The 288,358-nt window shown below is 44.4% G+C and overlaps 6 protein-coding genes across 10 annotated transcripts in view; 3 read left to right on the forward strand and 3 right to left on the reverse strand.

Moving 5' to 3' along the window:
- Positions 1-3,982, forward strand: part of SIGLEC15 (sialic acid binding Ig like lectin 15) — a 23,065-nt gene extending 19,083 nt beyond the window's left edge. Inside the window, exons 4-5 of the mRNA XM_087715345.1 lie at positions 153-183; positions 3,883-3,982. Coding sequence (XP_087571471.1) covers positions 153-183; positions 3,883-3,982 — 131 coding nt within the window. The remainder of the gene's footprint in view (positions 1-152; positions 184-3,882) is intronic.
- Positions 3,983-11,115: 7,133 nt separating this feature from the next.
- EPG5 (ectopic P-granules 5 autophagy tethering factor) lies at positions 11,116-129,163 on the reverse strand. The gene is given in 45 exon segments (XM_087715280.1): positions 11,116-11,963; positions 14,876-14,990; positions 21,249-21,464; positions 23,468-23,687; positions 25,314-25,556; positions 26,475-26,619; positions 29,072-29,278; positions 34,039-34,224; positions 35,167-35,342; positions 36,523-36,626; positions 37,284-37,359; positions 39,727-39,934; positions 42,551-42,711; positions 45,365-45,578; positions 47,298-47,492; positions 49,785-49,941; positions 52,695-52,837; positions 55,515-55,677; positions 60,322-60,493; positions 63,347-63,491; positions 65,777-65,900; positions 67,883-68,110; positions 69,865-70,031; positions 73,643-73,669; positions 73,671-73,763; positions 74,710-74,820; positions 76,240-76,437; positions 78,492-78,636; positions 79,994-80,134; positions 83,823-84,070; positions 87,225-87,344; positions 89,266-89,433; positions 90,353-90,493; positions 92,558-92,712; positions 96,526-96,683; positions 98,109-98,264; positions 99,201-99,351; positions 101,843-101,957; positions 103,792-103,897; positions 107,651-107,724; positions 109,173-109,280; positions 111,024-111,160; positions 113,303-113,549; positions 115,524-116,399; positions 129,066-129,163. Coding segments are annotated over 45 exon segments (7,680 nt in total). The 5' UTR covers positions 129,123-129,163; the 3' UTR covers positions 11,116-11,780.
- A 6,456-nt stretch (positions 129,164-135,619) lies between these two features.
- PSTPIP2 (proline-serine-threonine phosphatase interacting protein 2) lies at positions 135,620-189,127 on the reverse strand. Its single transcript, XM_087715281.1, has 15 exons — positions 188,982-189,127; positions 175,173-175,273; positions 171,977-172,054; positions 167,900-167,934; positions 163,827-163,933; positions 156,919-156,981; positions 156,158-156,256; positions 155,035-155,080; positions 149,866-149,945; positions 147,154-147,252; positions 143,401-143,497; positions 141,300-141,378; positions 140,144-140,178; positions 138,235-138,297; positions 135,620-135,811 (listed from the first exon to the last, which is right to left on the reverse strand). The coding sequence occupies exons 1-14, from the start codon at positions 189,012-189,014 to the stop codon at positions 138,245-138,247; spliced, it is 1,005 nt and encodes a 334-aa protein (XP_087571407.1). The 5' UTR covers positions 189,015-189,127; the 3' UTR covers positions 135,620-135,811; positions 138,235-138,244.
- An 11,946-nt stretch (positions 189,128-201,073) lies between these two features.
- On the reverse strand, positions 201,074-215,560 carry ATP5F1A (ATP synthase F1 subunit alpha). Its single transcript, XM_087715282.1, has 12 exons — positions 215,403-215,560; positions 211,191-211,269; positions 210,192-210,361; positions 209,194-209,367; positions 208,939-209,105; positions 208,528-208,676; positions 208,220-208,371; positions 207,901-208,125; positions 204,709-204,816; positions 203,569-203,713; positions 201,598-201,748; positions 201,074-201,388 (listed from the first exon to the last, which is right to left on the reverse strand). The coding sequence occupies exons 1-12, from the start codon at positions 215,460-215,462 to the stop codon at positions 201,307-201,309; spliced, it is 1,662 nt and encodes a 553-aa protein (XP_087571408.1). The 5' UTR covers positions 215,463-215,560; the 3' UTR covers positions 201,074-201,306.
- Positions 215,561-220,605: 5,045 nt separating this feature from the next.
- HAUS1 (HAUS augmin like complex subunit 1) lies at positions 220,606-238,269 on the forward strand. Its single transcript, XM_087715283.1, has 9 exons — positions 220,606-220,813; positions 224,726-224,900; positions 227,693-227,828; positions 229,568-229,702; positions 232,299-232,422; positions 233,667-233,732; positions 234,907-234,978; positions 235,804-235,851; positions 237,938-238,269. Exons 1-9 carry the CDS (start codon positions 220,793-220,795, stop codon positions 238,019-238,021), a joined length of 861 nt encoding a protein of 286 aa, XP_087571409.1. The 5' UTR covers positions 220,606-220,792; the 3' UTR covers positions 238,022-238,269.
- A 1,911-nt stretch (positions 238,270-240,180) lies between these two features.
- Positions 240,181-288,358, forward strand: part of ARK2N (arkadia (RNF111) N-terminal like PKA signaling regulator 2N) — a 63,992-nt gene continuing 15,814 nt past the window's right edge. For 2 of the 5 annotated variants that reach the window (XM_087715284.1, XM_087715286.1), the window contains exons 1-4: positions 240,181-240,449; positions 254,990-255,073; positions 260,753-261,567; positions 287,792-287,992. In XM_087715284.1, coding sequence (XP_087571410.1) covers positions 260,844-261,567; positions 287,792-287,992 — 925 coding nt within the window. In that variant the 5' untranslated portion in view covers positions 240,181-240,449; positions 254,990-255,073; positions 260,753-260,843. Of the gene's footprint in view, positions 240,450-254,989; positions 255,074-260,752; positions 261,568-268,879; positions 269,565-287,791; positions 287,993-288,358 lie in introns of those variants that run through there. The other 3 variants (XM_087715285.1, XM_087715287.1, XM_014055244.2) reach the window with 2 other exon arrangements.

A 288,358-nucleotide genomic window follows, 5' to 3' on the forward strand; every position in this document is an offset into this window, starting at 1 on the left:
AAGTCCACAGGCCTTCAAGGTTGGACATCCGTGATGTAACTTATCAAGGCCCTGGGCCATTTCCACCTTCCTAATATAATGAGCACCTAGGGATAGTTTAGGAAGAGATACATGGATATTTTCCATTAGTTTTCTTACCTTTTGCATTACAGATAACTTAATGGTTCCAACCAGCTTTTCACGGTAAGAGTTCTCTTGAGTCTCGTTGAAAATACCGTAAGCACATTACTAGAAGTTATTGATCGCCTGGCAGTTTCCACAAGCTAGAAGAAAAAGGGAAAGGTTTGCTTTGCAGAATTTCAACTGGAAGGAGCTGATATTTCAACCCTTGTGTTCCTGATAGGAAGCAGCCCACGACTAAACCTTCAAAAACGGTCAGCCAGGCGCTTTGGTTATTGGCTCTCCGTATGAGGTCTAAATCTATTTTAAAAGTCTACATTGAACCTCCTAATTTGTATTCTATGGAAATTCTCAGTCATCCAGGTTCTGGTTGTCCCAAAGGTGCTTTTTTTTCAAGAGGCAACTGGACTTTCTGGTTTTTCTTTGAAGATGTTTCGCTTCTCATCCAAGAAGCTTCTTCAGCTCTCTTCCACCTTCTTGGATGAGAAGGGAAACATCGTCAAAGGAAAACGAGAAAGTCCAGTTGCCTCTTGAAAAAACCCCTTTCGGACTCCCAGTTCCTGCTCGCTCAAAACTAGTCAATGAATTCTGTAGGCTAATGAAATAACATGTCAGAAGGTTCTAGAAGAGCCCCTTCAAAATTAGGGTGGCTCAGTGGCGAAGATGCTGAGCTTGTCGATCAGAAAGGTCGGCAGTTCGGTGGTTCGAATCCCCAGCGCCGCGTAATGGAGTGAGCTCCCGTTCCTTGTCCCAGCTTCTGCCAAACTAGCAGTTCAAAAGCACAGTGAAAATGCAAGTAGAAAAATAGGAACCACCTTTGGTGGGAAGGTAACAGAGTTCCATGTGCCTTCGGCGTCGAGTCATGCCGGCCACATGACCACGGAGACGTCTTCGGACAGTGCTGGCTCTTCGACTTTGAAACGGAGATGAGCACCGCCCCCTAGAGTCGGGCAGCATAACTGGCTAGGGAATTCTGGGAGTTGAAGTCCAGAAGTCTTCAAGTTGCCAAAGTGTTCAACCACACTATGGCCGGCTCTTGAAGGAAATTCTTCACCGCAAATCTATCAGTGGTGGGTTGCGGATCCGGATGCAACTGGTATGGTGCAATGGGGCCTGGCATCCACCACGTGGACGCAACATGCGGGTATATGCATGCAGTGCGTGCATGCGTCCTTACCTCCTGCGACGCTCCGCAATGCCTCTGCAGCACTCCAGCTGCTTGGTGGAGCGCCATGCAGGCGTTGTATGCTCCGTGCACGTGAGCGGAAGCGCCGAAGAGCCCAAATACAGGTAAGGACGGTGGGCGGGTGAGTGGGCCCTATGGAGCACCGTACTGGAATGGTACCCAGTGCACCCGGCAGCCAGCGGTACGCCCGTACCGGGGAGTACCACCTGCAACCCACCACTGGTGAACATCAAGGTCAGAGGTGGGTTCCAACCGGTTCGGACCAGTTCAGCTGAGTAGGTAGCAACTCGGCTGACCACACCCGCAAATCCCTTGCATCGATGGCACTATCTTGTTTTTTTGCTCCTGCGCATGCGTAGAAGCAATTTTTTACTACTGCACATGTGTGCATAGCACGCATCAAATGCGAACCGGCAGCAACAGAAGCCGGAACCCACCCCTGATCCACGTGGGTCTCCTGTTTAGCACCATTCCCCCCATTGTAACTTTGTATTATTTATGGTTTGGAGTTGACGTGTTGTGGATGGATCTCGACAAACCCCAAAAGCAACCATGGGAGATCCGTTCTGGAGGAGAAAAGTGGAGGAGGGGCAAAATATCCCAAAGAGGACACTCATTTAGATTTTCTTCTTTAAAAAAAGGAACTCGTGGCTTTCTAGAGGGTTACTAATCAAATCCGTTCCTTCAGGAAGCAGAAAGATCAGCCTAACTGAGGCCTCCAACTTGGGAAACAGTGAATCATGGTTCCTTCTGCAGGAAGTTAGCACCCTCTCCTAGAAAAATGAAATATTTTGGGAAATATTAAAAGGGCAGAATATTTCCCCTAAAAGGGAGGCAGAAACTCACACCCCCCTTTGTGAGTGGACCATTTAAGGCCAGACCCAGCTTTTTAGTATGCGGTCTAGATTTGCCATAGCTTCCCTCCCCAGGAGCAAGCGCCTTTTAATTTCTTGGCTGCAGTCCTCATCTGCGGTGATCTTGGAGCCCAGGAAAATAAAATACATCACTACCTCCATTTCTTCCCCTGTTTGCCAGGAATTGAGGGCTGGATGCCATGATCTTAGTTTTCTTAATGTTGAGTTTCAAGCCAACATTTGCACTCTCCTTCTTCGCCCACCTCAAGAAGAGGCTCTTTAGTTCCTCTTCATTTTTTGCTGTTATAGATCACCGACTACAGCTGCTATTATCTATGTCTCCTGAACATGCTGTGAGGGATTTGCTGGGTTTAAGAGAGCTTCATGCTGGTGGTACGTGACCATTTATATACACGGCTTGAAGATGTTTGCCGTATCTGGCAAGCACCCCAAAGGGCAGCCGCTATTGTTGCACACAAGCGACACACCGTCTCTGCAAAAAAAACCAGATCAGGGGATTTGATAGGATGAGAGAATGTTCATGCTGCCATGAGAATAATTCCTTCACTTATGAAAGAGAATATTCGCAGCTCAGGGTGGAAATGGGGGGTTCTGAGTGCTTTCTGAGCTTGGTTCTTTACATACAGACTTTTCTTAACCCAGCTAAGTAACGTCATCAGGGCTAGGAGGGAGTGGTGTTTGCTTTCTGTTTATATGGTTATATGCATTTAGACAAGAAAAACGAAATGCACAGGTACAGTATAGGTGGTATCTCGCTCAATAGTAGTAACTGTGAGAGGGATCTTGGAGTCCTAGTGGACAATTGTTTAAATAGGAGCCAGCCGTGTGCAGCAGCTGCCAAAAAAGCCAACACAGTTTTAGGCTGCATAAAAAGAGGGATAGAATCAAGATCACGTAAAGCGTTAATTCCACTTTATGTCGTCTTGGTAAGGCCACACTTGGAATACTGCATTCAGTCTTGGTTGCCACAATGTACAAAAGATGTGGAGACTCTAAAAAGAGTTCAGAGAAGAGCAACAAAGATGATTAGGGGACTGGAGGCTAAAACATATGAGGAACGGTTGCAGGAACTGGGTATGTCTAGTTTAATGGAAAGAAGGACTAGGGGAGACATGATAGCAGTCTTCCAATATCTCAGGGGCTGCCACAAAGAAGAGGGAGTCAAGCTATTCTCCAAAGCAATAAGAAACAACAGGTGGAAACTAATGGAGGAGAGGAGCAACTTAGAACTCAGAAGAAATTTCCTGACAGTTAGAACAATAAATCTGTGGAACAACTTGCCTCCAGAAGTTGTGAATGCTCCAACACTGGAAGTTTTTTTAAGAAGATGCTGGACATACAAATAACTTGCCCTGTCAGTGCAAAGAACCACCAAGGCCACATCCACCAACACTAACAGGACAGGCCACCAAAATATAAATTGAGGGCGAACACCATTCCCTAGGAGGGCTTATTTTCAGGGGAGGGCTTATTTTAGCACAAGCACTCAAAAGCCCGATTGGGCTTAGTATTCGGGGAGGTAGGTCTTATTTTCAGGGAAACAGGGTATATTACCTATAGGCTGCTAACATGGTGGTAGGTCTTATTTTCAGGGAAACAGGGTATATTATCTATAGGCTGCTAACATGGTGGTAGGTCTTATTTTCAGGGAAACAGGGTATATTACCTATAGGCTGCTAACATGGATGCTTTTATTCACAGACAACCGAGGCCCGAATCTCCATACGAAAACTTCAATCGGAGAATCAACTCCATAAGTCAAAATCTAGCTCCAGAATCTCGAGTAACACACACTTGTTAAAGATGCAAATCTTTGGCTCAACTCTTTCTCCTGAAGACGGTCCCATTCGGTTTGTCACCGTCCCGTGTGTTTGTGACAAGACGTCCGTGGTTAAAACCCGCAACTGCTCAACAGGAGTGTCAGTAATGGAATTACTGATATTTCTATGGGGGAGAACTTATATATAAACGGCTGCTTGTGTGTGTGTGTGTGTGTGTGTGTGTGTGTGTGTGTGTGTGTGTGTATGTTTGTATGTATGTATGTATGTTCGTTCCAGCATAACTCTGGAACACCTTGAGCAATTTCTCTATATACTTTTTTATTTTCCATTTTCATAACATATAATCACATGTATACTATTACATAGCCAATATCCTATTGTATTAAGTAGTAATTACATCAGTTCCTCTTGTCATCAATGCCCAGAAAGATAAGAACCCATTATTAGCTCTTCTGCTCTCCATACACCTCTTTCTTCTACCTCTCTCCTACCCTCTTTCTTCCCTCCATCATCCTTTTCTACTCTACTTCCCCTTCCTTTCTCCTTCTCCTCTCTCTTCATTCCACTCCTCCTTATCCTCATCTTCCCCCTTACCATCTCTCCCATCCCTCTCTTCCTATCTTTCTTCTCTCCTCTATTTCCCACTCTTCCTCTCTGCACCTTGAGCAATTTCAACCAAACTTGGTACACAGATGACTTACTCTCTGGAAACAAATACTGTGGAGGGTAAGACACCCCTAAAACCCCTCAGGGTCTGTGTACTGTTAAGATACAGCCTGTTGTGCCTTAAAATGGCTTCTCCTGTACAGTGCAGTGGAATTGCCATGGTAAAAGCTACACAGTACTCTGCAAGGGGGCTCCCTCCGGTAAGGGGGAAAATCCAACATTAGAAATTATGTTTGGTCCTGGATTATTTTTGAGGACGAATGTATGGATTAGGATAAATAAATACCGGCAACACCGGGTTATCAGCTAATAGTAGATATATCCAATTGTGGAGTCGACATGACTTCTGAATCCATTCTGGCTGGGGATGATGAAACTTTCAAGTCAGGACACCTTAAACTCACCACATTTCCTGGTTTGCTATGCAGGATATTTGAATGTTATAAAGTTCAGTGTTATTTTGTTGTTAGTCCAATCAACGGTGCGTGTCTCGTCTATTGGTACTGAATGTTCACCCTATCATTTGTGGTTGCCCCAAATATGCTTTTTCCAAAAGGGAAGTGGACTTTGTTTTATTTTTTTTCTCTTGAAAATGTTTTGCTTCCATTCCAAGAAGCTTCTTCAATTCAGTGATTGAAATTCCCCATAAATACATTGCTTGTGATCGTTGCCAACTGCTGCTAGGCAAGTCCCGATGACCACACCAAGCGGGTCCAGGACAACTCAGCGTGGCCAAATCACTGCAGCCAACTCGCAACATGACAAGTCACTGCAGGGCCAGAGTTACATTAATATCAAAGAAAGGATGGGATAGAATCGTTAAAAAAAGAATGGAAAAGGAAGGACAAAATGAAAGGCGAGCAACAAAATTTTTAAAATATTTTAAAATTATTTTAAATAAATTAAATTGAATAGTTGGATTGTCCCGCAGTGAGTTGTCCTGCAGTGTGTTGGCCATGGTGAGTTGCCTATGGAGAGTTGGCCATGGAGTTGGCTGTAGTGAGTTGGCCATGAAGAGTTGGCCATGAAAAATTAGGCATGAAGAATTGGCCATGGAGTTGGCTGTACAGAGTTGGCCATGGAGAGTTGTCCTGCCATGGGTTGGCCATGGAGAGTTGTCCTGCCATGAGTTGGCCATGGAGAGTTGTCCTGCCATGAGTTGGCCCTGGAGAGTTGTCCTGCCATGAGTTGGCCATGGAGAGATATCCTGCCATGAGTTGGCCAAGGAGAGTTGTCCTACCATAAGTTGGCCATGGAGAGTTGTCCTGCCATGAGTTGATCATTAAGAATTGGCAATGGGGAGTTATCCATGGAGTTGGCTGTAGTGAATTGGCCATGGCAAGCTGGCCATGAAGAATTAGCCATGGAGAATTGGCCACAGAGAGTTGGCCATGGAGTTGGCTGTAGTGAGTTGTCCATGGAGAGTTGTCCTGCCATGAGTTGTCCATAGAGAGTTGTCCTGCCATGAGTTGGCCATGGAGAGTTGTCCTGCCATGAGTTGGCCATCAAGAATTAGCCATGAAGAATTGGCCATGGAGTTGGCTGTACTGAATTGGCCATGAAGAGTTGGCCATGGCAAGTTGGCTGTGTAGAGTTGGCCATGAAGAGTTGTCCTGCCATGAGTTGACCATTAAGAATTGGCCATGGGGAGCTGGCCATGGTGTTGGCTGTAGTGAATTGGCCATGGCAAGCTGGCCATGAAGAATTAGCCATGAAGAATTGGCCACGGAGAGTTGGTCATGGAGTTGGCTGTAGTGAGTTGGCCATGAAGAGTTGGCCATGGCAAGTTGGCTTTGTAGAGTTGTCCATGAAGAGTTGTCCTGCCATGAGTTGGCCATCAAGAATTAGCCATGAAGAATTGGCCATGGAGAGTTGGCCATGGAGTTGGCTATAGTGAGTTGGGCATGAAGAGTTGGCCATGGCAAGTTGGCTGTGTAGAGTTGGCCATGGAGAGTTGTTCTGCCATGAGTTGGTCATGGAGAGTTAGCCACCAACAAGTTGTTCCATTTCAGCATCAAGCAAGTTATCGATATTTCCTCCACTCTCTCTTGATGGTATTGCAAATTACTCTGGTATAATGGTTAACAAGTTGAACTTTGGCTAGGGTGAAATTGGGTGACTTTGGGCCCGTCCTTCTTGCTCAAACCCACTTTGGAAGGTTATGGTTGTTACCTTAGGGGAAATCATACCCTCCCACCCTGCTGTGTACATCACTCTGACCTCTCAGTGGAAAACAAGGAGACCAATGCAGCATATTAACAGTAGGTAGTCCTCAATTTACAACCACAATTGAGCCCAGAATTTATGTTGCTAAGTGAGAATTTGGTTGTCAGTGTTTTAAGCCTCATTTTACAACTTTTCTTGTGATGTTTCTTAAGTGAATCACTGCAGTTCTTACATTTGTAACACGGTTGTTAAGTGAATCTGGATTCCCCATTGACTTTGCTTGTCAGATGGTCGCAAAAGGGGATCACATGAAATCGGGACACTGCAACCGTCATAAATATGAAGCAGTTGCCAAGCGTCTGCATGTAAACCATGTGACCATGGGGATGCGGCCAAGGTCGTAAGTGTGAAAATCATAAGTCACTCTGACGTTGTAACTTTGGACGGTCATTAAATGAACTGCTTTAAGCCGAGGACAATCTGTAAACAATATGTACATTGACATGCAATGGTTTGTAAGTCACAAGTGGCAAAGCACTTTACTGTTCTGATTGAAGCTTCTCAAGAGCATGAAGCAAACTCCTTGTCCCAACAAAAAACCCTTTATTCATTTGCTGTGAATTCTGCTCATTCACATCCAGCAAAGTCTTTTAAAGGAGGATTTACAGTCACAGACCTTATCTGGCTTGGAGAGCTGCCAGGCCGATATCTGCAAAACTTGGCAAGGAGTCTCGGAGAGTCACAAACCAATTAAGTGAACTAATTGTCTTCTGCAAACTCCACTCCCTTTTCGCTCCTCTTTTATTCCCCTGGGAGGGGCCATTCATCATCCACTTGTGGCTTTACTCCCAAGTCGACCCCTGTTCTTTAGCTGTTCCCTTTTCCTGGCAGCTCTGCTCATGCGCACACTGGGAACAGGCTCCAGCTGTTCGTCTGCCTCACTGATGTCTGACTCTGAAGGCAGCTGATAACTGGCATATGGCTCTGCCTCCCACTCTGCCTCCGACACAGAGCCCTCATCAGAACCTTCCCCAGACTCCAGGACTGGCCCATGTTCCTCTCCAACCTCCTCACTGTCCGACTCTGCTGCCAGCTGTGTTAGCCGCTGGCGGGCCACAACACTTTCAAAGCAGGTCAAGTTCTTATTTCTCTTTATTTCACGTGATCCAGACAAGTAGTGACTATTTTAAACATGCTTTCTGTGCAAACCACACCCCCAAATTATCATGCACAGACACACCCGCAGTCTGCACCTCCACAAATGTGTTCTTTGAATCATTTCCGCTGTACCAAAATAAAAGAAACATTAAAGATGCTTTGTGTGTCTGTGCCTCTCAAAAAGAAAACCAGCATTTCCCCCCGCCACACACACACACACACACACTTACACACACACACTTGTGAGATCTGTACAAAGATCCTTTGAAACATTAAACATGTTTTCTCCCCCCTCTATTCGCTTTGCTGTTTTTCTGATCAACCTACCAAAGGGATAGCATAACATCTCCATCTGCAATCTAACTCCTTCTTTCTCAAGGTAACTAATTATTTGCATAATTTGGCAAGGCGGAGAGAGAGAAAAGCGACTAATTTTGAAAATAATTAGCTGAAAGGCAAATCATGAACACCGGGCGCTGCATAAGATGCAAATGAATCAGGACAAGCTGTTAGGCAGAAAACACACTCCACTACTAAGTGGAAAGCAGAGGTGCGAAAATGCAATTACCTTATTCAAAAGGAAATGCAGTCTGCATTTTACTGATGAGCGCCCAGAAAGTGTTTTAAATTACCGTATTTTTCGAAGTATAAGACGCACCTCCCCCCCCCAAGAGGGTGAAAATGTGGGTGCGCCTTATACAACGAATGTAGCCCCACCCACCCACTGCACCCCGCCCTTTGGCCTCACCCTCCCAGCAATTTCATGGTATTGGACCTGGGTACTTGAGAGACCGCCTGCTGCCGATCACCTCCAATAGACCGATTAGATCCCACAGATTAGGCCTCCTCCGTATTCCATCCGCTGGCCAATGCCGTCTGGCAACCACCCGGAGGAGGGCCTTCTCTGTGACTGCTCCGGCCCTTTGGAACGAGCTCCCCGTGGAGATTCGAACCCTCACCACCCTCCAGGCCACCCTCACCACCCTCCAGGCCTTCCGCAAAGCTCTTAAAACCTGGCTCTTCCGACAGGCCTGGGGCTAATGAGTCTTGTCCCTTCCTCGAATGGTATGGTTGTTGTGTGCTTTTAAACTATGGTATTGTTTTTGTCTGTCTTTTATTCTTTATTTGTACCCTCCCCCTTGACTTGGGTTGTGAGCCGCCCTGAGTCCCCTTCGGGGAAAAGGGCAGCATACAAATGTAATAAATTCAAATTCAATTCAATTCAATTTACCTGCTTGCAGCAAACGGGGAAAATGGGGCTTGCGGATGTGGCAATAGGCTATGGCAATCCCTGCAGCCTGAAACAGCTGATGATCGGGAGGCCCATACTGAAATTGAAAGTGAAACTTGCTGTTTGGTGCAGGAGGCAAATTACTGGGAGGCAGAAGCAGATGTTTTTTTTCTTGTGCTGATCAGGCTGTTTGCTGCAAGGAGGTAAGTCAACAACTATAAATGCCTATAGAATGTTCAAATTATTAGACTGCTTTATTATTGTTCTAGACAACAAAATGAAGAAGCTTTTTAAAATAAATGCTTGATCTGAAGAGGCCCGGTTCTATTGTATCTTCTTTTAAATAGCAGAGAATAATGTACACTTCCAGAAAGCCACATCAATTTTAACAGCCTCTGTACAAGTATAGTCTGAAATGTAACACTGCAAAGTGTATATTGTCTGTACTGCTTGCTGTTTGTTGCAAGGAGGCAGATTGCTGGGAGGCAGAAGCAGATTTTTTCCCCTTGTTTTCCTCCCCAAAAGCTAGGTGCGCCTTATACTTCGGAGCGTCTTATACTCCGCAAAAATACGGTAGAAAGGGAGAAAGCAAAGACTCCCTGAGCTAGCGATGTGCAGAGCATTTTGACGCAGGAGGGTGAAATGCCAGCACATGGCAATTACAGGGGCACCCTAAGGAAACACTCACCTTTGCTTTTTTCATTTTTGAACAAGAATTGAAAGACCCTGTAACCAAATGAGAATTCTGCACAGGTTAAATGGTAGATCACGTTTAAGGGAGCGTGTTACGTGTGGCTGGTACCATATCAAAATAAACCGGTGATTCCAGATGTGCTCAGAGGAGAGGAAAATGTATTTTGAGGGTTAAATTGGGATGTGGATCTGGAGCAAAATAGAAAGAGGTGTATTTTGTCCTGTGAGGCCCCCTATTCCTATGGCCACTAAACACCCAACTGTTTTCTAGGAGCCAAGGTGGCGCAGTGGTTAAATGCAGCACTGCAGGCTACTGCTAGATCAGCAGTTCAGCGGTTCAAATCTCACCGGCTCAGGGTTGACTCAGCCTTCCATCCTTCCGAGGTGGGTAAAATGAGGACCCAGATTGTTGGGGGCAATATGCTGACTCTCTGTAAACCGCTTAGAGAGGCCTGAAAGGCCTATGAAGCGGTATATAAGTCTACTGCTATTGCTATTGCTATTCTTTTAAGAACCTGCTTACAACACAAGACTAAAAGCTGTGTCTTTTGGTCTGTGTCCCTAGCCACAATCACCCTAGCTCAGGGGTGTCAAACTTAAGGCTCGGGGGCCAGATCCGACCCACAGGAGTACTCAGATCTGGCCCCGGAAACAGTGAAAGACTGCCCCGCGGTGCTTCAGCCAGCAAAAACCAAGCTCGGGAGGGCCGTGCACAGCCCTCCCGAGCTCCATTTTCACTGGCAGAGGGTTGCAGGAGGCCGTAGCAGCCGAAAACGGAGCTCGGGAACCTGTTTTAGCTGGCAGAGTGCTTGGCCCACCACTGGCACCCCAGATATGAGTGATGTCGAGCTGGCCATGCCCACCCCGGCCACACACACCCCAGCCCCAGAAGTCAAACACAATCCTGATGCGGCCCTCAATGAAATTTGAGTTTGACACCCCTGCCGTAGCTTATTGGAAGTGAGAATAACGTTGGGTTTAATGCAAGTTCATTTTGTCAGATTGCAGGAAGAAACAAAAAAAGATTTCAAGGCGATGGCATATGTTAAAAGAGTCAGCATAAATTCTGCGAAATGGACTATTTCCCCCCCAAAAGGTTATCTGTTGCAAGAAATCTATATTGCTCTAAATTAAATTTATCCTAAGGGCAACCCACCGCCCCTATAATTAATCCGGATTGTACGTTCTCCGCACTCGTGCAAATATCGGGGCTTGCCGTATTTCACAGTAAGTGAGTCATTGGGAAAACGGGTGATTTATTCCAAGTAGAATCAATTGTGCAAACTTCACACCAGAGTCTCCTTTCTTCATATCCTTCCACAGATAATTCCAGCATTGTAGACAGGGCAAAAAAAAAAACAACCCACCCCACAGAAGAAGAATAATCAACACTCTGTTAATTATTTTTAACATCCCAACCAAGGCAAGCATTCACTTCAGGGGAGAGACAGAAAAACAAATGAGCAGGAAATCACAAGGACCATCCAGCGTTTTGAGATGGCAACAGGGGGGCCAAAAGTTCCCCATTCGAAAGAAGAAGATAACAACGAAGAAGATGGCACAAGAGCAAAGTTTGAAAAAGTGCAAACAAAAAGGCAGAAAAAGGTCGGAAATGGCCTTTAAACAAAACAAACTGCGGACCATTTCTTGACGCACCGAAAGTTGAACAGGCGCCAAGAAAGTGGCCCGTGGTTGGCCTTCTGGCAGGAAGCCAAGGACTTCCCAGTCGCTTTCAGAGTACGGCAATGGGAATTCAAACTTTCCCTTCCTTCCATCCTTCCTTTCGTCTCCGACGAGCAGCAAAACCTCCGGGAATGCCAATCCCTTGTGCAACATTATCTCCGACTGTAAACTGATCATCCATGATTAGAGCAAGAAGCAATCACTCTCCGGCTGGCTTCCTGTTATCGTATCGCGTCCAAGTAACGCACTTCCGCGTACAAAGTGTTGAGGAGGATAGCCAGAAGGTGAGTCCCGTCGTGAAGGCAATGGTGAGAGTCTTTGATGAACTGGGATGCTTGGAGGATCTGTTCTTGGTAGTCCCCGTATTGTTTGTTTGTTGCTAGAGAGTCCAGAGTGTTGAGCGCCTACAAGGACAGACATGAAATATATCAAGTGGATGGATGTCAGGCCTGTAGCCATCTTTTCTTTTGGGTCTTTGCCCTGCCACCCTTTCTATTACTCTATTATGTCTTTTTTATTGTGGGAAAATGGGAGGGGGGATTGTACGGAGATAGATGATATGTAGCCATAACAACATTCTTTCTAGAAAGCCAAGGTCATCCTTTGTCTTTGCACCTCTGCACCTGACCGGGTTCCACCACAAAACCGCGGTAGACAAAAGCGCGCTCGACGAAAGCGCGTACATGACGTCATCACAGCGCGACGAAAACATCGCGCTGTGATTGGTAAATTTAAAATTAAAGCGAAAACCTTACCCTAACCCCCCCAAACCTAACCCTAAACCTAACCCTAACCCTAACGCTAACCCTTAACCTAACGCTAAACCTAACCCTAACGCTTAACCTAACCCTAAACCTAACCCTAACCCTTAACCTAATCCTAACCCTAACCCTAACCCTTACCTTTATGTGAATCGGCTTGCTTTAATTTTATTTTAATTTCAATTTAATTTATTTTAAATTTTTTTCATCGCGCTGCTGATGACGTCAGGTACGCGCTTTCGTCGAGCGCGCTTTTGTCTACCGCGCTTTTGACGGGTCACGCCTGACCGGAACTGGATGGGTGGAAGATGCCAGCATGGCAGTGGGAGATTGGACCATGTGATGGACTTGTGGGTGGGGTGGGGGCAAGATCTTGAACTTTCAATTGGGTGGGGAAAACCGGGGAGCTGTCAGATTCAGGTTTCCCCAGCTGTGCCAACATGGCTCTCTTAATAAATTGGAACTTTGAGCAATACTTTGCCTTGGACTCTGATTTAATTTTGGATGCTATTTGGAACAATGGATTAACCAAGCAAAAGTTCCTATTGCTATGAGTTCTGCTTCAATACAGATTTCCAATTGGCAATCCGTCATTTCCAACTGACATCCCATCATTAGATGTCAATGGAGATTCTCAGTCATCCAAGGTTACGGTTGTCTCAAAGATGCTTTTTTTTCCAAGGGGCAACTGGACTTTCCGGTTTTTCCTTGAAGGCGTTTCGCTTCTCATCTAAGAAGCTTCTCCAGCTCTGACTGGATGCTTCTGACTTCATCCGATCTGATTCTTTGACTGCAAGGAATATAAATCCTTCCATTCCCTGCCATCCTGTCAGACCTGAAGAAGCTTCTTGAATGAGGAGCAAAACATCTTCAAAGGAAAAAACAAGGAAGTCCTTTGGCCTCTTGAAAAAGCAGCTTTGGGACAACTATGACTTGAATGACTGAGAATCTCTACAGAATCTTTTAGCTATACAATTTGGGATGAACACCCTTTGAAGGGTGTGGGAGTATGAATGGAATTCCAGAGGAAAAAAATTGCAGGCTATAGGGACCAGGAGTGCAGATAAACCTCCAAGTGCTTCAACGGCCCTCTAAAAGGATGCAAAACGACCAGCTGTCTGCAAGGAATGTAAATTCTTCCATTCTCCACCATCCAGTCAGAGCTGAAGAAGCTTCTTGGATGAGAAGCGAAACGTCTTCAAAAGAAAAACCAGAAAGTTCAGTTGCATCTTGAAAAAACACCTTTGGGGCAACCATGACCAGGATGATGGAGAATCTCTACAGAAATTTTTAGCTATACAATTTGGGATGAACCCCCTTGGAATGGTGTGGGAGTAGGAATGGATTTCCAGAGGAAAAAAATTGCAGACTACAGGAACCAGGAGTATCACTCAGGTGACCCCGAGAACGCAGACAAACCTCCAAGTGGCCTCAACGACCCTCTAAAAAGGTGCAAATGACCAGCTGTCTGCAAGGAGTATAAATCCTTCCATTCCCCACCATCCAGTCAGAGCTGAAGAAGCTTCTTGGATGAGAAGCGAAACGTCTTTAAAGAAGACACAAATAAATCTCCAAGTGGCCTCAACAACCCTCTAAAAGGATGAAAATGACCAGCTGTCTCCAAGGAGTATAAATCCTTCCATTCCCCACCATCCAGTCAGAGCTGAAGAAGCTTCTTGGATGAGAAGCGAAACGTCTTTAAAGAAGACACAAAGAAATCTCCAAGTGGCCTCAACGACCCTCTAAAAGGATGAAAATGACCAGCTGTCTCCAAGGAGTATAAATCCTTCCATTCCCCACCATCCAGTCAGAACTGAAGAAGCTTCTTGGATGAGAAGCGAAACGTCTTTAAAGAAGACACAAATAAATCTCCAAGTGGCCTCAACGACCCTCTAAAAGGATGAAAATGACCAGCTGTCTCCAAGGAGTATAAATCCTTCCATTCCCCACCATCCAGTCAGAGCTGAAGAAGCTTCTTGGATGAGAAGCGAAACGTCTTTAAAGAATACACAAATAAATCTCCAAGTGGCCTCAACAACCCTCTAAAAGGATGAAAATGACCAGCTGTCTGCAAGGAGTATAAATCCTTCCATTCCCCACCATCCAGTGAGAGCTGAATGGATGAAAAGCAAAACGCCTTCAAAGAAAAACCAGAAAGTCCAGTTGCCTCTTGAAAAAAGCACCTTTGGGACAACCATGACCTGGATGATGTAGGATCTACATAGACCTTTTTATACCTACCGCCCACTTTTGTATCTCTGTTAGTAGTAAAATTTTCTAACCGCCCACCAGTTCCACAGTAATAGTGATTTATAAAGTAGGGAAGTAACTTTACTTTATAAAATTTATAAAGCAGAGTTACAGCAAAACCCTACCACCACCATGAAAGCTGGAACGCCCACTAGTGGGCGGTAGGGACCAGGTTGACGACCACTGACATAGACACTCATCCGTATCACTTTCTTACATGCGTTGGCACAGAGTTTGTTACGAGTGTTTACAAGGGTTGAGACAAAGGGTCAGTCCAACCCAAGAGCACCAAGAACCCAACCGACCTGCTGAGCTTTGGAAGACAATTGCAATTCCAGTCCAGATCTCAACCGGATTTGATTCTCTACCGGAATTTGCACCAACAGGAAGGCGGACATGCTCCGGGCCAGGACACGGAATCTGCCAAGAAAAAAAACCAGAGAGGAGAGTTAAGAAAGGGTGTAGGGCAGTGGTTCCCAACCTTATTTTGGCCATGCCCTACCTAAGCATCTCTAAAATCCTGATGCCTCCCCCCCAGCCCCGTGACATATAATTCTTATTTTACTCAAAAAGTGAACTCTACTCACATGGAGGAAGCCTGAAAGGCCATGAACGTAATACAATAGCAGAGTTGGAAGGGACCTTGGAGGTCTTCTAGTCCAACCCTCTGCCTAGACAGGATACCCTATACCGTTTCAGACAAATGGCTATCCAGCATCTTCTTAAAGACTTCCAGTGTTGGGGCATTCACAACTTCTGGAGGCAAGTTGTTCCACTGATTAATTGTTCTAACTCTCAGGAAATTTCTCCTCAGTTCTAAGTTGCTTCTCTCCTTGATTAGTTTCCACCCATTGCTTTTTGTTCTGCCCTCAGGTGCCTTGGAGAATAGTTTGACTCTCTCTTCTTTGTGGCAGCCCCTGAGATATTGGAAGACTGCTATCATGTCTCCCCTAGTCCTTCTTTCTATTAAACTAGACATACCCAGTTCTACAACCGTTCTTCATATGTTTTAGTCTCCAATCCCCTAATCATCTTTGCTGCTCTTCTCTGCACTCTTTCTAGAGTCTCCAAATCTTTTCTACATCGTGGCAACCAAAACTGAATGCAGTATTTCAAGTGTGGCCTTATCAAGGCATTATAAAGTTGTATTAACACTTCATGTGATCTTGATTCTATCCCTCTGTTTATGCAGCCTAGAACTGTGTTGGCTTTTTTGGCAGCTGCTGCACACGGCTGGCTCATATTTAAATGGTTGTCCACTAGGACTCCAAGATCCCTCTCACAGTTACTACTATTGAGGAAGGTACCACCTATACTGTACCTGTGCATTTTGTTTTTCTTGCCTAAATGTATAACCTTACTCTTTTCACCATTGAATTTCATTTTATTAGATAGTGCCCAATGTTCAAGTTTGTCAAGATCCTTCTGTATCTTAAGCCTGTCTTCTGGAGTGTTGGCTATTCCTGCCAACTTGGTGTCATCTGCAAGTTTGATGAGTTCCCCATTTATTCCCTCATCCAAATCATTGATGAATATGTTGAAGAATAGTGGGCCTAAAACAGAGCCTTGGGGGACTCCACTGCATACTTCCCTCCATATAGATGCAGTTCCATTGAGGACTACACGTTGAGTGCGGTTGGTCAGCCAGTTACGAATCCATCTGGTGGTGATGCTATCTAACCCACATTTTTCTACTTTATCTAGTGGTAGGTTATGGTCTACTTTGTCACATGCTTTGCTGAAGCCCAAGTAAATTACAGCTCTACACTTGATTGCGGGAGAAGGGGCAGGTGGTGGATTTTTTTTTAATAATAGCAATAGCAGATTTTTATATACCGCTTCATAGGGCTTTCAGCCCTCTCTAAGCGGGTTACAGAGTCAGCATATTGCCCCCAACAACAATCCGGGTCCTCATTTTACCCACCTCGGAAGGATGGAAGGCTGAGTCAACCCTGAGCCGGTGAGATTTGAACTGCTGAACTGCTGATCTAGCAGTCAGCCTGCAGTGCTGCATTTAACCACTGCGCCACCTTGGCTCTTGGATTTTAAACAGGAGCAGATAGAACATGATTTTAGCAACAAGGCATTCTCCTAATGCTTTTTTTAGTCAAACAGAGAAGGCAGAGACCAAGTCACCAGGTTTAACTGAGCCCGTGTCCCATGCCTCTGCGGGCAAGGACAAAATCAGTCATTGTGAGCGGTTTGTGTCACAAGAAAAACCACAGCTATTTTTATCCCGAGCAAACTCAGACTATTTTCATGCAAGATAAGTTCTCAGATCATAAGGCTAGATAGGCAATGTAAGACTCCCACCTTGTAAGCCAAAACACCACAGGGTACAGATGAGCCCTGAAACACTCAGGTGACATTGTTAAAATATTCATGACTGGGAGAGACATGGGAACAAGGTCTGCCAATGAGTAGGCATGGTGACAAGTCAGCCAATGAGGCTTATTTGGAAACAGAAACTTAAGACAGACGTCTGAGCGTGGCTTAGCTGTATTAAAGTCTGAGCTCTAAAGCTGAACTACCGTATTTTTTGGAGAATAAGACGAACCAAGATTTTGAAGAGGCAAATTTTTTAAAAAAGTTTTTGCACTCTGCAAACCTCCCCAAAACAGCCTCTTTTTCGCAAAAAGGGCCCATTTTTTGTTAAAAAAAAGAGGGCATGCTTAGCCTTTAGGAGGCTTATAGAGTGCTCCTGGGGGCTTGGGGGAGCAAAAATGAGCTTAAAACGGCCCGTTTTTCGCTCCTTTCTGCCCTCCCCAGTCCCCAGAAACACTCTGGAAGCCCCCTAAAGGCTATGCACAGCCATTTTGGTGAAGGGGCGGGGTTTCAGGAGGCAAAAATGATGTATTCAGTGTATAAGACACACCCAGATTTTCAGCCTTTTTTTGAGGGGAAAAAAGTGCGTCTTATACTCCGAAAAATACGGTAAGACGTTTGGGCGTGGCTTAGCTGTATTAAGGTCTGAGCTCTAAAGCTGAATTAGTTTGAAACTGCTTGTAACTCTCTACCACATTGAAAGAATCTACTATTGGTATTGTACATTTATTCATCTGTTACTATGTATATAAAGAAGTTAATGAATCCAGCTGAATCAGTTATCTGTGTCTGCTTTCTGGATTTGACTCTGACCGACATGAAGTCTCAGAGGCGGCCCAAAGGTGCTTTTTCAAGAGGCAACCGGACTTCCTTGTTTTTTAACTTGAAGATGTTTTGCTTCTCCTCCAAGAAGCTTCTTTAGTTCCAGGGAATGGAAGGATTTATTCTCCTTGCAGACAGCTGGTCATTTGCATCCTTTTAGAGAGTCCTTGAGGCCACTTGGAAGTTTATCTGTGTCCCCAGGGTCGCCTGAGTGGTGCAAATGGGTGTGGAGCCTTCTTGGAACTGCTGAAAGGACTGTGTTGTAGGCTGGAGATAGGTGATGTCGTATCCCTCCCCCACTGTGCGAGAGAGGGCTGTTCAGTTTTGACATAGAGGGCGTCAACTCTGAAGCAAGTTTGTCTGAGGTCATTTTGGGGCTTCAGGATTGCCACAATAGAGAAGAGGGGAGAGGGGAATAGAGATATCTGAAGTTTTGTAGCCAAAACAGCAAAAGGTTCCTGTGGGAACCAAGGACATTCCAACAAGCGTCTGGAGAGAGGAGGAGAGAAGTTGTCTAGCAACCAGACAGCAACCTTGATCAGAAAATGTGACTGACTGGATTATATCCCTTTTAGGATCTTTGGCCTGCCACACTCTCTTATTTCATTATGTTGTTTCATTAGTGTAGTAGTTGGGAGGGGGGAATAGAAAGGAGTAGAATTGTGGAATGTATTGTTGTCATTCTTTTCTAGAAGCCCAAGGTTATCTTTTGTCTCTGCACCTGACGGGAACCAGCTGGGTGGAGATGCCAGCGTGGAAGAAGAAGATTAGACCATGTGATGGATTTGTGGGTGTGGGGACAAGATCATGAACTTTCAACTGCGTGGGAATCCTAGGTAACTTCCAGAATTGGGATTCCACCGATGTGCTAAGATGTCTGATTTATTAAATTGGAACTTTAAGGATCGTTTTGCCTTGGACTCTGATTTAATTCTGCATGATACTTGGAACGCTGACACTGGGTGGGAAAAGGGGAAACCTTCACTTTTTAATTAGGTGAAAACCGCAGGAACTTTTAGAGTTGGTTTTCACCAGCCGTGCCAATATGTTAAGTCCAATAAAATTGTTCTTTGTGGAACTAGCCAAAAATAAAGAGAGAAATAGTGGGAAGCAAAAAAGAGAAATCCTGGGGAGGGTTATCCAAACAATCTATCGAAAAGTGAGAGAAAAGATTCAGAAGAAAATATATAATACATATAAAAAGGAAAAAAAAGAATCCAGGAATAGGGGATTAGTAGAATAAAATGAAATATGTCAATCCCGGTAAGGATATGTAGCCATTTAAGATGTGAGTGAATTATACGGAAACTAATTAAGCAAAATGTTTATTATATAAAAATTGAATTTGAAAGAAATATGTTACTTATAGAAAATAAATGGAAATCAAATGATACATTTGGTTTCTTTCTGAAGGGATAATGACATTGTTTATGTGTAAAAAAAATAATTAAGTCTAAGATGGAAAACATGGGAAGAAAATAATACGGCTAAAACTGGAAATGGAAATATAATGTAAAATGAATTATGTATATGTGAGAACGTTTGTTTACAAAAGAATTTTAAATATGTAACAAAAAATAAAAAACTTTTGTTTGCAAAAAATGGTTCTTTGAGGAATCTAACTGCCCCGGACTTCTGTTTGCTATGGATGTATTACTTGGAACCCTGACTGATGCCCCCTTTGACCTCTCTGGTCCTCTCTGTCCAGAATACAAATCCTCCCATTTCCATGAACAACCCTCTTCTCAACAGTGGGGGAGGGATACAACATCATCTACCTCCACTCTACAACACAGTCCTTTCAGCAATTCCAAGAAGGCTCCACCACACACCCATTTGCACCACTCAGGTGACCCTGAGGACACAGATAGAAACTTCCAAGTGGCCTCAATGACTCTCTAAAAGGATGCAAATGACCAGCTGTCTGCAAGGAAGACAAATCCTTCCATTCCCCACCATCCACTCAAAGCTGAAGAAGCTTCTTGGATGAGAAGCGAAACGTCTTCAAAAGAAAAAGAAGAAAGTCCAGTTGCCTCTTGAAAAAAGCACTTTGGGGACTTCGATCCTACAGGTATTCCTTGAGTTATGACCCGAATGATGCCTGCAATACTATGACCCCTTTTGTGCTGATTGTTAAGTGACTTGCTGCCACCATTAATACAATACAATACAATAGCAGAGTTGGAAGGGACCTTGGAGGTCTTCTAGTCCAACCCCCTGCCCTCAGGTGCCTTGGAGAATAGTTTGACTCCCTCTTCTTTGTGGCATCCCCTGAAATATTGGAACTTTGCTATCATGTCTCCCCTAGTCCTTCTTTTCATTAAACTAGACACACACAGTTCCTGCAACCCTTCTTCATAAGTTTTAGCCTCCAGTCCCCTAATCATCTTTGTTGCTCTTCTCTGCACTCTTCCCAAAGTCAATGAATCAATGAAATCAATACAATACAATAACAGAGTTGGAAGGGACCTTGGAGGTCTTCTAGTCCAACCCTCTGCCTAGACAGGAAACCCTATACCGTTTCAGACAAATGGCTATCCAACATCTTCTTAAAGACTTCCAGTGTTGGGGCATTCACAACTTCTGGAGGCAAGTTGTTCCACTGATTAATTGTTCTAACTGTCAGGAAATTTCTCCTCAGTTCTAAGTTGCTTCTCTCCTTGATTAACTTCCCAGGGCCCACACCCATTGCTTCTTGTTCTACCCTCAGTTGCCTTGGAGAATAGCTTGACTGCCTCTTCTTTGTAGCAACCCCTGAGATATTGGAACACTCTTATCATGTCTCCCCTAGTCCTTCTTTTCATTAAACTAGACATACCCAGTTCCTCCAACCATTCTTCATATGTTTTAGTCTCCAGTCCCCTAATCCTCTTTGTTGCTCTTCTCTGCATTCTTTCCAAAGTCAATGAATCAATGAAATCAATACAATACAATACAATAGCAGAGTTGGAAGGGATCTTGGAGGTCTTCTAGTCCAACTCTCTGCCTAGACAGGAAACTCTATACCATTCCAGACAAATGGCTATCCAACATCTTCTTAAAGACTTCCAGTGTTGGGACATTCACAACTTCTGGAGGGAAGCTGTTCCACTGATTAATTGTTCTAACTGCCAGGAAATTTCTCCTCAGTTCTAAGTTGCTTCTCTCCTTGATTAGTTTCCACCCATTGCTTCTTGTTCTGCCTTCAGGTGCCTTGGAGAATAGTTTGACTCCCTCTTCTTTGGGGCAACCCCTGAGATATTGGAACTCTGCTATCATTAGGAGAAAGCTGCAGTCGTTAAGCAGACCGATGCTGCGAAGCATCGTAAAAATGGGGGTTTGGGTGACCATCCTGATTTCATGACCTGGATGAGAAACGAAACGTCTTCAAAAGAAAAACCCAAGAAAGTCCAGCTGCCTCTTGAAAAAGCACCTTTGGGGACAACCAGGATCCAGATGACCGAGAACCTCCTTAGAGAGTCTCAGAGGCCGTTTCACACAACCGGGAACGGGGGGGGAGGGGGGAGGACCTTTTGTTCTCCGTGGTCTTACCTGTTTGATAAAGGAGACCTCCTGCCCAGCCCAATAGCGCCCAGGAGTCCAGAGGTGAGCCTCTCTTCTGCCAGCAGACTCTGCCGGCCCTGCAGTGTGGTCAAGGCCCGGATGACCGATTCCATCAAGATGGGATCTTCCTGTTTGGTTTGCAGGAGGCAGAGCTGCAGAAGTTTGTGCCACCAAAGGAACAGCTTGGCTTCATCCTTGGCAGAGCTGGGCAGGGAAGAAACCCAAGAAAAGACACCGTCTAGTTAGAAACCCCACCAGCTCTCCGGCATCCGCTGCCCGGCCTGTGGAACGCCGCTTGCAAGAAGCCAATTGCAAAACTCAGGGAATGGGTTGGCTAGAAACTTACCGTATTTTTCAGACTATAATATGCACTGGTGTATAAGACGCACCAAGATTTCGAAGGGGCAAGTAAGAAAAAAAAAGTTTTTGTCATGCCCGGCCTGTTTTGCGGAAAACAGGCCATTTTTTGCACAAAAAAAAGGGGGCATTTTTGCCTTCTCCCAGCCCTGCTGAAGCCAGTAGAGTGCTCCTGGGGGGCCGGGGAGGGCAAAAATGTCTCTGTTTTTGTGAAAAAGGGCCCGGTTTTTGCAAAAATGGGATGCAAGGACCAGGCTTTAGGAGGCCAAAAATGGCTGTATTCGGTCTATAAGACACACCAACATTTCCATGCTCTTTTAGGGGGGAGGTGCGTCTTATACTTCAAAAAATACGGTAAGTATTTTGCCCCTTTCCTTTTGGAAGTTGGAAGGGACAAGTCTAGTGGTTAAAGGCATCAGTCTGTGAACCAGTTCTAGCCCTGTCTTAGGCACGAAAGTCAGCTGAATGACTTTCAGCCAATCACTGAGAGAATTGGAGTCCTGGTCCTGCCTTAGGCATGGAAGCCAGCTGGGTGATTTTAGGTCAAGCACCAGGAGACTGTGAGTTCTAGTCTTTCCTTAGGCATGGAAGCCAGCTGGGTGACTTTGGGCCAGCCCCTCTCTCTCCGCCCAACCCACCTTACAGGGTTGTTGTTATAGGGAAAGTAGGATGGGGAGGGACTATTAACTGTGTTTGCCACCTTGGTTTTTGTTAGTAAAATAATAAAGGTGGGAGAGAGAGAGAGTGGGAGAGAGAGAGAGAGGGAGAGACAGAGAATGAGAGGGAGATAGAGAGGAGACAGCTACAGAGGCATAGGGAGAGACAGAGAGGGGGGGAGGGAGGGAGAGTGGGAGAATGAGAGGGAGAGAATGAGAGAGAGAGAGAGAGAGAGAAGGATATTTTGTTAGCATTTAGAACAGGGGTGTCAAACTCAATTTCATTGAGGGCCGTGTTTGAACTTAGTGAGGGGATGGGCATGGCCAGCTCGACATCACTCATGTCGGAGGCACCTATGGCATTGTTGTGGCCCACCAGCTGCCAGCAGAGCTGGTGGAAGACTCAGGCAGTGAGGAGGTTGGGGAGGAACATGGGCCAGTCCTGGAGTCTGGGGAAGGCTCTGATGAGGGCTCTGTGTCAGAGGCAGAGAGGGGGCCAGAGCCGTCTAACAGTTATCAGCTGCCTTCAGAGTCAGAGATCAGTGGGGCAGAAGAACAGCTGGAGCCTGTTCCCAGTGTGCGCATGCACCGAGCTGCCAGGAAAAGAGAACAGTTAAGGAACAAGGGCCGACTTAGGAGTAAAGCCACAGGTGGACAGTGAATGGCCCCTCCCATAGGGAATAAAGAGGAGCGAAAGGGGAGAGGAGTTTGCAGGAGACAATTAGTTCAATTCATTAGGGTGAAGATCTGTTCCTGACTTCTTGCCAAGTATTGTCTGCTACAGAGTGGCGTTTGGAAGATATCGGCCTGGCAGCTCTCCAAGCCTGACAAAGGTCTGTAGTTGTGAAATCTCATGAAAGACTGTTGGCCGGGATTTTGCTAGAGAGGAATTCACTTTAAACTAAATAAAAGCGGTTTTATCGGGATGAGGAGTCGGCTTTGTGCTTTTGGGAAGTCAGAACATGTGGCCCGAGCACTCTGCGGACAAAACGGGCTCCAGAGCTGCGTTTTTGCTGGCAGAAGCACCGCGGGCTGGTCTTTCGCTGGTCCCAGGGTGGCCCCACGGGCCAGATCTAAGCACCCCATTGGTCGGATTCCGACCCCGGGCCTTGAGTTTGACACCCCTGATTTAGAAAATCCAGTAGACAAGAACCCTGCCAGTTACGTGGAGGTTTAAATCCTATAGGGACGTACCTGGGATACACCTGTTCCAACCACTTGCTTAGAGTTAAGAGCACTCTCATTTCATTGCTTAGTGTTCGCTCAGCATTCAGCTGCTGCAGGGTGTAAACATACAGGGTTAGGTAGCCTCCCAACGAAAGGGACTCTTGCAGGAAGTCTTCGGCTGCGAGTTCTGGAACCTGCAAGGCGGCCACGATTGGTCCCCAGCCCAAATCTTGGTTGAGAGGAGGGTCTTCATCCCCCCAAAAAGAGGGGGGAGATGGTGTGGAGGAAGAGAAGAGGAGGGGGAAAAAAGAAAAGAAAAGCTGTTAGGCTAACTCATCTAGGCAATGATGAACAGCATAGCAATCAACCCATCCATCCATCAGAATGGAGTTAGAAGGGACCTTGGAGGTCTTCTAGTCCAGCCCCCCACTCAAGCAGGAGACCCTGTACCAGGGGTCGCCAACCTTGCAGACCTCAGCAACCAGTAAATTCATAATTTGAAATCCCGCGGACCACTAATATGATCTGCCTAATGACCGGCTAGGTGGGCGTGGCCAGGTGGTCATGTTACTGGGTGGGCATGGCCAACTCAATATCACCCACGTCAAGGGGCACCTCGCCAGCCTCTACTCACCCCTCCCCTCCCAGCTACTCCTTAGGGCCCCAACAGGAAGCAGTTGTTGGAGCTAAGCAGCCACCATGAGTTGGCAAAACAGCTGGCTCTGTTCAAATTGGATCTGACTGAGTAGGAGGCTCAGCAGAAGCACCTCACTGAGGACTACGAGCATAGGCTTTCCAAACAGATGGAAGATCTGCGGGAGTGCAAGGCCAGGTACCGGTGCCTGGAGGCTCAGTGGGCGGAGATGATCAGCCAGTTCTAAGCCATGATGCAGTCCCACTGGAACGAGACCCTTTGGCTCTTCACCACTTCCCTCCAGCCTTCACCCAAAGCCCCACACCAGGAGGCTGAAGCAGACCCCAAGACACAATTTCTGCCCCCCTCCGACCTGCACAAAAAGACCCTGAAGGGGAAGACTTTCTGCAGCAACACAAACGTTTATTGCACTTATCCATCCCAGGGGGCGTAGTTTGATGACTGATTTAGTGCAATATAAAAAAATGCAAATATGCTCCTCCCCTCCATCCTTCTCTCTTCCTCCTCTCCTCTTCCTCATTCCTTCTTCCTCCTCCTCTTCTCCCTCCTCCCTCTCTCCTTCTCTCTTCCTCATCCCCTCTTCCTCCTCCTCTCTCTCCTCCTCTCCTCCTCTTTTACCTCCTCCTTCTCTCCTCCTCCTCTTCCTCACCCTTCTTCCTCCTCCTCTCCTCTTTTTCTTCCTCCTCCTCTCCCTCCTCCCCTCCTCCTCCTCTTTTACCTTTCTCCCCTCTCTCCTCCTCTCCTCTTCCTCATCCCCTCTTCCTCCTCTTCTCCCTCCTCCTCCTCTCTCTCCTTCTCTCCTCCTCCTCTTTTACCTCCTCCTCCCCTCTCTCCTCTCCTCTTCCTCCTCCCCTCTTCCTCCTCCTCTTCTCCCTCCTCTCTCTCCTCCTCTTCTCCTCTTCCTCATCCCCTCTCCTCCTCCTCTCCTCTTTTTCTTCCTCCACCTCTCCCTCCTCTCCTTCATCCCCTCCTCCTTTTCTTCCTCCTGCTCTTCTCCCTCCTATTAAATTAAAAAAAAACAAAAGTAAAAAATAAAAAAAATGCAAATAATTAGCATTTCCAGCGTCTCCCTGGGGGCAATTACACTTTGACAAGTGTATCAGAACTGATTGTGAGCTTTCAGGATGATGATTAATATCAGGAAAAATAAGACTGGTTCCATAGAGAGAGAGAGAAAGACCCAGCATGCAATCTGCGGGGAACGAAGCCGCGTCTCACCTTCGTTAAAGTAGGCGGTGACACAGGCCTCCATCGTCATGGCCATGTGTCTTATGGAGGCCAAACTCTGACAAGAGGCTCTTAAGAGGGGCATCACCCCTAAGCCACGCATTGTGCCATCAATCCAGCGGCAGAGGCAAACCAGGAGGGATTCTGCCGAGGCGGCACTGGCGTTGTTGATCACCATCAGGGCTTCGGCAAAGAGGCTGGTTAAGGACGCAATGCGAACCTGGACATCGGCGTCTGCAAAGCAAAGTTGAAAAACAGGTGAGAACTTATGGAACTTCATATACATACACACACACACACACACACACCGTATTTTTCGGACTATAAGATGCATCTTTTTGTGGGGAGGAGCCAACGTCGCGACGATACGGACGTGTGGTCTCGATGCACGCGGAGGGCAAAACCTTTTTTCACACACACACGCACACACCTTTTACATATATAAGTATTCAATAGATAGTGTATTGTCTGGGTCGTTTTACATAAATAGTGATTATTATTATTATATAGAAATTGCAGCTTCCTGCAATAACACCAGCGGAACAGCAAAAAAACTGTGCTACTCAGAACATCGTATATTTTAAGAAGGTACTTGGTCGATACCTAGGACGCTGGCAGCAAACCCTACCAACCATTAGCGCCAATCAATGGTTTTTGTGAGGCATTTTTGAATGTTCAGTTGGCTGAGTTTCATGTCTAATGAATAAAGTATATAATAATATCCTTTACTAGTATATAATAATATTCTTCTAACTTCTCATTTTTATTTTTATTATCTAACCATTGGTAAAACAGATCCCAAGTTAAAAAAAATATATTCTTTATCCTTCATCTTTAATGTTAACCTATCCATTTCTGCATAATCTAATATTTTTTAAATTATATTTTCATCTGAAGGAGTTTCCTCGTTTTTCCAATGTTGTGCAAATTCCTTTGGAATTGTTGGGAAATACCAGTCTGGATAGATTCTTAGTCATTCAGGTCATGGTTGTTGTTTTTTCTTTGAAGATATTTCGCTTCTCATCCAAGAAGCTTCTTCAGCTCTGACTGGCCAGTGGGGAATGGAAGGATTTTTTAAGCCTTGCAGACAGCTGGTCATTACGCCCAACTCTCCTCACCACTCAACTCAGGCGCAGTTTTCTCAGGACCCACCTGGGGGATTAAAGATGGCAATATCATCCAGCAGTTTTGAAAATTCCTGCTCCAGGGCTGCTGGAGAAATCGTCCCATTTTGTTCCAGAAGACCAAGGAAGTGGACAACCTGCCGAATGAAAGCTTGGCACTTGAGGCTGGCATCCTAAAGAGAGGAGAAAGACAATGAAGGGCATTCCCTCCCTCTGTCCTCACTCCTCCAACGGAATCTGGAGGGGAGGCAGGAAAGAAAGAAAGAAAGATTTTGCTGGAGGGAGGGAAGGAGAGAGAGAGAGAGAAAGAGAGAAAGGAAGGGGGAGGGGGGAAGGAGGAAGGAAGGAAGGAAGGAAGGAAGGAAGGAAGGAAGGAAGGAAGGAAGGAAGGAAGGAAGAGACAAACAGGGGGAGGGAAGGGAAAATAAGAAAGAAGGGTGAAAGAATCACAGAAATAAAGAAAAGAGAGAGACAAAAGAAAGGATGAAGGACAGAATGAATGAATGAATGAATGAATGAATGAATGAAGGAAGAAAGAAAGAAAGAAAGAAAGAAAGAAAGAAAGAAAGAAAGAAAGAAAGAAAGAAAGAAAGAAAGAAAGAAAGAAAGAAAGAAAGAAAGAAAGAAAGAAAGAAAGAAAGAAAGAAAGAAAGAAAGAAAGAAAGGGACAAACAGGGGAAGGGAAGGGAAACGAAGAAAGAAGGGTGAAAGAATCACAGAAATAAAGAAAAGAGAGAGAGACAAAAGAAAGGATGAAGGATGGAAGGAAGGAAGGAAGGAAGGAAGGAAGCAGAGAGAGGGAGAGAAAAAGTAAGAGATAAATTGAGGGAGGGAGGGAGAGAGAAAGAAAGAGAGAGGGAAGGAAGGAAGTGGGGGAGGGAAGAAAGAAAGAGAAAGAAAGAAAAAAGAAAGTAAGAGAGAAATAAAAGAAAGAATGAAGGACAGAAGGAAGGAAGGCAGGAAGGGAGAGAGAGAGAGGGAGAGGGAAAGTAAAAGAGAAATTGAGGGAGGGATCAAGAGAGAGAGAAAAGAGAGGGAAGGAAGGAAGGGGGAGGAAAGAAAGAGAAAAAAATGTAAGAGAGAGATAAAAGAAAGAAAAGATGAAGGACCGAAGGAAGGAAGGAAGGAAGGCAGAGAGAGGGAGAGACAAAGTAAGAGAGAAATTGAAGGAGGGAGGGAGGGAGGGAGAGAGAAAGAAAGAGAGAGGGAAGGAAGGAAGTGGGGGAGGGAAGAAAGAAAGAAAAAAGAAAGAGCGAGAGAAAAGAAAGAATGAAGGACAGAAGGAAGGAAGGCAGGAAGGGAGAGAGAGAGGGAGAGGGAAAGTAAGAGAGAGAAATTGAGGGAGGGATCGAGAGAGAGAGAGAAAAGAGAGGGAAGGAAGGAAGGGGGAGGAAAGAAAGAGAAAAAAATGTAAGAGAGAGATAAAAGAAAGAAAAGATGAAGGACAGAAGGAAGTAAGGAAGGAAGGCAGAGAGAGGGAGAGACAAAGAGAGAAATTGAGGGAGGGAGGGAGGGAGGGAGAGAGAAAGAAAGAGAGAGGGAAGGAAGGAAGGAAGTGGGGGAGGGAAGAAAGAAAGAAAAAAGAAAGAGCGAGAGAAAAGAAAGAATGAAGGACAGAAGGAAGGAAGGCAGGAAGGGAGAGAGAGAGAGGGAGAGGGAAAGTAAGAGAGAGAAATTGAGGGAGGGATCGAGAGAGAGAGAGAAAAGAGAGGGAAGGAAGGAAGGGGGAGGAAAGAAAGAGAAAAAAATGTAAGAGAGAGATAAAAGAAAGAAAAGATGAAGGACAGAAGGAAGGAAGGAAGGAAGGCAGAGAGAGGGAGAGACAAAGAGAGAAATTGAGGGAGGGAGGGAGGGAGGGAGAGAGAAAGAAAGAGAGAGGGAAGGAAGGAAGTGGGGGAGGGAAGAAAGAAAGAAAAAAGAAAGAGCAAGAGAAAAGAAAGAATGAAGGACAGAAGGAAGGAAGGCAGGAAGGGAGAGAGAGAGAGGGGAGAGGGAAAGTAAGAGAGAGAAATTGAGGGAGGGATCGAGAGAGAGAGAGAAAAGAGAGGGGAAGGAAGGAAGGGGGAGGAAAGAAAGAGAAAAATGTAAGAGAGAGATAAAAGAAAGAAAAGATGAAGGACAGAAGGAAGGAAGGAAGGAAGGAAGGCAGAGAGAGGGAGAGACAAAGTAAGAGAGAAATTGAGGGAGGGAGGGAGGGAGAGAGAAAGAAAGAGAGAGGGAAGGAAGGAAGTGGGGGAGGGAAGAAAGAAAGAAAGGAAAAAGAAAGTAAGAGCGAGAGAAAAGAAAGAATGAAGGACAGAAGGAAGGAGGCAGGAAGGGAGAGAGAGAGGGAGAGGGAAAGTAAGAGAGAGAAATTGAGGGAGGGATCGAGAGAGAGAGAGAAAAGAGAGGGAAGGAAGGAAGGGGGGAGGAAAGAAAGAGAAAGAAAAAAGAGAGAGAGATAAAAGAAAGAATGAAGGACAGAAGGAAAGAAGGACAGAAGGAAAGAAGGAAGGAAGGAAGGAAGGAAGGAAGGAAGAAGGAAGGAAGGAAGGAAGGAAGGAAGGAAGGAAGGAAGGAAGGAAGGAAGGAAAGAAAGAAAGAAAGAAAGAAAGAAAAGAAAAGAAAAGAAAGAAACCTGCTTACAAGGTGCCCGATGTCCAAAGAGGTGCTGAAGCCGGCAGACACTTTCAAGAGTTTCACCACCAGTTCAGTGGCCGGTTCCTTGGCCAGAAGCACGGAGGGAGGATAGTGGCTATTGAAGTAACCCAGGATGCTCCGGTAGGAGATAATGTTGATGTGCTGCCAGGGAAGGGAGCTGGTCTGGCCCAGGAGGTTGAGCAGCGGAGATTGCTGGAGGAGAAGAGAAACGGGCGTTTCATGCATGGCCTTTTCTCCCCACCCTGCAGGCAGCACCGTCCTTCTTTAACAACCGCAATTGAATTTCAATCAGAAATTTCAACCAGTGGTTAGAATGCAGTATTGCAGGCTAACTCTGCCCACAGCCTGGAGTTCGGTCCTGACAGTGCTCAACGTTGACTTCCATCCTTCCTAGGTCAGTAAAATAAGGACCCAGATAGTTGGGGACATAATGCTGATATTGTAGAGCACCCACTGAGTGCTGTTAAGCACCGTGGGGCAATATATAGGTCTGTCCTAGTGCTAATGTCCATTCCGATTTTACAACTTCAATCCGTCAATCAGAATAGAGCTGGAAGGGACCTTGGAGGTCTTCTAGTCCAACCTGCTGCTCAAGCAGGAGACCATTTCAAACAAGTGATTGTCCACAGTCTCTTTTGAAAAGCCTTCGGTGACAATGAATTTTGATCATGGAGATGGTGCAACAGTCATAAGAGTGAAAAACATTTGTAAGTCACTTTTTTTTTCAGTGCTGTGGTAACTTCAAACCACCACTAACTGAACTGTTATAAGTTATAACCTGTATAACTTAAGGCCGTGATGGCGAACCTATGGCACGCATGCCACAGGTGGCATGCGGAGGCATTTGTCCGGGCACATGAAGCATTGCCCTGTCTTCAGCCTTCTTTTGAGGCCATTTTTCACCCTCGGGGGGCTTCAGGAGCTTTCCTGAAGCTTCCGGAGTACGAAAAACCGGCCTTACGGGCAAACCGGAAGTTGGGGGACGTACTTCCGGTTTGCTCATAGGGCCGGTTTTAGCCCTCCAGAGACTTCAGGGAAGCTCCTGAAGCCTCCGGAGAGCCTCCAGGGGGATGGGGGAGGCTGTTTTCGCCCTCCCCAGGCTCCTATAAAGCCTCTGGAGCCTGGGGAGAGCGAAAAAAGCACACCAAAAATGGGGGGAAGTGCTGGTCGTGGGCGCATGTGCGCTGGGGTCGTGTGCATAGCATTATGGGTGTGGCACACCCACGCATGACTCCCGTGCGCTCCCCCCGCTTTTGGTACGCGAGCCACAAAAGGTTTGCCATCACTGACTTAAGGAGTTCTGTTGTGGCCCACCAGCTGCCAGCGGAGCTGGTCGCAGACTCAGACGATAACAATGCGCTCTACATGGGGCAGCCCTTGAAGAGCATTCGGAAACTTCAGCTCGTCCAGAATGCAGCCGCGCGAGCGATTGTGGGTGCACCTTGGTACACCCATGTTACACCTATCCTCCGCGAGCTGCACTGGCTACCGATTAGTCTCCGGATACGCTTCAAGGTGCTAGTCGTCACTTATAAAGCCCTTCATGGTATTGGACCTGGGTACTTGAGAGACCGCCTGCTGCCAATTACCTCCCAAAGACCCATTAGATCGCACAGATTAGGCCTCCTCCGGGTTCCATCTACTAGCCAATGCCATCTGGCCACTACCCGGGGGAGGGCCTTCTCTGTGGCGGCTCCGGCCCTTTGGAACAAGCTCCCCGCAGAGATTCGGACCCTCACCTCTCTCCAGGCCTTCCGAAAAGCCGTTAAAACCTGGCTGTGTCGGCAGGCCTGGGGTTGATGAGTCCCCTTCCCCTCTCGAATCGTGTGGCTGTTGGTTGTTTTAAATGCCCTGTACTTTTTGTTGTAGGTTTTGTGTTTCCCTTCCCTTCCTTGGGTTTGTGCGCCGCCCTGAGTCCCACCGGGAATAGGGCGGCATATAAATAAAATGAACCTGAACCTGAACCTGATAAGGACGTTGGGTAGTAACTTGGGCCAGTTCTGAATCTGGGGAAGGCTCTGATGGATGCTCTGCGTCTGATATTTCCCAGCCACTGGAGAGGCAGCTGCCTTTGGAGGCTGAGATGAGTGAGGAGGAAGAACAGCTGTGGGCCTGTTCCAGATGTCCGTATGTGCACAGCTATTAGGAGAGGTGAACAATGGAGGACAAGGAGTCGACTCAGGAAGCAAAGTACACAAGGACGCTGAATGGCCCTTCCCTGGCTGGGGAATAAATAGAAGGAAAGTGGAGTGGTGGTCATAGGAGACAACAGTTCATATTTCTGAAGATTTTGCTCATCGTGTTTCATGCCTCAAAGACTGCTTGCCAAAACTTAAATTTGCAGCCTTTCGGCTGGGAGCTCACAGCCTGGATATTATCGTAAGGAACCAATAAGGTCTGTTGCTGCAGTTAACTCCTTGAAGGACACTTGCCTGGACTTCTCTGTGTGTGAATGCCATTAATTCACAAGAGATAACTAAAGAGGGTTTTTTGAGGGGACAAGGAGTCTGTTTCTTGTTTCTGCTAAGGCTGGGTCAGAACAAGTTCACTGAAGACTCTATTTGGGATAAAGAGTTAACAGGCAGAGAGCCAAGGAGGGTGCAGAAAACAGTTGCGTGATGCGAGAGCTTCTTCTGGATTGGATTCCTTACGGAAACGCAGTATGATACAGCACACAAAAATGTCAATTACGGGAAAATCCTCCCTGCGGGGATGTTGGGAGACCCATCCCAGGGCTTCCCTTTTCTGAAATACAAACCCCGGCAGCTTAAATCCTCACCACTTTTCTTCTAGCTTTTAAGTGTCATTAAGAAGGGATGAAACCAATTCAGGGGAGATTACGGTATTGTCTAGCTACATGCGACGTTCCTCGGGATTAGAGACAGAATCCTTCTGAGCCATTGAGAGTTGTCGGCAGGAAAGCCCTCTTGGGTTCTGCCCTACTTGGAAACTTCAAAGAGCTAAAATCTGTCTGAGTAATGAAGCAAGGAAGTTTCTGGGCAAGGTCTGAGTTTGGTCCAACACAACAAGGAGAGAAGCAACTTGGAACTAAGGAGGAATTTCCTGACAGTGAGAACAATTAACCAGTGGAACAACTTGCCTCCAGAAGTTGTGAATGCTCCAACACTGGAAGTTTTTAAGAAGATGTTGGACAATCATTTGCCTGAAATGGTATAGGGTTTCCTGAACAGGGGGTTGGACTAGAAGACCTACAAAGTCCCTTCCAACTCTTCTTTTCTATTCTATTCCCCCTTCTTCATTCTATTCTATTCTGATTTCTTATTCTTTTTTCTATTCTATTCCCTTTTCTTCATTCTATTCTATTCTCATTTCTTATTTATTCTCTATTCTACTCTTCTCTACTCTCTATTCGATTCTATTCCCATTTCTTATTCTATTCTATTCTGATTTCTTATTCTATTTTTATTCTATTCTCATTTCTTATTCTATTCTCTATTCTTTCTATTCTACTCTACTCTACTCTACTCTACTCTACTCTACTCTACTCTACTCTATTCTATTCTAGAAGACCTCTAAGGTCCCTTCCAACTCTGTTTTTCTTTTCTTTTCTATTCTTTTCTTTTCTATTCCATTCCATTCTATTTGTGACTTCTTCAAAGCCCAGCTTGATCCAGTATCAACTGTGATCCTCCCAAATCCAAGAAGATCAATGCAAATTGATGGTTTAACAAGATTTTGGGAGTCTCCTAGCAATCTCAAGGGCTTCCCCATCACTTGTCAAATGATTTTTTTTTTCAAACTGGAAGGAAGAAGGTTCTGTACCCCCTAACATCTGCTTAAACCAGGAAGCCCCAAGAGTTACGACTCAAGCCCAGTTTATCTGACTGGCTTTGGGTGTGAAAAGAAGACTTGGTGAGCTTCCCATTTAGGGTGGGGGGTTTCAAACCAAGGGCTGTTCTTGGGTCTGTTCTTGGGTGAAACAGAAGTCTGGAACAGATTGTAAATGTTCCTCGGGATTAGAGACAGAATCCTCCTGAGCCATTGAGAGTTGTCGGCAGGAAAGCCCTCTTGGGTTCTGCCCTACTTGGAAACTTCCAAAGAGCTAAAATCTGTCTGAGTAATGAAGCAAGGAAGTTTCTGGGCAAGGTCTGAGTTTGGTCCAACACAACAAGGAGAGAAGCGACTTGGAACTAAGGAGGAATTTCCTGACAGTGAGAACAATTAATCAGTGGAACAGAAGTTGCCTCCAGAAGTTGTGAATGCTCCAACACTGGAAGTTTTTAGGAAGATGTTGGATAACCATTTGTCTGAAATGGTATAGGGTTTCCTGAACAGGGGATTGGACTGGAAGACCTCCAAAGTCCCTTCCAACTCTGTTATTCTATTCTATTCTATTCTATTCTATTAATCTCCGCCCCTGCCTTTTATCTCCAGAGCTAGGGTGGGACTTCGCTAGCAGCGGTGGCTCCTCCATTCCAAGGACCGGCCCATAGATTTCCACTGCTCTCCTCTCCTCTGCCTTCTGCGCATCCATGCATCAGCCACTGGACACAGCTGTTCCTCCTCTTCCTCATCAGCCACCTCCAGACTTGGGGGCTGTTGACTCTCCATCTGAGGGCTGATGGACGGACCAGGCTCCCCCTCTGGCTCTCTCTCCCTGCCAGCTCCATTCTCTCTTCCCCCTTGGAGCTCTCAGGTTGCCTTGGTGCTGTCCCTGACTCCCACGCTTTTGCCTCTTCTTCTGATTCTGGTGCTGGAGGGGCACATCACCCCTGCTCAAGGCAAGAGACCCACCTGCGCCCGAAACCTTGGCAGAATAAACTTTTGATCCTGGTAACCAACTTAGATTGGATCCTACAACAACATCCTGGGACTCGTGTATTTTTCTTCGTCCGAGAAAAACATCTCTGCTACCAACAGGATTCGATGGATGCGTCCTGGGAGCCACCAGGAGTCAAACACACATAGGGGGGGGGGGGGCTTATCCTTACCTCTTTGCTGATCAGCTCTTCCTCTTTGGCCAGCAGGATCACCATATAAAGCAGGCACACGATGAGGCTGTGGGTGTCCGGGGGAGGGGTGGGATCCCAGGCGTCAGCCAGGACACTGACCCAGTTGACTTCGCACAGGACTGAGCCCAGGAACAGGAAACAACTCTTGGGGCTGCCTCTTTCTACCTGGGACCAAAAAAAAAGGGAAAAGGAAAAAGGGAGGAAGGGAGAGGTTAGAAAGGAAAAGAAAGGAAAATAGGGAGGGGGAGGGAGGGAGGAGGAGGGGGGAAGAGGGGAGGGAGGAAAGAAGGGAGGAAAAGAGGGAGGGTGAGGGAGGGAGAAAGAAAAAGAGGGAGGGAAGGAGGAAGGAAGGAAAAAAGAAAAAGAAAGGAAAATAGGGAGGGGGAGGAGGAAGGGAGGAAAATAGGAAGGGAGGAAGGAGGAAGAAGGGAAGGGTGGAAAAGAGGGAGGGAGGGAGGGAGGAAGGAAGGAAAAAGGAAAAAGAAAGGAAAACAGGGAGGGAGGAAAAGAAGGAGGGATGGAGGAAAGAAAGAAAAAGGAAGGAAAAAAGGGAGGAGGGAGGAAGAAGGAAGGAAAATGGGAAGGGAGGAGGGAGGAAGACCTTAAATATAATCATGGTTCCTCCCATCCCTCTGTTTTTATATTTGGCTCCTCCTTCCAATCATCCTTTTCCACAACCACCATTCTACCATCCTTGCTGTACTGTTTTTGTCCTATTCCATGAACTCCTCCCCTCCATCTTCCCCCACCAAGGAGATTTCAAAAGCCTCAGAGAAGAGCCGAGGTGGCGCAGTGGTTAAATGCAGCACTGCAGGCTACTGCAGTTCGGCTGTTCAAATCTCACCGGCTCAGGGTTGACTCAGCCTTCCATCCTTCCGAGGTGGGTAAAATGAGGACCCGGATTGTTGGGGGCAACAGGCTGACTCTGTAAACCGCTTAGAGAGCGCTGAAAGCCCTATGAAGCGGTATATAAGTCTAACTGCTATTGCTATTGCTAATTTATCAAAGTGAGAATGAAGCTCCCGATCTTACGGGAGGCCTCCTTTCCTTCCTCCCCACCTTATTCCTTCTCTTCCTGCCTTGTGCTCACCAGCCATAAGCCGTTACCTTAAAGAATTTCTCCATGAGGTGCTGATCTGGATGAACCTCCTTCCAGGGCAGGCGGTCCAATTCCGTATGGAATATGTGCAGGATGTGCTCCGGCATTTTGGGCGCTGTGTACGACTCACAATAGTGCATCACAAGAAGCCAAAGGATTCCGGGGTCGCTTGGCAGCACCTTATCTACGACAATTTTGAAAAAAAGAGAACGGATAGAAATGGCCAGGGGTGAGATTCAACCGCTTCGGACCGGTTCGCCTGAACCGGTTTGCTCCAACGATCGGTTGGTCGCGGAAGCGCGCAATCACCGAACCGGTTGTTAAACCGGTAGGATCCCACCACTGGGAATAGAGCAGCCTTCAAGAAATCTAAAGGCACAGCAAAATCACGAGGGGTTTTCTTTTCTTTCTCAACTCTTAGCGTATTTTTTGGAGTATAAAATGCACCAAGGTTTTGAAGAGGCAGATTTTTAAAAGAAGTTTTTGCACTCTGCAGACCTCGCAAAAACAGGCCCTTTTAAAAAAACAACAACAACGAAGGCGCATGAATAGCCTTTAGGAGGCTTGTAGAGTGCTCCTGGAGGGCGAGGCCCCCAAAAAACAAGTAATAAATGGCCTGGTTTTTTTGCGAAAACGGGTCCAGTTTTGGTAAAAAAAAGAGCATGCATAGCCTTTAGGAACTTTGCAGAGAAAAATGGTCCATTTTTCGCTCATTTCTGCTCTCCACAGCCCCCAGAAGCACCCTGCAAAGCTCCTAAAGGCTATGCATGGCCATTTTGGTGAAGGGGCAGGATTTCAGGAGGCAAAGAAATGCTGTATTCAGTATATAAGATTCACCCAAATATTCAGCCTCTTTTGGGGGGAAAAAGGTGTGTCTTATACTCTGAAAAATACGGTATATATTGAGGAAGGGAAACTTAAAGAGATTGTAGGAATCAGGATAACACTTTTTCAAAGGACTTCGACAGTCGGAAATGTTCAGAGTCGTAGTACTTAACAGAATAACGGCATAACAGAGTTGGAAGGGACCTTGGAGGTCTTCTAGTCCAGCCGCCTGCTCAGGCAGGAAACCCAATGCAATTTCAGACAAATGGTTGTCCACTTTCTTCTTAAAAACCTCCAGTGATGGAGCATTCGCACCAAACTAGGGAACACCATCAGAGCTAAAACTCGCTAGCACTGATGATATTACCTAGTTTGGTAATGAAAAGTCTAAGGAAACAACCGTAGAGAGTACCAAGGACTCCGTACAGGGGATAATTGTTTTTTAGAGGAGGAATTAGCCCATATCTGTGACCTAAGGAGCCACCTTATAAGTGTCCAACCCATGAAGCCACTGAGATCCCAGTGCTGAATCTTCCTACCTTTAAAACCTTTGTGTAAAACGGCTACGCTGGATGCAAACAATTCCACCATAGTTGAAGCAATGGAGGAGTCACTTTCCAGCCATGGATAGCAGCGCTGTTTGCTACAGAGAGAGAGAGAGAGAGATTGAGAGAAGGGGGTGAGAGATAGAGAGGGAGGGGGGAGGGAGGGATGGAGGGAAAGAAAAAGGAAGGAAGGAAGGAAGGAAGGAAGGAAGGAAGGAAGGAAGGAAGGAAGGAAGGAAGGAAGGAAGAAAAGACAGAGAGAAGAGAGAAATATATTGAGAGGGGGGAAGGAGGGAGGGAGAGGGAAATAAAAGAAAGAGAGAGAGGAGAAAGAGAAGAGAAGATTGAGAGAGAAGAGGGGGAGGGAGGGGAAGGGAAAGAAAGAGATATATTGAGAGAGGGAGGGAGGAAAAAAGAAAGAGAGGGAGAGAAGAGAGGGAGAGACAAGAGAAGAGAGAAGAGAGGAGAGAGAGGGAGGGAGAGAGGGAAAGAAAGAAAGAAAGAAAGAAAGAAAGAGAAGAGGGGGAGAGGAGAGAGAAGAGAGAGAGGAGAGGAGAGAGAGAAGAGGGGGGGAAAGAAAGAGAGAGAGAGAAGAGAGGGGGGAGGGAGGGGGGAAGAAAAAAAGAAAGAGAAAGGGGAGGGGAGAACCAAAGACACATGCTTAAAATTTCCCAGGTGTCCACCATCCCCCCCGATAAGTGGAGATTCCAGGTCAATTCTGTTTTCTTTCACCTCATAACCAACTTCCCACTTACCTTGTTTCTTCCCCCTCTAAAACCTCCAGCCATGGCTTGAAGAGTTGAATGGTAGCTAAGAATAGAGAATGCAAAGCTGAAAAGAAGAGAGAAAAAGAGACGTCTAGTGAATTGCTTCCAAATACACATGTCCAACTTTTTTAAGGAATTCAAAAGCGGCAGCGCAGAAGATGAAAACTGTTCCCACAGGCCCAAAATAAAAATATGTCTTCTTTTCATGAGAGTAAACATGAGTTGAGACAAAGCTTACTCTACCATTAGGCAGAATACATGACCTGCATTTTTTTTTAATATGTATAATTGTTTTGGTACCTCTATTTTTATTTTATTTTTTACTACACTGTAAGCCAGCCCCTTCGAACAGCAATGTTGTGAATCTGTGGGCCAGAGCAGCCTGAGATCGAGGGGGCAGCTTTGTTGGCTTTCTTCTGTTTTGGAAACATGGATCAATATTCGGATGAGGAAACCTTAAAATTCCAAAATATCTTGGCTGGAATTCCAAATCTATTGGAAGGATATGGGAGAATTGAGAAGAAGGGTTAGGGTTAGTCTTCCTCACAGCAAGGGATGATGGGATTGGAGTCCCAAAAATTAAAGGGGAGAATGAAGATATAGAAGATAAAGATAAGACAATAGATGAATTTATTAATGGAGCAAATGTGGGTGAAAGTGGAAAGAAGGGAATATGGAAAAGGGAATTCGACGAATTGGAGCTCTACCCCAGATTCCAGGATACAGAAGAAAAAAAATGGTAATGATGATGGACTTAATAAGAGAAATTTTTTCAGAAGCAAGATCGACAACCAAAGACAAGCTAATTTTAGTAGTAGCTGGTGGGCAACGAGATTACCTGAGAGATCCTTCAAGCAACAAAGTGCAGAGAAAAGTCTATAAAAACCTTATAAATGAGACAAAAAGAAGACTGGCACCATAATTGGCAAGAGAGATAAGACTGTTTTGTTACTGGAAAGATACAGGTTGACAATGAAAGTTGATAATAAAAAATTAGTTGATTTTTGGTGATTAAGTAGGAATTTAGTAACTTAGATTGTTTTAGATTGTTATTAAATGTTTATTCATTAACAAATAATTAAACTATAATAACAAGAATGAAATGATAATGGATACAGCTTAATGATATATACATGTACTGGCAAACTAGTGAAAGAAATTTGGATATAAATTGCAAATTGTGACTTGGGAAAAAGACCTATAAATTTTATTAACAAATTTTTATGTAGATCTTGTTATAAAGGTGTAAGGGGTTTTTTTTTGGGGGGGGGTGTCTGACAAAAGGAGATGGGACATAAATAGTAAATGATTTTTAGCCAATTATAATAACAACAAGGAAATGTCAATGGACATTGTTTAACAATATATGCATGTTATGGTATTGGCAAAAGTAACGGATATAAATTCTAAACAGGGAGTTGGGGGGTAAAAAGGGGGGGAAAGGTTTGGAAACTTTATTAATTGACTTTTACTTAAAAGATGTCATAAAGGTGTAATGTTATTGGAGGATTTTTTGAAATAGCTAATGAATGCCATTATGTGGTTGTGTCTTTAAGTATGAATGATTTGAGGTAAAAACATGTTCAAATAATTGTAGTCAAATGAGAATTGTGATACATTGATAGTAAGATATACAATTTTTTTTTATTTAAAGTATATAATCTAATATGAACTATAAGTAATGACTGTGGAAGAAATGCACAAAAGTTATCTGTAACCAATCGACACGCTTTCTACAAGATGTAATGAAGGATGATTCTTGTTAGGAATATAATCTAAAGGTTGGGTTGGCAATATATAAATCATGTAACAATGCTATACCTGTTTCTTTAAATCATACTGTAAAATGTGATTGGTTGCTGTTTCCTCAATCGGCCATAAGAGGGAACCAGAATCACTGTTAGCTCTCTGTTTGTTAGATGCTGGGCTGATCCGATCTGAGTGTTTTGGAAGCTGGCTATTAGAAAGTGCCGTGAGCTATTGTAAGTTTTGCAACTGCTAGCAAACTTTTGAGTACCAGACTGTTTGTATGATTATGGACTATGTTATTTGGATTATCCCTTAACTGAAAGACATTGATGACTGACTGTCTTATCCGTGTATGACTTGGACTGTTTGATGGACTCTGATACCTCTTATTTCCACGAAAGTAAAAGCCTATTTAAACTGCAGTGTCTCTGTATGCTGGTTTGTGTGTTCTCCAACACAACTCTCGCAACGCTTCTCTGAACACACTCGCTCTCCAAACGGGGAGCTCACCTTACAACTCTTTTTTTGTGTTTTTGTTCAATTAAAATAAAATAAAAAACATTAAAAAAAATAAATAAATCTGGAACCCAAAGTTTTGGCAGATTCTTGGGACTCCTGGCCGAGGTTCAGGTTTTACAAGATTCAATAAAGTGTGACAATGATCAGCACCAAACTTCATTACCTTCAAATACCCTGTTGCTGCCTACAGGCTCCCGTGATAAAGTGTCCATTCTTGAGTCGATTAGACGGTGGATCAGATACTGCATGAGGCGTCGGACATGAGCGACGTAAGGGGCCCACTTGGAAAATAATCCAAAACTTCGATAGTCTTGAGAAGACAACCGGAGCTTGAGGAAGTAGTCGGAAATCCACTCTATGGTCTCCGTGACCTGCGAAGAAAAGAAGGAACATTCAGGAAGAAATTGCCTGCGGGTTACAGCTCCAAATCCATTCCCAACTCATTGGGGACTGACTTACATGGCTTATGCGGGTAGCCTTCGACTTACGACAGTTCGCTTAGTGACTGTTTGAAGTAATAAGTTATATTGTAAAATATATTGAATCATGAGAATAAAGTAAATGTTCTATATGTTAATATCTTAATATGTTAATATTAATAAGAGCCGAGGTGGCGCAGTGGTTAAATGCAGCACTGCAGGCTACTGCTAGATCAGCAGTTCAGCGGTTCAAATCTCACCGGCTCAGGGTTGACTCAGCCTTCCATCCTTCCGAGGTGGGTAAAATGAGGACCCAGATTGTTGGGGGCAATATGCTGATTCTCTGTAAACCGCTTAGAGAGGGCTGAAAGCCCTATGAAGCGGTATATAAGTCTACTGCTATTGCTATTGCTATCTCTAGGCCAGGACCCCTCGCATCCTGGACATTGGAGTTTGGAGTTGGAGTTTATCCAATTTGTAGGCCGCCCTATTCCCCGAAGGGACTCAGGGCGGCTGAACAAAAGCCAAGGGAGGGGAAAATTACAAAAAGTAAGACAAAAACAATCAGACAATACGAACAGTTTAAAAGCACAACAGACACAGCAAATTCGAGTAGTGGGGGGAACTCAACCCCGGGTTTGCTGGGACAGCCAGGTTTTCACGGCTGTCCGGAAGGCCCGAAGGGTGGAGAGGGTCCGAATCTCCACGGGGAGCTCATTCCAAAGGGCCGGGGCAGCCACAGAGAAGGCCCTCCTCCGAGTAGTCGCCAGCCGACATTGGCTGGCAGATGGAATGCGGAGGAGGCCTAATCTGTGGGATCGAATGGGTCTATGGGAGGTAATCGGCAGAAGGCGGTCTCTCAAGTACCCAGGTCCAATACCATGTAGGGCTTTATAAGTAATAACTAGCACCCTGAAGCTTATCCAGAGACCAATAGGTAGCCAGTGCAGCTCGCGGAGGATAGGTGTAATGTGGGTGTAGAAGCAATGGGTGAAAACTAATCAAGGAGGGAAGCAACCTAGAACTAAGGAGAAATTTCCTGACTGTTAGAAACAATTGATCAGTGGAACAGAATTTGCCTCCAGAAGTTGTGAATGCTCCAACACTGGACGTTTTTAAGAAGATGTTGGATAGCCATTTGTCTGAAACGGTATAGAGTTTCCTGCCTAGGCAGAGGGTTGGACTAGAAGACCTCCAAGGTCCCTTCCAACTCTGCTATTGTATAACAGTCGTAAGTATTGAAAACACTCATAAATAATTTTTTTCACTGCAACTGTAACTTTGAACGGTCACTAAACAAACTCTTGTAAATCGAGGCATATCTGTAGTTGACTTATTACCTGTTTTATAACCCCTGGCTGGACTTTCACAAATTTTTTTTCCTATTTACCATTAAATTCCCGTGGCACGACAAAACCGCGGTCCACTAAAGCGCGCCCGATTAAAGCGTGTACCTGACGTCATCAGCAGCGTGACAAATACGACCGCGGAGAAAAAAGGGCGCTTTAAAAAGCGCTTTTAAAGCAAGCCGATTCACGTAAAAGTAAGGTTTAGGTTTAGGGTTAGGGTTAGGTTTAGGGTTACGTTAAGCGTTAGGGTTAGGGTTAGGGTTAGGTTAAGGGTTAGCGTTAGGTTTAGCGTTAGGTTAAGGGTTAGGTTTAGGGTTAGGTTAAGGGTTAGGTTTAGGGTTAGGTTTAGGGTTAGGTTTAGGGTTAGGTTTAGGGTTAGCTTTGGGGGGGTTAGGGTAAGGTTTTCGCGTTAATTTTAACTTTACCGCTCACGGCGTGATGTTTTCGTCGCGCTGTGATGACGTCAGGTACGCGCTTTCGTCGAGAGCGCTTTAGTCTACCGCGGTTTTGTGGTGGAACCTAAATTCCAGACAGTCTAAGGCAGGGGTGTCAAATTCAAGGCACGCGGGCCGGATCCGGCCCACAGAGTGCTTAGATCTGGCCCGTGGGGCTGCCCTGGAAACCAAAGGACCAGCTCATGGTGCCTCTGCCAGCTCTGTTTTTGCTATCAGAGGGCTATCAAAACAAACTAAAAATAAAACGAGAAATGTTTCCCCTTTAGCATTTGAGCATGCAAGAAGGGACAGGAAAAGAGAAAGGGAAAGAGGAAAGAAAAAGAAGGAAAGAGGGGAAGGAAGAAGAAAGGAGAATGAAGAGGGAAAAGGAAGGAAGGAAGGAAGGAAGGAAGGAAGGAAGGAAGGAAGGAAGGAAGGAAGGAAGGAAGGAAGGAAGGAAGGAAGGAAGGTAGGTAGGTAGGTAGGTAGGTAGGTAGGTTGGTTGGTTGGTTGGTTAGAAAGAGAGTGAGGGAGGGTCTGAGGAAAGTCCTCCCTTAGCACTTTGGCTCACCCTGGCATCCACGACATGAGTGACATTGAGCTGGCCATGTGCACACAACACACACACACACACACACACACACACACACACACACACACGCACACACACACACTGAGGTCAAACACAACCCTGATGCAGCCCGCAATGAAATCGAGTTTGACACCCCCGGTCTAAGGTGGTCCTTCAAGCATTGTAACAGAACCAGTGCACCTGGATTGCTCACCTGTTCAGGTGATAGAATTGGCTCCGTTGAAGACTGCAGCGGGATGCTTGAGTTAGCCATCGCTTTCCTGCCGTTTTCTTTTGCAACGGAGGACGTAGGGCAGCCCAAAGCTTTAAGAGAGGCTTTCCAACAGTCAGGGCTCAGGAGCCGATCTGAAGAACCTGGGCAGAAAATTCAAACCAAAAATCAAAATTTCACACCGATGTTGAATCCTGTTTCAATATATTAACGGCTCTCTGCTATTCTGTAAAGCCCGAAGGAGATCACGTGACCATACACAGACACTGCAACCGTCGTAAATATGAGTCAGTTGCCAAGGATTTGAATTTTGAACGTGGGGATGCTGTAAACGGTCATAAGAGTGAAAAATGGTCATAGGTCAGTTTTTTCAGTGCCGTTGTAACTTTGAACGGTCACTAAATGAACTGATGTAAGTCGAGGACTACCTGTACTTAAAGCGCGTTATTGTAGGCTCCATCTGCCCATGGTCAGAAGTTCGATCCTGATGGGACTCAAGGTTGACTCAGCCTTCCATCCTTCTGAGGTCATTAAAATGAGGACCCAATTTGTCGGGGGCAATAGGCTGACTCTGAAAATCACTTAAAGAGGGCTAGTAAAATACTATGGAGCAGTAAATAAATGTAAGTGCTATTGGTCTTCCTTCCTTCCTTCCTTCCTTCCTTCCTCCTTCCTTCCTTCCTTCTTTCCCTCCTTGATCCTTCCTCCCTCAATTTTATCAATAAGGCAACTTTCAAAATATATTAACAGCGCTCTTCTATTCTATAAAGAGATCTCTGTTGTATGAATACCTGCAATTAAAGGAATGCGGAATAAGAATGGACTGAGCCTCTTAAGAATCCAATTTCCCCTGAACTGTGAGCCGCCCTGAGTCCCCCCAGGGAAAAGGGCGGCATACAAATATTAATAAATACCAAATACCAAATACTTTCCACTACATATTAAGGAGCACAGGTTTCTAGTCCTTTAAGTTATGAGACGTGCTTGAAAGCCAATGACAGGTAGCCCTCAACTTACAATCACAATTGAGCCAAAAATGTATACTGTCAAGCGAGACAGTTGCTAAGCCAACTTCGCCCTATTTTACGACCCTTCTTGCCACCGTAGTTAAGTGAATCAGTGCAGTCGTTAAGTTAGTCACACGGTTGTTTGGTGAATCTGGTTTCCCCCCTTGACTTTGCTTGTCAAACATTTGCAAAAGGGGATCACTGCAACCATCATAAATAGGAGTCAGCCAAGTATCTGAATTTTGATCCCTGGTGACCATCGCTGGATGCTGCTGCGTGAAAATGGTCATAAGTCAATATTTTTCAGTGATGTTGTATCGTCACACGATTGGTAAATGAACTTTTTGTAAGCCAAGGATTAGCTGTTGCACATTAAAACAGTGTTTCTCAACCTGGACAACTTTGAAGAGGTGTGGACTTCAATTCCCAGAATTCCCCAGACAGTCACGTGTGGACTTCAACTCCAGAATTCCCCGGCCAGCCACATGCAAACTCCAACCGATGAAATGTTCAAAACATTCTCAAAGACCCATCTCATCCTGGGCACTTTTTTTTTTTAACTATTACCATCTGGCAGACGGTACAGGATAATAAAAACAAGGAGACAAACAGGCTGAAAAACAGCTTCTATCCCAGAGCAATAACCATATTGAGCTCTACAATTCAATATCAGGTTTTCAATTTCAATTATAAAGAATGTAAAGGATGTATGTTTGTGTTTTTATTTTTTATAATTGTAATGTACACTGAAGATGGCATTTAATTTTGTTGTACCATGTGGAATAGCAATAGCAATAGCAGTTTGACTTATATACCGCTTCATAGGGCTTTCAGCCCTCTCTAAGCGGTTTACAGAGTCAGCATATTGCCCCCACAGTCTGGGTCCTCATTTTACCCACCTCGGAAGGATGGAAGGCTGAGTCAACCTTGAGCTGGTGAGAACTGAACAGCCGAACTGCAGAACTGCAGTCAGCTGAAGTAGCCTGCAGTGCTGCATTTAACCACTGCGCCACCTCGGCTCTATAATTTTGATCCCTGGTGACCATCGCTGGATGCTGCTGCGTGAAAATGGTCATAAGTCACTTTTTTTCAGTGATGTTGTATCTTCACACGATTGGTAACTGAACTTTTTGTAAGTCAAGGACTTTTTTTAACTATTACCATCTGGCAGACGGTACAGGATAATAAAAACAAGGAGACAAACAGGCTGAAAAACAGCTTCTATCCCAGAGCAATAACCATATTGAGCTCTACAATTCAATATCAATTATAAGAAATGTAAAGGATGTATGTTTGTGTTTTTATTTTTTACAATTGTAATGTACACTGAAGATGGCATTTAATTTTGTTGTACCATATGGAATAGCAATAGCAATAGCAGTTCAACTTATGTACCGCTTCATAGGGCTTTCAGCCCTCTCTAAGCGGTTTACAGAGTCAGCATATCGCCCCCACAGTCTGGGTCCTCATTTCACCCACCTCGGAAGGATGGAAGGCTGAGTCAACCCTGAGCCGGTGAGATTTGAACCGCCGAACTGCAGTTAACAGTCAGCTGAAGTGGCCTGCAGTACTGCACTCTAACCACTGGGCCACCTCGGCTCTAATGACAATAGACTAACTATAAAGTAAACTAACTCCCAGAATTCCCCAGCCAGCCGCGTGTTGATTTCAGTTCCCAGAATTCTTAAAAGTTGTCCAGGTCTAGAAATACTGGAGAAATCCATCCTCAAGACTCTTTTCACATTCTTACTAGATGAAAACTAGTCCTGAAAGTCGAGATGGGACTTACTTTGAAGAAGGAGCCTCAAAAAACTACTGTAGTGGTCAGGAAACTGGTATTGCAGGAGGCAGACCCCGTGTTTGCAGAAGATGGAAAAAGGCATCAAGAGGTCCTTCTCCGGTTCAAAGCCGCAGGTCTTGAGACCCACGTGGATGGACTCCAACAGCTGGCCACGCTCCGAAAGGGCCGGTTTTGAACTCTGCAACCATTCCAGGAGGTCAAACTGTTTTTTTTTTTAAAAAAAGGAAAAGAAAAGGGGGGTTGAGGTTGGGCCGTAAATGGAGAGATATGGGAGGGGGGTGGAGAGAGAGAGAGAGAGAGAGAGAGAGAGAGAGAAGGGAGGCTGATTAATTCCGAAATTAAGAGGGAAAGTTAGAAATGGCCCACTCTGGATCACAGAAGTAATTATGATCATGATTGTTTCCCACAAATTTTATGAGGATCCGGTCATCCTTTGGCTGAATATTCACTGGCAGCAAGTGAAGAAGAGGGGAAAAAAGGCCATGGGGTGCAGTGAATTTGAACAAGGACATATATTTTTCCTGGTCCTCCCCCACCCCCACCCTACGGCCCCAAAACCTGCCTGCAGGAATGAGTGTTTACTTTTTAAAACTGTACTAATCTTATTTTAGGGTTTTGTATTTTATTTCTATGGGTCTAAGTAAAAAGCGGCAGAGAAAGAGAGATGGGAGAGGGAGGTGGATGGACAAATGGATAACAGCTAGACAGATATGTATGTATGGAGAGAGTGGGGGGAAGGTAGGGAGGAGGGCAGGCAGGCAGACGGATGACTGGATGGAGAAAGACATGGATGGATGGATGGATGGATGGATGGAAGGAAGGAAAACAAATGGACAGATGGATGACAGATGGATGGTGAGATAGGCAGATTGACAAACTGACAGATATGTATGTATGTATGTATGTATGTATGTATGTATGTATAATAGGTCAACCGATGGATGGTAGATAGATGGATGGGTGGGGAGTGAGAGTGAGAGAGAGAGAAAGGGATGGATGGATGGAAAATAGATGGACAGATGGATGGATGGTGAGATAGATAAGACAGACTGACAGACAGACAGACTGATTGATGGACGGAGATAGAGAGAGAGATATCTAAAATGATGGATGGATGGATAATAGATGGACAGATGGATGGTAGATAGATGGATGGGTGGTGAGTGACAGAGAGAGAGAGAGAAAGGGATGGATGGATGGAAAATAGATGGACAGATGGATGACAGATGGATGGTGAGATAGATAGATAAGACAGACGGAGATAAAGAGAGAGAGATATAAATTGATGGATAGCAATAGCAGTTAGACTTATATACCACTTCATAGGGCTTTCAGCCCTCTCTAAGTGGTTTACAGAGTCAGCATATTGCCCCCAACAATCCGGGTCCTCATTTTACCCACTTCGGAAGGATGGAAGGCTGAGTCAACCTTGAGCCAGTGAGATTTGAACAGCCGAACTGCAGAATTGCAGTCAGTTGAAGTAGCCTGCAGTGCTGCACTCTAACCACTGCGCAACCTCGGCTCTCATGGATGGATGGATGGATGGATGGGTGGATGGATGGATAATAGATGGACAGATGGATGGTAGATAGACGGATGGATAGATGGTGAGTGAGGGATGGATGATAGATGATTGGTAGGTAGGTAGGTAGGTAGGTAGGTAGGTAGGTAGATGATAGATAGATAGATAGATAGATAGATAGATAGATAGATAGATAGATAGATAGATAGATAGATAGATAGATAGAATAAAAAACCCTGCTTTGAGTCCATTTGAGAGAAAAAACTAATTAATCCCCTTCTGAGAAGCACGAAACCCTTAAAATCCAGCCATTGCTTTCAAGAAGGGGGGGGGGCTGGGGGAAAGACTCCCAAATCAATGGCTCAGACATCAAAGCCACATGGCAATCCCCTCGCTTGCCTTTGTCAGCAGCATGAAAATGACATCGCTGTTGTCGTCACCAAGGAAAGCCACAACTTTCTCGTACAAGTTGACAAATTCCTCCGGGGAGGCAACAGGAGTGAAGTACGGGGATAGCAGCGTGCAAAGCCTTCGGTTCTTCAGAATCGTTTGCAAAACACGCTGACATTCGGACTTGGTCCCGGCAATGAAGACCTGGAACGAGAAGTACGAGCAAGGTTTCATTCACACAACATTCAATCCTGTAGGGTCTCCGAGACCCTCGAACGTGTGCCAAAAACAGCAGCACAGATAATAAAAGGGTCTGGAGGCCATACAGGTAGTCCTCAACTTATGACCACAATGTTTGCCATTCAATGACCCCCGTAATCGCTTGTGGGGTGGAGTCTGGGCAGCTGAATGGAACTGAGTGTTTACTGGCCAGATGCCCTTCCTGTCACCAATGCAGTGTTTTTGTTCAGCAGCTATATACTCATCGTGCTCAGAAATATCTGCCTCTGCCTGGGATCGAACTCACAACCTCACTGATTGTGATGCGAGAGCTCCACCTTTAGGCCGCCGCACTGTTAAGTATATCTCCTTTTGGAGACTAGAGTTGAGTAGCAGAAGGTAGCAAGAAATGTGGCACTGAATAGTCACACTATCAATTCCAGCCGCCGAAGTTAAAACAAGGATAAGTTTACTTGCGTTAACAAAAATAAAGTCGGATAAACATTCTCCAAAACAAGCGATGAGTAAGTCTTGAATTATATACACCGTCTATGATACAACATGTTGGTTTACAGATGCTCAACTCACGATTCACCATGTAGACAGGTAACTAACATACAGAGTAGCCACCATCCAATATACAGCATTCAACTCCAACAACAAGCACGGAGAACATACAGGAACAACCAGGAACAAACAGTAGTAGTTCCTACTCCCTCTTCTGGCTGATTAAAGCAACAGCATCCAATCACATCTCACTTGAGCATTTAAGGTGACAGATACATTATTTCAATCATGGCTTATATAGATATATATATATTGCCAACCCAAGACTAGGATTACATCCCTAACATTCTCCCCCTTGGGTTGCCAATGTATATACACATACCTCACATCCTTAGTCCATAGTCATCACAACACTTTTTGTGTTTTATAGCACCTTGTGCCTTAGTGAAATGGTCAGCTATATTGTGTTCAGACATACAATATTCCAATACAATCATTTTATTCTTTACTTTAGCAAGCTTTCGGTGGCCTATTAAAACAATTCATTGCAGAACTCTAAATCGGCATCAACAAGAAACTCGGATGCACAATAATACACAAAAAAGTACAACAAAGAATTTTCTTTGTGCGCCAACTCATAAAGCTCAGACTGCCCAAGGAGCTGCTGATTCTGTTCTACAGAGAAATTACTGAGTCTGTCATCTGCACTTCTATAACTGTCTGGTTTGGTTCTACAACCCAACAAGACAGACACAGACTTCAACGGATAATTAGAACTGCAGAAAAAACAATTGCTACCAATCTGCCTTTCACTGAGGACCTGCACACTGCACGAGTCAAAAAGAGAGCAAAATATCTACAGACCCCTCGCATCCTGGGCATAAATTGTTTCAACTCCTATCCTCAAAACGACTCCTTAGGGCACTGCACATCGGAACAACTAGGCACAAGGATGGTTTTTTTTCCCCGAACGCCATCACTCTGCTAAACAAATAATTCCCTCACCACCGTCAAACTATTCACTAAGGCTGCATTGCTATTACTATTAGTCTTCTCATCGTTCCTATCACCCATCTCCTCTCACTTAGACTGCAGGACTGTAACTTTGTTGCTTGTATCCTTACGATTTATATTGATATTGATTGTTTCCTGATTGCTTATTTGTACCCTAGGACTATCTGTACCTTATGATTCTAGACGAATGTATCTTGTCGTTACTTTTACTTTTAAAGCCCTACATGGTTTAGGACCTGGTTACTTGAGAGACCGCCTCCTGCCATTTACCTCCCAGAGACCAATACGATCACACAGATTAGGCCTCCTCCGGATTCCATCTGCCGGTCAATGTCAGCTGGCGACTCCCCGGAGTAGGGCCTTCTCTGTAGCTGCTCCAGCCCTATGGAACGATCTCCCCGTGGAGATCCGGACCCTCACTACTCTTCCGGCCTTCCGCCAAGCGATTAAGACCTGGCTGTTCTGGCAGGCCTGAGGCTGTTGATTTTTATCCAGCCCCATTCTAAGCTGTATGAATGTTGTGCAATTTTAATGTTTGTTCTTTTTAATTTTTATATGTCCCCCTCCCCCATTTATCTGTAAGCCGCCCTGAGTCTCTAGGGAGTGGGCGGCATACAAATCCTAATAAAGTCAAAGTCAAAGTTATGTACATTGAGAACTTCTGCACCAAAGACAAACTCCTTGTGGTGTCCAATCACACTTGGCCGATAAAGAATTCTACTATCCGTTAAGAGACTCCTACCCCAAACAACTCACCTGGCCAAGGACCTCGATACAGGAAGTGAAGAACTGTCTGGACGGGGGGTGACGCTGCGTTTCGTCGCACACGTATTCCACGACCGCAAAGAACAGACTGATGCCAATTCGTTGGATCCTTGGTGTAGGCTGAAGCTTATAGGTGTTTATTAAACCTCTGGTAGCAGGGATAAAAAAAATATGAGATTTTTTATTTTATTTTAGACGCAAAGGACGGAGAACATTAATGATAATTCAGGTTTTGGACTAGCACCATAAATAAAATTATGCAGTCGTGGGATAAGATTTAGTGCAAGAAGGAGGGCCCGGCCTTCCCCTTTGGGCCAATTTGTCTATTTCCGTATCAATCCTGCAGTAGAAGGCTTCCCTTTCTCACGGATATACATATATATGTATATATGTATGTATGTATGTATGTATGTATGCATGTATGCATGTATGCATGTATGTATAATATATGTATAATATATGTATATGTTGTATGTGTTGTGTGTGTCTGTGTGTATGTATGTATGTATGTATGTATGTATGTATGTATGTATGTATATGTATATGTATTTAAAGTTACAACCCCTGGTATGCCCAAATATGGGAGGAAGTCCACTGCTTCCATTCTCTGTCCATCGGCTCGTCACAAGAGACCATCCAGACAGAAACCCAATATTTTTACTGTTGCCTTTGTTACATTTGTGTTGCATTTTGTGCTGATAAAGAAATAAAGGGAGACGAGTATAGATCTATTTCAAGCTATTTAGCTCTCATCAGCTAGCCATACTCTTACTGGGATTACAGCACAGGTTCCAATCCCAGTAAGGGTATGGCTAGCTGATGAGAGCTAAATAGCTTGAAATAGATCTATACTAGTCTCCCTTTATTTCTTTATCAGCACAAATACTGTATATATGTATATATGTATATATGTATATATGTATATATGTATATATGTATATATGTATATATGTATATATGTATATATGTATATATGTATATATGTATATATGTATATATGTATATATGTATATATGTATATATGTATATATGTATATATGTATATATGTATATATGTATATATGTATATATGTATATATGTATATATGTATATATGTATATATGTATATATGTATATATGTATATATGTATATATGTATATATGTATATATGTATATATGTATATATGTATATATGTATATATGTATAGAGATAGAGATATGGATGGATGGATGGATGGATGGATGATAGATAGATAGATAGATAGATAGATAGATAGATAGATAGATAGATAGATAGATAGATAGATAGATAGATAGATAGATAGATAGATAGATCTGGAACTTAACATATATTACCCACTTAGCTTTCGTTAGCCTCTGCTAACATCATCAGAGTGTAAAAACTACCATTGAAGAGATATCTGCCTTTATACATCATTAATCAATTTGGCCATTGCATGCGTGATCCACCTACCTCCCACCTTTTTTTACACTCTGATGTTGTTAGCGGACGCTAACGAAAGCTAAGTGAGTAATATATTTTAAGTTCCGGAGATTGCAATGTCTGTATCAGGCCTGCAACCATCTTTTCTTTTGGATCTTTGGCCTGCCACACTTTCTATTATTCTACTATGCATTTTCTATTCTGGGAAAATGGGAGGGGGGGATTGTATGGAGTTGGATGATAGGTAGCCATAACAAAATTCTTTCTAGAAAGCCAAGGTCATCCTTTGTCTTTGCACCTCTGCACCTGACCGGAACTGGATGTGTGGGACTGCCAGCATGGCAGTGGGAGATTGGACCATGGGATGGACTTGTTGGTGTGGGGCAAGATCTTGAACTGGGTGAGGAAAACCTGGAAGCTTTCAGATTCGGGTTTTCCCAGATGCGCCAACATGGCTCTCTTAATAAATTGGAACTTTAAGCAATACTTTGCCTTGGACTCTGATTTACTTTTGGATGCTATTTGGAACCCTGACAGTCTGTATCATGTTACACACACACACACACACACACACACACACACCTCTGTCCCTGGGATGAATATTTCTTTTTTAAAAAGTGGTTACAAACAACCTCTTTTTTTTTTAATATATATATTACTTTTATTTTGAATTCATACGATCATAAGATATTTTAGAAGGGGTTTAACAGAGGGCAGTGCCAGGTGTGGGCCCTGGGAAGTCGTGGGGACTAGGGATGGGGATTTATGGGGGGTGGGTGGGTGGGTGCTCATATAGTTTCAATAAGAAGAAGAATGCACTTGTATACGGTTGTTCTTTCCTTTTTTTCTTTTCTTTCTTTATATTTTTTTTCCTTGGTTTATTTCATTTTTTATTTCTTTATTTTTTAATCATATTATAGCTCAATAAGAGTTGAATAAAGGAACACACCAAGGGGAGAGGTAGAGGGAAAGAAGAGGGAGGAGTAAGGAAGGAGTAAGGGGAATGTAAGGAGGGTGTAAGGGGAATGCTAGGAGGAAGGGGAGAAAGGAAGGTTTGAGGGGAAAGGAAAGTAGGAGGGGAGTGTTAGAGGGAGGAAAGGAAAGTTGGAGGGGAAAGATGGGGTGTATGGAGGATGGAAGTGTCAGGTGGGGTTGTGAATGATGATGAGTTGTGTTTTCTTTTTTATTCTATTTTATTTCTTTTCTTATAGCAAATATCCAGTATATAAGTGACTGTAAAATGGAATCTGAAAATGAATAAAATATATATTTAAAAAAAAAAAAAAGGCCAATTTGGGGCTCATTCAGGACTACAGGTAGTCCTCAGGTTACGACCAAAAGAAAATATCTTCAAAGAAAAAAGTCCATTTGCCTCTTGGAAAAAAAGCACCTTTAGGGGCCTGGTTTGCATTGTTCGGAATCGGAAACACAAAGCAAGACAAGGTTTCATGGCAGAGAGGAAAGCACACAACTCACGTGATGAAGTTCTCCACGTAGACTGCGGCTCCTACGACACTCAGAGGAGGCATCTGAGAAGCTTCTGCCTGCAGGTGCTTCGTTTCTTTCTCCAAAATCTGCAATTGCTGGTTGATGGCTTCATTTTTGTGTTTGCCCTCGAACTAAAATGGAGAGAATATAGAGAATATAACAGCGTTGGAAGGGACCTTGGAGGCCTTCTAGTCCAACCCCCTGCTTGGGCAGGAAACCCTACACCACTTCAGACAAATGGCTATCCAACATCTTCTTAAAGACTTCCAGTGTTGGGGCATTCAGAACATCTGGAGGGAAGCTGTTCCACTGATTAATTGTTCTGAGTGTCAGGAAATTACTTCTAAGTTCTAAGTTGCTTCTCTCCTTGATTAATTTCCACCCATTGCTTCTTGTTCTACCCTCAGGTGCCTTGGAGAATACCATATTTTTCAGAGTATAAGTATAAGGCCCACCAAGATTTTGAAGAGGCATTTTTAAAACAAAAACGTTTTTGCACCCTGCAGATCTCCCAAAAACGGCCCCGTTTTTTGTCAAAAGAAGGGCATGCATAGCCTTTAGGAGGCTTATAGAGTGCTCCTGGGGGCTGGGAGGGCAAAAACGAGCAAAAAAAGACCTGTTTGTCTCTCATTTCTGCCCTCCCCAGCCCCCAGGAGCACTCTGGAAGCCTCCTAAAGGATATGCACGGCCATTTTGGTGAAGAGGGTGGGGTTTTAGGAGCCAGAAATGCTGCATTCAGTGTATAAGATGAACCCAGATTTTCACCCTCTTTTTTGAGGGAAAAAGGTGCGTCTTATACGCTGAAAAATACAGTAGTTTGACTCCCTCTTCTTTGTGGCAGCCCCTGAGCGAAGAGGGAATCAAACTACTCTCCAAAGCACCTGAGGGCAGGACAGGAAGCAATGGGTGGAAACTAATCAAGGAGAGAAGCAACTTAGAACTGAGGGGGAATTTCCCGACAGTTAGAACAATTAATCAGTGGAACAACTTGCCTCCAGAAGTTATGGATGTTCCAATAGGTTATTGCATTTGACTAATAATCCATAATAATTAATAATTAATAAATAAGTTATTTAATAAATTAATAAAAAATAATAATTCAATTTTAGAATAATCCCATAAATCAACTATTATGTTAGATTTGCAACAGCTGCTCCGCCACATTCATTTCTGATCGCAGAGGCAAAAATGGGAATGGAACGGAATGTCCCTTGGGAAGAGAGGAATTACAGGGAGCCTAACTTACAACAGTTCGTTTAGTGACGGTTTAAAGTTGCCACGGCACTGAAAAATGTGACTTAAGGCCGTTTCTCAGAGTTACGACCTTTGCAGCATCCCCATGACCATGTGATCAAAATTCAGCTGCTTGGCAACTGACTCATAGTTACGACCTTTGCAGCATCCCCATGACCATGTGATCAAAATTCAGCTGCTTGGCAACTGACTCATAGTTACGACCGTTGCAGTTTCCCGAGGTCATGCGATCCCATTTTGCGACCTTCTGACCAGCAAAGTCAACGGGGAAGCCAGGTTCACTTAACAACCATGTTACTAATTTATCAACTGCGGTGCTGCGTTTAACGATGGTGTAAAGAAAGGTCGTAAAATGGGACAAAATTCACTTAACAAATGTCTCGCTCAATAACAGAAATGTTGGGCTTAATTGTGGTTGTACGTCAAAGGCTCCCTGTACTTTCTCTCTAAAGGGACTGAATTTTAGACCATGTGACCCTGGGGTTGTAAGTACGAGGACTGGTTGTATATCACTTTTTTCATTGCCGTTGTAACTTTGAACGGTCACTAAACAAATCATTGCACGTTGAGGACTATCTGTCGTCTTTCTGTATGAAGGGAAGGGACAGACTAAAAATATACAGGTAGTCCTCGACTTACAACAGTTCATTTAGTGACCATTTGAAATGACAACGGCCATGAAAAAAGTGACTTACGACTGTTTTCCCCACTTATGACCATTGCAGAATCCCCGTGGTCACAGGATCAAAATTCAGATTCTTGGCAACTGACTCATATTTATGACGGTCGCAGTGTCCTGGGGTCACATGATCCCTTTTTTGTGACCTTCTGACAAACAAAATCAATGCAGAAACCACATTCACTTAACAACCAGATTACTAACTTAATCACGGCAGTGATTCGCATAACAACTGTGGCAAGAAAGGTCGTAAAATGGGACAAACCTCACTTAACAAACATTTAGCAGCAGAAATTTTAAGCTCAGGGATGGCCCTAAATAGAGGACTACCTATATCCGTGATGGTGAACCTATGGCACACATGTCACAGGCGACACGCAGGTTCCTTCTCTGCGGACACGCCAGGCGACGCCCCAGCCCAGCTCCAGCGCACTCATGCACGTGCCTCCCGCCAGCCAGCTGGTCTTCGGCTCTTTGCCGCCCATGCGCGGAGGGCAGCACCTTCCCCCACCTCTGCGGGACGAGCGTGGGGGGGCACATGCGTGGGGGGGCAGGGCGCATGCGCGGGGATGCATGTATATGCGCGGTGGTGGGTGCATGCGCAGGGGTGCTCGCATTGCATTTGGGGGGTTGGGGTTCCAGCGCGTGTTTATTCGTGTGTGTGCACGCTTAGGGCGCCAAAAGGGTTAACCATCACCGACCTATATAAATCAGGAAGCACCGGCCCTCTAGCCCAATGATTGCAGAAATTGCAGGGCCTCCCCTCCCCATACAAACACACACACCCTCCCCGGTGATCTGCAGAATAGGCAGGCATTAGAGGGAAGACAGGTTGAGACCCTTGAAGAGGAAGAGGTGGGGACTTCGGTTCTAACCTGGATTGTTACATGAGCCGCTCCGTGGCAACTTTTACCGGATCCTCCCCGACATTCCAGGTGAAGAGTAACCTGTTCTTCTCGGTTGGTATAAAGTTTCGGCAGTGTGTCCAAGATTTCGCTACTGAAAGCCACTTGCTGGGATTCTCGAAGTGCTGCCAGTCTAAAATTTAACAACAATCATCCATTGTAGTTGAGCGCCAAGGGTTCATCGCGTTCTGACCCAGCCTTAGCAGAAGCAAGAAACAGACTCCTTGTCACGAAAGAACCCCTCTTTATTTACCTCTTGTGAATTAAGTATAATCTTTATGGTCATTAAATACAACGAAATTGGTTGAATTAACTGCATTCATCCACCGAAAAGTCCAGGCAAGAGTCCTTCAAGGAGTTAACTGCAGTACAGACCTTATCAGTTTCTTGCGATAATTGAAAGGCTGTGAGCTCCCAGCCGAAAGGCTGCAAATTTAAGTTTTGGCAAGCAGTCTTTGAGGCATGAAACACGATGAGCAAAATCTTCAGAAATACGAACTGTTGTCTCCTACGACCACCACTCCCCTTTCCTTCTATTTATTCCCCAGCCAGGGTGGGGACATTCAGCGTCCATGTGTGCTTTGCTTCCCGAGTCGACTCCTTGTTCTCCTCTCCTAACAGCTCTGTGCATAGGCGCATCTGGAACAGGCCCCAGCTGTTCCTCCTCCTCACTCACAGCAGCCTCCAAAGGCAGCTGCCTCTCCGGTGGCTGGGAAATGTCGGACAACCCTGGCTCTATCTCTGCGTCCTACGCTGAGCATCCATCAGGGCCTTCCCCAGACTCCAGAACTGGCCCAAGTTCCTCCCTAACCTCATCACCCGAATCTGCCACCAGCTCCACTGGCAGCTGGTGGGCCACCAGGGAAAATATTACCGTGGCACGACAAAACCGCGCTCGACTAAAGCGCGCTCGACGAAACCGCGTCGCTGACGTCATCAACAGGTCGACAACAGCGAGCGCTTTAAATAGCGCTTTGAAAGCAAGCCGATTCAAGTTAAGGTAAGGGTTAGGTTTAGGGTTAGGTTTAGGGTTAGGTTAAGGGTTAGGGTTAGGGTTAGGTTTAGGGTTAGGTTAAGGGTTAGGGTTAGGTTTAGGGTTAGGTTAAGGGTTAGGGTTAGGTTAAGGGTTAGGGTTAGGTTTAGGGTTAGGTTAAGGGTTAGGATTAGGTTTAGCGTTAGGTTAAGGGTTAGGTTAAGGGTTAGGTTTAGGGTTAGGTTTAGGTTTAGGTTTAGGGGTTAATTTTAGGTTTAGCGTTTACAGCGTGCTTTTTTCTCCGCGCTGTTGTCATGCTGTGATGACGTCAGCTATGCGGTTTCGTCGAGCGCCCTTTAGTCGAACGCGGTTTTGTGGTGGAACCAAATATTACATCAGGGAAATGAAGGAGACTGAAGTAAGAGATCTCTCTTTGAGAAATGAGGGATGGACAATCTTTGGAACCATTGTACTCATTTGGAGTATGAAACCCGGGGAAATGTTTCCATTCAGGTTGCATTGTGTTTGTGATTCAAAAGTGGCGCTTCAGAGCTTGTAGGCCTGTTGAATGCAGTTCCTGTCTAGATCTCATTAAAGCAGCCCTGTCTTTTTTCTAGGATGACACGGCTGCCGTCAAAGGCTTTTCACTGCAACATGGACGCTATGATAGGCCTGTCTTATCATAAAGCCTTCGCTGCCCAGTAGATTCCTCCAAGCCTGGCCCGGTGGGTAGTTCTAAAATTAAATCATTGCAGTGAGCCCCCTCTCTGTTTTTTTTAATAAATATGATTCTTGCCAAAGATGGGTATTTTTTTCTTTATCAGATCCGGCCCTTTAAAAAATAGACATTTTTAAAGAAATGAGGTAGGGGAAGGAATTCCTGAGCGCTACACAGAGTCCCACTTTATCTGAACCTGATCAAAAGGAAGAATGTGAAAACTACTGCACATAGTAACGTGATGCAGAGTTGGAAGGGACCTTGGAGGTCTTCTAGTCCAACCCCCTGAACAAGCTGGAGAACAACCACCATGACAGACAAGCGGCTGTCCAATGTGTTCTGAAAAACCTCCAGTATAGGGAGCCCCTGCAACCGTGATGGCGAGCCTCTGGCATGCGTGTCACAGGTGGCACATAGAGCATATGTGAGGGCAAGTGCACATGTGCACGCTGGCCAGCTGATTTTCGGCCTTCCGGAGGGGGGGGGGGAGGCCGTTTTTCTGTAGCCTGTTGGGCCATTTTCTACCCTCCCAAGGCTTCAGGAGACTTTCCTAAAGCCTGGGGAGGTCGAAAGATTGCCCAACGGGCCTACCATTAGTCCGGAGGCCTGTGTGCATGCGTGTGGGGAAAGCACGGGAGGGTTATGCATGCATGCACTGGAGGGGGAGGGCATTGCATTATGGGTGTGGCCACGCATGTGTGCTAGTCACGCATGCATACACTCTTTTAGCACCCAAGCAGAAAAAAACGTTCGCCATCAGTGCCCTACAACATCTGGAGGCAAGAGGGCAATTACTCAGTGGTACAATGTGCCTGCAGAGGTTGTGGGTGCTCCATCGACGGAGGTTTTAAAGAAGTGATTGGACAACCACTAGTCTGGGATAGTATGGGGGGGAGGGGGGGGTTGGACTAGAAGACCTCCAAGGTCCCTTTCTGCTGTATAATAATGTTATTCTGTTAATCCATTCCGCGGATTAATTGTTCTGATTGTCAGGAAATTTCTCCTTCTAGGTTGAATCTCTTTTTAATTCCATCCATTACTTCTCCTGCCCTCCGGTGCTTTGGAGAATGGGACGGCCCCCTCCCCCCAATGACCAGGAATCTTCTGGGTGATGAAGCAAACATTTAGCAAATATATAAAATATGAGCGTCAAAGTGTGTTCAGGCTTCTCTCTTGACTTTGAGGGGCCCCGTCTTCACTCAGCTGAACAAATGCATAGAGCTTATTGAGGCATACCAGGATTCTGTCTTTATTTCTACTGAGCCACACCAGGAAACCGGCAAAACACACCTCCGCTTCTGTGAGAACTCCCCAAGTATTGGAACACTGTGGTCAAATCACTCCTAGTCCGGTTGGATGTACCGTATTTTTGGAGTATAAGACGCACCTTTCCCCCCCACAAAAAAGTGTGTGGAAATGTTGGTGTGTCTTCTAACATCGTCAGAGTGTAAAAACAGGTGGGAGGTGGATGTGGATGGGACTATCACATGCACAATGGCCAAATTGATTAATGATGTATAAAGGCAGATATCTCTTCAATGGTAGTTTTTACACTCTGATGATGTTAGCAGAGGCTAATGAAAGCTAAGTGGGTAATATATGTCATGTTTCCGATATACCATATTTTTCAGAGTGTAAGATGCACCTTTTTCCCCTCTAAAAAAGGGTGGAAATGCTGGCCCATATTATACACTAAATACAGCCATTTCTGGCCTCCCAAAGCCTCCCCCCCCACATCCCATTTTTGCAAAAAAACGGGCGAAAAACAGGCGTGTTTTTTTTTTGCAAAAACGTGGTTATTTTTTGCCTTCTCCCAGCCCTGCTGAAGCCTGCAGAATGCTCCTAGGGAGGACCAAAACTTTTTAAAAACTCTTCAAAATCTTGGTGTGTCTTAAAAACACTGGTGCATCTTATAGTCCGAAAAATACGGTACTTAAAGGACACCACTGGGTGAGATCATTCGACGGCACGGGATAAAACACCATCAATATGCGGACGATACACAGTTGTATCTGTCCGCTCCGTGCCAACTCAGTGAAGCGGTTGACATGATGTGCCAGTGCCTGGAGGCTGTTAGGGTCTGGATGGGGGTTAACAAGCTTGTACTCAATCCAGACAAGACCGAGTGGCTGTTGTGTTTTCCTTCCAAAAACTTGGTCAATATTCCATCACTCAGGCTGGGGGGTGAAAACCTATGCCTCTCAGACAGGGCTCGCAACTTGGGGGTCCTCCTGGATCCACAGCTGACTTTAGAACACCATTTGTCGGCTGTGACCAGGGGGGCATTTGTGACCAGGGGTTCGCCTGGTGCACCAGTTGCGTCCCTACCTGAACCGGGAGGCACTCGCAACAGTCACTCACGCCCTCGTGACCTCAAGACTGGACTACTGCAATGCGCTCTACATGTGGCAGACCTTGAAGAGTATTCGGAGACTTCAACTCGTCCAGAATGCAGCCGCGCGAGCGATTGTGGGTGCACCTCGGTACACCCACGTTACACCTATCCTCCGCGAGCTGCACTGGTTACCGATCAGTCTCCGGATACGCTTCAAGGTGCTAGTCGTAACTTATAAAGCCCTTCATGGTATTGGATCTGGGTACTTGAGAGACCGCCTGCTGCCAATTACCTCCCACAGACCCATTAGATCTCACAGGGTTGGCCTCCTCCGGGTGCCATCTACCAGCCAATGCCACCTGGCTATTACCCGGGGGAGGGCCTTCTCTGTGGCAGCTCCGGCCCTCTGGAATGAACTCCCCGCAGGGATTCGGACCCTCACCTCTCTCCAGGCCTTCCGAAAAGCCGTCAAAACCTGGCTTTGCCGGCAGGCCTGGAGGTGATGAGTTCCCTCCCCTCTCGACTTGTATGGTTGTGCGACTGTTCTTTACTTTTATTATTTGTATTTTGTCTTTTATGTTCCCCCTTTTTTTTCCCCCTTGAATTGTTCGCCGCCCTGAGCCCTCCCGGAGAAGGGCGGCATACAAATAATAAAATACAATACATACATACATACCATAACTAAATACAGTTCAGAAGAGAGGAAACCAAACACAGCGAAAGAGGAAAAGAAAGAAAAAATAAATCTTACTTAGCATGATGTTGGAAGACCCTGAGGTTGGTGCAAGTCAACCCTTTGGCTTCGTGCTGGTTCACCAGGCTAGCAGGAGAAATGACAGGCACGGGCGCTTTCATTGGCTGAAGAGGCAAAGAGGGCTGGGGGGCATCGTACTTCTTTAAGCTGCTGATGATCCTCTCCTTAGCTGGGGGAGGGAAGAGATGCAAAACATTCACTCACCACCCATTCTTAACCTGCAATCACAACGCTTGCTTTCCAGATGACAAATATATTTGGGAAATGTTTGTCTTTCAGGTGGGCCCAGCATCTGAATAACCTGCAACCAACCATAATCTGGAATATCTATGGCAGTGTTGGTGAATCTTTTCGGCACTAAGTGCTGAAACCGGAGTGCATGCGCAGAGGAGCACCCAGCAAACGGAACAGCAGCTCCCTGGAGCGGACGTGAGCGCTGGGAAGCTGAACTTCTGGTTTCGGACAGGTGCATGCGCGACGGTCACCTGGTCTTCTGGTGCACATGTGTGGGAGAAGACCAACTGGTTGGCGTGCATCAGAAACTGGAAGCTCAGCTTCCCAGCACCCGCATGCGTGGCAGGGAGCTGCTCTTCCAGTTTCTGGCGCTCCCGCGTGCGCGAAGAGCAGCTGGCCAGTGCACGTGTGCACACCGGAACCTGGAAGAGCAACAGGGGGCAGCTGACGTGCCTGGAGAGGACTCTGCATGCCACTTCCGGTACGCATGCCATAGGTTCTCCGGTTCCACCACAAATCCGCGAAGCCCTTATCCGCGGAGACATAAGCGTGAAGACTAATTCGCGCCGTTCTAAGCGCTAAGGAAAAACGCGACCCTACCGCGGTGACATAATCGCGGAGGGCAAATCCACGCATTCCCAAGCACTCAGTACCCTAAACCTAACCCTAAACCTAACCCTAAACCTAACCCTAAACCTAACCCTAAACCTAACCCTAAACCTAACCCTAAACCTAACCCTAACCCTAAACCTAACCCTAAACCTAACCCTAAACCTAACCCTAAACCTAACCCTAAACCTAACCCTAAACCTAACCCTAAACCTAACCCTAAACCTAACCCTAAACCTAACCCTAAACCTAACCCTAAACCTAACCCTAAACCTAACCCTAAACCTAACCCTAAACCTAACCCTAAACCTAACCCTAAAACAAACCCCTAAACCTAATCCTAACTCTTACCTTAATTGAAATCGGCTTTCTGCCGCGGCGCCGTTTTAAAGCGCCCTTCTGTTGCCGTGGCGGTGATGACGCGCAGTGATGACGTCGCGGCTTTAGCGACACGCTTATGTCTCCGCGGATAAGGGCTTCGCGGTTTTGTCGTGCCACGAGGTTCTCCATCACTGATCTATGGAGATTCTCCGTTATCGAGGTCAGGATTGAATCTACGTACATTGAACCATTTTTACATTTTGGACAGACAGGACCACTTGTTTGAAAGAGAGGGTCAAAGGGGCCATCCGCATTAAGACAGAACAGCCCTGTCACCACAGGAGGGGGAGGGATATGACACCACCCTTTCAGCAGTCCCAAGAAGGTTCCACTCCATTTATACTCCGATTCAGGTGAGTCTGAGGGGCACAGATAAACCTCCATGTGCATCCGAGGTGGCGCAGTGGTTAGGGTGCAGTACTGCAGGCCACTTCAGCTGACTGTTATCTGCAGTTCAGCGGGTCTAATCTCACCGGCTCAAGGTTGACTCAGCCTTCCATCCTTCCGAGGTGGGTGAAATGAGGACCCAGACTGTGGGGGCGATATGCTGACTCTGTAAACCGCTTAGAGAGGGCTGAAAGCCCTATGAAGCGGTATATAAGTCTAACTGCTATTGCTATTGTTATCCTCACTTGTGCAAGCAGCGGGCGAAGGCACACACACTCCATTTAAGGGAGCAGCAGGCATGTGCCCACCCCACTCGCGAGAAAGGAGCTGCGCACCGAAATGCTTGCCGGTTGCTCATACAGAACCATCCCCTCCCTCTCTCCCACCCCCGGCGGTCCGCAAAGCGGAAAACGTTAAGGAACTATTGGAACCCAGGAGAAGGGCCTTCTCCGTGTTGGCTCCCGGTGGAACATCACCCCTGCAGAAATAAGGCTGGCCTCCACCTCAATACTCTTCTGAACAGGTCCTGAAGACGTGGTTTTGCCAGCAAGCCTGAGGACCCCAGAGGGAATACGGAGCCTGTGACTGTTGCAATGGTGGCAATAACGTTTTTTATTTTTTATTTTCTTACATACCATTGTGCATACATTCACATGTTATCCTTTTTTACATTTGTCATTCTTATAATTTGTTATTCCATTTAATAAGTTATAATATACAATTTGGATTGCTTTATTTACCATCCCTTCCTCCTGTTGTAATATCACCTTATTTTCCCTTTCTTTTCTCCCTCTCTCCCTTCTCTACTTCCTTCCTTCCTCCTCTCCTTCTCCTTCCTTCTTCCCTTACCTCTCCCCTACTCCTACTCTTCCTCTTCCTATCCTCTCTCCTTCTCCTTCTCTCCCTTCCACCCTCCTCTCCTTACCTCTTCCTTCCCTCCTCTTCCTCTCCTCCTCTCTCCCTTTCTTTTTCTGTTGTTATAGGCGTCACTTTCAAATCTCAGATTATGTTTTCTTGGGATGGTATTTCCACAAACCCAAATGTAATTTAGTATCATTTCCCTTTCCTTCGCTAATCTATCCTATGTTTTTTTCCCTTTATCTCTCTCTCTTTACTTGTATATTTAGTACTTTCTTTTCTATTTCCCCTTCTCCCCCCTCTTTCTCATTTAATAGTGTATTGTCTGGGTTCTGTATCTTCACCATACTTTCTTTTCTAGATTCCTTTCTCTAGCCAATCATAAAATCTTCCAGGGGGAAAAAAAGGTTTGATTGGGTTTTATATTGAGGCTTTATTTCTGTAAGCCACCTGGAATCGCCACAAACAAGTTGGGCAGCCAAATAAATTTTCATGAATGAATGAATGAATGAATGAATGAATGAATGAATGAATGAATGAATGAATGAATTACCTAACAAAGGGTCCGTGAAATCTTTCTGCACCGGCGAAGCACTGGAGGCAGGAAGGGGTCCCACTCTGACTTGGAACCAGAGGTCTAAGGCTTCCTGGAATTCACATTGTATCTGCTGAACGTTGACAAATTCCATCCAGAGATCCTTCAAGCCAGCGGCAGGGAAGAGACAGTAAGAAACGGCAGTAAGGAGGACTGGGAATTTTTATTGCCAGTCAGATCAATTAAAGCACTCACTTCAATTTAGCCCCACCTCCGTTGGGGTGGCTGCCAAGTAGCATGGATGTCAATTGCAATGGAAGCTTTGACACGACACAACACACACACACACACACACACACACACACCTTGAACAAGTCCAATCGCACTGCTGTGTAATTCAAAATGATTTGTCAAATCCACAGTGAATCAGAACTGAGCAGCCGCTGGCACCTGTTACAAGTACTGTATTTTTCAGAGTATAAGACGCACAGGAGTATAAGACCCACCAAGATTTTGAAGAGGCAAATTAAAAAAAAAAGTTTTTGCATTCTGCTGGACTCCCAAAAATGGCCCATTTTTTGCAAAAATGGGCCTGTTTTTTGTCAAAAAAAAGGGCATGCATAACCTTTAGAAGGCTTATAGAGTGCTCCTGGGGGCTGGGGGGGGGGGACAAAAACGAGCAAAAAAACAGCCTGTTTTTCACCCTCCCCAGCCCCCAGGAGCACTCTGGAAGCCTCCTAAAGGCTTTGCACAGCCATTTTTGCAAAGTGGGCAGGGTTTCGGAAGGCCAAAAATGCTGTATTGTATAAGATGCACCCAGATTTTCACCTCTTTTTTAAGGAAAAAGGTGCGTCTTATACTCCTGTTTTTCACACATCCCTTGTCTGTGATCTAGCTCTCTCAACTGTTCATCATGCAATTTAGCTGACCAGATCCCTGGTCCTCTGTTGCTCTTCTTTGTTCACTTTCTAGGGTCTCGGCATCTTTTTTGTATCATTGTGACCGGAACTGTATGTTAAGAGTTTTCAGCAGCAACCACATCCAGAAAGCACACACGGGTAACTGATTCAGCAGGATTCATTAACTTCTCTTTATGTATAACTAGCTGAATACCTGTGCTTCGCTCCGAAACTATGTGATCAGGCTTGATAATTTGACACTTGAAGCTTGAAAATTAATGTAGAATGTGCAACTCCTTAGCACCAGAGCATATTAATATACGGCAACTGGCAGTTGGAACAGTTCTTTTCAGGTGGGGAGGGGGAGTAGAATGTCTAACTCCTTGGAATCAGAGCATATTAATATAATACTGTATAAGAAATACTAATGAGTAGATGATCATTTCAAAAAATCCTTTCTTAGCATCTAGAAGCCAAGAGGAACATATGTGCCAAATTTCAAGTTTGTAGGCTTAAAGGTTCTGGAGATTTCATGATGATGCATGAGTGGTATTTGGCTCTTTAGATGATAGATAGATAGATAGATAGATAGATAGATAGATAGATAGATAGATAGATAGATAGATAGATAGATAGATAGATAGATAATAAATAGAGATAGATAGATAGATATAGATAGATGATAGATAGATAGATAGATAGATAGATAGATAGATAGATAGATAGATAGAGCTAGAGCTAGAGCTAGAGCTAGAGCTAGAGCGAGAGCGAGAGAGAGAGAGAGAGAGAAAGAGAGAGAGAGAGAGAGAGAGAGAGAATGAGAATGAAGTAAGTATACAATACCAAAGGACAGTCCAACGTGGTAGCAAATACAAGCAAACATAGGTAGAGGAGAGAACAGTTTCAGTTTCAGTTCAGAGAAGCAGACTAGTTTAGAGCTCTGCACAGACTCAGAGCTACAGAGCTAAGCCACGCCCAGGCTCCTTGCTGTCTCGTTGCTCACACAGCCAATACTGTTTCAGTTTCCAAAAAGCCCTCATTGGCTGATCCAGTTGCCATGTCTCTTCATTGGCTGACCTTGTTACTAAGCCCTATTCCAGTTCATGAATATACACTGTGACACTGAAACAAATGTGGTACTCCAAGGTAGACTTCCAAAAGTGACTTATGACTGTTTCTCACACTTATGACAGTTGCAGCATCCCCACGGTCACATCATCAAAATGCAGACGCTTGGCAACTGACTCACATTTATGACGGTTGCAGTGTCCCGAGATCACACGATCCCCTTTTGTGATCTCCTGACAAGCAAAGTCAATGGGGAAGCCAGATTCATTTAAGAACCCTTGTTACTAACTTAACAACTGCCGAGATTCACTTCGCAACTATGGCCATAAAAGTCGTAAAATGGGACAAACTCGTTTAAACAACTGTTTCTCTTAGCAACAGAAATGTTGGGTTCAATTGTGGTCGTAAGTCGAGGACTACCCGTAATGATTTCAAAATCATGCTTACACAGCCTAAACCCAACCGATCCGTTCATTTTTACCTGCTGGCTCTGCATGATCTTGGCAAGCCGATGTCCGTCGTATTGCTTGGGCAAAGAGGGAATGTATGTGTCCCCTTTTTGAAACCTTTCTTCCTCCAGCCAGAGAACAAAGGTGGAGAAAAGCCTGAAAGCACATCCAAAACAGAAGATTTGAAGCAGGAGCTCACTTTTTGGTTGTTACGTAACGCAAACAAGTGTTCCGACCTAGGCTTCCCCAAAAAACACGAGGCAGAGTCCTGGTCCCAACAAAACCCCTTTTATTAAACGTGAATTCCTCTCATTCACATTCAGCAAAGGCCTGGCAAACCGTATTTCAAAGGAATATTTATGACCACAGAACTTATCTGTCTTTGAAAGCTGCCATGTAAATATTTATTTATTTGTCTTGTCCTGTATGCCGCCCACTCCCGGAGGACTCCGGGCGGCTCACAAAAGACAAGGGAAAAGGGGGGAACGAGACAAAGACAACATATTAAAAACAAGACCAACATTCCCAATTTCCGTGGAGGTAGATATTTCTCAGCTCCCCCCAGCCTGCTGGAACAGCCAGGACTTGGTGGCTTTGCGGAATTTTCCAAAGGAGGTGCTGTGCAAGGAAAGACTGGGCACAGAGTCTCTGAGATGCATGGACAGATCTTCACACTCCTGAAACGAATCTAACGACCGAACGAATGAATTGTTTCCTGCAAAAGCCCTCTCCCCTTTCGCTCCTCTTTTATTTCCTATGGGAGGGGCCCATCACCTTCCACCTGTGACTTTACTCCCAAGTCTACCCTGATTTCTGAGCTGTTCTTTTCTTCTGGCAGCTCTGCGCATGCGCACACTGGGAACAGGCTCCAGCTGTTCCTCTGCCTCACTGCTATCTAGCTCCGTAGGCACCTGATGACTGCCAGATGGCCTTGGTCCCTTCCCTGCCTCTGATGCAGAGCCCTCGTCCGAGCCTTCCCCAGACTCCAGGACTGGCCCATGCTCCTCCCCAACCTCCTCACTGTCTGGCTCTGCTGTCAGTTCTGCTGGCCGCTGGCAGGCCACAACAAGAAGTATGTTCAGACTGCGCGCGCATGTGTCTTAGTGCCTCCGCAACGCTCTAACTGCTCAGCGGAGCATCGTGCAGGCGCTGTACACGTCATGAGCATACACAGAAGCGCCAAAGACTTAAAAGACCGGTAAGGAGCTCGGGCAGGTGGGTGGGCCCTCCGGAGCACCGTACCAGAACGGTATCCAGTGCTCCGCCAGGCTCCGGTACGCCCGTACTGGGACGTACCGCCTGCAACCCACCACGGCAGCCGTCCCATTAAAGTGAATGGGACTGTCAGTGAATGCACAGCGGGTCAGAAGAGGAGCCGCTGCAGGGCAGAGATGACAGCTGCTCTTTAAAAATTATGATTTAAAACAAGTAGATTTAAATCAAGCCTTTTTACTAGTTTAAATTTATATCCACTTGATTTAAATCAAATCCACCCTGCTAGAAGATCCTCAGAAGCCTGATAGGGGTTCCTCAAACTGGTATGTGTCAAGCCTGCAGCTTTCTTTTGGATCTCAGGCCTGCCACACTTTCTATTATTCTACTATGCCTTTTTGTATTGTGAGAAAATGGGAGGGGGGGTTGTATGGAGCTAGATGCTATGTAGCCATAACAAAATTCTTTCTAGAAAGCCAAGGTCATCCTTTGTCTCTGCACCTCTGCACCTGACTGGAACTGGGTGGGAGGAAATGCCAGCATGGCAGTGGAAGATTGGACCATGGGACGGACTTGTGGGTGTGGGGGCAAGATCTTGAACTTTCAACTGGGTGGGGGAAACCGGGAAGCTTTCAGATTCGGGTTTTCCCAGATGTGCCAACATGGCTCTCTTAATAAATTGGAACTTTGAACAATCCTTTTGCCTTGGACTCTGATTTACTTTTGGATGCTATTTGGAACCCTGGCAGCATTTTGGGCTTGTCCACAAGGGGATCACTTCAGTCTCAAGGCTACATTGGCTTGGGACAATTCAGGGCAGATCCTGGTGGATCTCCACCCAGCCTCCTTGCATCCATGGATCTTGGACTTCCGTGTTAGCAGAGACCCTCTGGGAAACTCCAGCCCTGAAGGCCACTTGAAGTTACCTGACCAGGTCCTTGTGAAGCTCTAGGAAAGTCACATAATGGGCTTTGCTGAAGCCTTTTGCCGTTGGTTTTTCGCTTCCACCTGCTGGGCTGTCTAACTGGAGCATTTTGCTAGCTGCATGGTGGAAGTCAGTGGCCTCAATCAGATGCTGCTTCAGGTCGTTCAACAGGCTGAGGTGAGCAGGACTCTGGAAAAACCTCTTCCCGATGCAGCCGTCTTTGGGTAGCCTTAAAAGCAGAAATCCTGTGGTTTACAACCAACATAAACCAACCAGTGGTAGGTTGCCAAATTTTTTACTACCGGTTATGCACAGAAGCATTGGGCAGAGCCTCCCGCTGTTGCTACTACCGGTTCGCCCGATCCGGGCTGAATTGGGAGCAACCTGCCTCCCAACCAACCAATTTTAGTGTTCCTGGTGTGTACCGTATTTTTTGGACTATAAGACGCACTTTTCTCCCCCCAAAAAGTGGGTGGAAATGTCTGTACGTCTTATAGACCAAACACAGGCCAATTTTTTTGTCTCCCGAACCCTCCATATGTCTCGTTTTCACCCTCTCCGGCCCACAAAAGTATTCTGCAGGACAAAAAACGGACCAGTTTTTGGTGAAAACGGGATGCACAGAGTACTTCTGGGTGCCAGGGAGGGTATAAATGGGACGTTCAGGGACCAAAAACTATTTATTTCTTGTTTTCCTCCTCTAAATCTAGGTGCATCTTATAGTCTGTGTCAGGTTTCCGAAAGATGCCCTAATTAATTCATGAGCCTTGAGCCAAGTTTCAAAAGAAATCCAGTCGTTTATTAGGAACACCATTTCGGCAATACCCCATTGCAGTCAGATCTGACCTCATTTAAATTATGGCTGAACTTTGCCCGTTTCCTCCATCCCCTCAGTCTGTGTCATAAATCACATTCACCAAGGAGGTACACGCCTCACAACCTGCTGTAGTAATCCAAGATCCGACATTAGCCAAAGGTATGCATGAAATGGGCTCCCCCACTTTCCTCACCATGGCAACTTGATATCAGCCATGCAAATGCTTTATGAGTTGACGGCCTGGTGCGTCTTATAGTTTAAAAATATGGTAATTAATGGCATGATTCTGCAGCTTTTCTTTTTCATTCTTACGAACATTTCAAATGTGTTCTGTATTTTAAAGGCCTTCTTATTTTCACCACAGTTGGGTGGGGCTCTCTAGGATATATGGGCCTATATGGAGACCTTTCCCACATTTGTTTTATTTAGATTCTTGTATCTGCCTTTCTTGTTTTGATAAATAACTCAAGGTAAATATATCTAATGCATCTTCCGCCTATCTTCCCCACAACAACCCTATCGTGCGAGTTGGGCTGAGAGAGAGGGACTAGTCCAAAGTCACCCAGCTGGCGATCATGGCTAATGCGGGACTAGAACTCACAGTCTCCTAGTGACTGGCCCAAAGTCATACAGCTGGATTTTGTGCCTAAGGTGGGACTAGAACTCACAGTCTCCTGGTGATTTGGCCCCAAGTCATACAGCTGGCTTTGATGCCTAAGGTGGGACTAGAACTCACAGTTTCCTGGTGACTGGCCCCAAGTCATACAGCTGGCTTTTGTGCCTAAGGTGGGACTAGAACTCACAGTCCCCTGGTGACTGGCCCCAAGTCATACAGCTGGCTTTTGTGCCTAAGGTGGGACTAGAACTCACAGTCTCCTGGTGACTGGCCCCAAGTCAAACAGCTGGCTTTTGTGCCTAAGGCGGGACTAGAACTCACAGTCTCCTGGTGACTGGCCCCAAGTCATACAGCTGGCTTTTGTGCCTAAGGCGGCACTAGAACTCACAGTCTCCTGGTTTCTATCCTGGTACTTTAATCACTGTTCCAAACTGGCTCTTATAGTCTGTACTCTCTTGAAACTAGAAGACTAGATCATTTGAACGTGGGGCTTTCAAAACAGCTCACCCAATTCAACCAAGTCTCCCACCGTTAACCAACAATCACTCACCCATCCTGCAATCCCGGGCGCTGCAAATAGAGAAGGAAGAACTTTTGGCAAATAAGAGGAAGGAGAGGATGATCCACCGGAGTGCTTAGTGCTTGGTGAGCCCATCGGTAAATCAGCAGGCGCTGGAGAGAAGGCACGACTGGCAGCTTCAGATGGGCCTGAGCTTTCTACGAGTGGGAGGGAGGGAAAACAGAAGGAAGGTGGGAAGGAGGGTCAAGGAGAGGGAAAGGAAGAAAGGAAAGGAGGAAGGACAATTGGGAGGGAAAGGGAAAGAAAGGAAAGGAGGAAGGGAGGGAGGGGAAAAGGAAGCAAGGAAGGTGGGAGGGTGGATGGATGGGAGAGGAAGGAAGGACAATAGGGGAAAGAAAGAAAGGGAGGTGGGGGGAGGGAGGGAGGAAGGATGGATGGACAACAGGGGGAAAGGAAGAAAGGAGGGAGGGTAATAGAAGGAAGGAAAGACAATAGGAGGGAAAGGAAGGAAGGTGGGAGGGTGGGCGGAAGGAAGGATGGACAGACAATAGGAGGAAAGGAAGGAGGGAGGGATGAAGGAGGGACAATAGGAGGGAAAGGAAGGAAGGTGGGAGGGAGGGAGTGAGAAAAGGTAATAGAAGGAAGGAAGGAAGGAAGGAAGGAAGGAAGGAAGGAAGGAAGGAAGGAAGGAAGGACGGACAGACAACGGGGGGAAAGGAAGAAAGGTGGGAGGGAGGGAAGAAGGGAGGGAGGGAGACAGGGTTGGATGATGTTCAGTAATTGATTTGTTTGTTTTTATATAATATTGAATTCCCACAGCTTCACTGTTCTGAAGCATTCCCAAAACAGAGATGCAGTACAATTGTTTAAAAATGTTTAAAAATAATTGGTAGGAAATGTAAGACTGCCAAGAAGTATTGGGATCAGATATGTTTGAGCCGGAAAATATAGGTATCATGGATAATAAGCAGACTGAAAAAAGCCCTGGGTTTTGTTTCCATACGTGAGAAAGGCCTCACAAGATTTTATATGCACAGAGGTGGAAAGGAACACACATTCCCAGAACTAAAGAATGGATTTTGAAATTAAGAAAATTGGCAGAGAAACCAAAACTCACTACTTTGGTGGAAGACAAAAGTCTACCCTAGCTTTGTTTTCATTTGGAGACCACATCTGGACTTCTTGTTTGAGAAAGATTTTAAAAAGCCATTTTGATTTGAGGATTTGACAATTAGATTTGTTTTGATTATGGAAATATTGCATGTTTGGATTCTAAATTCTTACTATACAGCATATCTACTGTATTTTTTTATTTTTTATTAACAAACATGTAAAATACACACACACAAAACCTAGACGTACACCACATTTAGACAATACAATACGAACAGGAGCTTCCTGTTCTTTCTATAGCAGTTAGACTTATATACCGCTTCATAGGGCTTTCAGCCCTCTCTAAACGGTTTACAGAGTCAGCATATCGCCCCCACAGTCTGGGTCCCCATTTCACCCACCTCGGAAGGATGGAAGGCTGAGTCAACCTTGAGCCGGTGAGATTTGAACCGCTGAACTGCAGATAACAGTCAGGTGAAGTGGCCTGCAGTACTGCACCCTAACCACTGCGCCACCTCGGCTCTTTATTAGCAATCATCAATCGATACCGCTCACCTTGTATTATTTCCCCTTCTATTGTATTTCATTTGGATTTCACCATTCTTAACCCTCTTATTTTACTCATAACTATTATTTTTTGAGTTTTGTTACATTCCTTCATTGATTCTTGTTTCTTTCCTCCATCCACCTATACCATTTATCCCATATCTGTAGAATTCTGATTCTTCTTTTCCCTGGATTTCTTTAGTTAGTTTGTCTATTTCAGCACAAACCATAACCTTTCCTATTATTTCATCTTCGCTTGGAAGATCTACTGTATTTTTATGCTTGTGTTTAATCTCAGAATAAGAAATTTATTGTTATATGTTAATGTTATTTGGATTGTTTAATCTGTGTATGTTATATAATGTTTTTATGTTTTACTTTTTAACTCAAGAGTAATTTTAGTGCAAGATCGGGAAATGCAGAGAGACCTGGTCCGTAGAATTACCAAGAATAAGACTCAAATGAATGGATAACAATATCAAAAGTTGAACTTCCTATTTATTTTTACCTGTACGGAAGAAAGTAGGAAGTCAATTCCTTCCTTTTTGGTGACTTATAACTTTTTTCCTTTATTTCATCTCACCTTCTCAAAGTTTTCTCTTTGTTATTTTGTATTTTTTTTAAAAAAATAAAGTTGATTAAAAATGCTTAAATAAAAGTTAGTTTTTTTAAAAAAGGAATAACTGAATAAAATATCTGAGAACTTATATTGCGATTTTAGTCTCCTCAAATGTAAATAATCCAAGGATATTATTCAAAAACAAATACAGAGCAGCATCAGCTAATCAAAGGCATCCTGATTTGAAATGAATTCTAAGAAGATTTGGTACCTTCCCAATCAAAACCATATGGCAATATCTCACATTAGCAGTTAAGACTTATATACCGCTTCATAGGGCTTTCAGCCCTCTCTAAGCGGTTTACAGAGTCAGCATATCGCCCCCACAGTCTGGGTCCTCATTTCACCCACCTCGGAAGGATGGAAGGCTGAGTCAACCTTGAGCCGGTGAGATTAGAACCGCTAAAGTACAGATAACAGTCAGCTGAAGTGGCCTGCAGTACTGCACCCTAACCACTGCGCCACCTTGGCTCTTGGTGCTCTCTGAATTTTCTTGTTTCCTTGCAGAGGTTTCATTACCCAAACTAGGTAATAACATCAGTGCTAGTAAGGAATGGGTTTTTTCAGAGCTCTGCAAAGCCCATTCCTTACTAGTACTGATGATGTTACCTAGTTCGGTAACGAAACGTCTGCAGCAAAACAACCAAGCTCAGAGAGTACCAAGGACCCCTCATTTCAACCCTGAGCTAGAAATATTCTCTTTTATAAATGTCCCACATCCTTCAGGTGGTGGGCCAGGGAAGCCACCTAGAGGTGGGATTCAGCCGGTTCGTACCTATTCGGGAGAACCGGTTGTTAACTTTCTAAGCAGTTTGGAGAACCAGTTGTTGGAAGAAATCTCCTTTTGGTTTTTTTCCTAAATCCTGTAAGGAAGGCAGGAAAGAAACATTCTGGTGTTGTTACTGCCTCTCCCTTAACCCTTATTACATTCTTGGCAGTAATAGCAATAGCAATAGCAGTTAGACTTATATACTGCTTCATAGGGCTTTCAGCCCTCTCTAAGCGGTTTACAGAGTCAGCATATGGCCCCCAGAGTCTGGGTCCTCATTTCACCCACCTCGGAAGGATGGAAGGCTGAGTCAACCTTGAGCCGATGAGATTTGAACTGCTGAACTGCAGATAACAGTCAGCTGAAGTGGCCTGCAGTACTGCACCCTAACCTCTGCGCCACCTCGGCCTAGACTTACTGACTCCGGATGTTTTTTTAATTTTCCTTTGCTGGGGCTTCACTTTCTTAAAGGGGAAGGGTTGTTTTAAGCTTTTTACATTGCTGTTGGGAAGAAATACTCCCCTGTTGGAGCCGGGATGCAAAGATCAACACTTTGAAGAAATAATTGACTAACGAAGCAGAGCTGATGGAAAGAATCTCTTAATGACGAGGAACCAAGATGAGTGACATTCACCAAGGCTTCTTGGCTAGCTGGAAAGATTGACATTCAAACGTGAGTTTACATACCCTTTTCTGACTTTTGGTCTAAAAGTTCGTTCTGGGAGATGTTATGTAATTAAAGAATAAATTTTCAGATTTACCTTCAGAGCCTGGTCGGGTGAAACAGGAATTGGTAACCAACTCTCTCACTACAACCCTACGGAGCTGGGAATCCTCTTCAAATATGGACTCCATATTCAGAACACTCCAGGCAAACCAAACCTGTGAATTACAAAGCAACACTTGCCTCTTTATTTAAAAATAATTTGTATACTGCTCCCCAACTCACTCTCGGTGACTTCCAGCGGCTTGCAAAAGCCCCGTGCAAACAACAAAAAAGCAATTCATTCCCACCCACCCATCTCCAGCAATCAAAGGAGTCCCTTGATGGGTTCCTGTTCTGACCCCCCCCCTTCTCCGTCCAGGAACGAAAGCCAAACAGACGTACAAAAGAATGTTTTAATCAGTCCAGACTCTTGTTGGCTGCAAGCCCAAAATAAACAAAGAGATAAGCACTCTGGCAGCAATTAAACAAACTTCTCACAGCAAACCACTTATCCAAGTTGGTTCTCTGAATCATGAACATAAGCGAGAACGTTGACTCCTGCAACCAGGGCGTGGCACAAACAGTCCCTTTTATACTCAGGAGAGGATCTTAATCAGCATCAGCTGCTTGTAATCACCTCCTGTAGTTACTCCGTTGTTCTTTACGCCGAGTAGTCCTGCGCCTGCGTGCATCCTGAAACAACTCCAAATGTTTTCCTGAACATTTCCTTTGATCCAATGCTCTGCCGCCACCTGGTGGCCGACCAGTCTCTCCTCACCCTGCTCAGAGTTGACACCCTGTCCAGGGTCCTCCACCTCCTCCAAGGCCAACTCATAAGACCCCTCGCTGTTGGAGTCTGGCGGCAGCTCCAACGGCTCCTGCCGGGCCGCAACAGGTTCCATCCAATTCTGAGTTAGATTAACAGTCAAGGCAAACTGGGGCTAGGTAAGAGTCAACGGAATTCACAGTGGCAAGGACTTCGGTCTCTTGTGGCTGCATAAGGATTCAATGCTGATGGCACGTTTGACTCCACCTTCAGTCTCTACCTGGTCATTTCCTAAAAGAACGGGCCATCAACCCCAAGCTAAACTTTAGCCCATCAACTCCAGGATGGTCCCTTACCTGCGTGGAATTAGCATTTCCCTCGATGAAGGAAGGTGTGATGTTGCCTGCCACAATCCAGCTGACCAAGGAAGACAGCAGCCCTTTGTCGCTGTGATAGCCCAGAGCATTCTGGGAGATTGGAGGAAAAGAGAAAACATGCCAGTGAGACAAAGCTGCCCTCCAACAGCGTCCTTCCAGGACAAAGGAACATTAAAAAAAAAAATCAGGGATTGAAATGTCTAAAAATAAATGTCGGCCGATGACATACTGCATGGGATGATGGCTTTGTTTTCCTTTGTTTTTCTTTGTTTTTTTTTCTCGTTTTTTTTTCTCTGCCTTTCTTTTTCTATTGTTATGTGATTATGTTGTCTATGTAACAAAAATAAAAAGAATTCCTATAAAATAAAATAATAAAATAAAATAAAATAAAAATAAATGTCGGCCCATGGAAAAGCCACTTTGAAGAATTGTGTCTATCCATCATGCAACTTGTTTGGATCCCATTCGCGATAAATGGAATCACATACCTTCTGGGCCACAGAAAAATCTCTCTGCACAGAAGGGGTCCCTGCTGCCCAAAAGGTTCGCGGTCACTATCCTTCAAGATCTCAATCCACTGGAGAAGCCTGTGGATTTGTTGTGGTGATCAGCCACCGGCCCCTCCAGCAGCCAAATCAGAGGAGGAGGAGGCGTGGGAGTCAGGGTCAGCATCAAGGCAACCTGGGAGCTCCAAGGGGGGAGAGGGAATGGAGCTATCAGAGATAAGAGACAGAGGCAAAACCTGGGCCAGCCATCAACCCTCAGATGGAGAGCATCTGGAGGTGGCTGATGAGGAAGAGGAGAAACAGCTTTGTCCAGTGCCTGAAATGCAGATGCACAGAAGGCAGAGGAGAGGAGAGCGGTGGAAATCTATGGGCCGGTCCTTGGGACGGAAGAGCCACCGCTGCTAGCGAAGCCCCACCCTAGCTCTGGGGATAAAAGGCAGGGGGCCGAGATGAATAGATGTGGCAGAGGAGAGGAGAGCAGTGGAAATCTATGGGCCAGACCTTGGGACGGAAGAGCCACCGCTGCTAGCAAAGCCCCACCCTAGCTCTGGGGATAAAAGGCAGGGGGCAGAGATGAATAGATGTGGCAGAGGAGAGGAGAGCAGTGGAAATCTATGGGCCGGTCCTTGGGATGGAAGAGCCACCGCTGCTAGCAAAGCCCCACCCTAGCTCTGGGGATAAAAGGCAGGGGGCAGAGATGAATAGATGTGGCAGAGGCGAGGAGAGCAGTGGAAATCTATGGGCCAGACCTTGGGATGGAAGAGCCACCGCTGCTAGCAAAGCCCCACCCTAGCTCTGGGTATAAAAGGCAGGGGGGTGGAGATGAATAGAAGTGGCAGACAACTATTCACCTTCCAGCCGGACTTATTAGCCTGCAGTGTGAGAGAAATTTATTGCTGGGGCTGCTGAATAAAGGAATCTTTGAGTTAACTTTAGAGTTTGTTGTGTTTTAGGACAGAGCAGGATTCTTCTCCCAATCCGTGGGAAAGTTGGGGACCCATACCTTGTGCTGCTGATAGAGTAACTTCTGCACGCAATCCTCTTGGTTGAACTGAAAGGCGGCTTGGCACACACCGTCCATCAGTTCGAGGACGGCTCTCTCCTTGTACCAGAGCGGCTGGCTGGTCAGGACCTGGACCCAGAATTCTAACACGGCCGCCGGGCCGATTCCGCTGGGGTGGCTGCTCATAAAAACGTGGCTCTGTCAAAATAAAGGCGAGAGTGACTATTGGGCTCGCGCTAAAAAAAAGGGAAAAAGATCCGACTCCTATACAGGCGGTCCTCGATTTATGACGACCATGGAGGGCAAAATTTCCACTGGTAAGCAAAGCAGTTGTTAAGGGAGTCCTGCCCCGTTTTATGACCCCCTTTTTTTGCCATGGTTGTTAAATGTATTGCAACAGTTGTGAAGGGAGGCATGCAGTCGTTAGGGAATTGCTGGCTTCCCCCACTGACTCTGCTTGTCGAACGCTCCCTAGGAAACTCATGACATCCATCTGCTTCCTGAGAGCATGAAACAAACTCCTTGTCCCGACAATATAGCAATAGCAGTAGCAATAGCAATAGCAATAGCAATAGCAGTAGACTTATATACCGCTTCATAGGCCTTTCAGGCCTCTCTAAGCGGTTTACAGAGAGTCAGCATATTGCCCCCAACAATCTGGGTCCTCATTTTACCCACCTCGGAAGGATGGAAGGCTGAGTCAACCCTGAGCCGGTGAGATTTGAACCGCTGACCTGCTGATCTAGCAGTAGCCTGCAGTGCTGCATTTAACCACTGCGCCACCTTGGCTCTTTTACAAAAACCCCTTTTATTAATTTTCTGTGAATTCTGCTCATTCACCTACAGCAAAGTCTTTCAAGGGAGGATTTACAGTCACAGACCTTATCTGGCTTGGAGAGCTGCCAGGCCAATCTCTGCAAAACTTGGCAAGGAGTCTCGGAGAGTCACAAACCAATTAGACGAACTAATGGTCTCTTGCAAACTCCACTCCCCTTTCGCTCCTCTTTTATTTTCTCTGGGAGGGGCCATGAATCGTCCACCTGTGGCCTTACTCCCAAGTCGACCCCTGTTCTTTAGCTGTTCCTTTCGTCTGGCAACTCTGTGCATGCGCACACTGGGAACAGGCTCCAGCTGTTCTTCTGCCTCACTGATGTCTGACTCCAAAGGCATCTGATAACTGGCATATGGCTCTGGCCCCCTCTCTGCCTCCGACACAGAGCCCTCCTCAGAGCCTTCCCCAGACTCCAGGACTGGCCCATGTTCCTCCCCAACCTCCTCACTGTCTGAGTCTGCTGCTCCGCAGGGCGCTGGAGGGCCACACCACCACCCACTCACCCCACAAGGACACTGCAACCACATAAATAACTGTAAGCTCCCATAGTTTCAGTATATGACTGTGGAGTATACTGCAATGGTCGTTAAGTGTGAGAACTGGTCGTAAGTCATATTTTTAGTGCTATTGTAATTGGGAACGGTCTTTAATAACATATGGTTGCAAATTGAGGACTTTTTATGTTTGATCCTGCTCCTCCTTATATGGCTGAAACAAAATAAGCATCTTCGGGGGAACACTCCCCCTCCCGGTGCTTCTATTTGAGCTGTGCTGGCGCAGTGGTTAGAATGCAGTACTGCAGGCCAACGCTGCCCACTGTTTGGAGTTCGATTTTCACCAGCTCAAGGTTGACTCAGCCCTTCCATCCTTGCAAGGTCGGTAAAAGGGGACCCAGATTGTTGGGGGCAACAGGCTGACTCTGTAAACTGCTTACAGTAAGGACTGTAATGCACTGTGAAGCGGTATATACCGTATTTTTGGAGTATAAGATGCACTGGAGTATAAGACGCACCAAGATTTTGAAGGCAAATAAAAAAAAGTTTTTGCACTCTGCAGACCTCTCCAAAATGACCTGTTTTTCGCAAAAAAGGGCCCATTTTTCGTAAAAGAAAAGGCGGGGCATGCATAGCCTTTAGGAGGCTTATACAATGCTCCTGGGGGTTGGGGGGGTAAAAACGAGCAAAAAACAGCCTGTTTTTCGCTCATTTCTGCCCTCCCCAGCCCCCAGGAGCATTCTGGAAGCCTCCTAAAGGCTATGCACGGCCATTTTGGTGAAGGGGGCAGGGTTTTGGGAGGAAAAAAAATGCTGTATTCAGTGTATAAGACGCACCCAGATGTTCACCCTCTTTTTTGAGGGAAAAAGGTCCGTCTTATACTCCCAAAAATACGGTAAGTCTAAGGGCTACTGCTATTTCCTGACCTGAATCATGGAGTTCAACAGCTTAATGTTTTTGCCGTAACTCGTGCCGGTCAAGTGCTGAGTCACCCTGCTGGTCATCTGCTGAGTCATCCCTTGAGGAACACCGCTGTCCAGCTGAAGGAACTGGTGGAAGAAGGAGAGAAACCTAGGGAAGCCACAAACAAATTGGCCATCTAATTATCCGATCACAGGCAGATGTCCATCCATATCCCCCAACCAAAATCCTCCCTCCATCCCAGCGCCAAAAGAGCCTTCGGACTCAGTCAAAGCAACGCGTATATTATACTATACTATACTATACTATACTATACTATACTATACTATACTATACTATACTATACTATACTATACTATACTATACTATACTATACTATACTATACTATACTATACTATATTATATTTATTATATTTATTATATTATATTATATTATATTTATTATATTATATTATTATATTATATTATTATATTATATTATATTATATTATATTTATTTGTCTTGTATGCCGCCCACTCCCGGAGGACTCCGGGCGGCTCACAAAAGACAAGGGAAAGGGGGGAACGAGACAAAGACAACATATTAAAAACAAAACCAACATTCACAATTTCCGTGGAGGTAGATGCTTCTCAGCTCCCCCCAGCCTGCTGGAACAGCCCGGACTTGGTGGCTTTGCGGAAGGCCTGGAGGATAGTAAGGGTCCGGATCTCAACAGGGAGCTCGTTCCAGAGGGCCGGAGCTGCAACAGAAAAGGCCCTCCCCCGGGGAGTCGCCAGCCGACATTGGCTGGCAGATGGAATCCGGAGGAGACCTAACCTGTGCGATCTAATTGGTCTGAGAGAGGTAATCGGCAGGAGGCGGTCTCTCAGGTACCCAGGTCCTATGCCATGTAGGGCTTTATAGGTAGCGACCAGCACCTTGAAGCGGATTCGGAGACTAATAGGTAGCCAGTGCAGCTCGCGGAGGATAGGTGTAACGTGGGTATACCTTGGTGCACCCACAATCGCTCGCGCGGCTGCATTCTGGACTAATTGGAGTCTTCGAACACTCTTCAAGGGCAGCCCCATGTAGAGCGCATTACAATAATCCAGTCTTGAGGTCACAAGGGCGTGAGTGACTGTCTGAAGGGCCTCCCGATCCAGGTAGGGTCGCAATTGGTGTACCAGGCGAACCTGGGCAAAGGTCCCCCTGGTCACAGCTGACAGATGGTGTTCTAGAGTCAGCTGTGGGTCCAGGAGGACTCCCAAATTGCGAACCCTCTCTGAGGAGCGTATAATTTCGCGTAACAAGCGGCGCGCTATCAATATACTGGCAGTCCTCATCTTTTTCATTTTTCTTGCCTAAATGTAGAACCTTACTCTTTTCACCATTAAATTTCATTTTGTTAGGCGAGAACTACCTGTATATTACTCCGGGGTGTCTTTTCAGAAGGGTTAAATACCAATGTCATTAAAAAAAAAAAACAGCCAAACCATGATCAAGGTTCAAGGTAAATCTGAACTCACTTTTCGTTCTTGAGAAGGTAATAATGGCACGGGTAGAAGAGAAGCAGCACTTTATCCAGGACGTGGACGACGGTCTTCAGATGTCGCGACTGAACCAGAATGCCCAAATAAGGGATCCCTTCAGCACAGAACTTCTCAATGCTGGTCAACATAAAGAAACAAAATAGATTTCGTTTTGCAGGTCCATGGATGCTAAATCCGAGTTGGCTGTTCTGACCCAGCCTTAGCAGAAGCAAGAAACGAGACTCCTTTTCACACAAAAACCCCTCTTTATTTACCTCTTGGGAATTAATGGCATTCACCCACCGTAAAGTCCAGGCAAGAGTCCTTCGAAGAGTTAATTGCAGTAACAGACCTCACCAGTTCCTTGCAAGGTGTGAGCTGCCAGCCGAAAGGCTGCCAATTACCGTGGCACGACAAAACCGCGGTCCACTAAAGTGCGCCGGATTAAAGCGCGTACCTGACGTCATCAGCAGCGCGACAAATACCACCGCGGAGAAAAAAGGGCGCTTTAAAAAGCGCTTTTAAAGCAAGCCGATTCACGAAAAGGTAAGGGTTAGGTTTAGGGTTAGGGTTAGGTTAAAGGTTAGGGTTAGGTTTAGGGTTACGTTAAGCGTTAGGGTTAGGGTTAGGTTAAGGGTTAGCGTTAGGTTAAGGTTTAGGGTTAGGATTAGGGTTAGGTTAAGGGTTAGGTTTAAGGTTAGGTTTAGGGTTAGGTTTGGGGGGGTTAGGGTAAGGTTTTCGCGTTAATTTTAACTTTACCGCTCACAGCGTGATGTTTTCATCGCGCTGTGATGACGTCAGGTACGCACTTTCATCGAGCGCGCTTTAGTCTACCGCGGTTTTGTGGTGGAACCACCAATTACCATATTTTCGGGAGTATAAGACGCACCTTTTTCCCTCAAAAAAGAGGCTGAAAATCTGGGTGCGTCTTATACACTGAACGCAGCATTTTGGCCTCCTGAAACCCCACCCCATTTGCAAAAAGGGCCTTGCAGAGCCTTTAGGAGCCTTGCAGAGTGCACCTGGGGTCTGGGGAGGGCAAAAATGAATGAAAAACAGGCCATTTTTTGCTCAATTGCCCCTCTCCAGCCCCCAGGAGCATTCTGCAAGGCTCCTAAAAGCTATGCATGCCCTTTTTGGGGGGGGGGGGAAACAGGCCCGTTTTTGCAAAAAAACAGGCTTTTTTGGGGAGGTCTGCAGAGTGCAAAAACCTTTTTAAAAATTTGCTTCTTCAAAACCTTGGTGCATCTTATACTCCAGTGTGTCTTATACTCCAAAAAATATGGTAAGTTCTGGCAAGCAGTCCTTGCGATACAAAACACCATTAGCAAAATCTTCAGAAATATGAACTGTTGTCTCCTACAACCACTACTCCCCTTTCCTTCTATTTATTCCCCAGCCAGGAGAGGCCATTCAGCGTCCATGTGTGTTTTGCTTCCTGAGTCGACTCCTTGTCCTCCATTGTTCTCCTCTCCTAACAGCTCTGTGCATAAGTGCATCTGGAACAGGCCCCACTTGTTGTTCCTCCTCACTCATCTCACCCTCCAAAGGCAGCTGCCTCTTTGGCGGCTGGGAAATGTCAGACAGTCCAGGCTCTATCTCTTTGTCCGACGCAGAGCATCCTTCAGCGCCTTCCCCAGACTCCAGAGCTGGCTCAGTTTCTGCCCCAACCTCCTCATCATCCGAGTCTGCCACCAGCTCCATAGGCAGCTGGCGGGCCACAACACTAGGTCTCACAGATAAGAGGAAGGACTGAAGAATGACACTTAAAACTGGGCTTCCAATTTGGTTTTAAACCCAATGTCAGCATTCCAAGTAATGGAGCCACAGATGACGTATTTTCTGGAAAGAAATATTGTGGGGGTAAGATACCCCTAACACCCCTTGGTGTGTGTGTGTGTGTGTGTGTGTGTGTGTGTGTGTGTGTGTCTGTGTGTGTGTGTGTCTGTGTCTGTGTACCAGCATAACTCTACAACGCCTGAGCCACTGAAATGAAAAGGAACGGATTGCATCTATAGTGTCAAATCATAGTACTATTAACAGTGAGTGTGCATTTTGGTTTCAAGTTTGTGTGTATGTGTGTGTTTGTGTGTTCCAGCATTACTTTGACTTGACACTTTAGATATAATTCATTCCTTTTCCTGTCTAATACAAGATCAGCATAAATAAATACCCTGGTTATCCGCTAGTTCTAATAAAGAAAAAGAAACCTATATCAGTATGGAGGGAAAACAAAAACATCTCGTTTTTGAACTCAATAAAATCAGCCACGCAGAGGCTCCAACTTGCTAACATTTTTTCCTAGTGGAAGGAGAATTGATTGGCAGGTTTCGCCACAGGCGATGAGAAGAACGGTCACTGGGACTGCACTGTCTTGTGCTTTTTCATCCGCAAATTCCCAACATTGCTCTTTGCTACCCACAGTGAAGGGTTTTTAAGCAGACGGCACGTTAGGAGGTCACAATGATCTGTATTTGTAAAGCAGTCCCACAAAACCACAGATGGCATGCTCAGATATTGCTGGTTGAGAAAGCCACATGAAGTTCACAAAGGAAAACATTGTGACTAAACATGAATTATTTACATTCCTGGCTGACCCTGACATCCAAACTTAGCCATAAGAAGAAAAAAAAGTAGTTATCGGAGCTTCGAAGTGTTGTGGCCCGCCAGCGGCCAGTAGATAGATCTGGCAGTAGATTCGGAGAGTGAGGAGGTTGGGGAGGAACATGGGCCAGTCCTGGAGTCTGGGGAAGGCTCTGATGAGGGCTCTGTGTCGGAGGCAGAGAGGGGGCCAGAGCCGTATGACAGGGTTCCACCACAAAACCGCGCTCGACTAAACCGCGCCCGACTAAACCGCGTCGCTGACGTCATCAACAGGGCGACAACAGCGCGGAGACAGAAGCACTCTGTAAACCCTAAACATAAAATTAACCCCTAAACCTAAACCTAACCCCCCTAAACCTAATCCTAAACCTAACCCTAAACCTAACCCTTAACCTAACCCTAAACCTAACCCTTAACCTAACCCTAAACCTAATCCTAACCCTTAACCTAACCCTAAACCTAATCCTAACCCTTAACCTAACCCTAACCCTTAACCTAACCCTAAACCTAACCCTAACCCTAACCCTTAACCTAACCCTAAACCTAACCCTAAAGCTAACCCTAAACCTAATCCTTACCTTAAGTTGAATCGGCTTGCTTTCAAAGCGCTATTTAAAGAGCCCTTCTTTCTCGGCGCTGACTGTTGTCGCCCTGTTGATGACATCAGCGACGCGGTTTAATCGGGCGCGGCTTAGTCGAGCGCGGTTTTGACGGGTCACGGTATGACAGTTATCAGCTGCCTTCAGAGTCAGACATCAGTGAGGCAGACAAACAGCTGGAGCCTGTTCCCAGTGTGCGCATGCACAGAGTTGCCAGACGAAGGAAACAGCTAAAGAACAGGAGTTGACGTGGGAGTAAGGCCACAGGTGGACAATGAATGGCCCTTCCCAGAGGAAATAAAAGAGGAGCGAAAGGGGAGTGGAGTTTGCAGGAGACCATTAGTTCACTTAATTCATTCGTGACTCTCTGAGACTCCTTGCCAAGTTCTGCATATATTGGCCTGGCAGCTCTCCAAGCCAGATAAGGTCTGTGACTGTAAATCCTCCCTTGAAAGACTTTGCTGGATGGGAATAAGCAGAATTCACAGTCAATTAATAAAAGGGGGGTTTGTCGGGACAAGGAGTTTGCTTCGTGCTCTTGGAAAGCCTCGGTCAGAACACAAAGAAACTACGGATGGGTTTAGGAAACACAAGTTGCAAGCACGAAGAAAATGAATGTTTACCTGTGGCCCACCGCGGACATCGCCAAGGCAAGGTAGCAGCCAATTGGGAGGCTAGATCTGACTGCCTTCAGCAGCGGGTGAAAGGTGGGTGAATCTGCCAAGTCAGGTATGGGTGCTGGAGCCCAGTGTCCCTGCACGCCGAAATCGTTCATGTGCAGCTTTAATCTCAAAATCATCCCCCAGGCCCACTGATTAAAGGAGCTTTCTGCTGTCTCGCCATAACGGACAATGCTGGCCAGATAGGAGACCTGGTAAACAGAAGCGACATAACAAAATGACAGGGTTGGAAGGGATCTTGGAGGTCTTCTAGTTTCAGGAGTCCCCTAGCTGTGAGCCACAGCCCACCATGGGTTTGCGGTCTTTTCGCAACGGGGCCATGTGAGTGGCTGGCTGGGGTGTGTCCCATTTGCATGAGCATCACGGGGGCTCAGGGTCCCACTCGTGTGAGAGAAAGGGGCTCATGGCCCCACTCGCACATGGGCTCAAGACCCCACTCGCAAGGGAGCTCAGGGCCCCACTCGTGGGAGCGTCACAGGGGCTCAGAGCCCCAATCGTGCGAGCGAAAGGGGCTCAGGGCCCCACTCGCACCAGCATCACGAGGACTGAAGACAACACTCATTTGAGTGTCATGGGGGCTCAGGGCCCCACTCGTGCATCACAGGGGCTCAGGGGCTCTCTCGTGGGAGCATCATGGGGGCTCATGGCCCCACTCGTGGGAGCAAAAGGGATCACCCCCCACTCGTGCAGCAAAAGGGCTCACTGCCCCACTAGTGCGAGCAAAAGGGATCACTACCCCACTCATGCAGCAAAAGGGCTCACTGCCCCACTAGTGTGAGCAAAAGGGATCACTACCCCACTCGTACAAGCAAAGGGGCTCAGGGCCCCACTCACACGAGCATCACAAGGACTGAGGGCCACACTCATTTGAGTGTCATGGGGGCTCAGGGCCCCACTCGTGCATCACAGGGGCTCAGGGCCCCACTCGCGCATCACAGGGGCTCAGGCCCCACTCATGCAAATGTCACAGGAGCTCAGGGCCTCACCCACGCGAGTGTTGGGGAGGTCTCACTTGTGCGAGCTTCACAGGCGCTGAGGTCCATGCTCGCACATGCGCACACGCACACACCTGATCCTCCCATAAAACGACCCCCAATTTCCCCCTCCCCCTAACAACATGGAAAGGTCGAGGAACTCTGTTCTAATCCAGAATAATCTGCTAAACCAGGAAGCTCTATATCATTTCAAACAAATAGTTGTCCAAAATCCCTCAGTTGAAAATCTCAACAAAACAAATGTCCTTTACTAGTCAAAGAACTTCCCAGTTGCCAACCCAAAATACTGTTAGCTACTAGGAGCTTCAAGCACTCTTTGACTTATGACCACAGTAGAGTCTGAACTTTCTGTTGCTAAGCGAGACGGTTGTGAGTTTTGCCCCATTTTACGATCTTCCTGGCCAGAGGTGCTAAGTGAATCACTCCAGATGTTAAGTAAGGTTCACGGTTGTTAAGTGAATATCACATCCCCATTGACTTTGCTTGCCAGAAGGTCGCAAGCAAAGTTGCCAAATGTCCGAATTTCAATCACGTGAGCATAGGGATCCTGCAACTGTCACTGAGTAAGAAAAATGGACATTTAAGATACCATGTCAAACTAGTTCAGTTTTAATAGGAGTGAATATTTTTTAGTCCAGGGGTGAACTGAGGCGTTCTTGAGGTGAGCTTGCTTGTTTTCTTGTAGACGTTTCATTGCCCAACTAAGTAACATCATCAGTGCTAGTGAGTGTGGGATTTTGTTCTCTGTTTATATAGAATTACTAGCTGGGTACCCATGCTCCGCTAAGAAACTATGTGATCGGACCCCTCTCCTCTTTTCTCCCCTTCTCTCCCTCAGGCTGGTCCCATTGATCCTCTCCTATCCCCTTCTCTCCCTCAGGCTTGCCCCACAGAGGTCTCTCCTATCTTATCCCCTTCTCTTCCTCAGGCTGGTCTCATTGATCCTCTCCTATCCCCTTCTCTCCCTTCAGGCTTGCCCCACAGAGGCCTCTCCTATCTTATCCCCCTTCTTTCCCTCAGGCTGGTCCCACTGATCCTCTCCTATCCCCTTCTCTCCCTCAGATTTGCCCCACAGAGGCCTCTCCTATCTTATTCCTCTTCTCTCCCTCAGGCTGGTCCCATTGATCCTCTCCTATCCCCTTCTCTCCCTCAGGTTTGCCCCACAGAAGCCTTTCCTCTCCTATCCCCCTTCTCTTCCTCAGGCTGGTCCCATTGATCCTCTCCTCTCCTATACCTTTCTCTCCCTTCAGGCTTGCCCCACAGAGGCCTCTCCTATCTTATCCCTCTTCTCTCCCTCAGGCTGGTCCCATTGATCCTCTCCCATCTCCTTCTCTCCCTCAGATTTGCCCCACAGAGGCCTCTCCTATCTTATCCCTCTTCTCTCAGGCTGGTCCCATTGATCCTCTCCCATCTCCTTCTCTCCCTCAGATTTGCCCCACAGAGGCCTCTCCTATCTTATCCCCTTCTCTTCCTCAGGCTGGTCCTATTGATCCTCTCCTATCCCCTTCTTTCCTTCAGGCTTGCCCCACAGAAGCCTCTCCTATCCCCTTTCTCTCCCTCAGGCTGGTCCCATTGATTCTATCCCCTTCACTCCCTCAGGCTTGCCCCACAGAAGCCTCTCCTATCCCCCTTCTCTCCCTCAGGCTGGTCCCATTGATTCTCTCCTATCCCCTTCACTCCCGCAGGCTTGCCCCACAGAGGCCTCTCCTATCTTATTCCCCTTCTTGCCTCCAGTCTAACTCCTTATCATCAGAGCGTTTTTCAGGTGAGGAGGGGAGAAGATTGTCTAAACTGACAGCCCACAGGCAGGATGAGTCATGCGCTGGCTACGCCCAAGTGGAAGTTGGAACAAAGTTCTTTTCAGGTGGGGAGGGACAGTAGAACGTCTAACTCCGTGGCATCAGAGCGTGTCAATAAAATAAGAAATACTAATGATCTGATGGTCATTTCAAAAAATAATTTCTTAGCGAACACCTAGAAGCCAAGAGGAACATATGTGCCAAATTTCAAGTTTGTAGGCTTTACAGTTCTGGATATTTTGTGGTGAGTGAGTGGTATTTGACTTTTATATACTGTATATAGATTTACCCTGCATAAATAGGGAGCAAACCTCATACTCACCAACATTGATGATGTTACCTAGTTGGGTAATAAAACGTCTACAAGAAGAAGAAGAAAGCTCACAGAGAACCAAGAAGTCCCTATCTCAGATCAGGGTTTTTTTTAAAATTTATGCTCCAAGGTACTGTGAGAACCCATAAAATTTCTCCTTTTTGGCAACTACGTGAAATATGATTTATTGCTTCAACCAGCAACTAGGAGAGATTCAAAAGCAATAAAAGGGAAGCACCTGTTTGAAGCTCTCAGAGAGAAGTCCGCTGTATGGCTTCTGGGACAGATACTTCTGATAAGCTTCTAAGATCATCAACGCGACCTCCGTGTGGACAGCTGGGCTGATGTGAAGGTGACCCTGTTCAAAAACATCCAGCTGATTTCCAAAGAAGGAAGATTTGCCTACTATTCAAGAATGGACATTAAAAGTAACAAACCTAGCAGAGATGGCTAAAATATCAGCGTATCTCAAGGACCATTCCAATGAGAGATATAAATTGGAGTGGAGAAGATGGATTGACTATACTCAAAATAAATATGGGACTAAGAAATTCCAGATAGCTTATGACTGAAGAAACAAAGAATGATATAATCTGTTTAGAGCTAGCCTAGCAAAGAGGAGTTAAAGCTCAAATGAAAGATGATACTAACTTTTTTCCCCCAAGTTTATCTTAGAATATCTTTGTTAAAGATTTATACCCTGTATTGGTTCTGGGAAGCCGGGGGGGGGGGTGAGGAGGTGGGGGGTTGGGGGGGAGGGTAGGGGGAGGGAGGTAAATATTTGTAAAAGTTTTTTTTTCAAAATTCTCAATAAAGAAAAGGCAGAAACCAAAAACATCCAGCTGATTTCTGAGACTTTTCTCTTCCGTCGGGCTACCTAACCACTTGGTAGTTAGTCGGCTAGCTGTTTAAATATCACATTTATTTATTTCAGACACAAAACCATTGCAGAGATAGGATACAGAAAGTTTTCTGTGACAATTCATAGGCTAGGCAGGTTTAAACAAAAGCAACAATTACTAGCGAAAAACCATTGATTGAGCCTTCTGTGCTTAAAAGAACGATCCTCAGGGTTTATTCTTTTCCACTGAAAACCACCTTAGAAGGTAAGATACGGTTGACTGGTCAATCTCATAGGAGAGCATTATTGAAACTCAGCAACTCTAAAAGGCATGGACTCCATCCAGCGGAAAGGGGAGGGGAGGGGAGATGAGACGAGACCTAGGGGAGAGGAGGGGAGGAGACTTAGGGGAGGAGAGGATGGAGGGGGGAGGGGAGGAAACAAGACCTAGGTGAGTGGAGGGGAAGAGCGGGAAAAGGAGGGCAGATGTGACGAGACTAGGGGACAGGAGAAGGGAGGGGAGGAGAGGAAAGGAGGAAAGAAGGGAAAGCAGGGGATGGGAGACCTAGGGGAAAGGAGGAGAAGGGAAGGGAGGGGAAAGGGGAGAGGGAAACGAGACCTAGGGAAGAGGAGGGGAAGAGAGGGGAAAGGAGAGGAGGAGGGGAAAGGATGGGAGGAGGGGAAAGGAGGGAAGAAGGGAGGGGAGGGGAGGGGAGACCTAGGGGACAGGAGGAGAAAGGAGGGAGGGGGGAGGGAAACGAGACCTAGGGGGGAGGAGGGGAAGGGAGGGGAAAGGAGAGGAGGAGGGGAAAGGAGGGGAGGGGGAGAAAGGAGGGAAGAAGGGAAGGGAGGGGAGACCTAGGGGACAGGAGGAGAAAGGAGGGAGGGGGGAGAGAAACGAGACCTAGGGGGGAGGAGGGGAAGGGAGGGAAAAGGAGGGGAGAAGGGAGGGCAGGGGAGACCTAGGGCATAGGAGGAGAAGGGAGGGGAGGGGGGAGAGGGGAGGGAAACAAGACCTATGGAAGAGGAGGGGAAGGGAGGGGATAGGAGGGGAAGGAAGGGGAAAGGAGGGGAGAAGGGAGAGCAGGGGAGGGGAGACCCAGGGGACAGGAGGGGAAAGGAGGGAGGGGAGAGGGAAATGAGACCTAGGGGAGGGGAGGAAGGAGGGGAGAGCAAGAGGAGAGGAGAGGGAGAGGGCTGGAGAAGGGAGGGGAATGCTGGGATCCTGGTGTTCACTCACCTTGGTTTTCTTCTTGCAAACATTTCATTACCAAATTAGGGATAACACTTAAAACGATGGAGGGGAAACATTTGCAAGACCACGGAGGAGGCTCAGGGAATGCCAGGATCCCAACATTTCAGCCCCGAACTACACAGAGGCTCTGCGGTGGCTGAAAGGGAGACGCAGCCTGCTTCCCCCAGTGAGTTTGATACTCACGTGTTGGTCTCCAGGGCCCCAGTTCATCTCTTCCAGGATAATGCAAGCCAGCTTATTTTCCACTTCCGCCAGAGCGTAATTCAGAAGCCAGTCACGGATCAAGGCGATCTCGGAAGCGGAGGGTTTCCAAAGGAGCATCGGGAGTTCTTTAAACAGATAAAGGGTAACCTGTCAAGAAAAAAAAAACCTCATGAAGACAAACGTGAGGAGAGAATCCCGTGGAGTTACGAAGGCCATCTTTAAAGGCAGAGTCAGGGAGAAAAATCTATCTGGGAGGGAGGAAGGGAAGGAGGGAGGGAGAGAGCGAAGGAAGGTAAAAGAAAGAGGGAGGGAGGACGGGAGGAAAAAACAAAGGGAGGGAAGAAAGTAAAAGAAAGAGGGAGGGAGGGAAGAAGGAAGGAAAGAAAGAGGGAGAAGATAGAAGAAAGAGAGAGGAAAGAAGGAAGGAAAGAAGGCGAGGGAGCAGATAAAAGAAAGAGGGAGGGAAGAAGGAAGGAAAGAAGGGGAGAGGGAGAAGGTAAAAGAAAGAGGGAGGGAGGGAAGGAGGGAGGAAGGAAGGAAAAGAAAAACAGAGGGGGGAAAGGAAAGGAAAGAGGGAGGGCGGGAGGGAGGGAAGAAGGAAGGAAGGAAAGAAGGGGGGAGAAGGTAAAAGAAGGGGGGAGGAAAAAACAAAGGGAGGGAGGAAAGGAAAGTAAAAGAAAGAGGGAGGGAGGGAAGAAGGAAAGCAAGAAGGGGAGAGGGAGAAGGTAAAAGAAAGAGGGAGGGAAGGAGGGAGGAAGGAAAAGAAAAACAGAGGGGGGAAAGGAAAGTAAAAGAAAGAGGGAGGGCGGGAGGGAGGGAGGGAAGAAGGAAGGAAGGAAAGAAGGGGAGGGAGAAGGGAAAAGAAAGAGGGAGGGAGGAAAAAACAAAAGGAGGAAAGAAAGTAAAAGAAAGAGGGGGAGAGGAAGGAAGGAAAAAGAAAAAAGTTGGGAGGGAGGGAAGGAAGGAAAAAGAAAGGGGGAGGGAGGAAGGAAGTTAAAAGAAAGGGGGAGGGAGGAATTCTTGGTCTTGGGGTTTGAGTTCGCTCAAAGATTTGGGCAATTCTTACCATGCCAACACTTTCAATGGTCTCCCTGACTCGATCCAGCAGGACAGAAATCATATTTGTATGGACAGCCGTTATGGCAGTCAGGAGCTCTCGGCCAACTTTTGAAAAAGTTTCTCTTGTGGAAAGACTGACGTAAGATACCTGAGGGGAAGATTTATTTATTTATTTTTTAAAAAAGAGCATTTCAGAAACACGCTCCTCCACAAACATTCAGCCAAGACTTAATGCCCTCCTCAATATTTTCTACTCAAAGGGTTCATGATATCCGATGTTTCATTTGTTTCATGCTTAGGAATCACAGTAAGCCTGACGAGTGACATGATGATTGACACTGGGGAGGACTGGGGAATTATGAGGGATCGGGTGGTTAAGTCCCACCTTAGCTATGAAAGCTGTCTAAGGCAGGAGTGTCAAACTCAAGGCCCAGGGGCTGGATCCGGCCCGTGGGGTGCATAGATCTGGCCCGCAGGGCTGCCCTGGGAACGGCGAAGGACCAGCCCACAAGGCCTCTGCCAGTAAAGATGGAGCTCAGGAGCCCATTTTCACTGGCAGAGTGCTCGGGCCACCACAGGCGCCCCCGGACATGAGTGACGTCAAGCTGGCCACACCCACCCTGGTCCCTCAAGGTCAAACACAACTCGGATGCGGCCTCAAGGAAATCGAGTTCGGCGCTCCTAGTCTATAGGATTTTGGATCAATCGCCAGGAGAGTGTGAATTCTAGTCCTGCCAGCGATACAAGCCGCTGGGTGACTTTGGGCCAATCAGCAGGAGATTGTGAGTTCTTGTCCCCGCCTTAGGTCTGAAAACCAGCTGGGGGACTTTAGGCCAGTCCCACTCTCTCAGCCTAACCCACCTCACAGGGTGGTTGTTGTGAGGGAAATGGGAGGAGGAAGTTGTGTTGAATATAGCAGTAACGCTTGGAGTTATATACCGCTTCACAGTGGTTTTACAGCCTTCTCTAAGCCATTTACAGGATCAGCCCATTGCCCTCAACAATCTGGGTCCTCATTTTAGAGACCTCGGAAGGATGGAAGGTTCACCACTTTGAGTTATTTGTAAAAATAATAAAGGCATGATAGAAACTAATATAATATAATAAATATAATATAATAATATTATTTTATATTATATTATAATAATATAATATAATATAATATAATATAATATAATATAATATAATATAATATAATATAATATAATATAATATAATATAATATAATATAATATAATATAATATAATATAATATAATAATATAATATAATAAATATAATATAATAAATATAATATAATAATATAATATAATATAATATAATAATATAATATAATATAATAAATATAATATAATAAATATAATATAATAATATAATATAATATAATATAATAATATAATATAATATAATATAATATAATATAATATAATATAATATAATATAATATAATATAATATAATATAATATAATATAATATAATATAATATAATATAATATAATAATATAATATAATATAATATAATATAATATAATTAATATAATTAATATAATATAATATAATATAATATAATATAATATAATATAATATAATATAATATAATAATATATTATATTATAAAATATAATATATTATAATATATTATAATATAATAATAATATTATAATAATATATAATATGATATAAAATGATATGATATAATATAATATATAATAAATAAAATAAATAAAATAAATAAAATATAATAAAATGTAAAATAAAAAATAAAATAAAATATAACAAAAATAAAAAATAATAATAAAGTAAAAATATAATAAAATAATAAAATGTAAAATAAATAAAATAATAAAGTAAAATAAGAAATAATAAAATAAAATTTAAAGTAAAAATAATAAAATAAAATAGTAAAATAATCCCAATCAAATAATCAAATCAAATAATATAAATAAAATAAAATAAAATAAAATCATAAAATAAAATAAAATCAATACATCTCTATTGCTTTAAGATTAGTGGACTTCAACTCCCAGAATTCCCCATAAAGTTGCCAAGGTTGAATATTCCTGACTTAGGGCAACCTCAACCTAGGGAAACATCCCCCTGTCCCCTTCCTAGCTCTTCCACCTTGGCCTTGCAACCCCCTGCCCTGAAAATGCTCTCAGGAGACCATCCCATAGCCACTCCCCCCCTCCACCTCCGCCTCCTTCCTGCTCACCTCATAGATCTCCAGCACCACCACTTTCACAAAGTCCTCGTCCACCTCCTCCCGTTTGATCTGGGCCATCTGGGCAAAAGTGGTCAACAGGCAGATCTCCTCGGAGCTGTTCATGGATTGTAGGTAGCGCTCAAAGGTCTCCAGGTTGGCCGGATCTGTTGGCGACACCAAAGCTAGGTTTTCCTCGCAGTTATGTCTAGTCCGTTTAGTGTCCGCAGGAATCTATGGCTTCCAACTTTCTTTGGTACAGATATAAATAATAAACACATCCAACTCTTTCTTTTAAACAATAGTCTACATTAATTCTGAAATCCCATATTAAGCCAGTTTGGGTTAAGGCGCCAGGTTAGAAACAGGAGACCGTGAGTTCTAATCCTGTTTTAACGATGAAAGCCAGTTGAGTGACCTTGGGCCAGTCATCAGGAGACAGTGAATTCTAGTTCCGCCTTAGCCATGAAAGCCAACTGGGTGACTCTGGACCAATCGTCAGGAGGGGGTGAGTTCTAGTCCCGCCTTAGCCATGAAAGCCAGTTGAGTGACCTTGGGCCAGTCATCAGGAGACAGTGAATTCTAGTTCCGCCTTAGCCATGAAAGCCAACTGGGTGACTCTGGACCAATCGTCAGGAGGGGGTGAGTTCTAGTCCCGCCTTATCCATGAAAGCCAGTTGAGTGACCTTGGGCCAGTCATTGTCTCTCTGCTCACCTCACCTCACCAGGTTGTTGTTGTGGGGAAAACAGGAGGAGGAAGGTGGTTATGTTGCCACCTTGACTTTTTGTGAAAATAATAAAGGTGGAATATACATATATGTATGTATGTATGTATGTATGTATATATATGGTTTTTTTTAATTTGTGCTGATAAATAAATAAAGGGAGACTAGTATATTTATTTATCAGCACAAATTTTAAAAAAACAAAACACAAATATAACAAAGGCAACAGTAAAAACATTGGGTTTCTGTCGTGATGGACTCTTGTGACGAGCCGATTGACAGATGATGGAAGCAGTTAGCTTCCTCCCATAATTGGGGCTTACCAGGGGTTGTGACACTAAATATATATATACATACATACATACATACATACATACATACATACATACACATACATATATACATATATATACATATACACATATATATACATATATATATATATATATATATATATATATATATATATATATATATATATATATATATATCAGCATAAATTAAAAAAACATATGTATAGATAGATAGATAGATAGATAGATAGATAGATAGATAGATAGATAGATAGATAGATATAAACAAATGAATGAATGATGTTTTAATCATCTCCAGTGCTTCTTCCTCCTCCTCTTTTACCCACAACGATCCTGTGAGGTGGATTCAGCTTAATGAGTCTTACATATGAAACATTGAGTACATTGACTGCCTACAAAGTAATAAAGGCAAGAAAGACCAAAACCTAAGAGATAAAAATAACACATCCTGAAAGCTGCATTTGCAGCAGAGACTGGACCAAACAGGTGTCAGGCCTGGAGGCCAACTTTTGCATTGGGCAAAAGGCAACAGGGCAAACAGCCACTCACTCTGACATTTGCTGCATGCACAGCCACAAGGAAAGGTAAGAGTAGGCCACCCCTTTGGACACCCCTTATATCCTTCCCCTGTACAATCACAAACACAATCCCATCCTGAGCAGCTGGGTTCCACTCATTCGGGTTACCATGGGCCCATGAGAGGGTGGTTTCACACAGGTATTTATGATTAGCCTTATATGCTTCACTCCTGGACCAAACAGCTGTCAGGCCTGGAGGCCAACTTTTGCATTGGGCCTTCAGGCCTGCCACCTTTTCTACTGTGGGAAAGTGGAAGGGTGGAGGATTATATGGAGAGATATGTAGTCAAAATAACATTCCTTTCTCAGAGAGTCAAGGAAACCTTGCCCTGCACCTGGAGTGGTGTGACTGGGAGGCCTCTCCAGTTGGGACCGTGCCTGATTGGGCCATGGGATGGACATGTGGGTGCTGGGCAGCGACTTGGACTTTCATTTTGGTGGGGAAAACCTAGAAACACTCAGATTGGGGTTTTCCCAGATGTGCCAATATGACATCTCTAATAAAATGGAACTTTGAGGAACTTCAAGCCTCGGAGTCTTCTTTCGTTGGGGGTGTTCTTTGGAACCCTGACAACAGCACTTATTCAAGAAACTTGCAAATGGCTTTTGTTGAACTTTAGAAAACACAGCAAAACTGCTGGAATGGACTGGCAAGCCAACATTGGAGATAGCAACTCAACTTTCATTGCACAGCTAGTCCTCGACTTACGACAAAATGGAATTTCCATTGCTAAGCAAGACAACCGTTAAGTGAGTTCTGTCCCATGTTACGATCCCTCTTGCCACTGTGGTTAAGTGAATCGCTGCAGTTGTTAAGTTAGTAGCAAGGTTGTTAAGTGAATCTGGCTTTCTCCATTGACTTTGCTCGTCAGAAAGTCGCAGAAACGACATGATCCCGGGGACGCTGCAACCGTCATAAATATGAGTCGGTTTCCAAGCGTCTGGGTTTCAGTCACATGACCATGGGGATGCTGCAATGGTTGTAAGTGTGAAAAATGGTCGTAAGTCACGTTTCTAAGTGCCGTTGTACAGGTATTCCTCAACGTATGACCACAATTGAGCCCTAACTTTCGGTTGTTAAGTGAGACATTTATTAAGTGAGCTTTGCCCCATTTTACGACCATTTCTGCCGCAGATGTTAAGTGAATCACTTTAATTGATAAGTTAGTAGCCAGCTGCTCAGGGGCTTCCCCATTGATTTTGCCTCTGTCAAAAGGTTGCAAAACAGGATCGCATGATCTGGGCACACAGCAGTGGTCATAAGTAGGAATCAGTTACCAATCCTGTGAATTTTGATCAGACGATCATGGAGATGCAAATACAAAAAGTGTGAAAAATGGTCATAAGTAGCTTTTTGTCAGGTTCGTTGTAACTGTTCTGGACCAAGAGCACGAAACAAACTCCTGGTCCCGACAAAAAACCCTTTTATTAATTGACTGTGAATTCTGCTCATTCACATCCAGCAAAGTCTTTTGAGGGAGGATTTACAGTCACAGACCTTATCTGGCTTGGAGAGCTGCCAGGCCGATATCTGCCGAACTTGGCAAGGAGTCTCGGAGAGTCACGAACCAATTAAGCAAAGCAATTGTCTCCTGCAAACTCCACTCCCCTTTCGCTCCTCTTTTATTTCCTCTGGGAGGGGCCATTCATCGCCCACCTGTGGCCTTACCCCCAAGTCAACCCCTGTTCTTTAGCTGTTCCCTTCCTCTGGCAATTCTGCATATGCTGACATTGGGAACAGGCTCCAGCTGTTCGTCTGCCTTCCTGATGTCTGACTCTGAAGACAGCTGATAACTGGCATATGGCTCTGGCCCCTCTCTGCCTCCAACACAGAGCCTTCCTCAGAGCCTTCCCCAGATTCCAGGACTGTCCCCTGTTCCTCTCCAACCTCCTCACTGTCTGCGTTCAAAGTTACTGTTGTGGCCCACCAGCAGAGCTGGCAGCATTCGTGACTCTCCAAGGCTCCTTGCCAAGTTTTGCAGATTTTTAGAAAGCCAGATAAGGTCTGTGACTATAAATCCTCCCTTGAAAGACTTTGCTTGATGTGAATGAACAGAATTCACAGTCAATTAATAAAAGGGTTTTTTGTCGGGACCAGGAGTTTGTTTCACGCTCTTGGGAAGCCTTGGTCCAGAACAGTTACAACGACACTGACAATCTGCTGCCAGCTCTGCTGGTGGGCCACAACAGTAACTTTGAATGGCCACCAAATGAAGTGTTGTAAGTTGAGGACTGCCTATGTTCGTCTTGAACATCCAGCAGTTCCAAAACATTCACCAAAAGCCCATGGGCTCCAAATCTCGGCTGGAAGAGAGGCTTTGACCAAGCGCTTCCACCCAACAAGGATAAAGAAAGAATGAGACCTTTGAGCTTCTGCTTGCATTCGGCCAGCTGCATGGTGGAACTAAACTTCTCCAGATCTTCGCTTTCGTTGCAGTGCATGATGGAGAAGAGCTTCCAAAGCATGTCGCTGGACACTGTCCCGTAAGGCATCTCGGACATGAAGAGCCAGACTCCTAGTCTGCAGGCGGTTGAAAAAACCAACAAGGAAATACTTGTTTATTACAATACCCTCTAATAAAGGCTGCATAAATAGAATCAAGATCATGTGAAGTGTTAATACCACTTTATTGTGTGGTAAGGTCACACTTGGAATACTGCATCCAGGTTTGGTGGCCACGATATAGCAATAGCGCTTAGACTTATATACTGCTTCACAGTGCTTTTACAGCCCTCTATAAGCGGTTTACAGAGTCAGCCTATTGCCCCCAACAATTTGGGTCCTCATTTTACCGACCTCGGAAGGATGGAAGGATGAGTCAACCTTGAGCCTGGTGACATTCGAACTGCCAAATTGCAGGCAGTCAACAGAAGTAGCCTGCAGTACTGCACTCTAACCACTGCACCACTGTGGCTCATTCATGTAAAAATGACATTGAGACTCTAGAAAGAGTACAGAGAAGAGCAATACAGAGGACTAGGGAACTGGAGGCTAAAACATATGAAGAACAGTTGCAGAAACTGGGTATGTCTAGTTTAATGAAAAGAAGGACTAGGGGAGACATGATAGCAGTCTTCCGATATCTCAGGGGCTGCCACAAAGAAGAGGGAATCAAACTATTCTCCAAAGCACCTGAGGGCAGGACAAGAAGCAATGGATGGTAACTAATCAAGGAGAGAAGCAACTTAGAACTAAGGTCTAAGGAGAAATGTACTGACAGTTAGAACAATTAATCAGTGGAACAACTTGCTTCCTGAAGATTGCTCCAACACTGGAGGTTTTTCAGAAGAGATTGGACAACCATTTGTCTGAAGTGGTGTAGGGTTCCCTGCCTAAGCAGGGGTTTGGATTAGAAGACCTCCAACGTCCCTTCCAACTCTGTTATTCTATTCTGTTCTGTTCTATTCTAAATTCTAATTCTAGTCTATTCAATTCTATTCTAAATTTTTATTCTAGTCTATTCTAAATTATTATTCTATTCTATTCTAAATTTTTATTCTAGTCTATTCTAAATTATTCTATTCTATTCTGTTCTGTTCTATTCTAAATTCTAATTCTAGTCTATTCAATTCTATTCTAAATTTTTATTCTAGTCTATTCTAAATTATTATTCTATTCTATTCTGTTCTATTCTAAATTCTAATTCGTCTATTCAATTCTATTCTATTCTAAATTTTTATTCTAGTCTATTCTAAATTATTATTTTATTCTACTCTTTATTCCATTCTATCTTATCCTACCCTACCCCATATTTTCTATTCCATTCCATATATTCTGTTCTGTTCCTATTCTACTCTACTCTATTTAAAACAAAAAACAAAAAAAAGTTAACTGCTTGCTGTAATTTCCTCAACATGGACGATTCCCTCCCACTAACGGATAACATGCTGGCCCAGACTGGAATTAGGGCTGTTCCAGACAATAGGAACCCATTTTTTTGCCAACCTTTTTGCTTTCAGGACATGGAGTACGGCCCTCAGGAAGAACTCATCAAATTCCACTTGCAGCTTCTTCAAGGAATACGGCTGCATCACGGAGCCATTCTGCTTGGCATGGCTGACAAACTGGGCCCAGTGATCACTCACGTAGCACAGGGTCATCCTGCAGGAACAGTTGGGAGACAGAGAAAAGAGGAGAAGGGTTCCAATGAAAGCACACCAAATGGGAGAGGAAAAGAGATAACGACAATAACAGAAGACGAAAGGAAGAGAGGGAGAGGAGAGGAAAGGAGAGGGAGAAAGAGGAAAGAAGAGGAAGCTTGGGAGGGATAGAAAGAGAAGGAGAGAGGGCAGGAGGGAGAAGAGGAAGAGAAGAGCAGGAAAGAGGAAGGGGAAGAAGGAAAGGGAAAGGAGAGGAAGAAGGAAGGAAGGAAGAAGAGAAGGGAGGGAGAAAAGGAAGGAAAAGTAGGATACCTCCCAACGACCAGTAAGATCTCACAGGTTGGACCTTCTCTGGGTGCCGTCGACCGGACAATGCCGGCTGGTGACCCCTCGGGAGAGGGCCTTCTCTGTAGCTGCTCCGACCCTGTGGAACGATCTACCCATAGAGATCCGGACCCTTCCCACTCTCTTGGCCTTCCAGAAAGCCACTAAAACCTGGCTATTCCAGCAGGCCTGCATGAACGAGGTCCAGCCCCACCCAGATTGAGTGTATGGTGCGTTGTTTTAAATGTGTTTCTCCTTTTTTTATTTTTTAACTCTTATCTTTTATCTTGTTTTTGTAAGCCGCCCAGAGTCCTACGGGATTGGGCGGCATATAAATTTATTAAATTACAATTAATTACAATTAGTGATAACACAAAATAGGTGTAGGGGATGCTAAGCAAAGCAACCTTGAATGTATATCTTAACTCCTTGTATGGAAAAATAAATGTGTGAAAATGATAAATATAATAAGAATAATAACTATGTGAATGTATACTTGTAAATATATGTAAGAGACTAAAACATAAAAAACTTTCTAAAAATTTTCTGCAGTCCTAATTGTGCTCCTTTACCTGGCTCTGCCCAGGAGATAAAGGGGACAGGAGCGTCTCACCTGATGAGATGGCCGATCCGCTTCACAAACTGCCTGTAACGAGCTCGGTTGAAGGTTTCCAGCCCCACAGCAAGGAGATTCACGACGGAATTAGCGAAGGTAAGTATCTTCATCATTTCTTGGGAAGTTGTTTTCTCGGAGACGTAGCCGCCTGCTCGTAGGAAAGCATTTCAGAATGGAAACGGCAATCAGTGCATGGCTACAGCCAGGGCAAGCAGAAGGAGGACCCAGATTGTGGGCGCGATATGCTGACTCTGTAAACCGCTTAGAGAGGGCTGAAAGCCCTATGAAGCGGTATATAAGTCTAACTGCTATTGCTATTGCTATTGCTAAGAAGGGGAAAAGGGTCTTCTTTATTAAATTTATATGCCTCCCATTTCACTGCCAGGTGAATGGGCAGCTTATAATATTATAAAATGCAAATACCGTATTTTTTCAGAGTATAAGACACACTCGAGTATTAAACGCACCAAGATTTCGAAGAAGCAAATTTTAAAAAAAGTCTTTGCACATTGTAGACCTCCCAAAAACAGGCCCGTTTTTTTGCAAAAAAAAAGGGGGGGGCATGCATAGCCTTTAGGAGGCTTGTAGAGTGCTCCTGGGGGCTGGGGGGGCACAAAAATCAGTAAAAAACAGCCATTTCTTTTGCAAAAATGGGCCTGTTTTTTGTCAAAAAAAGGGGCATGCATAGCCTTTAGGAAGCTTGTAGAGTGCTCCTGGGAGCTGGGGGGGCACAAAAATGAGTAAAAAACAGCCATTTCTTTTGCAAAAACAGGCCCGTTTTTTGTCAAAAAAAGGGGCATGCATAGCCTTTAGGAGGCTTATAAAATGCTCCTGGGGGCCGGAGGGGGGCAAAAACAAGCAAAAAAACAGCCCATTTTTTGCTCATTTTTGCCCTCCCCAGCCCCCAGGAGCACTCTGGAAGCCTCCTAAAGGCTATGCACGTTCCATGTGCCTTCTGCATTTAGTCATGCTGGCCACATGATCATGGAGACGTCTTCGGACAGCGCTGGCTCTTTGGCTTTGAAATGGAGATGAGCACCGCTGCCTAGAGCCAGAAACGTCTAGCACGCATGTGCAGGGAAACCTTTACCTTTACGTGTAAATACTAAAATAAAGGTAAGGTTTCCCCTGTTGAGTCGTGTCTGACTCTAAGAGATGGTGCTGATCTCAATTTCTTAGCCAAGGGAGCCAACATTGTTTAAAGACACTTCTATCATCACCTGGCCAGCATAACTTTATGCCAGGGATGGGGAACAATGGCCCTTTTCTGTCTTTTGGACTTCAACTCCCAGAATTCCTGATCCAGCATGGCTAGCTCAGGAATTCTGGGAGTTGAAGTCCACAAGTCATAAAGGGACCATATTCCCCCATGCTGGCTCAGGAATTCTGGGAGTTGAAGTCCAAAAGTCATAAAGGGACCATATTTCCCCCATGCTGGCTGAGGAATTCTGGGAGTTGAAGTCCACAAGTCATAAAGGGGCCATATTTCCCCCATGCTGGCTGAGGAATTCTGGGAGTTGAAGTCCACAAGTCATAAAGGGGCCATCGTTCCCCACCTCTGCTCTACGCCAAGGCGCACACAACGCCATTATGTTATGTGGATGCTACGTTTTTCTCCCTTCTCCCTTTTATTTTTCAATATACCTTACTCCCCCACACATAGATCTCAACAAATAAACACAATGAAGTTTCATACAACGCAGAGTCAAATACAATATGGCAGGCAACAAAGGAAAAGAACAAACGCTTAAAAAAATCAGAGAGAGAAACTTACGCTGGCCCAAACCTCATGAGGTCTACATTCCCAAATGAGTTCTGCTGAAAAGTCAAGCTTTTCTCATTTTAATTTAAGCTTTTAAAAACCTGGTGAATAGACTTAGCTTTATAAGCAGAGGAAGAATTGGAGGGAATGTAAGAGTAGAAGAGAGGGGAGATAAGGGAGGATGAGGGGAAGGGTAAAGGGGAGGAAGGGGAAGGAGAGAAGGGAAAGGAGAGGAGGAAGGAAGGAGAGAAGAAAGGGGGGAAGGAAGGAGGGAAGGAAGGGATGCAAGGAGGGAAGGAAGGAGGGAAGGAAGGAGAGAAGGAGAGAAGAAAGGAGGGAAGGAAGGAGGGAAGGAAGGCGAGAAGGAGAGAAGAAAGGAGGGAAGGAAGGAGGGAATGTCAGAGAGAAGGAAGGGGGGAAGGAAGGAGGAAAGGAAGGGGGAAAGGAAGGAGAGGAGGAGAGAAGAAAGGAGGGAAGGAAGGAGAGAAGGAGAGAAGGAGGGAAAGAAGGAGGGAAGGAAGGAGAGAAGGAGAGAAGAAAGGAGGGAAGGAAGGAGGGAAGGAGAGAAGGAGAGAAGAAAGGGGGAGGGAAGGGGGAAGGAGGGAGGGAAGGAAGGAGGGAAGGAAGGAGAGTAGGAGAGAAGAAAGGAGGGAAGGAAGGAGGGAAGGAAGGAAGAAGTAGGAATGTTGTAAGATAAGATGGATCTATGGGATGGTAAGAAAGCAATTTCAAGTATATTGTCAACTGTAGGGGGGAAAATTATTATAAATACATATTATTAATAACAGTTATGAGATCATATAATTGTGAATGTATATATGAAATTAATAAAATTTTCCAAAAAAAAAAAAAGAGTTAGCTTTATAGAGTTGCTCACCTTCAGCATCAAAGCCAAGCATGTGCTGGAAGAGTTCATGGAAGGGGAACTGAGACAAAAGAGCCACCAGGTCATCTTCCAGAAGGAGAACCCAGCTAGTTTCGGGATCTTCATCCTGGGGGGTGAAAGAAACCTGAATGAAGGGCCTGCGTTTTGCACTGCCGGTTTGGTATGGTGGCGAAGGCGCTAGGCTAAAACCGGGAGACTGGGAGTTCTAGTCCTACCCTAGACATGAAGCCAACTGTGGGACCTGGGACCGCTGTCCACCCTGCCTCAGCTCCAACCTTTAAGTAAGAACGATCCTCGACTCCATTTGGTGAAAAAAGGTATAGTTTACTAAAGGCCAAGCAGACTACAATAAAGCAAAGCCAGATCTGAGGTTCGCGCGTCAAATTCCCCAGTGCATTTCTCCTTTCCCAAGACTTTGGTTTCTGATTCTCCAATCAAATGCAAACCAGATGTTGTTGGGGTTCCACCACAAATGCACGCACAACAAAAGCGCGCCTGACTAAACCGCGGTGTCTAAAGCGTGGTGACAAAACCGCGCGACGAATGAGCCCTAAAGCGCGCCGACAAAAGCACGCCAACAGAAGCGCGCTGTAACGTAACCCTAAACCTAACCCTAAACCTAACCCTAAACCTAACCCTAAACCTAACCCTAACCCTAACCGTAAATCTTACCTTAAATTAAATCGCGCTTCTGTCGGCGCGCTGTTGTCGGCGCGCTTTTGACATCGCGGTTTTAGCGCCGCGCTGTTGTCGGCGCGCTTATGACGTTCGCGCTTTTGTCAGGTCATGGTTGTGGGTCTTCTTTGATATGCAGCTCAGACAGCAGCTGTGTCTCCACCCGCACAGTGAATAGTGGAGCCCTCTTCCCCTCCCCTCCCATTCGTTTACCTCCCCGTCCCCCAAGAACTCATGGCGGGCTGGCCCCAAAGCAAAAGTACAACATGGGTGTGTGCAAAGTCAATGGGGAAGCCAGATTCACTTAACAACCGTGTTACTAATTTCACAATTGCAGCGATTCACTTAACAAAAGTGGCAAGAAAAGTCATAAAATGGGGCAAAACTCACTTAGCAACAGAAATATTGGGCTCCATTGAGGTCATAAGTTGAGGACTAACTGTATTCCATCGGAGAATAATATTGACCTAAAACCTGAAATATTTTTGCTAGGGATTTTACCAGAAAATTATAGTAAAGAAAATGTATATTTGATTATTCATGTTATACCAGCGGCTAGGATTGTATTTGCACAAAATTGGAAAAGTGAAGAGCTCCCTACAAAGGAGAATGTGATTAGGAAAATATTAGAAAGTGCAGAAATGAACAGATGACATTGCCTATCAAAGAGAAAGAACAAACCGATTATTATACAATTTGGGAATCTTTTTTTCCGGTGGTTCGAGAATAGACACAAGAATTAAAAGTAAAAAAGGTTATCTAAAGCAGTGGTCTCCAACCTTGGCAACTTTAAGACCTGTGGACTTTAACTCCCAGAGTTCCTCAGCCAGCAAAGCCTTAAAGTTGCCAAGGTTGGAGATCACTGATCTAAAGTATAGAAAATATTTTAATAGTTAATATAACTAATACAGTTAAATAAATTACGAGGCGATTGTTATAATATTAGATATTTAAGGTACTGAAGATTAAGCCAAGATGAGAATAAATAATGAATAAAATTGTAAATTTTAACGTTGGCACAAAATATTTGAACCCAGGAGACACACTGGTTAATGGAAAATTGTTTATATAAAAATAATTTTTTTTAAAAGTAACCTCAGTGTGTTTCCTGCTATGGCACTCATACAGTACCAGCCAATATTTTTTTAAAATGCAACCAAGTTGTAACCCACTTCTCTGAAAAACTAAACCCCAAACTAACCGTAAAGGTCAAGAGAAATCTATAGTGAGTTTGAGCTCAAGTTAAAATCCTCTTTTCGAAATACCTCTTCTCCGCCTTCATCTACTAAAGTCCAGTTTCCAGATTCTGCCCCCGAGGACGAACACCTTCGTTCACTCGGCTTCATATGGCACATAAATTCCGCTCGATTTCTGCAGAATATAAAACACGACGGGATTTGAAAAATAGGAACACACATCAACGCATGGGGGCGGGGGGGGGGGACACTTCCATTTTCTTTCGTTGCTATATTAGAACGGAGTGACCAACTTTACATAGAAAGTTTTTATTTTCCATTTTCATAGCATATAATCACATGTATACTATTACATAGTCAATATCATGTTGTATTATTTAGTACTTACATCAATTCATCTTACCATCAAACTACCAAAGAAAAAAAAAGAAAAACCCAGTTATTGGCTCTTCTGCTCTCCATACACCATATTTATACCTTATCCGACACTTTCTTCCCCCTCTCTCCTCCCCCCTTTCTACATCCTGTCTTCCCTCCATCATTTTCTACTCTACTTCCCCTTCCTTTCTCCTTCTCCTCTCTCCCCTTATCACTCCTCCTTATACACCTCATCTTCCCCCCTTCACCCTCTCTCCTATCCCTCTCTTCCTATCTTTCTTCTCTCCTCTGCTTCCCACTCTTCTACATCCTGCCTTCCCTCCATCATTTTCTACTCTACTTCCCCTTCCTTTCTCCTTCTCCTCTCTCCCCTTTCCACTCCTCCTTATACACCTCATCTTCCCCCCTTCACCCTCTCTCCTATCCCTCTCTTCCTATCTTTCTTCTCTCCCCTGCTTCCCACTCTTCTACATCCTGCCTTCCCTCCATCATTTTCTACTCTACTTCCCCTTCCTTTCTCCTTCCACTCTCTCCCCTTACCACTCCTCCTTATACACCTCATCTTCCCCCCTCACCCTCTCTCCTATCCCTCTCTTCCTATCTTTCTTCTCTCCCCTGCTTCCCACTCTTCTACATCCTGCCTTCCCTCCATCATTTTCTACTCTACTTCCCCTTCCTTTCTCCTTCTCCTCTCTCCCCTTTCCACTCCTCCTTATACACCTCATCTTCCCCCCTTCACCCTCTCTCCTATCCCTCTCTTCCTATCTTTCTTCTCTCCTTTGCTTCCCACTCTTCTACATCCTGCCTTCCCTCCATCATTTTCTACTCTACTTCCCCTTCCTTTCTCCTTCTCCTCTCTCCCCTTACCACTCCTCCTTATACACCTCATCTTCCCCTTTCACCCTCTCTCCTATCCCTCTCTTCCTATCTTTCTTCTCTCCCCTGCTTCCCACTCTTCTACATCCTGCCTTCCCTCCATCATTTTCTACTCTACTTCCCCTTCCTTTCTCCTTCTCCTCTCTCCCCTTACCACTCCTCCTTATACACCTCATCTTCCCCCCTTCACCCTCTCCCCTATCCCTCTCTTCCTATCTTTCTTCTCTCCTCTGCTTCCCACTCTTCCTCTAATTCACTTGGTGTATTTCAGCTTCTGAGCAAACTCCCTTTTGTGTTGATGGTATTTATAATTCCATTTCAATATACATAAAAAAGAAGAAATAGCAGTATACATGTACAATCATCCAGCACCCCTCCTCCAACTTAGTAAACTCCACTCCCTCCCACCTTCCCCCCAACCCCCCCCAACCTTCCCCCATCCTGACTTCCCAGAACCAATACAAGGTATAAATCTTTAACAAAAACAGTTTAAAATATACTTAAAGAGAAAGTAGAAAGTTAATAACGTCTTTGAATTGAGCTTAGCTCCTCCTTGCTAGGCTAACTATAAACAATTTGTATCATTTCTGATCTTAATCGTAAGCTATCTGAAATTTCCTAGACCCATATGTATTTTGAATATAGTCAATCCATTTTTCCCAGTCTCGTTTATATCTCTCGTTTGAATTATCCTTGAGATATGCAAATATTTTAGCCATCTCTGCCAAGTTTGTGGTTTTCAATGTCCATTCTTGGATAGTAGATGGAGTGACCAACTTTATCGTGGCCTCTCAGCATATAATACTCCACAGAATGGACCATTCAAACGTGAGACCTTGCTTTAATTTTTTTGACTCCACAAACTTGAAATTTCAGGCAACACAAGTAACATATACAGACTTACTACTGTAATGGACTCTGACAATTATGGTCGTAAGTTGTGACGGTTGTAAAATTGCACACACCCATGTGGCCAACTCAATTTTTACGACCAATTTGTGGCAGTTACATAAAAGCTGTGGGAGTTGTTGAGTGAATTGTTCAATTTTTGGGGGCTGGTTTTGCCCCAAACCAGAAATAAATCAGAAATAAATAAATAAAATGCTGTCCCCTCCGGAGGATTATTAACAAGCCAGTTTTGAAATTCTGATGACAGCCCTCCCCCCCCCCCACCCGCGTGGTCAGATGGCCCACATGTGAGGTGCTCTGCATAAACAGAGGGATAGAATCAAGATCACGTGAAGTGTTAATACCACTTTATAATGCCTTGCTAAGGCCACACTTGGAATAATGCATTCAGTTTTGGTTGCCACAATGTAGAAAAGATGTGGAGACTCTAGAAAGAGTGCAGAGAAGATTCAACAAAGAGGATTAGGGGACATGATAGCAGTGTTCCAATATCTCAGGGGTTGCCACAAAGAAGTGGGAGTCAAGCTATCCTTCAAAGCACCTGAGGGCAGGACAAGAAGCAACAGGTGGAAACTAATCAAGGAGAGAAGCAACTTAGAACTAAGGAGAAATTTCCTGACAGTTAGAACAATTAATCAGTGGAACAGAAGTTGCCTCCAGAAGTTGTGAATGCCCCAACACCGAAAGTGTTTAAGATGTTGGATAGACATTGGTCTGAAATGGTATAGGGTTTCCTGCCTAGGCAGGGGGTTGGACTAGAAGACCTCCAAGATCCCTTCCAACTCTTGTCTTGTCTTGTATTATTGTATTGTATTGTATTGTATTGTATTGTATTGTATTGTATTGTATTGTATTGTATTGTACTGTATTGTATTGTATGTTCCAGCATAACTATGGAACGCCTCAAACAATTTCAACCAAACGTGGTACACAGATGATTTACTCTCTGGAAACAAATACTGTGGGGGTAAGAAACCCCTAACACCCCTCGGGGCGGGAGGGGTTCTGTGTCTGTGTGTTCCAGCATAACTCTGGAATGATTGGGCCAACAAAATGAAAAGGAATTAATTATATTTATAGTGTCAAATCGTAGTACTTTTGACAGTGATAGTGTGCATTTTGGATTCAAGTTCACATATGTGTGTATGTCAGTGTGTGTCTGTGTTCCAGCATTACATTGACTTGACACTACAGATATAATTCATTCCTTTTCCTGTCTAATATAGGATTAGCGTAAATAAATACCTGAGCAATGCCGGCTAGTCATATTATAAAAAAGATGTTGAGACTTTGGAAAAAGTACAGAAAAGAGCAACAAAGATTATTAGAGGGCCGGAGGCTAAAACATAGGAAGAACGGTTGCAGGAATTGGGTGTGTCTAGTCTAATGAAGTGAAGAACTAGGGGTGACACCATAGCAGCTTTCCAGCATTTGAGGGGTTGCCACAAAGAAAAGGGGGTCAAATTATTTTCCAAAGCACCCGAGGGTAGAACAAGAAGCAATGGGTGGAAACTAATCAAGGAGAGAAGCAACCTAGAACTAAGGAGAAATTTCCTAACAGTGAGGACAATTCACCAGTGGAATTGCTTGCCTTCAACATCACTGGAGGCTTTCAAGAAGATGCTGGAGAGCCATTTGCCTGGGATGGCATAGGCTTGAGCAGAGGGTTGGACTAGAAGACCCTCCAAGGTCCTTTCCAACTCTTGTTATTCTGTTATTTCTTCCCCCCCCCCCCCAAGAAACACGTTTTGCACTCTGAACCTACTTGGCAGGAGACATGAGCAAAGCCAGGGCCTGCATGAAGTGGAAGACCCCAGATGGGTTACCCAGAATCTGGATCTGAAAGGAAAGATGGACAAGAGTAAAATTAGGAGTTTTTTTTTTTTTTTAAGGAATAAAATAAAAGCACCAATTTGAAGCTCACAGATGCTGAATTTTCAGAATTCTGAAATTTGTAATTATGCAACTGTATCGAGAACAGGTAGTCCTCGATTTACAACAGTTCGTTTAGTGACCGTTCAAAGTTACAACGGCACTAGCAAAAGGGACCTATTGCCATTTTTCACACTTAATGACCGTTGCAGCATCCCCATGGCCATGTGAATAAAATTCTGATGCTTGGCAACTGACTCGCATTTATGATGGTTGCAGTGTCCCGGTCACATAAATTTGCTTGTGGTCCCCTTTTGTGACCTTCTGACGAGCAGTCAACAGGGGGAGCTAGATTTGCTTAATAACCGTGTGACTCACTTAACAACCGTGTGAATCCCCAACAAGTGGGATTCACTTAACGAATGTGTTATAGCAATAGCAATAGCAGTTAGACTTAAATACCGCTTCATAGGGCTTTCAGCCCTCTCTAAGCGGTTTACAGAGCATATCGCCCCCAACAACAATCCGGGTCCTCATTTTACCCACCTCGGAAGGATGGAAGGCTGAGTCAACCTTTGAGCCGGTGAGATTTGAACAGCCGAACTGCAGAACTGCAGTCAGCTGAAGTAGCCTGCAGTGCTGCATTTAACCACTGCGCCACCTCGGCTCTGTGAAGGAAAGTCGTAAAATGGGGCAAAACTCAGTTAACAAATCTGTCACTTAACAACATAAATTTTGGGCTCTGTTGTGGTGGTAAGTTGAGGGCTACCAGCATCGTGATCTGGGAGGGAGGTGAGGAATTTATGGGAGTCGTTGCCAGAGGCTGAGAAAATCCCGAGCCCTCAAGGCCGTGCAGTGGGGATCTTCTGAAGGCACAGACTGTTTTCCCAAAACAAAAATGAATGTGATGGATTGGTGGACAATGGACAAAGGGTGGCCCAAATGGAAAAATGGATTGTTGTGTTTTTTAGCTGTGTATGGTCTTTATGTTTTGTAATTTTGTTTGTTTTGTTCCCTTTCCTTGAATTGTGAGCTGCCCTGAGTCCCCTCAGGGAAAAGGGCGGCATACAAATAAAGTAAATTCAAATTCAAATTTTTTAAAAAAAGGAGGATTAATTATGCAGCTTTACACGCGAACACCACAGAGCCGGCTTCGCTTCTTCTGTGCCCTATAATGGATCTATCGGTAAAGTCATTACTCTTGGTAAAATAATGTCGCAGGGCTTTCTTCTGCTGCTTGTGCCAACGGGACGGTTGACCTGGGTCATAACTCAAGGTCCACCTGTGTACCATTATGAGCAGCCGAGTCCTTCTGGATTCCAAGCAACCAGACAGACAGATTTTCTCCATCAGAAAAAAAAGCCACAGCTTAAAAAAAAAAACATTTCCTTACAAAGGAATTCAAGTCAAGGCACCTGAACAAACGGAGCAGCCCATTCGCTGACACCGGCTGGACACCGGAGGATGTGGTTTAAGAGGAAAAGGTGGTCTCCCGGAGAAGCAACCCTTTGCAAGATGGAGACCTGGAATGGAAGGAGGCCACGTCAAAAACCAACATCATCGTTATTGTCTATGGAGTTTCTCAATCATCCAGGTCATGGTTGTCCCAAAGGTGGTTTTTCAAGGGGCAAGTGGACTTTCTGATTTTTCTTTGAAGAGGTTTTGCCACTCCTCTCCTGCTCACGACTCCTCTCCTTTAGGGCCCCAACAGGAGGCAGTTGCTGGAGCTAAGCAGCCCCCATAAAGCCCTACATGGTAGTGGATCTGGGTACTTGAGAGACCGCCTACTGCCAATTACCTCCACGCGACCTATTAGATCCCATCGATTAGGCCTCCTCCGAGTTCCATCTGCCGGCCAATGCCAACTGGCAACTACGCAGAGGAGAGCCTTCTCGGTGGTAGCTCCGACCCTATGGAACGATCTCCCCGTGGAGATTCGTACCCTCACCACCCTCCAGACCTTCCGCACAGCCCTCAGAATCTGGCTATCCCGTCAGGCCTGGGGCTAAGACTGTAACCCGCCCGAATGGTATGAATGTTGTGTTTTTAATTATGTATTGTCTTATATGTTAAAAGTTTGTCTCCCCCTCCCTTTTGGGTTGTGAGCCGCCCTGAGTCCCCCCAGGGAAAAGGGCGGCATACAAATAAATTTCTACATTCTACATGAGAAAGGGTTGGCAAAACAGCTCAGTTCAAATTGGATCTGACCGAGGAGGAGGCTCAGCAGAAGCACCTCACTGAGGACTACGAGCACAGGCTTTCCAAGCAGAGGGAAGACCTGAGGGAGTGCAAGGCCAGGGACCCACGCCTGGAGGCTCAGCAGGCAGAGATGGTCAGCCAGTTCCAGGCCATGATGCAGTCCCACTGGAATGAGGCCCTCCAGCTCTTCGCCACCAGCGGTGCTTCCCTCCAGCCTTCACCCAAAGCCCCCCACCAGGAGGTTGAAGCAGACCCCAAGTCGGGATTTCTGCCCCCCTCTGACCCACACAAAAAGACCCCAAAGGGGAAGGAAGGAGGGAAGGAAGGAGAGAAGGAGAGAAGAAAGGAGGGAAGGAAGGAGGGAATGTAGGAGAGAAGGAAGGGGGGGGGAGGAAGGAGGAAAGGAAGGGGGAAAGGAAGGAGAGAAGGAGAGAAGGAAGGAGGGAAGGAAGGAAGGAAGGAAGGAGGGAAGGAAGGAAGGAGGAAAGGAATGAACGAGGGAAGGGGGAAGGAGGGAAGGAAGGAGAGTAGGAGAGAAGAAACGAGGGAAGGAAAGAGGGAGGGAGGGAAGAAGAAGTAGGACCGTTGTAAGATAAGATGGATCTATGGGATGGTAAGAAAGCAATCTTCAAGTATATTGTCAACTGTAGGGAAGAAATTGTTATAAATACATATTATTAATAACAGTTATGAGATCATATAATTGTGAATGTATATATGAAATTGATAAAATAAAAATTTAAAAAATTTTTTTTAAAAAAAGACCCCAAAGGGGGAGACTCTCTGCAGCAACACAAACGTTCATTGCACTTATCCATCCCAGGGGCCATAATTTGAGGATCCCTGATTTAGTGCAATGTAAAAAACGCAAATAATTTTTCTGCGGGCCGCCAAAATTTTCTCACAGACACCCCCCCAGCGGATGACCACTACTCTGGAAGATGAATAGCCCGACAGCCAATCCAGATAAGGGATTGGCTTAAGCCAGGCCTCAGGCTCAGTGAAATCCACACTTTTGTTTCAGCTCTGACTTGTGACTTGGATGTCCATTAAAAGAGGTTCCTCACCAGCCTCCGAAGCCACAAGAGAACGTCAGTCTGGAACTGGGGATCCTCCGTGACACGACGGGTGAAGCTGAAGAGAACGCTGATGCAGTCTTTCAAGGACCCCAAGTCCGAGGAGGGGGATTCCAGGGTCTTCAGAGCTGCAAAACAAGGAGGGAGAAAGGGTTGTGAGAGACCCATGGAGATGGGGAAGACCGTAATGTATGGTGATCCTGGTTATTTAGGATTCTCGGCGCAGAATGCGATTAGCATCCTACATCCTGGCTTTTGTTCTGACTGAGGCTTCCCAATAGCATGAAGCAAACTCCTTGTCCCGACAAAAGACCCTTTTATTAATTTACTTTGAATTCTGCTCGTTCACATCCAGCCTTTCACATCCAGCCTTTCAAGGGAGGATTTATAGTCACAGACCTTATCTGGCTTGGAGAGCTGCCAGGACGATATCTGCAAAACTTGGCAAGGAGTCTCAGAGAATCACCAACCAATTAAGCGAACTAATTGTTTCCTGCAAATTCCACTCCCCTTTCGCTCCTCTTTTATTTCCTCTGGGAAGGGCCATTCATCATCCACCTGGGGCCTTACTCCCAAAGTTGACTCCGGTTCTTTAGTTGTTCCCTTTGTCTGGCAACTCTGCGCATGCGCAGGCTGGGAACAGGCTCCAGCTGTTCCTCTGCCTCCCTGATGTCTGACTCCAAAGGCAGCTGATAACTGACATACGGCTCTGGCCTCCTCTCTGCCTACGACAAAGAGCCTCCCCCAGACTCCAGGACTGTCCCCATTTATTTTTTATCCATCTCCTGTGTTCATACTTATACCTGTTACCTTGTACATGTTTGACAAACTAAATTTTAAAAAAATCAATGGGGGAAACCAGCTTCATTTAATTTCATGTTGCTAACTTAACTACAGTGATTCCCTTTATCCACAGTGGCAAGAAAAAAGCATCTTTGGGCAAGTCAAGAGCTATCAGTAAAGGAGGTTTAAGCAGGGGTGAAATGCTATCGGTTCGGACCTGTTCGCCTGAACCAATAGTAAAAAATGTTAGTGGTTCCTAGAACCAGTAGTAAAAAATGCTACAGGTTCCTAGAACCAGTAGTAAAAAATGCTACTGGTTCCTAGAACCAGTCGTAAAAAAATGCTACTGGTTCCTACAACCAGTAGTAAAAAATGCTACTGGTTCCTACAACCAGTAGTAAAAAATGCTACTGGTTCCTACAACCAGTAGTACAAAAAATGCTACTGGTTCCTAGAACCAGTAGTAAAAAATGCTACTGGTTCCTACAACCAGTAGTAAAAAATGCTAAAGGTTCCTACAACCAGTAGTAAAAAAGCTACTGGTTCCTACAACCAGTAGTAAAAATGCTACTGGTTCCTACAACCAGTAGTAAAAAAGTGCTACTGGTTCCTACAACCAGTAGTAAAAATGCTACTGGTTCCTACAACCAGTAGTAAAAAATGCCACTGGTTCCTACAACCAGTAGTAAAAAATGCTACTGTTTCCTACAACCAGTAGTAAAAAAATGCTACAGGTTCCTAGAACCAGTAGTAAAAAAATGCTACTGGTTCCTAGAACCAGTAGTAAAAAATACTAAAAAAGGTTTTAAAAAAAAGTTCCGATAATCGCACATCGCACATCTGATCTTCGGAACTTTAAAAAAAAAACTTTGTAAGCTTTTCTTTTCCTACAGGTTCTCCAGAAACATGAGGGGAGGTCCGTTTTTGCTCCCAGCAGGCTTCCCTGAGGCCTGCTAGGCCAAAAATGGGGGGGGGGGGGAGTTGCTGAGAAAGAAAGAGAGACAGAGAGGGAGGGAGGGAGAGAGAGAAAGAGAAGGGAGAAAGAAAGGAAGGGAGGAAAAAAGGAGAGAAAGGAAGGACTACAAACCTGGCACTAGATGCAACTTCAAAGGACAATCCAGGGCTGGAAGGGACCTGGAGGTCATCTAGTCCAGTGTTTCTCAACCTTGGTAACTTGAAGATGTCCGGACTTCAACTCCCAGAATTCCCCAGCCAGCGAATGCTGGCTGGGGAATTCTGGGAGTTGAAGTCCGGACATCTTCAAGTTGCCAAGGTTGAGAAACACTGATCTAGTCCAATCATTGTTAAAGTGAGTTGCTGTCTTGATCCCCCAGTTACATGACTGCATAGTCACATGACCTCCCCAACAAGCCACAACCACAGAACCAGTAATGAAAAAAAATACATTTCACCACTGGGTTTAAGGCTTTGGGGGGGGGGGTTAATTCGACAGCCTGGCCTACCTAATGGAGCTGTCAGGTACCCACCGGCTGACTCCTGCGGCTGAAGTCCCACCGACCTTAGCAAGGGGGAGCCCCTCAGCAGGTTGTAGAGGTAAGACTCTACTTGCAAGCGGGACAACACCGAGGTGTACAAGTGCAGAGAGAGGATCTGGTGCAGGTGTTCGGTCTGGGCATCGAAGAGCCTCTTCAGTTCCCCCAAAGCGCCTTCGTTCACCTCAACTGTCTGGTATCGGTGGAAGCCGGAGACTTTGCACTGATCGGCACAGACACCCTGAAAAAAAGCACAAGAGGGGTGAAAAAACACTCAGCAGACAGCTGCAACGGTAAGAGGATCGGGGCTGGGGTGGGCTGCTACAGGTTCGCCTGGGTTCAGGAGAACCTGTAGCTAACGTTATGGCCGGTTTGGAGAACCTCCAAATCCCACCCCTGGCTGGCCCCACCCACCACACGCCGCCCCTGCCACCCCTCCCAGGAGTCTCCACATGGCCCATTTTGGATGCGAGGTACCATAAAAGCTGCAGCCCACTACCAGGCCAGGCCCCGTTCAAAACCGGGCCGCAGGAGAAATGGGCAAGCATGCATCTGCGTGCGAGCAGAAGTGTTAACCCATAGACTTAACCATATTTTTCGGAGTATAAGACGCACCTTTTTCCTCCCAAAAAGAGGGTGAAAATCTGGGTGTGTCTTATACACTGACTACAGCATTTTTGGTCTACCGAAACCCTGCCCCCATTGCAAAAATGGACCTGCAGAGGGTTTGGGAGGCTTGCAAAGTGCTCCTGGGGGCTGGGGAGGGAAAAAATGAGCAAAAAAAGGTCAGTTTTGCTCGTTTTTGCCCCCCCCCCCAGCCCCCAGGAGCACTCTACAAGCCTCCCAAAGCTCTGCATGCCCCCCCCCTTTTTTTTTTGCAAAACCCTTCAGAATGCAAAACCTTTTTTTTAAAAAAAAAATTACCTCTTCAAAACCATGGTGCGTCTTATCCTCCGGTGCGTCTTATACTCCGAAAAATATGTGCAGGGCCCGCACGAAGGCTCAGGAAGGGGTGAAAACAGGCCTTCTTGGAAGGCCTCCAGAGCCCAGGGGAGGCAGTTTTCGCCCTCCCAGAGGCCCCTCCTCCGCCATGGTGTAGGAGGCCGACTAGGCCACGCCCACCATGCCACACCCACCCAGCAACCCAGCAGAGAGCCCGTTGTTGAAATTTTCGAAGCCCACCCCTTGCGGCTGAGATACCCCAAGGGGTGCCCGTCAAACTCCTCACATCAGGGCACAATTAAGGAAGTGAGCAAGACGCAACTTCTTTGCAATGTTTTTAATACAAGAATTAGGGATGAGTAGCAAAATCTTCAAAACTTGGACAGGAACTTCTGGACTTCCTGTATTATAGGGGCTCAAACAGATTACATTGGGGTTCAAAGAGAGGGAGGCTGCTGGATTGATGGCAGATTCCCATCTCCCTCCCCTCATTCTCTGCTCGTCCATCTTTCTGTTTCGGTGATCATACAGTTGTACGTGTAGTCCTCAACCTACAACCACAATTGAGCCTAACCTTTCTGCTGCTAAGCAAGACAGTGATGGCGATCACATGACCTCCATAGACTGCGGCTGAATTTTGGCGTTAAAACTTGAGAACCACAAAGCAGATAGAGCAGCGAGACCTTTTCATACAACAGAGAGTCAGGCCTGCAGCCATCTTTTCTTTTGGGTCTTTGGCCTGCCATACTTTCTATTATTCTACTATGCATTTTCTATTGTGGGAAAATGGGAGCGGGGAATTGTACGGAGTTAGATGCTATGTAGCCATAACAACATTCTTTCTAGAAAGCCAAGGTCATCCTTTGTCTTTGCACTTCTGCACCTGAACGGAACTGGATGGGTGGAAACTGCCAGCATGGCAGTGGATGATTGGACCATGGGATGGACTTGTGGGTGTGGGGGGCAAGATCTTGAATTTTCAACTGGGTGGGGGAAACGGGGAAGCTTTCAGATTCGGGTTTTCCCAGATGTGCCAAAATGGCTCTCTTAATAAATGGGAATTTTGAGGAATCCTTTGCCTTGGACTCTGATTTAATTTTGATTGTTATTTGGAACCCTGACACAGAAATCTGAACCATGGGATTTTGATGGCAACTCATTTGTCTGAAACGTTATAGAGCCTCCTGCTTGAAGAAGGGGTTGGACTAGAAGACCTCAGGGTCCCTTCCAACTCTTCTGTCATTCGGTCCCAAACCAGCTTCCTTAACCCCACCTGGGCACTCTCCTGCTTATCCCTGAAAATCCACAGGCGCTCTTTGACACTTTCGCTATCCAGGGAAAGGCTCTGCAATTTGGCTTCGGCTAGCAGCAACTGTTTCCGACATCGGCAGTAATTCAACACCAGCTCATAAAACTCGTGCTGGTCCTGGTAGGCCCGGCTACCAAATTCCTCCACGTAAGCCTCGACGTTCCCCAGCCAGGACCAGGGCTCAAAAACCTTCAGCTGCTCTTTGGTAAACGGAATCGGTTCGGAATCAACCGGAAGTTCAGGATACAACCTCTCCCCGCGACGCGGCAGCTGGAAGGTAAAATCCGGCAGGCCTTCGGATAACAACGGCGATAAATCGGGGTACAGCGTTTTAAAGACGGGGATCTCCATGTGTGTTTTCACTCCCGTTTCGGGAACGGAGACGGGGGCATGGACCTTTTCGGAGGAAGGGGCAACTGGACGCTGCGTAGGGCTACGATGGGGTGCACTTTCCGTGGGTGGAATGTTTTTTTCCAACGAGTCAAAAGTCCTCTTGCCCTTAACCGCTCCTTCCTTGAGATCCTGCCCATCTGCCGTTGCCCCGTTTTTCCCCTCCTGCAAGATTTCTGCACCCAGGGGAGGTTGGGTTTGGGGAGCTGCTGGGGGCCCTTCATTTTCAGGAGCGAGCACTCTGGGTGGCACTTTGAGGTCCTTGTTCCCTGTTCTGGGCGGCTTGAGGGCGGGGTCTGGGTTCTGGGCGGCTTGAGGGCGGGGCCTGGATTCTGCCACGAGTCCCGTTTCAGGCCTGCTCTCCTCCCGCAAAGCCTCTTCGTCATCCTCTTTGCACAAAGGCTGTTTGGTTGCCCCGCTCTCTTTCTCTTCGTTCTTCTTTTTTTTTTCCTAGTGGGAATGAAAACAATTTTTTAAACAAAAAACAACAACAGCGGCCTAATCATCAGGGATGAGGCACAACGGGAAAGTCCTATTCAATACAATCAAGCGCTAGCAACATTGGTTTTACCCAAATTAATAAAGATCATTCACCCTTTTAGACCGGGGGGGGGAAGGAGGGGGGCAGTGGTGGGATTGAAATAATTTAACAACTGGTTCTCTGTCCTAATGGACGGCTGGGTGGGCGTGGCCATGGTGGGCGTGGCCAGGGTTTTTTGACAGGTAGCACTCAGCCTCCTGCACCTCCGTGGAGGTAAAAATGGAGTGGGTGGTGCCTCCCCCCACCCCGCATCCTGTTTTGGGCCTAGTAGGCCTTCCTGCAGCCTTCTGGGAGCAAAAATGGGTTGCGGGGTGTGTGTGTGGCTGTGCTGCACCCCCTCACTGTGCCCTGTTTTTGGCCTAGTAGGCCTTCCTGCACTTACTTGGGAGCAAAAACAGACCACAAGGGGACTCCTGGAAGGGGTGGGGCAAGAAAGGGTGTGGCCAGCCAGCAATTTAACAACCGGTTTGCCAGAACCGGCTGAATCCCACCACTGGGAGGAGGGGGGGCATTTCCCAGCCTGGCAACTTTTACGACTTCCAACTCCCAGCATGGCTGACTGAGGAATTCTGGGAGTTGAAGTCCACAAGTCCTAAAAGTTGCCAAGGTTGGGGAGATTGCTGCTTAAGACCCCAAGTAGCAAAAAAATCCTTCAGGCAATCATCATCTTGAGAAATATTTGTCTGGACTTTTGGAAGACTGTTTAACTAGGTAAGTTTAGTAGCAGAGTAGAAGAATATATCACCCACTGCCAGAAGGAATTTTAAGGGGCAATTATGGTTCTTACAGTAGTATAAAACTGGGGTTGCCTATCTTGTTCCATTTGGTTGCGTAGAAGTTAAGGTGCTGAACAAGAAACAACCCTTATTACAGTAGCTTAAAACTTTGGTTTTTGTCTTTTTATCTTTATCTTATTTTACGCCACTTGCTTGGGATAAAGGTTAAGGTGCTGAACTAGAAACTAGGGGGTTGTGAGTTCTAGGTCTTCCTTTGGCTTGAAATGCGGCTGGGTGACTTTAAAAAGAGCCGAGGTGGCACAGTGGTTAGGGTGCAGTACTGCAGGCCACTTCAGCTGACTGTTATCTGCAGTTTGGCGGTTCTAATCTCACCGGCTCAAGGTTGACTCAGCCTTCCATCCTTCCGAGGTGGGTGAAATGAGGACCCAGACTATGGGGGCGATATGCTGACTCTGTAAACCGCTTAGAGAGGGCTGAAAGCCCTATGAAGCGGTATATAAGTCTAACTGCTATTGCTATTGCTAAACCAACCTCTCTCTCTCTCAGCCCAACCCACCTCACAGGGTTGTTGCTGTGGGGAAAAATAGGAGGAGGAAGGACTATTAAGTATAGTTAAGGACTATTAAGTATATATCCCAGCAGGCCTGGGGATAGGTTCCCAATTCACCCGCCCGAGTGTTGATTGCTGAATGAAAGTTGTGTTTTATTATTTTTCTTTGTTCACATTTTGTTTTGTTTTTTGATACTGCACCCCCCTCCCTTGTGATTGTAAGCCGCCCTGAGTCCCCTCAGGGAAAAGGGCGGCCTATAAATCTTAATAAATGAAATAATAAATGAAATGAAATGAAGTATGTTCCCTGCCTTGAGTTATAGTTATATTAACATTCAGGATAAAATCACAACACTAGCAAAAACCACATAACCTCTGTGAAGTGGGTCATATATAAACAGGAGCCATGGTGTCAGGCATGACTCCTTCACTATCCAAGAAAGAAAAACCTCAACTCCACTTGAATAGAGATAAAGTCCTTTTACTAGATATGAATTGAAAGCAGCGAAAAGGAAAGCAAGATCTGAGCCAAAAAGGCGGGAACAAGTACATATCAAATGATTACCCGGCCTCCTTCCTCCAATTACCCCAGCCCAGTGTCCAATCTGCAACTCCCAACTAAGATGTCATGTGGGGTGCATCTTCAAAAGGCCTCATCAGGTTGGTATGCGAGACTGTTGGCCTTGATCAAGACCAGATATCAGCCATCAGCATGCGTAGAAGATGGTGAGAACAAATCTCTCTAAATCCTCCAGTACCACACAGTTCCCTTCCCAAATACTATGCCCCCACCCTCCCCGTTTCTATGGCAGCCGACAGCAAGCAAGCGAAGCAGAGGTGGTGCAGTGGTTAGAGTGCAGTACTGCAGGCTACTTCTGCTGACTGCCGGCTGCATGCAATTTGGCAGTTCAAATCTCACCAGGCTCAAGGTTAGCCTTCCATCCTTCCGAGGTGGGTAAAATGAGGACCCAGATTGTTGGGGGCAAGAGACTCACTCTGTAAACCACTTAGATCTTAGAAACCTCTTAGAAACCTCTGTAAATCAAGGACTAGCTAGATTGCAGCTTTTTCCCAATGGTTCTGATCACTGATGGAATAAATCGTAATTTTCACACGTGTGTGGCTGCATCAGGGGTGGGATTCAGCCGGTTCGGACCGGTTCAGGTGAACCGGATGTTAATTTTACCAACTGGTTCACTGAACTGGTAGTTTCAAGGACTAGCTGGCCCTGCCCACTCTGCCCCTCCCCTCCCACGAGTCTCCATGCAGCCCATTTTGGATGCCCATGAGGAGGCTCCGGGAGGACGAAATTTCCTGGAAATTTCAGAAGTCCAGAAACGGGGCCGTTTCCGCCCTCCGGAGGACCCCTGGAGGCCAGGGAAAGCTGTTTTCACCCTCCCGGAGACTCAAGGAAAGCCTCCGGAACCTGGGGAAGGCAAATATGCCCACTCCCACTGTGGTGCTGGAGGCCGAGTAGGCCATGCCCACGATCGCCATGGCAACTCAGCAACCGGGCAGAGAACCGGTTGCTAAAATTATTGAATCCCACCCCTGGACTGCATGTTTAAAACAGCTAAAATAATAGACAAGACACACAAACACACCCCAAAAAATTGACCAAATCCTCCTTTCTCCTCCACCCATTTTTCTTCTCCAACAATTGGTATTTTTGCCTCTATTTAAGCTATTGCAACAAAGGAGGAGGGGAGGGAGAAATCCTTATTTAGCAACTTATTATTTTGAAAGATCTCTCTAGCCAAGACTTCCCTAGTCAATAAAAATCTTTGTATCACAAGACACACAAGTAAAACGGTACGTGCCAAGGGAGGGGGGAAAAAAATCACATGAGGGCCACGTTACTCCATCAGCCTTGGTTTCAACTCCCAAGTAAACCCTGATCCAGAAAGGATTTTTCACAAACCACCACCGTTTTTGAACACTGTAAGAAACTGGTGGGAGATGTTCTCGTTTTTGCAAAGAAAGCATTTTTTTAAGAATTATGGGTATAAAGGTTCAGTAGGACATGGGGACATTGAAGGTAAAAAGTTCAAGGCTGGAAAACAGGAGGGGGGGGGAAAGGTTATTCCGATAAGCAAGTCCATTTGGCAAAGCAGGTTTGTTCTGACCCCTCTCTTCGCTCGTTCACAAATGACAGTCAGACAGAACTTCAAAGGAAATATCTTTATCAGTCCTGGCTCAAGCTGGCTGCGAGCCCAAAAATAAATGTAGATAAAGTCTCTGGCAAAAAGTTACACAGCAAAAGCAAAAACAAAAAGCTCTTACAGCAAACCAGGTTTACAGAAAGCAAATCACTTATCCAAGTGCCTCTTTGAATCTCGAAACGATGAACCACACACGACGAACGACGAATCACGAACGTTGACTTCTGCCACTAAGGCGTGGCACCATCCGTCTTTTATCTGCAGAAGACGACCCTAACGAGCAACAGCTGCTCATTATTCCTGCATCCCGACGCAACTCACAGCAAGCTGCTGCTGAGTCACAACAAGGTTAGTTAACCGTTTTAACCAGTCCAGCAATATAGTGAAGAAATTAATGAATAGCTTGCCTCGATTTATTACGCGTATTTTGCAAGGATCGTAAGGAACCAAGAAGCATAGGTTAAGAAAGGAGGGAATAAAAAGTTGAATAAATGCATTTTTCTGTTGCATACTAGTTAGCCACTTGCTCTTGCAAGAACGTATTTTACGTGCAACAAACTTCTTGTGGCTTCACTTTATGCCTCTTGTCAAATTTCTGACGGGTGATGTTCTGACCTAGCCTTCTCCAAAAAGCCCGAGGCAGAGTCCTGGTCCCGACAAAACCCCTTTTATTAAACGAATGTGAAGTCCTCTTATTCACATTCAGCAAAGGCCTGGCAAACAGTCTTTCAAAGGAGTATTTATGACCACAGACCTTATCTGTCTTGGGAAGCTGCCATGTAAATATTTTCCAAATGAGGCGCTGTGCAAGGAATGACTGGGCACAGAGTCTCTGAGATTCACAGACAGATCTCCACACTCCTGAAACAAATGAATGAGTGAACGAATTGTTTCCTGCAAAAGCCCACTCCCCTTTTGCTCTTTTATTTTCTCTGGGAGGGGCCATTCACTATCTACCTGTGACCTTACTCCCAAGTTGACCCTGATTTCTCAGCTGCTCTTTTCTTCTGGCAGCTCTGCGCATGCGCACACTGGGAAAAGGCTCCAGTTGTTCCTCTGCCCCATTGCTGCCTAGCTCCGTAGGCACCTGATCACCGCCAGACAGTCTTGGCCCCCTCTCTGCCTCCGACGCAGAGTCCTCATCAGAGCCTTCTCCAGCCTCCAGGACTGGCTAATGCTCTTCCCCAACTTCCTCACTCTGCAAATCTGCTGCCAGCTCTGCTGGCCGCTGGCGGGCCACAACAGTTGCCATTGAGTCTATTTCTCACAAACACCAAAAGTGTCAGCGTTCCAAGTATGATGTAGAATTAAATCAGAATCAAAGGCAAAACGATCCTAAAAGTTCCAATTTAATAAAGCAGACATCTTAGCACATCTGTGTTAAGATGTCCGCTTTATTAAATTGGAACTTTAAGGATCTTTTTGCCTTTGATTCTGATTTAATTCCACATGGTACTTGGAATGCTGACAGTATCCCAATACTCTCTTCAGAGGACAGTGACAAAAAGGCTTCCAGGTTCCCACAGGTACAGATCATCCTCAACTTACGACAGTTCCTTTTATTGTGACACCACCACTGGGGAAAAGCGACTTACTCACACTTTCCGCCCTGGCAGCATTCCCCACGGTCACGTGATCGGAATTCAGAGGCTTGGCAACTGGCATGTACTTGAGGCGGTTTTGCAGTGTCCCCTGAGGTCGCATAATCAACCTTTGCGACTTTCCGACCATGGGGAAGAAGCCAGATTCGCCTCACAGCCGGGTTGCACTAAACCGCGGGGGTTCGCTTCACAAGAACGGCAGAGACAGGTCACAAAACGGGGCAAAACTCCCCTGAAGCAACGTTTCCCTTAGCAGCAGAAATTTGGGGGCTCCATTGGGGCGGCTAGGCGAGGGCTTCCTGCATTTTCAGGCCTTCCAAACAGCTTCCTAATCTAGCGATTAAAAATGCAGACCAGCCCACAAGGCAAGGGGGAAAAAAACAGAAGAAAGCTGCTTTCATGGTTTTTGCAACAGAACAATGCAAACTAGCAACCCCCTCCCCCACCCCGCCCAGCCCTTCCTTATCGGTAAGCTGCTTTTCACAGGATTTGGTGCAAGTGCCAGAGTTGGGCATAAAAGTCTATAGAGATTCGAATCTCTACAAAGTTTTTAGAGCTAGAATTTGGGATGGACATCCCTGGAATGATGTGGGAATAAAATAGAATGGAATCAGGGGTGGGTTCCGGATCCCGTTCCAACCGGTACTGTTGGAACGGGCCCGGCGACGTCCACATGGACGTGCACACGAGCACAATACGCGAACGTGTCTTAGCGCCTCCGCGATGCTGCAGCTGCTCAGCGGATCGTCGCGCAGGTGCTGTATGCGCCGTGCGCAGAAGTGCCAAAGACTTAAAAGACCAGTAAGGAGTTCAGGCGGGTGGGTGGGCCCTCCAGAGCACCGTACCAGAACAGTATCCGGATCACCGGGCATGCTCTGGTACGCCCGTACCGGGACGTACCACGTGCAACCCACCACTGAATGGAATGGAATAGAATAGAATGGAATAGAATATGGGAATAAGGAATAGAATAGAATGGAATAAGGAATAGAAGAGAATGGAATAGAATATCGGAATAAGGAATAAGGAATAGAATGGAATAGAATAGAATGGATTAAGGAATAGAATAGAATGGAATAGAATAGAACAGAACAGAATATATGGAATGAAATGGAATAGAATGGAATAGAAAATATGGAATAGAAAGGAATAGAATAGAATGGAATAGAATAGAATGGAATAGAATAGAATGGAATAGAATAGAATATATGGAATGGAATAAGGAATAGAAGAGAATGGATTAGAATATCGGAATAAGGAATAAGGAATAGAATAGAATGGAATAGAATAGAATGGATTAAGGAATAGAATAGAATGGAATAGAATATCGGAATAAGGAATAAGGAATAAAATGGAATAGAAAAAAATGGATTAAGGAATAGAATAGAATGGAATAGAATAGAATAGAATAGAATGGAATAGAATGGAATAGAATAGAATGGAATAGAATATCGGAATAAGGAATAGAATAGAATGGAATAGAATACATGAATAAGGAATAGAATAGAATGGAATAAGGGATAGAATGGAATAAGGAATAGAATGGAATAGAATAGAATACAAGAATAAGGAATAGAATAGAATAGAGTGGGGTGGGATGGAATAGCAATAGGAATAGAACATAGAACAGAACATGGAACATTGACTAGGACTGGACTAGAATAACAGGGTTGGAAGGGACCTTGGAGGTCTTCTAGTTCTTGCTTAGACAGGAAACCCTATACCCGTGATGGCAAACCTATGGCAGAGGTGCCACAGGTGGCACACGGAGTCCTCTCTGTAAGCACACGAGCCATCGCCCAGCTCAGCTCCACTGCACATGTGTACCCCGCCTCCCGGCAGTCAGCTGATTTTGGGGTCTCTGCTGCGCATGCAGGAGAGGCATGCTCATGCGCGGGGGCCGGGAGAATCACGTGCACATGCATGGAGGATGTGGGGAGCACAGGAGTTATGATGCCCACCCCTTGTCTCATTTTTGGTTTCATGAGGCTTCAGGGAGGCCTGCTAGGCCCAAAACGGGCCACGGGGGGGGGGGGAGGTGCAGCGCCTTCCACACAGCTCATTTTTGCTCCCAGGAGGCTTCAAGGAAGCCTGCTAATCCCATGGGGCACATAGGGGTGGGGGCTGCAGCACCCTCCCCACAGTCCGTTTTGTGTCCGAGGCGGCTCCAGGGAAGCCTGCTAGTCCCAAAACGGGCCGCAGGGGGGTTGTGCACATGCACAGAGGAGCGTTGGGGGGGGGGTCACGCACATGCATGGGGGATGGGGGGTGCACGGGGGATGTAACACTCCCCGGTGCCTCATTTACTATCCGCGGGGAGCCACCAAAGAGCAGGAAGGCTTCACTGACCGTTTAGTTAAGGTGCTGGACAATCTCTATAGGATGAACCACATGCCACCCCCTGATGTCTCGATCGGGGCCACAGTAGCCAGAAGTGGCTATGGTGCATCCCTTCCCCAGGAGCCGCCTCCTATCTACACCAACCTGACCAGCTATAACCCTCCTGCCGCCTTGAGTACCACTTTCCCAGTGCCAACCTGAGCTATATGCCGCAGCCTCACGGCCTCGCCTTGCCCCACCCCACGCGGGGTTTCAAAGAGGAGCCCCAGACGGTGCCAGATGTACAAAGCCCACCGCTATCTTCCATTAACATGGAAGACCAGGAGCGCATCAAGGTGGAGAGAAAACCGCTTCACAACCGCCTGGCTGCCAACAAATGCAGGAAGGGGAAGCTGGAGCGCATCACTCGGCCCCGACCCACCTGCCACCCCTCTCGCTAAAGAGACGGCGGCGAAGGGAAGCAGCCAGGATGCTGTTGCCATTGGGGCGGGATGGGAGGTTTTAGGCCGCGAGACGCGCGGCTTACCGGAGACTAGCAGCTTCGTCACAGTCCAGTCTGTGCAGGGAAACACCTTGTACAGTAAAGAAAAACTTCTCGCAAGTTTGAGAAGTTACCATATTTTTCAGAGTATAAGACACACCAGAGTATAAGATGCACCAAGGTTTTGAAGAGGCAAATTATATTTTAAAAAGTTTTTGCAATCTGCAAATCTCCCCAAAACTACCCGTTTTTCACAAAAACGTCCCTCCCTCCTTTTTTCTTTAAGAAAAGGGCATGCATAGCCTTTAGGAGGCTTGTAGGGTGCTCCTGGAGTTAGGGGGCCAAAACTGACCAAAAAACGGCCCATTTTTTGCGAAAACGGGCTCGTTTTTTGTCCAAAAAAAAAAGATAGCCTTTAGGAGGCTTTAAAGTGCTCCTGGGGGCTGGGGGGGGAGGGCAAAATTGAGCATAAAACTGCCAGTTTTTTGCTAATTTCTGCCCTCCCCAGCCCCCGGATCTCTCTGAAAGCCACCTAAAAACCATGCACTGCCATTTTGGTGAAGGGGCGGGGTTTCGGGAGGCCAAAAATGCTGTATTCAGTATATAAGACGCACCCAGATTTTCAGCCTCTTTTTTGAGGGGAAAAAGGGATGTCTTACACTCCGAAAAATACGGCAATTGCTCGCACTCGCGAGAAGTTTTTTTTTTTACTCTGCAAGGTGTTTCCCTGCAGAAGACTGGCCGAGAGACGCAACGAAGCTGTCGGGTGTCCGGTAAGACTCATGGCCCGGCCTGCCCCACCCCCAACCTGCCACCCCCAAATTGCGCCCTATCCTGAGACGCGTGGCTTACTGGAGACTGGCAGCTCTGTCACATTACTCACCATGTGTCCAGGGAAGCACCTTGTAAAAAAAAAAAAACCCTTCTCGCGAGTTCAAGAAGTTTGACCGAACTCGCGAGTAGGGTTTCTTTACGTGTTTTCCTGGACACAATGGGTAGGAACGCGACGGAGCTGGGAAGGTAAGACACGCGTCTCGCTTCTCGCTGCCAGAAAATAATAACCCAACCTTCCCCGATAATATGGCCAAGGCTATATTTCAGGGGTTAACACAGCAATATAAAAATAAAATGAAAAGTTGAAAATGTAGTGCTCACTAGTGTTTACATTTCCCCAGGTAAACACACCTTTGTGCTAGTAGCAAGCAATTACAGATGTCTTGAAAAGACACACAGCAGCTGTTTCCAGGATATCCGGGGGGGGGGGGGGAGAAAGGTGTGCGTTTGATAAAACGCCATAACTAGAAACTTCTCATTCAAACTGGTGCCCGCTCTGTTGAAGGGGTCTCAGCCACACCCCGTCCCTCCGTCAACCGCCATCCCTACAGGGAATCCCTTAACTTACAACCACCATTCAGCCCAAGGCGGTGGTTCAATGAATTGTGCCCCCTTTGACAACGTCGTTCGCCACGGTCGTTAAGCGAATCGCGGCAGTTTGTAAGTGAATCGTGAGGTCATTAAGCAAATCTAGATCAGTGTTTCTCAACCTTGGCAACTTGAAGATGTCCGGACTTCAACTCCCAGAATTCCCCAGCCAGCATTCGCTGGCTGGGGAATTCTGGGAGTTGAAGTCCAGACATCTTCAAGTTGCCAAGGTTGAGAAACACTGGTCTAGATAATCCCTCTTGACCTTGTCAGAAGCTGGATGGGGAAGTCACAGAGGATGACTCACAAATAGATACATGGGAAAGAGCCATCATGATAGATACACACCTGTTGTCAGGTGTCTGGATTCTGATCACCTGACCATGGGGATGTGGCAACAGTTGTTAAGGGTGAAAATAGGTCGCACGTCACGTGTTCCAAGCCTGTTGAAACTTCAAATAGTCTCTAAAGCAGTGTTTCTCAACCTCGGCGACTTTAAGTCCTGTGGACTGCAATTCCCAGAATCCCCAGCCAGCGGTGCTGGCTGGGGGAATTCTGGGAGTTGAAGTCCACAGGATTTAAAGTCGCCGAGGTTGAGAAACACTGCTCTAAAGGAATAGTTGTTAAGTCAAGGACTACTTATAACACAAACAACAACAACAAAACACACACACACACAAAAGAAATGAAAACTACTCAGAAAAGCAAAATTCCCAGAGCAGACCCACTGCAAAAGGACCATCTAGGACTGTGAGAACTAACCTTTTTGTTGTCGCGGGCCAAAAACATGTGCTTGTACCCATAATGCAATGCACATGCGAAACCTCCCCCACCAGTGCCCCCTAACCCCCTGTGCTTGTGTCCTGCCCCCGTGCATGCGCTGATGACGCCCCACACACATGCACGCACGACCCCACGTGCATGCGTACGTGACCTCCCCCTGCTTTCCCAGCCCCTGCACATGCGCACTGCCCCATCCCCCTCGCCCATTTTTGGCTTCCGGGTTGCTGCAGGCGGCTTTCCAGGCCCAAAATGTGGTGTGGGGAGGCCTCCGCACCCCGTTTTGGGCCTGGAAGGCCTCCTGCAGCAACCTGGAAGCCAAAATGGGCCACGGGTGCGCCACGTGCGCCCCCCTGAACCCTGTTTTGGGCCTGAAAGGCCTCCTGCAGCAGCTCCTGCAGCTGTACCTGGAAGCCAAAACGGGGTGTGGAGGTACTGCGTGCGGCCCCAAAATGCAATGCAAGTGTCCCATCGTCCATGCGTCCCCTTGCGCATGTGTCCCGCCCCCGCACATACACACAGATCCCCCGCATGTGCAGCAAGACCTGAAAACCCGCTGGCCAACGGGAGGTGCACATGCATGTGCGGTGGAGCTGGGCTGGGCCGACGGCTGGCATGCCCACAGAGACGGCTCTGTGTGCCCCCTGTGGCTCTGGTGCCATAGGTTCGCCCTCCCGCATCTTAGGACTTCCTCTCCTCTGCTAGCAGACAAATGGACAGTCGGGTGTTTGGGTAAGATCAGCCCCCCCCCCCAAAAAAATCCCATGGGATGTATGGGGAACGCGATCCCAGGTAGTCCTCGACTTACGACCAAAATTGAGCCCAATATTTCTATTGTTCAGACAGTGGCGAAGTTTCGCCCCCTTTTACAACCTTTCTTGCCACAGTTGTGAAGTGAATTCGCTGAGGATGTTAAATTAGCAACACGGTTGTTGAATGAATGCGGCTTGCCCGTTGTCAGAGAGTCACAAAAGGTAAATTATATAACCCCCGGGAGTGTTTAGTGCCATTGTAACTTCAAACGGTCGCTAAACAAGCTGTTGTAAATCAAGGACTATCGGTCCCTTCCCCCCCCCCCCCCTTTCATCCCAGACTGGCTGGGCTTCAGCATTACCAGATCACAAGGCGGCTTTTTTCCTCCCTCCATCGCTCTGCAAGAATGAGAATTTCTCCACCTGGGCCAGGGGAAGAAGGCTGGGACTTCAACTCCCAGCATGCCATGCTGGCTGGGGGAATTCTGGGAGTTGAAGTCCAGCCCTCTTGCCCTGGCCCAGGTGGAGACACACACAGCTGTGATGATTTTGCTCTCCTGAAGAGACACAGCTGTGAGGACATCCAATTACAAGGCCAGGAGTGGCTTTTCAAGGCCACATTTACAACATGTGATCCAATTATGCTTTCTTTCTGGATGAGCCATCTAGCTCACCATTTGGGTGGGAGAGGCAGTGGAGCAATTCAATAAATGAAAATAAAATTTATATATATAAGTGTGTGTGTGTGTGTGTGTGTGTGTGTGTAGGTAATGTGTGTTTGTGTGTGTATGCATATATATACATACATATGTATATATATATATGTATATATTACATACATACATACATACATACATATGATTTTATTTTATTTTATTTATTTATCAGCACAAATATATATATATATATATATATATATATATATATATATACACACACACACACACACACACACACATATATACATACATACATAAAGTTTGTGTATGTATGTATATGTGTATGTATATGTATGTACGTATGTATGTATACGATAGACAGGAAGGGAAAGGAAGGGAGGGAGGGAGGGAGGGAGGGAGGAAGGAAGGGAGGGAGGGAGGGAGGGAGGGAGGGAGGGAGGGAGGGAGGGAGGGAGGGAGGAAGGGAGGAAGGGAGGGAGGGAGGGAGGGAGGGAGGGAGGGAGGGAGGGAAGGAAGGAAGGAAGGAAGGAAGGAAGGAAGGAAGGAAGGAAGGAAGGAAGGAAGGAAGGAAGGAAGGAAGGAAGGAAGGAAGGAAGGAAGGAAGGAAGGAAGGAAGGAAGGAAGGAAGGAGAAATATCACAGCTCCTCATTAAAAGGAGCCAATAGAACCTCCATGGCCAGGAGCAGTCTATCTTACTGAGCCCTTGAAATGATATTTCTGGGCTTCATGCACCTCCCCCCCCCACAGCCAAAGGGGGAAATCTAAGGGTGGGATTACAACTCCCAGCATCCACAGCCGAGCCACCCTTTGGTTGGGTGGGGGATGAACCCTCCTTTCTCTATCTACCCGCCCCCCCAACTGTACTCCCAATGGCTGGTAGGGAAGAGGAGAGTTTAAGCCCCCGGCGGGAGCGATGGGACTTGTAGTCCACCCCATCGAGGCCCGCTGGGAACCATGGGCTCCGTGGTCCGACCCATCATTCAAAGCGGATAGAGTTAGGATGGGTTACCAAAAAGGGGGGGGGGCTTTGTGGTAGGTTACGATGGGTGTTATAGTCCCCCGGGGTTACCTTCGCTCTGGACCGGCTGGTCTTGCTCCGGCTGCGGGGCTTCACCGCCTCCTCCATCCGCTCGGCTCCTTCTTCCTCCGGGCTTGTTGTTTCTGCGGTGCCCGAAGAGGCGGAGAGGTGGGGGCGTGGTCAAGGTCACGTGATCGAAAAGGCGGGGGCCCTAGACGCAGGAAAGGGAAGAGACGCCAACCAAACGGCAGCTTCTGCGTCCCAATCCAAGGAGGAGGTTAATTTCTCCCCCCCCCCATCACTTTGGCTCCTCCGAATGCCCTCCTCTGAATTCAGCCTTGCTTTCCTCCAATCACAGAGCCGGACTTCAATTCCCAGGATTCCCCAGTCAGAAGGGATGAATTCTGAACACTGAATTCAGAGCAGAGAATTCTGGGAGTTGAAGTCCAGGGCTTTCAAGATTCAGAAATATTGCTTAAAACACCCCTAGAAGTGAATTATGTACTGATGCTCACCTGTTATAAGGTGGCAGAGAATGGAATGGAATAGAACAGAATAGAATAGAATTCTGAATGGAATGGGAAGAGAAGAGAAGAGTTGAGTTGGAAGGGACCTTGGAGGTCTTCTAGTCCAACCCCCTGCTTAGGCAAGAAACCCTACACTATTTCAGATAAATGGTTGTCCAACATCTTCTTAAAAACTTCCAGTGTTGGAGCATTCATAACTTCTGGAGGCAGGTTGTTCCACTAGTTAATTGTTCTCAATGTCAGGAAATTTCTCCTCAGTTCTAAGTTGCTTCTCCCCTTGATTAGTTTCCACCCATTGCTTCTTGTCCTGTCTTCAGGTGCTTTGGAGAATAGCTTGACTCCCTCGTCTTTGTGGCAGCCCTGGAGATATCGGAACTTTACCAGTTTCTGCTTATAGGGACAGCTCAGCAAGCTGGTGGGGCTGCTTGGATGGGAGACCACCGGGAAATCCTAGGCCCGGCTGATTTAATTTGAAAACAAAGGGGAAGACGTGGGAAACTGTTCCCGTGTTTGTTTCTGAGAAAACTCTCTGAATTTCTCCCTAAAATCAGCAGAGTCAATTTGAGTTGAAGGCAAATTGGCTTCTTTGATCTTTAGCCCCGTGACCCGTCAAAAGCGCGGACGGCAAAAGCGCGATCGACAAAATCGCGCCTTTGACGTCATCACAGCGCGACGAAAAAGATCGAAAAATTCAAATAAAAATTAATAAAAATTAAATTAAAGCAAGCCGATTCGCATAAAGGTAAGGGTTAGGGTTAGGGTTAGGGTTAGGGTTAGGTTAAGGGTTAGGGTTAGCTTTAGAGCGTTAGCGTTAGCGTTAGGTTAAGGGTTAGCGTTACGTTTTTCGTTACTTTAACGGTTAGGTTTTGGGTTAGGTTTAGGGTTAGGTTAAGGGTTAGGGTTAGGGTTAGGTTTAGGGTTAGGTTTGGGGGGCTTAGGGTAAGGTTTTCGCTTTATTTTTACAATTTTTCGATCTTTTTCGTCGCGCTGTGATGACGTCACAGCGCGCTTTTGTCGAGCGCGATTTTGTCCTACACGCTTTTGTGGTGGAACCCTTTAGCCCCACTTTGAGCTTTTTGGGAATGTGGGCAATGAAGGACTGTCCCACTTCGCGGATGTATACAAGTGTGAGGAAATCAATGAAAAAAATAAGGTTTGCATTAGTTTTGACATTTTAATGTTATTCATTTGCGACGATGTAGGATCATTGCTTCTCTTTCAGCCACCTCCAGGCTCCATCAATTTTGCAAGCCAGCACTGGAAAAAAAATGCTCCTCTACACTTTTTAAGTCTACCGACTTTCTTCTCCACCAATCACCATCGAGTAAGGGAGTCCTGCGAAGTCATAACATTGCAACGTGGAAGAGCGACCCCTGGCGGTTCGGGTGGGAAAGGCAAAGCCGTTCCTCCTTTATAACAAGCGTTTCCAATTTCTTTTCGGGTTTTCGGCCCTGCCTATGCAAATTCTTAATGTGCAATTTTATAGTCCTAGAGCGCATCTATTTTCTTGGCCTATGTGATTTCCAGCCCAATAGCACATCTGGAGGGAACTAGTCAGGGGTTGGTTCCTGCCAGTTCTAACCTCTTCTACAGAAGAGATTCCACAAATCTACAGTGCCGTTTAGAACCGGTTCCAGCTCCCCCCCCCCCGCTTCCGCACATCATCAAGATGAAGAGCGAGAGGAGGGATTCTGGGAGTTGAAGTCCACAAGTCTTAAAGCTGTCAAGTTTGAACACCCCTGGGGGTTTTTTTTTCTAAAGGATTAGGGGTGCAAGGGTCTTGTAACTTGACAGCTTTAAGACTTGCACACTTCAATGCCAGAGTTCCTGAGCCAACATGACTGGAGGAGGAATTCTGGGAGTTGAAGTCCACAAGTCTTAAAGCTGTCAAGTTTGAACACCCCTGGGTTTTTTTTCTAAAGGGTTAGAGGTGCAAGGGTCTTGTAACTTGACAGCTTTAAGACTTGCACGCTTCAATGCCAGAGTTCCTGAGCCAACATTTTGGTTGCTAAGCAAAAGCGTTGTTAAGTGAGTTTCACCACATTTTACAAGTTGGCCATGCCCACCCAATCACATGACTGCCAAGCCACTCCCACTCAGTCACATGGCTGGCAAGCCACTCCCACCCAGTCACATGGCTGGCAAGCCACTCCCACCCAGTCACATGGCCGGCAAGCCGCTCCCACAAAGCAGGCCACACCTACAGAAGAAGTTCTAAAAAAATTTGAAACCCTTACTCCCTTAAGGGTAAGGGAGAGGAGGAGTAAGGGAGAAGAAAGATGGGAAGAGAAGGATAGGGGAGAGGGTAAGGGGTGAAGATGAGAAGGATAAGGAGGAGTGGGTTGTAGAGAGAGGAGCAGTGGAAAGGGAGGGGAAGTAGAGTAGGAAAGGATGATGGAGGGAAGATAGAAAGTTGGAGGGTGGTAGAAGAAAGAGGTGTATGGAGAGCAGAAGAGCTATAATGGGTTTTTAATTTTCTGTGTATTGTTGACAAGAGGAACTGATGTAATTATTATTTAATACTATATGATACGGGCTATGTATAGTATACATAGCAATAGCAATAGCAGTAGACTTATATACCGCTTCATAGGGCTTTCAGCCCTCTCTAAACGGTTTACAGAGAGTCAGCATATTGCCCCCAACAATCTGGGTACTCATTTTACCCACCTCGGAAGGATGGAAGGCTGAGTGAACCCTGAGCCGGTGAGATTTGAACCGCTGAACTGCTGATCTAGCAGTAGCCTGCAGTGCTGCATTTAACCACTGCGTCACCTTGGCTCTTACATGTGAGTCAGGGGTGGGTTTCTCGCCCCGTTCCAACCGGTTCGGTTGGAATGGGGCCGGCGGTGTCCTCGTGCACGCGCGCGGTGCACGCATGCATACTAGTGTCTGTGCGATGCTCCAGCTGCTCCTGGAGGATCGTGCAGGCGCTGTATGCGTCCTGCGCATGCGTGGAAGTGCAGAACTCGTCAAAACCAGGTAAGGACCGCGGGCGGGCGGGTGGGCCCTTCGCCATTCCCGGAAGTTACTTACTTCCGGGTTCGCCGACCAACCGGTTCGCAGGGACCGCCACGAACCGGTTGAAACCCACTCACCCCTGATGTGAGTGTGTGTTACGAAAATGAAAATGGAAATAAAAAATATTCATGGAAAAAAAAAATTTTTAAACCCACCACTGGTTTTTTTGGCAATCCATGGAAGTTATTTTCCATGCCGGTCCTTCGTAGAAAATTAGGCAGCGTTAAGATTGCTCTCCCCACCGGCATTCCTGCCTCTCACGTGGGTCATGGCAGAAAAAGAATGGACATTGCAGGAGCCAAACTGCCTACTTTGTGTTGTTCTTTTTGATGTTGATTGGGGTGTGTTGATGGTTGGCTTTTAACACATTGGCTGTTGTTTGCTTGTTCTGCTCAGCCTCGCCTTCTAAGTACTTGATAGCAAGGATGGGATTGAAAAATATTAGCAACCGATTCTCTGCCCAGTTGCTGGGTGGGCGTGGCCTACTCGGCCTCCTGCACCATGGCTGGGGGGGGGGGTGTTTTTGCCCTCCCCAGGCTCCGGAGGCTTTCCTTGAGCCTCCAGGAAGGCAAAAACACCGCCCCCCAGGCTCCAGAGGCCAGAAACGGGCTCGGTTACGGACTTCCGGGAGACCTGTTTTTCCCCCTCAGTGCCTCCACACAGGCCCTGCATTTACCTGGCATGATGAAGGGCCACATGGATACTCCTGGGAGGGAGGGCGTGGCCAGCCAGTGCTTGCAACTATCAGTTCACGAATCAGATGTTAACATCCATTTCACCCGAACCGGTTGGAACCGGCTGAATCCCACCCCTGCTTGATAGCTTGGTGGTAAATCAGCATTCCTGTTGACCGACGAGGGGCCTGTTTCCCAGGCTTCAATCACCTCCCTGGGTTTTTTTGTACCTGCTCGTCCGACAATCTTAGTAGCAGCAAAATTGAATGTGTGCCCTTGTTCATTGCAGCGTGAGGCTACCAATGAGTTTGGGTCTCCTCATCGGACCATTCACTTGTGTTCTTGCAATCTGGTGCTCAGCTTCCTCCGGGTCTGTTCTGCATAGTGACAGGGGCAATCCATGCAGGGGATCCGGTAGATTACATTGGAAGCCTCCCACCTCCAAGCGATCTTTCCAATGCCTAATTTGTCCTCATATGATAGTCTCTGGTCAATGTGCGATACCCCACTTGCAGATCTCAAGCAAGCAAAAGGACAGCCATCAACACACCCCAATCGACACCTTAGAAAACCCACTTACAACAGGCACTATGCATATCACACACAGAACAGCACACTTGTTGGTGTGTGGTGTCTGAGCTTCGTTGTTTTTCTTGCAGACATTTCATTACCAAACTAGGTAATATCATCCCTGGTAGTAAACAGTGTGTTTGTTCTCAATTTCCATACAATGGTTCAGGGGTGGGTTTCAACCAGTTCGCGGCGGTCCCCGTGAACCAGTTGGTCGGCGAACCCGGAAGTAAGTAACTTCCGGGAACGGCAAAGGGCCTGCTCACCTGCCCACACTCCTTACCCGGTTTTGACGAGTTCTGCGCTTCCACGCATGCGCAGGACGCATACAGCGCCTGCGCGATCCACCAGGAGCAGCTGGAGCATCGCACAGACGCTAGTATGCATGCGTGCACTGCGTGCGTGCATGAGGACGCCGCCGGCCCTGAACCGGTTGGAACGGGGCGAGAAACCCACCCCTGCAATGGTTGTTCTTGATAAAGAAACCACCAAAAATACTCCCACCACCACCAACATTGACAGGGCAAGCTACTTGTATGTAAACTGAGAACAAAACCCCACACCCTTGTAGCACTGATGATGTCACATAGTTTGGTGACGAGATGTCTGGGAGAAAATAACGATCCCAGAGTTCAAACCTGAAAAAAACCTAGACAAATGGGAAAAGTTTCCTAAATTAACGGAGCCCCCCTGAGCCCAACAAAGCAGTTGTCACATCAAGAACACAGTTTAATATTAATTGCTTATTTTTTTTCTCTCCTAAAATAATTCTTAGAATTCACCTTCCAAAAATTAAAATAGTACAATAGAAATGGGGGGGGGGGGGATTAAAAGTATGGATGGCAAAAAAATAAATAAATAAATAAATCCAGAGAGAAATCCTGCAGCAACCTGATTTGGCTTCCAGAAGTTTCCCTAAGTATGTAATATAGCAACCGCACATTTTCTGATGAGGACTAGAGACTTGCTTTTAACTAAAAAAAAGTTTCACAGGCTGCTGACCCCGCACCATCACCATTCGAAAGTCCAGGAAAAGAATTAACCTTGGATGTTACTGCAATTCCCACATAGATTGATTCCCGAGTCGTTTGCAGACAAATCAGTATTTTAATAATTATTGCTCATTGAATCTTTCTTGTTGAATCAGGAAGGGTCCATTTGCTTGAGATTTCACTGGGTTTTAGCCAAGACTAAAAAGCAAAAAGGAAGGTACACAGTAAAACATAACAGAGTTGGTGCCTTGGAGGTCATCTAATCCAACCCCCTGCTCACGCAGGAGGCCCGGACTAAGGATTCGAACCGCCGAACTGCCGACCTTTCCGATCGACAAGCTCAGTGTCTTAGCCGCTGAGCCTGCTAATCAGACCTCTGTAAGCTTTCCCAGCGCTCTCCAAGAGAATTAAGGAAGATCTAAGAATGAAAGCCAATGCATTGGGATTGTCTTGTTCCATCCTCACAACACCCCTGTGAGGTAGGTCGGGTTAAAAACTGCAGTGTTTCCCAAGACACCCAATTTTAAGGTAACTCACCCATACGTGAAATCCTTTTGATGTCAAACCCGTTCCCCTTTTACTAATTAAAGAGGCAGGGGGGGAGTCCAAGGATGTGGCCAAAAAAAGGCAAGATTTTGGCTGTGAGAATGCAGTTGATGCTACAGCCGCCATCTTGACTTTTTTATATATATAACACTTTTTATCCCTTCCTTCAAACGAATAAAACAACAGGTTATTGATGTTATTTGCCAGGAAATTAGCATTCTCTCAGTGCTTTTCGGCTGTGGAGGGCAACCATCCTCCACCCCTCCAAACTTTTCGGCTGTGGAGGGCAACCATCCTCCACCCCTCCAAAATGTTCTCTTCGGATTGTGCTTTTAAAATAATAATGGCTGCACCCCTCCAAAAAAAGAGCAAAACTCCATTTGGGGGAACGTAGAGGGAGACAGCTTTCAAAATGGTGCCGTTCCGTTTCCTCATAGAGGTATCGTCCATTGAAAGACCCCCGAGATCTAGAGGGAGGAAAAAGATCAGAGAGTGAGGAGAATACAGACGGGAGCCACCTACAGGCAGTCCTCGATTTACGACCACAATCGAGCCCAACGTTTCTTGTCGCTAAGTGAGACATTGGTTAAGTGGGTTTTTGCTCCGTTTTACAACCTTTCTTGCCCTAAATCAGGTATGGCTAACCTCTTTGTCGTTGCATGCCGAAAGCGCGCATATTGGCACGCAACAGTACGTCCATGCGCCCACAACCAATATACAATGAGCGCACGACCCCTCCTATGCACCCCGCCCCCTGTGCATGCACTTGCTACTTCCTGCGCTCCCCTGCACATACGCATGTGACCCCCTGCGCCCCATAGGCCTCTCTGCAGCCTAGGACCAAAAACATGTTCCACCTCTGCCCTCCATGCATGCACGCATGACCTCCCTTCTCTCCCCACACAGACACACACGATTCCCACGCAGGCACGCATGTCTCCCGTGTGCGCCCCCCCCCGCACATGCGTAGCAGAGACCTAAAAATCAGGTGGGCGACGAGAGGCACATGCGCATGCGCTGTGGAGCTAATCTGGGCCGACGGCTCATGCGCCCACAGAAAGGGGCCTAGGTGCCACCTGTGAAATGTGTATCAGAAGTTCGCCATCATGAGCCGAGGTGGCGCAGTGGCTAGGGTGCAGTACTGCAGGCCACTTTAGCTGACTGTGATCTGCAGTTCAGCGGTTCTAATCTCACCGGCTCAAGGTCGACTCAGCTTTCCATCCTTCCGAGGTGGGTGAAATGAGGACCCGGACTGTGGGGGCAAGTTGCTAACTCAATTTGTTAAAAAAATTTGTAAACCGCTTAGAGGGGGCTGAAAGCCCTATGAAGCGGTATATAAGTCTGATTAATAAATAAATAAATAAAATGTTAAGTAAATGACTGCAATTGCTAAATTAGGAACCACATTTGGTAAGTGAATCTGGATTTTCCATTGTTCGTCAGAAGGTCGCAAAAGGGGATCACAGGCCCCTGGGATACTACGACTGTCATAACTATGAGTCACTTGCCAAGCATCTGAATTTGGATCGTGTGACCATGGGGATGCTGCAACGGTCATTAAGTGTGAAAAATGGTCATAAGTCTTTTTTTCCCAGTGCCCGTGTAATGGTCACTAAATAAACTGTTGTTAAGTCAAGGACTACCTGTGCTAAACTAAGCCATGATATGTGATTTGCGGATTAAAACACAGGTTTACATTTTGTGGTAAGCCAAGATCTCATGCTTCCAAATTGCAAGAGTTGAATTCCTGCCTTAAGGTAAGTCCAGATTGAGCAAACCGTATTTAGGGAGATTAATACAATATGTTAGTTTATGGTTTAGCGTCGTGCATTAAACTGGCCATGCTCTTTGTAAACGATGGTTTATGACTGAGGGCTTAGTGTGCAATCAGCAAATCTTGTTTATTTGTACTGAAGAATCGTCAGTTCAACCATAACTTCACACATTTCAAGCAACTTGCGTGGACTTCAATTCACTTTGCCTGAAACCTATAGAGCAGGGGTGACAAACTCAAGGCCCACGGGCCAGATGTGGCCCATGGGGTTCTTAAATCTGGTCCCTAGGGCCGGCCAGCAAATACCAAAGGATTGGCCTGTGGTGCCCAGTTGCCCGTACCCTGTTTTGGCTGGGAGGGTGCTGCAAGAGGCATCTGTCCTGTCTCCTCATCCACCCACCTCATTTGGCCCATGGGGAACTACAACACTGATCTGGCCCTTGAAAAAAATCCAGTTTGACACTCCTGGTGCAGAGTTTCCTGTGTGAGCAAGGGGTTGGACTAGAGGACCTCCAAGATCCCTTCCAACGCTATTATTTTGGGTTGGCTGGCTGGGGAATTCTAGGAATTGAAATCCACACATCTTATTTTGGGTTGGCTGGCTGGGGAATTCTAGGAATTGAAATCCACACATCTTATTTTGGGTTGGCTGGCTGGGGAATTCTGGGAATTGAAGTCCACACATCTTATTTTGGGTTGGCCGGCTGGGGAATTCTGGGAATTGAAGTCCACACATCTTATTTTGGGTTGGCGGGCTGGGGAATTCTGGGAATTGAAGTCCAGAGATCTTATTTTGGGCTGGCAGGCTGGGGAATTCTGGGAATTGAAGTCCACACATCTTATTTTGGTTTGGCTGGCTGGGGAATTCTGGGAATTGAAGTCCACACATCTTATTTTGGGTTGGCTGGCTGGGGAATTCTGGGAATTGAAGTCCACACATCTTATTTTGGTTTAGCTGGCTGGGGAATTCTGGGAATTGAAGTCCACACATCTTAAAGTTGAAAAACACTGCCTTAAGATGTTGTATTAAACACAAACATTCTGTATTATCCTATTCCAGTAATATGCCTAATTAGATAAGCACTTTAAGTTCCTTTTCTAAATGACCAAACTTACCATCTCTGGGCTAGTGAGGGTGAATTAAGCTATATCCATCCACAGAAGCATAGTTAGCTTCCCCTATAAAAACAAAGGTGACAATTAATCCACAAGGTAAAATGTCTGAAGCTAAATTTAAAACATACTTGATTAACCACGAGTAAGAACAAAAGAACCACCATTTAGGAACTATCAGGCAGGGGTAAAGTCTGCTAATTAAGATGAGGAGATTCACAAAATGTTTATTGCAAACAGCTGGAGGCAATTCAAATCAAAGGTGGGGAACTAAACCACATCATTTAAAGCAGTGGTCTCCAACCTTGGCAACTTTAAGACCTGTGGACTTCAACTCCCAGAGTTCCTCAGCCAGCAAAGCTGGCTGAGGAACTCTGGGAGTTGAAGTCCACAAGTCTTAAAGTTGCCAAGGTTGGAGACCACTGATTTAAAGGATCCAAAATTAACCCTTCCCTCCCTTGAAGCTGCTCTTTGTCCACAATGCAGGTAGTCCTCAACCTTTCGACCGCTTTAAGCGTGGTCATTAAGCAGATCATCACATGATTCCTGATTTTCTGACATATTTTTGCAAGGCTTCTTAAATGAATCACCAGGGTTGTTAAGGGAAGTCATTGTCAGCCATGGGCCTTTTTTGCTGGAAACCGGAAGTAAACGCCAGTTTCCCGCCAAAAAAACCAGCATAAACCATGATTACCTGACTTGGATGCTGCAAATGGTTGTAAATGTGGTTTGACTGCCGAATGGCCAAAATGTGATCACATGACAAGAGAGAGGGAGGGAGGGAGGGAGGGAGAGAGAGAGAGAGAGAGAGAGAGGGCAGCCGTTGACTCTGGGTCATAAAAAGTACCTTTTGAGTCCGTTGTAACAGTCGCTACGCGGCCGTTATCAGTTGAGGACTAGCTGCATGGGAAATTTTCATGCACCTGTTTTCCATTAATGTTGGGGGAAAGCAGAAGGGGATGGAGAAATTAAATCTCTGCCTTCCTTCCATCACAAGTTCTCTCTCTCTCTCTCTCCTCGCTCAATTTCCATTTTTAACAAGGCTGGAATTCTGCTTCACAGTATCTCCATCCGTGGTCCAGAATTGTTATCCTGCCAATTCGGTCGGGTTCGCCCGATGGAAATTGTGGCTGGCCACGCCCACCCACCCCAGCTCTATGCTATCCCATTTAGGCACTTTCTTTATCCAAGGTACATGCGTGGAAGCCTGTGCGCATGTGCAGACGTTCACATTTGCGAACCGGTAGGGAAGCTAAGGAAATACCACCCCTGCTGTGGTCCCCAATTTAAAAAAGATGGAAAACCCCAGAGGGTACAAGGCTGTGGGTGAAATCTATTTTTTTTTTTACTGCCGGTTCTGTGGGCGTGGCTTGGTGGGGGTTGGCTTAGTGGCATCATGTGACCGGGTGGGTGTGGCTATGTAGTCATGTAACTGGGGGATCAAAAGACAGGAACTCACTTTAACAATGTCTTGCTGCAGCAAGGTTGGACTAGATGACCTCCAGATCTCTTCCAGCCCTGAATTATCCTCTAAAGCTGAGTCTAGTGCCAGGTTTGTAGTCCTTCCTGCCTCTCCTTATTCCCTCCCTCCCTCCCTTTTGTTTTTCTTTCTTTCTCCCTTCTTTCTTTCCCTTCTTTCCTTCCTTCCTTCCTTTCACAGCATCCCCCACCCCATTTTTGGCCTAGCAGGCCTCAGGGAAGCCTGCTGGGAGCAAAAACAGACCCCTTACCCCACCCCGTGTTTCTGGAGAACCTGTAGTTTTAAAAAAATGCTTAAAAAGTTTGTTTTTTAAAGTTGCGAAGTTCAGCTGTATGACGTGCGATCTTCGGAACGTTTTTTTAAAACCTTATTTTAGTATTTTTTTACTAGCTGTTTGGGTAATATTTCTCCCCTGGTGCAAGGTTTACTCACCTGTATCGCTGGAAGGGATAGGCATCTGGGGTCTCCTGCAGAGGAAAAGAGATGCAGGTAAATCCGTCCTCCAGGCAACTCGGTTTACGCCGAGCCAGCACAACTAACTCTTAAGCAAGTCCTCAAAAGAGGACACAACACTCATCCTAAGTACGGGCAGTCCTCGAATAACGGCCACAGTTGGGTCCCAAAATTTCTATCCCAAAGCGAGACAGCTATTAAGCGAGCTTTGGCTCCATTTTACGAGCTTTCTTGCCTCCGTCGTTACGTTGCGACCTGGACTTATCAGGTCACAAAAGGAGATCGCATGACCCATAAATATGGGCCAGTTGCCAAGCTTCCGGATTTTGATCATGTGACTATGGGGTTGCTACAAAGGTCGTAAGTGTGAATAACCATTACACGACTACCTGTATATGACAGGATGCATTTTGGCTCTCCCTTCTTTGTTTTTTTACGGGACTGTAAGTTGCCCAAAGGAAGAAGCTTGTAGACATAAGTCTAGGAGTAGTGCATTTTTTAATTACTCAAAGATAATATTCTTGGCAGAAAACTATGATGTTAGCATAAAGCAGGGGTCATCAACCCATGGCTCTGGAGCCGCATGTGGCTCTTTCATCCCTCTGCTGCAGCTCCCTGTCGCCGGTTGGCGCCACAATTGATAGGGCTTTCGGTTAAGACAGGTAGAGGAAAAAGGATGCCGCACTAGAAGGGGACTCTATGGTGGGAGAACCAGACTTCCGGTCAGTAGAGGAAAAAGGATGCCACACTAGGAGGGGGCTCTATGGTGGGAGAACCAGACTTCCAGTCAGTAGAGGAAAAAGGATGCCACACTAGGAGGGGGCTCTATGGTGGGAGAACCAGACATCCGGTCAGTAGAGGAAAAAGGATGCCGCACTAGGAGGGGACTCTATGGTGGGAAAACCAGACTTCCGGTCAGTAGAGGAAAAAGGATGCTGCACTAGGAGGGGACTCTATGACGGGGAAACTGGACTTCCGGTTGGCTCCAGAATTGAATGGGGGCCTTCCGGTTAGGGCCTTTGTGGCTCTTTGAATGTTTACAGTTGCCGACCCCTGGCATAAAGCAACTAAGCAAATAACTGAAAAGAACAACATTAGCATTAAAAAGAAATAACATGTAATTTTTCATTCTTACGTGCCAGACACCGGAACCTGGCTTCTTCTGGCCCCTGTGTTCCTCTGTGTGTTATAATAATTTTCGTAGACTACAGGGACTGCAAAAAAACAGAAAGCAAAAGAGAAATTTGAAAAAAAACACAGCAACTTGTTTTCCAACTAACGTTGGCCCGCGTTGGATGGGATATGTTAATTTCTGATGTTGAGATTGCAATTCTTAGAATTCTGAGCCAGTGGAGAGACGTATGCTGGGGTTTGTTTATTCTGAATTATATACTTTTTCTACCAAAACATGGCCCTGAATACATGTTTGTTTGTTTATAATCCGATGTTATTCTTTGTATGAATAACTCAAGGCAGGAAACATACTGAATTCAGTACACCTTTCTCCTCTAATTTTCTCCACAACAATAACAACCCTCTGAATTGGCTGAGTTGAGAGTGATTGGCCCAAGAATGTCATTTAGCTGGCTTTCATGCCTAAGGCGGGACTAGAACTCACAGTAACCTAGTGATTGGCCCAAAGTCACCCAGATGGCTTTCATGCCTAAGGTGGCACTAGAACTTACAGTCTCATAGTGATTGAATCAAAGTCACCCAGCCAGCTTTCATGTCTAAGGTAGGACTACAACTCACAATCTCCTGGTGATAGGCCCAAAGTCACCCAACTGGTTTTCATGCCTAAGGCAGGACTAGAACTCACAGTCTTCTAGCGATTGACTCAAAATCACCCAGCCAGCTTTCATATTTGAAGTCGCCCAGCCGGATTTCATGTGTAATAGGGGAGTAGAATTCCTGGTGATTGGCCTAAAGTCACCCAGCTGGCTTTCATGCCTAAGGCAGGACTGGAACTTACAGTCTCCTGGTAATTAGACCAAAGTCACCAAGATGGCATTCATGCCTAAGGCAGGACTAGAACTCACAGTCTCCTAGTTGATTGGCCCAAAGTCACCCAGATGGTTTTCATGCCTAGAGGAGGAACTAGAACTCAGAGTCTCCTGGTGATTAGACCAAAGTCACCCACATGGCATTCATGCCTAAGGCAGGACTAGAACTCACAGTCTCCCAGTTGATTGGCCCAAAGTCACCCAGATGGCTTTCATGCCTAGAGGAGGAACTAGAACTCACAGTCTCCTGGTGATTAGACCAAAGTCACCCAGATGGCATTCATGCCTAAGGCAGGACTAGAACTCACAGTCTCCTGGTTTGATTGGCCCAAAGTCACTCAGATGGCTTTCATGCCTAGAGGAGGAACTAGAACTCACAGTCTCCTGGTGATTAGACCAAAGTCACCCAGATGGCTTTCATGCCTAAGGCGGGACTAGAACTCACAGCCTCCTAGTTGATTGGCCCAAAGTCACCCAGCTGGCTTTCATGTCTAATACGGGAGTAGAATTCACTGTCTCCTGTTGAGTGGCCCAAAGTCACCCAAGCAGCTTCCATGCTTAACACAAGACTAGAATTCACAGTCTCCTGGTTTCTAGCCTAGTGTTTTAACCCTAAACAGGGTTAAATACTCGGGAGTATTTGCAGAGCTTGTGAAGTGGCTGTATTGATTGTTATATGGATGGATATGGCTACCCCGGTTATGAATCTTGCTATATAATTTGTTAGACAGCCAGAAAAAATAAAGTGGGGTAGAGTAAGAGGAAGTGGTGAGACGCAAATCTTTAAAATTGATATCAGCCCTTCGAGTTCAAACCAGATCAAGGAAGAGGCAGAGAAGGATTCTGGGATTGCCGCTGGGTATAATCACAGAAACTTGAAACCCTGTCCAAATTTCTCCCTATCGCCTCTTACGCTAAAGAAAATTAAGGTGGGTTTAGCTTGAGTCTCTTTCTCATGCTCCTTCCTAGCTCTTTTTCTTCCTTGAATCTCTTATCCCCCAAATCAGTGTTTCTCAACCTTGGCGACTTTCAGTCCTTTGGACTTCAACTCCCAGAATTCCCCCAGCCAGCTGGCTGGGGGAATTCTGGGAGTTGAAGTCCACAGGACTGAAAGTCGCCAAGGTTGAGAAACACTGCCCCAAATCATCTCCAAATTGCTTTACACAACCATATTTTAAGGACTAGAATTGAGCATCGTTTGAAACTTGAGTCCTCGAGTTTCCATCTCTTTACCTGGAGGGAGGCTGCCGGTCTTGCGAATATGTACAAAACTCTCTATGTCGTTCGCGATGCTGCACTGCTCGAGGGCCTTGCGGATCTCTTCGTAATTCTGTGGTAGGGAAGAGGACACCGCTTTTAGCGGCAGGAAAACGACAGCCCCCCCCCCCCCCCGAATCGTTCCTACATTCCCGAATCAACATGCCATTGCAAGTGAAGCAGGGGGCAAAAGACTGCGGGCCACGCCTGGTGCTTACACACAAAGCAATCACTTTTGGAAGAAAAATCTTTGTGGGTTGGTTTTTTTTTTTTTTTTGTTTTTTTTGCTATGGAGGAATGATTCCTTCATAGCAAAAATCCAGCAGGATAGGATAGGATAGGATAGGATAGGATAGGATAGGATAGGATAGGATAGGATAGATAGGATAGAAAAGAATGGAATGGAATGGAATGGAATGGAATGGAATGGAATAGAATAGAATAGAATAGAATAGAATAGAAAAAATGGAATGGAATGGAATAGAATAGAAAAAATGGAATGGAATGGAATAGAATAGAAAATATGGAATGGAATGGAATAGAATAGAATAAAATAATGGAATGGAATAGAATAGAATGGAATAGAATAGAATAGAAAAATGGAATGGAATAGAATAGAATAGAAAAATGGAATGTAATAGAATGTAATATAATGGAATGGAATAGAATAGAATAGAATAGAATAGAAAATGGAATGGAATGGAATAGAATAGAAAAATGGAATGGAATGGAATAGAATAGAATAGAAAAATGGAATGGAATGGAATAGAATAGAATAGAAAAATGGAATGTAATAGAATGTAATGTAATGGAATAGAATAGAATAGAATAGAATAGAATAGAATAGAATAGAATAGAATGGAAAATGGAATGGAATAGAATAGAAAAATGGAATGGAATGGAATGGAATGGAATGGAATAGAATAGAATAGAATAGAATAGAATAGAATAGAATAGAATAGAATAGAATAGAATAGAATAGAATAGAATAGAATAGAATAGAATAGAATAGAATAGAATAGAATAGAATAGAATAGATGGAAGGGAAAGGAAGGGAAGAGATTTTGTGACGGTTCAGAAAATTTTGTTTTGAAAATTTTAATAAATTAGTTTTTGGAGAACTAATCTGATTGAGGGGAGAAAAATGTTCCTGCAAATGTATCTGGATCAATTCAGAACTATCCAATTCAATTCAGCCCTTCAAATCATTTTTTTTTCCCAAGCATCAATTCGGAATTTCGATCAAAAGCATCTCTTAACTGAATATTCGCATCACGCCTGTCTCCTCAACTCCTGACAAGGAGTTTTCATTTTTAATAAACTCCACACATCTTCTCCTGTAGAGGTAGTCCTCAAAGTATGACTGGCTACTTAGCGACCATTCGAAATTATGATGGATCTCTGCACAGCGACAGCCAGCCCTCGACTTACGACAGTGGCTCAGTGAATTTTGCCCCGTTTTATGATCTTTCCGCCACCCTTGTTAGGTGAGTCGCTGCAGTTGTTAAGGTGAGCATGGCTAGTCTAGTGAAGAGAAGGACCAGGGGAGACATGATAGCAGTCTTCCTCTATTTGAGGGGCTGCCCCAGAGAGGAGGGGGTCAAGCTATTCTCCAGAGCACCTGAAGGCCAGACAAGGAATCATGGATGGAAACTGAACAAAGAGAGATTCAACTTAGAAATAAAGAGAAATTTTCTGACAGTGAGAACAAATGGAACAGAAATTGCTTTTGGAGGTTGTGGGAACATCATCACTGGAAACTTTCAAGAAGAGACTGGACTGTCATCTGTCAGAAATGGTGTAGGGTCTCCTGCTTTGGCGGGGGGTTGGACTACATGACCTATAAGGTCCCTTCCAACTTGGTTAATCTGTTAATATTTTAACAGAATAACAGAGTTGAAATGGACCTTGTAATCCAACCTCCTGCTCAAACAGGAGACCCTGTATCATTTCAGACATGTGGCTCAGGGGTGGGTTTCTCGCCCCGTTCCAACCGGGCGTGGTGCACGCATGCGTACTAGCGTCTGCGCGACGCTCCAGCTGCTCCTGGAGGATCGCGCAGGCGCTGTATGAGTCCTGCGCATGCATGGAAGCACAGAACTCGTCAAAACCGGGTAAGCACCGCGGTGCGCGGGCGGGCCCTTCGCCGTTCCTGGAAGTTACTTACTTCCGGGTTCGCCGACCAACCGGTTCGCAGGGACCGCCGCGAACCGGTTGAAACCCACCCCTGATGTGGCTGTTCAATCTCTTTTTAAAAAACCTCCATTGTTGGAGCACCCACAACCTCTGGTGGCAAGTTGTTCCACTGGTGAATGGTACTCACTGTCCAGAAATTTCTCCTTGGTTCTAGGTTGCTTCTCTCCTTCATTAGTTGATGTGATTTTAGGAGAGGGGAAATCACCGAAATCAGAAAACTGGATCTCAAGGAATAGAAGAAGGAAAATGCTGATATTTCCTCCTCTCTCCTCCCCAGGGCCATTGTTCTGATCAAAAGGGAAACCACAGCAGACATATAGTGCAGGAAGAAGAAATGCTGGAAAGAAGAGAAAGACCTTGATTCAGTCTTTTTTTAAAAAAATAATATCGCCAGTCTTTGTTTGATCCGTATTCAGTTTTTCTGCCTCGAGGGTGCTCCAGGCAAACAGAACAGGACTTAAAATCTGATTTATAGTTAAAACGGCTGAAAAGAATCCACCCTCCGACTGGGGAAGGAAGGAAGGGGAAGATCAATAGCCTGTGTCTGCTCTGCCTCTTCTTTACTTCCAAAATGCAGTTCCCAGGATTCAATCTTGTCTCTTTCACAGGTGGTCCTCGACTTACGACCATTTGTTTAGTGACCGTCCAAAGTTACAAGGGCCCTGGGGAAAAAATGACTTTTTCCAACTATCCCTCAGACTTCTGACCAGCACAGAGCGTGTAAAAAATGTTGAAAAAATAGGATCCGACTCAGCTTACAACCGGAACAACTTATGATGGAAGTTCAAGTCCCGATTTCAGTCGTACATTGAGGACTACCTGTACACCTTCATGGCAGACCCACATAGATTAAATGACAGTAATCTAGCAGAGACGGGGAGAGGCGGTTAGACTTCTGCTTCCAATGATTTGTTTAGGGACCGTTCAAAGTGACAGCAGTAATGGAAAAAGTGGCTTGTGGCCGTTTCTCACACTTACGACCATTGCAGTGGTCACGTGGTTATAATTCAGGGGCGCGGCCTCTGAATGCGCAACCGTCGTAATGTCTCGGGGGTCACGTGATTGCCGTTTGCAGCCTTCCTGCGGTTTCTGACCAGCAGTCAGTGGGGGAAACCAGATTTGCTTAACGACAACATGGGTCACATGCTGCAGGGGCCGTAAGTGTGAGGAGGGATTGCAAGCTGCTCTTTTTTCAATGCCATCGTAACTTTGAACAATCATTAAACAAATTGTTATAAATCAAGGACTACCTGTAGTCTGAAAATCATCTTTTAGTCTTTTAGTCTGAGCAACTGAATGGAGCGGAGTGATTACTGGCCAGATGCCTTTCCTGTCACCAATGCAGAGTTACATTCAGTAGCTATATTCTCATGGTGTCCAGAGAGAGAACAATCTGCTTCTACCTAGGATCGAACTTACAACCTTCTGATTGTAAGGCGAAAGCGCCACCTCTAGGCCACCGCGCCACTCTGCTATAGTCTGAAAATGCCAAACCCCATCTACCGAAGGTAGGAATTGACGCTCCTTTCTTACATCGTCATTCTTGACACAGCCTTCCGACAGCTGGTTGATATGCAACCACATAGCGTTCCGAAAGTAGTTGATCCGCTCGCATTCTTGGCTCTCGAAGAACTGCGGGAGACACAGAAGAAGATGCTGACTGTTGAATGCATGTTGTGGTTTACCATTTTATTTTGTTCACTATTGTTTGTCTCTTGGTTGCACCCCCTCCCCTTGTGATTGTAAGCCGCCCTGAGTCCCCTCAGGGAGAAGGGCGGCCTATAAATCTCAATAAAATGTGTAAATGTGTAACTCAAAGAAGCAGCATTAGATCAGAGGGGCAATGGAGATTCTCAAGTCATCCACATCATGGTTGTCCCCAAAAATGCTTTTATTTTTCAAGAGGCAACTGGTTTCTCTTTGAAGACGTTTCGCTTCTCATCCAAGAAGCTTCTTCAGCTCTGACTGGAAGATGGGAACGGAAGGATTTACACTCCTGGAAGACAATTGGTCATTTGCATTCTTTTTCGAGAATCTGTTGTGGCCCGCCGCAGAGTCGGACAGGGAGGAGGTTGGGGAGGAACATGGGCCAGTTCTGGGGGTTGAGGAAAGCTCAGACGAGGGCTCTGCCTCGGAGGCAGAGAGGGAGTTAGACAGCAGTGAGGCAGAAGAACAACTGGAGCCTGTTCCCAGTGTGCGCATGCGCAGAGCTCAGTGGTGGGTTCCGGATCCCGTCGCAACTGGTACGCTGCAACGGGGCCGAGCGTCCACCACGTGCATGCCCACTGCACACACATGTGCACCCACCACCCACGACGCTTCAGCTGCTCAACAGAGCATTGCGCAGGCGCCGTACGCTGCGTGCGCAGGCGCAAATGGCCCGGTTGGGTCCAATACAGCTCAGGAACGGGGGCGTGTGGGTGGGCCCTCTGAAGCACCGTACCGGAATGGTGCCTGCTGCTCCCAGAGCTGCTAGAAGACAAGAACAACTAAGAAAGCAGGGTCGGCTTAAGAGTAAAGCCACACCTTGGAGGTGATTGGCCCCTCCCATAGGAAACAAAAGAGGAGCGAACGGGGAGTAGGGCTTTTGCAGGAAACAATTTGTTCATTCGGTCAGTTCAAGTGTGGAAAGTTCTGTGTGTGACTTTAAGAGACTCTGTGCCAAGTTTTGCCTTGCCCTGTGTTTGGAAACGGGTTATCTGGCAGCGCTCCAAACGAGATAAGGTTCGTGTGGATAAACATTCCTTTGAAAGACTGTTTGCTAAGCCTTGCGGACTGTGAATGAAAGGAATTCACAGTCGTGTAAATAAAAGGGTTTTTTTGCCGGGACCAAGACTTTGCTTCTTGCTTTCTAAGGACTCCTGGGTCAGAACAGAGTCGTTGAGGCCACTTGGAGATTTGTCTGTGTCCTCAGGGTCACTTGAGTAGTGCAAGTGGGTGTGGAGCCTTCTTGAACTGCTGAAAGCATTTGCACTACTGACCCTGAGGACACAGAGGACTCAACGACTCTCTCAAAGGATGCAAATGACCAGCTCTCTGAAAAGAATATAAATCCTTCCATTCGGCGTCATCCAGTCACATCTTCAGTCATTAGTGAATCTATTTTCCCCAATGGGCGTTTGTTTTTTTTTTGGGCCCGGAAATAGGTAGTTTTCAAATTTGATATATATAAATAAATAAATTTTATGGGACAATGCTATTCCAAAAGGGAGAAGCAATAACCAAAAACAACTAAGCACTTTGGATGGCCCCCACAAGTGCCAAGAAGGGGTGTAGATATAATCTGCATTAAGAACTTTTTTATTTTTATTTAATTTTATTAAAAACTAGCTGATAACTCGGAGTTGCCCGGAACAAATCCCTCTTCCCAGAGGGAGCCCCCTTGCTTTTTTTTTTTTTTAAAGAACCAATTCCCCTTACCAGAGGGAGATTCCTTGTGGAGTACTGTGAAGCCGTTACCATGGCAACTGCACTGTGCTGTACAGTAGAATCCATTTTAAGGCACAACAGGCTATATCTTAACAGAACTCCAAAATGCATACTATCACGATCAAAAGTACTGTGATTTGACACTCTAGATATAATTCATTCCTTTTCATTACAGCGGCCCAGGCGTTCCAGAGTTCTGCTGGAACACACAGACACATACACACACTGACGGGTGTTACGGGTTTCTTACCCCCCACAGTATTTTTTTTCCAGAGAGTAAGTCATCTTTGGACCAAGTTTGGTTGAAATTGCTCCAGGCGTTCCTGCTGGAACACACACACACGCACACACAGCGTGTGTGTATATATAGATAGATGTATTCTAGAATCTATTTGGGATGGAGGAGGGGGGAATCCATTTTTTTAAAAATTGTTTGGCTTTCCGCCTTGTTGGCTTCTCCTTCGCTGGGTAAGTAAACCTTCCTGCTTTGGGTTTTCCAAAATAAATTATACCCATATGTGGAAGTATTTTACATGCAGCTGTTAAATTACAGGCTGCGTCCACTTAGGTCTCTACCGAACACCCAACCATGTAGCTGAATCAGCAACTAAACTGTTGGTTCAGCTGAATATCTTACTTTTTGTAACCACACCACAGAGGAGAAGGAGAGAGAAGGGAACCTAGAAACAATGGAGAATCCTGCCCAACGTGAATGCAAAAATCTCAGAAACTTCTCTTATCACCCCCGCCTTAAACATCGCACTGAGAAAAAAGATTTCTGCTTTATTTCTGTTGCGTTGGTGTTTTGTTTTTTACCTCACAACTCTTCATGTGCTCGTTCTGCCATTCCTCTCTGATCTTCTCCAGAGCGTTGACATTGTTCTGATACATCCTGTCTGCAAATGGGCAACAAAAACGAAGTTATCCAGCCGTGTGCAGCAGCTGCCAAAAAAGCCAACACAGTTCTAGGCTGCATAAACAGAGGGATACAATCAAGATCATGTGAAGGGTTAATACCACTTTATAATGCCTTGGTAAGGCCACACTTGGAATACGGCATTCAGTTTTGGTCACCACGATGTAGAAAAGATGTGGAGACTCTAGAAAGAGTGCAGAGAAGAGCAACAAAGATGATTAGGGGACCGGAGACTAAAACATATGAAGAACGGTTGCAGGAATTGGGTAAGGTAAAAGTAAAGGTTCCCCTCGTTCCTGACTCTAGGGGGCAGTGCTCATCTCTGTTTCAAAGGCTAAGAGCCAGCGCCGTCTGAAGACATCTCTGTGGTCATGTGGCCAGCATGACTTAACACCAAAGGCACATGGAACACTGTTCCCTTCCCACCAAAGGTGGTGCCTATTTTTCTACTTGCATTTTTTACGTGCTTTTGAACTGCTAGGTTGGCAGAAGCTGGGACGAGTCATGGGAGCATCACTCCGTTACGTGGCGCTAGGGATTCGAACCGCCGAACTGACGACCTTTCTGATTGACAAGCTCAGCGTCTTAGTCACTGAGCCACCACATCCAGAATGGAGTATGTCTAGTTTAATGAAAAGAAGGACTAGTGTTTGAGGGGCAGTCACAGAGAGGAAGGAGGCAGTCAAGCTACTCTCCAAAAGCACCTGAGGGCAGGACAAGAAGCAATGGGTGGAAACTAATCAAGGAGAGAAGCAACTGAGGAGAAATTTCCTGACAGTTGGAACAATTAATCAGTGGAACGACTTGCCTCCAGAAGTTGTGAATGCTCCAACACTGGAAGTTTTTAAGAAGAGATTGGATAACCATTTTCTGAAATGGTATAGGGTTTCCTGAGTAGTGGGACAGCAGGTTTCCTGAGCAGGGAGTTGGACTAGAAGACCTCTAAGGTCCCTTCCAACTCTTGTTATTCTGTGTTAAAAAGGTGCTGAACCCAAATTGCAAACCCATCTTAAAACCCTAGACGAAAAGACACAGGGATAAAGAGTCAGTTACCAAAAGATAACAGATTCACCTGAGCAACTGACTGACATGGGATACCAATAATTCCCTTTGTATGACCCTGTAAACCCTTAATTTGGGGCAAAGTAAGGGCAACTACTGAAGGATTGTTTATCATACAGGTAGTCCTCAACTTACGACCACAATTAGGAGCAGAATTTCTAGCATAAGTCATTGTGGTGGCGCAGGTGGTTAGAGTGCAGTACTGCAGGCCACTTCAGCTGACTGCTATCTGCAGTTCGGCGGTTCTAATCTCACCGGCTCAAGGTTGACTCAGCCTTCCATCCTTCCGAGGTGGGTAAAATGAGGACCCGGATTGTTGTTGGGGGCAATATGCTGACTCTGTAAACTGCTTAGAGAGGGCTGAAAGCCCTATGAAGCGGTATATAAGTCTAACTGCTATTGCTATTGCTATTGCTAAATCAAGTCAGACCAACTTTTCGAGAATTTTTACATTGGGGGGGGTCATTAAGCAAATTGTGTCGTCATTAAGCGAATCACACAGTCGTTAAGTAAATCCAGCTACCTACCCCAATGATAGGGTTTTTTTAAGCTGGAAATTGGCAAATAAGTCATGAATCACAATAGGATGCTACAATTGGGGTGTAAATGTGATCTGAACACAACGGAGGGGATAGTGCAACTGTGAGTACAGATCATAAGTTATTTTCAATCACAGATGTTAAGTGAATCACAGAGGCATTAACCGAATCTGGCTTCCCTCACTGACTCTGAAACTATCATAAGTACATGCCAGTTGCCCGGCAACTGAATTTTGATCACATGACCCTGTGGGGAATGCTGTGATAGTCGTAAATCTGAAGACCGGACATAAGTGTGAAGACAATTACTTTTTTCAGTGTTGTTATAACTTCAAGAAATCACTACAAGAATTACGAAAAGCCACGAACCACCAGTACTACCATTTGACAAAACATCTATTGTTTTTCTTTTGGTGCTACACTTTTAAAAAAAACTTATTGATAACAGGAAAGGAACACTACTAATCCCTTTACCTGGAATCAATTCCTAAAATGCCTAGGGGATGATTACTTGAATATGAGCCAGCCGTGTGCAGCAGCAGCCAAAAAAGCTAATGCAATCCTTGGAGGTATAAACAGAGGCATAGAATCAAGATCACGTGAAGGATTAGTACTGCTTTATACGGCTTTAGTAAGCCCACACCTGGAATACTGCATCCAGTTTTGGTTACCACATTACAAAAACATGTTGAGACTTTGGAAAAAGTGCAGAGAAGAGCAACTAAGATGATCAAAGGCCTGGAGAAGAACGGCTGCAGGATTTGAGTTTGGATAGTCTAAAGAAAAGAAGGACTAGGGGTGACATGATAGCAGTATTCCAATATTTGAGGGGCTGCCACAAAGAAGAGGGACTCAAACTATTCTCCAAAGCACCTGAGGGTAGAACAAGAAGCAATGGGTGGAAACTAATCAAGGAGAGAAGCAACTTAGAACTGAGGAGAAATTTCCTGACAGTTAGAAGCAATTAATCAGTGGAACAGAAGTTGCCTCCAGAAGTTGTGAATGCCCCAACACTGGAAGTCTTTAAGAAGATGTTGGATAGCCATTTGTCTGAAATGGTCTAGGGTCTCCTGCTTCAGCTGGGGGCTGGACTAGAAGACCTCCAAGGTTCCTTCCAGCTCTATTCAAATTCTAATATACATAACCCGCTGCATAATTTTCTTGGTCATTTCAAGATCTGAAAGCAGAACTTTTGCTGAAAATATGCAGAAAGCATCATTATGAACAGATTTTGGAGGGTTTTTTGGTGCCTTTGAGGAAATGTTGACATCCAACTTTTTTAAAAAATGAGCAAGAAAAATTAAAGTCTTAATAAAAGTCCTGCTGATCATGGATGAATGTTTCCTTCTGGATTTTTTCCTGTAGAAATGTGGAAATTCTTATCTGATCAATGTTATGGTCATGGATATATAGAGCATAGATTAACCAGGCTGGAAGGGACCTTGGAGGTCTTCTAGTCCAACCCCCTGATCAAGGAAGAAGAGTTTTTATCATCCCGGTCAAATCATTCATAGGAAGAATTTGGAAAAAAATCTAACGGAGTTTCTTGTTGATTCACCTTTTTTAACCATTTCTAAACAAGATGTATGTTTTTCCCCTAACTCACAACCAAGGAGGAAGACAATTAACCAATGTGGTTGAAGTTCCTTCAACTGTCTATATATATATATATCCATTTTAGGCAATTTCCTTCCTCTTTTCACTCCTACCTATTCCTTTTTTTAAAACTATATTCTGTACGGCCTGAGTTCATACAAAATAATGAATCCTAAATCTGAATTCACATCCAATTGCTGCATTCAGACAACGTGCTATGCCCAAATAAATCACATTTTGACTTAAGCTCGTGGACTGGAACACAGGACATGCTAAGACTGGTACCCCCAAATTCTTACCACTAACCTTAATAATTCCACTCACATAACACGCTAAACTCAGGTTGACATATCACCGTTGCTGTGTTTGCATTAAGAGACACACTCAAGGCATCTTATCTGTATGGTGGTAGTAATCCTGTTTAAACCCCGTGGTTAATTCACTCGGCTTTTTTGTTATATTATACAGTCACAGTGTCCTGGCTGAGTTCAACAGAGGAGAATGATAAACAGATACTGGCTTACGACAATTGAGCTCAACATTACTGTTTGTTAAGTGAGTTTTGCCCAAGTTACGACCTCTCTTACCACAGTCGCTAAGCGAATCACTGCATGAATTGGTTGGATTTTCCCAGCACAGAACAGTACATTTATAAAACAGTGTTTATACATGTCTGCATAGAGATCCTTAAGTCATCCAGGCCATGGTTGTGTCCCAAAGGTGATTTTTCAAAAGGCAACTGGGCTGTCTTTGGTTTTTTCCTTGAAGATGTTTCGCTTCCCATCCAAGCCGTGGCACGACAAAACCGCGCTCGACTAAAGCGCGCCCGATTAAACCGCGTCGCTGACGTCATCAACAGGGCGACAACAGCCAGCGCGGAGAAGGAAGGGCGCTTTAAATAGCGCTTTGAAAGCAAGCCGATTCAAGTTAAGGTAAGGGTTAGGGTTAGGGTTAGGGTTAGGGTTAGGGTTAGGTTTAGGGTTAGGGTTAGGGTTAGGGTTAGGGTTAGGGTTAGGTTTAGGATTAGGTTAAGGGTTAGGGTTAGGTTTAGCGTTAGATTAAGGGTTAGGTTTAGGGTTAGGGTTAGGTTTAGGGTTAGGTTAAGGGTTAAGTTTAGGGTTAGGTTTAGGGTTAGGTTAAGGGTTAGGGTTAGGGTTAGGTTTAGGATTAGGTTAAGGGTTAGGGTTAGGTTTAGGGTTAGGTTAAGGGTTAGGGTTAGGTTTAGTGTTAGGTTAAGGGTTAGGTTTAGGGTTAGGGTTAGGGTTAGGGTTAGGTTAAGGGTTAGGTTTAGGGTTAGGTTTAGGGGGGTTAGGTTTAGGTTTAGGGGGGTTAGGTTTAGGTTTAGGGGTTAATTTTAGGTTTAGCATTTACAGCGTGCTTTTTTCTCCGCGCTGTTGTCGCGCTGTGATGACATCAGCTACGCGGTTTCGTCGAGCGCCCTTTAGTCGAACGCGGTTTTGTGGTGGAACCATCCAAGCAGCTTCTTCAGTTCTGAAGGAAGTCCAGTTGCCTTTTGAAAAAAAGCACCTTTGGGACATAGTTTCCAAACCTCAGGAGCGTTAAGATGCATGGACTCCAATTCCCAGAATTCCCCAGCCAGTCAAGGGAACGATCCACAATTGAACAGCCAAGTCACCGTATTGACTTCAACTCCCAGAATTCTCAGCAATTCTCACATTGACTGGAGAATTTGGGAAGCTTGAGTCTATATACATCTAGAAGCTATCAGGTTGGGTAATGTTAGTTTAACAAGTGATGTTATCCTAGCCTCTTTGTGTCAGTCTCTGCGCATTAAATTGGTCTTCCTTTAAGACCGAGAAGTGGAAATAGGTTTGAAAGTTGGCAATACTCTTCAGAGGCAGAACCACTCACCTGAATCTTCCAAGGCAGTTTTGGCCTGAGCAAGTTTTACAAACAGCTGTAAAAGGAAGAAAACAAAATTGGGGAAGATAAATAACGGTGGTCAGGGAACATGTTAATTCTGAAAAGGGGAAGGGAGAGAAAAGAGAAAGAGGAGAGGAGAGGAGAGGGGAAAATATGGAATGGAATTGAAAACAGAATGGAATAGAATTACAATTAAGTAAAGGCTCCTTTATAACTGGATTGAGCTTACGGCCTGTGATCGACTTATGACCACAGTTGAGCCCAGAATTTATGTTGCTAAGCAAGACATTTCTTAAGTGAGTTTTGCCCCTTTTTACAACCTTTTCCCCACAGTTGTTAAGTGAATCTCTGCAGCTGGAAAGCTTGACTCAGCCTTCCATCCTTCCGAGGTCAGTAAAATAAGGATGCGGATTTTGGGGGGCAGTCTCAACCGCTTAGAGAGGGCTTGTCAGTGGCGGACTCCCGTGTAAATGCCATTTTATGGGGTGGCCTCTCAGCCACCGGGCCCCTCCAGTAGCCGAATCAGAAGAGGGAGAGGCGTGGGAGTCAGGGTCAGCATCAAGGCAACCTGGGAGCTCCGAGGAGGAAGAGGGAATGGAGCTATCAGAGATAAGAGACAGAGGCAGAGCCTGGGCCATCCATCAGCTCTGAGATGGAGAGTCAACAGCTCCCAGGTCTGGAGGTGGCTGATGAGGAAGAGGAGAAACAGCTTTGTCCAGTGCCTGACAGGCAGATGCGCAGAAGGCAGAGGAGAGGAGAGCAGTGGAAATCTATGGGCCGGTCCTTGGGATGGAAGAGCCACCGCTGCTAGCGAAGCCCCAATCTAGCTCTTGGGATAAAAGGCAGGGGGCGGAGATGAATTGATGTGGCAGACAACTATTCATCTTCCCTGATAGGCAGACTTGTTAGCCTGCGGTGAGAGGGAGAAACTTTTTGCCGGGGCTGCTGGCGCGTCTAATAAAGGAATCATTGCCTCAACTACAGAGGTTTTGTCGTGTTTGGGGAGCTGGGGGCAGAAGATTTTGGAGCGAAACGGTCATTGAATTGAAGCCCAAAGCCATCTTGGCAGCTGTTCACACATTCTGCTCGGCCTGCAAGGGATCCCCTCTACCTTCTCCTGCTGCTTCGGGGTCACCAGGTTGCTGCTCCGATGAACGGCTTGCTCTGCTTCGTCTTTGTCTCTGCATCGCTGTTCGTATAGCCTCTTGGCCTAGGGAATTGCACAACAGAACAAGCTGACGGGGACAGACAATCATCACATATTTTAATAAACAGAAGGTGTGTGTGTGTGTGTTGTGGCCTGCCAGAAGAGCTAGCAGCAGATTCGGACAGTGAGGTGGTTGGGGAGGAACATGGGCCAGTCCTGGAGTCTGGGGAAGGCTCTGATGAGGGCTCTGTGTCGGAGGCAGAGAGGGGGCCAGAGCCGTATGTCAGTTATCAGCTGCCTTCAGAGTCAGACATCAGTGAGGCAGCTGGAGGATGTTCCCAGTGTGCGCATGAGCAGAGCTGCCAGGAAAAGGGAACAGCTAAAGAACAGGGGTCGACTTGGGAGTAAGGCCACAGGTGGATGATGAATGCCCCCTCCCAGAGGAAATAAAAGAGGAGCGAAAGGGGAGTGGAGTTTGCAGGAGACAGTTAGTTCACTTAATTGGTTCCTGACTCTCCGAGACTCCTTGCCAAGTTCGGCAGATATCGGCCTGGCAGCTCTCCAAGCCAGATAAGGTCTGTGACTGTAAATCCTCCTTTGAAAGACTTTGCTGGATGTGAATGAGTAGAATTCACAGGAAATTAATAAAAGGGGTTTTTGTCGGGTCCAGGACTCTGCTTCACGCTCTCGGGAAGCCTCGGTCAGCACAGGGGGAAATCACTCACTTCTAAGGTCTTCTTGTACTGCAGATTCCGGTTTTTGTGAATGGCGTCCATTATAAGTTCAATCTGTGGAAAATAAATAAATAAACGAACCACACTTTGTTTCCAAGCAAAACATTTCCCCCTTCTAAAAATAGAAGACCGCACATCAAGAATGGAAAAAAAACCACTCTTATTTTTAACCTTGCAAAGCACAATTCCCCGTTAACCCTACAGAGGCTCAACTCACAAGGAATCCTCGACTTAAAACTGCATTTGAACGCAAAATTTCCATTGCTAAGCGGGATAGTAGTTAAGTGAATTTTGCCACTTTTCCCCCCCTCCAGGGTTGTTAAGTGAATCACTGCAATTGTTAAGTTAGTAACATGGTTGTTAAGTGAATCTGGCTTCCCCGTGGGCTTCTTTTTTTCAGAAGGTCGCAAGAGCGGGATCATAAGACTCCGGCACACTGCAACCGTCATAAATGCGAGACAGGGGCCAAGCATCTGAATTCCGATCACATAAACATGGTTGAAAGTGTGAAAGACGATCATCAGTCACTTTTTTCAGTGCCGTTGTAACTTTGAACCGTCAATAAATGAATGGTTATACTTGTTAGAGGAGTTCTATGAGGCATCAATTGGGTGGGAAGCAATGGTTCCATGAGGACTAGAAAGCTGATTTCATTTAACAGCCCTTTGAGGCAGGCAATTTCAGGAAACAAGGAATCAGCTGGGTTTCTAAAATATTTATTTCTAACTGGTTAAGGTAACCCAATCTTGAAAACCTGCCATAGCAGTTCTCCAGATCAACTTATATACCTTGTGTAATGAAGGAATCAACGAATCAATTGTTTGGGAAGATAAAAAAAAATGTTCCTTCTTCCATTTTTGGTTCTTCTTTTCCAGTTTTGTACTACTGTATCTGCTATGGTCATTATTCTCTAGGATCCAAGATTAAATTCTAACTTTATTTTATTTTATTTTATTTATTTAATTGTACTTCGTCCAACAAAAATGAAAACAGGAATAATATAAAAATACAATGACAGGGACGATATGCACGTCAGTGCACTTTTCAAGCCTCTTCTACGGACCTCTTAAGTATGAAGTGAGGTCCACGGAAGTCAATTTGTGACTAAAACTGTGAAAATTTGTAGCTGAGACACTGGAATCAGGCTGGGCATTCCAGATTTTGACAATTCTATTACAAAAATCATATCTTTTTAAACATTAGAATGTGCAGAAATGAACAGATTAACATTAGCATTTAAGGAGAAGGAGCAAACTGAATATTATATGATTTGGGAAGTATTTTACCAATGGTTGGAGAGCAAAAAATGAATGAGGTCCAGCCCCACCTAGATTGAATGTATGATGTGTTGCTTTTTAATTCTCTTTTTCTCTTTCCTTACTTTTAATTTTTTATCTTTTTAGTCCTGTGTTTTGTAAGCCGCCCGGAGTCCTTCGGGATTGGGCGGCTTATAAATTCATTAAATTTACAATTTAAATTTACAATTTAAAAAAGGAGTTTGAAAATGAAGAAAGCTATAAAAAAAAAGTAGATAATACACTTAGATGCAGACATAAATAAGATTGAAACTGTTAGTATGTGTATGATGAGAGTAATGATGCTTAATGTTGATATGACATTATTACTAGAAGATACTAAGGAGAAAAACAGAGAGTTTTATAACGTTTAAATGCTCAATATATTATAATACTAAACTTAGGGAAATGAGGAACGATGTTTCAGAGATGTTTGTACCCAGATGACACGCATGATAAGGAAAGACGGAATGTTTATTTTTGTAACTAAAAAAATAATAAAATTCTTTTTTTAAAATCATATTTTTTACAGAGAACGATTTTCATTAAGTGGAACAACTTGCCTTCAGAAGTTGTGGGTGCTCCAATACTGGAGGTTTTAAAGAAAAGATTGGAGAACTATTTGTCTGAAATGGTATAGGGCAGAGGTGTCAAATTTGATTTCATTGAGGGCCACATCAGGTTTGTGTTTGACCTCAAGGGGGCTGGAGTGGGGGTGGCCAGCTCAACATCACTCGTGTCGGACGGCACCTGGAGTGGCCAAGTGCTGAGGCACGATTTCCTTCAGATCCTCCCTCACTCTCATTATAATCTCCTTCCTTCCTTCCTTCCTTCCTTCCTTCCTTCCTTCCTTCCTTCTCTTCTTTTTCCTTCCCTCTTCATTCTCCTTTCTTTGCTGGGCCCTGGGGTTTGAAAACTGGAGGTTTTCAAAAATACACTGGACGACCATTGGACCAGTAAGGTATAACAGCTCTGGTCTTGGGGAGGGGGTTGGATTAGAAGACCTCCGAGGGCCCTTTCAGCCCTATGGTACTATCAGAAGTGGGTTCCTATCGGTTCGGACCGGTTTGGCCTGAATAGGTAGTAACTTGTCTGGACACACGACCGTACCGGTTCTATCCCATCTTTATTTTCTATCCCAATCTTCATTGAAAAAATGTCATTTCCCCCCCTTTTTAATGGTGTCCACATGCCAGCCCCAGAGAGATCCCAGAGATGGGCCGTTTTTTGCAAAAACGGAGGAGTTTTTCTCTTCCCCCCCAGTCTCCAGAATCACTCTGCAGGCTTCAGCAGGGCTGGGGGAAGGGAAAATGCCTCCGTTTTCCGGCCATTTTTCACAAAAACGGGGGCGTTTTTCCCTTCCCCCAGCCCTGCTGAAGCCTGCAGAGTGTTCCTGGGGGCCAGGGAGGATGAAAACTTATTTTTCTTACTGGCGCTCCCTTAGCTCTGGTGAGGATGGAGCGCCCCCCCCTCCCATCAAAACTTTTCACCACCCTTTTGGTGGGCATGGCTTGGTGAGGGTGGTCATGTGACTGAGTGTGCGTGAGTGATGTCAGGTTGGCCACGCCCACTCAGTCACATCCCCCCCCCCCATCTAGCCACGTCCACTGAACCGATAGTAAAAAAACGTTGAAGCCCACTCCTGGGTTCTATGTACTATCTGTTGAGTTACACTGAGTTTCTCTTTTGTGTTTTTGCTTCCCATAAACTAGGGTTTCTCAACCTTGGCATCTTGAAGATCTGTTGACTTCAAGAATTCCCCCAGACGGCTATGGGAATTCACCCGTGATAACCAGCCTATGTTTGCTGGGGAAGTCTATGACCTCCATACTTCTTTAAAGCTATCAAGGTTGAGAAACACCATCATTCACTAAGAAATATTTCCTGTAATAGTCCTGTTTCTCCCTCTACATTCTCATGGACATTTGGTTACTCTGTGCTATGTTCAAACTCAACTTATGTCTAGTGAAGGAGGGGGGGAAACCCAGCCCATTGGGCCGAGGTGGCGCAGTGGTTAAATGCAGCACTGCAGGCTACTTCAGCTGACTGCAGTTCTGCAGTTCGGCTGTTCAAATCTCACCGGCTCAGGGTTGACTCAGCCTTCCATCCTTCCGAGGTGGGTAAAATGAGGACCCGGATTGTTGTTGGGGGCAATATGCTGACTCTGTAAACCGCTTAGAGAGGGCTGAAAGCCCTATGAAGCGGTATATAAGTCTAACTGCTATTGCTATTGCTATTGCTATGTCCTTCGACAGTAAAAACTAAAAAATGGCAGCTTTTAATTCTGAACTTTGAAATATAACATAAGCATCACCTTAACAGAACAGATTAACAGAGTTGGAAGGGACCTTGTAGGTTATCTACTCCAACCCCCCGTCGCCCCCCAAGCAGGAGACCCTATACCATTTCTGACAGATGGCTATCCAGTCCCTTCTTGAAAGCTTCCACTGATGAAGTTCTCACAACTTCCGAAGGCAACTTCTGTTCCATGGGTTGATTGCTCTCCCTTCTCCTTCTTTCTAGGTTGAATCTCTCCTTGATCAGTTTCCATCCATTTTTCCTTGTCTGGCCTTCAGGTGATTTGGAAAATAGGTTGACCCCCTCCTCTATATGGCAGCCCCTCAAATATTGGAAGACTGCTATCATGTCTCCCCTGGTCCTTCTCTTCACTAGACTAGCCATGCCCAGTTCTTGCAACCGTTCTTCATGTTTTAGCCTCCAGTCCCCTAATCATCTTGGTTGCTCTTCTCTCCTTCTCTCCTTCATTAGTTTCCATCAATTGCTTCTTGTCCTCCCCTCGGGTACTTTGGAGAATAGCTTGACTCCCTCTTCTTTGTGGCAACCCCTGAGATATTGGAAGACTGCTATCATGTCATCCCTGGTCCTTAGAGCCGAGGTGGCGCAGTGGTTAAATGCAGCACTGCAGGCTACTTCAGCTGACTGCAGTTCTGCAGTTCGGCTGTTCAAATCTCACCGGCTCAGGGTTGACTCAGCCTTCCATGGTGGGTAAAATGAGGACCGGATTGTTGTTGGGGGCAATATGCTGACTCTGTAAACCGCTTAGAGAGGGCTGAAAGCCCTATGAAGCAGTATATAAGTCTAACTGCTATTGCTATTGCTATTCTTTTCATTAAACTAGACACACCCAATTCCAGCAATCGTTCTTCTAATCGTCTTGGTTGCTCTTCTCTGCACTCTTTCTAGAATCTCAACATCTTTTTTTATAATGTGGTGACCAAAACTGAATGCAGTACTATAGGTGTGGTCTTACTAAGGCTTTATAGAGTGGTATCAGTGCCCCTGCATGGCCCCATGGGAGTCTGATAACCAATCAGAATATGAGTTCAAGATGAAAGTCCAGAAAAGGCATAAAACCAGGGACTTTCAGCATCTCTGCCTCTTTTCTTCTTCACCCAACATCTGGAAGCATGCGATCCCCCTTTTCTGTCCAGGAGCTCAAGCCCTGTGATCCTGTCCACCATTAAACCATCTTTCCAAGCAGCCTTCATGTTTCCAGTGTCTTTTTTCCCACTTGGAGCTGAACCCAGATGGACATTTCTTCCAACAGTTGTAACTTTGAATTGTCATTAGACAAATGATTGCATATCAAGGTTATCTCTGTGGTCAAAATAACATTGGCTGAAGGCAATGAAATCATGTGGTAGGTTTCTCAACCTGAAGGCCCTCCAGAAACATTGGATTGGGAATTGAGAATTCTGGGTCTTGCAGTCCCAATATTTCAAGAGAACATCAGATTTGGAAAATATGGTCCCCTGATAAGGTAACCAAGAGCTTGGTCCTCCCAACCTTTGCAAACTTGAGGACTTGTGGACTTCAACTCCCAGAATTCCTCAGCCAGCATGTCCACAAGTCGTAAAGTTAACCTGGTTGGTGATCCCTGGAATAGACTCAGAGCATGGCTGGTTGAGGAATTCTGGGAGTTGAAGCAGAGGTGAAATGCTCTGAAGTTTGCTACCTGTTTGCTTCGTGCGTGCATGCGCGATTTGCGTGCATGCGCGATTTGCGTGCATGCGCGATTTGCGTGCATGCGTATTGCATGCACTAAGAAGCCCTTTCAGGGTCTGCAAAGGTAAGTAGAACAGCGAGAGGGGGGGGAAACAGCTGTGCCGCGCAATTTATATTTGCTAAAAAGCAGGATTTCCTGCTTCGTAGCGGATAGAAATTGTGCAGCACAGCTGATTGTCGGAAAAAAATTTTTTAGCATTATTTTACTACCCGTTCAGGCGAATAGTTAGTTTAAAAAAATACTTTAAAAAATGGGGGGGGGAAAGGTTCTGACAATCAGCTGTGACAATCAGCTGTGTGCGCAATCGTCAGAACATTTTTTTAGAAAACTTTTTGAAAGCATTTTTTACTACTGGTTCAGATGAACCGGCCCGAACCAGTAGCATTTCAACCCTGAGTTGAAGTCCACCAGTCCTAAAGTTACTAAGGTTGGAGATCCATGCTATAGAATGAACCCTTGGATGGGCTGGGAAGTTACTGCCAATTACCTCCAATAGACCGATCAGATCCCATAGATTAGGCCTCCTCCGAATTCCATCAGCCGGCCAATGTCGACTGGCAACTACCCGGAGGAGAGCCTTCTCGGTGGCTGCTCCGACCCTCTGGAACGAACTCCCCGTGGAGATTCGTACCCTCACCACCCTCCAGGCCTTCCGCAAAGCCCTTAAAACCTGGCTGTCCTGACAGGCCTGGGGCTAAAGAATTCAACCCCACTCGAATGGTATGACTGTTGTGTTTTCTTTTAACGGTGTATTGTCTTCATGTTTGTAACTTGTTTGTTCTCCCCTCCCCCTGAATTGTGAGCCGCCCTGAGTCCCCTCAGGGAAAAGGGCGGCATACAAATAGAGTAAAATCAAATTTAAAAAAAATCAAGTTGTCCGGCAACCGTGGTCATCACCACCATTTTCAACCAAGGAGGCCTTGTCAACCTAATCTACAATTTCAATTAAGATTTACTGGTGATATTCTAAAATATACCGTAGGAGGCCCTCACTCCCCTTGCCCAGGTTAAATATTCTTCATAACAACAATAAGAGGCAGGATAGAATATTCGCTCAAAGGAGAAATGGAGAAACATGTTCCTAAAGGCAGAAAGCAGCCCCCATTCTTCCTACATAGTAAAACAGCCTCCAGCAGATGCCTAAAGTGTTTAGAGATGGATATTTTCTATCTATTAAGAAAGACTGTGCCAATTTAGTCATAAACAAAACACCTTCAGCTCCATGGGATTAAAAATTTACATTCCCCCCCCCCCAAAACCTAAGAACAGGACATGAGCTTTAGGACATAATAGGATTTACCCACCAACATTAGACTAGCAAAAGGCACAAGGCTCACTACATTGCACAACCCCCCTGGAGCATCTCAAACACAAAACCCCAGAAACCTATAAAGCTCCATCCACTCATTCAGCCATTTTGTTAGCTGTCCCAGAACTACATGCTATGGTTGGTTCTGCTCATCCATAAACCTTCTTTCTTAAGCAGCTTCCATTTTATTCCTGGCTTGGAACTGGAACTGGATTTTTCTTCCAGCAATACCTCCCCTCCACACACATATACCCCAAAAAATCCTCACCTTTTTACGATGGAGTTTTTGCTTGTCTCTGAAATCCTCCATTTTCTTTGCTTCTTCCCGGAGATTCTGGGCTAGTTGCATATGAACTTGACCAACAGTCTCTACTCCTAGGAGCAAGAACATCAACTCAGGTAGGAGAGCCACTTTTATTGTCATTTTACAGATGAGGAACCTGCTGCAGAAACTCTATAACTAGACTTGTGCCTGGTGCAAAACCATAATTTGCTTAATTAAGCATGTTCCCTTCCTTACGCTACAATTACCTAACTAGACATTTAACAGTTCATAAATCGGTTCATCGACAAAAGCGCGCCCGACTAAACCGCGGTGACAAAACCGCTATTTCTAAACCGTGCCGAAGAATGAGCGCTGAATCGCGCCGACAACAGCGCGCCGACAGAAGCGCGCTGTAAACCTAAACCCAACCCTAAACCTAAACCTAACGCTAACCCTAACCCTAACCCTAAACCTAACCCTAACCCTAACCCTAACCCTAAATCTAATCCTAAACCTAACCCTAAACCTAACCCTTAACTTAACTTAAATCGCACTTCTGTCGACACACTGTTGTCGGTGCGTTGATGACATTGCGGTTTTAGCGACGCGCTTTTGTTGGCGCGCTTTTGTTGTGCACGCTTTTGTCGGGTCACGCATAAATCTAGTCTACAAACCACAATGGCTGGATCGACACCTTTTAAATCAAAGTCAAACTCACCCAAACAAACCATGGTTTACCTTCAATAAGATTCTCGCCAGTCAACTCAAGGTTGAGTCAGCCTTCCATCCTTCCAAGGTGGGTAAAATGAGGACCCAGATTGTTGGGGGCAATAGGCTGACTCTGTAAACCGCTTAGACGGGGCTGTTAAGCACTGTGAAGCGGTATATAAGTCTAAGGGTTATTGCCCTTCCTTCCTCCCTCCCTTCCCTTTCCTTTCCTTCCCAGTGGTTAGAATGCAGCATTGCAGGTTAATTCACTGCTCACTGCCAGCAGTTCGATCCTGACAGGCTCAAGATTGACTCAGCCTTCCATCCTTCTGAGGTCGGTAAAATGAGGACCCAGATTGACACTAACTCTGTAAACCGCTTAGAGAGGGCTGTAAAAACACTGTGAAGCGGTATATAAGTGCTATTGCTGTTGCTATTTACTACACAAACCAAGCTAAACAATAGCTCCTTAATGGTCAATTGGTTGAGCTAGCAAAGAAACCAGGTTGAGCGTTACTGTTTGCTAAATCAAGCTTTAGAGTGAATCTGATGAAGGACCCTTTATTTGATTCCTTAAATATGTGCCTAGAGAGGAGGACAGAGGTGACCTTGCAAAAAGAATGCAAAGGCGAGTTCAGTCTGAGAAAACAGGAAAGTGTGAGAAAGAAACTCTTTGCAGTCCTTGTCATTTCTTGCAAGGCAAGAAATAGAATCAAGATCACATGAAGTGTTAATGCCACTTTATAACGCCTTGGTGAGGCCACACTTGGAATACGGCATCCCTCCCTCTCTCTCTCCCTCTCTCTCTCTCCCTCCCTCTCTCTCCCTCCCACTCTCTCTCCCCTCCCTCCCTCTCTCTCTCCCTCCCTCTCTCCCCCTCCCTCTCTCTCTCCCCCTCCCTCCCTCTCTCCCTCCCTCTCTCTCCCTCTCTCTCCCTCCCTCTCTCTCCCTCTCTCTCTCCCTCCCTCTCTCCCTCCCCCTCCCTCTCTCTCTACCCCTCCCTCCCTCTCTCCCTCCCTCTCTCGCTCCCCCTCCCCCTCTCTCTCTCCCTCCCTCTCTCTCTCCCTTCCTCTCTCTCTCTCTCTCCCTCCCTCCCTCCCTCCCTCCCACTCTCTCTCTCTCACCTATGCCTTTTTGCTTTTTGTCCAGGATCTCAAACCATGTGGTCCTGTCCACCATTAAAACCATCTTTCCAAACAGTGACCATTGTTTCCGGTGTCTTTCTCCCCATTTGGAACTGAAGCCAGATGGGCATTTCTTCAAACAGTATGAACCCAGCCATTGTGACTTATACGCCAAACCATGGTTAAAACAAATTATGCTTGATGAAAGCAACTGCTGTAATCTCTTGGCTAGCAAAGAGTCACCCCAAAAGGTTAGTTTGAGCAGAACTTTTTGAACTAGCTGAACTTCTACAGATGTTAAATACTAGGGAAAAGTTGACTGTTCCTGTGATATCTGAGATATAGATGGAGCGCTCCATGTTCTGAGGTCAAGAAGCTTCCCAAACCTGGGCATGACCCTAGTGACTAACTCTGTCCTAAGATGAACAAGACTTAACTCAGAAATTCATGCCTGCTGACGGTCACCATATTATAATCCAGCAATGTGGGAAACTCTCAGGCTGCATGGCCTAACGTAGCCTGAAATGTTGGCTTCTTTCCAATGACTCAGACTGAGAACTAGGGTTCCTCAAACTCTACAGCAGTAATGCCCAGGCCTGGAAACTTTAAGCCTTGGGAACTTCAAGTCCCAGAATTCCTCCGCCAGCCATCACCAGGAAGGAGACTGGGAGTTCTAGTCTTGCCTTAAGCAAGAAAGCCAACTGGGTGACTTTGGGTCAATCACCAAGCGATTGAGAGTTCTAGTCTTGCCTTAGGCATGAAAACCAACTGGGTGACTTTGGGCCACTCACCAGAGACTAAGAGTTCTAGTACCGCCTTAGGCACGAAAGCCAACTGGGTGACTTTGGGCCAATCACCAGGAGACTGGGAGTTCTAGTCCCGCCTTAGGCATGAAAGCCAACTGGGTGACTTTGATCCAATCACCAGGAGACTGGGAGTTCTAGTCCCGCCTTAGGCATGAAAGTCAACTGGGTGATTTTGGGCCAATCACCAGGAGACTGAGAGTTTTAGTCCCGCCTTAGGCATGAAAGCCAACTGGGGGATTTTGGGCCAATCACCAGCAGACTGACAGTTCTAGTCCCGCCTTAGGCACGAAAGCCAACTGGGTGACTTTGAGCCAATCACCAGGAGACTTGGAGTTCTAGTCCCGCCTTAGGCATGAAAGCCAACTGGGTGACTTTGAGCCAATCACCAGGAGACTGGGAGTTCTAGTCCCGCCTTAGGCATGAAAGCCAACTGGGTGACTTTGAGCCAATCACCAGGAGACTGGGAGTTCTAGTCCCGCCTTAGGCATGAAAGCCAACTGGGTGACTTTGGGCCAATCACCAGGAGACGGAGAGTTCTAGTCATGCGTTAGGCATGAAAACCAATCACTAGGAGACTCGGAGTTCTAGTCCTGCCTTAGGCACGAAGGTTAGCTGGGTGGCTTTAGGCCAGTCATTCTCTCTCAACCCAACTCACCTCAACGTTTTGTTATTCTGGGGAAAATAGGAGGAGGAAGGAGTATTAGGTATATTTGCTGCCATGCTGGCTGTGGAATTCTGGGAGTTGGAGTTCACAAGGCTTAAAGGAGACCACCCTGCTGTAGAGTTTTCTGGCACAGGGATTGATGGAGGAAGTTAATGATGAACATGGGTGTTATGGAACAAGCTCCATCCTGAGCTGTGGTGGCTCAGTGGTTAGGGTTAGGGTTCAAATCTCACCAGGCTCAAGGTTAACTCAGCCTTCCATCCTTCCGAGGTGGGTAAAATGAGGACCCAGATTATTGGGGCCAAGAGGCTGACTCTGTAAACCGCTTAGAGAGGGCTTTAAAAGCACCATGAAGCAGTATATAAGTATAAATCATGACTCAACACCGAAGGGGCACGGAACGCTGTTACCTTCCCACCAAAGGTGGTTCCTATTTTTCTACTTGCATTTTTACATGCTTTCGAACTGCTAGGTTGGCAGAAGATGGAACAAGTAACGGGAGCTCACTAGGGATTCGAACCGCTGAACTGCTGACCTTTCTGATCGACAAGCTCAGCGTCTTAGCCACAGCACCCCGGCATCCCTTAACACCTTTATCATATAGGACCTCAACTGGTTTTATCCTCAACCGTCATGTATGAGGACCCCCTTATCTGGGTATTATTATGGAAATTGTAGCTTAGTGCCCAGGGAGATTCTACGGATGAAGCTGATTTATTTCCCGGCAAACAAAGTTCAACTTTTGTAACCGTTAGACGCCCACAGATGACTTACGTTGCTTGAAAACCTCCAGTGCTCTTCTAAGGGTGCTAAAATGAAAGGAAAACAGACAATGAGGTTGAGCAACTGTGAAATTGTGTTGATCTCACCCAAAAACGCAAAAAAAACACCCCAAGACTTTGTTACAGGCTTCCAGAAATGGGTCCAATTTCAACATCTGATTAGGCAAGTTATGAAAGTCAAAACTTAAGCTCTACAAGTCAGATAAATTTCTGAAGTTTCTTTTCCTCCTTTGCTATTCATTCTCTGGGTAGCCGAGGAAATATTTCTCAATCATTCAAAGGACGCCGATGCAAAAATGCAAAATCCAGGAGACACATTTAGTTCAGGCAGCGAGAGGAACACAACCTTGCGTGCCTCGTGCCGTGGGGTCAAGTTCATACGAGGCCGACTGATCCACGGCAAATGAGTTGCATCCCTTCTTAGTTGGGTCCCTCCCAATCCGCTAAACCGCGAAGGCGCAAGACACGTTTCCAATTTTGTGCTTTGCAATTTTACAAAGCAGCAAATGGCTTGTAAGACAAATGTGGGACCCCAGTGTGTGTTTGAAGGATGAAAAGAGGAGCATGTTGCTCCTTAAGAAAATGGGGGATCCAAATGGTTGGCCCCTTCCCAGGTTCACCATTGGTCCTGCCCTGATTGCTTTGAGATCAAATCAGTTTGGCCTCGTGATTAAGGCATCAGGCTAGAAACCCGATAGGGGTGAGAGTGAGTTCTAGTCCTGCCTTAGGCAAGAAAGCCAGCTGGGTGATTTTGAGCCAATCACTAGGAGACTGTGAGTTCTAGTCCTGCCTTAGGCATGAAAACCAGCTGGGTCAATCACCAGGAGACTGCGAGTTCTAGTCTGACCTTAGACATGAAAGCTGGCTGGGTGATTTTGAGTCAATCACTAGAAGACTGTGAGTTCTAGTCCCACCTTAGGCATGAAAACCAGCTGGGTCAATCACCAGGAGACTATGAGTTCTAGTCTGACCTTAGACATGAAAGCTAGCTAGGTGATTTTGAGTCAATCACTAGGAGACTGTAAGTTCTAGTCCCGCCTTAGGCATAAAAACCAGGTGGGTGACAGGGCCAATCACCAGGAGACTATGAGTTCTAGTCCCACCTTAGATATGAAAGCCGGCTGGATGACTTTGAGTCAATCACTAGGAGACTGTGAGTTCTAGTCCCACCTTAGGCATGAAAGCCAGCTCTGTGACTTTGGGCCAATCGCCAGGAAATTGTGAGTTCTAGTCTCGGTTTAGGCAGTCTATAGAAGAGGTTCCACAAATCTCCAGTGCTGTTTAGAACTGGTTCCAGCTCCCTCCCCCCTCCCCGCCCGTCCGCACATCATCAAGATGAAGAGCGAGAGGAGGAATTCTGGGAGTTGAAGTCCACAAGTCTTAAAGCTGTCAGGTTTGAACACCCCTGGGGTTTTTTTTCTAAAGGGTTAGGGGTGCAAGGGTCTTGTAACTTGACAGCTTTAAGACTTGCGTGCTTCAAACGCCAGAATTTCTGAACCAACATTTTGGTTGCTAAGCAAGAGCTTTGTTAAGTGAGTTTCACCATATTTTATAAGTTGGCCATGCCCACCCAGTAACATGGCTGCCAAGCCACTCCCACCAGGTCACATGGCCGGCAAGCCACTCCCACCCAGTCACATGGCCAGCAAGCCACTCCCACAAAGCAGGCCACACCTACAGAAGAGGTTCTAAAAAATTTTGAAACCCACCACTGATATAGATCATATAGTTTAGGTAGATATATAGATGTAGATGTATGATAGATGATAGATGGATGGATGGATGGATGGATGGATGGAGATAGATAGATAGATAGATAGATAGATAGATAGATAGATAGATAGATAGATAGATAGATAGATAGATAGATAGATAGATAGATAGATGATAGATGGATAGATGATAGATAGATAGATAGATAGATAGATAGATAGATAGATAGATAGATGATAGATAGATAGATAGATGATAGATGGATGGATGGATGGATAGATAGATAGATGATAGATAGATAGATGATAGATAGATAGATAGATAGATAGATAGATAGATAGATAGATAGATAGATGATAGATAGATAGATAGATAGATATAGATAGATAGAAGATGATAGATAGATAGATAGATAGATAGATAGATAGATAGATAGATAGATGATAGATAGATAGATAGATAGATAGATAGATAGATAGATAGATAGATAGATGATAGATAGATAGATAGATATAGATAGATAGATAGATAGATAGATAGATAGATAGATAGATAGATAGATGATAGATAGATAGATAGATAGATGATAGATAGATAGATAGATAGATGATAGATAGATAGATAGATAATAGATAGATAGATAGATAGATAGATAGATAGATAGATAGATAGATAGATAGATAGATAGATAGATAGATAGATAGATATTACATAGAAATAGATACAAAATATAAACCCAGACAAAGTCATAGTTAAAAAAAATCCCAGGGAATGAAACGTGTTAAATCAGAGGTCCTTGATGAATTGCAGAGAGAATCCACCAAAAAAGAATTCCTTTCACCCAGTACTATATACCAAGCAGTGGTGGGTTCCGGATCCCATTCCAACTTGTACGGTTGGAACGTGCCCGGTGTCATCCACATGGATGCGCGCAGCGCACACATGCATCTTACTGTCCAGCGACGCCTCCGCAATGCTCCAGCTGCTCAGCAGAGCATCGCAGAAGCGCTGTACACACCGTGCGCATGCGCAGAAGCGCCAGAGACTTTAAAGCACAGGTAAGGAGCAAGGGTGGGAAGGTGGGCCTCCAGAGCAAACGGTACCCCGTCCTCCAGATAGGCTCTGGTACGCCCGTACCAGGGTGTACCGCCTGCAGCCCACCACTGATACCAAGTCATCTCTCTCTATAAGTGGTAATGCAGTGGACTGTCTGTCCGTGACTGCATTTTCCTACCAAATTGGGAACTGAATGTCAACCCTTAGGAGGACTCTCCCTTAGATAGGGCCAACCTGAACCAATGGCAAAGCCACTACTGCCATGGCTGAGTAGGGGATGTGCTTCCTATGAATTCGTCCCTGCATGGATGCAGCCGTTGATATGTGAGTCATTATTTAAAAAAAAAAAAGAAATAAACCGTCAAACCAAGGGGGTCAAATAAGATTTCCTTCCCATTTTCAGAAGTTCATCTGAACTTTAAAAAAAAAAAAACTAGGGCAGGGGTTGGCAAACTTAAACACTCAAAGAGCCATTTGGACCCGTTTCCCAAAGAAAAGAAAACACCGGGAGCCACAAAGGTCCTAACCGGAAGCCCCTTGTTCAATTCTGGAGCTGACCGGAAGTTCAGTTCCCCCACCATAGAGTCTCCTCCTAGCACGGCGTACTTTTTCCTCTGCCAGTCATAACTGAAAGCCCTATCAATTGTGGAGACAACTGGAAAACCCTCCCCTTGCCATAGAGTCTTCTCCTAGTGCACTGTACTTCTCTCTCCCCTGCCCTCCCACCGGAAGCTCCTCTCAAAACTGTGGCACCGACCGGTGACGGAGCCGCAGCAGAGGGAGGAAAGAGCCACATGCGGCTCCAGAGCCGCAGTTTGCTGACCCCTGAACTAGGGATAAATGGCCAGGCTGAAGTGTAAGCCTGTGATGGTGAGCCTGTGGCCCCCTCTGCAAGCACTCAAGCTGCCGCCCCAGCTCAGTTCCACTGCCTCCTGCCAGTCAGATGATTTTTGGGACTCTGGCACGCATGCGCAGAGGGCGGCCTGCTAGACCCAAAACAGGGTGGGGGGGGGTTAGCACCACCAACACCAACACCCCGTGGCCCATTTTTGGTCCCAGGAGGCTGCAGGCCCAAAACAGGGTGCCCGGGAGGGGGGGTTTGACACGTGCATGCGCATGGAGGTGTGGGGAGCGTGGGGAATTCGCACACACATGCACAGGAGTGCACATGGTGTGTGTCACGCATGCGTTTTCACAACAAAAGGGTTAGCCATCCCTGGTCTAAGTGAATCGTGTGGTATTTGACCGAGGATGATGACTAAGAGATTTCTCCAAACCCCAACAAAGAGGCTTGGCTTACTTTAGTTCTGTCTGCCCACAGGGCTTCTTCCGCGACAAGCTGATGAGCTCCTTCCCGTATCTCTCTTCCACGGAAGCCCTGAAACAGACAAAGAGAGGCGTAAAAATCAGGGTCCCTTCCAAGCGAAGATCTCCAGCCCGTGGTTTCATCCAGCCAAGGATCAGCCACTGAAACTCAACTCAAAAATAGGCAATCTTCAAGAGATGGGCTTTCCGAAAAATAAATGAAGCCAGCAGAGAGCCCTCTGCAAAACCAACTGCTCCTGTTTTTAACCTTCAAATCCCTACTTTCTTCCTCCTCCTCTCCTCTCCCTTCCTTTTTCCCTTACCTCTCCTCTCTTCCTCTTCCCCTTCCTACCTTTTCTCCTTCTCTTTCTCTCCTTTCCACCTTCCTCTCCTTACCTCTTCCTTCCTTCCCTCCTCTTCCTCTCGTCTCTTCTCCCTCTTCTTCCTTTCTTTTTCTGTTGTTATAGCTCTCTCTTTCCACTCTCAATTTATGTTTTCCTGGGATGGTATTTCCACAAACCCAGCTACAGTTTGATCTCATTTCTTGTTCCTTTTCCTCCGCTAGTCTATCCCAACTATATTTTTTCCCTTTTATGTCTCACTCTTGAATATATACTTGCATACTAGTATTTTCTTTTCTATTTCCTTGCCCCCTTCCCACCCCCTTTCCCATCTAATAGTGTCTCGTCTGCGTTCTGTATCTTCCCCTCACTTTCTTTTCTGTATTTCTTCCCGGTGTCTTGAAGTACTCCGATTCCTCTTTATACTTTATTTTCAAAGTCAACCTGTTCATCTCTGCACAGTCTAGAATTTTTATTTATTTATTTATTTATTTATTTATTTATTTATCTATCTATCTATCTATCTATCTATCTATCTATCTATCTATCTATCTATCTATCTATCTATCTATCTATCTATCTATCTATCTATCTATCTATCATCTCCCAAATTTGGTCCTGTGGAAGAAATGTCCTTCTTTCTGATGAAATTCACTTAACAGCGCTCTTGATTAGCAACCAAAATGTTGGCTCAGAAACTCTGGCATTTGAAGCACGCAAGTCTTAAAGCTGTCAAGTTACAAGACCCTTGCACCCCTAACCCTTTAGGAAAAAAAAACCCCAGGGGTGTTCAAACTTGACAGCTTTAAGACTTGTGGACTTCAACTCCCAGAATTCCTCCTCCAGTCACGTTGGCTCAGGAACTGTGGCATTGAAGTGTGCAAGTCTTAAAGCTGTCAAGTTACAAGACCCTTGCACCCCTAGCCCTTTACGGGGAAAAAACCGCAGGGGTGTTCAAACTTGACAGCTTTAAGACTTTAAGGTTTAGATAGGACTCTTAGAGGCGGGCGGGGCCATTGGTGAGCCAGCCAATCAGTGAGCGGCGGGCAGGGCAAGCGTGGTGCGGACGAGCGGGGGGAGGGAGCTGGAACCGGTTCTAAATGGCACGGAAGAACCTCTTCTATAGAAGAGGTTAGAACTGGCAGGAACCCACCCCTGCACGTTATCTACAGGTACTCCTCGTCTTACAACCAAACAATTGAGCGTAGAACAGGGATGGCTATGTTTTTTTGTCAGAGCCGAGGTGGCGCAGTGGTTAGAGTGCAGTACTGCAGGCTACTTCAGCTGACTGCTAGTTCGGCTGTTCAAATCTCACCGGCTCAAGTTTGACTCAGCCTTCCATCCTTCCGAGGTGGGTAAAATGAGGACCTGGATTGTTGTTGGGGGCGATATGCTGACTCTGTAAACCGCTTAGAGAGTGCTGTCAAAGGACTATGAAGCGGTATATAAGTCTAACTGCTACTGCTATTGCTATCCCGTGCTGAAAGCAATACTGAAATGCGTGCACGACACACACACCCCTGCGCTCCCCCCGCCCCCCTTGCATGCATGGTCGACACCCCCTTCCTTGTGTCCCATTTTGGGCCAAATAGGCCTCCCTACAGCCCACCCCATCCCTCCTAGGAGTCTCCACACAGCCTGTTTTGGATGCCAGGTAAGTGCAGGAGGGCCTGGGAGGGCAAAAACCGGGCCTTTCGGAAGTCCGAAACAGGGCGGTTTCTGGCTTCCAGTGGGCTCCCGGAGTCCGGGAGAGGCATTTTTCATCCTCCGGGAGTCTCGGGGAAACCTCTAGAGCAGTGGGTCTCAACCTTCCTAATGCCGCGACCCTTTAATACAGTTCTTCATGTTGTGGTGACCCCCAACCATAAAATTATTTTAGGTTTTTCCATATTTTTTCGAAAATATGCATTTTCTGATGGTCTTAGGCGACCCCTGTGAAAGGGTCGTTCGACCCCCAAAGGGGTCCTGACCCACAGGTTGAGAACCACTGCTCTAGAGCCTCCGGAAGGCAGAAAATGGGCTTATTGAAAGTACCAGAAGTCCGGAAATGGGCCGTTTCCGGCTTCTGGGGGGGGGGTTCTCTGGAGCCCGGGGAGTTCATTTTTCACCTTCCTGGAGGTTCGGGGAAATCCTCCTAAGCCTGGGGAGGGTGAAAACGTCCCCCCCTCCCGCCATGGTGCAGGAAGCTAAGTAGGCCATGCCCACCATGTCCACGGCCATCCAGCAACCAGGCAGAGAATTGGTTGCTAACATTTTAGAATCCCACCACTGCTCATATTTCACTGGCTGTCCACTTCCAAGATCCCTCTCTCAGTTACTGCTATTAAACCTGGATTCACCCAGTCTACATGTGTCCTTTTTTGTTTCTCTTGCCTAAGACTTTACTTTGCGATGGATGTGTGACCGCTGGAGCAAGGGGGTGTGGCCAGCCATCAGAAATTTGAAACCAGATATAAGCATCTCTGTGTAAGTCCATCATAACTTCAAATGTCCGCTAAGCGCGTGGTGGTAAGTCAAGAACTAACTGAATTGGCGGCTGGGAAGCCCATGAGAACATTCAAGAACCTTTCAGAGCCGAGGTGGCGCAGTGGTTAGGGTGCAGTACTGCAGGCCACTTCAGCTGACTGTTATCCGCAGTTCAGTGGTTCTAATCTCACCGGCTCAAGGTTGACTCAGCCTTCCATCCTTCCGAGGTGGGTGAAATGAGGACCCAGACTTTGGGGGCGATATGCTGACTCTGTAAAACCGCTTAGAGAGGGCTGAAAGCCCTATGAAGCGGTATATAAGTCTAACTGCTATTGCTACTATTGCTATTCACCGTTCCAGGAAAGAAAAGCCAGTCATACGCACCTTTCTCGCAAAAAGTCTTCAAATTCTTTGCAGTTCTTCCTGCCGTCGTTCAAGTGTTGGACAATGCTGTCATATCCGGCTGTGCTGATCAAATCTGTGGTCTAAAAAAGAACGTTTAAAACTTCGTTAGGCAAACAGCGCACGCAGCATTTTCTATGTCGGTAGCTAGAAGCAGCCTATTTTGGCCTGTCCGCCACCAGCCCCCCCCAGCAGCTGAATCAGAGGAGGGGAGGCATGGGAGTCAGGGTCAGCATCAGAGGTGGATTCCTACCGGTTCACACCAGTTCAGTGGGACCGGTAGTGGAAATGGCGTCTGGGTCGGATATTTTGCCCTCCGGCATGCGCCCGCGCACACATGCACACAAATTCCGGTTTGGGCCCTCGGTGCCGAAAAGGTTTGCCATCACTGAACTGGGGCATGCAGGCTGGGGGATTCTGGGAGTTGAAGTCCACCGATCTTAAATTTCTCACGGACGAGAAACACTTTGTTCGGACCCAGCTCCCAAACATGACAAAAACCTCTGAAGTTATATCAATGATTCTTTTATTCGGAGCACCAGCAGCCCCGGCAAAATGTTTCTCGTTCAATGCACCAGCTAACAAGTCTGTCTGGCAGGGAGAGGAATTGTTGTCTGCCACATCTATTCATCTCTGCCCCCTGCCTTTTACCCCAGAGCTAGGATGAGGATGACTAGCAGTGGTGGCTCTTTCATCCCAAGGACCGGCCCATAGATTTCCACTGCTCTCCTCTCCTCTGCCTTCTGTGCATCCGTGCGTCAGGCACTGGACCCAGATGTTTTCCCCTCTTCCTCATCAGCCACCTCCAGACTTGGGGGCTGTTGACTCTCCATCTGAGGGCTGACGGATGGCCCAGGCTCCACCTGTCTCTCTCTCTCTCTCTGCAAGCTCCATTCCCTCTTCTCCCTTGGAGCTCCCAAGTTTCCCTCAGGCTAACCTTGATTCCCACGCCTCCTCCTCTGATTCAGCTGCTGAAGGGGGCTACGGCCAACGGGCCACCACACCGTACATGTGTGGGAAGCCCCCTCACTGCCAGAGAATGAAATATTTAGGGAACATTAAAAGAGAGAGGGTAGGAAGAGGTAAGGGAAGAAAGAAGGGGAAGGAGAGGAAGAAGGAACGAAGTAGAGAAGGAAAGGAGGGAGAAAAGAAAGGGAAAATAAGGTGGTGTTACAACAGGCGCTAGGGATGGTAAACAAGGCAACCCAAACTGTATATTATAACCTTTTCAATGGAATAACAAAAGTATAAGAATGGCAAAGAAAAAGAATAACTATGTGAATGTAGACCTATAATTCTATGTAAGAGAATAATAACAGTAAGAATATATAGCACAATATAGGTAAACAATATTTTGTTATAAATAGCTAAGTATAAATAAATATAGAATTGTACATAAAAAAGGATAACAAATAAAGAGACCATGAATGCAAGATAGAAATGTATAGAAGGGAAAACACTAACTATAAAGAAACCGATACGGAACTGCTATATGATATATGATGGGACTCTTGTTCCTATGTTGTTTTAAGTCATGTGTTTGTTTTTGTTGATGTGTTTATGTGTTTAAAATAATTTTAAAAAAATAAATAAATAAAAGAGGCAGAATATTGTATTCTCCCAAAGGAGAAACAGATAAAAATCTTAACAAAGGCAGAAAACGATCCCAGTCTTCCTGCCATAGGAAACCTAAGAAGCTTGAATAGGTTAACCTTTGGAATCCAGATTTTGCATCCATTCAGAAAGATCGGGCCAATTTATTCACAACGAAACACCTTCAGTCACACACGCTCCAGCTCCCAGGCTGGAGCTGATGGGATTAAGAATTTGCATTCCCCCATCCAGCTCCAAGGGCAGGCAAGACTTTATTTATTTATTTTTATTTTTATTTTTATTTTTATTTTTATTTTTATTTATTTTTATTTTTTTTTTATTTTATTTTTTTATTTTTATTTTTAATTTTATTTTTATTTTATTTTTATTTTTTTATTTTTTATTTATTTATTTATTTATTTTTATTTATTTTTATTATTTTTATTTTTATTTTTTATTTTTATTATTTTTATTTTTATTATTTTTATTATTTTTTTTATTTTTATTATTTTTATTATTTTTATTATTTTTATTATTTTTATAATTTTTATTATTTTATTTTTATTATTTTTATTATTTTTATTATTTTTATATTTATTTTTATATTTATTTTTATTATTTTTATATTTATTTTTATTATATTTATTATTTATTATTTATTATTTATTATTTATTATTATTATTCATTATTCATTATTCATTATTCATTATTCATTATTCATTATTCATTATTCATTATTCATTATTCATTATTCATTATTTATTATTTATTATAAAATTTATATGCCGCCCAATCCCGAAAGACTCCGGGAGGCTTACAAAAAAGAGAGAGAAAAAAGAGGGGAAAAAAAGACAGTTTAAAATCACAACACCACATACATTCATTCTAATCGGGGATAGACCTCAACAATGAGGTCAACAGCCCCAGGCCTGCCGGAATAGCCAGGTTTTAACAGCTTTCCTGAAGCCATGAGAGTGGGTATGGTCCGGATCTCTGGGGGTAGCTGATTCCAAAGAGTCGGAGCAGACACAGAGAAGGCTCTCCTCCGGGGGCCCGCCAGCCGACACTGTCTGGCTTGACGGCATCTGAAGGAGGCCCAATCTGTGGATCTTACTGGCCGCTGGGAGGTATGTGGCAGTAGGCGGTCTCGAAGGTACGCTGGCCCTAAGCCATGTAGGGCTTTAAAGGTAATAACCAATACCCTGAATTGCATCCGGAGAGCAATAGGTAGCCAGTGCAGCTCGCGGAGGACAGGTGTATCGTGGGTGTACCTCGGTACACCCAGTATCGCTCGGTGTACCTTAGTGCACCCAATAACCTTTAGGGCATAATAGGATTAACCCAGCACTATTGAAATAGCAAAAAACAACAAGGCTGCCTACATTGCATAACTCCCCTGGAGCATCTCAAACGCCAGAGCCTTATAAAAATCCATCCACTCACTCAGCCATTTGGTGAGCCACCCCAGAACATGCTGCTGTCACAGAAGTTTCTGGAAACCCAAATAAAGAGAGACCTTATTTCCTTGTAGCCGGCCTACGTTTTATTTCCAGTGTTTTTCTCCCGGGTTTGGAATCAGACTGGAGTTTTCTCTCCCCACATGAAACAGAGGTTTAGGAAGCCAGATGTTTTTCACACATACACCCCCCTCCAAAAAATGCATCCTCTTAGGATCCAGGAGGAAAGTCCAAAGATTAAAGCACTCTTTTCAATTTGGGCAGCTTTTTAGACATGTCGACTTCAACTCCCAGACTCCCAGCCTACGTAACCCCAGCTGGGAATTTTGGGAGGTGGAGTCCCCCTACTTGGAAGCTTCTAGATTGAGAAACCCTAGGTCAAAAGTTAAACTATTCCTGGCCTGGCCCGTTTGGGGAATCGTTGCCGTTTCTCGGTAGTCCCTCCGAAGTTCTCTTTTAAATTTTAAATTTCCTCAAAAGTTTACGTAAGAAACCCAAAAGGGCTACTAGGGTTTGGAGCACTTCCCTGCCAACGTGAGAAACATGCAGTTTTCATTTGAGAATCAAGTCTTAATCCTTCAATGGATGACCAAGAATCAGAAACCGTTTCAGAAGATCTCAGCTAAGCGTCTCTCAATTCAACACTTCAGGCTCAATAGAATAAAAGAGAAGTGGGACTTAATAGAAACATTTGGGGGGGGGGAAGGAACAGATGCACACAAAAGAGGCAGAAGCAAGCATTTGGTGCAGCACAGACAGTCCTCGACTTATGACCACAAGTGAACCCAAATTTCCCGTTGCTAAGGGAGACCTTTTGCCCCGTTTCACGCCTTTTCCTGCCGATGTTGTTAAGTGAATCACTGCGGTTGTTCAGTTAGTGACACGGCCATTAATAGCAATAGCAATAGCAGTTAGACTTATATACCGCTTCATAGGGCTTTCAGCCCTCTCTAAGCGGTTTACAGAGTCAGCATATCGCCCCCACAGTCTGGGTCCTCATTTCACCCATCTCGGAAGGATGGAAGGCTGAGTTAACCTTGAGCCGGTGAGATTTGAACCGCTGAACTGCAGATAGCAGTCAGCTGAAGTGGCCTGCAGTACTGCACTCTACCCACTGCGCCACCTCAGCCATTAAGTGAATCTGCCTTCCCCATTGACTTGGCTCGTCAGAAGATCGCAAAAGGAGATCACATAACCCCAGGACACGGCAACCGTCATAAATACGAATCCCTTGCCAAATAGCTGAATGTTGTTCATATGACCGGAGGGATGCTGCCATGATTGTGTGAAAAAAGAATCATGAGTCACATTTTTCAGTGCTGTTGTAATTTTGAACGGTCACTAAATCAAGGGCTACATGTATTTCACACTTAAAATGTGAAAAACGCTGCTTTGACTCTGAGTCAATTACCAGGAAAATGTGAGTTCTAGTCTTGCGTTAGCTATGAAAGCCGGCTGGTCGGCTTCGGAGCAATCACCGGGCAACAGGGAGTCCTGGTGATTGCTCCACATTTATATGAAGAACGGCTGCAGGAATTGGCCCAAAGGTCCTTTTTCAGGAGGCAACTGGCCTTTCTTGGTTTTTTTTCTTTTTCTTCCTTTTCTTCTTCTTCTTTTCTTTCTTTCTCTTTTTTTCCAGTCCGACCAGGACCTGGATGACTGAGAATTTCTACAGACTTTTTGTAGGAATTGGGTCTGTCTTGTCTAATGCAAAAAGGATTACGGGAGATGATAGCAGGATTTCAATATTTGAGCGGCTGTCACAGTGGTGGGATTCAAATTTTATTACTACAGGTTCTGTGGGCATGGCATGGTGTGGCTTGGTGGGTGTGGCAGGGGAAGGATACTGCAAAATTTCCATTCCTCACCATTCCAGGGGAAGGATACTGCAAAATCTCCATTCCCTTCCCACTCCAGGGGAAGGATACTGCAAAATCTCCATTCCTCACCACTCCAGGGGAAGGATACTGCAAAATCCCAATTCCCTCCCCACTCCAGGGGAAGGATACTGCAAAATCTCCATTCCTCACCACTCCAGGGGAAGGATACTGCAAAATCTCCATTCCCTCCCCACTCCAGGGGAAGGATACTGCAAAATCTCCATTCCTCACCACTCCAGGGGAAGGATACTGCAAAATCCCCATTTCCACCTGATCAGATGGGATTTGGGAGGCAGAGAATAGATGGGGACGTGGCCAGTCGGAGGTGGTATTTAACGGTTCTCTGAACTTTTTCAAATTTCCGCTACTGGTTCTCCAGAACTGGTCAGAACCTGCTGAATACTACCTCTGGGCTGCTACAACCTGTTCTCCAAAGCACCTGAGGGCAGGAAAAGAAGCAATGGGTGGAAACTAATCAAGAAGAGCAGCAACTTAGAACTAAGGAGAAATTTCCTGACAGTGAGAACAATTAAGCGGTGGAACAACTTGCCTCCAGAAGTTGTAAATGCTCCAATACTGGAAGTTTTTAAGATGTTGGATAACCATTTGTCTGAAGTGGTGCAGAGTTTCCTGCCTAAGCAGGGGGTTGGGCTAGAAGACCTCCAAGGTCCCTTCCAATTCTGCTATTCTGTTCTATTTTGTGAAGGTTTCTGCAGAAGAGGCGTTACATTGCTTCCTTCTTAGGGCTGAGGGAAAGTGACTGGCCCAAGGTCACCAGGTGTGACCTTTGTGCCTGACATGGGCCAGTCTGTTCAGCAGAAAACATTTGCATCTGGTCGTTTGTTCATCTTTAATTTCCAATAAAGTTTAGAAAAATGTAGCCTTTGTGGCTCTCTTCACCCCACCCCACCCACCCCAAACTGCGTTTCTGAAATACAGTATTCATCTAGGCAAACATATCACCTCTTTATCTTTGGGGAAAAGGATAAATGCAAATAATTTATCCAGGGGGGTCAATCCTTTGCTAACTGCCTGATTATTTGCATATTCAAATATTTCCAAATATCATTTACAGCTTCCTTTTTTTTTTTTTTTTTGCATGCCTCCCTGAATGTTTTGTGATTCAGTTTTTGAGCAAGGCAATATTTTTGTTTTGGTTGTGTTTTTTTTTTAATTTGGCAGAACTTTGTCCTCTGCAGAAAATTTCGCTTTTTCTTCCCAGATTTGCTCTTCAACTCCCTGGCAACCTGTGTGACTTTCTGTTGCCCTTCCCGCCTTTATATATTATTATTATTTTTTGGAAGGAAAATGTTTAAAGTTAGAATGGTTTAAAATAATTTTTGGGTGTCCGGGTTTCTGTAAGTGGCTTCCCCTTTTTTTTTTTTTTTAAACCAAATCCTGTTTTTTGAGGAAGTTTCTCATGAAGTCAAATATGACTTTGCTAGCCTTCTGAGGTAATTTTCCAAACGTAATGTCATTTCAATAGAAAAGTATATTTGTAACTCAGGGTTGAATGGCAGAATCCTTGGTATTTTCTGAGCTCGGGTGGGGGGGGGGGGTTGGCAGATGTTTGATTACCTAACTAGGCAACATCATCAGAGCTAGTGAGTGGAGAGTTTGCTCTCTGTTCATATACGACAGGGGTGTCAAACTCAATTTCTTTCATTTCTCAATTTCATCAGGGTTGTGTTTGACCTTGGGGGGGGGCTGGTGGGCGTGATCAGCTCAACATCACTCATGTTGGGGGGGCGCCTGTGGTGGACTAAGCGCTCTGCCAGCGAAAACGGGTTCCCGAGCTCCGTTTCGGCTGCGACAGCCTCCTGCAACCCTCTGCCGGCAAAAACGGTGCTTGGGAGTGTAGCCCGGGGCCCTCGTGAGCTCCGTTTCTGGCTGTGACAGCTTCTTGCAATCCTCTGCCAGTGAAAATAGATTTGAGAGTGCCACCCGCAGCTCTTGCAAGCTCCATTTTCAGCTGCAACGGCTTCCTGCAGGTTCACCCACAAATGCACGAACGACAAAAGCGCGCCTGACTAAACCACGGTGACAAAACTGCGCCGACAAAAGCGCGCCGACGAATGAGCACTGAAGCACGCCGACAACAGCGTGCCGACAGAAGCGCGCTGTAACCCTAACCCTAAACCTAACCCTAAACCTAACCCTTAACCTAACCCTAAACCTAACCCTAACCCTTACCTTAACTGGTGCTGTTGTCGGCGCGCTTTTGACATCGCGGTTTTAGCGCCGCGGTTTTGTCGGCGCGCTTTTGTCATTCGCGCATTTGTCTGGTCACGCCTCCTGCAACCCTCTGACAGAGAAAATGGAGCTTGGGCGTGCTGCCAATGGCTCTACTCAAGCTCTGTTTTCGGCTGCGACGGCCTCCTGCAACCCTTAGCGTGCAGCCCTCCTGAGCTCTGTTTTTACTGGCAGAGGGACTGTGGGCCGGTCCTTCACCGTTTCCAGAGTGACCCGGCAAGCCAGAGCTAAGCATCCCACGAGCCGGATCCAACCCCCGGGCTGGCTGGGAAATTCTGGGAGTTGAAGTCCACAGGACTTAAAGTCGCCAAGGTTGAGAAACGCTGGGCTAAATAAATAATAAATAAATTGGGTGGTTTAAAAGTAGAAAGAAAGAAAGAAAGAAAGAAAGAAAGAAAGAAAGAAAGAAAGAAAGAAAGAAAGAAAGAAAGAAAGAAAAAAGAAAGACAGGAAGGAAGGAAGGAAGGAAGGAAGGAAGGATGGAAGGAAAGACAAGAAAGAGAAAAGAAAAGAAAAAGAGGAAGGAAGGAAGGAAGGAAGGAAGGAAGGAAGGAAGGAAGGAAGGAAGGAAGGAAGGAAGGAAGGAAGGAGACATAATACAGGTAAACCTCGATGTATGACCGCAATTGAGGTCAAATTTTATGTTGCTAAGCGAGACTCTTGTTCAGGGAGTTTGGCCTCCTTTTATGAACTTTCTTGCCACAGCTGTTAAGTGAATCACTGCAGTTGTTAAGTTAGTAACATGGTTGTTAAGTGAATCTGGCTTCCCCCATTGACTTTGCTTGTCAGAAGGTCACATGACCCCCAGGAGGCTGCAACCATCATAAATATGAATCAGTTGCCAAGCATCTAAATTTTGATCACATGACCATGAGGATGCCACAATGGTCATAAGTGAAAAGGATAAAAAAAGCGAAAGCCACTTTTTTCCAGTGCTGTTGTAACTTTGAACGGTCACTAAATGAACTGTTGTAAGTTAAGGACTATTTGTATTAGATAACAATTCCACCAGGTCAACTTCTGGCACAAAACATAGATGAATTCAAACGTCTTTTCTGGCCAAAAAAAAAAAAAAAAGGAGGAAATATTCTACAAATGGTTTGTGATCAGTCTCTTCCAGGGAAAAAAAACTCTATGCATTCTAATCTCCAAAGTGCAATTCACAAAGCTGAAACACCTCATTTTACTGCTCATAATAAATTTAAATGTTATCCTGACCCTATACCTGCCTGAAAGTTTATACCAGGTATGTCCAACCTGGACCACAGACCACATGCAGTCCTGGATAGCTAGTAACACAGCCAGACAAGATAATAAAAATATTTTTTGAAAAAATTTACATTTTTAAAAATATTTAAAAAATATTTACATTTTTAAAAATATTTAAAAAATATTTAATTTTTAAAAATATTTTAGAAATATTTGCATTTTTAAAAATATTTAAAAAATATTTACATTTTTAAAAATATTTAAAAAATATTTACATTTTTAAAAATATTTAAAAAATATTTACATTTTTAAAAATATTTTAGAAATATTTGCATTTTTAAAAATATTTTAGAAATATTTATATTTTAAAAATATTTATATTTAAAAACTAAAGCAGGTTTGTTATTATATTATATTTATTATATTTATTATATTTATTATATTATATTATATTATATTATATTATATTATATTATTATATTATATTATATTATTATATTATATTATATTATATTATATTATATTATATTATATTATATTATATTATATTATATTATATTATATTATATTATATTATATTATATTATATTATATTATATTATATTATATTATATTATATTATATTATATTATATTATATTATATTATATTATTTATTATATTATAATTATATTATATTATATTATATTTATTATATTTATTATAATAAATATTATATTATATTATATTATATTATATTATATTATATTATATTATATTATATTATATTATATTATATTATATTATATTATATTATATTATATTATATTATATTATATTATATTATATTATATTATATTATATTATATTATATTATATTATATTATATTATATTATATTATATTATATTATATTATATTATATTATATTATATTATATTATATTATATTATATTATATTAATTTATTATATTATATATATTGTATTGAATTGTATTATATTATATATTTTACTTGTGGACATTCAATTCATGCAATTTCGACCCATGCAAACCAAAATATTGGGTAACCGCTGTTTTATACAATTTGAGTTTTACTCAAAATCAGAATTTTGGAATCCCAAAAGGGAATGAAGCTACTGTAGGTTCAGGCAGATCGAGCATACAGAACCATGGATGTGGAGAGGTAAAATTTTGATGAATGGGTATTATCTAGGTTTTTTTTAGTTCTGCACGGCTGACTGAGGAATTCTGGGAGTTGAAGTCCACATGTCTTCAAGCTGCCAAGACGTATTTATTTATTTCTTTTTTTCCCCCTTTTTGACCATATCCTGCCTTTTTGTTACTTTTATAAATAAGTCAAGCCGATGAAAATAAGCAACACATCTTCCTCCTTCTATTTTCCCCCAACAACAACAACAACCCTGTGAGGTGGTTTTGAGTTGAGAGAGAGAATGACTGACCCCAAAGTCACCCAGCTGGCTTTCATGCCTATGACGGGACTAGAGAACTCACAGTTTCCCGCTTTCTATTCTGGTGCTTTAACCACTAGACCAGGTTGAGAAATATTGGCCTAAGCCTAAGGAGTAAAATCTATATATATATACAATATAAAAGCCAAATACCACTGACTCATCACGAAATCTCCAGAACCGTAAAGCCTACAAACTTGAAATTTGGCACATATTTTCCTCTTGGCTTCTAGATGCTCTCTAAAAAAGGATTTTTCCAAATGACCATCAGATCATTAGTATTTCTTATACAGTAATTAACATGCTCTGATGCTAAGGAGTTCTACTCCCCCTCCCCACATGAAAAGAACTCTGTTCCAACCACCAGTTGCCTCACATTCCATTTACCTCAGTTCAAACTGGCAGACGTTCCAGTCGATATCAACAAAATGTCTACGCCTTCCACCTATGGAACTGCTTCCGGACTCAAGGTGTTTGGAGCGATATTCCCTTATGTGTTTCAATCACCGACCACTACTGAGCCAATAGGATCGCGAACCGAATTTCTCCTGCATAGCCCAATCACATAGTTGCCTCACGAAGCACGGATATCCAGCTAGTATATTATATAAAGAAGCTACTATCTTTCCCCAATCCATGTGCTTAACTGAATGAGGAGAGTGTGACTGAATCATTTCTATAATTTCTTAATTTCTCCTTAATACACAGGAAATCAATGTTTCTTTAAACCTAGAAATGCCACAGGTAGTACAGGTAGTCCTCGACTTACGACCACAAGGGAGCCCAAAATTTCTGTTGTTAAGTGAAGCATTTGTTCCGTGAATTTAAATTTGTTTCCCCAATGTACAATATTTCCGGCTGCAGTTGTTAAGTGTGAATCACTGCAGTAGTTACACTAGTAACACGGTTGTTAAGTGAATTTGGCTTCCCCGTTGACTTTGCATGTCAGAAGGCCGCAAAAAAGATCACACGACTCTGGGACCCTGTCATAAATGTGAGTCAGATATCAAGCATCTGAATTTTGATCATGGGACCATGATGGGGAGGCCATCATGGGACGTCTTAAGTATGGAAAAAGAGTCACAAGTCACATTTTTGGTGCCGTTGTAACTTTGAACGGTCACTAAATGAACTCTTGTAAACCGAGGACTACCTGTACTTTCAAAATAATCTGGAGAGCCTCTGTGGGAGGACAGAACCACAGAGCCCATCAGCAACATCCAGATCAAGCATAATGCCATTGGAAACTAAATGTCACAGCACATGAGCTTGTACACTACATACCGGGACATGACACAACCCAAACCATGATTGGCATAAGCCTTAATTGCCAAATAAAAGCCCCTTTAGACGTAAACCATGATTTGCACATCCTTCAACCCATAAGTCTCACATTCACACAAAATAAAAGAAAGTTACTCCAGCTGGCTTGATTCAACCCATAAGCTCCCATCCATACCACCTGGGCCTGCTTTCATCTGTTGGCTGCATCAATTCACCTGCAAACTTCGCTACCAATTGGAAACTCGATTCAGAAACGGAATCAGAATCCAGCTGGAAGGGACCTTGGAGGTCTTCTAGTCCAGCCCCCTGCTCAAGCAGGAGACCCGACACCATTTCTGCCAAGTGGCTGTCTGGTCTTTCCTTAAAAAACTTCCTCTGATGAAGCACCCACAACTTCTGGAGGCAACTTCTGTTCCACTGGTTAATTGTCCTCCCTATTGGGAAGTTTCTGCTTAATTCCAGGTAGCTTCTCTCTTTGATTAGTTTCCATCCATTCTTTCTTCTCCTGCCTTCTGGTGCTTTGGAGAATAAGATTGAGCCCCTCTTCTTTGTTGCAGCCCCCCAAATACTGGAAGACTGCAGTCAATGCAGTACTGCAGGCTACTACTTCTGCTGACTGCCAGCTGCCTGCAGTTTGGCAGTTCGAATCCCACCAGGCTCCAGGTTGACTCAGCCTCCCATCCTTCCGAGGTGGGTAAAATGAGGACCTAAATTGTTGGGGGCAACACGCTGACTCTGCAAACCGCTTAGAGAGGGTTGTAAAAGCACTGTGAAGCGGTATATAAGTCTCAGCGCTATTGCTATCATGTTACCCTAGTCCTTCTTTTCTCTAAACTTGTTGTTAGTTGCGAAGTCGTGTCCGACCCATCACGACCCCATGGACAACGTTCCTCCAGGCCTTCCTGTCCTCTACCATCCTCTGGAGTCCATTGAAGCTCATGCCAACTGCTTCGGTGACTCCATCCAGCCACCTCCTTCTCTGTCATCCCCTTCTTCTTTTGCCCTCAATATTTCCCAGCATGAGGCTCTTCTCCAGGGAGTCCTTCCTTCTCATTAGGTGGCCAAAGGATTTGAGTTTCCTCTTCAGGATCTGGCCTTCTAAAGAGCAGTCAGCAGTTGATGTCCTCTAGGACTGACCGGTTGGATCTCCTTGCAGTCCAAGGGACTCGCAGGAGTCTTCTCCAGCACCAGAGTTCAAAGGCCTCCATTCTTTGTTGCTCAGCCTTCCTTATGGTCCAACCTTCACAACCATCCATTGCAACTGGGGAAACCGTAGCCTTGACTATAGGCACTTTCGTTGATGATGCCTCTGCTTTTTAGTAGGCTGTCTAGATTTCCCATCACTTTCCTCCATTGCAACTGGGAAAACCATCGTCTTGACTAGACTTTCTCCTACCTAGCCAAACCCAATTCTTGCAACTGTCCTTCATATATATATGTATGTATGTATGTATGTATGTTCAAATCCCAGTAAGGGTATGGCTAGCTGATGAGAGCTAAATAGCTTGAAATAGATCTATACTAGTCTCCCTTTATTTATTTATCAGCACAAATACTACACAAATGTAACAAAGGCAACAGTAAAAATATTGAGCTTTCTGTCTGGATGGTCTCTTGTGACGAGCCGATGGACAGAGAATGGAAGCTTCCTCCCATAATTGGGGCATACCAGGGGTTGTGACTTTATTTATGTGTGTGTGTGTGTGTGTGTGTTTATTTGTGCTGATAAATAAATTTGGCTAGCTGATGAGAGCTAAATAGCTTGAAATAGATCTATACTAGTCTCCCTTTATTTATTTATCAGCACAAATAAAAAAACACAAATATAGCAAAGGCAACAGTAAAAAACATTGGGTTTCTGTCGTGATGGACTCTTGTGACCAGCCGATTGACAGATGATGGAAGCAGTTAGCTTCCTCCCATAATTGGGGCTTACCAGGGGTTGTAAAAATCTAATAAATATATAAAATACCTTTCACCCTGGCCTCACTGATAACAGATAAGAGCCTGTGGCCGAATCTCTAAGAAGTCTGCCTAGTATGTAATATAGCCCAGGTTCGATTTCCAAACTTGGGTATGGCTAGCTGATGAGAGCTAAATAGCTTGAAATAGATCTATACTAGTCTCCCTTTATTTATTTATCAGCACAAATACAACACATATGTATATATTGTCTCTAGCGCCCTTTCATCAACTCAGTTATTCTTTTGGGGGGGAAACTTTCCCCAAAAGTCTCCACCTCTTTTTTTTTGGTAATGCGGTCCCCAAATTCTCACCATACAAGGTGAAAACTCCCCCCCCCCCCAACGCATCGTGAGAACCAGGTCCCCAGTCGCCAAGTTGGCGTCCCGGATCCGAAACGGCGTCCCGCCGTCCCGTTCCCACACCTGGCCCGCCTAGACAAGGCGAGGAGGTCGGATTCCCCACGAACCAGTGCGTCGCTCTCCCCACCCCCATCCCGGCTCAACCCTTCCCCAACCGGGCGCCCGCTGCTTCTCTCTCCCCGCCGGCTGCGATCTCCCTTCCAGCCGCTCCCCGAGTCCCTCCGGAGCTGCCTTCCTTCTCCACCACCACCCCGGCACCAGCAGCAGCCACGGCCGCCGTGGGGGGCTCCTTCAGCGACCCACCCACCCCAATCCCAGCCCGGCCGCCCAGGGGCTGCTCACCCAGAAGTTGTCCTTAAAGAGGGTCTCCCGCATCGCGGCTGCTGAGCGGGGCGAAGGGCGAGGCTGGGATCCAAGGTCTGGCCGTCCTCCCCTCGGACGACGACGACGACGGGACTCCCCGTTTCCTCCCTCCGGGACGAAGGGACGGGCCGCCGGCTGAGTCTCCGCCCGCTCGCCTGCCCGGCACCGTAGGCGCCGGGTGGCCGAAGGGGGGAACTGCTGATCGCGGACAGGAGGGGGGGGGGAAGGCTCCTGTCCCGCGTGGGGGGTGGGTAGGTGAGTGGGGGGTCTTTTCCTCGCGACCACCCTGCGAGTAGAGGCTGGACGAGGAAGGGGAGAGAGAAGTGGGGAGACAAACCGGGGCAGATTCCCCCACCCAAGGCACCCAAGTTGAAGCGAGGGAGGGAGACTCTGGTTTTTTTACACAATCTTCCTTTGGGGAAGTAAGTGGTGAAGAGTCAGAAGGGACCTTGCAGGTCATCTAGTCCAACCCCCTGCCCAAGCAGGAGACCTCTACATCTGCCAAGACTTGTTGTTTAACCTTGGCTCACCTGGCTGGAGATCGATGGGTAGGGGATTGGGGGGGGATGGAGATCAGTGGGCTAGAGGTTTTTTTTTTAAAAAAGAAAGTTTTTAAAAGTTTTTTTTTAATTTATTTAAAGTTTTAATCGAAGAGAATATTTGTAGTTGAATTGAGGGGGGGTGTCCTGCGGGGCTCTCTGAGCTTGGTAGGTTTTCTTGCAGATGTTTCGTTACCCAGCTAGAAAATGTTCTCAGGACTTTGGGCTTTGTGGAGAAGCTAAGACGCTGAGTTTGTCCATAAGAAAGGTCAGAATTTTTTTTTTTTTTTTAAATTAATCCTCTTTCTAATAACTCTGATAAAAGTCCATTTACTGCACACAAAATTAGAATTATTGTAGAAAAGTGGGAGGTTTGGAGTTTATTTGTCATCTCCACAATGTAATTAGCCCACAATTATGGGTCATTTCAGCATCTTTCCAAAGTCCAGTCTATGCTTAGAAAATTGCCATAACTCTTCAGCCACAAGGCTTGTTCCTTTAGCAAGCGGCAATTTCTGATTCCACGCTGTCTTACCACAACGATAAATATACTTGTACATGCAAAATCTAGTAGTAAATAATATGCTGCAGTTATTAGAATCAGAATTGCAAGAATTATAACCATATTATAAAAATTATAATACAAGCCAGCGGTGTGTGCAGCAACTTTCAAAAATGCCAACGCAGCTCTAGGCTGCATAAACAGAGCGATAGAATCAAGATCACGTGAAGTGTTAATTCCACTTTATAAGGCCTTGGTGAGGCCACACTTTGAATGCTGCATCCAGTTTTGGTCACTACGATGAAAAGAAAGATGTGGAGACTCTAGAAAGAGTGCAGAGAAGAGCAAAAAAGATGATGAGGGGACTGGAGGCTAAAACATATGAAGAACGGTTGTAGGAACTGGGTATGTCTAGTTTAATGAAAAGAAGGACTAGGGGAGACATGATAGCAGTCTTCCAATATCTCAATTCTATTCCCCCCTAGGCATGAAAAACTAACTGCGTGACTTTGGGCCGATCACTAGGAGACTGAGTTCTAGTCCCATTTTAGGCATGAAAAAACGATTGATGGAATTGGGTATGTCTAGGCTGATGAAAAGAAGGACTAGGGGAGACATGATAGCAGTCTTCCGATATCTCAGGGGTTGCCACAAAGAAGAGGGAGTCAAACTATTCTCCAAGGCACCTGAGGGCAGGACAAGAAGCAATGGGTGGAAACTAATCAAGGAGAGAAGCAACTTAGAACTAAGTAGAAATTTCCTGACAGTTAGAACAATTAACCAGTGGAACAACTTGCCTCCAGAAGTTGTGAATGCTCCAACACTGGAAGTTTTTAAGATGTTGGATAACCATTCGTCTGAAGTGGTGTAGCGAGAATAGCTTGACTCCCTCTTCTTTGGGGCAACCCCTGAGATATTGGAAGACTGCTATCATGTCTCCCCTAGTCCTTCTTTTCATTAAACTAGACATACCCAGTTCCTGCAACCGTTCTTTATATGTTTTAGCCTCCATGGGTTGGACTAGTGGACCTCCAAGGTACCTTCCAACTCTGCTATTCTATTCTAATCTGTGGCACGTTAAAAATGATAAAGATTTTTTTAATGGAATAGAGTCTGCAGTGCAATTTAAGATAACGTTACAATACCACCCAATATCTTTTAATCTCTCTCTTTCTCTTCCCTGTCTTCTTTCCAGGAAATAAAATCAGTGTTGCTCTGGGCACAGTTTGGATTTTAATTTATAACTTCCCAAGAATTGCCTGGGGAAACCATGCGGCATTTTGCTCAGCCACGCGGGCCCTTTAAAAAGCTATAAATTTGCTTTACGGAAGTGTTTTGCATGGAGATCAAAGACACTTCAGCAACTCCTCTTTTAACCTCCCTGTACTTTTAGCCATAATTTCAGAGAGTTCCTGCTTGACGGGTTAATTAGTCATTTTGTGGGTGGGGGACATGTGTCTTACTTCAGCAGTTCTCACATTGAGACCTACTGGAGTTTTACTGCGGGCAGGTAGCCTCAATTTATGGCCGCAATTGAGCCCAGAATTTCTGTGACTGAGTGAGACAGTTATAGTCAAACTATTCTCCAGGGCACCTGAAGGTAGAACAAGAAGCAATGGGTGGAAACTAATCAAGGAGAAAAGCAACTTAGAACTAAGGAGAAATTACCTTAGAGTAAAGAGAATTAACCAGTGGAACAGCTTGCCTCCAAAAGTTGTGAGTGCTCCATCACTGGAAGTTTTTAAGAAGAGATTGGACAGCCATTTGTCTGATATGGTATAGGTTTTCAGCAGGGAGTTGGACTAGAAGACCTCCAAGGTCCATTCCATTATCCTAGTGTGGGAAGTTATTATCCAGCCCTCTCCCAGAAAAATGAAATATCCTAGGAAATATTGAAAAGGCAGAATATTTCTCTGGATGTGAAAAGAAAGAAACATGTTTTAAAAGACAGAATAGTTGCCTATAGCTTTCTGCCCATCCCCAGCTAATGGGCCATTAAGATGGCCAGGCTAGCCCACTTTACATAATAAAGACTTCTCCTCACTGCAGCTGTAGGGGGAAGGGATATTACTCAACTGACCACAAGGTATCTGAGAACTCATCACAGCCTAGAGCAGTGTTTTTCAACCTTGGCAACTTGAAGATGTCTGGACTTCAACTCCCAGAATTCCCCAGCCAGCATTCGCTGGCTGGAGAATTCTGGGAGTTGAAGTCCAGACATCTTCAAGTTGCCAAGGTTGAAAAACACTGGCCCTAGAGAGTAGCCCCCTGCATGGCACCATGGGAGTTTGATAGCCAGTCAGAATACATTTCTTACACAGGAACAGGAAACAGAGAGGTGGGACTAAACAGAGTATAAAAAGCCTAGCAAGCCCCTTCCTCAGCCCTTCTCTCTTCTCCATCAACATTGAAACATGTGATCACCTTTTCTAGTCAGGGCTCAAGCCATGTGGTCCTGTCTACCATTAAAACCATCTTTCCAAGCAGCCTCCATGTCTCCAGTGTCTTTTTCCCCACTTGGAGCCGAACCCAGAAGGACATTTCTTTCAACACTAGGATAACACACTATGGCAAAATTCTGCCTATAGAATGTGTGGTGTTGGCTGCTCCTAACTCAGAAGCCAGAAACTGAGAAAAGGGAGGCAGTACAATTGTAATTAAACACACACACATAGACACACGCAGTGTCATTGTGGCTGCAATAAACAGGCGCTTCTGCGTTGCACTTTGTAAGATCTGGGAAAGGGCAGGTCCCAATTAGCCAACCACACTCATTAGCATAGAATGGAAACTCTACCTGTCCTTCCTGTAACGAGGATTAGCCGCGTTACTAAAAATACAGCTGAGCAACGCGGAAGGCCACCCTGGAGAATTTTGGTTCCATGCTAAAGAGTCATGGGGAAGAGCTCCCTCGTGCCTCTCCGCTTGCTGATCCTGGAAACAGAATATTAGAATATTCTGCGTATGAAAACGAAGAGGGCGAGGAGAAGCGTCGGCAAATAGAGGAATACAATCAAGAGAATAACAGAGTTGGAAGGAACCTGTCCGTGGAGGTCTTCTAGTCCAGGGGTCACCAACCTTTCGGACCTCAGGGACCACTAAAGTCACAATTTTAAATCCCGCAGACCACGAATATGATCTGCCTAATGACCGGCTGGGTGGGCGTGGCTAGGTGGGCATGTGACTGGGTGGGCGTGGCCAACTTGAGGTCACTCACGTCAAGGAGCGCCTCGCTGGTCTATATTCACCGCTCCCCTTCCAGCCACTCCGCCAACGACTAGCATGTATGTGCGAACCTTCATGGATCCCAGGTAGTCCTTGACTTAAAACAGTTCATTTAGTGACCATTCAAAATTACCACTGAAAAAAGGGACTTACGACCATTGTTCACACTCACAACCACGGAAGCATCGCTATGACCATGTGATCAAAATTCAGACACTTGGCAATTGACTCCCATTTATGGCGGTTGCAAGGTCCCGGGGTCCTGTGATCCCCTTTTGTGACCTTCTGATGAGCAAAGTCAATGGGGAAGCCGGATTCACTTAACAACCGTGTTACTAACTTAATAACCGCAGCGATTCACTTAACAAATATGGCATGAAGTGTCATAAGGTAAAGGTTCCTCTCATGCATACAGGCTAGTCATCCCCAACTCTAGGGGGCGATGCTCATCTCCGTTTCAAAGCCAAAGAGCCAGCGCTGTCCGAAGACGTCTCCGTGGCCATGTGGCCGGCATGACTCAGTGCCGAAGGCGCACGGAACACTGTTACCTTCCCACTAGAAGTGGTGCCTATTTTTCTACTTGCATTTTTTACGTGCTTTCAAACTGCCAGGTTGGCAGAAGCTGGGACAAGTAACGGGAGCTCACTCCGTTACGCGGCACTAGGGATTCGAACCGCCGAACTGCCGACCTTTCTGATCAACAAGCTCAGCGTCTTAGCCACTGAGCCACCTTTGAATGTCATAAAACGGGGCAAATCTCACTCATGAAATGCCTCGGCAACAAAAATTTGGGGCTCAATTATGGTCGTAAATCGAGGACTCCCTGTGCGTCGCAGAAATAATCTCTTGATGGGAAGATGGAAGAGGCCAAACCCCATTTCAGGGGTGGTGATTTGCTTGCTTTAAATCTTAATAGTGAAGTCTGTCTTTCAATCCCTCCCCCCTTAAATATTGAAATGTATTTGCTTTCCTCATACCAAGATTTTTAGCCCGTCACTTATCTGCCCTGAAAGATTTCTTCTTATAAAGGATATTTGGGGTGTTGTTTCTCTAGATCTCAAGCCTATCGCCTTCTTTCCGCAGGTTGAGGGTGTCCTAGACAAGCCCAGACAGATACACAGCGCTCAAAATTAAATTCTTCATCCAGGATCAATTGTAGCTCTTCCTTACCTCCTTTGCCAATGCTGTTTCCTTCGAGAACGTCTTTCCCGCCACAGAAAATGCACTCCAGAGTAACTCCATGCTTCCTTTGCTGTCTGATCTCCCTCCTGCAGTTGAGACGTTGCGGTGGGACATCAGCAATGGGTGTGAACAGCTCTGTGCTTGGGCGCAAGGGGATTTACCCACCGGTAAAATATGACAGCTACCTCCAGTCTTGTCTATGGAGCAAGATCGGAGACGGGGAAAACCCAAACACGCTCCCTGCTTATAGTTTCCTGCAACCTCTTGGATCATCCAAAAGACACTCTGTGTCACAGAGAAATGGGAAGGAGAGGCACGTCCCAACCGAAACTGTTGGAAAATCGTAAAAAAGGGAGGGACATTCAAAGCAGCATCCCCAGCCCACGATAGGCTCAACGGAGAAAATACCACAAGAGGCATGATGAAAACGTCATGGAAACGCACGGTGTGTGTAGAAACAGTGCTTTGACGGCATGGCTGTGGCTGCCATCTTGAATTTTCCAACCCTCCCCTTGCTCAAATGTATCAGGAAAAAAAAAAACCAGAAGGGACGAGTACGGGGTATAATGGTTAGAGTCCCTGGGTGAACCAAGGTGTCCGTTTCTATCTCGGTTGTGTGTTTGTGTGTGTTTTCACCCCCAAACATTCTTCAATGACCATGAATAAGCGGAAATTGCTTAATAGTATTGAAGGAAACATTGCAGGATGTAAGGGCCGAGGTGGCGCAGTGGGTAGAGTGCAGTACTGCAGCCACTTCAGCTGACTGCTAGCTGCAGTTCGGTGGTTCAAATCTCACCGGCTCAAGGTTGACTCAGCCTTCCATCCTTCCAAGGTGGGTGAAATGAGGACCCAGACTGTGGGGGCGGTATGCTGACTCTGTAAAACCGCTTAGAGAGGGCTGAAAGCCCTATGAAGCGGTAAATCTAACTGCTATTGCTATTGCTATAAATGGTTCCAAATCAAGCTACCTTTTGCAATTGGGACTGGTTGCAGCATCCCCGGGGGCAAAATTGATCACAATTCAGGTGCTTGGCAACTGACTCGTATTTATGACGGTTGCCCTGTACCTGCGTCATGTCATCGCCTTTTGCAACCTTCTGACAAGCAAAGTCAATGGAAGTGAAGCCAGATTCACTTTGCAACTGTGTCACTCAGGAGTGGGATTCAGCCAGTTCGGTCTGGTTCCAGCGAACCGGATACTAATTTTACATCAGTTTCAAGGACTGGCTGGCCCCGCCCGCCCCCTCTTCTCCCAGGAGTCTCCACGTGGCCTGTTTTGGATGCCAGATAAGTGCAGGGTCCGCCCGGAGGTTCTGGGAGGGTGAAAAACAGGCCAGAAGACCGGAAATGGAGGGCCTCCGGAGCTCGAGGGAGGCCATTTTTGCCCTCCCAGAGGCTCAAGGAAAGCCTCCAGAGCCTAGCGAAGACGAAAACGCCCTCTCCCCCCCCCACACTATGGTGCTGGAGGTGGAGTAGGCCACGCCCACCATGGCCACGCCCACCCAGCAACCAGGCAGAGAACAGGTTGCTAAAAAAAATTAATCCCACCCCTGGTGTCACTAACTTAACAACTGCAGTGATTCACTTAACAACTGTCTCATTTAGTAAGGGAAACTTTCGGCTTAATCGTGGATGTGACTCAAGGGCTACCTGCATTCGTAGCCAACGTACCCCTGTTTTACCACATGCCCAAAACATGGAGTATATTCTGTTTTCCTTCTTCTCTAGGTATACTATGATTTTGATTGCTTATTTAATACCCTGTGACTATCGCTAAGTGTTGTATCTTTTGATTCTTGATGAATGCATTTTTTTATGTACACGGAGAGCTTATGGACCGAAGACAAATTCCTTGTGTGTTCCATCACATTTGGCCAATAAAGAATTCCAATTCGAATTCTTTTACCTGGCTCCTGAAATTGTACCAACCATATCCCGGGTGAAAACTATGGAAAGATCTCTTGCATAACTGAGCACGTAGCTGCCAAGGAAGGAAGGAAGGAAGAAAGGAAGGGGAAAACTCGCTTGCCAGCACATGGAATTTGTCTCTCAATGTTTTGCAGGGTGAGTCAATCAATTCCCGGCCTCACACACTGCTGACTCTGTTCAGATTCAGGTTTAAGATTTCATACAATAGAATAACAGAGTTGGAAGGGACCTTGGAGGTCTTCTAGTCCAACCCCCTGCTTAGGCAGGAAACCCTATATCATTTCAGACAAATGGTTATCCAACATGTTCTTAAAAACGTCTAGTGTTGGAGCATTCACAACTTCTGGAGGCAAGCTGTTCCACTGATTAATTGTTCTAACTGTCAGGAAATTTCTCCTTAGTTCTAAGTTGCTTCTCTCCTTGATTAGTTTCCACCCATTGCTTCTTGTTCTACTCTCAGGTGCCTTGGAGAATAGCTTGACTCCCTCTTCTTTGGGGCAACCTCTGAGATATTGGAACACTGCTATCATGTCTCTCCTGGTCCTTCTTTTCATTAAACTAGACATACCCAGTTCCTGCAACCGTTCTTTATATGTTTTAGCCTCCAGTCCCCTAATCCTCTTTGTTGCTCTTCTCTGCACTCTTTCTAGAGTCTCCACATCTTTTCTCCATCGTGGCGACTAAAACTGGATGCCGTATTCCAAGTGTGGCCTTACCCAGGCATCATACAGTCGTATTAACACTTCACGTGATCTTGATTCTATCCCTCTGTTTATGCAGCCTAGAACTGTGTTGGCTTTTCTGTGCTGGATTTCATGTGTCATGTGGTCATTTCTGAAGCACATAGTCTTTGGCTCATCAACGGACCCTATCAGAAACGACTTGAATGGGAAGGGAGGAATGGTACAGCTGTCCTGAATCCATTGCTGTGAGGAAGCCCCAAATTTGCATTAAGAGCAGAGGTGGTGCAGTGGCTAGAGTGCAGTACTGCAGGCTACTTCAGCTGACTGCTAGCTGCAGTTCAAATTTCACCAGGCTCAAAAGGTTGACACAGCCTCCCATCCTTCTGAAATCAGTAAAATGAGAACCCAGATTGTTATGGGCAACATGCTGACTCCGTAAATTGCTTAGAGAGCGGAATCGGAAATTCAGTTCAGAATTGGAATCAAAATAGAGCTGGGAGGGACCTTGGAGGTCTTCTAGTCCAGCCCCCTGATCAAGCAGGAGACCCCATACCATTTCAAACAAGTGGCTGCCCAGTCTTCTTAAAGACCTCCTGTGATGAAGCACCCACAACTTTTGGTGGCAAGCTGTTCTACTGGTTAATGGTCCTCCCCGTTAGGAAGTTTCTCTTTAATTCCAGGTTGCTTCTCTCCTTGGTTAGTTTCCATCCATTGTTTCTTGTCCTGCCTTCTGTTGCTTTGGAAAATAAATTGACCTCCTCTTCTCTGTGGCCGTGACCCGTCAAAACCGCGGTCCACTAAAGCGCGCCCGATTAAAGCGCGTACCTGACGTCATCAGCAGCGCGACAAATACGACCACGGAGAAAAAAGGGCGCTTTAAAAAGCCCTTTTAAAGCAAGCAGATTCACATAAAGGTAAGGGTTAGGGTTAGGGTTAGGGTTAGGTTAAGGGTTAGGGTTAGGGTTAGGGTTAGGTTAAGCGTTAGGGTTAGGTTTAGCGTTAGGTTAAGGGTTAGGTATAGGTTAGGTTTAGGGTTAGGTTAAGGGTTAGGCTTAGGGTTAGGTTTAGGGTTAGGTTTGGGGGGGTTAGGTTTAGATTCACACGTTAATTTTAAGTTTACCGCTCACAGCGTGCTGTTTTCATCGCGCTGTGATGACGTCACGTACGCGCTTTCGTCGAGCGCGCTTTAGTCTACCGCGGTTTTGTGGTGGAACCCTCTGTGGCAGCCCCTCAAATACTGGAAGACTGCGGTCAATGCAGTACTGCAGGCTACTACTTCTGCTGACTGCCAGCTGCCTGCAATTTGGCAGATCGAATCCCACTTGGCTCCAGGTTGACTCAGCCTCCCATCCTTCCGAGGTGGGTAAAACGAGGACCCAGATTGTTGAGAGCAACATGCTGACTCTATAAACCACTTGGAGAGGCCTTTAAAAGCAGTGAAGTGGTATATAAGTCTAAGGGCTATTGCTATATGAAGTAGGCAGGATGAAGACTTCAGACCCTGAAACATTCATTCCCAGCAGGAGCTGAGTTATAGTAAGGTCTTGACTTACAACAAGTGAACCCAACATTTCTGCTGCTAAGTGAGACAGATGTTGAGCGTTGCCTCATTTTACGGCCTTTCTTGCCACAGTTGTTAAGTGAATCCCTGCACTTGTTAAATTAGTAACCCTGTTCCGAAGTGAATCTGGCTTTCCCCACTGAGCTTGCTAGCCAGATTGCCAAAGGTGATGGCATGAACCTGGGATGCTGCCACCATCATAAAGATGAGTTGGTTGCCAAACATCTGGATTTTAGATCACGTGACTGTGGGAACGCTGCAATGATCAGGTGAAAAATAGTCACAAATCACATTTTTCAGTGTCCGTTGTAACTTCGCTCACTAAAAGAAATGGTTTTAAGTTGGGGATACCTTATTAAAGTCAGAAGTAAAACCCCATTATGGTTAGCCTATATGTAAACTAGGTAAATGTGCCTACTAGGTGTTAAATGTGCTATTGTGGTGGAATCCGGAGCTAAAGTGAGGGGAGGATTTAAAAGACTGAGTAGGCTGTAGTAGAGGAGAGAGAGGAATGGCAGAAAGCAGACCTTCCCTAAACCTTGGAACTGCTTATCTAGTTGTTCTGTAGAAAGTGCAATTTGTCTGGGCAGAGTAACAATAAACATACCGTATTTTTCGGAGTATAAGACGCACCCTTTCCCCCCCTCAAAAAAGAGGTTGAAAATCTGGGTGTGTCTTATGCACTGAATACAGCATTTTTGGCCTCCCAAAACTCCGCTCCCTTCACCAAAATGGCCGTGCATTGCCTTTAGGAGGCTTTCAGAGAGCTCCTGGGGGCAGGGGAGGGCAGAAATGAGCACCAAATGGGCCAGTTTTTGCTCAATGTTGCCCCCCCTCAACCCCCAAGAGCAGTCTATAAGCCTCCTAATGGCTATCTGTGCCCTTTTTTTGACAAAAAACGGGCCCCTTTTTGTGAAAAAATGGGCCTTTCTTGTTTTTGGCCCTTCCACTCCCCAGAAGCACTCTAACAAGCCTCCTAAGGGCTATTCCTGCCCTTTTTTGAAAAAAAATCCGGGGCCATTTTCATGAAAAATGGGCCATTTTTGGGATGTTTGCAGTGCAAAAGCTTTTTTTTTTTTAAAAATTTCCTCTTCAAAACCTTGGTGCGTCTTATACTCTGGTGCGTCTTATACTCTGGTAAATACGGTACACTTATCTGTGATTCTGGTTCCTTGCACCTACCCGTAAAAGCTACAGAACAAGAGTTGGAAGAGACCTTGGGAAGCCTTCCAGTCCAACCTCCTGCTCAAACAGGAGACCATATACTATTCTGGACAAGTGGCTGCCCAATCTCTTCTTAAAAAACCTCAGGTGATGAAACACCCACAACTTCTGGAGGCAAGCTGTTCCGCTGGTTAATTGTTCTGTCAAGAAATTTATCCTACGTTTAAGTTGGATCTCACCTTGAGTAACTGTGTTCTGACCCAGGCTCCTCCAGCAGCATGAAGCCAAGACCTCGTCCCGATTAAACCCTTTTAATTTATGGTGAATCCCTCTCCAGCAAAGTCCCGACCCAGAGTCTTTCAAGATAATTCAATCACCAACAATTATCAGGCTTGGAGAGTGGCTGGGCTGATATCTTTCAGACGCCATACTTGGCAAGAATGTAGGAATGAATGAATGGTCTCCTGCAAATACCCCTCCCCTTTTGCTCCTTTTTTATTCCCTATGGGAGGGGCCATTCACCATCCACCTGTGGCCTTACTCCCAAGTTGACCATTGTTCCTTAGCTGTTCCCTTCTCCTGGCAGTTCTGCGCACGCGCACACTGGGAACAGGCTCCAGCTGTTCGTCTGCCTCACTGATGCCTGACTCCAATGGCAGCTGATAACTGTCATACGGCCCTGGCCCGCTCTCTGCCTCCAACGCAGAGCCCTCATCAGAGCCTTCCTCAAACTCCAGGACTGGCCCATGTTCCTCCCCAACCTTCTCACTGTCCAACTCTGTTGGCGGGCCCCAACTAGTTTTCCTCCATTATGTCTTGTACTACCTTCTGGTGCTTTGGAGAATAGTTTGACTCCCTCTTCTTTGTAGCAGCCCTCTAGATATTTGAATGCTGCTATGTCTTCCCTAGTCCTTCTTTCCATTACACTGGACTCAATTCCTGCAACCGTTCTTTGTATGTTTTAGTCTCCAGAATCCTAATCATCATTTGTTGCTCTTCTTTGCACTCTTTCTAGAGTCTCCACATCTGTTGTATATTGTGGCAACCAAAGCTGGATGCAGTATTTCAAGTGTGGCCTTACCAGTGCAGTATAAAGTGGTACTAACACTTCACGTGATCTTGAGTCTATCCCTCTGTTAATGCAGCCAAGGACTACATTACCACCACCACCCCTCAAAAAAAGCTATAAAGGTTTCTCCAGTACCAATACAAAATATAAAGAAAAATATTTTCATGCTTTGAAGTGCTACAATACTCTAAAAGAAAAGAATCAAGAGCAGAGTTGCTATGGTTTGTAAGATTTTATTTGCTATGTGGTTTGTACACAATCCTGCCAGCGGTCAACTAGATCCGGTGAGGACTGTGTCCTCGAGGGCTAGCATGGAACCGTAAGTTCTCAGTGACACCTGTACACTCATCTCACACATATTTTTTTTAAAGTCTTTGGAAAAATGGAACTCAAGCAATACCAGCAGTCAGCGACAGAGGGTATCCTGGTGCACGGAACTTTCTGAAAGTTTTATGCTTCAAATGTAGACAGAAAAGTTGTGACAACTTCCTTCAACTTGGCTTCCGTTTGCTCAGAGATCTTCCCTTCGGTCCTGTCAAAAGTAAAAGAAGGAATGAATTTCAACTCTCACCAAAACAAACTGGAAGAGAGGCCCTTCTTCAGCCCCTTCCCCACCCCACCATATTCTGCAAAACTTGCAATTGTCAAAATCGCAAATGAATGAATGGTCTACCAGGAAGCAAATATTTTTAGCCTTCGCTCCCTTGGCCAACCTTTTAGGGATCCACATGGACCCCTTACCTGATTGTGGTGAGCAGGGGCTGCTGGCTGCTTATAATGTGAGCAAGGAAAGCCTGTTCAAACTTAGTGATCTTGCTAGGTTCCAACTTGTCCAGATAGCCTCTGACCCCGGCATAGATAACAGCAACTTGTTCTTCAATGGCCATGGGAACTAAGAGAGAGAGAGAACATCAAAGTCCAGAGCAGCTCACCACAAAGCACACAAAACTACATCCTTAAATGTGATTGGACGTAAAAGGTTGATACTATGTAAGGCGCAAATAACCAGGGATATTTGCTGAGTTCAAAGCACAGAGTTTATTGCTACCTATACCCAAGAATCTAGTCAACTAACAGTCAAAGCTAAATTGGCACTAGGTAAGGGTCAAGGTGGTTCATAGGGGAGCAGGACTTGGATCTCTTGTCGCAATGCAATGACTCCAAACTGATTACATGCTTAACTCTGCTTTCCAGCTCAGCCTGCTCTTCTCCCACACACATAATGCTCACGAAAGTGATCAAGAGCAGGGCTCACCAACCTTTCGGACCTCAGGGACCACTAAATTAATAATTTAAAATTCCGCAGACCACTAATATGATCTGCCTAATGACTGGCTGGGTGGGCGTGGCTAGGTGGTCATGTGACTGGGTGGTCAGGGCCAACTCGATGTCACTCACGTCAAGCAGCGCCTCGCCAACCTCTACTCGCCCCTCCCCTCCCAGGCACTCCTTGCCTGCCCTCCTGGGCTCCTTAGGGCCCCAACAGGAAGCAGTGGTTGGAGCTAAGCAGCCACCATGAGAAAGAGTTGGCAAAACAGCTGAGTTTAAATTGGATCTGACCAAGAAGGAGGCTCAGCAGAAGCAACTCACTGAGGACGAGCGTAGGCTTTCCAAGCAGAGGGAAGACCTGTGGGAGTGCAAGTCCAGGTACTGGGCGCCTGGAGGCTCAGCAGGCTGAGATGGTCAGCCAGTTCCAGGCCATGATGCAGTCCCACTGGAACGAGGCCCTCCGGCTCTTTGCCACCAGCAGCACTTCCCTCCAGCCTTTGCCCAAAGCCCCTCACCAGGAGGCTAAAGCAGAGCCCAAGTCGGAATTTCTTCCCCCCACTGAATTGCACAAAAAGACCCCGAAGGGGGAGACTCTCTGCAGCAACATAAGCGTTCATTGCACGTATCCGTCCCAGAGGTCGTAGTTTGAGGACCTCTGATTTAGTGCAAAATAAAAAATGCAAATATTTTTTCTGTGGACCACCAAAATTTTCTCATGTACCACCAGTGAATCAGTTGGTAACCGCTGATCAAGAGAGTATCTTACTCTTCATTGACCTCAGTTTTTGTGGCTGATCCCTTGGTCACACGGATACCCAGAAACTGGCTTACATATGTAGCCAGGCTGTGTCTTATTTATAATTGCACAAACCCCACAAGGCAAAAAAATCACAATTATTTGAGGTCAAACAACATACTATGCCGGACATAATGGTAGAGAATTGCACAGAAAGGATAAAGATTGCATACAGGTAGCCTTTGACTTACAACCATAACCGGAGCCCAAAATTGCCATCGACAAGTGAAATAGTTAAATGACATTTGCTCCATTTTATGACCTCTTTCCTTATTGCTAGTAACAACTGCAGCTGTTAAGTTAAGGACACGGTTGTTAAGTAAACCTGGCTTCCCCCTTGACGAAGGTCACAAAGAGTGATCACATGGCCCTGGGGACACTGCAACTGCCATAAATACATGCAAGTTGCCGAGTGACCAAATTTTGGTCACGTGACCATGGTCACGCAACTCTGTTTCTTTCAGTGCCGTTGTAACTTTGAAGAGTCAATAAGCAAGTGGTTGTAAGTTGAGGACTACCTGTAAATCAGTGAGATGCCCTCGACATGTTGGCACACTTTCTGTTCCAAAGGATTAAAAAAACAAAAGGAAGTAACGATGACTACAATTCCGAACGGCAACTCGGCACGGGTACCAAGGGACTCTTACCGTATTGTCCTTGTTTAAGCAGCTCAGTCAAACGGACACCACGGTTGAGCAGCTGCTGAGTGGCAGCGTCCAGATCGGATCCAAACTGGGCAAAAGCAGCAACTTCACGGTACTGGGCTAACTCCAGCTTCATGGTTCCGGCCACCTACACAATGGGATGATGCGCTTAGAGAGTTTCAGACGGAACTTTGCACGCGCGATCAGCTTTTAATAGCTGCCAACTACCGTGTTTCTCCGAAAATACGACCTACTCAAAAAGTAAATCCTAGCTCGATTTTTACATGTGAGCCCAAAATAAGCCCTAATTAAGGCCCTGCCCACTCTGGTGTGCACAGGTAAAAATTAAGCTAGGGTGGGGGATAGAGCTGCCCTACTACTTATCTGTAGCCAGGCCTCGCAAACCTCGGCCCATTTCTTTTGCTGCAGTCAGCAAGGCTTTTCCTGAAGGCCTCTAGCCGATAACAGAGCTCTGGATCGATCCAGAGCAGTTATCGGCTGAAGAGGCCTTTTCTAAAGAAATTTCCTGAAGGCCTCTCTAGCCAATTGATCTGGAGCCCTGTTATTGGCTTGCAGAGGCCTTCAGGAAAGCCTTGCTGGCATTGCCAGACGGAGAAGTTCCTGAAGGCTTCTGATAATGAAAAAGAGGCCCGGGGGAGGGGGGGATGTGCGCAAATGTGTGGTCAGCAGATCCCCCCCCCCAAAAAAAAGACCTGGTGCCGAAACACAGTACTCCTGAATTGCTGATTTAAGTGCCCATTCAGCCTTTCCTAACTTAAAAGTTTGTCCCTCTTGTTCTGGAACGATTACAAAAAACATTCAGAACGTTACATCCTCCTTGCTTAAATTGTTTTTCTGATCTGTCTAGAAGCGTCTTGTACTTTTATGAAAGCAGCTGCTGCAATAAGGGGCATTGCCTGAAGTCTGTTTGTCAGAATGTGGATCGTTCTCTTCCTTTGGCTTAACTTCTTTGATGAACCTTCCCTGAGGTATAAAAAGGCTAGCCCAAAATCATGCTTGGCACCACAATTTTTATACTGCCCCAGTCATAAGACTCTGGGAAACCTGTTTGGAATGTATGTGTTAGGTCTCAAACGCATGAAGTGGTTGATGATGGCTTTCCACGACAAGTTTTATACATACCTGCTTCATGGCTCTCGTCTGGGCAGCAGAACCGACACGAGACACAGACAGACCCACGTTAATGGCTGGACGGATACCTTTGTAAAACAGTTCCGTTTCCAGGAAGATCTGCCAGAGAAAGGGGTTTATTTAGTTAGCGCCTTTTATGATTTTTATGCACAACAGAAGGTGACAAGTATATCTAATACTTGTTCCTCCTATTTTCCCCACAACAACCCTCCGAAGCGGGTTGGGCTGAGAAGTGACTGGCCCAAAGTCACCCAATCAGCTTTCACACCCAAGCTGGGACTAGAACTGTTTCCTGGGGATTGGCCCAAAATCACCCAGCTGGCTTTCATGCCTGAAGTGGGACTAAAATTCACAGTCTCCCAGTTGCACCAATTATAAGCAAACTGGAGAATGTATTTATCAGGTGCACCACACATACCTCCTAGTTTATGGAATATAGACAACTGTTTAGCTTATAAAATGACCTCTAAGATTAAAGCTTGTATAAATATAGTGGAGAATCCATGCGATAAAACGGGTCTTTGGGTGTTATGGCATATTGATCGAAGTGTACAATAACAGGACACTATTGTATTTACCATAACGTGGGGTGCTGTATGAAACACTAAGCTAATCTGTATTTTCCCTACATGGGAAAAATCGGATTGATCCAAGCTGTGATTCAATTACTGACTGCAACAATGATGGTTTGAGATGCAAGTATACATACTGAACAATGAGTTTGGTTAATAACCATGGTGTTTGCTTAATCATTGTCTTAATGTTTGCAGGGGTGACACCGAAATATAATTGTATGATATTTTATCTATATCTTAAATTATTGTATTCTATTCCAATTTTATTTTAGACTGTATTTTATTCCAATTCCATTTCAAATGGCACTTTATTCCAATTTCATTTTAAGTTGTATTTCATCAAATTCTATTTTATATTGCTTTTATCGAATTTTAGTAATAGTTTGTTTCTGGAACTTTGCACTGTAATATGGCCCAAGGGTTAATCAATAAAGACTCAATATCAGTGACTGCCTCAATAAAATTGAGTCACTCTTAAGAGTGACCTGCTGACCATCACAACTCACAACTGTAATGGGTAGGTTGTATTATGGTCATAAGCAGGGGTGGGATCCTAACGGCTTCACTACCGGTTCGCTGAGTGTGCGCGGGCCTGATGCGCGCTGCTCGCACATGCACAGTTAAGAGAAAATTGAACTTCCGCATTTAAAACAAGGAAAGGACCAAGGAAAACAGCTGAGGAGCGGCAATTCAATCTGCCACCGGATTAGCTGGTCTTCCGAAGCAGAAATAAAGGTTTGTATAATGCGGTGTGTGTGTGTGTGTGTGTGTGTGTCACACTTTCACAGAAACAGAGAACTGGTTTACTCTCGGCTTGAAGTCAGAGCTAATGATTTGGGCGAACCAGTCAAATACCACCTCTGGTGTTACAAGTTGAGAACTACACTATATTGCCAAAAGTATTTGCTCCCCTGCCTTTACTCGCATATGAACTTACTGTAAGTGACATTCCATTCCTAATCCATAGGGTTCAATATGATGTCGGTCCACCCTTTGCAGCTATAACAGCTTCAACTCTTCTGGAAAGGCTGTCCACAAGGTTCAGGAGTGTGTTTATGGGGATTTTTGACCATTCTTGTGAGGTCACACACTGATGTTGGACGAGTTTACGTGGCCTACCACTTCGTGGCTGAGTTGCTGTCGTTCCCAAACACTTCCACGTTCTTATAATACAGTTGACTGACAGTTGACTGTGGAATATTTAGGAGCGAGGAAATGTCACAACTGGATTTGTTACACAGGTGGCATCCTATCACAGTTCCATGCTGGAATTCACTGAGCTCCTGAGAGCAACCTCTTCTTTCACAAATGTTTGTAAAAACAGTCTGCATGCCTAGGTACTTGATTTTATACACCTGTGGTCATGGAAGTGATTGGAACACCTGATTCTGATTATTTGGATGGGTGAGCGAATACTTTTGGCAATATAGTGTATCTGTGTATAAGACAATATGTTGATAGGATGGATGGTCAGCTGGTACGGACAGAAAAATAAGGAGTGTTGTGGATATGAACCAGATTCAACTATACTTTCTTTTTAACAACACTTAATTTAGGCCTTGCATCATACCAATTCTACTCCAAAAGAGAAGTAGCACAGGATTTAAAAATAACAACAGTGGACCCCAATCGCTCTTCTTACAGTTAAGCCTTAGTTTGCAACACTATTTGAAGTTATCATGGCACACCCCAAAGTGACTTATAACTGTTTTTCATACTTCTGACCATTGCAGCATCCTGAGGTCATGTGATCACCTTTGGTGACCTTCTGACAAGCGAAGACAATGGGGAAGCCAGATTCGCTTAACACCTTACTAACTTAATACCTGCAGTGATTCACGTAACAATTGTGGCGAGAAAGGTTGTAAAATGGGGCAAAACTCAGTAGCCATCTTGCTTAGCAACAGAAATATTGGGCTCAATGGTGGTCGTAAGTCAAGGGCTAGCTGTATAAACTGGATTTAGCTACATTTTCTTTAAAAAAAAACCCAATGCTTTTAATTTCTTTGACTTATTATTTCTTACTATATTCCCCTATTGTTGGTTTTGCATAACATTAATACTGTCTATTCCAGGGGTGTCAAACTTGATTTCATTGAGGGCCGCATTAGGGTTGTGTTTGATCTCGGGGGCCCAGGGGGAACATGGCCAGCTTGGCATCACTCGTGTCGGGGGGCGCCTGTGGGGGCCCAAGCACTCTGCCAGAGAAAATGGACTCGAGATCTGTTTTCAGCCGCTATGGCCTTCTGCAGCAAAAACTGAGCTTGGGGGGGCTGTACGCACTCCCCCTGAACTCCATTTTTGCTGGCAAAGGGTTGCAGGAGGCCGTCACGGCTGAAAACGGAGTCTGGGAGGGACGACCACAGGCCTCCCGAGCTCTGTTTTCGCTGTTAGGCACTGAGGGCTAGTCCCTTGGTTGTTTCCAAGGCGGCACCGCGGGCCAGATCTAAGCACCCCACACACTGAATCCAGCCCACAGGCCTTGAGTTTGACACCTGTGGTCTACTCCAAGAGAGAAGTAGTGCAGAGAGAAGTAGTGCAGAGAGAAGTAACACCCCTGGGGCTAATCGCCCTTCTTAAGAGGCTCTCGTTTCCCTTGGGATCCTACCTGCCCATCGGTGATGGAGATCACGTTCGTTGGAATGTAGGCTGACACATCACCTGCTTGAGTCTCGATGACTGGGAGAGCGGTCAGGGATCCCCCTCCAAATGCATCGTTCATTTTGGCTGCTCTTTCCAGAAGACGAGAGTGCAGGTAGAACACATCGCCCGGGTATGCCTCACGGCCAGGGGGACGTCGCAGCAAGAGAGACATCTGACGGTAGGCCACCGCCTGTTGAACCCAAGAGAGCACAGATGCTGTTACTGCCTCAAGGGAGAGCTGGCTCCCTGTCCCCTAAATTCAGAGGCCAGCCCGAGGTTCAAACCTGCTTAGATAAGTCGTCGTAGATGATCAAGGCGTGTTTGCCGTTGTCTCTGAAGTATTCGCCCATGGAACAGCCGGAATAGGGAGCCAAGTATTGGAGAGGGGCAGCATCGGAGGCTGTGGCAGAAACCACGATAGTGTACTTCATGGCATCTGAAACAGAGAGATGACCAAGGTCAATGAAGATGGAAGCAGCTTAGCCAGGAGAGAAATGCCTACATCCCCCCCAGCCGAACATCAAGCCTTAAGGCTGCTTTGGACTGCACATTTTGGCAAGCACAAAGGTTTGGGCGAAGGGAATGCCAGTACCTGCATCAGTCAGCCTCTTCACCAGCTGAGCAACGGTTGATCTCTTCTGACCGATGGCAACGTAGATACAGTACAGTTTCTTCTTCTCATCAGTTCCTTCATTAAATCTTTTCTGGTTAATTATGGTATCGATAGCAATTGAAGTTTTGCTGCAAATTGAACATGTTAACAGTCAACAACATGTTATTGCCCCAAAGTAACTCAGAGGCCTACAAATTCGGTGTCGAGAAAAAACTGGAAAGGTGAATAATCCCAAAGAGGGTTTCCTACTGTTAATTTTGCATTACTCCATGGAGGGTTTTGAATCAAATGCCCTCAGGCGTATCCCCATGTAAAGACGATTCCAAAAGCTAAGAATTCACAGTAGCCACGATCACTTGGGGCTAGGAGAGGATCTCCCGTATTTCTTACCCAGTCTGCCTGTCTCCAATGATCAACTCCCGCTGCCCACGGCCAATGGGTACCAGGCTGTCTACTGCCTTGATCCCGGTTTGCATGGGCTCCCGGACAGAGATCCTGGGGATGATTCCAGGAGCCTTCAAGCCAACCCTCCTGCGGAGTTTGGAAGTGATGGGACCCTGTAAAGCAAGGCAACAGAATCATGCTATCACATTAACTCCTCAACAACAGCCCCACCCGTAACAGCAGTCGCCTTTCGACACCGACCTTTCCATCGATGGGATTCCCCAGAGCATCGACCACACGCCCCAGCAGCTCCTCTCCAACGGGCACATCCACAATGGCCCCCGTTCTCTTCACAATGTCTCCTTCCTTAATCAATCTGTCGTTACCGAACACGACCACACCAACATTGTCAGGCTCCAAATTCAGAGACATACCCTAAGAAAAGAGAAAACCCATTTAGGGGGTTTCCACTTAGGAAAACCCATATAGTAAAGATTCCCAAAAAGCACAATTCATACAAATAACAGGAGCAATATGTAATAGGTAGTCCCTGACGTATGACCATAATTGAGCCCACAAGTTGGGTTGCAAGTCATGAAAGTTATAAAGCAGGTCACCATGTGCAATTTTACCTTTTTTGTGGCGGTTGTAAAGCAAACCATTGTTACTTTGGGGAGTTATTTTTCTCCCTAGAAAGTGGAGGTAAATGCCACTTTCTAGAAATATCATCATAAATTGCAGTCATGTGACCATGGGACAATGACAATGGTCATAGTGGATACACCACGAATGCCACAACTTCAAATCCAGGCCACAAGTTTCTTTTTCGGGGTCTGCTCTAACTTTTAAGGGGTCACTAAGCACCGATAAAAGAGAATATTGGTAGCTCAGGGTTGAAATGAGGGCTTTGAGTTTGGTTGATTACTTGCAGGTGTTTCATTACTACCAAACGAGGTAATATCATCTGTGCGTTAAGCAACCGGTCATATGTTAAGGACTACCTGTACATTGTAAAATATAAGTGAGCACTGCCATGAGGATATAGTTCCGCAAATATTCTGTATATATTGTCAAATGAAAATGTTAATGGTTAGCAATCAGAGGTAACCGCTAACACCACCTGATGGAGGTGTTGCTTTAAATGGCATTTCCGTCACTCATACCCTGCAACATCATTTCACACAATAATACAATGGGCAGAGAAAAACCAAATCATGACAATTAAGTTTTAGTATCCAAATATGGATATGAAGACTGACCTTCAACCCAGACGAGAATTCCACCATTTCTTCTGCTTGAACATTTTTCAAGCCATACACACGGGCAATGCCGTCACCGATGGAAAGCACGCGCCCAGTTTCCTGGAGCTCAGCCGAAATGTCAGCCCCTAGAATACGTTCCTCAAGAATAGAAGATACTTCGGCAGTGCCTGGAAGAATACAGACCAATATTAAGGTGTTGTTTTTTTTTAAAGTAGCCCTGGTTTAAATATCACGTTTTGTAAGTCAAGCAACAGGCAGTTCCGTCCAACAAAGAAAACAAAATAAAAGGTACAAGCTGGAAAAGTTTCTACTGCAGACAAATTTGGAAGTTTCAGAGTGTGCCCTGTTTGCTTTCAAACAACTGTTCTTAAAAAAATTGGAGAACTATAAATTTTGTGGCTCTCAGTCCATGACATCAAGTTAATACAGCTTCAATACAGGTGCAGATTATGCACCTGTATTAAAGCTACATACATCTACTAAAATGAGTATGCTACTTGAGATCACTCTCGTTTACACACACAATTCCAATTTGGTATTTTCAAGACAGCCAAGTTCTCTGTACAAGACAGCTAAATATACAATAAAAGTAAATGTGGGCAAACTGAATCGGGTACTTAAGCTAATAAATTACTTTCTCTCTTAATTCTACAAAGTTCACAAGTATCTGTAGTACTCAGAATGTATTTTTGCCTTGATTAGCTTTAAGAACTGAAGCACAGTTCTATTCAAACCAGAAATTCAAATAAAGCACAGTTAGTTAAATTCCAGAAAACCATGGAACAATGGTGAACTCGGACATAAATCCAAGTAGCACCCATGGTTTGCAACATGTCAGGGAAAGTCACTTGTTTGAATTGGGCAGCTATAGAAATGGAATGAATGAATGGCAAAATGTCAAATAACTTAAAAGCTGTAAGAGAACCACAATTAATTTAGAGATAAAGCCAGGAGTATTTTTTCTTAAATCAAAAGAGAGATTTGCACACTATTTACCAGTTTTCTGTAGAGTTGTTTGGGAGCCATGGATGTTCCTTGTTCCTACAAATGATGCGCCCAAAACATTACGTGACACCTAAGACAAAGAAAAACCACAGGGTCTTCTATTTGAAATTTAAATCTCATTTTCCGTGCAAACTTTTGAGTTAAAAGTTATCATTTATGACCAGAAATGATCTTTACTGGAATACATTATTTATATACAAAATTGCTTAGGGAGTACTGAATAGATACTGTTTACTTAGGCATCAGCAACTAGCAATACAGAAAATGAACCTGAATACTACTTTAAAAATACCGTATTTTCACGACCAAAAGCCGCACCGGATTAAAAGCCGCAGTATCAATTAACGTTAATTTTTTTAACTTTTTCCACATATAAAGCGCACCGGGTTATAAGCCGCACATTTCCCGACGCTTCTGGACATCGCGAGGAGCGGCACGAGGGTTCTTGGCGCTCCGGGGGGCACCGAGGGCGGCTGGGAGGGGCGCGCGGCTTGGTTTCTCCTCCCTGGACGTCGCAGCGGCGGCCCCGGGCTCACCGATCTCTGTGTTTTTCGCATCGGGGCATGCTCTTGCAGCGCGCCCCGATGCGAAAGGCACTGGGATCGGTGAGTTTGGGGCTGCTGCTGCAGCGTCCAGGGAGGAGAAACCAAGCCGCGCGCCTCTCCCAGCTGCTTTCGGTGCTTCCTGGAGCGCCGGGAGCCACAGATGTCCAGAAGCGGCTTTTGGGGCTGGTGGGGATTGGATTTCCGGCTCGGTGGCCCCTGTCGCTTCTGGACGTTGTGGGGAGCCGAGGAGAGTGTGGGGGGGAGCGCGCGGCGGTTCTTGGCGCTCTGGGAGGCGGGAGAGGCGCGCGGTTTGATTTCTCCTCCCTGGACGTCGCCCGATCTCTGTGTTTTTCGCATCGGGGCGTGCTGCAAGAGCATGCCCCGATGCGAAAAACACGGGGATCGGCGCCCAGGGAGGAGAAACCAAACCGCGCGCCTCTCCCGCCTCCCAGAGCGCCAAGAACCGCCGCGCGCTCCCCCCCACACTCTCCTCGGCTCCCCACAACGTCCAGAAGCGACAGGGGCCACCGAGCCGGAAATCCAATCCCCACCAGCCCCAAAAGCCGCCTCTGGACATCTATTGCAGTCGCGAGGAGCAAAGCAGCTGGGAGATCTTTTTCCACATATAAAGCGCACCGGGTTATAAGCCGCACTGCCGATTTTGGATCAAAATTTAGGATTTTTAGTGCGGCTTATGGTCGTGAAAATACGGTAATTGGAAGAGGGCTCTGTAGGATACAAATATCACTCTCCAGCTCTTTAAAGCAGCTGAGTGTATTATGAGGCTCATCTGTTTGCCATGGATACCAGAGGAAAATGTGAGGTGATTTTAAAGAGTGGCGTTCAATTAGGGTCTCTCTCCAAAGCCCTTTTTAGGAACCAGAACAGATGAAAGGTATATGATTTGAAAAGCATTTAATTCTATCTCGTTTCTGCAAAAGCTTGGGATTAAAGCTTTAAGGTAAATTATTTCAAAAGGCTGCTCACTTACAATCCTCATCTGGCAACATCTTATTCATAGCCCTCATTCTCTAGTAATGTCCAAACAGGAATCTTAAGGGTATCTGTGTCTAAAATCTAAAGTGTACCTGGACAGTTTTTGCAGTGCTATCTCACAGGAAATCCCATTAAAAATACATCCCAAACATTTGCTGCCACTTTTAACAATTTCAGAAACAGTGGTTTTTTTTTTAGAGACAAACCATCAATTCAATATACTATGTATTCGATTTGGACTAGACCAGTGGTTCTCAACCTGTGGTTGGCAGATTTCTGAGAGGCAGTGATGTCAACATGTAAGGTGAGGATATCAAAATCACAGTATCACGGTGGTGTCACGTGATGTATCGAGACTCCCCCCCCTCGCTAAAATGGGCATGGGCGTGGCCAGCACATGACACACGTGGCCCACGGGCTGGGAGTTTGACAGCCTTGACATAAGGGGATCCACAAAGACTTGATGCAGTCTAGTGCTTTAAATGGGTTAAGTCTTTGTGGTCCATGGAAACAAAAGGTATTTAAAGAGGGTCTGTGATGAAGAAATGGTTGAGAACCACTGGACTAGACAATACTGCAATGACTGGAAAAAGTAAGGATAGGCTCACAGACTTTCAAGCCATGGCACACATGAAGGAATGCCTCTAATACAGGTAGTCCTCGATTTACAACAGTTCATTTAGCGACCATTGGTCATGCAATCCCCTTTTGCAACCTTTTGACAAGCAAAATCAATGGGGAAACCAGATTCACTTTGCAACCATGTTAGCTAAAGCTGGAATGCAATTGCAATGATCCCATGCAATGAATAACCAATTTCATTGTATTTAAGTACAATGACAATAAAGATTATACTTATGTTCACTTAACTTCAGGAAGAAAGTTCATAAAATGAGGCAAATCTCACTTAACAAGGGAAATTTGGGGCTCATAAGTTGAGGACTACTGTAAAACCCTACAAGAACTGACTAATTTTTAGCAGCAAAGTCATTACTGCAAATACTGCATAATCAAAACTGCAGAAAACGATGCACCGAAGTTTTTTTTTCTAAAAAGGCTTATAATTCTCTTCAATAAAGATTTAAGCCAAGGCTTGCAGCTCTCCACTTCCAGATTTTGAAACAAAAGGAGCAAATGCCTAGTGAGGCCTGCAAAACTGGCCTTTCAGGGCAGACAGCAAGAGAACAAGCCTGCAGTGCAGAAATGTCCCCGGGGTGCAAACAAAAATAAAATCTTTTAACTCATTGGAAAAAGGGGGTTATAGATGATCCATAGATACATGCAGTTCTCAACTTACAACAGCTCATTTAGTGACCGTTCAAAGTTACAACAGCACTGAAAAGGGGGATTTATGACTGTTTTTCACACCAATGACCTTTGCAGCATCCCCATGGTCACACAGTCCAAATTCAGACAGGTGTCACCTGTTTCCCATTTATGATGGTCACGGTGTCCCAGGGGTCACACAATCCCCATTTGCGACCTTCAGACAAGCCAAGTCAATGGGGTAATTCAGATTCACTTAACCCTGTTACTAACTTAACAAATACCACGATTCACTTAACAACCATGGCAAGGAAAGTCGCAAAGCTCACTTAACAAACGTTTCAACTTAGCAACTATCTCTTCCCACTTAGGACTATAACCATGTTGCTTGTATCTTTACAATTTATATTGTTTTGTTTCCTAGTATAATGTGATTGCTTATTAGTAACCTATGACTATCACTAAGTGTTGTATCTTCTGATTCTTGATGAATGTATTTTATTTTATTTTTCTTTATGTGCATTGAGAGCATATGCACCAAAGACAAATTCCTTGGGTGTCCAATCACACTTGGACAATAAAGAATTCTGTTCCATTCCATGTTTTCTATTCTATTCTCTCTTCTCTAATTTATTCTATTCTAATTCCTATTTCATCCTATGCTCTCTTTCTATTCTAATTCCTATTTCATTCTATTCTATTCTCTATTCTATTTCTTATTTCATTCTATTCTCTATTCTATTCTCATTCCTAGTTCATTCTATTCTAAAATCCGTTGTGGTCGTAACTCGAGGACTACCTGTAATGAATGGCAGCAGGAGCAGCAGCTTCTCTTGCGAGAAAACCTCCAAGGTCATAAAACGCATGGGGGGGGGTGTAGGGGCTGGTACAACCCCTTCCCCGCCCCCATCCAAGCCCTCCTCCATCCAGGTAGCCGGGAAAACACCACCCATCATCCACATCCAGAAATCGAAAGCGTCCCAGTCAGCCCCACTGATGATGACCTTCCTCTGACAAGCCGCGTCTCTCAACGCCGCGGCCCCCCGACCCCACCCCAGAAAAGGCGCCGGGGTTTAAACGGCCTCCGGCCTCGCTTCTCGACCGCGTCAAACGGCCTGAGCCCTTCCTTGTCCGGGCCCCCCGGCTGCAGAGAGGAGCCTGGAAGAAGGATGACCTTGCCGGGGTCACCGCCAGGCCGACATAAAGGCCTCGCCCTGGGCGTGAAGCGAGGCTGAGAAGCGGCGAGATCCGCAAGAAAGGACCGGAGGGGGAAGGCCCCGAAAGGCTCCGGGAAGCCACGGAGGACGCCGCCGCGTCAATGTCACCGCCAGGCCGTAGCCCAAGATGGCGGCGTCTGCTGCATCAAGACCGGCCCTTCTCCCGCGTTCTCGCTCACCAAGCCTGCTTGGCGGGGCAGGGCCCGGGCGAGCGCGGCCACTACGCGCACGGACAGCATCGTCGAGGGGAGCCGGGCAGAGGAAGAGACGACGCGGCTTCTGGTTGTCGCTGAACCCGCGGCTGCCTCAGGCTGGCGCTGAGGGAGAAAGCAAAATGGCCGCAGCTCCGCCCCCTCCGGTGGGAGGTGGACCGAGGCGGGAACCGCCAGAGGCCACGCCTCCTTGCCCCTTGAACGTTACCGCGGTGACGACCCGGAAGCACTTCTTTCACCCGCCTCATGTTTCTTGACCTCTGGTTTCAAAACGCTCCCGTAAGAATTGTATTTTTCGCTTTTTGTTGTTGTTTGGAGGAGAGGAAAGGACTTTTTTTTTGTTTAAAAAAACATTCGCTTTCTTTAAAAGATAGAACGTTTCTTTTTTTTTAAAAGGGGGCGGGCCCGCGTGGCGGAAAAGTCGCGGGCCGCGCGCACGGCCGCACAGCGCCGCCGTTGGAAGGGGCGTGGCCCGAAGGGCGTGGGGGCGTGGCACGCATCGTGGCCCTGCCCCTGATGCTGGGAAATAGCCGGAAAGAAGCACGTGGCCCGCTCGTTGTCAACTGCGGCTCTGCTGCAGCCGGAGGAGAGTGCCTCTGAGCATGCGCAGAGAGCGGCTTCTCCATCGCTGCCTTCTCTGTTCTCCATAAATGAATCATTTTATCTTTCTATCAAAATTAGGATCTAGCTTAATGCTATGGAGGGAAGAAATGTCCTTCTGGGTTCAGTCCCAAGTGGGGGAAAAGACACTGGAAACATGGAGGCTGTTTGGAAAGATGATTTTAATGGTGGACAGGATCACATCATGGCTTGAACTCCTGAACAGAAAAGGGGGATCACTTTGTCTTTTGAGTCCCAAGCTTGGTTGAGTTCCCAGATGCCATGTGGTAAGTTTCTGTAGGAGACTAATCCTACCATTGTTATGTAGAGTAGACTAAGACCTTTTTAAATGGCCCATTGGCAAAGGTGGGGGCTATTAAGAGTGAGTCTGCTTCCTGCCTAAAAACATGTTTCTCCATTTCTGATCTGGGGAAATATAACATTCTGCCTTTTCAATATTTCCCGGGATATTTCATTTTTCTAGGAGATGGGGGTGGGTTTTAATGTCTGACAATGCTATGGATGGAAGAAACGTCCCTCAGGGTTCAGTTCCAAGTGGGGAGAAAGACACTGGAAACATAGAGACTGATTGGAAAGATGGTTTTAGTGGGGAAGCAGAACCACCAAGCACATGAGTCATTCTGGGCAGCGGACCCAGCTGGTTTGATGAACACATGGGATTTTATACAGTTGTTCTACAGCTGTTTTTGTAATTTAGAGGCTTGTTTTGTGTTGTAGGAAGTTAGCACCCACCCCTCTCCTAGATGAATGAAATGTCCTAGGAGATATTAAAAAGGCAGAATATTATATTTCCCTGGATCAGGAATGGAGAAACATGTTTTTAAAGACAAAGTAGCTCCTTGCAGCTCCCTCCCCCTTCCCCTTGTCAATGAGCCATTAAGGACTGAGCCAGTCTATTCTACATAACAAAGGTAGGGTTAGCTTTCCACCCATCTCACCACGTGGCATCTGGGAAGAAGCAATGCTCAACCAAACCTGGACTCAAAACACAGCCTACAGAGTTGCCCATGCATGGCCCCATGGGAGTCTGACAACCAATGAGAATACAAGCTCAGGTTCGAAGCCCAGAGAGGGCATAAAACCAGAGACTTTCAGCATCTCTGCCTCTTTTTCTTCTTCACCCAACATCTGGAAGCATGGGGTCCCCCTTTTCTGTTCAGGATATCAAGCCATGTGATCCTGTCCACCATTAAACCATCTTTCCAAGCAGCCTCCATGTTTCCAGTATCTTTTTCCTCACTTGGAACTGAACTCAGAAAGACATTTCTTCCAACAATTGACAAAGAGATAGCTAGGTATATTCATAAGCAAATACCCTCAACCCAAGATCAACAAAGGTAGGATTAGCCCTCTACCCATTTAACAACAGAACTTACCACGTGGCACCTGGGAAGCTTACATCACCTAGCAAGACTCAACCAAGCTTGGGACTCAAAACAGCCTAACAGAGTTGCCTCTGTATGGCCCCACGGGAGTCTGACAACCAATCAGAATACATTTCTTACACAGGAACAGGAAACTCCAAGGCTAAATCTGTCTATCTCTCCCACCCATGTGCCTTCTTTTCCCCAGAACCAAAACAACCCATGTGATCCTGTCCACCATTAAACCACCTTTCCAAGCAGCCTCCATGTTTCAATTAAAAAAAAAATTGTATCAATGAAAGCTCTCTTGTTGTATTTTTTTAATTAAGACAAAAGATGTTAATCAGGATAAATTGCTGCGTTGATACTTTTCGAAAAGTATCAACGCAGCAATTTATCCTGATTAACATCTTTTGTCTTAATTAAAAAAATACAACAAGAGAGCTTTCATTGATACAATTTTTTTTTTAATTGAAACATGGAGGCTGCTTGGAAAGGTGGTTTAATGGTGGACAGGATCACATCATGGCTTGAGCCCTGAACAGAAAAGGTGATCACATGCTTCAATGTTGGTGGAGCAGAGAAGGAAGGGTAAAGGGGGGAAGAGAAGCTGAGTCCCTGGTTTTATGCCCTCTCTGGCCTTTGATCTTGATCTTGTATTCTGATTGGTTGTCAGACTCCCATGGGCCCATGCAGGGGCAACTCTCTAGGCTGCGTTTTGAATCCAGGTTTGGTTGAGTTCTCAGATGCCATGTGGCGAGTTGGGTAAAGTACCAATATTATCATGCCTTAATCCCATCCCCCTGGAGCTGAAGTGGAGAACTCTTTATTATGTAAAGGGACCAGCTTGGCCTTCTTAATGACCCATTGACAAATGGTGGGGGGGGGGGGAGGCAGGAAGCTGCAGGAAGTTTCTCTTTAAAACATTTCTTCCTTTCACATCCAGGGAAATATAATATTCTGCCTTTTCAACATTTCCTAGGATATTTCCCTTTTTCTGGGAGAGGGCTGGGTGATAACTTCCTACAGTACTACATCTACATGGAGAGAAGTAAGCAGTGGGGTACCACAAGGTTCCGTCTTAGGCCCAGTACTCTTCAATATCTTCATAAACGACTTAGATGAGGAAAGAGAAGGGGAACTTGCCAAACTTGCAGATGATACTAAGATGGCAGGAATAGCCAACATCCTAGATGATAGGTTCAAGATCCAGATGGATCTTGAAAGGCCCGATCTAACCAAATGAAATTCAATGTAGAGAAAAGTAAAGTCTTACTTAGGCAAGAAAAACTAAAAGTAGATATATAGTCTGATATATAGTATATATCTAAATATGAGCCAACAATGTGTGGCAGCATCCAAAAAAGCCAATGCAATCCTAAATTGCATTAACAGAGGGATACAATCAAGATCAAGTGATGTACTCCTCACTTCTTTGTGAGTTTCAAGTTTGGGGCTGCCCTTGAAGAGTGTTCGAAGACTTCAGCTTGTCCAGAACGCAGCCCCGCGAGCGATTGTGGGTGCACCTCGGTACACCCACGTCACACCTATCCTCCGCGAGCTGCACTGGCTGCCCATTGGTCTCCGGACACGCTTCAAGGTGCTAGTCGTTACTTTTAAAGCCCTACATGGCATCGGACCTGGGTACTTGAGAGACCGCCTCCTGCCAATTACCTCCCAAAGACCGATTCGATCCCACAGACTAGGCCTCCTCCGAATTCCATCTGCCGGCCAATGTCGGCTGGCAATTCCCCAGGGGAGGGCCTTTTCTGTGGCTGCTCCGGCCCTCTGGAACGATCTCCCCGTTGAGATCCGGACCCTTACCACCCTTCTGGCTTTCCGCAAAGCTACTAAGACCTGGTTGTTCCGGCAGGCCTGGGGCTGTTGAATCTTCCAGCCCCATCTGAGGTATGAATGTTGCCGTATTTTTAAATTGTTTGTCTTTTTACTTTTAGCAATAGCAATAGCAAGTTAGACTTATATACCGCTTCATAGGGCTTTCAGCCCTCTCTAAGCGGTTTACAGAGTCAGCATATTGCCTCCAACAACAATCCGGGTCCTCATTTTACCCACCTCGGAAGGATGGAAGGCTGAGTCAACCTTGAGCCTGGTGGGATTTGAACAGCCGAACTGCTGAACTGCAGTCAGCTGAAGTAGCCTGCAGTGCTGCATTTAACCACTGCGCCACCTTGGCTCTTTTATTTTGTACCCCCCCTTCCCCCCAGATTGTTAGCTGCCCTGAGTCTCTTGGGAATAGGGCGGCATACAAATTAAATAAATCTTAAACCTTAAACCTTACTAATACCACTCTTTAGAGCCTCAGTAAGACCACACCTAGAATACTGCATCCAGTTTTGGTCACCATAAAAAGACGTTGAGACAATAGAAAGTGCAGAGAAGAGCAACCAAGATGATTTGGGGATTGGAAGCTAAAACATATGATGAACGGTTGCAGGAATTCGACATGGCTAGTCTAGGGAAGAAAAGGACCAGGGGAGACAGGATAGCAGTGTTGCAATATTTGAGGGGTTGCTACAGAGAGGATGGGGTCAACCTGTTTTCCAAGGCACCTGAAGGCCAGGTAAGGAATAATGGATGGAAACTGACCAAGGTGAGATTCAACCTAGAAATAAGGAGAAATTTTCTACAGTGAGAACAATCAACCCATGGAACAGAAGTTGCCTTTGGAAATTGTGGGAGCTTCATCACTGGAAGCTTTCAAGAAGAGACTGGGCTGCCATCTGTCAGGAATGGTGTAGGGCAGTGTTTCTCAACCTTGATGACATTAAGTTCTGTGGACTTCAACTCCCAGAATTCCCCAGCCAGGTGGCTTGGGGAATTCTGGAAATTGAAGTCCACAGGACCTAAAGTCACCAAGGTTGAGAAACACTGGTGTAAGGTCTCCTGCTTGGGCAGGGGAGGGTTGGACTAGACCTACAAGGTCCCTTCCAACTTTGTTAATCTGTTAAACCAGTGTAAGTCCAGACATCTTCAAGTTGACAAAGTTGAGAAACACTGTGTTAAACGGTTCTCACTGACAGACAATAAAATTTCTCCATAATAATAAATTTAACTCGATCAAGGGTCGGGGGGGGGGGCATCCACCTGGCTCAAAGTAACTTTTAAAGCATACCCCCCCCCTCAGTTCCACTATTCCCCCCTCCTCCTTTCCACGTCAGACCCTTGACCTTAAAAGGACAAAAAAGACACGCCCTTTCTTTTCCTTGCGAGAGGTTAGTTCAGGCTGCAGGGGAAAGTAGCGCAACTGCCGGCCTACAGCTCCCAAGAGCCCCTGTTTCCGATGACGTCATTGGCCAGCGACCGAGAAACGGGGAAGCGGGAAGTTTGCACCGCAGGGAGAAGCGAAGCAGAATGGAGGAAAAGATAACGAAGGTGAGCGAGGTTGGGACCATTCGGGGATGTGTGTGTGTGTATGTACATGTACATGTATACATACATATATGTGTATGTGTGTATGCATATATACATACATGTGTATGTATGTGTGTATATGTGTGTCTGTGTGTGTATATTTATATGTATATGTACACGTATATGTATACATACATACATGTGTGTCTATGTGTGTGTGTGTATGTGTGTGTGTGTGTATATCTATATCTATATATCTATATATCTATATCTATATATATCTATATCTATATATCTATATCTATATCTATATCTATCTATATATCTATATCTATCTATATCTATCTATATATCTATATATATATATGAAAGAATAAAAAAATACCCAGGATTGGAAAGATTTTCCTGAAAAGGCGCGTTCCCCTGTGTTTTGTGTTTCCTAGTTTGGGCTTTAAGCCAACTTAAAGCCTATTTGATTCTGCAACTCCAGTATAACAAATGACAATATTTAACAAATAATATTCTGCCAGGCTCAAAGCTTTTGTATACGATTTGTGAGCTTCTAGATAAAAGTTTGATATTTGTTAGAGGAGTGATCTCTGTGTTCTCCCTTATTATTAGGATGGGTGACTTTGAATTTGAATTTGAATTTATTTGAATTTGAATTTGAATTTGAATTTATTAAAATTTATAGGCCGCCCTTTTCCCTGAGGGGACTCAGGGCGGCTTACAATCACAAGGGAGGGAAGTGCAACATCAAAAACAAAACAAAATGTGAACAAAGAAAAAATAGTAAAACACAACTTTCGTTCAACAATCAAACACTCGGGCGGGTGAATTAGGAACCTATCCCCAGGCCTGCTGGGAGAGCCAGATCTTGAGGGCTGCGCGGAAGGTCTGGACGGTGGTGAGGGTACGGATCTCAGCGGGGAGATCGTTCCACAGGGTTGGAGCTGCAACAGAAAAGGCTCTCCTCCGTGTGGTCGCCAGTCGGCATTGACTGGCAGATGGAATTCGGAGGAGGCCCAGTCTGTGCGATCGAATTGGTCGAAGGGAGGTAATCGGCAGGAGGCGGTTTCTCAAGTACCCAGATCCACTACCATGGAGTGCTTTAAAGGTGGTCATCAGTACCCTGAAGCGCACCCGGAGACCAACAGGTAGCCAGTGCAGCTCGCGGAGGACAGGTGTAACGTGGGCGAACCGCGGTGCGCCCACTATCACTCGCGCGGCTGCATTCTGGACTAACTGTAGTCGCCGGATGCACTTCAAGGGCAACCCCATGTAGAGCCCATTGCAGTATTCCAGCCTAGAGATCACAAGGGCTCGAGTGACTGTTGTGAGAGCCTCCCGGTCTAGGTAGGGCCGCAACTGGCGGACCAGGCGAACCTGGGCAAATGCCCCCCTGGTCACAGCTGACAGCTGGTGGTCAAAAGTCAGCTGTGGGTCCAGGAGGACTCCTAAGTTGCGGACCCTATCTGAGGGGTGTAAAATTTGACCCCCCAGCCTAAGTGTTGGTACATTAGCCAAATTATTGGGAGGGAAGCACAACAGCCACTCAGTCTTGTCCGGGTTGAGTACCAGTTTGTTAGCGCTCATCCAGTTCCTAACGGCCTCTAGACCCTGGTTCATCACGTCCACCGCTTCATTGAGTTGGCACGGGGCGGACAGATACAGTTGCGTATCGTCCGCATATTGGTGGTATTTTATCCCGTGCCTCCGAATGATCTCGCCCAGCGGTTTCATGTAAATGTTAAATAGTAGGGGGGATAAGACCGAACCCTGTGGCACCCCACATGTTAGGGGCCTCAGGGACGATCTCTGCCCCCCGACCAACACCGACTGCGACCTGTCCGAGAGGTAGGAGGAGAACCACTGTAAAACAGTGCCTCCCACTCCCACCTCCCGCAGTCGTCGCAGAAGGATACCATGGTCGATGGTATCGAAAGCCGCTGAGAGGTCAAGGAGAACCAGGATGGATGCATAGCCTCCATCTCTGGCCCTCCAGAGATCATCGGTCAATGCGACCAAAGCGGTTTCTGTGCTGTAACCAGGTCTGAAGCCGGACTGGAAGGGGTCAAGATAACTAGCTTCCTCCAAGGCCCGTTGAAGCTGGAAGGCCACCACCTTCTCAACAACCTTCCCGATAAAGGGGAGGTTGGAGACAGGACGAAAGTTGTTTAAAATGACTTTGGGCCAATCACCAGGAGACAGGGAATTCTAATCCCGCCATAGGCAAGAAGGTTGACTGGGTGACTTTGGGCCAATCACCAGGAGACTGTGAGTTCTAGTCCCCTCTTAGCAGTGGTGAAATTCAATTTTTCTACTACCGCTTCTGTGGCCATGGGTTGGTGGGTGTGGCAGGGGAAGGATACTGCAAAATCCCTATTCCCTGCAAAAGCTCCATTCCCACCCCACTCTGGGGCCAGCCAGAGGTGGTATTTGCCGGTTCTCTGTACTACTCAAAATTTCACCCCTGCATTCGCTGGCTGGGGAATTCTGGGAGTTGAAGTCCGGACATCTTCAAGTTACCAAGGTTGAGAAACACTGCTAGAATGCTCGGAAATGGACAAGCTAACAGTGGAACTAAGAGATAGAGAGGAAACAGAGTTCTACAAGATATGGAACAGGTGGTACAACTGGCTTGAAAAGAGATGTAAAATCAATGCATAAGGAACACACAGTAATTACAATGAAAAGAGATGGCATATACTTAGAAAGCAATAGAGATGGAAATATTCTATATAGATGTATATATTGTAAAAATGAGAAAGTATGAAACAACGAAGAATATGTATAAGATAATAGAATGGAAAATGGAAAACCTGAAATCAGAAAAAAGAAATAACTGATAAAAGAAAGCTGTAAAAGTGCAATTGTGTACAACAAATAGATAAGATTTTAATTGGCCCAGAAAGTAAAGTCATAACGAAAATTTACAAATATTTATTAGAAGTAACATTAGAAGAAGAAAAAGTTAAAGGTTGCATGATAGCGTGGGCCAAAAACGTTGGTTACAACATAGATCTAGTGGATTGGGAAAGAATTTGGAACACAAATTATAAACTAACACGATCAGCAGCACTTAAAGAAAATATATACAAAATGTTTTATCGTTGGCATTTATCACCAACAAGATTGGCTAAAATGTACCCAAACATGAAGCCGACCTGCTGGAAATGTAAAAAAAGTACAAGGGACCTATTATCACATATGGTGGACCTGCCCGGAAACACAAAAATATTGGACAAAAATTTGGAAATGGGTGCAAGAAATTACAGGAGAACAGATAAAATACAAACCCGAAATCTTTCTACTGGGAATAATCAAAGGGAAATCTACAAAGAAAGTTAAGTACATATTAACACATCTGCTAACTACAGCTAGAATAGCATTTGCCCAATGCTGGAAACAAAATAATACCCCCTCGGACGAATTAGTGATAAAAAAAACCTTTGGATTGTGCAGAGATGGACATATTAACACTGAAATTAAAAGATAAAGAAGAGTCGGAATATTATGAAATTTGGAACAATTGGTTCAAATGGCTGCAAAACAAGAATAAAATTAATTAAGCCAAAAAACATATATAAATATATATAGAACTGTGTATAAAGATGTGTAAATATAGAAGCGAAATATTATATACATGTACAGGTATGATGACATAACAATGTTGATATAATGACTGTAAGGTGTTGTAGAAGGGAAAAAATAATAAAACAATCTGCTAAAAAAAGTGTAATTGTGATTTTAATGTTTGGAAAATGACAAATAAAAAAACACTTTTCAATAAAAAAATACATTAATAAAAATTCTAAAATGCCACGACACTGAAATATTACAGTCACGCCTACTCACCTTTTGAAATGTGTTTGTAACCCGGAAGTCAAATGGAGGAGAAAAAAAACCGTCATTCTTTTCGTTCTGTAACAGGTCACTTCATGGTTGAAGAATGTTTTTGGAGAGCAGCCGATTCCTCTTTTCGAAATGAACACACGGACAGTGGATATTTTGTATGAGCTGGCCGAATGCAATGAATCCAGAGATGGGGATGTCAACTTGTTAATTGAAGATATGAAGCAGAAAGCAGTGGAGTATGAGTCAGATGGTGAGATTAATTTATTCCCTGCCTTTATTGTTTTGATAAGTAACAATATTTTTAGAAAGGGTGGACATGCCTAATATTCCTTCCGCATCCTATTTTCCCCACTACAACTTTCCTGTGAGGTAACTATCTAGCCAACTTCCATGCCTAAGGTGGGACTAGAACTCACAGTCGCCTGGTTTCTAGACTAGTGCTTTAACTACAGGTTTAACACAGAGTTGGAAGGGATCTTGGAGGTCTTCTAGTTCAACCCCCTGCCCAAGCAGGAGACCCTACACCATTTCTGACAGATGGCAGTCGAGTCTCTTCTTGAAAGCCTCCAGTGATGAAGCTTCCACAACTTCCGAAGGCAACTTCTGTTCCATGGGTTGATTGTTCTCACTGTCAGAAAATTTCTCCTTATTTCTAGGTTGAATCTCACCTTGGTCAGTTTCCATCCATTATTCCTTATCTGGCCTTGGGTGCTTTGGAAAATAGCTTGACCTCCTCCTCTCTGTGGCAGCCCACCAAATATTGGAAGACTGCTATCATGTCTCCCCTGGTCCTTCTCTTCTCTAGACTAGCCATGCCCAGTTCCTGCAACCGTTCTTCGTATGTTTTAGCCTCCAGTCCCCTCATCATCTTGGTTGCTTTTCTCTGCACTCTTTCTAGAGTCTCCACATCTTTTTTATAGTGTGACCAAAACTGGATGCAGTGTTCTAGGTGTGGTCTTACTAAGTCTTTATAGAGTGGTACTACCTCACTTGATCTTAATATGTCCCTCTGTTAATGCAATTTAGGATTGCATTGGCTTTTTTGGATGCTGCCACAAACTCTTGGCTCATATTTAGCTGGTTGTCCACTAAGACTCCAAGATCCCTCTCACAGTTACCGCTATTAAACCTGGTTTCACCCAGCAGACAAAATCCCATCGGAAGGGGAGGTAATAAAGAAGATATTAGATTGTGCAGAAATGAACAGGTTGACATTGAGAATAAAGGACGAAGAGGAATCAGTGCACTGCAGGACATGGGGGCGATTTTATGAGTGGCTTGAAAAAAGGTATAAATAGAAAGAAAAAGGAACAAAACATGAAATAAGTATCTCAGACGACACATGATTAATATAGGGGGAGGGGAAATAAGAAAATATCAAAATGTAAATATACAGGCGTAAAAATATGAATTGACGTATGTTAAATAACAATTATAAGAATGTATATCTAAGAATGAATTTGAAAGGAAAAATTAAAAAACCTTTTACAAAAAAAAGTAAAAATAAGCCTGGTTTCACCCAGTTTACAAGTCTACTTTCGGTGTTTCTTGCCTAAGACTTTATTTTTCTCTACATTGAATTTCATTTTGTTAGATCAGTGTTTCTCAACTTTGGCAAATTTAAACTGTTTGGACTGCAACTCCCAGAATTCCCCAGCAGTCTAGCTGGTTTAGGGAATTCTGGGAGCTGATGTCCATGAAGGTTAAACTTAACAAGGTTGAGAAAGACTGTGTTAGATAGTCAGATAGTGCTCAACCGAAAAAAAGTCACTTATCACCATTGCAGCAACCCCATGGTCACATGATCGAAATTTAGATGCTTGGCAATTCATTTTTATGACAGCTGCAATGCCCCAGTTTCACGCGATCCCCTTTTGCAACCTGCTGACAAGACAAGCCAGTGGGGAAGCCCGATTCACTGAAAAAGCATGTAACTAACATAACAACTGAAAATATTCACTTAACAACTGTGGCAAGAAAGGTGCTAAAATGGGGCAAAAAAACCCCGTAACCACTGTCTTGCTCAGCCACAGAAATTTTGGGCTCTATTATGGCTGTAAGACGGGACTATCTACTACATCCAACTGGTTCTCTTAATTACCATATTTTTCCAAGTATAAGACGCACCTTCCCCCCAAAAGAGGGTGAAATCTGGGTGCGTCTTATACACTGAATACAGCATTTTTGGCCTCCCGAAACCCCGCCCCCTTCGCAAAAATGCCCATGCCTAGCCGCTTGTTTTTCGGCTTGTTTTTCGCTCATTTCTACCCTTCCCAGCCCCAGGAGCACTCTATAAGCCTCCTAAAGGCTATGCATGTCCCCTATTTGACAAAAAATGGACCCATTTTTGTGAACAACGCGCCATTTCTGGAGGGTCTGCAGAGTACAAAACCCTTTTTTAAAAAAATTTGCCTCTTCAAAATCTTGGTGCGTCTTATACTCCGAAAAATATGGTAGATTAGAGTAATTGTGTCAGCCTCAGGCCAAACATACTTATGCCCTAAAGGAGGGATGGCTAACCTTTTTGGTGTCACATGCTGAAAGGGCATGCATGTGACCACACCCATAATGCAATGTGCGTGACCCCTCCGCGCGCCCCACCCTCTGCTCTGTGCGTGCAAGCTGCCCGCACATGTGTGCGCAACCCCCATGCATGCACACACAACCTCCTGTGCTTCCCCCTCCCCACACCTATTTTTTGCTTCCAGGGGTGTGAAGGGCCCTCCTGCATCAACCTGGAAGTCAAAATGGGCCGTGGGGGCGCTGCGCAAGCCCCCAAAATGGAATGCAAGCACCTTTCCAGTGCATGCCCCCCTCCCTCATTCATGTGTGCAAACATACCCTGCATGTGCCCTGCCACCCGCGCATGCACAGTAGAGACCCAAAGACCAGCTGGCTGGTGGGAGGCATACATGCATGTACGATGGAGCTCGGCTGGGGCGACGGCTGGTGTGCCCGCCGAGAGATATATCTGCCATAGTTTTGCCATCATGGCCCTAAGGTTTCCTTAAAACACAAGCTGTCTTACCTTTGTTTCCCCAGGCCTCTTCCTGCAGGAACTGTTAATGGAAGGTCTGAATCTTTCCCTTAGCAGCCTCTCTAAAGCCAGTACGAGCTACCTAAATCACCTAGTGGACATCGCCTTGGCTCTGGAAACAAAGGACACGTCTCTTGCCAGGTGCTGGAACTCTCTCCCGAAAATGTTTCTGTATGCTGCCGTGCCAACTTTGAGGAAGGAATGACAGGCCTTTCATGATCATTAGTAGTTTTTTTAGAGAGAAAAGTTGGGGAAAATTTAAACAGTCCCTTCCTTCCTTCCTTCCTTCCTTCCTTCCTTCCTTCCTTCCTTCCTTCCTTCCTTCCTTCCTTCCTTCCTTCCTTCCTCTCTCCATCCCTCCCTCTATTTATCTGTCTACCCACCCATCCATCCATCTACAATCCATCCATCTATGGTATCTATCCATCATCTATCTACCCACCTACCTATCTATCATGTGTCATATCTATCTAATCATCTATCATCCCTCTCTCTCTCATCTCTCTCTCTCTATGTAGCATCTATATATCATCCATATCTGTCTGTCTGTCTGTCTGTCTATCTATCATCTATCTATCTATCTATCTATCTATCTATCTATCTATCTATCTATCTATCTATCTATCTATCTATCATCCATCTCTATCATATCCATCTATCATATATCATCATCTATCTATCTATCTTATCTGTCTCATCTCTGTCTTTGTCTATTTACCTACCAACCTACCTATCTACCTACCTACCTATCTATCTATCTTATCTGTCATATCATCTATCATCCCTCTATCTCTCATCTCTCTCTATGTAGCATCTATCTATCATCCATCTCTATCTATCTATCTATCTATCTATCTATCTATCTATCTATCTATCTATCTATCTATCTATCTATCTATCATCTATCTATCTATCTATCTCTGTCTGTCTGTCTATCTATCTATCTATCTATCTATCTATCTATCTATCTATCTATCTATCTATCTATCTATCTATCTATCTATCTATCTATCTATCTATATCTGTCATCTATCTATCATCCCCCTCTCTCATCTCTATGTAGCATCTATCATCCATCTCTCTCTATCATATCTATCATGTATCTGTCATCCATCTATCCATCTATCCATCTATCCATCTATCCATCTATCCATCTATCCATCTATCCATCTATCCATCTATCCATCTATCTATCTATCTATCTATCTATCTATCTATCTATCTACCTATCTCATCTATATCTATCCATTTCTAGCTGCCTGCCTATCTGTCTATTTCTAACATTTATTTATCTCTATCCATCTTTCTCTCTCTCATCTATTCATATCTGCTTGTCTGCCTTCATCTCTGTCTCTATCATCTATTTATCTCTAGCCATATCTGCCTGCATGCCTTTGCCCCCCTATAGAACAGAATATTTTCTACCCTGGTTTGTAGAACAGTCGGAAATCTACAGTTCTAGCTTTAAAACATGATTGAAATTTAGATTAGCTCTGTACAGCATTTGTTTATTATTTCAACTTCGAGGCTGAAATAACTTTGGTAGAATCTAGTACAGATTTATTGTTTATTCATCTGTTTCCATTTAGAGATTCTCTTTCTCAAAATGGTAGCTTACACTTTAAGAAATAAAGAAAATAGAGGAAAAGGTGGATCACATTTTATTTTTTTGTGGGGTACATATTAGTCTTCTAAATGCTAAGCCCATGAATGAGGTGAGAATATCGAAGTTTGTAATAAAAATTCAATTTTTTAAGAAATCTACCTGTTTATTTACTTATTAGAACTCCCTCAGAATTTCATAGTGACCAATTGCTAAATTCTATGACAGCTCTCGATGTAAACAAAATACCACCAAATCCTGGGCTTTTTATCTTTAGTTTTATTCCTGCCATCAACGACTTGACTTCTGACCTGTCCGGAGCGCAATCCAAAAGCAAAGAACTGGAACTGGAACTCAGCACCCTGAGAAGAAAGCTCACATCAGCGCTTGTGCTGGAGAAACGCCTTCAGGAGTAAGCACTCGTGGCCCTTCGTTTTTCCTCCCTTCCCTCCCTCTTTCTTTGCTCCCAATGTTTTTTGTTTTTTTTGCAGAGTTTCAGCTAGTCAGTTGGCTCGACTTACGCTTTTTAAATATAAACACACACATTGTATAAATATAAATAAACACACACAGACACACACACACTGATCTGAATCTGTCATAATGAAATAGCATGCTGTCTCTTTTTGATTTCCAAATGTATGCCAAGTGTGCATTCTGGGTTTTGATTCAGATGGCATTACAGAACCAAAGGTGAAGGTAAAGGTTCTTTTCGCACATACCGTATTTTGTGGAGTATAAGACGCACCGGAGTATAAGATGCACCAAGGTTTTGAAGAGGCAAATGTAAAAAAAAAAAAAAAAAAGGTTTTGCAGTCTGCAAACCTCCCAAAAACGGTCCGTTTTTCGTGAAAGCGGACCCGTTTTTTTTTCCAATAAAGGGCATGAATAGCCCTTAGGAGGCTTGTAGTGTATTCCTGAGGGCTTGGGGGGGGGGCAAAATTGAGTAAAAAACAGCCCATTTTTTGCTCATTTCTGCCCTCCCCAGCCCCCAGGAGCACTCTGGAAGCCTCCTAAAGGCTTTGCACGGCCATTTTGGTGAAGGGGGCGGGGTTTCAGGAGGCAAAAAAATGCTGTATTCAGTGTATAAGACGCACACAGATTTTCAGCCTCTTTTTTGAGGGAAAAAGGTGCATCTTATACTCCGAAAAATATGGTATGTGCTAGTCCAGGGGTCAGAAACCTTAACAATAACACTCAGAGAGCCACAAAGGTCGTAACAGAAAGCCCCCCCCCTTTCAATTCTGGAGCCGACCGAAAATCTGGTTCCCTCACCATAGAGTCTCCTCCTAGGACGGCATTCTTTTACCTCTACCTGTCCTAACCAAAAGCCCTAATCCTAACCCTATTAATTGTGAAGTCAATCGGCAACAGGGAGCTGCAACAGTGGGATGAAAGAGCCACATGTGGCTCCAGAGCCACAGGTGGCTAACCCCTCTGCTAGTCATTCCTGACTCTAGGGGGCAGCGCTCATCTCCGTTTCAAAGCCGAAGAGCCAGTGTTGTTGGAAGACGTCTCAGTGGCCATGTGGATGGCATGACTAAACGCCAAAGGCGCACAGAACACTGTTACCTTCCTATTGGTTCCAATTTCTCTACTTGCATGTTCACATGCTTTCGAACTGCTGGGTTGGCATAAGCAGAACCAAACAGAGGAGATAATACGGTAGTAGTTCAGGAAACAGACAGAGGATACTGGTTTTGAAAGCACCCAGGACTGGTTGCCAGCGCTAGCAATCTTGGTGATGTTTACCCAGTTGGGTAATGAAATGTCTACAAGAAAACAACCAAGCTTAGAGAGCACCAAAGATCCCACAATCCCCCTCTTCCTCCTCCTCCTCCTCTCTGCAAACCTCTTTCCCTTCTAGCACTGATGATGTTACCTAGTTGGGTTAAGAAAAGTCTGCAAGAAAACAACCAAGCTCAGAGAGCACCAAGGACCCCACAGTCCTCCCCACCCCCCTGTGAATCTCACTCCCTTCCAGCACTGATGATATCACCTAGTTGGGTAGGGGAATGTCTGCAAGAAAACAAGCTCAGAGGGCACCAAGGACCCCACAGTTGTCATCTTCCTCCTCATCCCCCCTCCTTCCCCCATGCGAACCCAACTCCCTTCTAGCACTGATGATGTTCCCTAGTTGGGGAATGAAACATCTGTAAGAAAACTACCAAGCTCAGAGAGCACCAAGGACCCCACAGTTCTCCTCCTCCTTCTCCCTGCACACCTCACTCCCTTCTAGCACTGATGATATCACCTAGTTGGGTAATGAAATGTCTGCAAGAAAACAAGCTCAGAGGGCATCAAGGATCCCACTGTTGTCGTCCTCCTCCTCACCCCACTCATTTTTACGGTAGCACTGATGTTGTTACCGTATATACTCGAGTATAGGCCGGCCCGAATATAAGCCGAGGCACCTAATTTTACCACAAAAAACTGGAAAAGTTATTGACTCGAGTATAAGCCTAGGGTGGGAAATGCAGCAGCTACCGGTAAATTTCAAAAATAAAAATAGATACCAATAATGTTTTTGAATATTTCAAAGAAAAACAGTAAACTAGCTCTGGGACATCGTTATGTGGCTGCTTGCCATAACAAGGAGGAGGTGGGACATCGTTGCAGAGCGGCAGGAGGGGGAGGAAGGGGAATCGTAAGACAGCCCTGCATTACATTAGAACGTGAGGAGGGGGGATGGTACGGTGCGCGCTGCGCGGCAAACTGACACAGGGAGGGGAAACTCACAGGAGCGCCGGGCCATTCAAGAGCGTCACCCAGCGGCATGCCCCCCCCTTTTTCTCCTCCATTTCGGGCAAATTTTTCATTGACTCGAGTTTAAGCCGAGGCGGCTTTTTTCAGCCCAAAAAGTGGGCTGAAAAACTCGGCTTATACTTGAGTATATACGGTACTTAGTTGGGTAACGAAACACCTGCAAGAAAACTACCAAGCTCAGAGAGGGCTCTACACTTCAGCCCTGAGCTACAAATACTCTCTCTTCTGTTGCTACTTTGCAGGGATGTGCTGAAATCCGAAAAATTTCTGGCAGAGGAAAAAAAAACAGCTGATCGCCGAATGCAGACGATGGAGTTCCTAATGAAGAAATCAGAAGATATCAAATGTGAAATTAGATCCGCTAAGGTAAGTCGGACGAGACTGCTCAGATTTCTCTAGGAACGAAATTGATTTGGGGGGGTGGGGGGGACTCAAAGAAAGAATTTATTTTTATTTTATTTAAAAAGTATGGTTTAAGTTACTGCAGGTCCCCAGTCCCCGCCAGCTGAAATCTGGAGAAATGGAGAACAAATGATACTTTAGCTTGCTTGGATTTTGAAAGAAAAAAGTAGAAGCTTATAGTAAAAATACTTTTTACGCCGTATTGCTTTAGACTTCACCCCCCCTGAAGCCTCCGGAGGCGAAAAACGCCCCTAGGGGCAACCCGGAAGTTTGGGTATGGACTTCCTGTTTGCCTGTAGTGTTATTTTTCTCCCCCCCGGAGGGTGAAAAACGGCCCAACACGCAAACCGGAAGTACGTTCCTGAACTTCCGGTTTGTGCGTTGGGTTGTTTTTTTGCCCTCCGGAGGCTTCAGGGAGGCTTCCGGAGGGCAAAAAAACCAGCTGAAAATGAAGGCTGAAGTCAGCTGGAGCTGACAGGGCAACGCCTCGCGTGCCCTAACAAATGTCTTCCGCGTACCATTTGTGGCATGCGTGGCATAGGTTCAAATCATCACGGCTTTAGATGATTCTGACCGTGACCCGACAAATGCGCGCACGACAAAAGCGCGGCGTGAAAACCGCAATGTCATCAACGCGACGACAACAGCGCGACGACAGAAGCGCGATTTAAGTTAAGGAAAGGGTTAGGTTTAGCGCACGCTTCTGTCGGCGTGCTGTTGACGCGCTTCAGCGCTCATTCGTTGGCGCGGTTTAGAACTCGCGGTTTTGTCACCACGGTTTCGTCGGGCGCGCTTTTGTTGGTGAACCGAGTCTGACGATTCAGGTGATTCTGACTCATTCATGATCATAGAGACATGGATGAGAGCGACTCTCTAAGTCCTTTTAGTGAGCTTTATGTTGGCAGCAGGGATTTGACTGATATTTTTTCGCTAGCATTTGCTGAATGAACTCGATTGGGAAGAGGCCTTACCTTATTATAATTTTTCAGCGATGTAAATAAACATTGACTTCTATTGCTAAATGTCTGTAGAGATTCTCAGTCATCCTGGCCGTGGTTGTCCCAAAGGTGGTTTTTTTTTCAAGAGACAACTGGACTTTCTGTTTTTTCTTTGAAGACGTTTCGCTTCTCATCCAAGAAGCTTCTTCAGCTCTAAACATCAAGTAACAGACCGGGCCTCTTACTGATCTGTCTCTTCTCTCCCTGCAGGACCAGCTGTCTGCGAGTGGGCTGGATGCTTCCCTCACCCATGAGTCACTGGTGACCCTTTCAGAGGTGGGTGGGATGCCACGGATAAGACAGTACCAGACACCAGCCTTTCTGGTATTTAACCTGGGCAGCTGGAAGAAATGATAATTCAGCAACCGTTGAGCTGGGATCTGCTGGGATTAAGCTCTTAAACGCCTCTCTAAAAATGTTCAGGATTCAAGCATCTGATGTCCAAAGGCCTGCAGTGAAAAAAGAGGGAGAGAGAAGGAGGAAGAGAGAGAAAAATGGAGGGAGAGAAAAGGAGGGAGGGAGAAAGGGGGAGGGAAAGAGGGAGAGACAGAGACAGAAGAGAAAGAAAAAAGAGTGAAGGAGGGAGGGGGAGGAAAAGGGAGAGAAAGAAACAGAGAAACAGAAGAGAAAGAAAAGAGTGAAGGAGGGAGGGGGAGAGAGAAAAGGAGAAAGGGAGAGAGAAAAGGAGGGAGAGAGAAACAGGAGAGAAAAAAGAGAAGGAGAAAGGGAGAGAGAAAAGAGCGGGAGGGAGGGAGAAACACAGAAACAGACAAAAGAAAGAAAAAAAAGAGTGAAGGAGGGAGAAATAGAAAAGGCACGGAGGGAGGGAGTGGGAGGGAAACATACAGAGAAACAGACAGAAGAGAAAGAAAAAAAGAGGGAAGCAGGGAGGGAGAGGGAAAAGAGGGAGGGAGAGAAAAGGAGAGGGATGGGGTGGGTGAGAGGGAGAGAGACACAGAAACAGAAGAGAAAGAAAAAAGTGAAGGAGGGAAGGGGAGAAAAGAGAGAAGGAGGGGGAGAGAAACACACAGAAACAGACAGAGGAGAGAAAGAGAGAAAAAGAGAGAGAGTGAAGGAGGGGGAGAGAGAAAGAGAGAGAAAATAATTTGATGGAAAAATTAAAAACAAAAGAAAGCCAAACAGAATGCAAAGGTTTTCTAATTTGTGACAGCTGTCGTGTTGATGCCCTTTTGCCACAAGGAGAGTCAGTGGGGAAAGCAGGTTCGTTTCACAACAGCGTGACTAGCTTAAGAACGGCAGACGTTCAGTGAAGCAAGATGGCAAGAAAAGTCGTAAAACAGGGCAAAAAGCCCACTTCACCAATCGGTTCCCTAAGCAATAATAGCTTTGGGCTCAATTGCTGTCCTACATTGAAGACTTTACCTCTCATATAAATGAAATGAAACAGAGCAGGAAAAACTCAAATAAAATAAAATAATTATTTCCACAGAAACTGGCAGATATGAAGAACCAGTCAGTTCCTTTAAAGAAGAAAATAGAATCTTATCTGGATCTCACACCGGTAATTCCCTCCCTCCCCCCTTTTTTCTCTTCCTTCCTTTTTCCCTTCCTTCCTTCCTTCCTTCCTTCCTTCCTCTCTTTTTCATTCATTTTTCCCTTCCTTCCTTTTTCTCTGCCTTCATTTTCCCCTCCCTTCCTTCCTTTTCTCTTTTTCCTTCCTTTTTCTCTTCTTCATTCATTTTTCCCTCCCTTCCTCCTCTTCCTTCTTTCCCCGCTCATTCTTTTTTCTTCCTTCTTTCCTCCTTCCTTCCTCTCCCTCCCTCCCTTTTTCTCTTCTTCCTTCCTTTTCCCCTTCCTTTTTCTCTTCTTCATTCATTTTTCCCTCCCTCCTCTTCCTTATTTCTTTCCCTCCCTCCCTCCCTCCCTCCCTCCCTCCCTCCCTCCCTCCCTCCCTCCTCTTCCTTCTTTCTCCACTCTCATTCTTTTTTCTTCCTTCTTTCCTCCTTCCTTCCTCTCTCCTTCCCTCCCTTTTTCTCTTCTTCCTTCCTTTTCCCCTTCCTTCCTTTTTTCTTCTTCATTCATTTTTCCCTCCCACCTCTTCCTTATATCTTTCCCTCCCTCCTCTTCCTTCCTTCTTTCCCCACCCTCATTCTTTTTTCTTCCTTCTCCCTTCTCTCCTTCCTCTTCCTCCCTCCCTTCCTTTTTCTCTTCTTCCTTCCTTTTCCCCTTCCTTCCTTTTTCTCTTCTTCATTCATTTTCCCTCCCTCCTTCGTATTTCTTTAATAAAAGGGCTTTGTTTGGGACCAGGACTCTGCCTTGGGCTTTTTGGGGGAAGCCTAGGTCAGAACTCCTAAGTGCTATTGCTATGTCTTCCTCTTCTTTTCAGAGTCCTTCTCTTGCTCGAGTGAAAATTGAAGAAGCCAAGAGAGAGCTGGTAGGTCTTTTCCTTTGGCATTAATCTGAAATCGGGGCTAACATGGGTGCTAATTTCCATCTAGCAGAAGGGATACACTGAAGGTCATTGAAGGAATCAGGCATGTTTAGTCCAAGGCAGTACAGACAGTCCTCGACTTACAATGTTTCATTTAGTGACCGTTCAAAGTGACAACGGCACTGAAAAACGTGGCTCGGCTTGAAGTATTTTTCCACACATAACAACGGTTGCAGCCTCCCCGTGGTCACGCGATCAAAATTCGGACACTTGGCCACTGATTCATATTTATGACAGCTGCAGTGTCCCGGGGTCAGGTGATCCCCTTTTGCGACCTTCCGACAAGCAACGTCAAATGGGGAAACCAGATTCACTTAACAACGGTGTCAGTAACTGAACAAACTGCAGTGATTCGCTTGACAATGGTGGCAAGAAAGGTCGTAAAATGGAGCAAAACTCATTTAACGGTGATCTGGCTTAGTGACATGTCAGGGTAATGATGATTTAACAGCTGTAAGGCTGTAAACTGAGATGATGACATGAGGCTGAGTCAGCGATGTTACTGCCACTTTAAGAAGCTGCATATATAAAGGAGGCCAGGAGAGGGTGAATCTTTCTCTCCTCGTGTGTGTCTCTCCATTGTAGTTCTCCGTGGAGAATTGAAGATTGATTGATTGCCTAGTATTTGCCTGATACGTCTATGTATGGTTATATAAGTCTTGTAGATAAACCACTGTTTATATACAGACAAAAGCTCTGTGTACTATATTTCGCTCCTGGATTGCCTCAAAATAGTAGTCACGCTGTGTGCACTCTGACATGACAGAAATCTGGGGTTCCATTGTGGTCGTAAGTCGAGGTCTACCTGTATTCTTCATTTTGAAGAAAGAACTGTTTTCTGTCAAGGTTCCAAGTAACACCCCTAACAAAAGAAGACTCCGAGACTTGACGTTCCTCAAAGTTCCATTTTATTAGAGACGAGTTGATAACACGGCGTTGCCCAGATATTTATTTATCCTAATCCATACATTTGTCCTCAAAAATAATCCCGAACCAAATGTAATTTCTAATGTTGGATTTCCCCCCTTAACAGAGGCAGTCCCCTTGTGGAGTACAGGGAAGCCGTTACCACGGCATCTCCACCGCTCTGTACAGTAGAAGCCATTTTACGGCAGTACGGTAGAAGCCATTTTAAGGCCCAGCAGGCTGTATCTTAACAGAACACGTGCACCAAGAGGTGTTAGAGGTGTCTTATCCCCACAGTATTTGTTTCCAGAGAGCAAGTCATCTGTGCGCGAAGCATTCCAGAGTTATGCTGGAACACACACACACACACACACACACAGAGTCATTCATTAGATAGATAGATAGATAGATAGATAGATAGATGATTGATAGATAGATAGATAGATAGATAGATAGATAGATAGATAGATAGATGATAGATAGATAGATATAGATATCTATATCATTTTTCTGATAAACAAATGAAGGGAGACTAGTATAGATCTATTTCAAGCTCAGCTACCCATATCCTTACTGGGATTCGAACCTGGACTGTTTTTACATATTAGGCAGTTATATTAACCTCTAAGCCACAGGCTCTGCTCCCTTTTCAGCTGAGCCAAGGAAATGATTAAGTGTTATGTCAAAGCACCTGGTATGCCCAAATATGGGAGGGAGCATACTGCTTCCCTTATATAGAGAGAGGGGGGGAAGGGAGAGAGAGGGAGGGAGGGAGATGTCATGGCACATGAGGGAAAACCCGAATCTGAAAGTTTCCAGGTTTTCCCCACCCAAACGAAGGTCCAAGCCCCTGCCCAGCCCTCACATGTCCGTCACATGGTCCAATCAGGCACCGTCCCAACTGGAGATGCTTCCCAGTCACACCACTCCAGGTGCAGGGCGAGACGTCCTTGACTCTCTGAGAAAGGAATGTTATTTTGACTATCACACTTCCCCACAACCCAATTTCCCACAGCATCCAATGTGGCAGGTCTGAAGACCCAATGCGAAAGATGCCTTCCAGGCCTGACCTTTTTCCTTTAATACAAATCTTACGGGATGCTCTTTTCCCCTTCCTTTGCAGGAAGCCCTGGAGGCCGAATTTTCAACAAAGCTGGATATGACTGCACTTTCGGCAACTTTGCCTACCAAAAGACCATTCGTATAATCATTCTGGTGCGTGCAAAAAGGGAAGATTATTGTGGCTGTTGTGCCTGCTGGTTTCTTCCCTTGACAGAACGTGCCATATTGTATATAAATTTATTTTTCTTCCTGGGACTACGTTCATAGCATTCAGTCTTGCTGAATAAAATGTTTAACATGGGGATTTATATAAGCAATTGGGTTAGGCCGTCACCCTATTGTGTGCTGTAAAATGTTATTGCATCTAACTCATTCACAGAAGAATAACTGTAAGTATCTAAGTAACTGTAAGTAACAATAAAGTATTATTTATTTATAAAATTTATCAGATGCCCATCTTACTCCTCAGTAACTCTGAATGGCTTAGATTCGTGATGGCGAACCTATGTCACGTCTGCCACTGGTCTTTGCGGGCACATGAACGTTGCCTCAGCTTAGATCCACTGCGCATGTGCGCGCCTCCCACCAGCCAGCTGATTTTCAGGTTTCTGCTGCGCCTGGGCAGGAGGCGTGCGGGAGATGCATGCACATGCGCAGGGCTGGGGTAGTGGTGCGCACATGCGTGGGGGGTGGGGTGTTTGTTCCTTTTTGGTTCCAGGAGGCTTCAGGGAGGCCTGCTAGGCCCAAAATGGGCTGTGGGGGGGGTGTCACACGGTTCCACCACAAATCCGCAAAGCCCTTATCCGCGGAGACATAAGCGCAAAGACTAATTCGCGCCGTTCGAAGCGCTAAGGAAAAAATGATGACATAAGTATTATAAAAGGGCCATATGACCAAAGCTGCCACCACCTAGATCAGTGTTTCTCAACCTTGGCCCACCTGAAGAGGCGTGGACTTTAACTCGCTGGCTGGGGGATTCTGGGAGTTGAAGTCCACGCATCTTCAGGTGGGCCAAGGTTGAGAAACACTAGACGGGTATGTATCTTGACCCACTTGGATGAGCTGTGTAAACCAGTGGGGTTCACGTCTATGGAGATTCAAGGCGATCCAGGTCATGGTTGTCCCAAAGACAAGAAGCATGTGCACTGCCATATAGACTGGTCCGAAGTGTGTGGGGATTGTACTGCTGCCATGCAGATTGTTTCTGGGTGCGTGGGAATTGTAGCGCTGCCATATAGATTGGTCAGGGGTGCGTGGGAATTGTAGCGCTGCCATATAGACTGGTCCGAGGTGCGTGGGAATTGTACTGCTGCCATGTAGATTGGTCCTGGGCGCGTGGGAATCGTAGCGCTGCCATGTAGATTGGTCAGGGGTGTGTGGGAATTGTAGCGCTGCCATATAGACTGGTCCGAGGTGCGTGGGGATTGTACTGCTGCCATGTAGATTGGTCCTGGGTGCATGGGAATTGTAGCGCTGCCATATAGATTGGTCAGGGGTGTGTGGGAATTGTAGCGCTGCCATATAGACTGGTCCGAGGTGCGTGGGAATTGTACTGCTGCCATGTAGATTGGTCCTGGGTGCATGGGAATTGTAGCGCTGCCATATAGATTGGTCGGGGTGTGTGGGAATTGTAGCACTGCCATATAGACTGGTCTGAGGTGCGTGGGAATTGTACTGCTGCCATATAGAATGGTCAGAGGTGTGTGGGAATTGTAGCGCTGCCATGTAGACTGGTCCCTGGGTGCAAGGGAATTGTAATGCTGCCATGTTGCCTGGTCCTAGGTACGTGGGAATTGCAGTGCTGCCATGTTGACTGGACCCAAGCAACAGGAAAAATACATTACAGCTGATCAATATCTTGCATTGGTCCTGCATGCAAGATTTCTCTCCGTCAAGTAGTAGTAAACTACTTTTTGTAGTAACCCCTTTTTGCTTTTTGCAAAGTGGTCGCAGGGCAAGCAGCCTTATTCACACAACCCCTAAATCCGGTTCAAGCAGAAAAAACAAACGGGCTAGGAAAGAAGGGGTTAATCCTGCTTGCCTCCCTTCCTTTCTTGCGCGCATGCGCAGCCTGTATAGTCCGCGCGCCGCCTTTCGAACCCCGCGACCGTTGGAAGCACAGCAAAGACGTCGCCCCTTTTCCCCTCGCTTTCCCGCCCAATTGCCTTCCGCCGTTACAGGAGCAGCCGGGAGCCGCCAGGTGGCGCAGCCACAGGATGCCGCGTCACGCCCTCAGCCGTTCTTTCCGGCCGCGCAGCGCTTTCCTCCCCTGGCGTACTTCCTGTGTCAGGCGGCGCCGCTGGTTGCTGCCGGAAGTGATGTCGGAAGGCTCGAGCTGAGGCGATCCCAGCGGCCTCCTTCTGAGGTGACATTTTTTTCCTCCCTTCCTCCGGCTTCTTCTTTTCGTTCCCTCCTGCCCGGGCCGAAGAAGCGGCACCGGCCACGCCAGAAGGAGGAACGGAGAGCGGGGGGAGAGGAGGAGCCCCGGCCCCTCATGCTCGAGCTGGCCCTTCCCGCGGGGCCTCAGGCCGGGAAGAGCCTCAGAGGCCGCGGCGGCGGCGGCAACAACTCTGGTGAGTGACACCCCCATCTCTTTCCTAGACCTTTCAGCCTCACGGAGCGCCTCGGCCTACGAAAGGCCGAGCGCCCAAACCACTCCCCGGGTATTTGGAGGGGACTGAGGGGACCGCTTCCCTTTGATCGCCTCGTTCGGCCACCCTCGAGTCACAGGCAGAGTGGGCCTCTTGAAAGAGACCCCACCATCACCACCCTCCCCGGACTTTCCTTGGTCTTTTCCCTTCCTCAGAGCCTTTAATTCGACCGCACCATCTTAGGCCGCTAGAGCAACTCGGCCTGCCCTTTGAGCCGACCGGAAAACTGGGATAAGGGCCTCTAAACCATGGTTAGTTTATGAAGGGGTGAGCGTGTCGTGAGAAGGGTTCCTGTGGTCCAATTAGGGTTAATATGAGACACCCCCCCACCCCATCACCCAGGTTTGGAAGTGTGTGTGGGGCTGAGATTGAACCCCACAATAGCAGTGACTGTAAGAGGGATTTTGGAGTCCTAGTGGACAACCGCTTAAATAGGAGCCAGCCGTGTGCAGCAGCTGCCAAAAAAGCCAACACAGTTCTAGGCTGCATCAACAGAGGGGTAGAATCAAGATCACAAGAAGTGTTAGTACCACTTTATAAGTCCTTGGTAAGGCCGCACTTGGAATACTGCATTCAGTTTTGGTCCCCACGATGTAGAAAAGATGTGGAGACTCTAGAAAGAGTGCAGAGAAGGGCAACAAAGATGATTAGGGGACTGGAGGCTAAAACATATGAAGAACGGTTGCAGGAACTGGGTATGTCTAGTTCAATGAAAAGAAGGCACCTGAGAGTAGAACAAGAAGCAATGGGTGGAAACTAATCAAGGAGAGAAGCAACTTAGAATTAAGGAGAAATTTCCTGACAGTGAGAACAATTCATCAGTGAAAGAACTTGCCTCCAGAGGTTCTGAATGTTCCAACACTGGAAGTTTTTAAGAAGAGATTTGACAACCATTTGTCTGAAATGGTTTAGGGTTTCCTGCCTAAGGAGGGAGTTGAACTAGAAGACCTCCAAGGTCGCTTCCAACTATTCTATCCTATCCTATGAAACCGAAGCTGCATTAGATCTCGTTATTCCACTGTGCATTTTTTGCAATCCGAATAGATTTGGAAGGGACTTTGGAGGTTTTCTAGTCCAGCCCTCCTGCTCAAGCAAGGAGATCCTATATCATTTCAATATATGAAATGCGTTAAACCTGCAGAAACAATTCCTTCCATCTTCCTTTTACAAGGAACAAGGAAAGACTTAAACTGCTTGTCATCTTAATTCCAGAGGCAAGGATGTATTTCTTTGTTGAATATTTTCCATCTCATGCTTGGTATTTTTTTAACTACAGTTTTGAGATGAAGTTCCTCTAGATATTTTTCATGAATCTTCAGGAGATTAAGGTCCTTACAGGGGTATCCCAAAGGTAATGTTTCCTCCCAAAAGGCAACTGGACTTTCTTTGCCTCTTGGGGAAAAAGCATCTTTGGGACAACCATGACCTGGATGACTGAGAATCTACATAGACTCCTTACAAGGCTGTTGTAATCCAATCCAGCAGTGAAGATTTAAGATTGGGAAGAAGTAATATTTTCCCTAAATCCTACCTGATTAACAGCAGTGGTTGCTGTGTTTTATCCTTCCTGCTTTTGTTGAAAACTACACTAGATTGGATTTAATTATATCCCACAATGCTTTGTGCTGATCCTTGTTTTCCTACTAAAAGGGTTGAAAATATACTAGATGTTATATTTTTGTGTTGTATATTTATCTCCATGTCATGCTTTGGATATTCTATCTATTCCTGCTAGAAGCAAAGGTGAAAATAAGACAGAGATCTAACTGAAATTCAACTTCAACTTCTTTGGCTGTATTAGTGATAACAAATGATAAATATTGCAGCATTGAATTTCTGGGATGTGAGACATAGTTCAGCAAAGCTTAATTTCTAGGTTCAGCTTTATTTCAAGCAGTGAAAGCATAGTCATGATTTTGTTAATAGTTTATTATATCTGCTGAATTGACACCAGTTTTCAGTACATACTAAGTTAAATTTTAGGTGAAAAAGTTGGTGATGTCTGTTACTAAAACTAGTTTAGTAGTCCATTAGTTTGCTTAAGTAGTAATGTTTGTTTATTATGTCTTTAGCTTTATCAAATTTAATACAGGGGGAAACCTGCAGGAAAAATTTAAAATCTCTTATACGCATGTTGATTGAATGGAATATGATTGTAATTATTCATTCATCCAATTTCTAGGCCTCCCAATTTCATAAACATCCATAAGCAGCTTTACAAAATTAAAAACAAAAAATGACCAATATAATATTTAAAAAGCATAGTCACCCTGCATTAAAGGACATTGCTTAGTTGATAGGATCTAAAGTATGCCAACTCTGATTGTAAATATTATGTGAGACAGAGTCTATCAGATACACTGTGTAGGGCTTTATAGTATTAGCTAACCTCTTGAATTGTTCCTGAAAGCTTATTAGCAACCAGTGCAGTTCACAAAACATGTTTTATGAGCACAGCTAGATTTGCCTTTTTCTACGTGTGTTGCTTCATTCTGGGCCAGTTATGGCTTTTAAATGGTATTCAGTGTAGACTCCATTGCAGTGGTTCATTCATTCATAAGGTGACCAATGCATGAGTAAACCGCAAGGAAGGTCTCACAGTCAAGGCATGATTGGGGTTTGTGCAACAGTTTTCCTGGGCACAAGCTGTTTCACAAACGCCTTCCGCTCAAGCAGGTGCTAAGCATTTAGGAAGACCATCAGATCACACATTAGACCCAAAGGGGAAATGCAGCCCATTTAAAGATGAAGATCCCAAACGCAAGAGTTTGACATAGTAATAGCCACTCAATCTTCCTAGGGTTTGCCTTTGAATCTGTGTGTCCCTACCCAGACTTCAGCGGGCCCAAACAGTGAGACAAGACCTTCACTAGCCAGAGAACTGGGTGTTATCCATGTATTGATAATACTTGACTTGAAAAATTACTTCCCCAAGTGACTTTATGTAAGTATTAAACAGGAGGGATGGGAATGTGACCTCTGCACCCCTTGACAAAGCAAGGACTTCAAACCCAAAAGTAACTTGAATCAGTGACAGTTATTCCTATCAATCCTATTCCCCCACAGCTGGTCCAGAATAATACTATGAGGAAGCTGCTGAAAGATCAAGAAGGGCGAGGAGAGGGTCAACTCCATCTTGGCTCCACCGTGGGTCATTAACAATGCTGTACTGAGTACTGTATGTGCAACCAATGCTGTCTCAGTACTTTACGGACTACTGTAATCGGCCTGAAAATCAACTGAAAAAGGTCCAGCAATTGTTCACCAAGGTGGCCTTGTAAAAATTTCAGCTTTAATTTTTAATTTAATTATGGTACTGGACAAAACCTAGAGAATGTGGACAGGGCCATGTTTGAACATAAAACACCCTACATATTGGTGATACATATGGGTGGATTTTGCTTACTAGTCTCAGTTCTTTTTATTGCATCCAGTGCAATAAATCAGTGGTTTAGAAATTGATGTTTTTGAAAAGTTAAAGAAATGTAGCCAAAGTTACAGCAATTTAGACAACAAAAGCAAACTCCCTGGACTTTTCATTTTACTTGTTTAGGATTGACGATCATAAGCAATCTGTATTAATGAGAGCCAGAGTGTTAAAGTGGTAAAAGTACTATAGATTGGGACAACTAGAGGTGGGCTGCACTTACTTTAACAATGGTTTAAATTTAGTAATAATTTGGTTTGAACAAACTGTTATTCTGCACAGAGTCCATTGGAGTTGAGCAGCTATAAGAAACCAAATAAAAATAGTTATTATCTGAAGTTTCAGTTTGACTCTAGCCTACATTCAGATATTTTCAGTTCCATATCCTCAATTATGTGATACTTTTTAATGTCTGTGGTACAGTATTAATAGTTTTATATCTCAGAAGATCTCAGTAGATTTTTTTTCAAGAATGACTGAAAAATAAACTTTCTTTCTGTATTGTATAACTACAATATTTCAGTATGTTAATCTGAAGCCCTCAAATGCTTTTTAACATGGATGAGGGCCTGATATGTCATTCACAGATGAAATCGCACAATATAGGCTTCAGTCAGAGGAAAATGATTCTGTTGTATTTGAGAGGAAATAAACATAAGCTTTTGCTCAGTTGCTTATTGTGTAATGTGTATGACCAAGATCAAGGTTTTAAAACATTGAGCAAAGTTCAAACAACACTTTTCTTATGGAAGGTTCTTTTTTCCACTGAGTTTGCGGTAATCGCTTAGCAGCATGACCAAACCCATATGGAGAAAAGTTGAAAGTCACAAGCCTGTTTTCACAGAAATTCTGTGTCTGCCTCCCATTGCTTTGCTGGAAGTAATTGCCCGTCTTTTATAAATAGGTGCCTCACCTGGCATTGTCCCCCATAGCCCCAACATGATGGCCCCCCCCATAACCAACGGTGCTTCTGGCAGACTAAAAAGTAAAGAGAACAAAAATGGTAGAAATTCTACAGTGCACACCTCCTGGCACTATAGTTGTTGGGAGTGTTGAAGTGCCCAGCTAGGGATACTAGCTCTTCTTAGTCTCCTCTTTGGGAGACGGACCGGTCTTACAGTAAGAGGTAAACAAAATTAAAAAAAATGAAATAATGTACTTTAACTCTGGGTTGTCATATGGAAAATATTCAGTAGTGGAGGAATAAAAAGAACTGTTCAAATCACAGATTGTAATTTAAGAATAGAATAGAATTCTTTATTGGTCAAGTGTGATTGGACAAACAAGGAATTTGTCTTTGGTGCAAATGCACCAAATATTTCCCATAGGAAAATATAAAGCTCCAGGTAAGCCACAAATTTGCTGACCTTTCCTAACTAGAGAAACCTCTACTGTAAAGGAATTCCGAATGACATAAAACATGGAGTTACTCAATTTGTACAGAGAAAATAAATGATTATAAGAGACAAAATATTTAGGCACATACAGCAAATTAAACTTAACACATAATTTCCAGCTAGGCTTCTTTGTTATTTCTTAGAATAAAGTGCTACTTGAATGTTCCCTGTTAAGCTTTTTTGCATTTTTATCTATTAGATACATATTTTATTTTGTAACTCTTCTTTATTCATCCCCCTCCCCCATTCTTAGCTTCTATCTTAGTCTTAGTTATGTTTTAAGGATCAAAACATTTCTGTCTCGCAGAAAGGGAGTGATTTGGGAATAGTCTGCCTGCCCGCAAGGTCTCAAGCCAATCCTCACTTTGAGAACATTGTGTAGAAACAGAGCAACATGCATTCCTTGTTTGGAAAACAAGCTGTTGTTCCTGTCAGTACCAGGTGGCATCACAAAAAAAGGGTACTGCTGATAAAATTAAGTTTAAATGATGTCAGATGAATGTAACATTCTGGGGAAAATGAGTAATCTATAGTTTCCTCTGTAAATCATCAGCAATGGATTGACTGATTAGGCACTATTTCTCAACTATTTTGATAGTATCAGTTCTAGCTTGACTGATACGTGCAGAATGTTAGATGTATTCTTGTAGCTGTGAGTTTGTACACATCCAGTTCATTTTCTTGACTAAACTTTGAAAAGGCTTTCTGGCATTTTATGGTAGATTAGGCAGTTAGTACCATGTTGGTTCAAAAATTATGTCTTTCCTCTCAGCTAGCAGTCATCATTTGATATGATGGCTTGAATCTTTTGTTCAGTGTTTGATATGGAATTATCCAAGGAAATATGAAAGAAAACCTATAACTAAAATGTATAGTTTGTCTTCGATGAGTTGTGTTTGAAATAACAATAGCACTTAGACTTATATACCCCTACACAGTGTTTTACAAGCCTCTCTCAGTGGTTTACAAAATCAGTGTATTGCCCCCAACAATCTGGGCCCTCATTTTATCGACCCAGAAGGATGGAAGCCTGAGTCAACCTTGAGCTGGTCAGGATCAAAAGAATCAAAATCCTGACAATGTGAGCAGAATTACCCTGCAGTACTGCATTGTAACCACTGGGGCCCCAAGGCTCTGTTGGTTTTATTATTATGCGAAGCGGTAATTTTATTAAGTTAATTAAGAAACATGCACACGTATACATCCTGCCTGAAATTAATGAAATTAGATCCATGCCTAATTCATTAAGCATAAGTGCTAAAAAATATAGTCAGGAAAAGAGCCGTGTGCATTATTTCCCAAAAAATCCCGCAGCCAAGAAAACAACCAAGAGGTTTTGGGGGTGTTTTTTAATTTCTTGATTAAGTGTATAGCCTAATATTTCCCAGAAGAGTTTATGGTGATATTGGAAATACTGACAGTCTATGAAATAGTTAATACAGGTAATGTAATTAAAATGCAAAGCTTTATAGTTTAAAGCATAAACATAAAGCTAAGTTGTTACTGAGTAATCTCCATGTTGTTATTCAGTAAGCTGAACTTTTATGATGCAATTGGAAAGGCTAAAATGCTGTTTCAGTGAGTTTTGAATGCTTCCCTTTTTCCTATTTTTCCCTTTTATTATGGTTATAAACCATGATATATTAATACGAATACAATAACATTTGTACCAGAATTAAAAATGCTTTCCTTTCTGATATCCCAGTCAGTCATAAGGGTGGTTAAATTGCCGTGGCCAAATTTTGTTATAATTTCAAACAGTCGGTGTAAGTCAAGGACTACTTGTATTGGCAGCTCACAGGTTAAATAACAGGATGTTTTACTCTTTTTGTGAGCTGTGAATCCCTCAACATTTCTCTATTGCCCAACTGATTGTCCATTGTCTGGTAGCCGTAACATATTAGTTTCCGACTGCTAGTAGCAATGGAAAAAGTGATAAAAGGAAAACAGATACCGGCTATGATTATTGGAAGGGGACCAGCAAAAATGGATCTTCTAAATCAGGGTTTCTCATCCCTTATTTTGATCATAAACCCTTTCAAGCCTCATACAACATGATTTTTCTCCAAAATTATAATAAGATTTTTTGGGGAAAAGTGACTAAGAATCATATTAACTAAAACTAATATAAAAATCTGATACAAAAATATATTAAAAGAAAAAATATTGATAAGCCCCCCACCCTGCAAAAGGAAATAGTAAAAAAAATTAAACTTCTCCTTTCATCCCTAGCAAATATATTTAACATTAATAATTTATCACAGTCTCTTAAAATACAGCTGTCAGACTCTAAACCAAGAAATGACACATGGAAATTCTTCCAAGCTGAGTTTTTCTTTAATTGTTTCATACCATAGAGAAAATGTTACCAAACTAACCTGCATGTGCAATATATGGTACCCTGTGAACTATTAGGGAGAGGCTGTCTTCACCCTCTTTCTGTCGCACATATCTGGGCTGAGTCGCCTCTTCTCTGGAATGCATCCTCTGACTCCCGGGATCCATCTTCTTACATTCCACACAACAACTGAATAAATCTTCATTCCTTTTCCCCCCCCCCCAATAATTTTATTAAGAATAATATTAAACATATAAAAGATGGAAACCCCCCCCCAAACCTAATAGAAAATGCATTAAAATTATAAAAAGTGCCACTCTCCCACCAAAGAAAATAAAAAATAGGAAAAAGAAACTTCTTCATCACCATCGTATGTTCAACCATAATTTATCACATATCTTAAAATATACCCAAATATACATCTTCATTCTGTACCTCTTCCCATTTTCTGTAAACGCATCTCTAAATCCTCAGCTCAGTTTATTATTTTGCAGATGTCCCATAAACGTTAATAAAAATATCTAACAGGATAAATATATATTCCCATTTTTATTTAAAGCCTAATTCCCTAATACTTTGTAATAAGATGAATTAAATCTCAATTAACAATTAAACATCACAAGGATGAAAACATTTCAAACATTACCAGAGGTCAGTAATCACTGATTTATATATGAAAAGTACTAATATAGACATTGCTAACCAAGCATTATTCTAATAGCATAATTCCAAAGCAAAAATTATCCAAAATAACCATTAACCACCAAAGATAGCAACCATTATTATAATAACCTCTTATTTATATGCCAAAAGTAATAATATATATATATTACAGACTAGTCTATTACATCCAACCAGTCCAAGTATCCATTGAACATCAGAAATAATCCATTTTAAGTATAAGTATAATCTTTATTGCCATTGTACTTAAATGCAACAAAATTATCAAACAAACCAATTTTGCATTTTTCCCCTCCTTCCCAGCAATCTTTAAATCCCATATATCAAATTGTTAACATCTGTTTTCTTTTCTTTTCTTTTCTTATCATTATCTCTCCAAATCTGTGTCATCTTTATCAAATTGCAGTTGTATTTTCAAGTGCAGCCTCTCTAATAAATCTCTCATATTTTAATTTTAATAAATCATGTCATCCTTTTGGTATCTTATTTGTGTATCTCTATTGTTTCCTCCAGTTCAATTTGTAGATCCAATATCTCAATCTCTTTCTTATGGATTATTATTTTAGAGTCCTTTATAATATCCTTTTAAATTTTATTCAGAGTAGCCTGATTCTCTTCAATGTTTTTGGTTGCAACATAGAATTAACGAATTCACAATTCCTGAGTCCATTGGTTGTAAATTTTCTTTAACAAGGCCATCTGGCGTTTTCTAATTGGTAGCCAGCCTTCAAAGCCGCCTTCTTAGCAATTTATAAACCCAGACACTCTTTTCCACAAGATAAGATATTTTTAGTTGACTTGCACATCTTTCTATAAATCAGTTTCATCCATATTCTTAGCATTTACAAGTTAAAATAACACTATAAGTCCCTTTGCTGTATACTGTATTACAAAAAAGAAAATCTTACAGTCTTGGAGACAGATTAACTCACCCAGCAAATACTCATCTGACAATTTTTCAAAGCCTTTCAATCTTGAAGAGGTAGTAAAAAGAAGATTAAACTCCAAGGTCATTTAAAAAGTGAGGTTAAGACAAACTGGGCTATATTAATGGCTCAGAGCATGATGGAACCTGTGATTTCCAGCTGAACATAGCAGCTGCAAAATGTCTGCTGTGGATGCACAGACCTCCCCCCCCCCAGCTGTTTAGAACAGGGGTCTCCAAACCTGGCTGAGGAATTCTGAGGGTTGTAATCTCCAAATCTTAAAAGTTGCCTGGTTTGGAAATCCCTGGTTTAGAATACATGAGGGTGATCTCAGGATCTCTCTTTCCTCCAGAGAGAATTATCCATTGTCTGGATTCCACACCCAAGCTACATTTTGGGCACAATTATCCATTACAAAATGCAGAACCTCTTTTTCCCCACCTTGAATTCCTCCAATGCATTTTCATTCAGTACCTCACCCCATTTTGTATAAACTAAACTCTCAATCTTCAACTTTCCTTATTAATCATCAAAGGTCCAATAAAAATTAACAGGAATACCTAACAACATAAGCATATAATCCACCTTTCCATTTAATTTAATATAAACCCCTCTCATTCCTCTCTTTAGTAATAAAGTCTAATTCCATTTAACAATTAAAACAACAGAAAAAAATTAATTAAACATTACAGGAAATAGTAATCCCTCATTTACATGCTAAAAGTACTGTAGATAATGCAAAGTAATCCATTAAGCCAATTAAACATTTCCATAAAATAAAAATAAAAAACTTATCCAGTCACGATGACCATTAAGCTTCGGACAGCAATTCATTATTTAATCATAATCAAATAAATCAATTTTATATTTTTCTTCTACAACCAGCTGTTTCTAAACCCATAGATTATATTCTAACTCCTGTTTTTTTTTTTTTTTTTTTTTTTTAGTAGCAATAGCAGTAGACTTATATACCGCTTCATAGGCCTTTCAGGTCTCTCTAAGCGGTTTACAGAGAGTCAGCATATTGCCCCCAACAATCTGGGTCCTCATTTTACCCACCTCGGAAGGATGGAAGGCTGAGTCAACCCTGAGCCGGTGAGATTTGAACCGCTGACCTGCTGATCTAGCAGTAGCCTGCAGTGCTGCTTTTAACCACTGCGCCACCTTGGCTCTTTTCTTCTACTCTCTTCCAAAGTTTAACTAGATGGAATTATTGTAACCTCATTTGGTGTCCTCGACTTATGATCACAATGGAACCCAAAATTTCTGTTGATAAGCGAGACATTTGTTAAGTGTTTGCCCCACTTTACGACTTTTCTTGCCACAGTTAAGTGAATCACTGCAGTTGTCAAATTAGTAACACGGGTGTTAAATGAATCTGGCTTTCCCGTTGATTTTGCTAGTCAGAAGGTTGCAAAATTTGATCATATCACCCTGGGACACGATGACTCTCATAAATATGAGAAATGCTACAGCGGTCGTACGTGTGAAAAATGGTCATAAGTCACTTTTTTCAGCCCTGTTTGAACAGTCACTAAATGAACTGTTGTAAGTTGAAGACTACCAATACTTTAAAAAGGGATGACCATATAACTTCTAGAAGTGTGTCGTTCCTGAAATGCAGGTTGTCTTCATACTAATCCCGAATTTGAACTTTGCTAGTAGAAACATATTTCTGTTTTTAATTGCAGTGTGCATAGCAAGGATAATTGGAAATGGCTGGGAGTAGAGGAAGAGATTATACTGAAACAGCAGTACAACTCCTACTCCTGCTGTGTCATCTCCTATGTAAATGCTTCTCTGTGTCAGAATTAGACATTCTGTATTTGCCACACTGCGTTCCACTATAACATATTTTTTTTAAATGATGTTTGTTGCCAAAGATGTCAGCTGTATAATAAAGGTAGTTCTCAATTTATGACCACAATTGAACCCAGAATTTATGTGGCTAAGTGAGGAACGCTGCAACAATCATGAGTGTGAAAAATGGCCATAAGTCACTTTTTTCAGTGATGATGTAACTTCAAACGGTCACTAAATGGATGTAAGTTGAGGACTACCTTTAGATAATTCGTTTCATCAAAATTTGAATGTTCATCTTCTTGCTGTATGATTTTTTTTTCAGTTTTGAATAAACATCTCTCATCTAGCCTTTTAATGGAACACAACAATTTGAGTGTTGCTTCCCAGCCTAAGACTAATACAATTAAATAGCAGATTTCCATGTGTCTCATTGCTACGAAATATATGTGTATTTATAGCATGTTTTCAAAAATAGACTAACAAATCAGGTGAAATAAGCTTACCCAACATAGTTATTTTATTCTGGTAAAAATTACAAAACCATTGAAATGATTATAAAGGATAACAAATATTGCACAGTACTTGAGAAAACTGGTAAGAAGTATTTGTATGCAATTGATCTGGAATTAATTAGTAAGGTGATACGCCTTCCTTCTGTACTAGCACAAAAGCAAACCACTCCATTACCCTTAAATTACAGAGTAACAGATGATTTACAGGTGTAGCATTTTTTTCTTGGTTACTCTAGATACTGAATTATTTCAACACTTGCCCTGGTGATTTGCAGAATATAAAGTAAAGGAAGTTAACCTGGCTTAGAGTTCTGAAGTTTTGACCTTTATATTCCACAACTTTTGTTCCCAGATGTATTTTTGAAGAGTGCTATATTGATTTTCTTTTTGAGAGAAAGTAGTCAACTTGGGTGAATCTCCCTGTATTTTCAGCTGCTGTCATTTTCATTGGCTGCCTTACAGATGAGTGCTGTAGTCTACTTTTCATCATTATACCGGTAGATGGTTATGCACAGCTGAGCTTACCTGATTTCATACTTTCAAAGTTTATGAAATAAAGATTCATAGTCGATGCTGATTCAAAAGTATGTATTTCATTGCATCAGCTCAGCCACCCACAATTGGACTATCATACTTTTGGAAATGCTGTCTTTTAAAAAAAGTTAAAAATGGGGCAGTTGGTTATCAATTTGATAGACACCTAAACTCCAGAGGTTTCACTAATTCATGAAGCTACACTGGGCTTTCTCTTGCAAAACTACAGCAGTTACCTTACACTTCTATACTGCGGGAAGTTACCTTACACTTCTATACTACGGGAAGCTATGACTGATTTTTATTGTGTCTAAAATGTTCTACGCAAACCAGGGGCACCTGGATTGATTCATCCTGATGAACCTGGATAGTATAGAAAAGTCTACATGCTCAAAACAAGAGATTATTTGTGACTACTTGGAAATGAAGACAGGCAGCCGAAGCTTTGTTCTAAATGACCTGTAGTAAATCCAGATGAGAGGCAAGTGCACGAACACTGCTACCTTCCCACCAAAGTGGTACCTATTAATCTACTCGCATTTGCATGCTTTCGAACTGCTAGGTGGGCAGGAATTGGGCAAGTAATGGGAGCTCATCCTTTGCATAGCACATGGATCTTGAACCCCGGGCTGTCAGCTTTCCAGCTGACAAACTCAGCATCTTTTAACTGCTGAGCCATCATGGCCCCCAATGTTGCTACAGCTAATTTAATTATTAATGGTTATTTTGAGGATCGTAATCTTTTTCACTGGGAAGTATTAGGTTGAGAGAGAGAGAAAGAGAGAGAGAGAGAGAGAGAGAGAGAGAGAGAGAGAGAGAGAGAAACCTAATCACCCCTCCTAATTTTTTCCAACAATTTATTGAATTGGAAATAATAAAAAGATCTGAATGTTTTGATTCTTCTTCCTAAGAAATATCAAAATCCTTATTTTCATATTTTCTAATTCCATGCTGTCATTTTTGGGATGGGATAATCAGAAGTTTGTGTGATGGAGTAACCTCAGTTATGATACATTTGATGATTAGAATCAAAGAAAACCAAAAAATCCTTTGTTACAGTTGAAAGAAGAGATTATGAAAACCAATCTGTTGCTCAGAGGTTTTTTTTTAAACCCTCAGATTACGTAAACAGGCAAAGCTAGCCCGGTGAAAATATGGAAGACAGAAAGGAGACTCAAGCCTTCCTGAATTACATCATTCACCTGGATTGTGACTGTGGCAATAAAATAAAAAGAAATCCATTACTTGAGAGGAGTGCTATGATCAAAAGACATCACAATTGCAACAAACATGACACATTTTCAACAATAATGTTTTCCCATTTTACCATGTGGTTGTCAGAGCTGGACCATCAAGGAAGCCTAAACAAAGAAAAATTGATTGCTTTCAATTGAGATGCTGGAGGAAATAGCTGAGAATACTTCGGACTGTGAAGAACAAATAATTCAGTATAAGATGAAGTAAAATTTGAGTATTCACTGGAAAAACTAAACTAAAATTAAACTCAAGCTGAAATAACTTGGACGCCTAATGTGAAGGCAAAAATCATAGGAAAAGACTAAGATTAATTGGAAATAAAAGCAATTAGAAAAGAAGCAAGCAAGAGACAAAATAGTTAGATACAATCATGGATGGCATAAATATGAACTGATAGAATTCAAAGAAGCAGTTATTGACCAAAACAAGTTTTCCTTTGGATCACAAAGAATTGGAAGCTACAGAAGGATTTGAACAACAAAAACAGAAAAGCTATTCCCAAAGATCATTATTAGTCTATACACCATTACATGTACTTCAGTTTTATAAAGCACCCTGAAAAGGATAGAGGTTTTAAAAACAGATTTTGACTGCAGTATATACATTTTTAAATTAAAAAAAATATATTTCCAGTCCATAACCAGAATAGTAATATGATCTAGTAGCAACAGATCCCACCTCCATCCCATCCCTGCCCACCCCCACGTGTCATCAGATTTTAATGTTTAGTTTTAATTTATGTTTTAATGTACTGTATAAATACATTTTTATGGCCTGTACGCCATCCAGAGTTACCCTGAGGCAAGAGGAGTGGCCAATAAATTTTATGAATGGATGAATGAGCAAACAAGCAAGCATGAATTTACTTTTCTTCTCCCCAGTTCAGATCTTCTTTATACCTCTACTCTGCTTTTTCCTCACATTATATAAACCTTTACCCTGTGTATTGTCCTATCTACCGGTACCATAATACAATTCTTTTCATGTTTGTGTGTGTGGTGTGTGTATCACTTCCTTATACATTTTCTTCACTATATTCTTATTTTTTTTCTTCTCGTACCTTTTATTTTTGGTTCTTTTTTGCGTACTAGTTTTTATTGTTGTAATTTAATAAAACTATAGATAAGCTTTATGTACAGCTCTTTTTTGTTTGTGAAACACAGCATTTACTATTGGGGAGGGTTTTTTTTTTTGCTTTCATTACTTTAAAAAAAGGAAGTAATGTACATGCCTGCTTAATGTAACAGGGAATTGGATTGAAATGCATGAAATCTTTTGTTGGTTGCAACACTGTTTATTCTTACCTTATAATAGCATTATTTAAATTTAATTTATTGCAACTTTGAACAACACATTTTATAGTACAGAGTTGACTTACGAGGAAGAGAAATTAATTTGTGCTGGGTTCTGCATATAAGCAGTACAAAGGACATTTAGAACTACCTATATCTTTTTTTGCAAATTTTATTTTCTCTATATAAAATACGAAATATATGAACAACATGCATAAGCATTAGCTAAGTCTTCCATGTGTATTTATTTCTTAAACCTTTTTCTAAGTTAATTTATGTGTGTTTGTTTGTTTAGAGAATTTGTTGGGAAACAGCCAGAATGACAACTTTGGATTCTCAGGTCTTCTGTCTGCAGAGCAGTGACAGCAGAAGCTGAAAGGTAAGGAATTAATTCAACAATATATTCATATTTAAATACATGCAAAATTTTACTTGCAAAAGGTTTTTATTGATTCACAGTTAATTTTAAGGCCATCATTTCAATGTGCGTATATGAACCAAGGTGGCGCAGTGGTTAAATGCAGCACTGCAGGCTACTGCTAGATCAGCAGGTCAGCGGTTCAAATCTCACCGGCTCAGGGTTGACTCAGCCTTCCATCCTTCCGAGGTGGGTAAAATGAGGACCCAGATTGTTGGGGGCAATATGCTGACTCTCTGTAAACCGCTTAGAGAGGCCTGAAAGGCCTATGAAGCGGTATATAAGTCTACTGCTAAGTCTACTGCTATGTACATGCATCTGCCAGGAATCACTAATTAAGTAATTCCTTATCAAATTTAGGTACTGCCCATCTCACACTCACAGTTATTCTGGCCAGTTCACAGCTAAAAGCATAAAACTCAGATAAAATAGTAGTAACTGTGAGAGGGAGTCCTAGTGGACAATCGTTTAAATAGGAGCCAACCATGTGCAGCAGCTGCCAAAAAGCCAACACAGTTCTAGGCTACATAAACAGAGGGATACAATCAAGATCATGTGAAGTGTTAATACCATTATAATGTCTTGTTGAGGCCACACGTGGAATAATGCATCCAGTTTTGATCTCCATGATATAAAAAAGATGTGGAGACTCTAGAAAGAGTGCAGAGAAGGGCAGCAAAGATGATTAGGGGGCTAGAGGCTATATAAAGAATTGAGAAAAAAAGGACTAGGGGAGACATGATCGCAGTGTTCCAATATCTCAGGGGCTGCCACAAAGAAGTAAGAATCAAGCTATTCTCCAAAGCACTTGAAGGCGGGACAAGAAGCAATGGGTGGAAATAACAAGAGTTGGAAGAGACCTTGGAGAACTTCTAGTCCAACCCCCTGCTTAGGCGGGAAACCCAATACCACTTCAGACAAATGGATATCCAACATCTTCTTAAAAACATCCAATGTTGGAGCATTCACAACTTCAGTTTCAGGAAATTTCTCCTTAGTTCTAGCTTTATTCTGTTTTGTTTAGTTTTATTCTATTCTAAATAAAATATGGGAGCTGGGTAAAAAAACAAATATTGAATAAGTTAAAAGTTTAAAAAGACAGGGAGGCACCTTCAAGGTGCTTACCACAACCCCAAGTGTTACATGCCACTCTATAAGCCCCACATTAGTTGGCAGAGCAAATGATTCAGTTAACCAGCCCCACCTACATGTGCCAGGCATTCCCTCTCTCACAGAGAAACAAAGTACCGTATTTTTCAGAGTATAAGACACACCTTTTTCCCTCAAAAAAGAGGCTGAATCTTATACTCTGAAAAATACGATGTACACACACACACACACATATACATACATACATACAGGTAGTCCTCAACTTATGACCACAATTGAACCAAAAATTTATGTTGCTAAGTGAGACATTTGTTAATCTAAATAGGCCACATGGTTATTGAGGTTGAGAGGCAAAAGTGAAGAGGGACTAGTGAATGAGAACAAGGTAGTCCTTGATGTATGACCACAATTGAACCCAAAATCTCCATTGCTGACACAGTTGTTAAGTGAGTTTTTTGCCCCATTTGATGACTTTTCTTGCCAAAGTTGTTCAGTGAATCACTGCAGTTAAGTTAGTAACACAGATCTTAAGTGACTCTAGTTTCCCCATTGACTTTGCTTGTCAGAAGGTCGCAAAAGGGAATCATATGACCACGAGACTGTCACAAATACATTCGAGTTGCTGCGTCTGATTTTGGATCATATAACTTGGGGATGCTGCAGCAGTTGCAAGCATGAAAAATGATGATAGGTCACTTTTTTTCAGTGCCATTATAACTTTAGTCACTAAATGGATGGCTGTAGGTCAAGGACTACCTGAATCCATCCAGCATATTCATTTCCTTCTTTCTGCCAAACAGTGAAGAGAGAACTCCTCACCAGAAATCTAATATGTTGCAGAGGAACTGAAATTAAACTTAAATCTGCTTTTGGTATTCAGAGAGTACTTACAGGTTGAGCCTCTAAATGTTACCAAGGAATCCTGATTAGCAATATTAGTTGACTCAAGTGTATAAATTATTATTAATTTAATACTTTTGATGAGAGGGTAGTTAATTGGAAGAACAATGTTTTATTTTAGATTTTTTTGGCAAGTGGAGGAAAATTATTTGGTTGCCTCACGTCTACACATCTGTTCTCTAAATGTTTTCTGCATGTGATATTATAACAATTGTTTCTGGATATGTTGCTTGAAAATAATTGTAATTGATGAACAAGGAATGGTTGCAATTGGCAGAGAAGACAAAGGCTCCCCTCACCATTTGCCTCTTGTAGCAGGAGCTGTGAGTCTAAGAGGAACCCTGAATTGTGCACCAGACCTGTATGGTGGAGTGTTATCCTGCCCAGAGTCTGAGTATGTTAATTCTCCCGACCTCAATTGCTAGATATTATGAAATTTGGAACAAAATGTATCTGGTTGAAAAATGAGGGAAAGGACTCGGGACAGAATATTTTGAGGACTGTAAAATTGGAACTGGATAAAATATAGATAAATATATAAAGGGATATGTTAATAAGATCAAAAGTAGCTATGTACGGTAAGTATAAACTGTATTTGTTGTTATGTTAAAATATGAATGGAAATGACGAAGCCAGAAATGTTGCTCTATGTCCAATGTTTTAATGTTTATTCAATTTTTTTTAAAGGGTCCTAAAACTAGAACCACTCCATCTTGCTAGGGTTGAGTTGCAGCTGGTTTCTGTCCATCCTTACAGCTTCTTAAGCACAGAGCCAGCACCAAAATGGCATCAATTGGCCCAACATGGGGATGTGTAATTGGGTATCATCAGCATATGGATGACACCAAACCTCATGCCATCAGATGACCTCTCCCAGCGGCTTGTTGTAGATGTTAAATAGGAGAGGCGAAATAATCAAGCTTTAAGGCACCCCACATAATAAGGGCTTGGGGTCTTGATCTTGCCTTTCCCATCAGCACTGACTGATAATGGACACAGAGAAAGGAGAACCACTGTAAAACAGTGTCCCTCACTTCCAGTTCCTGGAGCTGGTCCAGCAAGGTAGCATGGTCAATAGTATCAAAAGGTACTGAGAGTTCAGAATCTTCCAATTTATCTGTGGCTTTTTGTTCTTCCAAACCGTGGTTTTTTGCACCCACAGAGCATTTATATTGGACTCATTTGTATATGATACCATCACAAGATTCTTCTATTGTTACAAATCTTGGGTTCTCTCAGCTTAAAAATATCTCTCCATTGTTTGTAGCTCTATTTCAACTACATTACCACTGTGAACAGGTACCCAAAGTTAGATTTTGTGACTATTTACTAACTCAATTCAAGTTGCAGTTGTAGCTTTATTATTGACTTTAATTCTTCTGTTACCTCTTGCCTTATACAACTGAGTTGTGGCTTTTACAGCTCTTTTTTCCTTTTGAAGGTGCTTCAGAAGACTTGACTGAATATAAAAAAAACTACATCCACTTTATATTTTTATGTCCTTTTTTGTGTTGAGCAAAATGGTCTGCAAATATTCCCAGATTCAAATCATGGCATTTTATAGCAAAGATAAAAAAACAACTCTGCCTGAAGTTTGAAATGTATTTGCCAGTGACAATAAAGTTCCTAAATAAAGTTTTGTTGTGATTAGTATGACAATACAATCCAGGAATATCTTAGACCGGAACAAGTTGCACCGAAAGGAAAAAAAAACCAAATGTATTATGTAAATGAAGATTCTCTTCTCAATACAACATGCTGCCATTGCCAGCAATAAACAGAGAATGTCACGTCTTTTGCCACACAACAAAACAAAATTGTCTTTACATTTTTAGGATGTTACTGTGATAGCTTAACATCAACTACAGAATGAAGTTAAATAAACCAATAATTTTTACACTAGTAATTTACAACCTGTGAATAGTTAAAATAAAAAGAAACCTAAAAACCTTAATTACATTAGTAATATTTATGTAATGCATATAGTTCATTTTCTCCCCCCCTCTACACATAAACACACACACACGCCTACCTTTGCATACCACCTTATAGCTAAAGTATTGTATTGAAAATATTAAAAGTACTATCTTGAGAACAGCACAACCTATGTTGTCTAGCATTATCTTGTATACCATACAATTCTGCTCTGGAGACCAATCAAAACAGCTTACAAAATATAGAATGTAAGAAAGTAGATGTACAGATTAAAAATATTTTAAACATTTAGTATTTTTAAAATACTAAAATCCTAGCAGACTTTTTAAAAAGCAACAAGCTTATCTAAATGGCAGACAAGCACTTTATAAAAACATGCTATCTTATATCCACTTTAACCCTGGTGGCATTCATAATTTTCATGCTCGATCTGCATTATTATTGTAGAAAGATGTGCAAATTTTATTGCATTGATTGATCGCATTTTGAAAAGACAGTTCTAAGATTTTGAGGCCTCTGTGGGTTTGAACCATTCTGTAACTGTCTTTTTAACAGGTATACGGAATAACTTTGTTACTGACAGATTGATGATGGGATGGGGTTGAGTGAGACATTTATTGATTTGTTATGCCATGATCTGGAAAGAAAAGTCCATCTGAAACAGATGGGTGATTTAAAAATGTAAGAAAGAAAAAGAAAGAAAGAAAGAAAGAAAGAAAGAGGGAGGGAGGGAGGGAGGAAGGAAGGAAGGAAGGAAGGAAGAAAGGAGAAAGAAAGAGAAAGAAAGAGAAAGAAAGAAAGAAAGAAAGAAAGAAAGAAAGAAAAGTACTTGGATCAATTTCCAGTTTTTATATCAGATGAGAATTGTGTATCAATCCAAATTATTTAACGGGTGGTTGTAGCTTCCATTGTTGACTTTTTTCTTCTTCTAAAAGACCAAGGTTTACCCTAATTTTCCCCTATTCTGCTTTCCAAATGCTCCTGGCAAGAGAATCTAGGCTAAAATTAATTTCTGCTCACAAATTGCCAAAATGAGAAGCTATGAAAATAGGGATAAATAGATAAATTAGAATTTCTTCAAATGAATATCTGAAAAACTCAACGTCAGTTAGAGTCCAGGAGGGAGCGACTTTTTGTTCTGGTTGTAGGTTTCCAGTCGTTATGCGGTTAGCTCCCAAGGTAACGGAATGGAGTAGCTGATAGTACTGTAGAACTTTTTAATGGTTACACATGAATATCGAATAGATTCATCTGATGATATTACAAAAGCAATATATTTCTTGACTTTTACCCCATTGTAAAAATAGAGATAAGTGGGGAGAGTCAGTATTCAAATTATAAAGTATAGAAACATGTCAGCAATGATCAAGAGAACTGGGAGGGAGTTTCTTTTGATAAATTCATAGACATTTCTGAAATTCTGTTTTCACTTTGTCCTTATGGGATACTGAGTGTAGATTAATGAAAAAAATGAATTTCAACAGCTGTAGAATTAGGCTGCAGCATCACAAAATAGACAAAAATGAAGGGGCTCTGAATACTTTCTGAATGCACTGTACATCCTCCTAGATTTGCCATGCTCTTTGGCATAATCAGGGTGCTTCTTCTTTACTTTACATAACTCTTCACGAAATATTATTCAAAGATGTCCTCATTACCAGCTCACTCATGTGCTGTATGTGTTTTTTCCCTTAGGTTGCTTTCCTGCTGAAGCCCTAGGTGAGTGTGCATTTCCACAAAACTCTGGGTCCATCCTCTGAGACCAGGAGAGACTTAAAATTCTGAAATGAAGATGGAGGCAGCAGACAGAACAGAAGAACTCATTGACCCAGAAGTCCCACCCAAACTCTCAGAGAAACAGGAGCCAGCTCTGGGCGAAGAGGGATCTATAGAACTGGATATGCCTGCTCAGAAAGAGAACCGAGTGCTGGGGGAGGATTCGGCAGTCCTCGCCTCGATGCCCTGCTTGCTGATGGAACTGAGACGGGACTCCTCCGAATCTCAGCTGGCCTCGACGGAAAGTGACAAGCCGACGGCCGGCCGCGTTTATGAGAGTGACTCTTCCAACCATTGCATGCTGTCCCCTTCATCCAGCGGCCATTTGGCCGATTCTGACACGCTCTCCTCTGCAGAAGAGAATGCTCCCGGCCAACCTGAGACGGCAGTCGAGGGAGACTCTTCCGCCATGTCCGTGTCGACCGTCGGGAGGAAATCGAGGCGGTCCAGATCGGAGAGCGAAACCTCGACAATGGCTGCAAAGAAAAACCGGCAGTCGAGCGACAAGCAGAACGGCCGCGTCGCTAAGGTCAAAGGTCACCGGAGCCAAAAGCACAAAGAGCGCATCCGGCTACTGAGGCAGAAGCGGGAGGCCGCCGCCCGCAAGAAGTATAACCTGCTGCAGGACAGCAGTACCAGCGATAGTGACCTAACCTGTGACTCGAGCACGAGCTCGTCGGATGACGACGACGAAGTTTCAGGGAGCAGCAAGACAATCACTGCGGAGATACCAGGTAGAGGATGTTTTTTAAACTGAACTGGCAAAAAAAAAAAAAAAGCTCCTGCCATCGTTTCTCAGCTGTCGGGCTAAATTTAGAAAGGAAGGAGCAAAAAAAAAAAAGTATATAAATAATTCGCTAGGAGAACCAGAGCTCTGTATAAATAACGAGGGGCTGCAACGTATTTTAAAATGTGACATGTTTTCAAGGCGGGTAAGAAGGGTTTCTTAGTGCTCTTATTTGCACGATAGTTCACTTTAATAATAATCCAGACAAATCGTGATAATGTTGAGTGGTTCATTATTTCTCCTCTCCCCAACTCGGTACTCCACCTTCTCCTGCCAGTTGGCATTAGCGCACCTTAGATTGTAATAGTTAAAACGGTCTACTCCTTTGCTGCTATTTCATTCTGAATGGGCTGTTGTTTTAAAATGCTGCAGCTGCTCCTTTCTCTGCATCTGAAATTTCAGGAGGCATCTTGCTGCTTCTACCACAGGCCCTCCTCCCTTGTTAATGTTGCACTTTCAAGCTCCGTTTCAATGCATGATAAGCTGGTTCAGCTTTGCTGCAAAGTTTTCTAATAACAGGCAACTCCAGTTATTTCAGCGCCTGTGTAAAGGAACATTTTGTACGCAGGTTGCAAGTGAGTGTCCCCCATGCTATCCCGCAGTTTCAGAACAGAGCTAACATGCTCCGCTGTGTGGATTGCACAATTGTCAATACTGTTCCCCCACCGCCCCTCTGCATCTAAATTGAGAAGAAAAATATTTTGGCTGCTCTCATAAAAATAACAGAAGGTGTGTTAATTTAAAAAAAAAAAAGACTGTTAAGGCCTACATTATTCCTCTAGCTGAAATAGCATGATCAGGAATATGTATCAAGCTACTCGGCATATGGTATTCAAAAAAAAAATTGCATTTATAGCAACCTTAAAATAAAATACTGTTTAAAAATCCTTTGGTTTGCTAATCTTTTATGGGTGAACATGCATTTATCTCTTTTACACAAAAGGAAGTGTGTGTGTAATTGCAGTCGGTGTCCTAAGTAAATCTGCTGCTGTGCTGAGCAGGAAGGCTTGGAAGGTTACAATGTTGAGCTCAGAACATGGTCCTTCAGTGTTCTTTCTAGGCATGTGTGATGGATTCTGCCTTTGCACAATACATGGAGGTTTGCATTTATGCTCGGGTTGCATATTGCAGACATTGTAGCCCTCCAATCTCCATTTTAGTTTGGATCTCACGAAAGCTCTGTCCAAAGCGTTTGAAATTAATGAAAGTTGTCACAGCTGTGTGAGGTGGATGCTCTGGACGTCACATTTATTTTAAAACAATAGTTAATCCTGAGGGTTTCTTTTGAAATGGTTATTTATTTGATGACAGACTAGACATGTATTTCCTGTTGTCTTGATTAGAACAGACTAGCAAAAGCTACCCCAGTGCATCTCTTGCTAGGCGTCACTATTTCAGATTGTAAGTTATAAGCTTCTCCACATAAACTGTTGGTAATGCAACCAGTGGGTTACAGTCTCAGATGTTAAAGCCCCGTCACAAATAAAATTTAGTATGGCTTTTGATGGACTGGTTTTGTTTGAACATAATTCAGTGCAGTCTTCATTCAAATTGCAGATCAGGGTAGCTAATTTTCTCTGGCTATGTGCAAATGTTAGCTATGGGGAAATAAATTATATGCATCAGAAAATTATGAGTAGAAACAGGTTTTATTGCCACTGAATAAGGAATTCTATTTGAACCTGTTTATAAGACAAAATCTGTATTCATTTGTTCATTTTTAATAGGTGTATGTAACAGACATCAAAAACCCCTTCAGAATGATATTCTGATATATAAAACTACATATAATTCTGAACTATTTAGCTACGTTGATTGAATCTTAGCAATCCTACTTAGTGCAGATTTTCCTCATTGGCAGATCCAGAAATAGTCCTCTTGGCAATTATATATATATATATTTATTTATTTATCAGCACAAATAAAAACACAAATATAACAAAGGCAACAGTAAAAAATATTGGGTTTCTGTCTGGATGGACTCTTGTGACGAGCCTAATGACAGAGAGTGGAAGTGTGACCTTCCTCCCACACTTGGGCATACCAGGGGTTGTGACTTTAAGTATATATATATATATATATATATATATATATATATATATATATATATATATATATATATATATATATATATATATATATATATATATATATATATATATATATGAAAATTACAGGTGTAGTTATGATAGTTCTTAGAAGTGTAAATCTATTATGGGGATTATATTTGCTATACAACAAATAAGGTTGGATTAAAATAGGAGATTGTAAAGCTAAACAAATGTTAGTGAGCAGGCAATTTGAAGAAACATGTCGGTGCATCTTCATCCTATATTTTACATGCTATATTTTTAGCATATGAAGAGATTTCAATTCACTTGATTGAGCAGGCCGCTGCCAATGAGGAAAATGAAATTGGAAAAATAAAGTGCAAAAGTACATAATCTATACCTATTCGTTTACATTTTAATGTTTTGCCTATAAATAGGAAAAATTCCCCTTCTAAAGTAATCCTGATTAGACCACATTTGAAAAAAAAAATATAAAACATGCATGTGTAGCTTTTGATGCTAATATTTTCATCTTCTGTTGAGGTATGTATATATAATAACATATTTTTAAGTATAAGTAATTTTTGACAGTTAAACCATGAACACCAGCGATAACATTAATTAGTATGAATTGCTTTCATTGTGCAGTGTTTATCAGTTGGTAGGAATTAGGATTGATAGCTTATACTGCCATTGGTAGAGAAATGAGTCTATGACAATTCAGTTTTAAATAAAATTACATTTTAAATGATAGAAGCATTTAGCAAGAATAAATGGCCAGAATTTAATGCTGTCGTTTGGTAGTACCACAGCCTTGCTCAGAAAAAATGGACATCTGCCAAGAGGATGCTAGGTGTGTGTGCATAATGACAACATATGCTTCTTGTTATCATTGTATAAATGCCACAATGTTTGTCATCTGATGCCAGTACTGATCATGGCATTTGGGTGATGACTTCATTGCACTCACATAATCATTTTGACATCATCGCAGTTTGTGCCGTAGCTTAAGAAGGTTGATAGACCTGGACTTGATCTGTAGTGCAGGGAAGATGGTAACAGTATTGACAAGTTGCATAATGTTTACCCTTCTAGGCCCAAGTTACAGGGAGAAACCTTCCACCATCTTTGCTGTCGATTGGAATACAGGTAGTCTTTGACTTACAACATTTATTTAGCGACCACTCAAAATTACAACAGTACCGAAAAAAGGGACTTATGACCATTTCCCCCACTTACGACTGTTGTAGCATCACCCTCGTTAATGCAATCAAAATTTGGAAGCTTGGCAACTGATTCATATTTATGACCGTTGCAGTGTTCCAGGGTCCTGTGATCCCCTTCGCTTTGACAAGCGAAGTCAATGTAGAAGCCCGATTCACTTAACAACCCGGTTACTAACTTAATGACTGCAGTGATTCACTTAACCATGGCAAAAAGGTTGTAAGATGGGGCAAAACTCATTTAACTGTCTCGCTTAGCAATATAAATTTTGGACTCAATTGTGATTGTAAGTTGAGGACTACCTGTAATAGCAACCTGATCAGAAGATGGACTTCAGGCTTCTGTTTTCTTCTTTAAAATGAGAAGGCGATAAGAAAAGGCAACAGGGAGCCTTATTTTTTGTACATGCTAGCAGGACTGAGGCATTAGTTTCATTGCAGACAATGAAGGAAATTCTGCATACGTCTATTATCTTGAATGAAGAAAGGAGGGGAGGTAGTGGCTTATACCTGAGATGTAGTTACAACTTTTGCTGACTGAAGGACAGACCGCCTTCACTGTCCTTTGACAGCTCTCAACAGGAAAGGGAGGTTGGAGGCAGGTGCTAAAACATTGCTTTTTCAGTGGGGGCAGAGAGAGGTTTTGATGTATGTATTCAGGGACTGAAACAGAAACAGCAAATGTGTGTTTCTTTTATTCTCTGCCTTGTGCTAAAAGATAATTCAAAAGAATAAAATAAGCACATAATGTAAAGAGTTGATTTGCTTCCTACAATTTTTTTTCTTGATGACCTAACTCATACAAAAGTGTGTTTATGTTAACTTTTTAAGAAGTGTTCCTTTTGGTAGACTGAAGTCTTGTAGTTCTGCGATTGGGATTAATGTAGAATTTCCTCAGCTGTGCCTTTGCAGAGAAATTCAATGTTGATGTTTTCGTAGTTTCTATTGCCTGAATACAGCAGTTAAGGCTTTGCTTTTGAATTCAGAATAGAATATGATGATCTGGATTGTTCACAATTTTCTCTGAAATACGCATCATGGTTTGAGGAGCCATCTGAGAAGTGTACCAGATGCTCCTGGTTATTCTTAGCTCACAATGCATCCTGGTTCACAAGAAGTTTTCCAGATATGGTTGGACCTATAGTTTCATTAACAGTGAATAATAGTTTGCTAGCTTGTCTTTGGGGAGTTATATAAAAACTCTTGGAGGGTTATAGGTTACAGAATACAGAATAACAGAGTTGGAAGGGACCTTGGAAGTCTTCTAGTCCAACCCCCTGCTCAGGCAAGAAACCCTATCTCAGGGGTCGGCAACCTTAAACACTCAAAGAGCCACAGAGGTCTTAACCGGAAGCCCCCCGTTCAATTCTACAGCCAACCGGAAGTCTGGTTCCCCCACCATAGAGTCTCCTCCTAGTGCGGCATCCTTTTTCCTCTACCCGTCTTAACCAAAAGCCCTATCAATTGTGGAGCCGACCAGCGTCAGAGAGCCGCAGCAGAGGGATGAAAGAGCCACACGCGGCTTCAGAGCCACAGGTTGCTGACTCTTGCCCTATCTATACCAGTGGCTCCCAATCTTTTGAGCATCAGCGACTGGTTCTGTGGAGAGTTTTCCGTGGACTGGAGGGGGCATGGTTTCGTGTGCTGTTTGCATGCCGCAGATGGGTCGGGCAAAGGCCTGGCATGCACAGACCAGGGGTTGGGGATCCCTGCCCTATACCATTTCAGACAAATGGTTGTCCAATGATTTCTCCACCATTAGAGCACCCACAACTTCCAAAGGCAAATTGTTCCACTGAGTAATTGTTCTAATGTCAGGAAATTTCTCCTTAGTTCTAGATTGGGTCTCTCCAACCTAGGTTAGGGGACATTAGTCTGAATTTGTGCAAAAATAACATTTCCTTTAACATTTCAAACCTTTTTTTCTGATTTCCTAGCTGTTTTCATGAAGTTTTATTGGTAACAGTAGAGAAATGATTTGTCATTGCCTTTTAACAAGTTATTTTATATTTGCCAATCTGTTCTACATCCTGGGATTTCTCCGTAGACTCCTATTATTAATTTTTCATTGTTATTAAGGAAGTCTAACCAACTTAACTTTTGTTTGACAAGATCAAAGATGGCTAGATGCCGAACTTGGTATGACTTTAGTCCTATCTAGGCATATCTTTACAACTGTACACTGCATTAATTTATTCTTGCCTTCTTCTTCCATTATGCTTTTTTGACTCCTAGTTTAGCCTACTACTCTATATTTTTAGGTTGCCTTCCATCCAAGTCCAGATCAGGCCCTGTTTAGCTTCTGAGCCAGACAAGTTCAGCCAAATACAGTTATTTGCTGATTATCTGAGTGCTAAGTCTGTATGCCTACATCTTGCCCACTTATTTGATAAAGTTCCCTTTATATTAAATGATATATTGCTATTTTGAGGGGGGACCCAAAAAGTTCATCTAAACAATCCAATTCTTCAGTCTCCATGATTTTCTGGTACATTCCCATAGGCATCAGTTTAATAGACCAGTGTACTATATTCGCTTTAACATCTGCAGAAGGCTGTAGCAAATTCAGCTGTAGATTTATGTGGAAAAACACATTCCTCTGCCTTCACAATCATGGCTATATTTTATAATAGGGAAGATTAGATTTTTAATGTCTCTAAAACAAAAATGTTAGCTATTACCATCTCAGATAAAATATGCAGATGGTATGCATATGAAGCCCACACGAAAAGAATCCTGGAAAATAATTTATAATAACCACTGGAAATAATTAGTGTATTTCCATTTTTTCTTCATTGTTCACTGTCTTGTGTTTGTCCTAATTGTTCTTTGTACCCTTGTTTATCTACTGTGTCCTTAGTCATTTTATTCCCTGACAAAATACCACGACTTTTGGCAATGCACTAAATATTACCAGAATACAAATTGAAAATTAAATTTGTTTACATTTCTATTGAGTATCATATTAGAAAGTTGCATTAGACTTAATCTTATTTAAAATCTTGATTTCAGTGGGCATATCCTAATTGTGCCTTAAGTCTGGACTTTTCCAAAGTGTTTCTTTGGGAATAACTAGAATTGCGTAATTGTTAATTTGTGTGACATAATAGTAACTGCCCGCAGGAGCAGTTTTTTTTCCAATAAAGACCACAGAGTAGGTCTCCAAGGTTTGGGATTTAAGTTTGTTTCCCCAGCCAAATTAGAAGTTTTTAAAAGGTAATTAAACAATTTAACAAGATATCAAAGTCTACTTAGTCATGATGGGAAATGATACGATAGACTTGCTGGGAAACATAATTGGAAGGATAATTTCATGTCTTCATCATAAGCTGCGAAGGGGTATCTGAGAGCATTGTTGGGAACAGAATGCAGGACTGGATGGGATTTTGGTCTGATTGTCTTTTTTTCTTTTTTTAAAGCAGTGTAATTAAAGTTGGTTTGACATAATTAGTTGTGTATGGCTTCCCCGGTGGATAGCTAAGCCTCTTTTAAATCTTAGAGGCCTAGAGAATGACAGTAACCATAAGATGAATAGAACTGTCATGTTTATGGGTAATACATTGAGGTACAACCAGGGATGTCACCTTCAAGCCTTACTAACTCCCAAAGATACTCACCAGTGGATTAATGGAAGTGAAATGCTGAACTGCCCTGATCTGCTTTATGTTAAGAATAATATCCATACAGCCTAGATTTGAGGTTGTTTTTTAAAAAAAATTATTTATTTTTGCTTTCTGCAACAAAGGCTTAAACTGCATGTGGGAATTGTGTTAATTTCACTTTCTGAAAATAATTTCAAAGAGTCAAAAAATGTGCGGTTGGTTTATGAGCGCAGAAACGGAGGTGCTCCTCCGGGACGATGTCTCTCAGTCAGTTAGAGCAAGCGTAGAGCTCATTCATGCCATACTCGCATGCCTTAAATGTGTGTGGATGTGATTATCTTCCTTTAATGATATCTGATGCCATGGCCTCAATGTCTTTCAAGCTGGCTTCAGCCGTGCTGGGGGATCTGGAGGAGCGACCAGGGAAATCCCAGGATTGCTTGACAGGGGCACCGTGTGGGATAGGAACTGCATAGGCAACGTCCTAGAAGAGGCCATGAACTGCTTTGCCGAGATGCAGAGGCAGACAGAGGAGAAGTTTCGCATGTGGATAGAAAAACTCACTCGCCTGGACACCGATGAAGAAAGCAAGCAGCAACTGGAGTCCAGGGAAACTAAAGTACCCTTAGATGGCCAAAGAATCTCCTCAACTCCTCAGGCAGGGATTTTTATGCAGGTGCCATCGGATAGCCAAGGACTTCCGCCGCAGCAGCCCTTTAACTCTTACGCCAGCTGTCAAAATACCGATACGGCTTTAGAGGGTCCAGAGACTTTGAATAACAATTTCCCAACTCTCTTCCCTGAAAACGGGAATATCATGGAATCCAGCTTGAACCCATCACAAACTTAACAAGATCCTCAAGCGGCGACGGTTTAACCCAGATCTTGACTGGAAAAGCTGACCGTTATAAAACGAATAACACATTTTGGTCCCTCCTTTTAGGCTTTTTAAACGGCGTTTATTTTTCTTGTCGCCTTCTTGAGAAAAGAGATGTCATTTGGTTTTGCTCTTCCTGGCTTTCCATCAGCAGAGCTTACGAGTTAGCGAGCTTATTTTGTGTTATCTTACTTGTAGGACCAATCAATGTATTCCTTAACTGCTCCTTTTGCATGCCAGAATTGTTTATTTGTATATATTTATATATATATATATATATATATATATATATATATATATATATATATATATATATATATATATATATATATATATATATATATATATATATATATATATATATATATATATATATATATATATATAAAAGATTTGAAATTGAAAGACTCGTATACCAAATCAGTATGTCCTGTAAATATTTTCTTAAAACAAATGCTAGCATCTATATTGTGCATCTTAAACAGAATTATTATACTGCTTGCCATGTTTGGTTCTTCCATCACTTAGGGCACAAATTGGCTGATTTGTGAATTGGAAAGTTTTTGATAAACCATTCACTGTTCTCATTCGCTTTCATGCAAGTTTTTGCTTTCACAGTATATTTAGAGGACTCTTTCATTTTGTAAAAACATACTAATCCTAACGGCCAGAGGAATTTGAGAGAGAAAAATAATAGATCTATCTCTCCAAGAGTTAAATTAATTTGGGAACATTGAACGAGATTAAGTGAACATTTACTATAGAAGCATGCATAAGAACTTATACCACCTGTCAAAACAGAGTAATTTTCAGTGTAGGTGTGTTTCATACAATCAAATTGTAATGTTATGCTATCAATTCTGGACTATATTGTAAAATAATAGTGGGGTTAAGTCTTGAAATTTGGCCAGTTGTAAATTACAAATTGAAAGATGTTGTCATTTGCAGCCCATAAAATGTTATCAGACACTCATGAAATAATTCATAGCGTGATCATTTTGATTGCTCTTCTTTTAGTCAGCATCTCTTCTGCTGCATAATAAGTTCCTTCCCTGCTTTTTTAATCTTGATGCCAAATGACCATTTTACATATTCAAGCATTAACAAATATTCTCCTCCTCCTGTTGTGTGGTTTATGATTGACACCCTTGTTTTCCTGATACCTGCCTTAGGTTCCCTGTTGGTTCAGATAATGGCAAAACTTGGACTCTTAAAACCCACTTAGGCTAAGTTTTGAGGGACAATTCTATCTATACATTTAAGGCAGGGGCCTCCAAACTTGGCAGCTTTTAACACTTGTGGACTTCAACTCCCAGAATTCCCCCAGCCAGAATGGCTTACCTGGGAATTCTAGAAATTGAAGTCCACCAGTTGCCAAGTTTGAACACCCCTGATTTAAGGGATGAAAACTCTTCTATGCCCTGAGTCATCCCTGTTTCCAGAAGATGTACCTCTGGAAGCAGTAAATGGTAAGATTTTGTTTTGTTTTCCAAATATTCCTTCACAGTTTGTTTTCAGAATATTCTTTCTTTTTTATCCCATCTCCTTGACCTTAAAAAAAAAAACCTCCACATTTCCTGAACATTACAAGTAAATGTGGAAATGGTGTGTATGGACACACATAATAAGACCACAAGTAAGTGGGTTTTGCTGCATGGCTTTCTGGATTGCTGCTCTTTTCCCCCTATGTCTTTATTTTTTATTTTTAGAAACATTTTCTAAGCTCTTGTTCACTGAATATTCTTCCTAGCAGTGTTGGTTGGGATTACCCATTCAGTGTTCAGTTATTGTAATTCTTTTCAGTTTAATTTTTTTTTTCATGCCTGGGAGAGGCTATTGAGTAAACATCCCTTACAAGTTAGGTTTGGTCCCAAAAACGTCAAAAGTTCTGATGGTTCCTATTTGGGCTTTCATGTGAAAATGAATTATTTAAAAAAATAATACAAAAGTACTTTTTCACTATGCTAAAAATAAAAAAATATGTGTCGCCCAATCTAGTTAAATTTATGCCCGACTGATTCCTCTCTCCACAGTTAATGAGATCCTAAACATGTTTACTCGGAAGTAAATCCCACACAGGTCACTCAGTGCAGCTTTTTCTTGTTTTAGGATCGCAACCTAAATTTCCAATGGTAAAAATGGGTGGGGAATTAACAAATGGATGGTTTGAGTACCTCTGTAGGAGGATGCTGTGTGTTTTTCTCACGGCTGCTCCCACCACACGGAAAGCAGTCTCTGAAAGCGAAACTCCCTTTGAAGGCAGTTTGTGAAAAGGCATGCAGTGAGATGATAAGCATTCAAAGATTCAAAAAGATCTCTTAAGGTCCGTGATATTTAAAGCAATACCTTGGATGCCTGTACTTTATAGATATCTTCAGCTATTGCTCATTGATCCATCTTGTTAATTTTATCTGTGAATGTTTTTTAAGGAAAGGTTTTTTTTAAAATAAATAAATAAATACGTAAACCGGTTTCTTACCCTCTCCTCTACATAATTTACCTTAGGAGAAATAAAGCAGCTTTTTAAAAGCTGCGTTGTTTAGAGTATCTGTTCTAAAGGCTATGCAGGAAATAATATGTAAAACAAATGTGAATGGTTTCTAAAATAAGTTTGGTGTTAATAGTTTTCCATGTATCATATTGATATGGATGTGAATTTGATACCTTCCTAACCTTAAAAATGTGTACATTTAACTGGTTTTAAACAGTAGGGAATCTCTTTAGTATCTTGATGAGTTGGTTTGGTTTTTGTTTTGCCTTGAATAAAGCATCAATTTGCCATTCTTTTACAAATTAAGAATGTGTAGTGTTTATTGTATTGTAGTTACTTTGTTTTGCTCCTGAGATAACAGGTAAAAAATCTAGGATTAGGTTCAGAGGAGGTTGCCAGCTATATAGGTCTTCCCAAGCCTGCAGAGACCTTGGTTAAATTCCATTTTCTTCCCTTCGTCATGTTCTGAAACATTACAGGAGTATTAAGACATCAGATATGGTTTATTGGTAGATTTTCCCCCAATATATTATTTCTGATTGGATTCTAAACTTAACATATGAAACAGCTCCTGACATAATCTTTCCAACTTTCACCCTCTAAAAATCATTGCAAAAAATAATCTTAAAATGTAAAGATGATTTAAAGGTCATATTTGTTTTCCACAAAACCTCTGTAGCATTCCTATTGGTGCCAGTGAACTGGATTTTGTTAAAATGCTGCTATACAAAGGCACAAGTAGTCCTCGACATACAAGAGTTCATTTAGTGACCGTTCAAAGTTATCACTGAAAAAAGTGACTTATGACCATTTTTCCATACTTATGGCCGCTGCAGCCTCCCTGTGGTCACGTGATCAAAATTCAGATGCTTGGCAACTGACTCATATTTATGCCGGTTGCAGTGTCCCAGGGTCATGTGATCACCTTTTGTGACCTCCTGACAAGCAAAGTCAATGGGGAAAACCAGACTCACTTAACAACCATGTTACTAACTTAACAATGGCAGTGATTCACTTAACGACTGTGGCAACAAAGATCGTAAAATGGGGGCAAAACTCACTGAACAAATGTCTCGCTTAGCAATGTAAATGTTGGGCTCAATTGTGGTCATAAGTTGAGGACTACCTGTAGCCCAACAGTCCAAGAGTAAGGATATTGTTACTGTTTAAATCATGGTTTAGCAAAGGTCAGCTATGAAAATTGGAAGTGTCACTTCCATTGATCTCAGTTATGGGTAATGACTTCCGGTTTCAGTACAACGAGCGCCATGTTCGCTATCAGCAAATAATTCTTTTTATCAGTCTCTTCATCTATTTGTATCAAAGATTTTGTGAACATGAAAAATACAATAATTAATGGGGTACAGAAGGTCCACCCAGGTGACGCATTAGAAACAAACAAGTAGTTTGCAAGTTTGGCTCCAAATAACTTGAAATCTTATTTCTAAAGGAGAGTATATTTTCCGTACAGTCATTTTTTCCTACTTTCAGAACTCATTTTCACCAATTGTTACTGGCTCAGATTCTTGTTCTGACTAAAGGTGGAAAATGTCAAATTGAAAATGATGAGGTGTCAAAGATTTTGGGTTCATATTGGATATACCCAAATAGTATTGCAGTTATTAATAATACCCGGTGCCAGTTTACCCAGCCCTTAAATTTACTCTTCTCCCCTTTATCTCCTCCTGCAACTTCCTCTTTGTGCTTTTTTTTTTTTTGTATGGGAGCTGTTTCATATCTTTCCCTTGAGCAGCCTCAGAAGATCAAGATCATGAAAGAAGAAGACCTGGAAACCACCCCACTCCCCATAGGATAAAATGTTTGGCAGCAGCCCCGTCCAGATTTTCCTTCCTGTTGTCTGACGCTGCCAAATAGTTTTTACATTACTCAGCTTTTACAATGAAGTTGAATTCAGTAGCGGCTTACGTCTGAGTAAGTAAGTATAAGGTTGTCCTGTAAGCCACAAGTCAAGAACAACATGGAGATGCTATTCAGGTTACAGGTCCTACTTGGTTTGTAGTAACCCAGGAAGATTTATTTCATTGAGTTGGGTTCATAGACAATGTATTGTCTTTGCCGTTATTGTCTTGTGTGAATCCAGCCAGAGGGACTTGAGTAACTGGAAGAGAGCACCCCGCATGGTTCATTCCATTACCAGTTGCCTGGTCCTGTCAGAGGTAGGACTTTTCTAGGAAGCAAGTCCGGTTTATGATGAAGTCTCCGTGGCCCAGTAAGAAATGTGATCCCAAAAAGGAATTGGAATCCAGGTCTTATCCTATTGAGAAGTGTTTTTTCCTATTGCCTTAGCTCCCATACTTAACTATTAATTGTTTTAACTGTGATTTACTAGTGAGTTAGAGTGACTGGTCACATGTCACAAGAAACTGCAATTCAGAGTAATTTTGGCTTTGTATCATTGCCGCTGTGGCTCAGTGGTTAGAATGCAGTATTGCAGGTTACGTCTGCTGACTGCCAGCTGCCAGTAATTTGGCAGATTGAATCTCACCAGGCTCAAGGTTGACTCACCCCAGGCAGGTAAAAGGAGGACCGAAATTGTTGGGGCCAATAGGCTGACTCTGTAAACCGCTTAGAGAGGGCTGTGAAGGCACTATATAAGTCTTAAGTGCTATTGCTATTGCATGAAACTTGGCATAACTTGTAAGCTATGGCTTAGTGCAATGTATGAACGAATCCAATTGTCCTACTCAGGAAACTATCATACAGTTTATATACAAAGCTAGTGTTTGGGTTCATGCATAACACTAATCCATAAAATGGTTTATAAATTACAGTAGCTGGGATGAACAGATCTTCTGAATGACAGGTTAATAAGCGTAAATTTATTAATACTATCCGAGTGCTTCAAGAAAAATATACTGTTTCTGCTTGTGTTAATTATGTCATCCTAATGGGACGCGGTGGCTCAGTGGCTAAGACACATAACTTGTCGATCACAAAGGTCAGCAGTTTGGCGTTTCGATTCCCTAGCGCTGTGTAACTGAGTGAGCTCCCATTACTTGTCCCAGCTTCTGCCAACCTAGCAGTTCGAAAGCATGTAAAAATGCAAAGTAGGAAAATAGGGACCACCTTTGGTGGGAAGATAGCAGTATTCCGTGTACCTTCAATGTTTAGGCATACCTGCCACATGACCACGGAGATGTCTTCAGACAGTGTGGGCTCTTCAGCTTTGAAACAGAGATGAATAACACCCCCAGAGTCGGGAACGACTAGCACATATGTGCAAGGAGAACCTTTACCTTTAATAATTTGTGTCTGAGTCTTTTTTTTAAAAAAAAAACCTGAACAAATGTGAACATGAACAGTTGTTAAATCTCAAGTTCGATCTAACAGAGGCCTCCAGATAAAAATATTTCCTAGTTCCTAATAATGTTATTCGAGGTGCCCACTTCATACTCAGATTTTGAGTTTGAAGTGGGCAAATCACTAACACTCCCCTCACTCTTTTCCCCAATATTTAATATTTCTCAAAACTCAATATTTAATATTTTTCATGGATTTGTGTTACCTGTGTACCAAAGGTAAGGCTAATGGCAACTGCAGTTTCAAAGCAAATTTAACAGCTAACCATAATTTAAATTTAATGCAGTGCAAAGTTTCCTTCAAAAAAATAGGAAGTATTGGAGAGCACAGATTTCCGGAAGCATCAACACAGAATTTAATATCCTAAGTAAGCAGAACCCTCAAGATTGCACATTTTCTCTCTCTCAAATATCAACACATCATGTGCACAGTGAAATCGGCAGCAAATGCATTTAATTAATAAATAAATTACTGTTCAAAAAACCCCTGGTAATTTATGAAAATGCATTTTTATTTTAACCTTAGCTAGGCAGCTGCCTATAACTTTCGCTTCCTATCATCATTTTGATCATGTGACCAAGGGGATGCTGCAACGGTTGTAAGTGTGAAAAACAGACATAGGTCACTTTTTTCAGTGTCGTCGTGATTTCAAACCATTACTTGAATGGTTGTAAGTCGAGGACAATCTGTAAAACGAGCAAAAAATAACAGGATCCATGACAGCAGTTCCCTTTTGGTACAGGTAGTCCTCGACTTACGACTACAATTGAGTCCAATATTTCTGTGGCTAAGTGAAACATTTGTTGAGTGAATTTTGCCCCATTTTACGACCTTCCTTGCCTCCGTTGTTAAGTGACTCACTACGGTTGATATGTTAGCAACGTGGTTGTTAAGTGAATCCAGCTTCCCCATTGACTTTGCTTGTCACAAGGTCGCAAAAGAGGATCACAAGACCCCAGGACACTTCAACAGTCATAAACATGAATCAGTTACCAAGCAACTGAATGTTAACTCCATGGGGATGCTGCAGTGGTCATAAGCGTGAAAAATGATTATAAGTCACTGTTTTCAGTGCCATTGTAACTTTGGATGGTCACTAAGCGAGGACTACCTGTAATTATCACCCAATTCCCCTTGATGAGAGGTAGACTTCCATTTTAGTTCTCTCTTTCCCCCCTTCCTTCCTGGCATGTTTAATTATTTGAGACCTTTCCTCCCAATGAATGGCTGATGATTAGACAGAGATGCCCTAATTTAGTTGCATGGACCCACAGGACAAGTGGGGGGGGGGCAGTCCATCCCCTGCAGATATTTCCTCACCTCTGAACAGCTTATGGTCTGTAAGCTGCCCGGAGTCCTTCAGGATTGGGCGGCATATAAATATATTTAATAAAATAAATAAATAATAAAAAGGTAACCAAATAACAGAGGTAGAAGGGACCTTGGAGGTCTTCTAGTCCATCCCCCTGCTCAGTCAGGAGACCCTATAGACCAGGTTTGTCAAACTCAAGGCCCGGGATGGGGGGGGCAGATCCGGCCCGCAGGATGCTTAGATCTGGCCCGGGGAGGGCCACCCTGTAAACTGCGAAGGGCCAGCCGGCAGTGCCTCTGCTAGCGAAAAAGGAGTTTGGGCGGGCTTGTATGGGGCCCTCCCGAGCTTTGTTTTCACTGGCAGGGAGTTGCAGGAGGCCATCACAGCTGAAAATGGAGCTTGCAAGGGTCACAGGCAGCACTCCCAAGCTCCGTTTTCACTGGCAGAGGGTTGCAGGAGGCTGTCGCAGCCCAAAATGGAGCTTGGGATCCAGTTTTCTCTCGCAGAGCATTTGGGCCACCACAGGCACCCCTGACACGAGTGATCTTGAGCTGGCCATGCCCCCCCCCCCCAGCCTCCCTGAGGTCAAACACAACCCTGATGTGTCCCTCAATGAAATCAAGTTTGACACTCCTGCTATACACCATTTCAGATGTGGTTGTCCAGTTTCTTCTGGATCTCTTATTAATCTATTCTTTTGTTGTCTGGGAAGAGAGAGCGTTTCCATCATCCGAGGGAATAAAGAAGTAAAGATTCAGTCTTTCTTTTAAAGGAGATAAGCTGATAGCCCGGCATTGCTGGGTATTTATTTAATAAATAAACGGGAAGTGGGAAAATGTCTGGACCAAATGTAATTTCTAGAGTTGGATTTTCCCCCTTACCAGAGGGAGCCCCCATGTGGAGTACTGTGAAGCTGTTACCATGGCAACTCCAGTGCACTGTACAGTAGAAGCCAGAGGTGGTATTCAGCAGGTTCTGACCAGTTATGGAGAACCGATAGCGGAAATTTTGAGTAGTTCGGGGAACCGGTAAATACCACCTCTGACTGGCCCCGCCCCATCTAGTCTTTGCCTCTGCCTCCCGAGTCCCAGCTGATCGGTGGGGAGTGAATGGAGATTTTACAGTATCCTTCCCCTACCATGCCCACCAAGCTAGCCGCCCAGAGTCCTACGGGATTAGCCGCCCAGAGTCCTACGGGATTGGGCGGCATATACATTTATTAAATTGCCAATTGCCAAATTGCTATGCCCACCAAATTAAGCCCACCAAGCCCTACCCACAGAACCAGTAGTAAAAAAAAATCTCACCACTGGTAGAAGCCATTTTACGGCAGTACAGTAGAAGCCATTGAAAGGCACAACAGGCTGTATCTTAACAGAACACACATCCCTAGGGGTGTCAGGGGTGTCTTACCCCCCCACAGTATTTTTCTCCAGAGAGTAAGTCATCTGTGTACCAAGTTTGGTTGAAATTGCTCGAGGCGTTCCAGAGTTATGTCGGAACATACATACATACATACACCCTATGATATAAAGAAAAAGAAAGGTAGGTAGGTAGGTAGTTATGTAGATGTAGATAGATATAGATAGATTAGACACCTTTGAAGGGAGTCCAGCTGTAAGACGTGAAAGTTATACAGGTAGTCCTCAATTTGGTTCGATGATCTTTCGAACGGAAAAAAAGTCACGACCGTTTTTCACACTTAAGACTGTTACAGCATCCCCGTGGTCATGTGATCAAAATCCAGAAGCTTGGCAACTGGCACGTATTTATGACCCAGGTCACATGATCACTTTTGGATCACTTGTGACAAAGTCGTGGGAAGCCACATCCGCTTAATAAACTGTCTTTCTTATTTAACAACTGTCTTGCTTAGGCAGTGGATATTTGGGTTTTAATTTGGGTCAAAAGTTGAGGATTACGTGTATGAAACCTCCATTTTCAGTGGCGATATACCACACAGCATTTTTACTCTGTGGAAATCAGCAGCTGTGGAATGTTCCTGCTTTTATGCCTTGTTTATGTATCTCCAGGAAGGTAGCCTAGATCAGTGTTTCTCAACCTTGGCGACTTTAAGTCCTGTGGACTTCAACTCCCAGAATCCCCTAGCCAGCACAGCTGGCTGGGGGATTCTGGGAGTTGAAGCCCACAGGACTTAAAGTCGCCAAGGTTGAGAAACACTGGCCTAGATGGTTTCGGGATGTTACTCTTACTTTCCTCCCATACTGCTTTTATTTTACCCGCCCCTCCTCTTCCTTACTGGGTTTATATTGAGCTCTAATCTCGCTCTTGAATCAGAATAACCAGAATAGAGCTGGAAGGGACCTTGGAGGTCTTCTAGTCCGACCCTTTGCTTCATGCAGGAGATCCTACACCATTTCAGACTTAATGGTTGTCCAATCTCTTTTTAAAAGCCTCCAGTGATGAAGCACCCACAACTTCTAGAGGCAAGCTGTCCCACCGGTTAATTGTCCTCACTGTTAGGCAGTATCTCCTTAATTCCAGGTTGCTTCTCTCCTTGATTAGTTTCCATCCATTGTTTCTTCTCCTGCCCTCTGGGGATCCTGCTCTTCTTTGTGGGCAGCCCCTCAAATACTGGAATACTGTCATCATGTCCCCCCCCCCTAGTCTTTCTTTTCTCTAGACTGGCCATACCTAATTAATGCAACCGTTCCTCCTATGCTTTCAAATGTCTTCTCCCTTTGCACTTTGTATTCATCAATTTTAAGTTACAGAGACTGGTACAGAGACTCAACCCCAAGGCCTTGTTTTCTCTTTTTGGTGAAGTGGTAGTTTCCTTTTTTTATTCTCTCCAGAAGAGTTGTTTCCTCCAGCGAAGTGGGGAATTTTCATCACATGGTGCTTTTCTTGGAAATGCAGGCATGAGGGCTGTAAGTGCAGCAGGAAGGGGTTTTTTGGGGGGCGGAAAGACCTCCTTTAGGTTTCCTGAATAATTTTATGGGCACCATAAAGCTCAACATATAAACATGTGGAAGACTAATCAGCTTCCTTCAGCATCATCATGGATTTCTCGCCCCCACCTTCCCCAACACTCTGGCAGCTTTTCAGAGGTGCCAGAGGTGGGTGGCCCATGAATTAATAACCAGTTCGCCTAGCACTGAAAATGTGAGGTCGCGTGCACGCTTGCTTCACTCGTGTGTGCACCATCCACACGTGCCCAGCCTTCCACGTGTGTGCTGCTCTTGCACATGCGTTTTGCGCACTTGGGTGTGACATCAAAAGCAAGGCTAAGCATAGGACCTGCAGGGGGCAGATGGGGAGGCCTACCTGCAGGTCGCAACTACCAGTTCACCCGAACTGGTCCGAACTGGCAGCAGCTGACCACTGAGAGGTGCCCTTCAAAAGCCAACTAGACTTTCTTGTTTGTTTGTTTGTTTGTTTCAGTTGCACCACCCCCAGCAAATGTCAACCAATCTTATCTCAGACAAACACCAAGGATTTGCATTTCCTCTTTTGCCTATAGAGCCAGCTCTGACCCCTACATAACCCCTACAACAATCAATAGAATACATATTCCTGCACAGGAACAGGAAGCTCAAGTGCAAAGCCCAAGAGAAGGCATAAAAGCCACCCGCTCTCAACTCCATGTGGTCAGTTTTAGCTTCTCATTCAAGAAGCTTTGTGACATTCATTTCAGCTTTCTATCCTGCAAGAAATGCGCCTGACTTATTCTGTGCAGTAATTAAAGCATATTAAAGGAGGCCTCATTTTAGCCACTTTCAACATGAGAGGAACAGCAAATCCGAAAAAGTTGGTTTGTGGTTCTGGCTGAAGGATATCGGTTTGAGAAAGTGCTCATCCAATACATTTCAGGATCACAGGATCCAATCCCATGCTTGGTTGTTCAAAATAGAAATAATAGAAATAAATAGAGTTATTTTATGGAAGTACGCATGGCATGGTAGCATTGAAATTGAATATCACAAAGGGACCATTCACACGTAAATACCAGTGGTGGTATTCAGCTGGTTCTGCCCAGTTCTGGAGAACCAGTAGCGGAAATTTTGAGTAGTTCGGAGAACTGGCAAATACTACCTCTGGCCCCACCCCCATCTATTCTCTGCCTCCCGAGTCCCAGCTGATCGGGTGGAAATGCGGATTTTGCAGTATCCTTCCCCTGGAGTGGTGAGGAATGGAGATTTTGCAGTATCCTTCCCCTGCCATGCCCACCAAGCCACGCACACAAAACTGGTAGTAAAAGAATTTGAATCACACCACTGGTATATACGATTCTCTGTAAACAAAAGCTTATTGGTAAGTTTCCTGCCTAAGTTTCATTGAACTCTGTTTTTTTTTTTAACTCTAGGAACATTTATGCAGAAAAATCTTGTGCCAAATACTCCAACTTTGTGTTCCTCTGCTTTCCTGTTTTCAGTTTATTTGCTTCCTGCCAGGAGAACCTTAAGATTTGATCATATTTTCATCTTTCTTAAGAGTCAGAATTTTTAAAAAGCAATATTTTGGTTCCATTCGCAGCGCGAAGGCATACATTTTGATTTCTTGTTTTAATGAAAACTTGAAAAAAAAAGCAGTGGATATATTTTCTTAATAAGTCTTATTGTTCAGCATGTAAGTTGTCACTGTCTCATGTATGCTAAATTTAAGCTAAGCTATAAGGTTTGCTGTTTGGAAGTGTGGAAGATACCAGAGTTGGCGCTACAGATAGCAAGTTTATGCTTGTATTTCCTACTGATGAAGATTTTCACCCAAGTTATTCTCTGGGTAGGTGATCAGAATATCACTCTGCATGTATATGCATTTTATTCTACATTTTTTGCATGATTATACATGTTGGAGTGGTACAATTTTGACTTGGTTCTTATTGTTAACTAAGCATAATTTGACCTCCATAAATCTGTTTGATTCTCCTTTGGACAAAACCAGTGCTGATAATTAAAGGCAATCCATTGAGAAATTGATAAAAGGAATTACGAACAGCACCGTCATTGGTTAGGTAATAAAACAGTCAATATTGTACTTAACCCTCGTATCTTCTGCACTTAAAACTTTTTTTTTTAAATCGATCATGGAATGTCCGTTGAAGCCGAGTTGCAACGAACCCTGATGACTGGTCGAAGGGAGAAATAGCTTTCCTTTTCCATGTTACTCAAACCTGCAAAAACCCCTCTCCAACCTCAAATAATCACCTCGATATAGCTGCATGCAACATCTAGACAGTGAATATTGACATTTCGATTTGTCACGGCTGCTCCAACAATTTGTAGTCATCAGCGTTCATTGCAAAATCATTGTTTTCCATCCTCACCAACCCCATGCCTTCTCATATTTAACCATTCATTTATCCTTTTAAGTAAAGTGCTGTCATTTTTGAACTGCAAATTTTCAGAAAACAATGTTTGGAAGAAGTTAGATTTGACTCCTTTTGTGTAACTTTCTTCAGCATAAATTGCAAAACTGATTTCAGATGTTCTATGCATAACGTAGACATAACATAACACAGAACAGGGACGCGGTGGCTGAGGGGCTAAAATGCTGAGCTTGTCGATCAGAAGGTTGGCAATTCAGCGGTTCGAGTCCCTAGCGCCGCATAACAGAGTGAGCTCCCATTACTTGTCCTAGCTTCTGCCAACCTAGCAGTTCGAAAGCATGTAAAAATGCAAGTAGAAAAATAGGGACCACCTTTGGTGGGAAGGTAACAGCGTTCCGTGAGCCTTTGCCATTTAGTCATACCGGCCACACGATCACGGAGACATCTTCGGACAGCGCTGGCTCTTCGGCTTTGAAACAGAGATGAGCACCGCCCTCTAGAGTCAGGAACAACTAGCACAGATAGTGAGGGGAACCTTTTATGTGTAACTTGTCTCAGAGTCTTACCTGCCAAACATTTTAAAGGGCAAACTGTGGATTAAAATTTTAATTCTTTGTTTTTTAAATTCATCAGCTAGATGAAACGTCAATGTTTAGATGTCCAAATATATTTTTTCTCCTGTGTGTTGCTTGGAGAATCCAAGCATGGGTTCAACTTCAGTTTGTCTTCCCAGTGACTGAGTTATTTTAGAGTCTTTAGCCACGCCTCCTCGGCTTGACTGCCCCAGTTTATCAACTCAGTCAAGCCCTTAAGTGTGACTTTGACTCTCTCCTCAGTTCCTGGGCAGATAAATCGAATTTGAACTGATGACGCTTGCAGTGTCCTGGATTCATGTGATCCCCTTTTGCAACTTTCTGACAAACAAACTCAATGGGGAAGCCAGATTCACTTAATAACTGGATTACTAACTTATCAACTGCAGTTATTCACTTAACAACTGAGGCAAAAAGAAGGTCGTGAAATGGGATGAAATTCACTTAACAGTTGTCACACTCAGCAACATAAATTTGGGGATCAATTGTGGTCGTAAGTCAAGGACTACCTATAAAAGAGCCCTCGTGATGCATTTATTTAGAATGCAGTATTGCAGGCAAACTCTGCCGACTGCCAGCAGGTTGATCTTGAACGGCTCAAGGTTGACTCAGCGTTCCATTCTTCTGAGATCAATAAAATGAGGACTCAGATTGTTGGGGGCAATATGCTGACTCTGTAAACCACTTAGAGAGGGGCTGAAAACCAACATGTAGCGATATATAAGTGCTATTGCTATGCCACGGTGGCTCGCTGGTTAGAGTGCAGTCCTGCAGGCTACTTCTGCTGACTGCTGGCTGCCTGCAAGTTGACAGTTCAAATCTCACCAGGTTCAAGGTCAATTCAACCTCCCATCCTTCCAAGGTGGGTAAAATGAGGACCCAAATTGTTGGGGGCAATAGGCCGACTCTGTAAACCGCTTAGAGAGGGCTGTAAAGCACTATATAAGTCTTGTGCTATTGCTATTGGTAACAAAGAAAAGACTTTGGTTTGAACCAGTAGATCTTCAAACCTTCAAGCTCTTTTCCTACAATACAGTTTATTCTTCTGTCATCTCTAGTTATATCAGATTGAAGTTTTCCTTACATGCAATACAACAGCTGTTCTAATGTTAAAAGTTGTTTTTAAGCAGGCAGTCTTCAGCTTACGACAGTTCGGTTATACTGACCGCTCCAAATTACAATAGCACTGAAAAAAAGTAATTCACGACCGTTTGTTTTTTTTCATATTTGTATCCTTTGCAGCATCCCCCCACGTGGTCACGGGATCGAAATTCAGACGCTTGGCAACTGACTCATTTATGACGGTTGCATGTCCCAGAGTCATGTGATCCCCTTTTGCAACCTTCTGACAAGCTAAGTCAATGGAGGAAGCCAAATTCACTTAACAACCGTGTCACTAACTTAACAACGGCAGGGATTCACATAACAAATGTGGCAAGAAGGGTCATAAAATGGGGCAAAATTCACTGAACAACAAACTGTCTCGCTTAGCAACAGAAATTGTGACCGTAAATCGATGTCTTCCCGGTGACTGAGTTATTTTAGAGTCTTTAGCCACGCCTCCTCGGCTTGACTGCCCCAGTTTATCAACTCAGTCAAGCCCTTAAGTGTGAATCAATATGAACCCAATACTGTGGGTCTTTTAACACGTAGCGAATTCCCTAAAATGTTTGTCAGAGGCAATTCCCGGCTTTGCGCTGGGAGCTGTTTTATGCGAGGACACCAAAAAAGCTATGAGTAAATGTTACTACTCCCATCTCCAATTTCCTTTAAGCGACAGCCAAGTGAGGGCGGATTCTCTTGAACAGCAAAGAGGCTTCCTCTTCCATTATCTACAAAACCGTTTTATTAGGTCCTCAGAAGGGTGAGGGTTATACAGTGGAGACAGCTGCTGGTTTCAAATATGCATTTAAAGAGGCAGGAGAGGAATTTATGGAAGTGATTATAAGCCATTGTTAAGCATGATGATTCATTGCCAGTTGCTGGAAAGCAACAGCGGAGGAAGGCCACACGAACTCTTATCCTGCATGTGTGCTTCCAAAAAGGAACTTGATTGTGATGGAAGGCAACAATGCTGGACTTTCAGATCCATCTTAAATTCCTCTCTAGTCAAGGGATCAATTTGATTAACTGGTATGCACATAAGTCGGGAGTATCCAGCTTTGGCGACTTTACGATTTGTGGACTTCAATTCCCAGAAGTTGGGAATTGAAGTCCACAAATTGTAAAGTTGCCAAGGTTGGACTTCTCTGCTTTAAATGCTTCAAACTTCTTAACAATACACATATACCAGGGGTGGGTTTCTCGCCCCGTTCCAACCGGTTCGTGGTGCGGCGCACAAATGCGTACTAGCGTCTGTGCGATGCTCCAGCTGCTCCTGGAGGATCGTGCAGGCGCTGTATGCATCCTGCGCATGCGTGGAAGCGCAGAACTCGTCAAAACCGGGTAAGGAGTGGGGGCGGGCGGCTGGGCCCTTCGCCGTTCCCGGAAGTTACTTACTTCCGGGTTCGCCGACCAACCGGTTCGCAGGGACCGCTGTGAACCGGTTGAAACCCACCCCTGACATATACCTATAACCAGTGGTGGGATTCAGCCAGTTTGCACCTATTTGGGGAGAACCAGTTGTTAACCTTCTAAGCAGTTTAAAGAGCCGGTTGTTGGAAGAAATATCATTTTGTTTTTTCCCACTTTATAAGGCTAATCCTGTAAGGAAGGCAGGAAGGAAACATTCTGGTATTGTTTCTAGCCTAATCTTTATTGCCCTGCTTACAGAAACTGCCTCTTTGGTTAACCCTCATTACATTGTCACAGCTAAGGCGAAGCGCCCATCAATGTGAGTGACATTGAGTTGGCCATGCCCACACAGTCACATGATCACCGAGCCATGCCTACCCAGCTGGTCATTAGGACAGAGAACTGATTGTTAAATTATTCAAATCCCACCACTGTATATATAACATAATGCCTTATGCTTCAGATCGAGGAAAACGTGTAATAATGGGATCTGGAGTAAATGAAATAAATAGAAAATGTCCACATTCTTTTTGAGGACTATCGTAAGCTGAGCCCTGATTCCCCAAATGGGTTAATGAAACCTCAAAGCGATTGATGGCCTCTAGCGATATGATGGCTAGGAAGTCTCAAGTTCACATTAAGTGACATTGGGAATAAAAAGAGTAAAGGTTTCCCCTGTCCAGTCGTACCTGACTCTAGGGGGCGTTGCTCATCTCCATTTCTTAGCTGAGGGAGCCAGCATTGTCCGAAGACACTTCCACGGTCATGTGGCCGGCATGACTATACGCCGAGGTGCATGGAACGCTGTTCACTTCCCACCAAAGTAGTACCTATTTATCTACTTACATTTGCATGTTTTCGAACTGCTAGGTTGACAGGAGCTGAGGTAGGAACGGGAGCTCATCCTGTTGCATGGCTCCCAGGTCTTGAACTTGGTCCGTCAGCTTTCTAGCTCAGCGTCTTCAACCGCTGAGCCATTGTAACCCTTGAGATTAAAAAATCATCCTTCAGCCTAATTTCCTTTATAGGATTGTTCTGAAAAGAAAACTGGAGGAAAAAATGTCCTGTATTTCATTGGGAATTCCCGGAGAATAATGTGCATCTAAATAGACTTACGGTATTTTTTTGGAGTATAAGATGCAATTCCCCCCCCCCAAAAGAGGGTGAAACTTTGGGTGCGTCTTATACACCAAATGTAGTCCCACCCACCCGCTGGCACTGCCCCTTTGGCCTCTGCCTCCCAGCAATTTGTCTCCTTGCAGCAAACAGCCTGTTTTAGTTTTAGCTTCAGCACAACTTGTTTAGCACAAGCAGCTGATTGTCGTTTGGATCGGCCTCCCAACTATCAACTTTTTCAGGCTGCAGGGATTGCCATTGCCTATTGCTGCCTCTGCGCGCCCCAGTTTCCACCCATTCCACCTGGAACGGGCGGAAAATGTGGTGCGCAGAGGCCGAAAACAGGGCACGTGGAGACTGAAAACGGAGCGCACAGAGGCGGCAATAGGCTATGGCAATCCCTTCACCCTGAAACAGCTGATGGTCGGGAGGCCGATCCAAGCGACAATCAGCTGTTTGTGCTAATCAGGCTGTGCTGAAATTGACACTGCAACATGCTGTTTGCTGCAAGGAGGCAAATTGTTGGGAGGCAGAGGAAGATTTTTTTCCCTTGTGCTAATCAGGCTAAACTGAAACTGAAACAGGCTGTTTGCTGTTTGCTGCAAGGAGGCAAATTGCTGGGAGACAGTTTTTTTTTCTTGTTTTCCTCCCCAAAAGCTAGGTGCTTCTTATACTTCGGAGCGTCTTATACTCCGAAAAATATGGTGATTTTGGATTTGGTTCAGATATGATTGTTATAATTTGGCAACCCAGACTATCTCCATGTTTGCAATGCTCACTTCCTTCCTTTGCTTCCTGATACCCTGAGATAGCTGGTGAGCCAACAGCAATGGCTTCCAAATGAGCAAACTGAAATTTTTTTGTGTAGTTTTAAGCCCATTTCAAACGGAAGTTTCCAGTTCCAATTTTGAAATAAACTATGACAAATAGGAACGCAAAATATGCCTCATTTGGACAGGAAGGCCATTTTCTGGGCAAATTCCCAGAAACCAAAAGATGCAGAAGAGAAGAATACATGATCTTACGACATATTTCTGACAGCGAATTTGGCCGTCATCTGAATTGGACCACTGACTTTGTGTCACAAAACCAGTGCCCCCTTTTTTTTAAAAAAATGTTCTCCCTCTTTTGTATTAATAGACATTGTTACCAGCGGGACTAGTTTGGGAATAGGCCTGTTATGTGTTCTGCTTCAAAATTTCATCTGGGATTTTGTTTTATAGTCCTTCCATACTAAACAACAAATACTGCAACTTGGGGGGAAAAATGGGATCAAATTTTTTTGGAAGAGTGGGTAGATGAATGACCTGGAAAAACGATAATTTGACCATTATTTGTATTTTAAGACTGGAAGATGTCAGTTCGACCATATGAAGTGTTAAATATCAGGGTTCTATTTTTCTAAACGTTACACTCTAAAACCAAAATAGCATGCAGGTATCAGAATGTATTCAGTATAGACATATATTTGAAATTAGATTTAACCAGCCATTTTCCAAACAGATATGCCTACACTTTCTTTTAAAAAAAAAGAAAGAAATCATCTTATCTAATTCCCGTGACAGGATTAGGGATCTATGATTTGATGGGAAGGACAGCTGTCTGTTTCATGTATTCATTTCCTAAGTTTTTATGTTACGTATTTTATTCATGCGTGTCATTGCAACAGTTCATATTTGACGTACCGTTTATTTTGAAATGCTTACATGTTGGGTTCACAGCCAAGGCAGTAAATCTTTTTCTGTGCGTGTATCTTGCGGTGTCGTCACTGATCTCTCTAGGTTTCCTTTCCTTTCCAGATGGACCTCCCGTCGTGCCCCATTACGATATTTCGGACACAAACTCTGACCCAGAAGTGGTGAACGTGGACAATCTTTTGGCAGCTGCAGCCGTTCAAGAGCACAACAGTTCCGTCGCTAACCAGGATGCTGAGCCTACTTGGAGGACGAGAGGGCTGCTGGAAGAGCTGAATGCGGAGACAAGTGGGTAGAACATATTTCATTGGTCTTGCTAAGATCTGATGCTTCCCCTCAAGGTTTACTTCTCTTTCTATGTGGAATCCTGATCTAGATCCTCTACTAATACCTGTGTGTTGTGGCACTAATGAGGAGGTTGGGGAGGAACATGGGCCAGTCCTGGAGTCTGGGGAAGGCTCCGACGAGTGCTCTGCGTCAGAGGCAAAGATGGGGCCAGGGCCGTATGACAGTTATCAGCTGCCTTCGGAGTTGGATATCAGTGAGGCAGAAGAACAGCTGGAGCCTGTTCCCAGTGTGCTCATGCGCCGAGCTGCCGGGAGAAAGGAGCACCTAAGGAACAAGGGTCGACTTGGGAGTAAAGCCAGAGGCGGA

The sequence above is a fragment of the Thamnophis sirtalis genome, unplaced genomic scaffold (assembly GCF_051295495.1).
Source record: "Thamnophis sirtalis isolate CommonGarterSnake01/CBP01778 unplaced genomic scaffold, rThaSir2_p1.2 scaffold_5, whole genome shotgun sequence".
Lineage (NCBI taxonomy): Eukaryota > Metazoa > Chordata > Lepidosauria > Squamata > Natricidae > Thamnophis > Thamnophis sirtalis.

Bases quoted from the DNA above. Each gene is read 5' to 3' on its own strand.
- PSTPIP2 (XM_087715281.1), bottom strand. From the start codon at position 189,014: ATGCGGGAGACCCTCTTTAAGGACAACTTCTGG. The intron at 175,274-188,981 runs GTGAGCAGCCCC...GTTCTTTTTTAG, and splicing joins TCTTTAAGGACAACTTCTGG to ACCACAGATTTGATCAGCAC. The intron at 156,982-163,826 runs GTGAGGATTTTT...TATTTTCCACAG, and splicing joins AAAAACTCCATCGTAAAAAG to ATTGAACTTATAATGGACGC.
- ATP5F1A (XM_087715282.1), bottom strand. From the start codon at position 215,462: ATGCTGTCCGTGCGCGTAGTGGCCGCGCTCGCCCGGGCCCTGCCCCGC. The intron at 201,749-203,568 runs GTAAGAGTCCCT...TCTCTCTCTTAG, and splicing joins GCTTAAACAAGGACAATACG to TTCCCATGGCCATTGAAGAA. The intron at 201,389-201,597 runs GTAAGGGGTCCA...TACTTTTGACAG, and splicing joins CCCCTGCTCACCACAATCAG to GACCGAAGGGAAGATCTCTG.
- HAUS1 (XM_087715283.1), top strand. From the start codon at position 220,793: ATGGAGGAAAAGATAACGAAG. The intron at 224,901-227,692 runs GTGAGATTAATT...TTGTTTCCCCAG, and splicing joins AGTGGAGTATGAGTCAGATG to GCCTCTTCCTGCAGGAACTG. The intron at 229,703-232,298 runs GTAAGCACTCGT...GCTACTTTGCAG, and splicing joins CTGGAGAAACGCCTTCAGGA to GGATGTGCTGAAATCCGAAA.